The 288,358-nt window shown below is 41.7% G+C and overlaps 3 protein-coding genes and 1 pseudogene across 3 annotated transcripts; all 4 read right to left on the reverse strand.

Moving 5' to 3' along the window:
* Positions 1-18,964: 18,964 nt before the first annotated feature.
* On the reverse strand, positions 18,965-138,794 carry LOC135714948 (uncharacterized). Its single transcript, XM_065238357.1, has 2 exons — positions 137,772-138,794; positions 18,965-19,146 (listed from the first exon to the last, which is right to left on the reverse strand). The coding sequence occupies exon 1, from the start codon at positions 138,509-138,511 to the stop codon at positions 138,143-138,145; it is 369 nt and encodes a 122-aa protein (XP_065094429.1). The 5' UTR covers positions 138,512-138,794; the 3' UTR covers positions 18,965-19,146; positions 137,772-138,142.
* On the reverse strand, positions 23,498-45,610 carry LOC135714963 (uncharacterized; annotated as a pseudogene).
* On the reverse strand, positions 60,448-82,880 carry LOC135714946 (zinc transporter ZIP2-like). The gene is made up of 2 exons (XM_065238354.1): positions 82,343-82,880; positions 60,448-61,042 (listed from the first exon to the last, which is right to left on the reverse strand). The coding sequence occupies exons 1-2, from the start codon at positions 82,750-82,752 to the stop codon at positions 60,505-60,507; spliced, it is 948 nt and encodes a 315-aa protein (XP_065094426.1). The 5' UTR covers positions 82,753-82,880; the 3' UTR covers positions 60,448-60,504.
* LOC135714964 (uncharacterized) lies at positions 87,892-93,180 on the reverse strand. Its single transcript, XM_065238367.1, has one exon. It carries the CDS (start codon positions 93,178-93,180, stop codon positions 87,892-87,894), a length of 5,289 nt encoding a protein of 1,762 aa, XP_065094439.1.
* Positions 138,795-288,358: the final 149,564 nt, after the last annotated feature.

Genomic DNA, 288,358 nt, shown 5'->3' on the forward strand with positions numbered 1-288,358 from the left:
TCCGAAAAACAATTTTTTATAGCAAGTGAGTGGAAGCAAGCCTGCCTATAGTGACATTTATTGATCGGAAAGATATGGTTCCAATCATCCGTTATTCCGGTGTTTTTCATGCTTTTTAAAATAAAATAAATGATTTAAGGATCACATAAATTTGCTATCGAAACATAAGTATGAATTGAATAAGCAAGAGCACGTTCCAATTCTTATTTCCATTTCCTCACTCTGCAGATCACGAATTTGTTATTAGATCGCGAAATAGAGGCACATCGAAAGTACCGTTTTAAGACAGCAATTTTTGAAGATATAGGATATATATGAAACGATGCATTTAGCATCATAAAGAACTGCAGTCTAGAAGTAAATGTACATAAATCTAAGTAAGTGTTGGAGTAAATCGGTAACGCAGTGTGCTGATCACCTCCTTGGAGACCGAACGTCACCCCTAGCAACCTAAGTTTTCTTAAATAAACAACGGTGAAGAACTTTTCATTCCTGTTCAAGACTCCACTCAAGATAGTCGTTAAATAAAATCCATTCTACTTTTAAACTTTGCTGTTCCGGTTCTTTCTAACCATCAAGAGGTTATGGGCCCAGCACGCAAGGATTTGGTCCACGGGATCCCGCAGTTCTCGGGCACCGGTTTCGAAAATTGGCAATTTCGAGTGGAGAAGTATCTGAAGTCCGTGAAGCTGTTGGATATCATCAAGAAGGATCCTCCGATGGAAGCGGCCGAGCTCACGAAGTTCCAGGAAGATGACGGTAAGGCGGCGTTGCTGCTGACGTCATTTGTTCATGACGATTTGCTGCATTTGGTGCGGGACAAGGAGACGTCCAAGGAGATGTGGATGAGCCTTGAATCCGCCTACGCCAAGAAGTCCGTCTCGTCGCAGACATTCGTCAGGAAGCAACTTGCGAAGCTACGAATGATGGAAGGTTCGTCTGTGAAAGATCACCTGAAAACCTTCGAAGAGCTGATCCGACAACTGAAGCTGGCCGGAGCGAAGCTTGAAGAGAACGATATTGTGTCCCAGCTGTTTGCTACCCTTCCCGAGTCGTTCGATCCGTTGGTTACGGCACTGGAAAATCTAGGTGAGGAAAACCTAAAACTGGATGTTGTTCGCGAGCGCCTTCTTGCCGAGGAGCTCAAGAAAACCGACCGGGCAGCGGATTCCTGCCAAGAGAAACCTGCAGCATTCCAAGGATCGAAGCAGAAGCCTGGTAAGTTCACCGGAAAGTGTAACCGTTGCCAGAAGAAGGGGCACAAGGCCAAGGACTGTCGTGTGAAGTTGAAGACAGATGGGCGCGCTGAAGCTAACGCTGCTGCTGGAGGTAAGGCGGTGGCTTTTATGACCGGGAGATGCTCCCAAACAAAGGACGAGGGAGCAGTTTCCTTTAAGCTGGATTCCGGAGCCTCGGACCACCTTGTGAATGTGAAGCACTGTTTCGCCGACCTCACGAAGCTGAAGCACCCTGTCGTCATAAACGTGGCGAAGGATGATCAATCCCTGATTTCCCGGCACAGTGGCACGATCAACGGCGTCAATAAGGAAGGTAACTATATCAGCTTGAAGAACGTCCTCTTCGTACCAGATCTTCGAGTGAACTTGCTATCTGTGAAGAAGATGGCAAAAGCGGATCTTGATGTCACATTCACGAAAAAGGAAGCGATCATGAAGCAAGGTCGTGACCTGATTGCGAGATGTCCCATGCGGGGCGATTTTTACGAGCTCGATCTCCGTGTCGATACGGTGGCGGCCAACATGTGTGGAGCTGTGACTGGTAACCTGTGGCATCGTCGACTGGCTCATTTGGGGAGCAAGAGTTTGCAGACACTCGCGAAGCATGGCATGGTAACAGGTATTCCCGAGAAACCAGATAAATTGGATTTTTGTGATGTTTGTGTTCTCGGAAAGCAGTGCCGAGAACCATTCACGGGTACTAGAGTCCGTGCTACAAGACCTCTAGAACGAGTGCACTCCGATGTGTGCGGTCCAATTACACCAGCGGCTTGGGATGATTCTCGGTACTTCGTCACCTTTATTGATGATTACACGCACTTTGCAGTAGTATATCCCATCAAGAAGAAGTCCGAGGTGTTCCAGAAGTTTCGAGAGTACGAGGCCATGGCGAGTGCCGCTCTGGGACATTCGATTTCGAAGCTGACTGTCGACCAAGGGCGCGAGTATTGCTCCAATGACCAGCGTGATTGGTACGTTTCCAAGGGGATCCAAGTCGAGCCAACCACAGCGTACACACCACAGCAGAATGGAGTGTCCGAACGGTTCAATCGGACAATCGTCGAAAAGGTGCGTGCGATGCTGATTGAAGCCCAAACTCCGAAGAATCTGTGGAATGAAGCGGTTCTAGCGGCGGTATACCTGACAAACAGAAGTCCAACCACCGCGGTATCTGATTGGAAGACTCCTGCGGAAATGTGGACTGGTCACAAGCCGGACGTTAGTAAACTACGTGTGTTCGGCTGTAAAGCATTTGCTTGGGTGTCCACGGCACAGAGGAAGAAACTGGATCCGAAAAGCAAGCCTGCTGTGATGATCGGCTATGCGCCGAACGCCTACCGCCTGTGGAACAAAGAGAAGAAGCAGTTATTCCTAGCCAGAGATGTCAAGTTCGATGAAAACAGTTTTCCGTTTGCCACCCAGATCCGTGACGAAACTCCTTTGGTTGTTGCTCAAGTTGATCAAGATGAGGAAGACGTGCAAACCCCTGAACAGTCCGTTCAACCCGATGAGCCGCTGGTGGCTCAACATGACGACATCCTGACTGATGATGAAGAAGGTGAGGTTGAAGACGACGGTGTTGAAGAAACCGGAGCGCTCCCTTCGCAACTAGACCGTGGTTCAAACCTCGAAATGGAAACCCCGAGGCGCAGCGAACGGGAGCGCAGACTCCCCGGTAAGTTGGAAGAATTTCTGGTTGGAAAAATTTTCACTGCCGCGCAATCCCATTCTGCAGATGTTCCCCATAACGTTTCCGATGTTCTATTTGACGGTTCCGTTGGACGAGATGAGGCCGAGCGTTCGATCTTCGATGTCCCGGAGGCGTACAAGGAGATCGCTGGACGAGCCGACGAATCTCTTTGGCAGCAAGCGGTCCGTGAGGAACTGCAGTCGCTAGCGGACAACCATGCTTGGCGATTGGTGAGATGCCCTGCTGGTGTGGTTCCGCTCAAATCGAAATGGGTCTTCCGAATCAAGCCGGACGAGCATGGCGAACCGATCCGTTACAAGGCGCGCTTGGTGGCGAAGGGATTCCAACAGAAGCCCGGAGTCGACTACAACGAAACATATTCCCCCGTAGCAAAGTTAGCCACGATACGAACCGTTCTTGCTGTAGCAACCCACCGAAGGATGCACGTTCACCAACTCGATGTGAAGACCGCATTCCTCTACGGTAAGCTTGAAGAAGACGTCTACATGGCCATACCCGAAGGAGTTGCAGCACCGCCGAACTTCGTTTGCAAGCTGGATCGATCGCTGTACGGACTCAAGCAAAGCCCCCGCTGTTGGAACAACAAGCTAAACGACCTTCTACTGGATTTCGGCTTTACCGGCTCCCGGCATGATTACTGTCTATATACCAGGATCGACGATCGAGGGGGGGTATACATAATCATCTACGTGGACGATTTGCTCATTGCTGGCGATCGACTGGACCTGGTGAAGGAGATCAAGCGTGCTCTTTCCAAGAAGCTCCAGATGACGGATTGCGGCGTGGTTAATCATTTCCTTGGAATGAAGATCCGATACGACCGCGCCACCGGATGCATGTACCTGGCGCAAGAAGCTGCTGTGGACCGTGTGCTGACGAAGTTCGGCATGCAAGACTGTAACCATGTCAAAACCCCAATGGAGAAAGGCTGTTTCCTGCCACCACAAGCTGCGAATCCTGTGTCGCATCCATACCGTCAATTGCTGGGCAGCCTGATGTATACGATGCTGTGTGTTCGACCGGACATATGCTACGCTGTTGGATACCTAGGGCGCTTCCAAGTTCAACCTGATGAGGCCCACTGGCAAGCCCTGAAGAGAGTGGTCCGTTACGTGAAGGGGACGAAGAACTTGAAGCTCCAGTACAAGCAAAACGACGACGCCGAGGCACTTGTCGGGTACGCAGACGCTGACTGGGCATCGGATGCTGAGGATAGGAAATCCGTTAGTGGCTTCGTCTTTAAGGTCTTTGGGAACACCGTGTCTTGGGCAAGCCGCAAGCAACAAACCGTTGCACTGTCGTCGTGTGAAGCCGAGTATGCAGCTTTAAGTGCCGTGGCCTCCGAAGGGCTGTGGCTGCACGGAATCCTTGAAGACCTGAAGCAAGTTCGACAGGACACGGCATTCAAGGTGTACGAAGACAACCGTGGGTGCATTGCAATGGCCACAAACACCGAAAGCAAGCGTGTCAAGCACATCGATGTAAAGCACCATTTTTTGCGCGACCATGTGGCACAAGGAAGACTTCAAATCGAAGCAATTGATACAGCAAACCAAATAGTGGACACGTTCACCAAGCCCCTGGAACCTGGACGTTTCCGCGAACTGAGGACCCTCCTAGGACTGACCGATTCAGGGGGGGTGTTGGAGTAAATCGGTAACGCAGTGTGCTGATCACCTCCTTGGAGACCGAACGTCACCCCTAGCAACCTAAGTTTTCTTAAATAAACAACGGTGAAAAACTTTTCATTCCTGTTCAAGACTCCACTCAAGCTAGTCGTTAAATAAAATCCATTCTACTTTTAAACTTTGCTGTTCCGGTTCTTTCTAACCATCAAGAGTAAGCCCTGAGTTTATTAATAATCCTTCTCTTCTTTGTAGTCGCTATAAAGAACTGGTGGTCTTTTTATCATGCTCCATTTCTCCCAAGAATAGAATCTTCTGTAACACCTCAAACATAGAAAAATAATCATTACTCTGGGACAACTTTTCTAGATCGCAGTTAAAGAATAAATATCATTTTTATGGCGTGAAGAAAATTTTCCCAGATGGAATGATCACCTGCCAACACTCAAGTATCTGCCACACTGCTGCGGCTGAGACTTGAGTGTTGGGAAAAATGGACTAATGGTGCACAAGACAATGGGACCTGCACTGCTAAGGAACTAGAAGCACTACTACTGCCTAAGTTCTGCAATGGCTACACCGAATCTTTGGAATGTAGAAGGACTCTTATGCGCATACAATTTGGTAAGGTATAGCATGAGCATGAGCATGATTGACCGCCCACGGTTGCTACTCTGTTATTGCCAGACCAGCTGTAGTTACACAGAGAACCAATAGACGATGCTTGGGACTAGCAATCATCCTCATTGTGTAAATACTGGTGATCTTGAATTAGGCAATACCAGCGCCAGCCGCACCTGAACGCAGTTCAAGAAAGGAATGGGTAGGAGTGTGTTGACGTGACACTCGTTTTGATGGAAGCCGAGGAGTCCTCTGCACTTCCACGAGGAATCACAGGGATGTTGGGTAAGAGGGTTGGGTTTGCAGCAGGGATCGTTTTGGTAAACGATAAGCTGAATTGATGTCCTAACAATCATATAACGCGAAGGAGCTTGGGATTGAACCCACGGTCTTCTGCTCAGTAAGCAAAAACGTTTGCCACTAGGCAGACGAGCTCCTTTTTAATCATCGAGTTGCTGTTATTACCATGTAGTCATGTTAAAAAATAAAACGATTGACGAATCTTGAATGTGGATGGGCTTGAGATTAGGCTCATGATGTTCTTCTCAGTAAGCAAAACCGGTTGCTCTAAGGCCACCGAGCCCCTCATATCACATTATAGCGTTACTCAAGTTTTTATAACTATTTAAACCTGGCACCGACGACAACGAAAAGTTTTACAAAATACACGATAAACAAGCGATCTTACCATACATTTTTAATATGACAGGACTTGGGACCGCGTTTTTCTGCTCAGTAAGCAAGCCACTGCAACCGACGATCTTTGAAATCCTAAAACTAAAAGCTACGAAAGAGTACGTAGGCCTTCATTAAGATCCACTTTCACGTGACGTTCAATGTTTCGATTTTCTATTTACGCATGGTTCACGTGACGATTGTTTAAGACCTGGTTAAACAAGCTATTCAAATGAAATTACGTTCTAAAATTTCACTTGGCATGTAATGAACAACAGAAATACGCGATAATTCATATTTTCAGCGGTTGATGGTTAATTTTAAATATACTAACGGTACTGCCTACGACTACGACGGCGATTACGACAGCGACTACGACGGCGCCTACGACAACGACAACGACAACAGCGAATTTGTAACCTACCATTTGTCTAGGATAAACACCTTTTCCCGGCATCTCCACTGGTTCTTCATGTCCGCTATCTGTCACTGTTTGCAAAATATTTAATAGTAATTACCTTAGTTGTAATACTTCCTGTATTGCCATGGTCATCTGGGAGGAGCTTCGCATCTAGTGCTTTCCCCAGGAACTGTTTCCGGCCACCAGCTACCGCCCGTCTAGTCTTGGGCGTATCCAGCGAGACATCCTTCAGCTTACTCACAATCTCCGACACTCAATGCAAATCGCAGGCACACTTACGCTAGTTACAAAAAAAAAAACACACACCCGTGCAAAGAAACGGATCCAATAAACGTCACTCTCGTGAAAACACACCCGTCGTCATCGAACGGTATAAAAAAGGAATCGGTGCAACCGGGTATGCACGAATTTCATCACACCCAACTGCGAAACACGTTCAGAAGCACTTTTGGTTCACTTTCTTTCGAAGACACTTAATTTTTTTTCAAAAACAGTTGCGAGTGAACCAACATCATCACCACGTAAATAAACTAAAATTAAAATTATCACTCGCGATGCCAAAAATTTCTGAACCGGGAGAAAAAATCAAACAACGCATATAGCGTTAAATCTTCTGTTGCTTGCAAACACGAAGAATCATGTTTTCTTTCTCGATTCTAAAACTTCTCGGAAAGCGAGAAAACCACCACTCACACACGTATAGCCGTCCGGAAGGCAGAGTGCCAGCGCTAATCCGGCAAATGCAGCCGAAAACTATGAAAGCGAATGCACGCACAAAACAGAGAACAAACTTAAGACACAACCGTATTCAAAGGCGTTCGAAACTCGACTCTGTTGGCAGGTATTGGTATGTAAACTAGTGATGTTAGTGCGAAAACTCAATGTTCCGCACATTGTTGCATAGCTCTGAGCAATTATTTTTTCATTATGATGATGGAAAGCTGCTGAGATACATATGTCGACTGCGGGGTAATATTCCAATATGTGCGAATATCTACCGTAGGTCCTGGGGAAATAAAGTTAAGCTAGTCGTCCGAGAGAAATTCCCAACACAGCTGTGCTTCGGCATGTACGCTGGTGTACGCGGTGTGTGGATGGATGGAAAAAGATAATTCCTACATCGCTGCATTTACTCAATCGGGAAAGAAATGTATCAAGGGAACAAGAACGTGTGTTTTCTTTGTAAAATGGAGGGCACCAGATGAATTTCTGCCCCAAACGGAAGCAGCCAGAGAAGCAACAACTGAACGAAGAATGAAAGCAGAGCGAGGAAAAGTGCGAAGATCGAAGGACGAAGATCAAAGCGGTAGCAATTTGGATATTCCACAACGAGAGCTATTTAGGTGCTCTATGAAGAAGAACAAGCAAGTGAAAGCCAGGATCAGCAGCGGAGTGTAAAGACGCAACCTACTTAGCAGCAAAGGATCTGTTTAATCAGCAGCAAAGAAATGAAGAGTAAAAAACATAAGATAGAAGAAAGCTGCGGGCGTGGGAGAAAGCAAGCTGGAAGTATTCACCTAGTTTCCCATATATTTTACCATATAAACAAAACAAATATTTCCCTTATCCACATCACAACATCTAGAATCCACAGCCGCCTCCATTTTTTACCTAACCGTTGATTCAAGTAACTATCTCGAAGATGAGTCAGTTTTGCAATTCTGATGCAATTCATGAGTTAAATCTTACTAAAAACTTACCAGTTTTCAACGGCCATACACGGGCGCATTACAAAAAATCAATTATCAAAATTTTAGATACTATCAGCAATGCCACAAATGTCGAATTCCTATTGCCGCATCCAGAATGCCATTCACTCTCGGCATAATCATATTGCATTCTAATTTCCAGCGCTCAGCCTTCCTGGAAATCCATTTCATTTTAATTATTACCGTCGGAGCATTATCAAAAGCCCATCTCCATAATGCAATCCAACCGAAGCACGGACATCCTATTGGTGTTTGTATGCGGAACGCAGCACGATGAACGCCGGGAGCGGCACACACCCTCGAAAAATCCCATTAACATGAATTCAATTTTAATGGAACAATACAGTTTTCAAATACTTAAAACGATAAAACATTTAGCGCAAATCCTCTCGTCCGGGGCTGTAACCACAGAATACCGGCCTCCGCCCCGTCGATTGCTCTTCCTCCGAGCCGCAAATGCATATCGATGCGGAGCTTTGCCGAAATCGCGTTAATAATTTGCCGAACGTGAATTGGGCCCAAATTAAAACCCGGAATAACATGCAATTTGAAATTAACTAAATCGCCATTTCTCCCCACCCGTGGGAGTCGTATATTTGCACTGAGCACATTGAACCCCCCGCATCCCCCCCTGGATGCGCTAATTCTTGCTGTTTCGTAATAGGCAACATCATTAAACCATAAACCGAGCTCCGGTATTTGGTTTGATTATACAAACCCAATGCATCTGCGGTCAATACGCGTGTGTGGGTGTGTGTGTGTGTGTGGGTGTGTGTTTGTGTGTGATAGTGCGGCACACGCACAGATCGGGCGGAGTAATGTTAATTGAAATGTGGGCAGTCACAGTCAACCGCCACACGTTTTGGGTTCGGTCTGCCTTCAGGTCAAACCGCAAAACGGTAGGACACAAATTTGCAAATATTAACCCCTAATGTTTGGGCTTATTTGGAGGCGAGGATGGGCGCCTGTGGGTGTGAGGGTTAATCATGTGTGATTTATGGGCGGATCAGGGCAGTTAGATGACATGGTGGGTCGCTTGATGTGATATTAGATTATGTCTTGCATAGAGAAATTAAAAGTATCATGGGGCTGCTTACATTCCACGTGGACAGCCTTAGAGGGGGAGGGGGTTGGCGGCGGTGAATGTTTCATAATTTTGTTTTTAAGGGGAAGTTCATCGCTCCGAAAAAAATAATTACGTTTTGATTTTTCTAAAAATACTGGAAAAAGATATCAAAAATTTAAAAAAAAAAATACATTTTTCGTATTTTCTAAAGAAAATTCAAGTGAAAAAAAAACATTTATTTAAGTCATCATGGCATAAAGTTGGACTCAAAAAACCACAAAACATCGACTTTTCGGTTTTGCTGAGAGTCCAATTTTTATTTTCATGATGAGATAGAAAAAATATGATTACATGTTATTTTTGTCAAGAGTCTTAGGAAGAAACTGATTTTCTTGGATTTTTGAAAATTCTTCCCAATATTTTTAGAAAAATTAAAACGTGCCAAATCTAAATATTTAATTTCGGGCCGGTAAACTTCCCTTTAATTAGTATGAATCCACGCAGATAAAGGAAATGCATTTCTCAAATCCTACCAACGTGGTTTCTAGACAACTCTTTATTGATGACTGTGCAGATGCAGTGATGAGATAGTCGGTTATAATCATAATACAAGGTATCAACTATCTATATAGTCTCAAAGACCCAACAAGGTGTAGTATTACGTTTACACACACACCTTGTAGCTTCTTTAAGAGCATGTTATAAAGGGTTAACTACCCCATTCCCAACCAATTAAGCACAACCTGCACTTAGTATTTCTTAATGTATCGTAGTTTAGCACCAAACGGAATTGTATTATTACAGGTAGCTTCCAAATTTATTTACCTTTCCATATATACCGTTAGTTCTGATAAGGGGTCGCAAAATATTCGTTTATTGTTGAAAATGCAAAACTGCTTCTGGTGGCTCAACTTGGCCTACGGGTTTTTTTGGGCCTATTAGCCATTGAAACGCAATTGGGATTCTCTTTGGCCTATAGAATGGAAAGAAATGTGAATTCGCGTGCGACTTGAACAACATGTGAAAAGGGTATACAAGCTTTTAGTAAAAAAAAACCTCTCGTCACCCATATGACACAAACGCAAACCATCAAATTTTCACCCTTCCCGATGATGTTGTTGGTTTGCATGGGTGACTCTCGGTGGGCGAGAAAAAGGCCTACAAAGGTTTGTTTACAAAAAGCTTGTACACCCTTTTCACATGTGGCTCTTGATATACACAATTAAAATTTCATAGATTAAAAATAATGATTGTACGTATTATTATTGCGAAAATGCTGCCTGATCGCGGTAAAAAGCGAATCAAACTTTTCGATTTTTGAATCGAAAAATGGACATAGGACCTATTCAACAATTAATTGAGTCTGGATGATTGAGTTCTGGAATTAGTTTTTGGATAGGCCATTGAAACCAAAGCATTGGCGTAGCTTGAAAATTTATCTGGAGGGGGCCGAAGGGGAGCCTGCTGCACTTTTTTTTAATTTTGCAAAACTACGGTTTATTAAGAACTCACTCAAATTGCGTCTAAGGCAACTGATTTTTGGGTACATTTTTTTCGGTTACCAATAATATGACATTGAGGCTTACTATTATTTTAATGGTAAAACAATTAATTTTGATTATATTTATTCCATAACAACAATTGGGAAAGCCTTAAACGCTTACTGATTTTGAACAAGCAATGATCGTTTGTTCATGTTTTTTGTAATAAAATCACAGTCCGGATCTTGTAAGCATTTCAAAGTTAAGATAATGCTCAGGGTTAGGTAGTTTCATGAATTTTGTAAATAATTTTTTGTTTTTTGATTTTGAATATAACATCATCAAATCTTATACATAGGAACCGAAATTAAATTCTAGGAGTTTGAGTTTTATAATTTTATAAACTTCTGGCTGTTTCAAGGTAAAGTGCACACACAATAAATTTAATACATTTAGGACGTAGGAAAAGAGTTTTACCCCCACAGACTCGTTTCGCGTGACCTTTTCTGGTTCAGCCCTTCCTCAGTACATCGAGTTGGGAAAACTTCGGCTACCTGTGCGCTTGTTTGTTCCTCGGGTCATGATCTGCCAAAACTGCAAACAGTTGGGACATACGGCCTCTCACTGTGGCAGTAAGGCACGCTGTTCCAAATGCGGGGAGAAGCACGAGGATGGCGCCTGCACAGTCACGGCACCAAAATGCGTGTACTGCAAAGGATCTCCTCCTCATGGTCTCTCGTCGTGACCGGTGTATAAACAACGCGGGGAAAAACTAGAGCGCTCTCTTAAAGAACGTTCCAGGCGGTCTTTTGCAGAAATGCTTAAGACAGCCAAGCCATCGACCAACGAAACAAATCCCTTCGCTCTTTTGTCAGATGACGAGTCTGGCTCTGACTTGGCTGAGGAGGGAGTTTCTTTCAGTTTTCCGGAAGGTTCTGCCCGGAAACGAAAACGCATCCGTTCGCGGAAAGTTGCAGATCAAGAACCCCAAATCAGCTTGCCCAAATCAAGGAGTGGTGGAAAAAAGGAGACTTCTACTCCTCCTGGATTCCGCAGAACTGATTATACCCAGGATTTTCCACCTCTCCCGGGGACATCCAAAACCCCCGATGCCCCAATTTTCAGAACACAAGCCCCTTCTTCATCTGGGTTGTTCTCATTTGATAACATTGTGGACAGTATCCTCAATTACCTCGATATTTCTGATCCTCTGAAAAGCATTGTTCTGGCAATGCTTCCTACTGTGAAAACCCTCTTGAAGCAGTTGACATTGAAGTGGCCCCTCCTTGCAGCAATCATCTCCTTCGATGGATAATTTTCCAAACGAGGTCGGGGATTTGATCACTGTTCTACAGTGGAATTGTCGAAGTCTTATTCCTAAGATAGAATCGTTTAAGTTTTTGGTTCACAATAATGATTGTGATGCATTTGCTCTGTGTGAAACTTGGCTCTCTTCAGATATCGATCTTCCTTTTCATGATTTTAACATTATTCGACTGGATCGTGAGGATTCGCGTGGAGGAGGAGTACTTTTGGGGATCAAAAAGTGCCATTCCTTCTATAGAGTGAATCTTCCACAATTTCCAGGTATTGAAGTTGTCGCATGTCAGGCTTTTGTTAAAGGCAAGAGCCTTTGTATTGCTTCTGTGTATATTCCTCCCCGAGTTTCGAAACAACTTTCAGATATCTGTTCAGTTCTTCCTACTCCACGGTTGATAATGGGAGATTTTAATTCCCACGGTACAGGCTGGGGGGAACTGTATGATGACAACCGTTCTACTTTGATATATGACCTCTGTGATAACTTCAATATGACAATTCTTAACAATGGAGAAGTAACACGTCTGGCTGGTCCATCCTCGAATGGAAGTAGATTAGACCTCACACTTTGCTCTAATTCATTATCGTTGGATTGCACGTGGAATGTGATCCAGGATCCCCACGGTAGTGATCACTTGCCGATCAAAATTTCGATTGCCAGTGGGTTCAATCCGTCGGAACCCGTTAACGTCGCGTACGACCTCACCCGTAATATCGATTGGACAACGTTCAAGACCGCGATAGATGAAGCCGTGTCGTCGGTAGAAGAGCTTCCACCGTTGGAGGAATATAACTTCCTCTCCAATCTGATCTTGGACAGCGCGCTTCGAGCTCAAACTCGGCCGGTTCCAGGAACGTCTTTTCGTAGGAAACCTCCTACCCCTTGGTGGGACCAGCAATGCACTGAGGTTTATCGTAAAAAGTCCGACGCGTTTAAGCTTTTCCGGAAACGCGGAACACCCGAGTATTTCGAAGCGTACTCGACTCTTGAACACGAACTCAAGAGCCTCATCAAAGCCAAGAAACGCGGATACTGGCGGCAATTCGTGGACGGTTTATCGCGCGAAACGTCGATGAATACGCTTTGGAACACGGCGCGAAGGATGCGTAACCGGTCTTCAAACAACGAGAGCGAGGAGTACTCGGATCGGTGGATTCTCAAGTTCGCGCGAAAAGTATGTCCTGATTCCGTGCCGGCACAGATGATTCCTCGCGAAACGACGAATTCGGTAGACGAGATCAGCCAGCCTTTTTCAATGCTGGAGCTCTCACTCGCGCTCCTTTCGTGTCGCAATTCGGCTCCGGGGGCTGATAGGATCAAGTTCGACTTGTTGAAGAACCTCCCAGACGTCGCTAAGAGGCGCATGTTGAACTTGTTTTGTCAGTTCCTGGAGTTCAATATTGTTCCAGATGATTGGAGGCGAGTGAGAGTTATAGCCATTAAAAAGCCTGGAAAACCCGCGTCAGATCATAACTCGTATCGTCCCATCGCGATGTTATCGTGCATTCGAAAATTGTTGGAGAAAATGATCCTTTTTCGCCTCGACAAATGGGTTGAGACGAACCACCTACTCTCAGATACTCAATTTGGTTTCCGTAGGGGTAAGGGAACGAACGACTGTCTCGCGTTGCTTTCCACAGAAATCCAGTTGGCTTTTGCTAAAAAAGAGCAAATGGCTTCTGTGTTCTTGGATATTAAGGGGGCTTTTGATTCAGTATCCGTTGAAGTCCTTTCAGACAAACTCCACGCTTGTGGCCTTTCCCCATTAATTAATAACTTTTTGTACAATTTGCTGTCAGAGAAACATATGAGCTTTTCTCATGGAAACTCTACAGCTTCTCGATTTAGTTACATGGGTCTCCCCCAGGGCTCATGTTTAAGCCCCCTTTTGTATAATTTCTACGTCAGAGAAATTGACAATTGTCTAAGTGACAACTGCACGTTGAGACAACTTGCAGATGACGGAGTAGTGTCAATGACAGGGCTCAAAGAGGTCGACCTGCAAGGACCCTTACAGGATACCTTAGATAATTTGTCTACTTGGGCTATCGAGCTATGTATCGAATTCTCCTCGGAGAAAACTGAGTTGGTCGTTTTTTCTAGGAAGCATAGCCCAGCACAACCGAAGCTTCAACTTTTGGGTAAGCCGATCACTCAGTCCATGTCTTTCAAATATCTTGGGGTCTGGTTCGATTCCAAATGCACCTGGAGATCCCACATTGAGTATCTGAGACGAAAATGCCAACAAAGGATCAATTTTCTCCGAACAATTACCGGAACGTGGTGGGGAGCTCATCCGCAAGATCTTCTAACGTTGTACCGGACAACGATTTTATCGGTTTTGGAGTACGGTAGTTTTTGCTTCCAGTCGGCGGCTAAAACGCACATCATCAAACTGGAACGTATCCAGTATCGCTGTCTTCGTATCGCGTTAGGATGCATGCACTCGACTCATACGATGAGTCTCGAAGTGTTGGCGGGCATGTTGCCACTATCGGATCGGTTTTCGGAATTGTCCCTCAGGCTCCTCACCCGTTGTGAAGTTATGAACCCACTGGTAATCGAAAACTTTGAGAAGCTTCTTGAGCTAAACCCTCAAACTCGTTTTATGTCATTGTACTACGTGTACATAACTCAGGATGTCAGCCCTTCACAGCATAATCCCCATCGTGTACGCTTCTCCGACTTCGGCAATTCAGTTAGTTTTGATTTATCTATGACGCGGGAGATTCGTGGAATCCCAGAACATCATCGTTCCATGATTGTTCCGTCAATTTACGCTGCAAAGTTTGGCCAAGTTGATTCCGCAAGATCGTTCTTCACAGATGGATCACTAATAGAGTCGTCCGCTGGTTTTGGTATTTTTAACGAATTTCATAGCGCCTCTCGAATGCTTCAAGCTCCTTGTTCCGTATATGTTGCTGAACTGGCGGCAATATATTATACGCTAGAAACGATCGCCTCACTTGCACCAGATCATTATTTTATTTTTACGGATAGTCTCAGTTCTGTCGAGGCTATTCGCTCTATGAGGCCGGTAAAGCACTCCTCGTATTTTCTCATGAAAATACGAGAGCTTTTAAGTGCTTTATCTTTAAGATCTTTTGTCATCACCTTTGCATGGGTCCCATCTCATTGCTCGATTCCGGGCAATGAGATGGCTGACTCACTTGCTAAGGTGGGCGCTATGGAAGGCGATATTTACGATCGACAAATCGCCTACGATGAATTTTTCTTCATTTATCGTCAACAGTCACTCGTCAGCTGGCAGAATAAGTGGAGTGAAGGGAGTTTGGGACGATGGCTATATTCGATCATCCCTAAGGTGTCGAAGAGTCCTTGGTTCAAGGGGTTGGATGTGGGTCGAGACTTCATTCGTCTGATGTCTCGCCTCATGTCCAATCACTATTCGTTAAACGCTCACTTGTTTCGTGTTGGGCTGGGAGACAGCAATCTCTGTGAATGTGGGCAAGGTTACCAAGACGCCGATCACATCCTTTGGTCTTGTGCTGAGCATCGTGGAGTCAGATCTGAGCTGTGCGATTCCCTTCGGGCTCGAGGTAGACAACCTAATGTTCCAGTTCGGGATATTTTGGCTAGACGTGACCTGGAGTTTATGAAACTCATATATGTTTACTTTAAGAATACTAACCTTAGATTGTAAGTTTGATTAACCTTGTGTTTAGTTTGTGTATTGTGCGTGTAGTTTTTTTTTAATGTTTGTTTTCAAGATGAATAGAAATAAGTTCATGTTTTAGGATTAATTAAATATTTGTATAATAAATCATATTTCAAACCTCCTTCTCCCTTTCCCCACCCAAAAAATTGTAAATCTCCACTAACCTCGAGACGACCGCGAGTAATCGGTTCAATTCCTTTAACTCTAGATTTAAGACAATAATCATGTATAATGAAAATGATAACTCGGCTCTGTAAAGTTTATTCGATTGAGCCTGTACAAATAAATTAATATAAAAAAAAAAAAAAAAGGACGTAGGAAAATGTTCAAGATGCACAATTTTTTGACGTAGGACTACGTGGATGATTTCTATATGGGGGTACACTTTGTGAAAACTGAAAATTGAACATGTAACGAAATTATGACAGATTTTGAACGTTAACAACTCAGCTGCTCCTGGACCAATTTCAATAATTTTATCACCAATCGATCAGAAATATTTCTACGCGTCGATAGCAATGCTGTTGATTTTCAACAAGAACTTGTTAAAAAGCGTCGAAATAAATAACAAATCCACTAATTACGTACATGCATATGCTGCAGATGCACAATTCTTAACATTGTTAATGATAAAATAAAATTTGTGATTCCAAACCCATATGTTTTAAAGATTTTGTAGCTTATACAAAAGGATATCTCTGATACAGATTTTAAACATAAATTCTTCAAATACAAATGTTAACCAAAGTCAACGAATTTAGATCAATTATAAGACTAGGATAAAATTACAATATCTTCCCTGGACAGTCATTTCATCAAAATTCTAGCACATTAATATTAAAAACAAGAAGAAATTTTATACTTATAGTATGTTTGACCTTATCAAAAGTTTAAAAAAAACTCCGCAAAATAAATGTGCCTTCTAAAAAAATGTGGACGAAATGTTGTTCTAAATAAATTTAATTGATTTAAAAAAAAAAATCGATATCTTAAGCTAACACAAGTTTTTAATCTCCTGGTCTTCAAAATTCGTAATTCAAGATCTTAGGAAACTTACCTAGATTCTGAGACTCACAGCATTTCTCGAGAGAAAAATTGTTCGAGATAAGAAAGTAAGAAAACAGGAATCAAAAATTCCGAAAAAAAATCTTGACATGTGGCAAAAATTGTGAATAATCAGGTTATAATTTAATTTCATCAGGTTTTTAAGATACCGGATTTTGAATGTCATGATTCTGAATTTAAAGTGAAAAAAAAAAGCTATAAAGCATTTATCCAGAACACTTTTTTTAATTTTAGAACTAACTAACAAAATCAAGATTTAACTTTATTTCTAATCGTTAAGAATGAACTTTAAACTTGCATGATTGTGTTCCTGTTTATAACTAGATAGTAATTTAACTTATTTTTGCAAAATATGGGATGTTTTTAATATTTTAAATTTAGTTAGTTGTGATTAAACCAATGGGTAGGTCACTCCGCACACCAATCTTGGGTCATCTTTTTTGTCAGTGTGCCTCAAGTGTGCCGATTGTGCCGGTCATAGAGCAAGCTGCGATTGTTTGTAAAATACCCATCCCGGCAACCCGGTATGTCTGACACCTTGAATGTTTTGGTTTGAAATTGCAAAGATAAATCGGATTGAGGATGACGCGGGAAGTGTCGGGTGTGCGAAATTTCGATGATTTGTGTTCCATAGGGTAATAAAAGTCCTGTTTTTGGGTGCTTGATAATGCCCTCAAAGGTAGACCAGAAACCTAGCTTTTCGTGATGTGAAAAGCATCGGTCATCAGCGGCCAGAAAGAGTTGGAACCGGTGAGGAGCGTTGTTGGAGACCGGCTATACAGGATGATGAATAGACTTCTTTAGCTTATTTTGAGTGAGTTGCAGCATTATTTGAATTAAGGGTACTAATACTGCCTCTTTCTCTTGAGCCAACTCTAGATCCTACATTTCGTATTTAGATCTATAAGTGAACTGCTGGTCTGAGTTCCTCTGGTATACTCAATTAGAGGATATTCCTGAAAATACAGTCAAACAGCACGTAATGTTGTGAACAACTTCAACGACAGTTGTCCAGCAGTGCTCCCATTTTATTTACAATATTCCAATGCCTACAAGATTGTGCCGAAGGTATATTGAAGGTGTGCCGATGGATGTGCCCAAGCTATGCCGAATCTAATTTCGGCACAATGTTCTGAGTGACTTACCCCTTGGGTTAAACCCATTTGGTATCAATTTATTATTTACGGAATTTTTTAAGTGCTGATCCATGCAAACTATCCTGCAGCTAAATTCTGGGCATACAATTCATCGAAAAGAAAGAAATTTATACATATTAGGTATATGCAGAAATTGAAATTTCTGCCCGGAATTTAGCTGCTGGAGTTTTTTTTTTTTTTTTTAATTCTTTATTTAAGAGATTTTTAGCCTTAGGCTAGTTCATCTCTAAGCTGCTGGAGTGAAAATTTGTTATAATATAGCTAAAACACCAAGGCACGGGTTTTCCCTATAGAGAATGTACAAATATGGCCATAAAATCAAGATTCATCATTCACGATTCCATCTGATTCCATCAGCTGGAAAACTTTTGAATACTTCCTGATCAACCTACAACCTACCAAATATCCAGTGAACTTTACTAATGTCTTAGACTATATGGATATCTTTCGAATATTTCCTGATGAATGTTTGAATGAATGTTTGAAAGACTATCCTGTAACTTATGCAACGTTTCCTGAACATCTACAAAACTTAGGTTTTACAAAATTTCCTCAACTGCTACGAAATTCCCTGAATTTATTCCAAATTTTATATTTTTTTCCATTTCTTTAAATTCAACAAAGATTTCTTGACATCTTTGTGCTTCTGGAAAGACATTAAATTTAGCGTTGTTCATGGAGCTTTTTTGGAGTAAGATCTCTGAAAAACTGCAACGAAGTTCCCTAAACTGAAGCGAAGATCCCTGAAGTTCTTAGAAGTTTATTGAACTATTTCAGCTCCTCAAAATGCTACGAAATTCGAAAATCTTCTACAAAGTTTGCTGTTGAATTTCAACAACTATTCCAAGTCCATGAGGCTAAAAACACTGAAATTATGTAGAGATTCCCGATCAGTAATGAGCTTCCCTAAAATAAAATAATGTTCCTTTATTTTCTACGAAGCTCCTCAAATTTAAATGAATTATCTACTTCAACGAAGTTTTCAGAACTTTTCCAAGTTCCTTTTTTCTACGAATTTTTCTGAAAATCTATGAATTTCCCAAGATTTCTACCAAGTTTACTTAATTTCTACGATCTTCCCTGAACTTTTATTTGAAGTTTTACGAAGTTTCCACAAGATTAAGAAAAAATCTTGGACTCATGGCCAATTTGTAGAGCCTGAAGACGTCTTATTGCCATCGATTTGATATAATATAATTTCTCAAAATTGTTTCTTCTAGTCCAGAACATAACAAAAGTAATCAACATAAAGGGCTTTAAAAAATCTTTGTTGATGGTCCAATTTTAGTAATCACTGTTAAATAGTAGCATTGAACTTAACAAGCTTGACAAAATACCGGTGAGTCAAAAACAAACACCAAAAATTCTGGAGGGGGCCTGGCCCCCCTGGCACCCCCATTAGTTACGCCAATGGCAGCTACATACATTTATTCGCCGACCAGTGCGACTTGAATAGTATGGTGCTAAACCCGAATAAGTGCGCTGTAATTTCATTCAAAAGAAGCCGAGTCCGCATATCTTGTCGACTATTCTTTGTCGGGTGTTCGTATTAGTAGAGAGAGCCTGGTGAAAGATCTTGGGGTTATCTTGGATTCCAAAATGACATTCAGTAGATACGTTTCTTATATAACGGAAAAGGCCTCGAGAAACCTAGGACTGATCTTCCACGTAGCCAAAGATTTCAAAGGCGTGTACTGTTTGAAATCACTATACTGTGCTCTCGTTCGATTGGTACTGAAATCAGTGGTTTGGTATCCTTTCTACCAAAATGGATCCAACCGGATAGAAAGCGTTCAATACAGGTTTCTTCGCTAGGCCCTGCGTCACGTTCCATGGCGCAATCGCTTTGAGCTGCCAACTTATGAAAACCGGTGGTAGCTGATAGGTTTGGACACTCTCAGAAGGAAAACATCCAGCGCTCTCTGTATTTCTGGTGTGCTCTGTGACTGTCGAACTCTTCTTCTTCTTCTTCTTCTTCGCATTTAAAGCTTATTGCATATTGCATATTAGCTTATTGCGTGCTCTCAACTTAGTGTTCTAGATGCACTTCCACAGTTATTAATTGAGAGCTTTCGATGCCTGTACCATTTTTGCATTAGTATAATTGTGTGGCAAGCAAGTCCAATCATACTTCTATGCCCAGGGAAGTCGAGAAATTTTCCAACCCGAAAAATTCCTAGACCGGACCGGGAATCGAACCCAGCCACCTCCAGCATGGTCTTGCTTTGTAGCTGCGCCTTTACCGACTGAGCTAAGGGAGGCCACACTGCGCCTTTACCGACTGAGCTAAGGGAGGTCCAACTCTACTAGCACATTTAACTCTTCAGACAAGAGCGCGTAGTTTGAGAAATAACTCATTAATAAGATTGCCTGTTCGTCGTACCAACTATTATAGTGCAAACTGTGGAATTCATAGCCTTCTGCGAGTTTTTAATACAGTAGCCTGTATTTTTGATAGCAAGTAAAGCCGTAAGATTTGTCAATAGGTAGGGTCCTGGTGTAGGAGCTGGAGTTTGATCAGGAATTATTCAAATCACCTCCAGCTAATCGAAAGTATCAGTAAAGTCTTCAAGATATTGAAGTAATGAAATTGGATTGGTCGTGAAATGCTTTGAAACCGCAAAAAAAAGGGTTATTTACCATATAATTCCACTATAATAAAAAATATCCAAGGGGATTTAAATGGAAGATAACTTTTATTTCTGTTTCCTCTAAATATGTTTTCTAGACTTCAGTTTGAACATTTATTAATCTGAAGACCTATTCTAAGATACGATTACAAATTCGAATGACGACTCTCCCAAAAGTGGCTCGTTGATCCTGAATTACCCAAAAGATAATAATGCAAAACTAGAATTAGACATCTCTACTGACAAATGACTTGCCCTAGAACCATTATTCTAACTGCCGTAAATTTCTTCTAGTCTCCGACAGACAAGAACAGGTTGCAGTTGGTAAACACACGTACGTACACATACACCATACAGTTCTTGTTTATTTACTCTCCAAAGCCAACAAAGGGCATCATGAGGAGATTCATTTTCATTTGTACTAACACTTTCAATAAAAACAATAATTTCAAACACTTGTCGTGAGTGCACAAGCTCGGAACAGCCCAGAGCACGAGAGAAGGAAGCCTCTCCAATGCCTCACCACTTATTTACGAGCATAAGCACATCTAATTTAATATCTATGGTGCCGTGCGATGACAATGTGACGTACATCCATTTATTGAATTGTTTGGAAAACGGGTATTTATGTTTAACCTCGCAATGCTTGATCTAATAATGAATTTGATCTAAACGAAGCTAAACATATGAACCTTGATGTTCAAAACAACATTTGATTTTGTAGCACTTATATGGTGGACGTAATTTTGTATAGAAACAGTATGTCCGAAAATGTATGGCTAGCATCACTTACTTTGCCTATATGCATCTAAATCAAATTTTGTACAAGTGTGAAGTGTAATTGAGGATGTAGATCTTTCAGTTAAATTTGACCATTAGAGTGGCATTTACGTCACTTTGTCCACTCACGGCACTATGTATGCACTTTTGTTTGTTGCAATACTAGTTTCTCGGAATATGCTTCAACATGCAGAAGGACCTGAGCTCAGTGTATTGTTGCACAACTTTTGAATAATGGCGCATGGTCTGTCTTTTTTGTGTTGATGCTGTGGATAGAACTAAAGCATTTTTTGATGCATGGTAAGGTTCATACATTTGGAACCTTCTTACTTGCCATGGCAAATGGATATTAAATGAAGATGCATGGCTAATTCCAGAACTCCTTCACCCCAACAACGGTTGAAAGTGATCGCAAGGATCACCCACAGTTGACATCCTCGTCGTTCCATTATTTTCTCTTTATCGTCCTGATTGCAGCAGAACAAGTTAATTTATTATCTGCCGGTTGTCTGGCATTGAGCACTTACTGCTGGCCAATTGCTGCTGTTATTGACGAAGAATGTGACTAAGGACAGGATGGCGATTGAAGGAGAAAAGTAAAGGAGTTATTTTCAATTAAAAGTTCTTGCCGGCTGCAGAACTAACTACGATGTTGGTGGAGCTATTCAATCATGGTGAGTGGAAAGTTTTTTTTTATATGTTTTCGACTGTCAATCGGAAGAAGTTGTAAAACGCACGGATGCTGGTCTTCAATCACGAGGAATACAATGAAGATTAAGGGGCCCAAGGGTCGGAAGCGTGATGTGAAGCGGGTTCGATTCTCGATAATATTGGAGATCATATGCCATTTTTTTTTTTTGATTCCATCAAATGAATCAAAGATTTAATCTGTTTTGTTCATGTGCTGAAGAGGTGCAGCAGCTGACAGGCCCATCATACGGCCTGGCACTTTGTACCGTATTCATGATAATGTTTGCACAATTAAGCACTGTGAAAACAGATCAATATTCTGAACATTTTCGGAGTGGAAACAAATTATTGATTCAAAAGGGATATGTTTGTAAGAACTTAAACCTATGTTAATCATCGATAGAATTTCCATTTGCCGCCCTTACGGCCACAACACGCTGCCGAAATGCTCGACAGGGTCTGATAATATAGTACGGACCCGGGCGTGGGTCAATGTTTGCCTGAGGATTGCTGTACTGGAGTGGCGTTTGATCCGTCATCATCAACATCAACGTCGTACCGGTTCAGCAAGCATCACCATCAGCAGCAAGTAACCCGGGTTGCCATCGAGAAAGAAACGGTAAGAGTTCTGTAGTTTTAAGCATAACACAAGACATTGAATTATAACTCCATATGAAAAAGCATATGTATTAGGGTGTCCCAAAAATGCACTATGTCTGGAAATCTGAGGGCTCAACCTCCAAATGATAGCTAAGGGTGTTACAAAAAAACTTTTGCATGGTGGCAACTCTGGGAAATGTTGTTTAGAGGTCGCCCCGACGAGATTTTTGAAAAAGTCCATTTTTCATAGCTATTATCCAATAAATATTATTAGTTCTTTAAATTTCAGTGAAATCTCACCCTTTTATATTTTTCGCAGATTCTCAAGGGTCAAAACTATAAGATACAAAATTGCTACGGCATGTTCTGTGTCCAATTTGTTAGTTACAATTTTTCAAATTCTCTAAAATGATGTTTTTTGTTTTACATCACTGCATTCAATTATCAAAAGTGGGTATCAAACATAGCGTTATTATCAATCAAATGCAGCAGAAACCAAAAAAGAAAATCATGTCACCAAAAACCAAGCTCAAGTCGGATCTCAATCACCGGTATTGCGAGGAAGCATTTGCCCAGAAACCGTTTGTCGTCGGAGTTGGACATCATCAGGTACTTTCGATTCAAGCATGAAACCCAACAACTTTCAATCGGACAAAGCATTCAAGTTGTGGCTACCGAAGCTGTGGAAATTTGGAATCAAGCCGGACTTTCCCACCAGCTCAAGCGGAACGTTGTTAGGAGGGTTGCCAAGTTCGTTGTGACATGGCAACGCCAAAATAAGGCCTTCAAGAAGAAAAATCAGAGCTATTGCCAGCTTTGAAGATGTGTAGGATGCGGTTGAGTTACTTCTTCAACATAAGCGTGAACCACATCTATGAAGAGTTACGAAACGATACTGTCCGTGCAGAATTCTGGAGCCAGCAAGTGACAAACAAACTTCCGATTGAGTTTCCGAAAAGCTTCTCAAGCAGTGTACCATTGATATACAAGCAGCTTCGGTGCTTTTTCCGATTGAAAGTTGTTGGGTTTCATGCTTGAATCGAAAGTACCTGATGACGGCCAATTCCGACGGCAAACGGTTTCTGGGCAAATGCTTCCTCGCAATACCGGTGATGAGATCCGACTTGAGCTTGGTTTTTGGTGACATGATTTTCTTCCACCCTTCTTCCCTCTGTGTGCGAGAACCAAATTACAGGTTCAATCCAACCTTTTGAATCCAGTAAATACAAATCAATGATTTGTTCTGATTAAAAGTTTATATTCGCTTGCTTGCTGAGTTTGAAAAAGTACCTTGCATGTTGTTTGAACATAAATAGAAGCACCCTACCACCAAACATGTTCCACACGAAATCGTACTTCACCTACTCTCACACAAAGCTCTCACGATCCTCTCTTATCAGCTAATCTCCTTTCCACGAGTAGATTGTAGGTACGAGTGAACAGCTGATAGGGGCAATAAATTAGTTTTTTTTTCTTTGGTTTGTTTTTTCCGTCGATCTTGTTTTCCGTGCTGAGCACCAATGCTACCGACGTGCCAGGAAGGCAGCTCCCACATCTGGACCCTACCTATCGACCCATCAACTCATGAACCGGGGACCAACGGCTTTACTTCCCATCCGAAGGAAGGCGTGATCAGAGATGTTATGCCTCAGAACATCCCGGCGGCGCTGACTGGGATTGAACCCAGGCCTGCTGGGGTGAGAGGTAATCACGCTTACCACTACACCACCGGCGCCTTTAATATTGCGGACCGTTCCTGATTAGCTATTCAATCCGCAGATCCTTCCCTAGGAAACACTTTGTCGCAATCTTCGTCTGCCTTGTAACGAAGGCAGTCCATCTTGAACTGGTGAGCGATTTGACCAGTGAAGCCTTTCTTGCTGCCTTCAAACGATTTGTGGCACGCAGGGGAAGACCAGCCCTAGCCATGTGCGACAATGCCCTGAACTTTGTTGGAGCCAAGCGTCAGATGGATGAATTACGGCAGTTATTCATGGATCAAGGATTCCACGATTCTGTTGCACGCAGAGCAGTAGAGGAAGGAATAGAGTTTCGATTCATTCCGGCAAGATCTCCCAATTTCGGCGGCTTATGGGAAGCCGCGGTGAAATCGTTCAAAGGGCATTTCAAGCGCACTATCGGCGACAGAGTGCTCCAGCATGACGAAATGTCTACAGTGTTGCCACAAATAGAAGCCATCCTGAATTCTCGACCGCTCACTCCGATCAGTAATGACCCGTCGGATTTCGAAGCGTTAACTCCTGGACACTTTCTCGTCCAGCGACCATTAACAGCGATTGCAGAACCTTTGTTGGAAAATATTCAGCACAATCGGCTGTCTATGTGGCAGCGAGCTCAGGACTATGTTCAGCAAATCTGGAAGAAGTGGTCTGTCCAGTACCTTTCCGATCTCCACAATAGAACAAAATGGACCCGCAAGCACGATAACATTTCCATCGGTATCTTGATTCTGTTGAAAGAGGACAACCTCCCGCCTCTGAAATGGAAGCTAGGACGTGTGGTTGACATCCATGCTGGCTCAGATAGAAACATTCGCGTAGTTACTGTCAAAACGCAAGACGGTCTGTACCGAAGGGCAATTTCCAAAATTTGCATCCTACCGATACGTGACAACTTCGATCTTTCTGCTTCCGAGCAAAATTAAACAGCGCTCTGCTCGTGCTTCAGTGCGACCAGAACTAACCACTGTCAACATAATTTTCCAATTCCGGAAATCCGGAACATCTTGAGGTCTACCAAGTCCAGTCCATCCGTCCGTAATTTGCTGATCCATCATTGGTGATCGGCATCCTGTATCGTTCTGCATGTGTGAAGTTCACGGTGCTGTCCTGTCTGTCATAACGATACGTTCCTGACTTTGTCGCAATTCCTTTCCGTAAAGTAGGATGATGATTTTCAACGACGCGTTGATGGATAAGGGGAATCCATGGTGGTCAACACATCCGTTTTTCCAATCAATTCAACCGTGTGATATGGAATCATCGTTGGTGCTTCGGCGCCCGCGGAGGCCTCCGTTCCAGGCAAGTCGATTTATAGTTGGGTTAAATAGTTGAAAAAGCACCCTCTCATTTTTTAGATAGTTCTTTCCGTCGCCAACCCGTGGACACACCCGTGTCAGACCTCAAGTCAGTCAGTCGAAGAAGAAGATCGAAGTCATTCCGTGCCAAGTTCCGGCAGTAGTTGGGTTGTAGCAGTCGTCCAGCAGTAGTAGCAGTGTAGCAGTATCAAGGAGGAGAAGTTAGTCCACGTCATTGATGTCGTGGAACCGGCAGCAGTATCGAAGAAGACAAGTGTTTAGATTAGATTGAAATCACCGAGATTCCAAGGTGGGCGGTATGTTTGAACATAAATAGAAGCACCCTACCACCAAACATGTTCCACACGAAATCGTACTTCACCTACTCTCACACAAAGCTCTCACGATCCTTTCTTATCAGCTCTCCTTTCCACGAGTAGATTGTAGGTACGAGTGAACAGCTGATAGGGGCAATAAATTAGTTATCCACCAATCGCGCGCGTATACAGATGTTTTTTTTATCATTATTCCTGTGACCTTTTTTTGAAGAAGAATAAATTCCGTTCCCGTTGCAAATAACCGCAATTAGTAATTTCCTACGGTGAAGATTAAAGTGTAAGGTCCGAAATCCGATCAATTTGTGATCCTGTGCGAACACATGTTTTTTGTCATGACCGTTTGACCCGAACTTAATGAGCTAGTCTGGCAAACTAAGAAACGCATTTCCCCAGCACATATCGCTTATGCGGATTTGTTGCTATAAAATTTAGGGTTTTTGGTCGAAGCAGGTCCGAGTTATAATGATAAAAAAAATAATGGACCTGGCGTAGCATTATCCCACAGATTGAGGCGATTTTGAGTTTCGTATCGTTTAGTTCCGTTTGTTCCGTCCACTTTACCAGACTGGGTCGTCCACTTTGCAGTAGGCTGACTGTTACAACTTTTGAGAACTTCATAGCAGTTCCATGAACATCTGATACATTTACATTTGAGAGCTTCAGGGCTCTTCCACGATCATAATAAACTTTAGGGAGCATTCCGTCTCGCACGCTGAGCCGATCAAGTCGCATCGGTCTCGTTGTACGACACTAGTATTTGAGTTTTTGAGTTTTTCCCCACGCGAGGGTTTTTTCTCGCCAAAGTTAGTTGGCATAGTGTTTAAACAACTAGTGCGCGAGTGAGGAAGCCGTTAACCATACGCCGAGCGCTTTGCTTACGGTCCAGCTTTAATCACCATCATCGCATCATCACATCATCCCATTGATAGCAACAACGAAAGCACGTTAAATTGCCTACCGAGGCGACCGAGGCATACCAGCTATCAGGTTATCGACCCAGCAGCCGTTGGGGCAAACAATAACCTCGCACCAGTCATCTGCCGCCTCAGTGTAATAGGTATACCGTGTCGCTTTGTTTTCACCAGTATCGCATCTCCCCGCATGGTCCAGTATTAGATTAGGTTGGGTCATAATTAGGGTGATTCAAAATTTTGTAAATAGTATATATCTATAATTTTTTTTTCTCTTGTTTTTTTTTTCTCGTACTATTTATAAGTAGAGCATAGTTAGGGTGATCCAAAAACATTTTTTTTTGTATATATATATATTTTTTTCTTTTTTGTTTTTTTTTCCTTCTTTCGTATTACTCTTTATTAGAGTAAAACTATATAATTTTTTTGTATTTATTTTTTATTTTTTATTTTATTTTTTCTTTGCATTTTTTTGATACTATTTGAAATTACTGTAATTATTTGTAAAATATTTATTAAAAACACCATTGTGGCGATATTTAACCGCAATGGATGAAAATGATAAAGGCGGGGGATGGTCGCTTTCCATCTCAGACGACGAAACTCTTAATTCCTCACACGAAAGTCTCGAGGAAGTTGTGGAAATGGAAACCCTTGACGTCCCAGTTGACTCGCTCTCCAGCAAAAATACTGGAGCATATCCCAAGAAAAGGTATCCCCCACAACCCTCTCCCCCACCATCACCTCCTCGTCCTGCACCCCCCACACCATTGCCCCCAAAAATCTCTGCGCTCCCCCGCCTAAAGGCTTACCCAGAAGCCTCGAAAGGCCCATGGGTTGTTTTTTTCCGGCCCAAACAAAAACCTTTGAACATTCCGAGGATCTCTAAGGATCTAACAACACATTTTTCGGGCGTTACCGATATTTTCAAGGTAACACCAATAAAACTGCGCGTTACCGTTGATGACCGGAAGCAGGCTAATCAAATTGTTGCGTGCGAGCTTTTTTCATTGGAATACCGAGTCTACATACCCAGTAGTGAGGTAGAAATTGAAGGAGTGGTCACCGAAGCGAGTTTGACTAGCGATGATTTCTTGGGTCCCGATTCCTTCGGAATCTTTAAAAACCGTGCTCTGCCGAAGGTGAAGATATTGGACTGCCTTCAAATGCAGTCAGTATCCGTAGTAGGCTCCAAAAAAACTTATTCCTTGTCAAACTCGTTTCGTGTGACCTTTTCGGGTTCAGCGTTACCTCACTACGTCGCTATTGGCAAGGTTCGGCTGCCTGTACGTCTGTTTGTACCTCGGGTAATGAACTGCTCGAAATGTAAACAACTTGGTCATACATCGGACTACTGCTCGAACAAACCACGCTGCGATCAGTGTGGCGAGCAACATCAAGAGGGCCCTTGCGGTGCTCCTCCAAAATGCGTGTACTGCAAGGAAAGCCTACATACCCTGACTGACTGCCCGAGGTATAAACAGCAGGGAGAAAAACTTAAGCGGTCTCTGCAAGCTCGCTCCAAGAGAACACTAGCAGAACTCTTGAAGAATACCGCTTCATCTTCTCAGACCACACCAAAAAGCAGTAACACGTTCTCCATTTTGCCAGTTGATGAACTAGACTCTGACTCAGAGGTCGGTGAGGGTAGTCCGTTTGTCTTTAAAGGCAATACGAGAAAACGAGCAAAACAACACAACACCGAAAAGCCTCGTAAGGCCACTCGTACGGACCACCCTTCCACCTTGGAAAAATCAAGAGGTAACGGAAATGCACCGAAGCCCATTCCACCGGGTTTTCAACCTTGTAATTATGACAAGAACTTTCCGTCAGGATCATCTAAAACCCCAGATGTCCTAGTTTTTCGGCCAGAAAAGCAGCTGAATAATCAGCAAGAACATGCCCCCATGTTCACGTTTTCTGGTATTGTGGATAGCTTCATCAGTATATTCAATGTCTCTGACTCAACGAGGAGCATTATTAATTTAGTGCTACCAATGGTGAAAACTCTTTTGAAGCAACTAGCTTCTAGGTGGTCCTTCCTTGCATCGATCATATCCTTTGATGGATAATTCTCCGAATGAGGTCGGGGATATGATCTCTGTTCTTCAGTGGAACTGTAGAAGTCTTATGCCAAAACTTGACACATTTAAATTTTTAGTTAACAATTTACTTTCTGATGCATTTGCCCTTTGTGAAACATGGCTCTCTTCAGACAACGATCTTGCTTTCCACGATTTCAACATTATTCGCCTTGATCGGGCAGATTCGTATGGAGGGGTGCTTCTGGGGATTAACAAGCTCCATTCCTTCTACAGAATCGATCTGCCTTCGGTGACAGGCATTGAAGTTGTTGCATGTCAGGTTAATATTCGAGGTAAATGCCTCAGTATTGCCTCAGTATATCTTCCACCGAGAACCGCGATCTCTCGTCAAAGTTTCGCGGATATCTGCACGGCTATGCCGGAGCCACGGTTGATCTTGGGAGATTTTAACTCTCACGGTACAGGCTGGGGGGAACTGTACGACGACAACCGCTCAACCTTGATATACGACATGTGCGACTTCTTCAAAATGACAATTCTAAACACCGGGGACGCAACACGAGTAGCCAAACCTCCAGCAAAAATAAGCAGATTAGACCTCTCACTTTGCTCGAGTTCACTATCGTTGGATTGCTCGTGGAAAGTAATTCAAGATCCCTACGGTAGTGACCATTTGCCAATCAAAATTTCTATTACCAATGGTTCATCTTCTACTCGCTCGGTCGACATCGCGTACGATCTTACGAAAAACATTGACTGGCGAAAATTCGCGACCGCGGTTCTTGATGCCAGTCAATCGGTTGACGTACTTCCTCCGCTGGACGAGTACTCCTTTCTCGCGCGTGTCATCATCGATTCTGCGCTACAAGCACAGACAAAACGAGTTCCGGGTGTTTCCGTCCGCAAGCGACCTCCCACCCCGTGGTGGGATAAGGATTGCACCGACGCGAACAGCGAGAAGTCCGCCGCGTTTAAACGCTTCCGCAAACACGGCAAGGTCGGGGATTTCGAGCGGTACACCGACCTCGAGAAAACTTTTAAGGACTTAATTAAAGCAAAAAAACGCGGTTACTGGCGTCGGTTCGTCGATGGTTTGTCGCGAGACACTTCCATGAGAACACTCTGGAATGTCGGCAGGAGAATGCGAAACGCGTCTACACCGATTAACGAAGACAAGGAGTACTCGGACAGATGGATTTTCAGCTTCACGCGGAAAGTTTGCCCGGATTCGGTGTCGGTTCAAACCAACGTTCGTGATCGTCCGTCGGGTAATAACGAAATAGATTCCCCGTTTTCGATGGTGGAATTCTCACTTGCTCTCCTTTCATGTAACAATTCAGCTCCAGGAATGGATAGAATCAAGTTCAACTTGCTTAAAAATCTCCCAGATGTCGCGAAGAGACGCTTGTTGAACTTATTCAATCAATTTCTGGAGCACAACATTGTTCCGGATGACTGGAGACAAGTAAGAGTTATCGCCATTCGAAAACCCGGTAAACCCGCGTCGGATTATAACTCGTACCGTCCCATCGCGATGCTGTCCTGTATACGGAAATTGTTGGAGAAAATGATTCTTTTTCGTCTAGACAAATGGGTCGAGTCGAATGGTTTACTTTCAGATACGCAATTTGGATTTCGGAGAGGCAAAGGAACGAGCGACTGTCTTGCGTTGCTTTCAACTGAAATTCAACTGGCCTATGCGCAAAAACAGCAAATGGGTTCAGTTTTCTTGGACATTAAGGGGGCTTTTGATTCTGTTTGTATCGATGTCCTTTCGGATAAACTCCACGATAGTGGGCTTTCACCAATTATAAACAACTATTTGAGCAACTTGTTGTCTGAGAAATATATGAGCTTTTCTCATGGAAACTCGACAACTTCACGAATTAGTTACATGGGTCTCCCCCAGGGCTCATGTTTAAGCCCCCTTCTTTATAATTTTTATGTAAAAGACATTGATGGTTGTCTTGATGAAAATTGTTCGCTAAGGCAGCTTGCAGATGACGGGGTTGTGTCCGTTATAGGGCCAAGTGCACCGGACCTGCAAGGACCATTGCAAGATACCTTAGACAATTTGTCTACTTGGGCTATGAAGCTGGGTATCGAATTCTCTCCGGAGAAAACTGAGTTGGTTGTTTTTTCTAGGAAGCATCATCCTGCACAGTTACAGCTTCAACTAAAGGGTAGAACAATCACTCAAAGTATATCTTTCAAGTATTTAGGTGTCTGGTTCGATTCCAAAAGCACGTGGGGAAAACATATTGCGTATGTGAAACAAAAATGCCAACAAAGAATCAATTTTCTTCGTACAATTACTGGAACTTGGTGGGGAGCACACCCGGAAGATCTGATCAGGTTGTACCGAACAACCATCTTGTCGGTCCTAGAGTACGGTAGCTTCTGCTTTCAATCCGCGGCAAAAACACACATCCTGAAGCTACAACGGGTTCAATACCGTTGCCTCCGAATCGCGCTTGGCTGTATGCACTCGACGCATACGATGAGCCTCGAAGTACTCGCGGGTGTTCTCCCACTGACAGATCGTTTCGCGGAACTGTCCTTCCGATTTCTTATCCGTTGTGAAGTAATGAACCCATTGGTAATAGAAAATTTTGAGAAGCTGCTCGACAGAAATCCTCAAACAAGATTCATGAGTCTCTATTACGAGTACATGACGCTGGAGATTGGCCCTTCTTCATTCAATTACTCTCGTGTTTGCCTCCAAGACTTTTATAGTTCCTCTGTAAATTTTGATCTGACCATGTTGCAAGAAATCCGTGGAATACCAGATCACCATCGGTCGATGGTTGTTCCCTTAATTTTTGCAAACAAGTACCACCATGTTAGTAACAATAAGAGTTTTTTCACAGATGGGTCAACTATAAACGCTTCCACTGGATTTGGAGTATTCAACGAATGTCATAGCGCCTCATATCAACTGCAAAAACCCTGTTCCGTATACGTTGCGGAACTAGCAGCCATATTTTACGCAGTAGAGCAAATTGCCTCACTACCATCTGATCACTATTTTATTTTTACTGATAGCCTTAGCTCGTTGGAGGCTATTCGATCAATGAGGCCGATGAAGCACTCCTCGTATTTCCTGACCGAAATCCGAGCTAAATTGAGTACTTTATCTAACTGCTCCTATACTATCACCTTAGTTTGGGTCCCATCTCATTGCTCAATTCCGGGCAATGAGAAAGCGGACTCGCTAGCTAAGGTGGGCGCTATGGAAGGCGATATTTTTGATCGACAAATCGCCTTTGCGGAATTTTTCTCAATTACCCGTCAGCACGTCCTCACCAACTGGCAACAAAAATGGAATGAGAGTGATCTGGGAAGATGGTTACATTCTATTCTCCCACAGGTATCGAACAAGCCATGGTTCAAAGGATTGGACATGAGCCGTGACTTTATACGTGTCATATTAAGGCTCATGTCCAATCACTACTCGTTAGACTCGCATTTCTTCCGAATCGGGCTCGCAGGCAGCAATTTGTGCGCTTGTGGTAGTGGCTATCACGATATCGACCACGTACTTTGGTCATGTACCCTCCATTGTGTTGCTAGATCCGAGTTATCCGCATCCCTCAGGGCCCGAGGAAAACAACCTATGCGGCCCGTTAGAGACATCTTGGCGAGCCGAGATCTCGACTATTGCAATTTAATATATGTGTTTTTAAAACGGATAGATCTGAGGATTTAGTAGTTAGTGTCATCTTGTGTTCCCCCAAGTTGTTAGCTGCCCATCGGTGTACCCCCATGTTTGTCTTTTTCATCAGTTGGTCGCTTAGTTCGAGATCAAGAGCACATTGCTCTCCAAACCTTGTGTTCTCAATCCCTACCCTGCCATCCATTTGTTACAATTTGTTACCCCTAACCTCGAGATAGCCGCGAGTAATCGGCCCCCGCTTTACTAACGTTAGTCTTAAGAAATTTTGTAACCTAAACAATGAATATCGGCTCCGCAAAGCTACGGCAAATGAGCCTGGAAAAATAAACACATTAAAAAAAAAAAAAAAAAAAAAAACTTTAGGGAAGTTTCTATAATTTCAAAACAGTTTGAGAGCTCAATGGTGGTTCTATTTACTTCAGGCAAATTATTTTAACCAATTATGAAGTTTTGAGTGTTTTATAAAAGATCCAAGAACGCCAAACAAGATCCGACTGATCAGAGTAGTTCCAATAATATCAACCCAAGTAACACATTTTCATGCAATTATGTTGAGCAAACTTCTTTACAACCATATTCAGTTATATAAAGGTTATATAAACTGTTATATAACATGTGTGTTGCTTGGGAAGATCGTCTGGAGAGCTTCATGGACGATAACTTACCCTCAATGATAAGTTCCACTAACTTCAGTGAACCGTAGATTTCAGTAAAATGTCTAGAACTTCTGTGTGGATGAGAGACCTTCAGGGAGGTTTGGGAAAATTGCAGGGACTTTACAGAAGATTTTGGGAAATTCTGAGAACTTCAGTACAGTTCCGTGAATAACAGAAAAATTGTGGGAACTTCAGAAATGAAGCTTCAAAGCAGTTGTCTTAGAACTTGTAACGCACGCCCGCTACCTGTGAGATTTTATCCACGGAATGTGCTTCCTGTCTCGAAGAGGACCACTCGTCTAGATTTAGTTTGCCCGGCAAGAAACCCAACCTCAGGGTGGGCAGCATTCATTGACAATCAAAATCAAAATCTTGTCCTAGGAAATTCTTCAATTATGTGAAAACCAAATTAAAATCTGATAATTTTCCATCAAAGATGCATTTGGACGATAGGGTAGGTGAGAATTTGGATGATATATGCAATTTGTTTGCAAATTTCTTCCAAGAAATCTATACTACGTCTTCAGAAGAGGACCGTGACCGTGAATATTTTGAATCTTATCCAGAATTTTCAAGTGACATCAGCGTAAGTCAAATCAAGGTTCATGATATCTTAAAGGGTTTAAACAATTTAGATGCATCTGAAGGTCCTGGCCCTGACGGTGTTCCGCCAGTTTTTATGAAAGCTTTAGCAACTGAACTTACTGCTCCATTATTTTGGATTTTCAATATGTCACTGGAATCCGGAAACTTCCCTAAAATATGGAAAAACTCGTTTTTAGTGCCCATCTTTAAATCGGGCAAAAAATCTGACATACGTAATTATCGTGGTATAGCTATTATCTCTTGCATTCCGAAACTTTTCGAGGCGATTGTAAATGAAAAACTCTTTCTTCAAATTAAAAACAGAATAACTACTATGCAACATGGCTTCTTTAAAGGCCGTTCAACAACTACGAATTTGCTCGAATTAATTAATTATTCGTTGAATGCAATTGATAACGGAAACCATGTAGAAGTGTTGTATACAGATTTCAGCAAAGCGTTTGATTGAATTGACATACCCATGCTTCTTTTTAAACTTCAAAAAATGGGAATTCATTACGCACTCCTCAAGTGGCTTGAATCATATTTAACTGACCGCCATCAAATAGTAAAATACAAAGGAAAGACATCAAATCCCGTTGATGTCACTTCTGGAGTTCCTCAAGGCTCCCATTTAGGACCGCTTTTATTTATTCTCTTCGTCAATGACATATCTTTCATTATTAAGAAATTGAAAGTTTTAATCTATGCTGACGACATTAAACTTTTTTTGGAAATAAAAGATGCCAAAGACATATTCACATTCAAAGAGAAAATACAGATATTCCATACTTGGTGCCAAAAAAGCATGCTACAATTAAATATAAAAAAAATGTAACTCAATTACCATTAGTAGAAAACGAACCCTACCCGATATAACAATCACTTTAGGAAACCATATCGTAGAAAAGTGTGATAGAGTCAGGGATCTAGGTGTTATTTTGGACTCAAAACTTACTTTCACCGATCATTATAACACAATTATTAACAGAGCTAACAACATGCTTGGTTTCATAAAACGTTTCTGCTATAACTTTCACGATCCTTATACGATAAAAACATTGTACATTGCTTATGTAAGATCGATATTAGAATATTGCAGCATAGTTTGGTCACCTTTTTCAATCACACACGAAGAAAGAATAGAGTCCGTTCAAAAGCAGTTTCTATTGTATGCACTCCGCAAGTTAGGTTGGACTGTATTTCCTCTGCCATCTTACACAGCTCGGTGTATGCTCATCAATATCCAAACATTAAAAGAACGTCGTGAATTTGCTATGATTTCTTTCGTAAACGATATCGTATCATATCGCATTGATTCTATAGAACTATTGTCATCCTTAAATTTATATACACCATCTAGGCATTTACGAAATAGAAATATATTTGCTACAAATCGTCATCGTACGAATTATGCCAAATTTGGACCCTTGAACCAAATGATGGATACATATAATAAGCACTGCGATAGCATTGACTTCACAATGACAAAAACCAAATTAAAGCAATATTTTAATTCCTCGCATAACGTCAGCTAGAAGTAATGTTTTAACTTGTTCTCAGGACATAGGGTAAATTATGGCTTCGGCACCCATTGACTGTTTTCGGCAACCGAAATTGAAACGCTTATTTCACTGTATTTTCCCATCAAAACTCTTCGCTGAATGTATTAAGCCGATTCCTTACCTTTTCAGCTTCAATCTGATTACATTTTTACGACTGTGAATTCCTGTTATACCATATTTTTCTTTAAATGAAATATACATACTACAAAATACAGCTGATTTCGAGTTGCCGATAATAGAACAGCTGGTTAACACGCAGTTCAAATGGAAAGGGTGCCGAAGAAAAAGAGACTGCCGACAATAGTCACTCTCACCTGAGAAGTTTGGAGCGTTGTAAAAACATGTTCAACCCGTTTTGATCAATTCTGTCGATTGGAATTGGTAGGACAGCAAGCAGCAGATAAATGTCAACAAACAAACCTGTCATGTATGTGTGTGACGCTGAGAAATCGCTAATAGAAGTTCGGACGCTGCTTAGATTGACGAGAATACGTAAATTCCCCTATTATAAAAAAATATAAACAAAGACAAAATTGTAAACATAGCTCTTAAGACAACAATTGTAAAACGGTCTACACTGATTGACGACAAATAAATAAATAGAATTGAAACATATCGATTTGTGAAGATGCAGACATCATCACAAATCGCCTATAAAAGGTCTTTACAGTTACAAAATAAAAGAGCCTTGTTTCTACCAGACGGGTCTTTTCAATGTGCTCTACGGACACCACATACCGAAAGAACTCCTTCTGTTCTGTAACGTTTTACGTTTTTTGTAAATAGTTTTTCGTTGAAATCTAATTTAATTAACAATAAAATCTTTTTTTTATGTCAAGTTTGCTAAGCAATGAAATATTTCAACCGTGTAGATAAAATCAGACCATTGCTGTGTCGATTTTACAACTTTACCATATTTACTGTGTCTAGGCTACAACTTCGCCATAAAAGCTCAACTTATAGTGAGCTGTATTATATTGTACATTTTTTCTGGAGGCGCAATGAAGTCCGTCGCCATTCGAAAGGTTTGGCGCAACTCTCGAATAAAGAGGGAGTTTTTAAAAGATGACCTATTTGAATAGAAAAAAAGGTCGTAAGGAATTTTCCTGCTCGCAAAATTATTCTGACTCATCCATTTCGCTTTCGAATCGGCTGGATAACAGAAGTGCGCGAATTACTTTACGTTCTCGAGTTATATTAAATCAAATTGATTTTTTGCGATAAGTTTCTCTAAAGGTATTAAATAGTAATGAGTTAGTTTTTATCAACCAGTGGTTTTTGAAACATTTTCTTTATTTTTGTACAGTGGACATAAGTGCGTATTAAGTTCCGCGTAGTCTGTTCAGTGCGTTTATTTATGATATTGTGCAAAAAAGGTAATTTTATAGAACTTTGTTAAAATTTAGAATTGTATAAGTAATGTGAGTTCGCGTTGGATTTCTTGCGCTTTTTTGTACGGGCTGGATATACCTTCCGTTCGGCTATCGTCAACGCCGGATCGGGGGTTCCATCTGTGGCATCGCCATCATCGTTCGTGGGGGGCGGACATTTCCCGTGACTCGTGCGCCCTGCTAAGGCCCGCCTTTTCGAAGGTAGCTAAACGGAGGTGGGTGAAGTTCGCTAATCTTCGAAGCGAAATATCTTCCGACGGTCGCCAATCATCCGTCGACGAGGTCCCTTCCACTACAACCCCGTGGACCATTATTTCCGAGAGCTTGGACCGTGTGAGTGCGTCGCCAAAAGCGTGCCGCGGTCCAGATTCAATCCAACGGGAGAGGGGGTTCATTTCATCACGGGTGGTCATAGCGGAAACAAAGTACGCGAAGCCGTCCGAAGGTAAGTTGGCCTCTTCTCTTTGTGGAGCGAATCTCCCGGGACAGCACGACTTCTCGTCGTAGCTCAGCTCTCGATTGCCAAATCGTAAGTCTTCCGTCCAGCCGCCACTCCCTCCGCAGCTCTAATTTGGCCATACCGCGTACGAGTCACCTTCCGTTGTTGCGCGCCATACTTCAGCACGTGAGCGGCACCATCACGTTTTCTGCCGCCATCGCTACACCACCTGGAAGGTCGTCTATCACCGCAATCATCGAGTGGTCGAGCCCTCATCGGACAGCAGTCAGCGATTCATCGCTTCGTTAAGTAAAACCTGCGCAGGTATGTGAGAGCATGTTTTATTCATGGCCATGATTTGCTCTTTCCCGTAAACCCCTCTCAGAAATCCAATGCGAATGAATGCTAGAATATAGTTTAAAGAAAAAGTTGAAGATTAGTTTTATTTGGTCCATGCGCGCCATTCTTGTATTACTGAAGGACTTGGCATTTCCAGAAAGTTAATAGTTTTTTTCATTGCCGTTAGTAACCAACGGCCGTTCAAGAGGTCCTCTGAGAGAAAAGTCTCATTTGTAGGGCAAAGCTTTAACACGACCAGTGGTCTCTCCTAATCGAGAGTGGCGCATAAGCCACTGAGTTAAACCTCAGCGAAATTTCACGAACGGTTACAGTTCTAATACTCCGGCTCCAGTTGTGCTAAACAGTACTACAAAAACAGTTTAGAATACAGTTTATTGAATGCAACGCTAGAACAGTTTATATGTATAAAAAAGACCGAAATTTAGGTTAGGGCAATCCAGTAGACTGAAATCCCAGGAGGGATTGAGATCCTCACAGATAAAGATAAAGGCCGCTTCAAACGGTCTTAAGCGAAAGTTGGTGCTTACCGTCGTTCTACCGAAACACAACAACCCCACTCACATTTACCATCGCTGGAAGAATTTCCCTTCCAAATTTCCTCTACCGATCCTGACCCGTGAGTGCGGAGCCTGAAAAAATAGAACGACGGCAAATGTGAACAATCTAGACAACCAAAATTAACATTACGGGACTAAAGCTTTAATTTCACGGAACAACATTTATTTCAGTGCCAAATATAACGGAAATCATTCTCTAATTTATTAGTGTTTCTAAACCTAGGTTTATGCATAGCACTTGTTCCTTTCCCATTTGTTGTTTTGCTTGATATCTCTCCCTAATTGTGTGTGCGGTTGCCTAAACTAGTTCTAACGATTGCTAGCCGATCCTGGTCTTGTCTTCGAGCTCATGTATTTGTGTGTGAGGAGATTTGCATGCGTTTGTTTACTCACGGTACCATCGATGTCGTCGCTGCTTTACCAGCGTTGGCAAAGAAGCACCCTATTTAGCATTGGTGGTTTTGCGCTTTGCACACCGGGCTGGTGTGGTGCAGAAATTTCCAATCGACCTTCGAGTTGGTACCATCATTGAACCAATTTCCGCTCATTTAAGCCAATTTTTATGTTTGAAAATTCACCAAAAAAAAAACAATTAAGATGTTTTTAAATGTTTTTAGCATTATTCGTTAATTCAATCCAGATACTATGCGAGAAAAATCAGGAAAACATCTTAATCTATAGATAAAAATAAAAAATATATAAAAATAAAAATACTGTTACCTGTACCAGTTACCGCTCACGGCAGGATTAGGTGTTCCAATTACCGTTCAATTTTTATCCAATTTTCCGCTCAATTTTAATTGATGGTATTTTTATTTCTTTTCTTTCTTTCGATGGAAGAATAGTTAGAGTTTCTGTAACATTTTATTTCATTGCTGTAACATTAATAGTACCAATTTTCATTAAATATACAGTTTAATCCTTTACGTTTGCATTCCTGTCTGAACTTTTGGTCGACGAATTTTGATTTTTCTTTTCTTATTCTCTTTCTCTGCAAGCTTCTCCGCCTTTTTTTATTTCTCGTTCTCTTCGTTTCTGCTGTTTGTCGTGTTCCACCTTTTCCTCCTTCTTAACTTAACTTAACTAACTCTTCCATAAACAAGGCGAATTCTTTGCTAGTGGCAACAGTTGGTGGACGCAATGTTACCCGCTTTCGTTGCACCGATTTAATAGGATTTGGGTGGTTGAAGGATAAATTAAATGCCGCTGTGTTATCCGTATCATTTTCCTTGTCGCTATCACCATGAGGCTCTGACATTTTTAAAAGTCTATCATCATTAGATGGTAACTGACCGAACAACTGTTTCTGCGTTGCGTATTTGTTGGCCATATTAGGATCACAATCTGTGGGATAGAAGAACAATCGTTTATTCAGCTATATAGGGGAAATGACGGCTTCGGCATGACAGACTATTTTCGGCAACACTATGTGCGGTGTATATTGCACCTGACCGGGTTCGTGACAACGAACTTATCGATACCCATTGCCGGTCCGTTTTCACCATAATGGAGAGTGCGACACCAACTGATGAGATAATCGTTCTGGGCGACTTCAATCTACCCGGTGTTTTCTGGAAACCATCTTACAGCGGCTTTCTCTACCCAGACCCTGTACACTCTGTATTTCATACAGGATCAGTTAGCCTTCTCGACTGCTATAGTACAGCAACACTATCTCAAATAAACCACGTAGTCAACGAAAACAACCGTAGCCTGGACCTCTGCTTCGTTAGCGTTCAGGACACCGCTCCTTTCATCTCCACGGCACCTTCTCCACTAGTAAAGCAAGTACATCATCACCCTCCCTTGGTTGTCACTGTTGCTGACAATCACGATCGGGTCTTTGACGACATTTCCACGACTGTGTCATACGATTTCCGGAAAGCCGATCACCGTAGTATCGTCAACGTGCTATCTAGTTTAGATTGGGAGAGCATCCTAGATCCTGATAATGTTGAAACCGCTGCGCAAACATTTTCACATGTCTTGGCTTATGTCATTGACAGGCACGTTCCGAAAAGAGTTCACCGTAAAATTTCTCATCCTCCCTGGCAGACGAGTGAACTGCGTAGGTTGAAGTCGACCAAGAGAGCCGCATTAAGAAAATTCACTAAGTATCGTACGCTTTCGCTGAAACGTCACTACGTTAGGCTCAATTATGAGTTCAAGCGAGTTAGCCGTCGATACTATTTGCGATATCAACGAGGGATTCAGAGGAAACTCAAGTCGCACCCGAAGTCATTCTGGAATTACGTAAATGAGCAGCGCAAGGAATCCGGCCTACCTTCTTCAATGATGTTGAATGGAGCAGTTGCATCCACTTCTCAGCAGATCTGTCGCTTGTTTTCTGAGAAGTTCGCCAGAGTTTTCACGAATGAGAGATTAACTGACGAACACGTTACCCTAGCAGCTAGTAATGTTCCACTGTACGGTCAAACACTGGGTGCGATGGATGTCAACGTCGAGATGATTTCCACTGCCGCATCACAACTCAAGTCGTCCTTCAATCCAGGACCCGATGGCGTTCCATCCGTATTCCTGAAAAAGCATATCGCCAGCTTGCTGATGCCCATGCTTCACCTATTTCGATTGTCCATCTCGAGTGGTACATTTCCATCTTGTTGGAAATTCGCACATATGTTTCCTATCCACAAAAAGGGGAGCAAACGGGATGTGGACAATTATCGTGGAATTACGTCGTTGAGCGCAGTTTCGAAGTTATTCGAGTTAGTCATCATGGAGCCTCTACTCTCTCATTGTAAGCAGTATCTAAGTGGTGATCAACACGGCTTCACTTCCGGTCATTCTACTTCCACAAATCTGCTGTGTTTGACATCGTATCTTACGGAAAGCATGGCAGAGAGGACTCAAACAGACGTCATATACACCGACTTGTCAGCTGCCTTCGATAAGCTAAACCATGCCATCGCGATTGCCAAATTGCATAGACTTGGGGTCAGCGGCAACCTCTTGCGATGGTTTCGTTCATATCTCACTGATCGGCAACTGATGGTTGCCATTGGTGACAACCGGTCCAATATATATCTAGCTACGTCAGGAATACCTCAAGGAAGTCACCTGGGACCTTTGATTTTCTTACTCTACTTCAATGACGTGAACTTGGTCATCGAAGGTCCACGACTATCGTATGCAGACGATCTTAAAATCTACCTACGAATCCACTCGATTGATGACTGTCACTTCCTTCAACGTCAGTTCGAAGCCTTTGCCAGCTGGTGTAATTTGAACCGAATGGTGGTTAACCCCACTAAGTGTTCAGTGATCACTTTTACTCGGAAGAAAGAACCAATCACATTTGAATACAAACTTATCGGCACTGTAATCGACCGTGTGAACCATGTGAAAGATCTGGGTGTTATTCTAGATTCTCAACTTACGTACAAGCAGCACATCTCGTACGTTGTCGATAAGGCGTCTAGGACGTTGGGATTTATCTTCAGGATAGCAAAGAATTTCTCCGATATCTACTGTTTGAAGTCACTGTACTGTTCCTTAGTGCGATCCATTCTGGAATATTGTTCTGTGGTCTGGAGTCCAAACTACAACAATGGTGCTGAGAGAGTTGAGTCCGTTCAACGCCGTTCTCTTCGATTCGCTCTGCGGAAGCTGCCTTGGAGAGACCCATTTCATCTGCCCAGCTATGAAAGTCGTTGCCAGCTGATTGATCTGGACCCTCTCCGAACTAGAAGAGACACTTCTAGGGCCCTGTTCATTGCGGACACTTTACAAGGTAGAACGTTTTGCTGAGATTGCCACTTCAGCGCACAAACTATGGCATGAACGGTGCAATAGGTGGGCTGCAACGAGTGTTCAATCGAGTCTCGGGCATCTTCGATTTCCATATGCTTCGACAGCTGCTACGAAGATACTTCTCATCGTTCTTTTCTGGCACAGTTAACCGTGAATGATTGTGTGTTTTATTTATGTATTTTATTCTTAGTTTTTATTTTTTGATTTGATTTTTACCTATATAAGTTACTTAAATCATCATTGGGGCTTTACACAGCCTGTTGATGCAGACAAATAAATAAGAAACACTATTTTCACTGGATTTTCTTACGAAAACACTTCGCTGAATGCATGCAAACGATTCTTTATGCTTTCAGCTTCAATTTGAGTATATTTTTACCACTGAGAAAAAGCAATCTAGCAAGGTTTTCTTGAAATGCAACACACGCACTACAAATTGTAGCTGATTTCGAGTTGCCGATAATAGAACAGCAGATTTACATGCAGTTCAAATGGAACGGTTGCCGAAGAAAAACTGGTTGCCGACAATACACGCTCTCACTAGAGAAGATTGGAGCTTTGTAAAAGCGTTTCAAAACAGTTTTTGACAATTCTTTCGACTGAAATTGTTAGAGCAGCTGGCAGCAAAAGATTGTAAACAAACCAATACTGCATATGTGTGCGTTCCTTAGATAAAAAGGCTATAGAAAGAAGGTCGCTGCTTAGGTTGCCGAGAATACGTAAATTCCCCTAATTAAAAAAAAGTTTAATCTAAATAACATACCGTCATTAGCATATCCTCGAAAAACACTTTCGTCATCACTTAGTTCAATAGGTTGGGTGCCACTATCGAAAACCTTACTCTTGTGTTGATTTGCTTCTACGGGTTGGACAAGATTCCTATCGCTGTGCTCAAGTGCTTCCAAAGACTGTTTGTCACTGCTAAAGACGCTGCAGCTGGTTTTCAAATTCCTCCAGAAGTAGAACAGGTTAGTATCAGTTATGTTTCCTTGCCATAGGAGCGAATTCTGTTGGATTCGAAATTCGGTAATCTGTTGTACAGTCAGTCTGCTCTCCAGTAGGCTTATTAGTTTTACTTCTGAGGAATCTGGTGGTGTACCAGACGACCCATCAACATTGGCACTTAATGGTAAAGATGAATAATCAACGGCATCGGGACACCACGGATAAATTCCACTCCGCATGAATCCACTTCGAACGACTGATTGTTTATTAGTAAAATTGAGTAAAGCTTGCATCATAAGAGGACATATTTTAGGTTTAGAAATTGGCGACATACCATTCTGCATGCGGAAACTCAGCACTTGTTCATGCCAGTGCTTTTTAAGAGGCCCAAAAAACTGACGTCAAGGGGTTGAGTCAGATGCGTCGAGTTTGGGAAAAGTGCCACTAGGATTATTTGATGGTCGTTACAAAATTCAGCGTTCATCAGAGTAGTGTGGCTTTTATGACCATCTATGAATAAGATGGCCGGAAGTGGTATTTTTTCTTTCTCGAGCCACGGCTGAAAGATGTTGTTAAGATAATTCCACGGTTCGTCAAAGTCTCCAGGATCAATTTTAAAATAAAGCCTGTATGCAGTTTGCAACGAAGCAGTGAAATTGACCGATTTTGTAAATATATAGTTGCCACACGTGTAACAAAACTTTTGAGGATCATTTTTACACTTGAATTCACGTTTTGTCGTATACATCGTTAAGCAATGTTAAAGAAAGAAAGCTGTCAAATTGAGTTGGTTGCGTTAGGTTCTCGCCAAGCGGTCTCACAAACACTAGCGTAAATTATATTGTTGAAAATATCCCATTTAATTTTGCGTGACAGCTGGTAGTGTTAGTGAAATGCACCGTATGCGTACACGTCCGCAGAAAGGCTTACTGGAAGTGGTGCATGAACCTAGGAGCGGGACAACGGCCAATCTTGGAACATTCAATTTCCATGATTTTACAAAAAATTTCATAACTTCGACAATTTCCAACCGATTTCATCCATTAAAGGCTCATTTTCTCCAGTTTTTAATGGACTTTAAGAATAAATTATGGAATGATTTTTTGAATATTTTTATCCCATTAAAAATGTTGGTTAAAACAAGATTTTTATGGAAAATTCGCAGGAAAAATAAAAAAAAATGCTGTAAATTTTTAAATGACTACAAAATTAAATTTTTAATTAAGACATAATATTCTAATGAACGATAGCAAATTTATTTAGCTTCATTTTCATAAAAAAGATTTAAAATTGGTGCACTAGTTCCAAAGATATTGACATTTTAGTAATCGTACTTTTGTCCAAAATTCAAAAAATCAAAAATTTTGTATATCTCAAAAATGGCTCTAATTTTATTTTTTCTGACCACGGCATTGAATCCAGCGTAGGATTTTGCATTAGAAACGTTGGTCAACCATTAAAGTTCACACTTTTTATGTTGTTTTGTAAACTAGTGTAATCATAAAATGCATCTTTTGTCATCCACCCGCTCGCGGTTTTTCCAATCCCCCAATCTGGTGGAGCACTTTTAACAATTTCTCCAGGGAGCCGGCTTTTGTAGGGGAATATCACCAGTGGGGGAGTAGGTGCATAGAGGTAACTCTAAGACTAGAAGGTCCCGAAATAACGTGCTCAACTTTTTGGCTCAGCTCTGGTACTCTCTTCGGTCCCAAGCTTATCGATTCACCCCTCGAAACATATGAAAAACCAATAACCCCTCATTTTATCTGTCAAACTTTCATAGCGAATCAAAACAAACATTGCGTAGTACTAGAATTTCGACTAGAATGGGGTACGTTAATCGTTTGCTTGGGACCAATAGGCTAGTCAAGTAGTGAGCCAATTTAAAATCGTTAGTTTCGTATTGATTGTTGGTAGGTGGCCGTCGACGCTAGCAGTAAACAGTGCGGTGTAACTTTCTTTATCATTGTTGGCGTAGATAGAATGCAGGTGTCTGATGAAGTAATGAAAATTTCCTTATTAGAGAGTTGAATAGATTTTTCTCCTTTAGCTTACTTAAATCTTTGGTTTTAATTAGTTAGGTAGGTTCCGATTCAACACATTGTAGTTTCATTTATATACCTGTGATCTTGACTTTTATACCTAGGGGATGAGTACTTAAGGGGGTTAGATTTTGATAAGTTCTTTAGTGGGAATGACACTGATGAAGACTGCACATTGTAGTCGAAATACGTATCTGTCATGGATACCAAAATTAATTAAGTGGAATTAAATGGAAGATAACCTTTTTTTGCTGTTTTATATTTTAAGGTGTCTGATGTTCTTCGATGCCAAGCATTTCTGATTTCTCACGACTAATTCAAATGCGGTTTCGTCAAGGTTGAAGATCCGGTTGGGGTTGTCCAGTAAATATTCTAATCCCTCCTCTTTCAGATAATCACGCAATTCTTTAAACCACTGACGGATTTGTGGTTCGGCCACGGATGCGAAATTTGTTTATGCCGTTACATGAAGAGCTTGAACCATTTTTTGCCAGGTATTCCTTTCTTGAAAGGGGTATTTTTATTTGTTAATTTCACAAACTGAGCTACACTAAGTTTTAGGTGCTTTTCAGTGATTGGGAAACCAGAGCGTGCGGCATGGGTCATCCAATCCACTATCCGGGTTTCTTCATCCGATGTCATAATGGTTGACGGCCCGGGTTTGTTTGTATTGTAATTTATGTCGTAGTTTATCGCGTAAAGTTCCTGCCGGAACACCGTAGTGAGCAGCAGCTTGCTGTAAGGACATCCCACGTTTTGCTGCGTTTACTGCCATTTCCGTCGCCTTTGCGGAATATCCCTTCTTCTTTGCAGTTGGAGTCATCATAAACAAGACAAAGTGAAAGGATAGCGAGCGTGAATTGGTTCTCAATAAATTTTTAGCGGCCCTGAAAACCGCTCAATACATTTTGACTCAAATATATGTAAAAACCCATTAGTTGTCATGAATCTTTGTATTAATCATAAATAAGACACTCAAATCTACCTACCTGTGTGTTTTAGCCCGAAATATCACATAAACAAAGAACTATTCGCTTAAATTGAAAACATCGACATCTTAGCCAAAACAATAACATCTCGTGACGTTTGACATTTTCGTCGATCAAGAAACTGACCAAAAACTTTTTCTCAGCTATAAGACGTACGTCAGCAAAAGTAATGAAACCAAATGAAAATTTAGGGTTTTTGAAGTTTACGTATGTTTACAAATGTATAAACAGAGTACGATTGATCCGAAAAAATAGCTGTTTTTTGCAAAAGTGAGCGGTATATGGGACATGAGCGGAGACTGGTGCACTGATGGTACTGAAGTAGCGCCGATTGCCGACGAGGGGGTCGTCGTCGATGAATACAGCACGTGGGTTCACGTGGTGGATATTGGCAGATTTGGCAGATTTGGCCAACGCTCTGTCAGAGAACAGGTTCACGGTGTCTCCCTTCCGGATTCTTCCCCAAACCGGGAATCTTGACACTGAAGCGTGGGGTCTAGAAAGTGCAATCAAATCTCATGGGTGCGGTGTGCCGAGAAACGCCATGTATGCGGTACAAACTTCCACACGAAAACCGATCCTGCACAAAAAGCCGTCGAACGGCTTTCTACACACTTTGCACACACAAAAAGTTGACAGCACGTAACTTATGACCTATCGTTTGTACTCTACAGGCACGAAAATCACACCGCGACACTAAGTACACTTAAGTACTAATTACTCGCACTCCCGCCGCTTCTACGGTTCAAGTCAAAGTGGACGAGTGGAAGTTCCAGATACCCTCAGATAGGCGTGATTTTAACGGTCATAGTGGCCGGAAGTACGTCAAAATACCGAAGTAATTCAACGACCTTTCAAACGACAATTCTCATCATATTTCTCTGAAGAACATTCAATGCTACATCTCTTTCCTTGTCATGCAATTTCAGTATACATTCTATCTTGCTCCAATCTATTTTCGGTTACTCTTTTATAAGAGAGAACGGTTCGGATTCGAACCTCGGACTTTAACGACAGATAGCGCATTCGGGTCGCATGAAATGAATTAGCTGAACGTAATTGGGTAGTCATTGATATTTGTATGTTAAGTGTACTACCCATAATCGCATATCAGTCCCATCTTTGCTTGATTTCCTATCCATATGGGACTGATATGCGATTATCGGCAGTGTAGTTCTACATGAGTGGACATTCCTTGGCGGGGAACAAATATACAAATTTAATTGTAAAATCGCAACTTCATGCAGTATGACTAAATAAGTAAATTGTATAAATATGAATTCTGTACAAATAAATAACTAACTAAATAAATGGAAAGCGTACACACTCAACAATAAATTCAAGCAGCAGGTCAGCCTTATGCAACTGCTTTTACCCTGCTCAAGTGTATGTTAGCAAGATTAGTGAATATTAGAAATTTTAAAAGATGTTTCGTAAGCTTCAGGAAAGTTTCGAAAACTTTAGTAAAGAGTCCGGGAGCTTCATAAAAGATCAAAGAATTTCAAAGCTGATCAATTAACTTCAAGAAATAGTTGGGAACTTTTAACAAAAGTATAGAGAACTTTAGGAAAGTTTAGAAAGCCTTGGGGCAATTCCAATTATCTTCAGGAAAGCATTGAAAACGTCAGGGAAAATGTCTAGACTTTCGGGAAAGTTGAAAGACGACTTCCACCTAATTCATGTTGCTCGTGTCGGTGTTCATTCAATCAAAACTCAACCGAATGCGAAGTGGTTGAAAGAGCTCGCACTCTTTAGTGCGAGTTTGTTCCATCAGGTTGAACTCGGTAGAGATGATGACATAAGACTACGTGGGTTTTAGAGAAGAACAAGAATTACCGGATCTACATATCATTGGTATTTTTAATAGTAATTTCACTCTTAAAAATATAGACAGTTTAAAATCAGACCAAATGGGTGTTCATTGAGACAAGCAAGTCGAACAAGGTCGTATTCGTTCGAGGTAGGTTTGAAACTTATTTTTGTCAGAAAAGCACAAGTTCGAGTAAATGCGAGTTGTGTCATTATACAGGCCTATTGTTTACACCACGGCTTGGAATAGGGTTTGAGGAAGGACGAAGCCGTTCTCAATGTTATCGAACTACTGTGATATCTCAAAATCTTCGTCCCCACTCCACAACCATTGGAAATTCATCATTACAGGAGCCCCTACCATTCATTACCTTCTGCAGACATAATGCATTCTCTACAGTCTACACCATTACAGAGAACTTAAAAAACTTAACTCACATTGAAATTCGATCACACGACACTTTCTCAAAAATGATATAAAGATGCAAAACCGTGCAAACCTCGTCGCAAAGCAACCCAAGCTGGTGTCCGGATGGCACGGGAAGGCAGAGGACAAATTCAATAGAATAAATAAAATTTCCATGAAAAAGTTTGACAAATAAAATCAGCAAAATACATATCCCTCTCCTTAAGGGCAAGTGGGTAAGGTGGAGGGCAGAAGACGATAGGTGGTGCGATAGATGAAGGAGCAGGGTGCGGGCAACAATGGTTTCGGAGAAACTTTTTTTCACCCCTCGAGGGAACCGCTCACTCGATTCGTTCGGAAACGAGTTGAAGAAATCCGGGTGCAAACGAGGCAAGACGAGCGAAATGGCACAGAGAAATGTAAATTATTTCCACCAGCTCGCTGCTGTACGATTTCGAAACGGTCGTCGTCGTCGCCGTCGTTGTTCTCACTGATTGCCGCTTCGATGAAATGGCATTCAGTTTGCTCGTGAATTTAACTGAACGAACGATGAAGACGGCGACGGTGACGTGAAAGTGGAAAATGAATATAGTATTTGTCAACGCTAAAAGGTTTGAAGTTATGCTCTGATCATGGAGCGTAATTTCAATAATTGTCGGAAAATTTTGAATCGCAGTAAAAATTCCCCCCCCCCCCCCTTCTGTAAGTAGTGCTCTATTCAAAGTTGGAATTTTCAGTTCGGTAAACTGCTGCTGTGCGAAACTTTGTTATAGCTACAAGCATTTCAAGCGCTGCAAAAGCAAACATCGAGGAAAAAACTGAGCATCGACAAACGCGGAACATGTTCTCCGAAATATTGTGCGAAAAACTCCTACTGCGGAAAGTTTTTCATACAGGGTGAGCAGAAAGTATCCGCCTTCATTGTAATAGTCGTAATTTTATTAACGTTATTACTATTGCATTCAGTTACAATATATTTTGGGAAAAGTGGATGCACTAACGTATTTCGTAAAATTTACAAGGATGTCTCGAAATGTCCAAATTGGGCGATGCACGTTTGTTCCTCTACCGATACAGAATCGCTGGCCGTGGGCAGACTGGTTTTCAAACGATCCAAGTTGTTGGCGACAAATTTTGAAGCCGAAGGGTTCGTATTGGCATTTACAACATCCTAGCGATACACACCGGACGATTTGTTTGGTTATAACGCTCGATTACTGCACAGGGTGGTTGTACACTGAGAAAAAAGATGCGGATAATTGTTCTCCACCCTGTAGTTCCGTGATTACCCTCCGGGCAAATCCACTTGATCTTCGAAATCACTCGGATATAAATAATTCGTTCAGCAATACTTAGGCAATGGGCTCCCGGCACGGCATGCTGCATCGTCTTTCTTTACAGTCGCTGCTGCTCAGTTCTCGAGCAAGTTCTACTGCTGCATTTGAATTTGGCCGGAAGTTTTCCAACTAGCGGCAGTTTTCGCTTCTAGGATAATGAGATGGATGTCGTTTAAGTGAGACAGGGGAGGTCTGATTCGGATTCGGTTTTTGTTTTGGACTGATATTTACAAAAAAATTATACTAAAATAGTGCGGCATCAAGTGTGGGCTCCGTTCTATGTAGGCGGAGTGAAAAAGATGTGCACAGAGTGCACTGTGGAAAAAATATTTTGAAAAATTTCGCACTTAGCTTCGCAGTGGCAAATGTATGCAAGCAAGGTTCATTTCGCACATGGTGGGTTCAAACTCTGACAGGTAAGTGTAGTACCCAACATGGAAAGTGACCTTGCTGAGCGACAAACTGTCAACTCTAAGTTGTTGCAAATGCCGCTGAAAAATATATGCAGCTGTGTTCGATAAAATAGCAGCACATGCCGATTTTCATACAAAATGATCAACTTTAACATGATGTAACTTTGTTAGCTTATGATCAATTGAGCTGAAACATTCGCCAAAGAATTACAAATATGTTCAATTCTACGATTAAAAAATATTAAATTTTTGAAGCACCTGCCGGAAAGTGAGACACCAGGTAAAATTGTTCAAAATAATAGCATTACTAATAATTTTCATTTTAGCTTAATTTTGAGATTTTAAATTTTACATTTCTCAAAATTTTTACAATCCCCATCGAATTAACAAATATACATAATAGTAAAAAAAAAAATAAAATATTTGCAGCACGTACATTTTCAAATAAAAAAAAAACTGTTATTATTTTGAATAGTCTTATCTGGCGGCTTTCTGTTACAGAAAACAGAAAAATACTGCCGAATACCCAACAATATGGGTGTTTTTGGGATCGGGGTGACATGTAGGAACCGTAAATCTATGTCTGACGCCATTTTTAAATTCAACGGCTATACAAAAAGTCGATTTATTGCGATAAAAGTAAGATATTCAACTTTTCCCTAGTGACTATTCATATGGATAGTAATTTCAAAGCCGTACCGCCTGATATCATGCTAACTACGAATATCAGTGTAAGAAGAGAAATTCATTGCTAGACCAATATCTTACGTCAATTGACTTTGTTGACAGCACACAGCACTGCCTACACGTCATTAGCCAAATATTGGGTATGTACGAATCTATGACAAAAGGTCGAAGGAAAAAAGGTCGATGAACAAAAGGTCGAATGATAAAAGGTCGAATGGAAAAAGGGTCGAATGAAAAAATAAAGTCAAAGGGACAAAAGGTCGACTGGACAACAGGTCGAATTTAACTTACAGAGACAAAATGGCTACTAGACAAAAAGTCGAATTGAATTTAGAAAGACAAAAGGTCTAATCCACTAACCTCGAGAAGACCGCGAGTAATCGGTTCAAATCCTTTAATTTTAGATTTAAGACATTGTATGTATAAAGAAAATGATAACTTGGTTCTGTAAAGTTTATTCGATTGAGCCTGTACAAATAAAGTAATCAACAAAGAAAAAAGGTCTAATGGACAAAATGTTGAATTGAACTTAGAGGGACAAAAGGTCGAAGGGACAAAGGCTTGAAATGAACTTAGAGGGACAAAGGAACGAACGGACAATAGGTTGAATTGAACTTAGAGATACAAACGGCCGAATTGACGAATTGAATCTAGAAGGAAAAAAGGTCAACTGAACAAAAGATCGAATTTTACTTAAAGGGACAAAAGAGCGAATGGATAAAAGGTTGAATTGAACTTAGAAGAACAAAGGTCGAAAGGTCAAAGGGTCAAATTGAACTTGAGGGACAAAAGAGCGAATGGATTAAAGGTTGAATTGAACTTAGAGGAACAAATGTCGAATGTACAAAAAGTCAAATGGACAAAATGTCATAGTTAGCTTAGAAAGACAAAAGGTCGACTGGAGAAAAGGTTGAATTTAACTTTTTTTTTATTGATTTATTTGATAAGACTCAAACGAATTAACTTTACAGAGCCGAGGATTCTTGATCACTATATAATACATCTTAAAACTATAGTCAAAAGGTACAACACAATAAACACTTTGTCTTCTGCTATCCAAAAAGCCTCCTTCATCAGAACTGGAGCCGCTTCCAGTGGTTTCATAATATGGCAGTTACGCCAACGAGGGTCAGAGCGCTTCCATTGCAGCAATGGACGCAAAACGTGGTCAGCACTCACACACTCATCACTAAACGGTTGCTTTCTAAAGTCGACGATGCATCGACCGAAAGAACTGCGTATGAAGAACAACGAGGAGGACCACACAATGGTTGCTGCGAGAAAACAGACGATTGCGTGGCACACATCGAGAGTGGCCTGCTTTTGTCGACAGCCGAGTAGACACTGAGGAATTTAACTTAGAAGGACAAAAAGTCAAAGGGACAAATGGTCAAATTGAACTCAGAGGAACAAAAGAACGAATGGACGTAGGGTCGAATTGAATTTAGAGAGACAAAAGGTAGAATGAACGAAAAGTCAAAGTGGACAAAAGTTCAAGAGTTTAAATGAATTTAAAACAATACTCCCAAATTACTGCTCATTTTTTTAAAAGAAGGAATATATTTTACAGAAAGGCTGTTATTTGTCTCTTAAACTGCTATGACATGCACAGTCACTATTTGTTATTTTAATTTCCAAAGAACTGCTCATGATTTATTGATGGAAACATATTTGAGAGTTATCCACTTTGACCTTTTGTCCTTTATAATTTTTGTCATTTTCAACCTTTTGTCCATTGTAAAGTTCAATTTTACCTTTTGTCCATTTCTACCATTTGTCCATTCCGCAGTTTGTCCTTTTGACTTTTTGTCCATTCGACCATTTATCCTTCGTCCTTTTGTCCTACGACCTTATGACCTTCGACATTATGTCCTTTGACCTTCTGTCATACAGCCTGTACCATATGCGTGATAATGTTTGCACCATTGAGCAATGTCAAAATTTAAAAAAATCTAAAAAATTTCGTTTTCGAGATTTTTTTTTATTTATTCAAAGAGCGGATGCTTCTCAGAGTCTTCATCATCGATCGAGTTTCCACTTGCTGCAATTACGGCCTTCACACGCTTCCGGAATGCACTGCAGGTTCTAATAATGTAGTCTGGATCCATTTCTCTCCAGGTACGGGTCAATGTTTGTCTGAGGCTTGCTGTACTCGGGTGGCGTTTAGAACAGGCCTTGGTCTTCATGACGTGCTATATTGAGCAATCCACCGGATTAAGATCGGGGCTGGATGGCGGCCACACATCCTTCGCCCAGAACGGAAAATGTTCCTGCAACCATTTCTGAGTGCGGTTCGAGGTGTGGCATGGAGCCTCATCTTGTTGAAATACAACATTTGGCTTCGGACCGTACTGTTCTTTGATCCACGGAAGAATATACTTACTTAAAATCCCGATGTAGACCTCCGTGTTGACCTTGTCGCCTCAATTTGTTTTGCCATCGGAAGCCACCAATCCAAACACCATAACGCTAGCAGGATGCTTGGTCAGATACACGTTCTTGTGCTCGTTGGCCACGTATTTTACCGGAAGAGAACTAATATACCGGTCGTATTTGGAATTTGATACGGGATCGACGGTAAACATGCTCTCGTCGGTGAACAGGTTTACCGGATTTTTTCGCTTAAGGAAGTTCAAGATTTTCTTGCATCGTTCGACTCGTAGCTCCCGGATGCGGTTTGTAATCATATAAGTTTTTTTTCCGTGTCCTCGACTTCGCTCCGCAATCTAAAGTCACTGATTCCGTGTTCCTTTGCTATTTGCCTTATTGAACGCACTGGATTCACCCGAACCTTCCTTTTGATAGCAGCGATAACCCTCGGAACCCGAGCTGACCTCGGACGACCTGTGGCCACCTTCGCGGATAGTTGTCCATTCTTTTCTCGGTCTAAAACCCTTTTGACGGTCCACCGGGACACTCCCACGGCGATTGAAATGTCTTTAACTGACATTTGCGCGTGAGACAAATCACGAATACGCTGCCACTTCGTCATGGTGCAACTGTCAAACTAAGTAAATCATTTTCTTTTATACACAGCCTACTACGGTATGAGCTATAGGTTATGTGCATGCAAAGAAAATCAAAGCATTGTATGCACAGGTGAAACAGGAGCCTTATTTGTACGATGGTGCAAACATTATCACGCATACGGTATATTAGGCTGAGTCACCGTTATATGGAATAACATAAAATTCACCTCACCAAATGAATTAAATGCTAACAATAACTTGTACCAATGAAAGTCAGATTCCAAAATTAAATAATTTCAGAGTTTCTTATCTTATCGATTTGGTAAGTTAAGATGAATTATTAAAAAAAAAAAACAATTGCTCTGTCTCATATGCAGTGTTGGAGAGAGAGGAGACTTAATACACAACCCCCACCCGCCTTCATCACTCATTTCAATTGAAGTGAGGTTTCAAACTGGAATAACTTCGGAGTTTCTTATCGTATCGATTTGGTATGTTCAGATGAATTATTCAAAAACAATTGTTCAATCTCATAAGCGAATTTAGAGAGGGGGAGGGGGACTTGGTTTACACAGTTTTTGGATCAAAAATTGTTACAGGGTATATATTTAATATCCACTTTTTTTTTTTTAAATTAATTTATTTGATAAGGGTCAACCGAATTAACTTTACAGAGTCGATGATTCTTGTTCACTACACAATACATCTTAAAACTATAGTCAAAAGGTACAACACAATAAACTTTTTAACTTAATATCTTTTTATCAAATGTTAATGAGGTGATATTGTTTGAATTATTAGCAGATGGCAGATTTTAAATTTCAAGATAAAGCTTTAATTTGAAATATTGAACTGCCATTAGGGCCACCCATCCATATCGAAAACACAGACTACGTCAAAACCAAAAACAGAAGAAAAAGAAAATTGTCTCCACGAGTTTCGTCTCAGACACAGGTACAGTCGGATTTCGCTTGTTGGGCTATCTTTAAGGGCTTCCAATAGTTGGGCTGCAGCCCAACTAAATCAAAATCAAACGTTATTTCTGACAGTGCCGATTCCTTTTCGAAATTCCGACCGTCTTTATACGAAAACAACCAGTTGCTTCCTTAATGGTTGTCAACGATGTGGCTGAACGAGGGGTGAAGTTAATTTCTGACATTATCAAGAAATCATCCCGTGGCTCAGTTCAACAGCAATATTTGCTACAGTTGATTGAACAGCAACGAAAAGAGTAGAAATATTATCCTTACAATTCAATGACATTTCTGTGAATACACGGAGGCGAACCAGTGCTATCGAGCTGTTTTGCAGCTCAATATGGAAAAAGACTAGTAGGCAATGAACAAAAAGTTGAGATATCCCATAGTAATTTACATGTAAACTTCAAATGGTTTGTGTGAAGTCTGTTCCTAACCAAATGAGTTATAACTTTTAGAGGCTAACCGATTTGAAACCATTTAAGCACTGCACTATGGGAAGTTCCCATACAAATAGGTGGCCAAAAATATGTCGATCTTTAAAACTGTTTTTTTGTTACCCTTGATGTGTGCGATAGCATTTAATAACTCATAACTCTTCAGTGAAATGGTTAAAATTAGGTTTAGTAGGGTAAAGTACGTCTTCATCAGTATTTATGAAAATATTTTTTTTTTCCTTGGATTTGTTTTCCGTCGATCTTGTTTTCCGTGCTGAGCACCAATGCCACCGACGCCAAGGAGCAGCTCCCACACCTGGACCCAAGGGCGTAGCCAGGTTTCGAGCTAGGGAGGGGCGAAAAAAAAATTACCATGGAAAATTTGGCCACTCGGATCGAGCTTTGTTACAGAGCGAGTTTGTCATGGTAGTCGTAGCAACCGTTTTGTTTGTATCGTTGGTTGCTTTATGTGTTTGGATTCGCTGACCCTTACATAAAAAAAAAACGCTAGAGTACATAATCGACTTATTTGTAATCCATCCGGTGTTTGATGAATGAAAACATAAAATTTTTAATTGGTGCTTTCTCGAGATAGAGCAAGTAAGTGCAGATGCAACCTTTGCTGAAAGTTAGCTCTAGGATTGTACTTTATTCTCTTATGAACAGTTGAGCGAACCAAGGTGGACTTTTTTATTGCGACATGATTTAGTCTTGAAAAATCGTAATTTTTTGGTATTTTTTCATGTGACTATTCAAAAATTTGATCGATTTGTAATGTTGATAACGCCAATGGAAAGCTTAGATTTCAAGCTTTAAAATGGTATGTTTCAATATTTTTACATTACTGTATAGCATATGGGAAACATAAGATGAAAAATACGCTTGATTTCTATGATTTTCCACTTTTTTCAACTTTGGTAGCATGTATCTTCCGTTAGCCACAATATTATGTTGAAATATTTTCAGCTTGTCTTAACTAGAGTATGTACTCTCAATTGGCATATAAATATGTGAAATTAAAAATAGTAAATTTTTATATTAATGGCCACCCTTCTCCCCATAGTGCACTGTGGAGCGAAAAAGTCAAATTTTGCATCAGTCTAGTAGATACCCCAATCAAGAAGAAGGTTTCGTGATCGCCAATATTAACTGAATATTCATATGTAGTTGCTACGCACCCGATGGATGATGGAGCAGTTCCACGAGAGGCTGGTTGGACTTACCGAAGAGCTGATCGGACGAAGACCGGTAGTCATCGGAGGAGACTTCAATGCTTAGGCAGTGGAGTGGGGAAACAGATGTACCAACGCAAGAGGGCACATTCTGCTGGAAGCTCTGGCGAAGCTGGAAATAAGGCTGTTCAATTAAGGAACCACCACACTTTTCGCAGAGATGGCCGGGAATCCATTATCGACATCACTTTATGCGAACTGCAGTCCGTCGCTGGTGGAAAACATGAATTGAAGAGTGTGTGAAGGATATACCCATAGTGATCATCAGTGAAGACAACAAATCAAGAAGACTAGAGACTTTGTCAGAATCCAAGCGACAGATACAATGGCTCTGCGCTTGAGTGAAGATGGAAGCGACGCATAGAAAAATGAGCAAATAGACAAACCCTTCTTCTGAGGATGTTGCCAGTCTTCTTGATTTGTTATCTTCACCATCAGGCAATCCGATACGGCATCGGCCAACGTAATCCTGTGGCAGTACAGAGGACGAGAGCTTGCGACCTGAAGTGGAAGACGAGTTGACAGAATCGTTCGGGAGCCGAGGAAACTGGAGCTAAATAACAGACGGCCTCCAGCTTACTGCTGCAACGAGGCAATTAGCACCCTCCGCGCTAGTTGTCCCAGAGCCAGAAGACGTGTTCAGAGAGCAAGAAGGCAGAGAGGAACGTAGTGGAATGTTCCGAGCACATAAACGAGAGATAAAGCAGAGCAAGTCAAACTGTCAACTGGAGCCGGGTCGAGACGCTGCTGTCAACGACGCACACCGTGTCGTGATGACGAAGATCAGATGTCAAGTCATGCCCGCTGAAATGTGCTTAGAGAACCGTAAAGTCGTCGTAGAAGGACTTTTCTTGAAGCACGATCCAACGACCTGGCCACCTACATCGTACGGAGACGGAGAGGGAGTTAACTACGAAGTCACCAACGAGCAGTGCCTACTGGATACTCTCGGAAAACTCTTGGAGAGGGTCATCCTAAACAGGTTGACGAAATGCACGGAGCGTGAGCAAGGATTGTCGGAGAGGCAGTTCGGATTTCGAAAAGGAAGAGCAAAAGTGGATGCAATTCGGACAGTTGTCGAGAGAGGCCGGCACCGGTGGTGTAGTGGTAAGCGTGACTGTTTTCTCACCCCAATGGGTTCAATCCCAGCCGAGGTCGGTGGGATTTTTCTGAGGCATAAAATTCTCTGGTCACGTCTTCCTTCGGATGGGAAGTAAAGCCGTTGGTCCCGGCCCATGTGTGTTGAATGGGTGCGATATCCTACGCAGGTGTGGAAGCTGCCATCCTGCACATTCGATTGCTGTAAATGGATGGCAATCGATGTCTGTCGGTGATTGGCACTAGATTTGCAGAACAGAGACCGACGTTAAATAAAGGAAAGAAGTTGTCGAGAGAGCCAAGAAGGCGTCGAAACAGAAGTGGAGAGGAGATCGATATTACGCCGTGATAACGATCGACGTCAAGAATGGGTTCAACAGCTCCAGCTGGGAGGCCGAAGCTACTTCCAGAACCTGGTCTACGAGCCCTTTGGTATGGGACAGGGATCGATTACGATCACGGTGGGAATTCCACAAGGCTCCATCCTTGGTCCAACGCTCTGGAATGTGATTTAAAACGGCGGTCTTACGCTGAAGCTACCCAAACGAGTTGAGATCGTTGGCTTTGTGGACGACGTCGTCTTATGGTAACAGGCAAGACGCTGAAATAGATGGAAATGTTGGCGACCGAGGCGGTCGACATGATTGGAAGCCTAATGCATGGAGCGAATCTGCAGATAGCCCACAAAAAACGCGAGGGGGTATTGATCAGTAACTTTAAAGCGCTGTAGCGGTCAGAGATTACCGTTGGGGAGTACGCAATAAACTAGAAGTACGTGTTGAAATGCCTGGGAGTGATGGTCGACGACCTTTGGCTTCAATAGCAACGTAGAATACGCCTACGAGAAGGCAGCGAAGGCCTTCAACAACGTGGTAACCAGAATCATACCGAACATCTCGGGACCAAGCAGTAGGAAGAGACGGCTCCTGGCTAGTGTATTTACGTTGATACTGAGATATGGAGGTTCAGCCTTGGTTGCAGCGCTGAAAACCAATTGGAATTTAAGGAAACCGAACAGTACGTACCGGCTCAACAAACCGTACGCAAACTTTTCGAGACGTTTGGTGTACCCTTTGTTGTAAAAATAATAAAAAATATCAATAATTACATCAATAGTGGATAAATAATGGTTCAACTTGAATTCAAAATCATTTTCACGGTTAACATATTGAAAAAGAAAATTTCCCGTTTTTGTCAGCCTAAAATTCCAGATGGGGCTGACAAAAACAGGAAAGTACTGTATAACTGAGGGAGAGGAAGGGATACGGTAAGCGCACTGCCTATCCTCCAACTATAAGGCTGTTCATAAACTACATAGACAGTTTATGAGGGGGGGGGGGGTTGGGCAATCATCCACGGCCCATACAAATTTAAATTTATTTGTATGGACAATTGTCTATGCAGGGGGAGGGGAGTCAAGAATCCTTAAAAAACTGTCTCCGTAGTTAATGAACAGCCCTTATGCTTATTAAATGGAGCTGTGTTTGTGTTGTAATGTTTGTGCTTTATTGTGAAAAGATATGGGGTTTTTACGCCAGTTAAATAGGCTTTTCCGCATCACATTTATTAGGGCGCCAAAAAGTCAGATTAATAAATAGATAGGGGAAAAGTTGGCTTCGGCAATACCTTTACCTATTATCGTCAGGGGGTAAACAACGTCCTTGAGAGCTCAATTTCGGCGGTGGTATAGTAAGGCCTCTCTCCTCACTAGCCATGCCTATGAGATTTAGAAATTATTTTTGAATAATTCGACAGTAAGCATGCATAAGGGTGTATATGCGATGATCGATTTTCTTCATCGATTTTCTCTTTGCATTGCTACAGCTAAGCGAAAAAAATTTCTAAAATGTGTTCAATGCAGAGTTGTAACAGGTTGTATTGTCTATCAAAGCAATAGAAAACGCACCGAGAAATATTAAATCTAGCGAGTTATTAACAAAAGAGAATATCAACGAAGAGAATCGATCAACGCGTTTACGCCCTTATGTATGCTCACTGTCGAATTTATCTGAACATACCAAATCGATAAGATAATCAACTCCAAAATTATTTCAGTTTGAAATCTGACTTTCATTGCTACACCGGCATTTGATTCGAAACATCGATTTTTGAACAGTTATCCCTTTTTTAGAGCCATTCTAGCACCGTACATCCTTCGAAAAAGTTGTTTGGCACTTCCTTCTAAATATAGTCTAGGGATTATACATAACTTTTATTGGTAATAACACAAATAATCATCATTCACTTCCGGCTATAGTAAAGCCTTACCATTTTTGCATTTGTGTTATTGTGTGGCAAGTACAATCCTACTCTCATACAAGGGAAGTTGCGAAATTAGATCAACCTGAAAAATTCCTAGACCTGACCGGGAATCGAACTCAGCCGCCTCTAGCATGGTCTTACTTTATAGTTGCCCCTTTGCCGACTGAGCTAAGGAAGCTCCCAAATAGTACATCTTGATGCTAAGCATGAGTGCTCAAGGACTCCATTTCCCCCTGATGATACTAGGAAAAGCTACAGCCGAAGCTGGCATTCTCCCTGCTTAATTGTATTGCTCCGAATCTGAATCATAAGTTTTCACAGTGCATTCACATTTCTATCAAGACACTTCATTTGCCAGCGCAAATAAACTTCAAGTGGCAAATGTTTCCATTCCGAACGCCTTTCTCAGACAAAGTATCCACAAAGCAAACGGAGAGTAGCAAGGTCCGAAACTTTGCACAGGACTATCTGCACCCAATTTGTCTCATCCGTTCCGGTCCACTTCCGACGACGACAACGACGACGAAGACGGACGCCAACGTCAGCTAGATAAGCGAGTGAAATTCGATTTCAACAAAACGAAACTCACTTCGCCCCAAACTAAAGCTACTAGACTAGGTACTACTGACTGGCGATGCACTTCTCTCATTAGGCGCTTGTTTTATTAGTTAATTATTCAAAGAGACGGGCTCAGTTCAGACCGCACCGCCACACCGATCCTTCGCGGAATGGAAAACAAGTCCAGCCTCCGATGTTGCCTACTACGTATCAGCTCTTCGTTTGCTACTCTGTCTGGTGAGAGGCTGGTGTGTTGCCGTTCCTGAGTTGTTCGCACGCTTAATTATGGACGGGAAAAGAGCTGCAAATGCTCTTATTTAATTATTTATGTTGATGTTATGAATAGCATTAATTAACTTTTGTGATGGCTGACAGATAAGGGAAAGGAACCATTTCCTTCCGTGTCGGTTTTGGGTGGTTGCCGCCCCATTTGTAGAGGGGAGCAGTACGAAAAAGTTGTTGAGATGATGCCCTAATTATTGAACCTTTTTCAAACAAACTCATATATTTTCTCTTAAAACAATAAACTTCATACGCTAGAATTCATCCTTCCGATATTGCCATGCTCAAGAAAGACATCACAGTAAAGCCACCGATCATCGCCACCAGCTGCCAAATCCCTTCCAGCGCTCCGGACTTCTTTTTGCTCCGTTCCCGCGGTAGCACCTCACTCACTGTCACGTAGAGCAGCGTTCCACCGGCAACTGCTTGCAGCACCGGTATCACCAATTGATTGAAGGTATCGTCCAAGTTTCCCAGTGCCATTCCGATTGCGATGCCACTGACCGAGCCCAGCGAAAAGATTACAATCTGCACCAAGCTGGAACTGCGGCGGCTGCCCTGGTGAGAGCTTACTTCCACTCCCAGACAGAAGGCAACCACAAATTTGTGTGCACTGACGGCACCCAGCAGCAGGAGGACCTTGGCTGAGGAGGTCTGCACGCCAATGGCCAAGCCTTCCAGCAGTGAGTGGACGCAGAGCGCCAGCAGCAGGCTGAACGTACCGGTTCCAGCGTCGGAGTCGCCATCGGCTGGGGGCGGGCAGATTTCTACTTCGCTGTTACTTGTGCTGGTAGAATGGCTGAAAGGGAGAGCGTATAGAAAGAAAAGGGAATAATTAGATAAACGATTGGGGTCTGTTAACGAATTATGTAACGCCAAAAAAGTGCAGTTTTGTACTCCCTCCCTCCCCCATGTAACCAAACGTAACACTTTAACCAATACCCGCCCTCTTCCAGGTGTAACACAATTTTTTCGCAAGCAAGAGAAGGCATAAATGGCATTTGCAATTGCTATCATTTAAAATGGATGGCTTTTATTTAAGATTCAGTTAAAAAGGTGATTATGAGACAACGTAAATATTTACTAACAAGAAATCTGTTTCTGCAACGCTTTTTTCAGATTTCCATTTTGGAATCCTCCAAGAAAACAGTCCAAAGATATCTTTCATTAACCTTGAAACTCTACTCAGAAATGCCTTGAACCTTTTCTAAACAATTTCTTGATTGCTCTGAAGGTCTCCTCAGAATTAGATTCGATCAATTTTTCAAAACTCTCTAAGGATTCCCTTGAAATTGTCTATTCTTAGAATTCCATTCATTTGAAATTCGCAGCAATTCAATGGTCTAGAATTGGTAACGGCGTGAATTCTGTTCCTATATATAATATTATGACTCTATTTAAGATACAGAAACGATTTTGCTTTGCTTTAAGAAGCACAATCGGTGAGTAGATAGAAAGGAGATTAATTATGCTTATTTTGGTTTCCTGTGAAAAGGAGCAGCACGATAGTTACGTGTAAGATCTTGATGCGATAAATGAAAGAAGGTGTGGCTCAGTTAGGCTATTGTAGTATATCCCGTGTCCTTAGTTTAGTGCATGTCGTATTACCACCGACAAACCGACATGACACTTAATTCTGACTTATGCCCGAAAATCGTCAACGGCCGATATAAATGTGCAGTGATCCGAACTGTCAAAACCATACGATTTTTTGATCTAGATAAAAATAATTTCTCCAGAATAGATCTGCCACGAACCAATTCATAACTTTTGCAAGCGGGTTCAAGGCTTAGCTAAATATAACCCGCGAGCACGGAGCCAGATGTCAGTAGTGTGCTTTGGACAGAAATGTTATTGTTTTTGCTATGGTCATTCATGTCGGTTTGTCGGTGGTATTACTCCATCACTATTGAGAAATGATAAAGTATTCGGTTTTGATACAGGTTGCTTTAATTGCTAGGAATTTATCTTATTTATGTAACGTTCCACAGTGGTCCAGAATGCAGATTTAGGTGGAATGATATGTTTTGAGCCTGAAATTGAAACTTTAGACTAGAAGTCTCTTCTACAAAGTTGTTCCTTATAGTTAGGCCCTCATTTTTATGGCAATGAATTCTAGGGTGGTTCCTATTATCATTAAAATAAAAAATCCAACTTTTTTGTTTGAATAAATTAAGGTATACATTCTTCAGCAAAGTTATAGCTGAGCTAATTTAGAGCAACTTTGTTGAAAATAACTTTTTTGTATATCTTAAATTGGCCGATTTAGAACTATTTTCTTAAATTGAGTTAGGGTGACTCTCAAAAAAACAGTTTTTTTGCTCTATTTTTATTATTTCGAATTTCTCAGCAAAGGTGTCTTCAGATAACTTTTAGATCTTTAAAAGGCGCAAATTTTTGCTCCACAATTTTTGCCGATCAAGAGTTATTGACGTTTTTATACTAAAAATATGCAATTTTCAAATGTTAATATCTCTGGTTGGGGCAAACAAAAAAAAGTTTTTTTTTCAGCATTTGAAAGGGCGTATGTTATTCTCAATAATATGAAAAAATTTGAGGTATGTTATTTTTTAAACTCGTATAAAATTAATTTGAATTTATTCATATTTTTTACTATATTTCAGTATATCTTTTTATTAGAAGAGATACAGGCAACAAATCCAGCTATTAAACATTCGTCTTAAAGAGTTTTAAAAGTCTCTAGAAGATGACTGAAGCTAGGTGTCGAATTCTATGTCTGTAAGTAGACTTACTAATGTTAAAATCATATACATCAAACGTTTCATTAAACACACGACAGCACAAAGTCCACGGTTGGAAAAGTAGAAGTTTTGATTCTTACGTAAGACGGGACAGAGTCCATAAAACTATCACATTTTTGGGTTACCATGCCTCTAGCATTACAAAACAAACGACTGACGCGTAGATTTTATTAGCGTTTTACGTAACGTAAGCTATCTTGACATCGTCGTGATTGTGCGCCGCTAAATTTGTCACACGGGCTATCGTTATTCGTTTTTTTCCGTTCGGTATACCTGTAATATTGTACTGGTTGTTAGTGGAAAGTGCAGTTTGTTGCGATAATCGTCTAATTAGAGCATATTTTGTGAAAACAGTGAAAAAGTTATCCAATCAGACATATTCTAGTGTATACTGTCTAGCATTGGGCGATCTTGAGAAGCCAATTCCTCTTTGCGTATTAGAGCATCTCCATCGCTGTTTCTAAATCACTTTTGGAAACTGAGTCAGCATGACTTCCGACTGTGACCAATGCGCTAAACCAGTTAAAGGCGATGAAGAATCCGTCTTCTGCATGGTTTTTTTGCGACAGGATGATTCACCTAAAGTGCGGGTGCACTTTCGAACGCCTTTGGATACGGTTGTGTTTTAAGTTTGTTCTCCGCTTTGTGCGTGCGTTCGCTGTCATAGTTTTCGGCTGCAATTGCCGGATTATCGCTGGCGCTCTGCCTCCCGGACGTTTATACGTGTGTGATTGGTAGTTTTCTCGCTTTCCGGGAAGTTTTAGAATAGAGAAAGAAAACGTGATTCAACATGTTTGCAAGCATCAGAAGAGATGTCGCGATCTGCGTTGTTTGATTTTCTCCCGGACCAGAAATTAGTGGCATCGCGAGTGATAATTTTTAATTTCAGTTTATTTACGCGCTGCAAGGTGCGTGAAAGAGCTCGGCACAATGGGTGTTGATGTTGGCTCGCTTGTAACTTTTTTTGTTGTGTTTTCGAAAGAAATTTGAACGTGTTTCGCAGTTGGGTGTGGTGAAATTCGTGAATTCGCGGTTTATGTTCAGTGAAAATTCCGTGTCACAAAGTTGCTCACCGAGTTTCCTTTTTTTGCCGTTCGACGACGACGGGTTTGCGAGAGAAAAATAAGCATCGGGAATTTGCTCCCGGATATATTGATTTGGTGAGTACGTTCCAGTTGAAGATTGTTCTTATACATATCTCGATTGCATTTCGAGGGGACGTTCAGAGAGCTTTGAGATTTGGGCGTTGTTGCATTTGCGGGCAGATTAGTTGGTCACCGGTAAGGGCCAGTAAGTGCTGCCAGCAGATGAATCAAGAGGTATTCGAAACAAAATTGATAAGAAATGTCCATTCAAATCGATTTAATACAGTTGATCAAATTTCAAAACTATATACGTGCCAGATTTGGAAATAATATTTTTTGAATCTGGAAGTGTGTTTATGATACCATTATCTATTTGATAAAAGTAGAGTGTAAAGTAAAAGTGACCTCGGAGTGGTCGTGAATTACCAGGCATTCTGAAATGGGTCACTGGAGCTGCAATAGAGCTAACACCTTCTAACTCCCGGACTAAACCTGCTTTAATTTAAGAGTAATGAAAAGCAGTTTTCTTCCATAATAACACTGCCGGACAGTCGGACAGTGGGAGTTAGATTGTACACACACACACACACACACACAGCACAAAGTCCACGGTTCGTTGAATCCATAGTTGGTCCGATGGGTACGTTGCCACAGAAGCGTGTAACTACGTAGAACTCTTTGAGGAGCATTGATGTAGATTTGGCTCACAAGAAAGTTGCAATCCACGTCAACGTTAAGCAATCCAAACACGAAGAGTCGCTGAAGTAGTTCCTCCTTGCTGCCAACGTGTCCAGGTCAATCAGCCTGCACCGTTTTTCGTAAGGTGGCAAATTTACCGAATCGTTCCAGGGCAGAACACGTAAAGCGTATCTTACGAAGTTTCGCTGAATGGCTTCGATTCTGTTAGCTTGAATAGCGTAAAAGGGTGCCAACACAACAACAGCATACTCTAGAAGACTGCGGGCGAGAGCGCAGTATAATGATTTCAGCGCGTAGATGTCCTGGAATGCGTTTGTGTTTCGTTTCAAGAAACCTAATGTGGCGAATGCTTTAGCAGTTATCATGGAGATGTGCTAATTGAATCTGACTTTAGAGTCGATGATAACACCCAAATCCTTAACTGAAGAAAAGAAGAGCAAACTACTGAGTCCTATCCTATAGGCATGTCGTAAGGGCTCGCGTGAACGGCTGAAAGATATTGTACAGCATTTTGTGACATTAACCTGCATACCGTTCAATGTACACCAGCGCAAAAGGGAATCAATATCCTTCTGGAGTGCGCAACAGTCAAGTCTTGACTTAATTGTACGAAAGATCTTTAAGTCATCGGCGAACATAAGTTTCGAAGAACATAGTCGACTGCACAGATCGTTCACGAACAGGATGAAAATTAAAGGCCCCAAATGGCTACCTTGGGAAACACTAGAGGGAATCTCGAAACTAGGCGAATTAACACCGTTAATGCTCACATAGGCTGAGCGGTCAGTTAAGTAAGACTGTAGCCACTTCGTGATCCAATTAGGTAATCCCATACACCTCATTTGTCCACTGCAAGCACATGTGGAACCCTATCGAACGCCTTACTGAAGTCCACGTAGAATCGCATCAACTTGTCGTCGTTTTTCAATGGAGTTGATCAGCGAGTTGACAAACACCATTAAGTTGGTTGTTGTAGAGCGTTTCCTCACGAAGCCGTGCTGATGTTCGATAATTATTGGCCTAACCGCTTGATATACGACCTCATATACGATGTTCTCCAGAGCTTTTGGGAGGCAGCTTATAATCGAAATTCCGTGATAATTTTCAACGTTGTGGATGTTTCCAGCTTTGTGCATAGGTGTGATGGACGCAACCTTCCACATTGTGGGTAAAACACCACTAACTAGCGAACGATTGAAGATAATCGACACAGGTGAAGCGAGAGATGCAGAAAATTTCTTAATGAACGATGGCGGCAAACATTCTGGACCAGGGCCTTTAAAAGGATCTACAGATGAAAGAACTTTCATCACCTCTTCAACAGATACATCCAACTGCGGCAAATGCAAGTTGTAATGAGCTATGCTGCTCATCCAGTCACAACGATCATCCGGAGAATGAGCGGGGGGGGGGGGTCGAAAAAACATCCTTGAAGAATTTTGCGAAGAGATCAGAATTCTGCCTAAGTTTCTTCACGTAGGTCCAAAAAGACGATGGATCCCGCTTTGCCTCCGACTCAATGCGCAATACATATTCCTGGAAAACTGTGTTCAACCGGCTGGTGTAGTGCTCCTCCATGTCGTGAAGTAATCGCCTGTTTTCCTCAGTCCATTGTTTGAAAAGACGCTTCCTTGCTTTCCGTAACCTGTTTCGGAGGTTCCTAAGTTCCGTGGTCCACCATGGTTGATTGTAGTGAACACGGAGGCAATGTCGTCGAATAGGAGTACATTCGTGGATGATATCGAAAATGGCACCATAAAACCGGAAAACAGCATCGTCAACGTCACAATCAGTCAAAAGCGTCGGTCAGTCTATCGAGCCTATCCGGGCGTTGATAAGGGGTTCATTGCAGAAGTTGAAATCGTAATAACAGCGGTCCAGCCCAACGTCGTCAGTATTACGAAGGTAGTCAAATTTGATGATAAAAGATTTGTGATGAGCGTCGAGTTTTAAAATTCCACAGGGCGATTCGAAAAGTTCGATTTTGTCAGTATCACTAACGAAAGCCAGGTCAAGTAATCTCTCGTTTACGTTACGTACATCCTGAACCTGCTGTAATCCACATGCAAGGATCGACTGGGTCAAAGCGATTTCTTGTTCAGATGAAGCGTTGGTCGGTTGGTTCTTGAGATTAAAAAAAAAACTACAAATTTATTGACGATCCAAGGACGTCATGGCGATTTCAATAAATTCCGGAAAGTTGCAAGAACTTTACAAAAGTTCCAATTGATTTTAAACTTCCTATGGTCCATATTGACCCGGATTTGTTCCGACGATGTCGGAGGCATTTTCTAACCAAATTATTTGCCCCAAAACTAATCTTTAGGGCTTAAATTTTTCAAATCTAGCCTGAAATCAAGAATTGGCCGGAATGGACCACTCAGAATTGGTGTTTGGAATCGTTCCGATCAAGTTTAGGCCATTTTTTTACGGGTGCGTTTTTCACAATAGGTGTCGTAGAATACATCTGCTTGGCTTTTTAATAGGCTGAATATGTTGTTACTTGCATTCAGAATGTACACCACTGCCCATTTGTACTGGCCAGGGAAACATAGGCTATCCGATGACCACGGTTCCAGAGGCACCGTCAATGTGGCCAATTTATAATTTTCATAGAATCAATTCGTGTGTCACCTAAAAATTTTCAGAATTTCATAAACAATTCATCATGCGTACTGTCTAATTTAACATTGGTCCTGAAACAGGTTCCGGAGACACTGCAGATATGGCCAGTTTATCATTTTTGTAGAACCAAGTCGTGCGGTACCTCAAAATTTGCAGAATTTCATGAAGAATTCATCAGAGGCCATGTCAAGATTTGTGTGGCATCATTGGCCATCCGGTAGTCTCGGGACAGGTTCCGGGAAGGAGGCCAATTTATAATTGTCATAGAATCATAAAGGCTATGTCAACTGTTTAAAGCAACAATGCAAACCTGGTCTTTCCGGTAGCACCGTAAATGAGGACAATTTATCACTCCTACAGAACCAAGCTCTGTGGCTTCAGAATTGCATGAAGAATTCATCAGAGGCCATGCCAACATATCCATTCGGTGGTCTCGGAACAGGTTCCGGTAATCCTGGAATGATGGCCAATTTATAATTTTCATAAGACCATGTCGTGTGACACATAATTTCTTGGAGAATTCATAAGAGGCTATTTTAACATGTCCGGGGCAACATTGGCCACCTGGTAGTTCCACTTCCACTGCACCAATTTATCACTTTCATAGAACGATCCCGTGTGGCACCTCAATATTCGCAGAATTTCATAAAGAATTCATTGGAAGCCGTTTCTACATGTCCGGGAAAACATTGATCATCCAGTGGTCTCGGAAAAGGTTCCGGAAACCCAGGAAAGATGGAAGATTTATAATTTTCATATAGTCAATTCTTGCGACATCCCAAAATTCGTCGAATTTCATGGAGAATTTATCAGAGATTATGTGTACTGTCAAATTCGGAATTGGCCACCAGGTTCCGGAGGCACCGTAGAACCATAGAACCAAAACACCATAGTGCGGTACCTCAATGTTCGCAAAATTTCATGAAGAATTCATCAGAGGCCATGCCAACATGCCCAAGGCAACATTAGTCATCCGGAGGTCTCGAAACAGGTTCCCAGGAGCCCCATATAGGAAGCCAATTTATAATTTTCATAGAACCAATACGTACGACACCTCAACACTCCCAGGATTTCATGAATTATAATCCTCATAGGACAATGTCGTGCGACACTTCATTCGCAGAATTACATGGATAATTCATCAGTGGCTATGTCAAGTGTCTAATGCAACATTTGCGACCTGGTGGTCCCGGAGGCACCATGACTATGGACAATTTATCTCTCTCACAAAACCAAGCTCTGTGGCCTCCAAATTTGCAGCATTTAGTGAAGAATTCATCAGAGGCCATGCCAACATGTCCAAGGCAACATTGGACATCCGGTGACTTTAAAAAAAGGTTCCGGGAATCCTGGAAAGATGGCCGATTTATAACTTTCATAAATCCTTTTCGTGTGACACCTGCGAAGAATTTAATGGAGAATTTATCAGCGACTATGCCAACTTGTCCGAGGAAATATTGGCCACCTGATGATCCTGGAACAGATATCAGAGGCACCATAAGTGTGGTCAATTTATCACTGTCATAGAACGAACCCGTGTGGCACCTCAATATTTGCAAAATTTCATAAATAATTCCTCAGAAGCCCTGTCTACTTGTCCGGGAAACATTGCCCATCCAGTAGATTCGGAGAAGGTTCTGGAAACCCAGGAAAGATGGCCGATTTATTATTTTCATAGAAGCAATTCGAGTGACAAGTAAGCGATAATTTCAAGGCGAATTCATCAGAGACTATGTTTACAGTCCAATTCGAAAGTGGCCACCTGGTTGTCCCAGACCAGGTTCTGGAGGCCACCGTTGATATGGCAAGCTTATCATTTTCATAGAACCAAGTCGTGCAACACCTCAAAGTTCGTAGAATTTCATGGATAATTCATCAGAGGCTATGTCAACTGTCTAAAGCAACATTGGACGTATATGTGGACAATTTACCACTTTCATAGAACGAAGCCTTGTGGAATCTCGAAATTTGCAGAATTTAATGGAGAATTAATCAAAGGCCATGCCAACATGTCCGAGGCAACATTGGACATCCGGTGATTTCAGAAAAGGTTCCGGGAACCCTGGGAAGATGGCCAATTTATAATTTTCATAAAACCTATTCGTGCGACACCTGAAAATTCGAAGAATTTCATGGCGAATTTATCAACGATTATGCCAACTTGTCCGAGGCTAAATTGGCCCCCTGATAATCCCGGAACAGATTCCAGATGCACTATAAATGTGGCCAATTTATCACTTCCATAGAACGAACCCATTTGGCACCGCAATATTTGCAGAATTTCAAAAGAATTCATCAGAAGCCCGGTCTACTTGTCCGGGCAACATTGTCCATCCAGTGGTTTCGGAAAAGGTTCCGGAAACCCAGGAAAGATAGACAATTTATAATTTTCAAAGAACCAATTCGAGCGACACTTCAAAATTCGTAAAATTTCATGGAGAATTCATTAGAGACTATGTTTACTGTCCAATTTGAAAGTGGCCACCTGGTGGTCCCAGACCAGGTTCCGGAGGCCCCGTAGATATGGCAAGTTTATCATTTTCATAGAAACAAGTCGTGCGGTACCTCGAAATTTGCAGAATTTCATGAATTATTCATCAGAGGCCATGAAAGGATTTCCGGGAAACATTGTCCATCCGATGGTCTCGGAACAGGCTTCGGGAACTCTGAAAAAATTACCAATTTATAATTTTCATGGGACACCTCAAAATTCGACGAATTCATCAGAGACTGTCTAAATCAACATTGGTCGTTAATGTGGACAATTTATCACTTTCATGTGGAATCTGAAAATTTTCAGAATTTAAGGAAAAATTCACCAGAAGCCATGCCAACATGGCAACTTTGGCCATCCGGTAGTCTCGGGACAGTTTTCGGGATACCCGAAGAGGAGGCCAATTTATAATTTTCATAGAATCAAGTCGTGCAACGCATCAAAATTCGCATCATTTCATGAAAAATTCAACAGTTGCGAATTATGCATGAAATCTAATACTAAATATTCGAGCGAGTGCAAGATTGGCTCCGACAACACGGACTATGAGCGTGTCATGGGACGCCATGGTCTCGGAGAAATGAGCGAGAACGGTGAGCTGTTTGCAGAATTTTGTGGCAATAACGACATGGTGATCGGGGGCTCGCTTTTCCCCCATCGGCCAGTGCACAAAGTCACGTGGGTTTCCCGTGATGGACATACCGAAAATCAGATCGACCACATCTGCATCAGCCGAAAATGGAGACGGAGCCTTCTTGATGTCCGGAATAAACGCAGCGCCGACATCGCGTCCGACCATCACCTTCTAATCGGCGAGATCCGCCTACGCATGGCGCGGATCCAGCGACGGGAGGAGAGACTCGGGCAGCGGTTCAACACACGCCGACTTGAAGATCCAGTGGTAAAAAGGTCTTTTGTTGAAGAACTTGAGACTCGAGCTGCGGACGTTCCAGAAGGTGGCAGCGTAGAAGAACAATGGACGGTCATCAAGAATGCCTTTATAGAAACAAGCGAGAACAACTTGGGTGAGCTGCGCACCCAGAGGAAAGAGTGGATCACTGATTGAGGAGCGTAGAGAAGCAAAAGCCGCGATAGAGTGGGCGAGAACCAGAGGAACCAAGAACGAAGCCCGTCAACGGTACTCGGCTCTAGAGAAGGAAGTCAAGCGCTCTTGCAGACGGGACAAGCGAGCGTGGGTGAACTCCCTGGTCGACGAAGGGGAGAAAGCCGCAAATACTGGCGATATACGCCTCCTCTACGATATCTCACGACGCCTGAGTGGAGCAAGGATGAACCCGAGGATGCCAGTGAAGGATACGACTGGACAATTGCTGAAACGCTGGTTTGAGCACTTCGAGCTACTTCTTCAAGTTTCGACGGCCAACCAGCCATCAACATCTCGGCATGATCCGCCTAGGGTGCGGCGCATCACTCGCGCCAATTCCGAGGCCCCATCACTGCAGGAGATTGAAGCAGCTATCCAAAGCATGAAATCCAACAAGGCTCCAGGGGTCGATCGCATATCAGCGGAGATGCTCAAAGCTGACCCAATGCTATCCGCACAAATGTTACATCAACTATTCTGTAATATCTGGGACACCCGGCTGACTGGATGCAGGGCAGAAGGGGGATCTGACTGTGTGCGACAATTGGCGAGGCATCATGTTACTGTGTATTGTTCTCAAAGTTCTGTGTAAAGTTATCCTCAATCGGATACAGGAGAAGATCGACGCGACTCTCCGACGGCAGCAACAATCGTCAACCTCATCGTAGCGCAGTATGAGACTCTTACGTGCAGAGTTCTGCATAACTACCCTATCCGGGTAGTCGCTGGTGTGAGACAAGGATGATCACCGCTACTGTTTCTCATCGTAATCGACAAAATCATGGTAGGTGCAATTGACCGTGTACCGAACCGTGGGCTGCTTTGGCAGCCTATCACCATGGAGCATCTCAACGACTTCGATTTGGCTGATAATGTTGCTCTACTAGCACAACGGCGCTCTGATATGCAGAGTAAGCTCAATGACCTAGCCGAACGCTCTTCTGGGGATGGTCTCACGATCAACGTCAACAAGACCAAATCGTTGGATGTCAACACGGGCAACCCTTCCAACTTTACGGTAGCGGTGCAAGCAGTGGAGAAGGTCGAAAGTTTCCAATATCTTGGCAGCCAAATAGCGTCGGACGGTGGGACCAAGAGCGACATAGGTGCACGAATCAAGAAGGCTAGGGCTGCCTTTGCGAGTTTACGAAACGTATGGATATCCAACCAGATAAGTCAACGCACCAAAATCCGAATTTTCAACTCGAACGTGAAATCTGTGTTGTTATACGCCAGCGAGACGTGGTGTGTATCAGCGGAGAGCACTCAAAAGCAGCAGGTCTTCATCAACCGATGCCTGCGATATATAATTCGTGCCTGGTGGCCTCACAACTGGATCTCAAATGCCGAGCTCCATCGTCGATGTCATCAGAAGCCGATAGGTGGAGGTGGGTCGGCCACACACTTAGACGGGGCGGAAATGAAATCTGCAAGCAAGCGCTGGATTGGAATCCGGCAGGACATCGCAGCAGAGGCAGACCCAGGGGCTCATGGCGGCGGAGCCACAATAAGGAAATTAAGCAAGTCGATAGGAATCTGACCTGGGCCCAGGTCAAGGCAAAAGCGAGCAGCTGCCCAGGATGGAAGTTTTTCACGTTGCCCTTTGCACCGCGGGTGGTGCACAGGACCCTTAAGTAAGTAAGTAAGTAGTGCAAGAAGTGCAGCAAACATATTTGCATTGCACATTCCAAAATATTCAGCTTGAATTGCGTTCCTTGAACCAAAGGGTAGTGGGTGAAGTTTGGTGAAATATTGAACTGGATTTTATTTTATTTTGACCTAGGATTGCGTCTTTTGGCATCATATTGAGGGTGTAATTTCAAAAAATCACAATCGACCGCGTTACGAAAAGTGGTCAGGTTTTAACCACTTATAACTCTGTCAATAGCGTATGGATATTAATTCAAAACAAGGCAATCGATTGGAATGTCATCTATGAATCTGCTTAAATGAACACTTTATCAAATTTCAAAAGTTCACTATTGAAAATTGCACGAGTATGCAACTTTTTCTATAATAATGAAAATCATCACCGATTGACTACAAAGAGTGTTTTTCCTAACACAAATTTAAAAATCGAATTCACTCCGATCTCACTGAACGGTGTTTATTCAATCACCGGGTGTGGTGAGCAGTGTTGGGAAAATATCAAAAAATCAAATCTCACCAACGCCCAAGATCACGCTTGATTTTCGTAGACAAAAATTAACTGCGGTTGATTTTGCAAGCTGTGATATCGCAGCTCGGAATATCAAGCTAACAAAACTCACCAACTGCAAATCTCACGAAACTGTGGTGATATTGAGTTTAATGATTTTTGCTTTACACCCGAATGCAACCGAAACTTTCATAACGGTTTGCAGCAGTCCCTTTGCGTCTGCCATCGGTGAAGATAAAAAAGAGATAGCAAACTATGCTTTCTCTTTCTTAAAAAACAATGTACAATGGGATCATTTTTGTGCTGAGTCAACTTTCAGCTTTTTGCACATTGTGAATAGTCTCGCAATATCAAAGGAGCTTGTAAAATCAATATCAAGCATGATATTTTGTTCCAATATCACGCATGATATTGCGAGCGCATGAGAGTGGCAAAATATCAATTGATTTTGCCAACACTGGTGGTAATCATCAGCAGCAGTAGCAGCAGTGCTTTCGGCGCGTGGTGTTGTACATTTTTCTCCAGTACACGACGAAAGGCTGCCCGCAAGCGCGAGCTGCAGCCCACTAAGCGCTCCATTCGCCGATAAAGGAGGAAGAAGTTGCACCGCTACTGATCGGATTTCAGTTGCTTGTCGTGAGCCGCTGTGGGCCATATATGCCAAGTGCGTAACCTTCAGCTCGCCAGCTTCATCTGTGTTGAACACCTTAATTGCTCAGCATTACTCAACCATCCCGACGAATCGGTCCTTTTCAGGAACACCATAAATTTGTTAGAGAGTATTTTCTGGACACTTCTCGCGTTAACTTTCAAATAGACCAATCTGATGATCAAGTCTCTTCATTGACTCTCTCTTTCGTTAATAACTCGGCTCCAAAAACATGTTCACCTGTTATTATCGTCTAATACGCTTAATAATAGTTTCTGTTAATAGACTAGGTAGAAACATATCCCGAAATATGAATGCAGCCAAGTTATCAACGAAAGAGAGAGTCGATGAAGAGAATCGATGGATTTAGGTTGGTCTATTTGAAAAGTGACGTGAGTCTTGTCAAGGTCATCAATCAGATGTTAGTTCCCATAAGTATAAATCTAAAATACCATGCATTTTTAAGGCAACATTAGGGATGCAATTTCAAAAACCAAAGTCGGTCGTGGCATGAAAGTGGTCTGATTTTGATCCAGAGGTGATGGATTTCAATTCTTAGTTATCATTCGATAGGAAATTTTTCTTCAAATCTCGTTAAAATAAACACTTTATCATGTTTCAAAATGTAACTATTGAAAATTTCACGAATGCGCAACTGTTGCTAGATTAATTAAAATTTTCACCGATTGCCTGCGAAATGCGCTTTCCCTAGCACAGATTTCAAAATTAAGTTCTATCCGGTCTCACACACTAGTACACAACGAAAGGCTCCCCAAAAGCAGCTAGCTATCAAGGCTGCCCTCAACCGCTGATCGGATTCAGTTGCTCGTCATGAGCTGCTGTGGGTCATCTACGCCAACCACGTCACCATCGTTCCAAACAACATTCAGCTCGTCAGCCTCATCCGTGTTGAACACCCTAATAGCTCAGCATTACTAAACCATCACGACAAAACGGTTCTTTTCAGGACTACCATAAATTATTGTTGTTTAAGAGTTAATTTACATTGAACTTTCGCTCGCCTTACTGCCAGTCACATCACCCCCAAAGCTCTTGCGTCAAGTATTGAAGTGGTACATGACCATGTCAATTAGCTAGAAACACTACAAATTATGGTGAGGCTTTCTCTAGGATGCTAGAAAAAGCAGAAAATATTAGCAAATAAATTCCTTTAATCAATTTTCGCTTTTTTGTTATCTATAAATAAGACGAAAATTCCGTGCGTTTTGTGCATGAAAATGCATAATTTTGGAATCAGAAAACGAGGCGCTTCCGTGAAAGGGAAAAGAGGTTTCCGTAGCACAGTCGCCGAATATTTATACCGAGCACTGAGCATGCCAAACGGTACCTATCTTTATGCCTTTTGATGAAAAGAGAATTAAGCCAGCAACAAAATTTGCATCAAAAAGCATAAACGTAGGTGCCGTCCGGTAGGCTCAGATTATGTGATTGATGTGTTTTCCCTAATACATATTTCATTTCCGCACCACTATCATCTCCAAGAACATCTAATTTCCACAGCGTTGTTCTAAACTGGTTCCCAAGCTTCCAACCCATAGGTCCTTTTCAGGACCACAAATGACTGATAAAAGAGTTAACTAAAGAGCTCAAGTAAGAGCTTCTATTCAAGGCATATCTTCCAGGACACCGACAGAGCACCTTAAAAACAGAACTCTCAAATTGCTTCCGATTTTCAACCTATCGAACTTTTTTCACTGATATCGAGTTAAGAAGCTGCTATACTTTTGCTGTGACATCAAAAGTACCTTTCGAAATCCTACGTCAAATCTACGGTCATGTATTGGATACAACCTCTTACTTTTTTGTATGCCTTTATTTTCTTGACTCTATTCAATAAGAAAATAAATTTGATTTGTTTCAAGAGAACTAGTGTTTATATTCATTTAGAGCAAAAAAAAAATTCAATAGCAGCGTCTGCAAATGCTGCACAGCCTCCGGTAAATTATTCATGAATTTCTGTAAATTTTGATGCGTAGCATGACTTGATTCTATGAACATTAAAAATTGGATCTCTTTCCGCAGCTCCCGGAACGCGTTACAAGATCACTGGCCAATGACAACGTGAGGGTATTGAATTCAGAGGATTGTCCCAACAAGGCAACAAGTTCCATGATAATTCTGAAGATAATAATGAGCAAGTTTTAACTACACGCAAACCAAAAATTTATTACAATTAATGTTAGTTCCATTTCCTATCATCCTCTGTTCATGAACATCGCAGCGAATGTTAGAAGTTGACCTTACAGGCGATGTAATGGTTTTTTGCCTTTTTTATTTCGTGTTCTGTCTGTGCTTTCATCTACACAAGCAAGCATTTGCCTTGATGTTTATGTATAAGATGGCAGAACGACGCACACACTTGCCTCGAATCTCTCCAGCAAAAAAAGCATACGAAGTCAAGTGTGAGAGGAAATGAGCGCTTCTTGTTTGCTTTTAGGCTATCCATATTCAGAAGCATGGAGAGAGCAGTGGAGAAAGTACAGGTCTGATAATCACAACGTTCGTGGTTCGAGTCCCAGTCAGCAACCTTTTTCCAATTTTTTTTCGACATAATTCATTTCACTCACTAATACACTCCACATTTTTCGGTCTCCAATTCTCTTGCATTGGACAGCAGCTATGTATATTGTATCCTCGGTTCATGCGGTCTCCACTTACATCCTCTGATGATGAATCCCACATAATTGTAAGCGAATCTTACATCCACCGGTTGGGTGTAGAATAGCAAGAAAATCTTAAGAAAAAAACCAAGGAAATTAAATTGTAAGTGCTCAATTCCAAAGCGATTCTGAATTTTTCTGCGTAATTCCGAGAAAAACTCTAATCCTATTTAGCAGCAAATTTCATTTTGATTAAGGTCTTGTAGACCATGATTTTTTCATCCGTTGTGATCGTAACCCCCGCAACAGCCGAAAATCAACGGGAGGTGGTGTCCTCTTGGCTGTCGGTTCTGAATTGAAAGCCAGAGCAATTGAAAATGATCTGTGGAACAGCGTAGAGTAGGTCTGGGCAGCTGTGGACCTAGCGGATCGCACGTTGTTTGTATGTGTGGTCTACATACCTCCAAACCGAGCTCGAGATATAGATTTCATCGACGCCCATTGTCGTTTAATTCAAGCTGTCTTGGAAAGCGCAACTGCTATTGACGAGGTTATTGTCTTGGGAGACTACAATTTACCTGGTATCTCGTGGCAACCATCCCATAGCGGTTTTCTGTATCCGGATCCAGAACGATCAGTGTTCCATTGTGGAGCCACTATGCTTCTTGATAGCTACAGTACGTCTACGTTATCGCAAATCAATCATGTAGTCAACGAGAACAACCGCAGCTTGGACCTCTGTTTCGTCAGTTCTCAGGATGTCGCTCCATTTATCTCCTGTGCACCCGCTCCACTAGTGAAACCAACTCCACATCACCTTCCTTTGATTGTGACTGTGGAGAGCAAGTTACTTCACGATTTCGACGAAACGCCCGTTGTTGTTTCCTACGATTTTCGAAAAGCAGATTACCGCAGCATCTCAGACTTGCTCTCCAGCTTGGACTGGGAAAACATCCTCGATCATCACGATGTTGAGGTAGCCGCAAGAACGTTTTCACACATTTTGGCGTATACTATCGACAGACATGTCCCGAAGATAAGTCACCAGAAAACAGCTCATCATCCATGGCAGACTAAGGAGCTCCGTAGACTGCAATCTACTAAAAGAGCTGCACTACGCAAATACACCAAGTACCGTACGTTCCAATTAAAATGCTATTATGTTCGACTAAACCATCAATTCAAACGGATCAGTCGCCAAAGCTATTCGCGATATCAGCAGGGAATTCAGCGCAGGATGAGATCACATCCGAAATCCTTTTGGAACTATGTAAACGAGCAGCGAAAGGAATCCGGTCTTCCATCGTCCATGGTGTTCAATGGCGAAGTGGGATCCACAAATCAGGAGATTTGCCGACTCTTCTCTCTCAAATTTGCCGATGTTTTCACTGACGAGAGCCTATCTGACGATTATGTTAACCTCGCAGCAAGCAACGTTCCAATGCACGGCGATACATTAAATGGCATCGACATCAACGATATGACTATTTTAAGAGCTTCTTCCAAGCTGAAATCTTCTTGCAACCCTGGACCCGATGGAATCCCGTCCGTTTTTCTCAAGAAGAATATCGATTTTCTATTGACTCCGCTCTGTCACGTCACGTGACACACGTGTTCCAATTATCGCTTCGCTGTGGTATTTTTCCTTCTTGCTGGAAGTTTGCTCACATGTTTCCTGTTCACAAAAAAGGAAACAAACGAGATGTCAACAACTATCGTGGAATTACCTCACTGAGCACCGTATCGAAGCTTTTTGAACTAGTCATAATGGAACCGCTACTTTCTCACTGCAAGCATGTTTTGAGTGATGATCAGCATGGCTTCATGTCAGGTCGTTCCACCACCACCAATCTGCTATGCCTCACATCTTATGTAACTGATAGCATGGTTGACCGAGCTCAAACGGATGTGATTTATACCGATCTGTCAGCAGCGTTCGATAAGCTAAACCATGCTATTGCTATTGCTTAACTAGACAGACTTGGGATCAATGGTAACCTATTACAATGGTTTCGATCGTATGTAACCGGTCGCCCACTGATGGTTGCCATAGGCGATTACCGATCTGATACTTATCCTGCTACATCGGGGATACCCCAGGGTAGCCACCTTGGACCTTTGATCTTCCTGCTCTACTTCAACGATGTGAATTATGTGCTTGACGGACCTCGACTATCGTATGCTGACGATCTAAAAATCTACCTTCGGATTCGTTCCATTGCCGACTGTCACTTTCTTCAACGCCAGCTTCATGCTTTTGCTGACTGGTGCACCTTGAACCGAATGGAAGTTAACCCGGCGAAATGCTCAGTAATCTCCTTTTCTCGGATAAAAGAACCAATCATCTTCAACTACAACCTATTGGGTTCAGCAATTGAACGAGTGAGCCACGTGAAGGATTTGGGAGTCATTTTGGATTCGCAACTCACATATAAGAAGCATATTTCGTATGTCGTTGATAAAGCTTCCAGAACACTAGGCTTTATCTTTAGAATAACCAAAAACTTTACTGATATTTATTGCCTGAAGTCATTGTACTCCTCACTGGTCCGATCAGTCCTTGAATATTGCTCAGCAGTTTGGAATCCAAGCTACAAAAATGGTGTTGAAAGAGTCGAATCAGTCCAGCACCGATTCTTACGCTTCGCCCTTCGGCGATTGCCTTGGAGAGATCCTTTCCGTTTGCCTAGCTATGAAAGCCGATGTCAGCTGATTGGTTTGGAAACTCTTTCGACCCGAAGAGACGCTGCAAGGGCTTTACTTGTTGCCGATACATTGCAAGGGAGAATCGATTGTCCTACTATCCTCGAAAAAATCGATTTGAATGTACGACCACGTGCACTAAGAAACAGTCTTATGCTGAGACTTCCCTTTCGTCGCACGAACTACGGAATGAATGGAGCAATAAACGGACTGCAGCGAGTTTTCAATAGAGTTGCCTCAGTGTTCGATTTTCACGTACCACGTCAGACGCTTCGCCGTAGTTTCACCTCGATATTTTCGGGCACAGGTAACCGTGAATAGCAGTGTAATGTTTAAGTTTTAAGCACAGACAATCATGTTGTTTTTTGTATTACTTAACATCATTGGGGCTTATTGAAGCCTGTTGATGGAATCAATTAAATAAATAAATAAATGAAGAATACCGTTAAACGAGGGGAGATTGGTTTTCGCACTCTTGAACAGATCGGTTTGTTTTACTGCCCGCTAATAGCTGCCTGCTAATAGGTTATGGGCCCAGCTAGTAACCATCGCGACCGATCAACAAGCTGAAAAAAAAAATTAAAGATTCGATGGACCGGTTTGGAATTCCCAAGCTTAATGGAAGAAATTACGGAACCTATAAGAACATGCTCGAATTTCTGCTGATTTGAAACGGCGAGCGCTGTGAAAAATAAAAAGGAAAATGGCGAGATGCAGAAGGAACCGGATGGCTGAACGATGGTGCAATACGAGAAAAAAAAAAGACGAAAGACGAAAAAGAAGGAATGGATGGTTTGTCCTTCAAAAAAAGCTAAGTACAATAGTTTTGTGTTGCGTTAAATGTAGACGGTGGGTTTACTCGGGAATGGGATGCAGATTTTCCGGAAAAGCTGCAGCAATGTGGGTGACGATTCCTTGAATTTGGGTGGGATTTTGCTCTTTTTGCGCTTTTTGAGTGAACTGATATGAGCACACTGATAAAATTTCAAAGATTATTTTTATGTGTCCCACACATGAATTTTTGAAATGTGATCAACGAATTATATCTATTTGTCAGACGCATACTTAATACGTGTACACATAAAAGCCATGTGTAACCAAACATACTATTCTTTTGACTAATAAATTTTATGTGTGCTTCTGGGTGGATTCTGTTTATGTCTGGTCACATAAAAAATCATGTGGAAATTCGTCAATAAAAATGTGTGGAATTGTATTAGTGTAGCATTTTTGTCCGAGTATAGAATGGTAGAAATTGGTGAGACAACAACCAATTGAAGCGTTTGTTGTAATGCCATCTAGTGTCAATAAAAAAAAGTATAGGTGTAATGATAGTACACGACTAGAAAATGGTTCCCAGCGACCAGTTCACTTTTCCTTACTTTTGATAGTTTGTCTCCTTTTCTCCTTCTAATGTTGCCAAAAACAATGAAAATTAATGAAAATTTTGGGCCTACGGGAGAAGAGGTAGTAACATTATTTTCACTCCCGCGAGTTTTCCTCTCAATCAATAGAAGAAAAAAAAAAGATTAAACACAACATATTTCCTTCCTTTTAATTAGCTACGGGTGTGACAACGATGGCGAGTTCACTATGTTATATTTTCATTTTATTTCAGCAACCTTATCTTCCAGCAGATGATCCGGACAGCAATTTCAACATTAATAAAAAACTACATATGCCAGCAACACTGACTGGGTGTATCCTATGGCTTACCTTCCCTACTAACATAATTCCTAAATTCCCGAGACATATATGAGGGGTCGCATCTCTCTTAAGTAAATGTTGGACTAACATACCTTTCCTATCTCTACCAGTTGTAAGGACGTGGCCAGGACAATCCTTAACTGTTGGAGCGGGATATGTCTTTATCTGGGAGATAGTAATTAATTCCTACTTACTATCTGTCCAGTAATAGATATCCGTCTTGCTCTTAATAGTTTTGAATTCGTACCACCTACGATATTGTGCAACTTGTTCGATGCTAATGCTAATGCTAAAGAATACCGTTAAACGAGGGGAAGTTGATCGCTTTTTACAAATAAAACTGAATATTTGTCCAACCAAGTGTTTGACACACAATCGAATACCTTTCAAACATGTACTAGCAAGCTATTCTAATGTATGTTTGGTTTATTTTTTTAAATAAGAATTAGACTTAAACGACAAATTTCCAATCCTGGGGTGAAGGTGATCATGCAGATATTTATGCAATGCACTTTTCAGAAGTTAGCATTTATACTTGATTTGTTTTCACTGAAGAAGAATCTTTGGTTAACATTTAAATATAAGTTGTGGTTTACGATAATAAAAACTACGTATCAAACCAATGTTACTTCTAATAGGATTTTTAGGAACAGTTAAGATATGCAAATGGTATCACTTTCACAAAATTGTAGATGTAGAGTGGGATAATGCATCAAATATACTATTCTAAACTAGTTAATTAAATACAAATTTGCTTACAAAAATAATTGCTGAGAAACAGAAAATGAACGGTAAAGTGTTCAACTTAACCTCAACGATCAATGTTACTCCGTTTTACGGCTCTTTTAAACTTTGATAATACTGGCAGTGTTGGTTGGGAATATCAGAAAAATTCTAGAGAGAACTCCAAGATAATTATGAGCAGAGTTACAAGATATTTATGAGGTGAATTACAACAAGTCAATCGGAAATGAAACTCCCTGCAATCACTAATCGGGATAGGTGTTTCAAACTTTTTAATTTAGAAAAATGCGGATAGTTTTCTGTATCTGAAATTTTACAGAAAATCGACTGGAAAATCGCTGAGTATCAGGGAATTCATTTTGTCTTCATTGAGTTTACTCCTTGATTTTCTTCAGTCTCAATTTATGAATTCCTAATATTAGTTATTTGGCTATTTTGACACCCAATTCTTTTGAACATGATTTTCTTGATTGCATTTCATGGTTCGATGATTGCCTATAACCATAAAAGAAATGATAGCGAAATCATCTTGATATGACAAATTTAAGAAAACAATTCTCCTAGAATATACAGCCTTCATCGCATCGACCATTTTCGCCTGGTTTAAAGTATCTCATGAAACTCTATTGGCTTTATGGTTAACTTCAAAGGGATCTCCATGTTTCCGATCAGATTCTTGATGCCAATTTCATCTCTGATTTCATTTTTCCCGTACGGTAGCCCCCGTCACAATAAACCCATCCATACCTTCTGTTAATCAGCGCCACTGTCTCCCCACTGCAGCAACTAAATCGGCCGCAAACGTCTTCTCCATCACCGCCGCCACCACCGGGCGTACAGAGGTGAACCAGTTCCTCGACGGCATAGATCAGGAAATACCCGGCACAGAACATCACTTCTGCGTACTTGGGCAGCAGCAGCCGCACCTCGGGCAGCATATGAACCAAGGCGGTAGCCAGCAAAACGCCCGCTCCGAAGCACAGCAGAACGGTAATCAGCGTTGGTTTGCTCCGTTGTCTGGTCCAGTAGACGGGAATCAACCCGCACACCAAACTGCCCACTCCGAGAACGAAAATAGCCAACAGTTTGGTTCCGTCATCGTCCGAATCGTTCGCACTCGACCGAAGCACCGCTTCACTACCAGCAGCAGCAGCCATTCTCGCGATCTCAACCACACAGACTGACGTTTGTGTTTTGGATGAAAATCAACTTTTTCCTGTTTTGTGCTTTGTGGCTTCAGCTTTGTCCATATTTTATCACGCGTAATATTTAATCACCAAAAACTGGAAACCAGACTGGGCGTACAGCAACATCCAATCGAGACGTCGTCGGTGTCGATGTGTGGATGACGGGTCGAAAGAGAAGAAGCGATTATTTGTCCATTAGGGTCCGTCTGGGAGAATATTCGTGAACACGCGCGGCTCGCTGATGGTAGCATCCGAGATCGTGTTCCACGTGTTGCGATCGGAGGAAGACATGATCGCTACAATGCCATTTGGATTTCTGTAAGTTGGAGGTGTTTGCTAGTTGGTCCATCATTAACTAGCAGACCTTAAAATCGGACTTCGCTGCTGCACACTGTCTAATGAGAATAGACGTCAACAAGGTAAAGCTGTGTGTTTTATGCCACAGTGTGGTGTTTGAAAACATGGGAAAACCAGAGTTAACAGTCCAGTCCACAATGGGATTGTTGAAATGATGAAAATTGGTCAATTGAGTAATTGATAAAAAACGTTGCAGAAATAGAGTGACAACTGAATTGTGGTGTGTAATGGGAGAGAGAATTGTATTGTGTTTGAATAGATGATCCTAATGTTTTTTTTTAATTCGTCTGTGATGTTACGGTATGGTGCTGGTGATTTCAGCTTTGACCTTTTAAAAGTTGTTGCTGCTCACATGTGGTTGAATAATACGCCTCAAAAATTCTCGATATAAAAATATTCATATACACCTAAACATGGAAGATCATGGATTATCGAAGCGAAGTCAGATAAGATTCTTATTGCGTAATTGAAATACACATGCATCGTGGTGACGCAGGAAATTGGTTTTAAAGCACAACACACAGTGTTGTGATTAAAAAAACAACTGACATCAATGAATCGGTCACATTAATTTCAGGCGGTATCAAGATGTCGTCCAAATGGTACAGAAACCAGTTTTCGATAGTCTCGGCCGTCATCGACCCACTGCAGCAAATATCCTATTCATTTGAATATCACTGCTGCGAGCGAGCCGTTATGCATATATTTGGCATATTTTTTTTTATACAGGGGGAATCTGCTCACAGACACCTGAGAAAGTAACACAGGGTGTGGGGATGGGAGAATTGCACTCCCGACCCACTAAACCCTACATGTGCCCTTGGCCCCTCACCTCCCCCGAACCGCATGAAGGCATTACTTCGTGGGAGAGGCCTGTGCGCTATAGCGCTCCTCTAGCCGTACTCTAACGCTCTAGTCGGGCAGTAGTCAACTGCTGCTCGGCACGCTACACTCGTTGTAGTTCCGAAACTATGTGGGTGACCGTAGTCACCACCGCGCTCCAGTTATCGGTAGTACCACACATCTTAGGGACGATGTAATCCGGACTGGTGTCCGCTCCGCATATCGCTATCATAACGCTCATTACTGGCTCGAAGCGTGGACAGGCGAACATAACGTGCTCCGCCGTCTCTTCGACACCAGCGCACGCGGGGCAGGTGGGAGTACTTGCATGTCCGAACCTATGCAAGTAACTGCTAAAGCAGCCATGGCCTGACAGGAACTATGTCAGGTGGAAGTTTACTTCCCCATGGCGCCTATTGACCCAGCTTGATACGGAAGGTATCAAGCGGTAGGTCCACCTCCCCTTTGTGGAGTTTTCCCACTCCGACTGCCACCCGCGCGCGCGTTGTTGCGCACCCCTCGAACGCTCCTCGTGTCACAGCACTCCACATCCTCCTTGATGATGAGACCGATTGGCATCATGCGGGATTAAGCCCCCACAGCCGTAGACGCTCTCTTGCAGGCGTACTCGACGTGGCAGCCGAAGCTGAGCTTATCATCGAGCATAACCCCCAGGAGCTTCAGAGAGCGCACAGACCTAATTGTGCTCTCGCCAACTGTCAACGTCGCATGCTGCACCGACATGCGATTGTTGACTACGACCACCTCCGTCTTGTGGTGGGCAAGCTCCAGTTTCCTGCATCTCACCCATTCCTCCACAAGCTTAGCGGAGTGAGCCGCTGTCAGCTCTACCTCTTCGAGGGATTCCCCGTAGACTACCAGCGTGACATCGTAGGCAAAACCAACAATTTTCACGCCTACTGGGAATCTTATCCTCAACACTCCATCGTACATGACGTTCCATAACACCGGGCCCAGTATGGAGCTTTGTGGCACTCCTGCGGTGACTCTAACGCATTTTTCGCCATCTTCAGTGTCGTACTTCAACACACGATTCTGGAAGTAGCTTTCCAGAATCTTGTACAGCCCTCCGGGGATTCGGTGTTGGTGTAGCGAGCGGGCTATCGCCTCCCAGCACGCGCTGTTGAACGCGTTATTCACGTCTAGAGTTACCACCGCGCAGTAACGAATACCCCTTCGTTTCCGATGGACCACTTCTGTCGTCTGGATGACTTCCACCGTAGATTTGCCCTTGCGGAACCCGTACTGGCTGCTTGACAGGTCGTCTACACCTTCGGTGTAAGCCTACAGCCTGTTGAGGATGACCCTCTCAAGCAGTTTACCAGTGGTGTCCAGCAAACAGATGGGCCTATATGCTGACGGGTCCCCAGGGGGTTTTCCTGGCTTCGGGAGCAGCACCAGCCTCTGCCGCTTCCACGCATCTGGGTTTGTGCCTACGTCCAGACAGGTCTAAAATACAGACCTGAACATGCCTGGATTTTCTGCAACGGCCGCCCTCAGAGCCACAACCGGGATCCCATCCGGGCCCGTGGCCTTGTCCACCCCCAGCGACAACCAGCGATATATTTGGCATATGAACGTTTAGGATAGGTATGATCAGTGTTGGCTAAAATCAAGATCAGAAAATCAAAATTAGCTATCTGTCAAGATCAATATCACCTAAAATCACAGACACCAAAATCACAAGCCATCATCACCACGAAAATCACACGTGATTTTCGACCAATATCAGCCGTGATTTTCGATTCTCAAAATCAACCACCATCAATATCAACCAAGAGCAAAATCATCGAAAATCATAAGATTAGAAGATATGTTAAATTCTATAGTTTGAGGCATTCCGAAATTCAAGTCTACATTCCGGATGAAACTAAAATGGTGGATTTCAACTCAAGATGGCTTCCACAAATCCAAGATGGCGGACCAAAATCCAGTATGGCGGCCTCTAAACAGCGTATATACATCAAAACCCATGCAATATGGGTTTCTACGGAATGGGCTCGATAAGTGAAAGTGGACAATTGACATCCGCCGCCATTTTGGAATCCTTGTTGTCGTCTTCTCCTACATGTTTCGTTATTTCTGATGGATAGTTGCCTCGGTGTTTGATGGCGGAATGCTGATGCTCAGCAAAAAATAAGGAATATTACATGACATGTAAACCTAAACCATTTAAAATAACATCGTTTTAAACAATGTTTTAATTTAATTTTACATTAAAAATCATGCACATAATAATATCATGATAAAACTCATAAAATTACACGTTTATTCGATTAATTTTCTCTTGCAGTGCACAGTGGTCCAGAATGCAGATTTAGGTGGAATGATATGTTTTGAGCCTGAAATTGAAACTTTAGACTAAAAGTTTCTTCAACAAAGTTGTTCCTTATAGTTAGGCCCTCATTTTTATGACAATGAATTCTAGGGCGGTTCTTATTATCATTAAAATAAAAAATCTAACTTTTTTGTTTGAATAAATTAAGGTATACATTCTTGGACAAAGTTATAGTTGAGCTAATTTTAAGCAACATTGGTATAAACAACTTTTTTGTATCTCTTAAATTGGTCGATTTAGAGCTATTTTCTTGAATTGAGTAAGGGTGGCGCTAAAAAAACAGTTATTTTGATCTAGTTTTCTTATTTCAAATTTCTCAGCAAAGGTGTCTTGGAATGACTTTTAGATCTTTAGAAGGCGCAAATTTTTGTTGCAGAAAGTTTGTCAATAGCTTTCGCCTATCAAGAGTTAATGACGTTTTTGTACTAAAAATATGCTATTTTTAAATGTTAATATCTCTGGTTGGGGCAAACAAAAAAAAAGTTTTTTTACGGCATTTGAAAGGACGTATGTTATTCTCAATGTTCGAGCCGTGGGCTCTGTATTTGCCGGGATTCGGAGGTTTTTCTTCCCGTTCGTACCGCGAACGGCGCACAGAAACCAGAGGAGCACTTTAGCACCCGAAAAGTACTGCTGCTACTCCACCTTCCCAGTAGAAGATGTGAGTTAGCCAGTCAGTCACTTTCCACTAACGTTGGAGTCCGCGATTTTCACGTTAATTACGCACGGACACACGATTGATCAAAACCTGATCACACTGACGCGATAACATCGATTTCGGATCACAAGCAAAATTTCGATTTCCACTTCACTTTCCTTTAATTTATTGCAACCGACGGATGGTTGACGATCGAGGAATAGAAATTAAAGAACACCGACAATAGATGTGGTTGCGCACGCTTGGGGTATCTATTTGCTACTCGTATTGTGTGTACAATTCGGTTCGTTTGGTCAAGTGCAATGATTGACCATTGGAATGAGATCATTCTCTCTCGTGAGAATCGGTGATCATCTTCATTAGACTGGTTCACAATGTTAATTCATGTTTATATAAATTTAGTTGTAGTTTAGTTTAAGATCACTAGTTTTAAGATTTGACTTTAGTTTTAGCCTTAAGATTAGGATTAGGTATATACAATATTTACAAACATAGTTTTTATTATAATCAGTAGGTACTGATCATTCCGGCCACCTTGAAACAATCGCAATGTTTCAACATCCAGAACTCTCTGCTCTCGTCGCTGTGCTCTCCACTCTCTCCGTACGATCGGGCATCTTCGGCAGTACGATCCCGAAATCATGAATGAGCCATTCACCGTTGCGATGGTGATTGACGGACATTGATTCAGGTGTTGGCGAATCGTTGAGGACGACTGAATGGAGGATGGCACGAGGTTTCACGAAGTTGAGATCTGTGAACAACAAAAGACCCGGTAGATCGAACGGTTTGGTTTAAATTAATGGAACGCTAATCACCTGATTGCGCTCGATATGCGCATCGAGCTAGTTTCGGACTGCTCTACCGGTCTTTGTAGTTTCAGGAACTGATGCTACTTCGGCTGGTGGTCTTCCGTGGGGATTGGCAGGATTGCAATCTTCGCAACTGGTCTCACGACGCTGTTGGCATTTGCTGTCTTCATCGTGACGACGCGAACGGTCCCATCTTTGCCAGGGTCTAGCTGGGTGATTCTTCCGAGCGGCCATTGTGCAGGAGGAAGATTCTCATCCTTGATGACCACGATCTGTCCCACCTTGATAGGAACTGGTGCTTTGCAACCCTTTGCTGCTCGAGATTGGAGTTGAGCAAGGTACTCCGGATACCACCGGGCCCAAATGCGCTGGAATAGCTTCTGGGTGATTTGCCAGTGGTCGAGACGGTTGTCTGGCGTGTCGACGTAGCTTGGCTCCGGAACGGATTGTAGGTTCGAGCCAACCAAGAAATGGCCAGGCGTTAGAACTTCGAGGTCAGTAGGATCGCACGGAACTGGGGTCAGTGGTCTTGAATTGAGGCACATTTCAATCTGTGTTAGCAGCGTTGTCATGTCCTCTTGACGGATGCTGATGTGGCCGATTTCACGCAGGAGATGATGTTTGGCCGACTTCACTGCGGCTTCCCACAATCCTCCGAAGTGTGGGGCGCGTGGTGGAATGAACTTCCACTGGATTTGATTTTCGGCACACCAGGTCTGGATTTGAGCTCGGTCAGTTTCACTGGACTTCAACATCTCGTAGATGCGATGGAGTGCGTTAGCTGCTCCCTTGAACGCAGTGCCACTGTCCGAATGGAGTTCTCGAACAAGGCCACGGCGGGCGACGAATCTGCGAAGTGCAGCCAAGAAAGCTGGTGTGGACAAGTCCGTGACCAACTCGATGTGCACTGCCTTCGTTGAAAAGCATACGAAAATGACGATGTACGCTTTGGTTGGGCCACGATTCCTCACCGATGACTTCAGATACACTGGTCCACAGTAATCGACGCCGCTGATTGCGAATGGGCGTGATGGAGTCACACGAGATTTTGGAAGATCTGCTACGCTCTGCTGAATCAGGATTGGCTTGTTCCGGAAGCACTTGACACACTGGTGATACGTGTGCCGGACAAGATTTCTTCCACTGATGATCCAGTATTTTTGGCGCATGGTAGCGAGAATGAGTTGTGGACCGGCGTGCAGAAGAAACTTGTGGTAATAACCTGCTAGCAACTGTGCTAGTGGGTGTCTTGAGGATAGCACCATCGGGTACTTGACGGTATCTGGAACTTCAACGTTTGATAGACGTCCTCCTACACGGATGATTCCGTTGTCGTCGACATGTGGCTTCAACCATTTCAAGGGTGAGGACTTCAAGACGTCGTTACTTGTGGAAGTGGTAAGCTCAGCTAGCTCTTCCGAGTAGAGTTGCGAGTGAGCAAGTCGAATTAGCGTGTGATCGGCGACTACGAGATCAGCTGTCGTGAGAATGATGTTCGATGATTTGGTGGACTTACGTACTGTGGCTTGCAATGCCTTGATATACTTCATGCAGTACGCTACTACACGGCGAAGAGTTGTGTAGTTAGAGAAACGAGCGAATAGCTGATTTGCAAACTGTTCGTCAGGAGCATTGAGCGATATCAAAGTTACCTTCCGAGCTTCTTCGATGACGGTAATGTACTCTTCTTCTGGAACATTCGAGACAGGCCAGTGCGCAGGAAATTCCCGCAACCACTTCGGTCCGTTCCACCATCTGGACTGATTGACTAAGTCTGCGGGCTGCAATCCTCGAGATAGTTCGTCGGCTGGGTTTTCTACTCCTGGGACATGTCTCCAAGCAGCAATTTCAGTGTTGGATTGGATGGTGGAAACACGATTCGCAACGAATGTTTTCCAACGATTCGGCGGTGACTGCAACCATTGAATGACTGTGGTTGAGTCTGTCCAGAAGTAGACATCGGTAGATAACTTGATTGCGTGTTCAACCTTCTGATACAGCTTCGTGGAAAGAACGGCTGCACACAACTCAAGTCTTGCGATAGTGTGTTTCGTGGCAAGGGGTGCCACCTTTGACTTCGATGTCAGCAATTGAACCTTTACTTGGTCGTTGTTCAACGAGCGGATGAAGCAGCATGCTCCGTAGGCAGCGTCAGATGCATCGCAAAAGAAGTGCAACTCAACCTTGGAAACGGAGGCCAAAGATACGAAGCGTGGAATTCTGATGTCAGCCAGGATGGGAAGCGTAGCATGGAATTGCTTCCACTCATCCTGTAGCTTCTGCGGGAGCGGGCGGTCCCATTCGTAGGGTGCGTTGTCTTCGTTCTTTAGTTTCCAAAGTCGCTGCATGAACAATTTGGCAGTGGCTATAGTGGGTCCAACGAGGCCTAACGGATCGAAAATCTTGGCAATGTACGAGATTACCTTTCTTTTCGTAAGAATCGGTGCTGGTAGCGGAAGATCGACGTTGAAACGGAGCATATCCGTCTTCGTATCCCATACAAGGCCAAGCGTGGATACTGACTGGTCATCTTGCAGATCATGGAAAGGTTTGATCGCCAGATCTTCAGGCGGGATGTCAGCCAAAGCTTCAGGAACGTTGGAAGCCCACTTCTTCAGCGGTAGACCAGCCGATGCGAGCATGGCAGATATTTGACGACGTTTTTCTATGGCAGACTCCAAGTTGTCTGCGCCAGTAAGGAGATCATCGACGTAAAAATCTTCGACGACAGCTTCTACTGCTTCCGGGTAAATGTCTCCTTCGTCTTTCGCTAGCTGCTGCAGTGTACGTGTTGCCAAGAACGGGGCGGAGGATGTTCCATACGTAACCGTGAGGAGCTCGTATGTGTTGATTGGATCTGATGGCCTTCGACGAAATAGAATGCGTAGGAAATGTTGGTCAGCAGGATAGTGGAAAATCTGACGGTACATTTTCTCTACGTCAGCCACAATGGCAACAACGTGAAAACGGAAGCGGATGATGATGGTGTCGAGATTCTGCTGCACAACTGGGCCGACGAGGAGTATATCGTTGAGTGACATTCCGGAGGAGGTCTTACAGGAAGCGTCGAACACCACGCGTACCTTTGTGGTGGTGCTGCTCTCCTTGAATACCGGGTGATGCGGCAGATAACAATGTGGAACTTCGTCGTCAACAGAATCGAGTTTGCGCATATGATCGAGGCGGAGGTATTCTTCCACAAAATCGTGGTAGGCTTTCTTCAAGGCAGGATCTCGTTCAAGGCGGCGCTCAAGGCTGTAGAAGCGGCGTGTGGCAATTTCTCGGGACTCTCCGAGTGTGACTTGCGGATCTTCGGACCGAGGAAGGCGTACAACGTACCTTCCATCGTGAGTTCGAGTGGTAGTAGTGGCATAGATCTCTTCGCACAGTTTCTCTTCTGAGGAATGCGTCGGGCCATTATCGACGGCTTCAAGCTCCCAGAAACGTTGAAGCGCTGATTCGAGGGATCGGTCGGTGGTTGATATGTAGCATGCTGGTGGTGCAACAGCGGAATTGGTGGACGTTTTCCCAGAAACTGCCCACCCGAAGTGTGTTTCGACCAGCAATGGTAGACCGTTCCCGAGTGCTGTGCGGTTACCGGTGTGGATTTCGTGGTAGCATTCCCCACCGATGATGATATCGATCATGCCCGGAATATTGAAGTGCGGATCAGCAAGTGGAACGCTTGGTAAGTTCCACGCAGCTGTGTTGATGGCGATAGTTGGAAGATTGGCAGATGGTTTCTTCATTACGAGAAATTCGAGTGTGGAGGAAAAGGTGTTCGTTTTCGATTTGATCGTAGCCGTGATTTGACGTTTGATCTGCTTGACGGATTCTCCTAGTCCTGATACAGCGACGTCTACTGCAGTACGCTGCGTGACAAGAGCGTTTGCCAGCCGCTTGGTGATGAAATTGGACATCGATGCAGAATCTAGGAGCGCTCGTACGGTGAATTCCTTGCCGTGTTGATCGACGACGATTAGAACAACCGTTTCCAGTAGGACCGTGCTGTGGTTCGATTGGATAGCCATGCTAACTTCTGGTGGATGCGCTGATCCAGAGGTCCCCGCGTGCGCTGACGTGGATGGAGCTGGTTGTTGCATAGGAGGATTCGAAGGTACGGCAGGAGTTGTCTTCTTCGGAGCTGCGTCGTGCAGCGAGGTGTGATGTCTGGCTTGGCAGGTTCTGCAACTAAATTTGGATTTGCAGGCCCGCGCTTGATGACCAGAACGAAAGCAGTTCCAACACAAGCTTCGCTGGGTTACCAACTCTCGTCGTTGGGATACGGACAGCTTGTTGAATGTTGAACACTGGTGTAGCAGATGCTGCTCGGAACATGCAGGGCAATGAAGAGTGTTCGACTTGACTTCACTTGTAGCAGCATTGACAACGGACTTGAATGTGGACAATTTCTTCGGGTTTGGACCGGCCACCTTGATGCTAGTCCCTTGAGAGCGATGTTGTAGATCGCTTGATACGGACTTCAGCATTCGAACTTGCTGGATAAGGAATTCAAACAACTCATCGTAGCTTACGTCGTCCTTCTGACGCGTTTCCTGTTCCCAAGAACGTAACGTAGATGCGTCGAGCTTATTGCAGAGGATGAAGGTGAGAGGAGTGTTCCAGTGCTTAACTGGTTCACCGAGCTTTCCTAACGCTTTCACGTGCCGCTGGAATTCGTCGACCAATGTGTTTAGCTCCTGTGCTGATTCACGCTTGATTGGTGGTAGTTCGAACAGTCCTCGAAATAACTCCTTCCTCAGGAACCGCTTGTTGTCGTAGCGCTTCATCAATGCGTCCCACGTAGACGCATAATTGTCCGCCTGAATGTCAACGCTTTCAAACGGCTTCTTTGCTTCTCCCTCCAACGATTGCAGCAGATATTGGAGTTTGTTGACGGTCGGAATGTCCTCGTTGCTGTGGATCATCGACAGAAAGTTGTCCCGGAACGATATCCACCTTGATTCATCCCCGCTGAACTTCGGCAGATCGATCTTCGGCAGCCGATGGTGAAAACTCGATGATGTGTGGTGAGCGAAGGTGTTGATCATCGTCGAATTTAATGGAGGCTGGCCGTTGTCCATCTTGGAGAGTAGAAATCCCTTCAACACGCAGTACCGATTTTCGAATCCGGTGCGTACCTCGATGTGATCCTCGAACTGATCGACGTCTAATTTCTCTATCTCCCCTTGGATCTGTTGAAATTCCTTGTTGACCTTGTCCAAGGTTTCCAACCGAACCGATACTTGGTTGGCGTCCCGCTCATGGTCGTACTCCGCCACGAACTTTTCCACCACATCTCGTATCGCCAACACCCGCTTAAGGATCAGGATGTTTCCTTCCAGCTTCTTTTCCGCCTTGTTTGCCATCTTACTCACCACTCGAATCACGCGCGAGAACGGAAACGACACTTTTATCTCGTAACGATTGCTCCTTCCCGACGCGACGTGCCGTTTCTACACGAACCGAAACGAAAACAGCACAGAATCGAACGAATTTATCCTTCCCGGCGCGATGTACTGTTCAAACGCGATCAATACGACGGAAGTACCACGAAATTCGATCGATATAATCCTTCCCGTCGCGTCGTGATACTTCTACACGAACGCGAACGACCGAAAAGGACACGTGAAATCGATACAATCAATCCTTCCCGTCACGACGTGCCCTTTTTACGATACGCGTGTCCGCTAAAACGCCACAAATATCGCAAAATGTGCCTTGGACGAATTGATCATTCACCGTTTTCTGTTGTTGATTTCCACCACCCAGTACGGTGTACTAATTCCAATGCGCGCCACTGTATGCGCAAGTGCAATTGATAAAACTGGCAATCAATTTGCCAATCAGCCACCAACGATAATCAATTTGCAAAAAAACGTTAATTCTGCCGCCTCTGCCTAGCAAGCCTTATGCGCTTCGATCAATCGGATCGGTCATGCGATGTTGTCATGCAATATTCGATTATGCCGCCATTCCTTGCCTCCTTATATCGGCGCGAAATATTGGCGTTGGCCGTGCGAGAAAAGGCCCAAACTTTCTGCACAAAACACCAATAGTAGAATGAATGGCCTACCTTTGTGTGATCAATGCCTTTTGACCACTTACCGCGATGGCGCTAACTTGCCTACGACGCTGATTCCTGGCTTGGGTATGTCCTCCGATCCGGCTCGAAGGACCAATGTTCGAGCCGTGGGCTCTGTATTTGCCGGGATTCGGAGGTTTTTCTTCCCGTTCGTACCGCGAACGGCGCACAGAAACCAGAGGAGCACTTTAGCACCCGAAAAGTACTGCTGCTACTCCACCTTCCCAGTAGAAGATGTGAGTTAGCCAGTCAGTCACTTTCCACTAACGTTGGAGTCCGCGATTTTCACGTTAATTACGCACGGACACACGATTGATCAAAACCTGATCACACTGACGCGATAACATCGATTTCGGATCACAAGCAAAATTTCGATTTCCACTTCACTTTCCTTTAATTTATTGCAACCGACGGATGGTTGACGATCGAGGAATAGAAATTAAAGAACACCGACAATAGATGTGGTTGCGCACGCTTGGGGTATCTATTTGCTACTCGTATTGTGTGTACAATTCGGTTCGTTTGGTCAAGTGCAATGATTGACCATTGGAATGAGATCATTCTCTCTCGTGAGAATCGGTGATCATCTTCATTAGACTGGTTCACAATGTTAATTCATGTTTATATAAATTTAGTTGTAGTTTAGTTTAAGATCACTAGTTTTAAGATTTGACTTTAGTTTTAGCCTTAAGATTAGGATTAGGTATATACAATATTTACAAACATAGTTTTTATTATAATCAGTAGGTACTGATCACTCAATAATATGAAAAAAATGGAGGTATGTTATTTTTTAAACTCGTATAAAATCAATTTGAAATTATTCATATTTTTAACTAAATTTGGGTATATCTTTTTTATTAGAAGAGATAAAGACAACATATTTCGCTATAAAACATTTGCCTTAAAGATTTTTAAAAGTCTCTAGAAGATGACTTTCATGAGAAATTTCAAATAAAAAAGTTATTGATTAAAGATGGATGTCATAGGACCACTCTAGGGACAAATTTAAATAAAATGTGCTAGTACATTTGTTTCAATATTTGGACATTTAGTGTCTTTGAAGAAGTTTTTGTTCTTAAAAGTCCCCTTCTTTTGGTGTTTGCAAACGTCAGGGTGGTCCTCAAATTAAGGAATTTTTAAAACTAACTTTTTTGTTTTACAAAATAAAAACATGTGTTGTTTGAAAAAGTTGTAGTTAAAATGATTGCAAGCAACTTTGCCGAAGAAAATTTTTTTCTAACTCTTAACGTTCTCATTTTAGAGTAATTTTTAGGAGTTGACTTTGGGATTTCCTGGAAATAATAGTTTTTTAGCACTAACATTTTTATTTAAAATTTCTCATGAAAGTCATCTGCAAGAGACTTTTAAAACTCTTTAAGGCGAATATTTTATAGCAAAATTTGTTGTCTGTATCTCTTCTAATAAAAAAGATATACCCAAATTTATTAAAAAATATGAATAATTTCAAATTGATTTTATACGAGTTTAAAAAATAACATACCTCCAATTTTTTTCATATTATTGAGAATGACATACGTCCTTTCAAATGCCGTAAAAAAACTTTTTTTTTGTTTGCCCCAACCAGAGATATTAACATTTAAAAATTTCATATTAATAGCTCTAAATTGGTCAATTTAAGAGATACAAAAAAGTTGTTTTCAACAAAGTTGCTTGAAATTAGCTCAGCTATAACTTTGTCCAAGAATGTATACCTTAATTTATTCAAACAAAAAAGTTAGATTTTTGATTTTAATGATAATAAGGACCACCCTAGAATTCATTGTCATAAAAATGAGGGTTTAACTATAAGGAATAACTTTGTAGAAGAGACTTTTAGTCTAAAGTTTCAATTTCAGGCTCAAAACATATCATTCCACCTAAATCTGCATTCTGGACCACTGTGTAGTGTAATATCACCACGTGATGTAAGAACTTATCGAAGAACATCGGATTTTCAACGATAAAACCTATAAATTTACATGCTTGTGTAAATTTAAATCAACAAACATTGAGAAAGCTAAGATGGCGGACGGACCGATTATTCGATCAGTTTTTTTTTCCGCTCGGTTTGTTTTGTTTTGTGCGCTCTGTTTTTGGTTATGTGGAACGATTTATCGTGCATATGCGCGTCCACAAATAGAAAATGGATGACAGACAAAATATTGATTAAAGCGGTTTTATACAGAGAGCACTTTTAGTTCGTGCAAAAAATCATAGAGAAATAGAAAGACATTCAAATATGCGCTCGTGGTTCGTGTAGCGGTGGAAGTGTAGGGTATGTACTATGCTGTGAAGGTTGGTTATTCCACGTAGGTGATAATTCCGCGTACTTGGCAATCAGTTCGATTTTATGCAAATTCGTTCAAAAAGCCAAATGCGTGTAATTCTAAATTTCCTGTAGTTTCCAGAGGCGAACCAGCCTTTAGGCTGAAAACCTCTTAAATCAGGCATAACATTTGATAACGGCACAAAAGCATTTGTAAACAAAATTTCTAAGGCCCTTTACACGCGAATCAAAGTACGCCCACGCAAACCAATATCACTTTCGGAAAGGTGATAGTTGCCCCTATCCGATGATGTTGTTGGTTTGCGTGGGCTTACTTTGGTTCACGTGCAAAGGGCCTTAGAAAGTTTTTTTTTTCAAATGCTTTTGTGCCGTTATCAAATGTTATGCCTGAAATAAAGAAAAATAAATAAATAAATAAATGTCCTGTAGAATTAATCATTTTGTCAAGCTTCTGCATCCATGTTCCATCAGATGTCACTTTTGTTGTTTGTGGTGACATCTATCGGAAACTACACACAATATGTTTTCCTATAATTGTTCACAAAGGACACTGCAGTGCAAAACATGTCGGGTACCTCTATACATGCATTTAGATTAATGTTCGAAGTCCCTCCTTTTTTACACATTCTGCACACCAAATAGATCACCCCTCACAGAATTTCCCGCCAATTTTTATGAATGGGGCGGGGCATAAAGTATATTTTGCGCAGAATATATAAAAAAGGAGGGACTTCAAATGTTAAACTAAATGCATATATAGAGGTACCAGACGTGTTTTGTAGAGTCAGGTACTCTATTTTGTAATCTGTGAAAGGGAAATCACAAATCGAGTGTCATAAAAATACATTGAATGTTGAGAGATTGAGGTCGTTGCACTTTCAGGAAAAATATCAACAGTCTTACTCTCATTTTAGTTATGCTGAAATGACGAACTTTTCTTGAAATACCTCGCATCAACTTTTGGAAACTTTGTTTGTCAACTTGAGCGGCCATTTTATTCCACCATCCCTTCATCTCTGCAGAATCCCGAGTCACTTTTCCAGTCTTCTTCAGCTTCCGCTTAACAATTGCCAAATATTTCTCGATTGGGCGAAATTGAGGGCAATTGGGTGAGTTGAGGTATTTTTCGATGAAATCACGGTGCCATGGTTGTCACGGTACCACTGAAGTGTCTCTCGACTGTAGTGGTAGCTAGCCACATCTGACCAAAACTTTACAGGGCCTTTGTGTGCTCTGATGAAAGGTAGAATGCGTTTTTTTAGGCACTCTACCTTGTAGAGCTTCGAGTTCATAGACTCATTTGTAACGAACGAATTTACATTTGTTGGGGACATCTCCCGAGCCGTGGACACATACAACTTTTGCCCGGGAAGCAGCCCAAAGTCCATCTTTACATACGTTTCGTCGTTCATCAGTATGCATCCTGGGTTGCGAGCGCGTGTTTTGGCCATTCAGATCTGTTTCAGTGTCCGGTTTGGCTGCTTGCTGGCACGATAAGAACAAAAGCCTTCGCGTAGATGGATCTACCGGCCGGTGCTTTTGTTGACAATGTCACCATAAGAGAATCTTAGGATTGCTCTAATTGTTCTCAATACCTCCCAGTTGTCGATCGTAAGTTCCACTACGAGGCTTACGGAAATATTTGAGGACACTGTACACGGTAGATTTCAACGATTTCGCAATTTTTGAACCTGACCACGTTGGATTTTGAACGTGGGTGTCTAAAATTAATTTCTTTCTTTCGACTTCCATCAGCCACAACTTTTTAAAATCTTAACGAATCGTAACCAAACTTTTACCACTGAAAGAGGAGAGCTATCCAAGCAATCTGCTGTCAAAATATTCGCCAATCGACCACTACTATCACTGTAAAAAAAAATAAGCAGTGCATCCAGATTTTAAGTGAATCGAGCTTCAATTCCTCGGAACTTCTTTAAATTTTCAGAAACTAATGGATCTGGTCTGAAGTTCGCTGATCGTCCTCTAAATATTCTTAACATCCTGAGATTATTTTCACTGCCTAAAAGTTTCGAAACTTTTGCATTGTTAAGATCTAAAAACTTTACTATTTTTTTCGGAAATACATTGTGTTTCTCAGTACCAGCATTTTCCTTGATCTTTATTGAACTATCATGAAGTTCTCAGATTTCACTGATACTCTCGCAACTTTCCTGAAGTTCATTTGATCTAGTTTCTCTATTTGAAAGACCCAATCGTTTTAGCTTCATTTTTGTAACTAACAAGCAGCTGTGGTGGGGGCACGAAGGGTCCATCCGAAGTTTAAACTTGTTTCAAAAGCATCAATACAAACTTTTCTATTTAGCCGTTTGAGGTTTGCCGTCTTGGGAAAAGTTGTAGAACGTTAAATGTTATTTTATGGTTAGGATCTCGTGATATAAACCCATCTATCATCGAAATATACCACTTCATGGATACGTTTTTACCCTCCTCACGAGACAACCAAGGTCTCCTTAAGCAAAGGTTTAATAGTTTTACCTTAAAGTCCACTAATTTTACTTTGCAAAACATTTGAAATTTAAAATATCCATTGAAATTTCGTTGAGATACGGCAATTTTAAGTGGGGGTCAAATTTTCCCCCCGTAATTTTTTCAATAAAACGTTTTCAAGTTCTTTCAGTCGACCCACGTAGTATCTAAAAAGTTAGTCGAATTCATCGACAAATAAGAAGTAACAGTCTCTAAAAGTGGCCTGGTTAACCTTCATTCTTCTAGTAAATTTCCTTTTTCTCCACGTTTTGAACGGTCCACTGGATTGGGTAAAGAAAATTGCGTGGCCCCCCGTGTAACCGTTGGTTTCATATACCCATTTGCATTGACTTTAACAAGTGAGCTTAGATAATTAAAACATAGATTTGCCACTTTGCGAGTTTCAAAATTGTACGAGTGCTGCTTCCGATCCAAGTTCAAAAACATTTCACAAGGTTCTAGTGAAAAACAGGTATTTCGCTAGCTGTTGTTTTTTGATGAACTATTGAGTGGTATTTTCTTGGGTTCCAGCTCAAGAGACTTGGAGAAATGGATTAACGTCTGCAGTGTCACGAAATTTTCGAAGGAATCAGTTATTTGCAGCGATCACTTCCAGGATGACAACTTGATTAATCCGCTTTGCAAAACTCAGGGGTTAGCGCTAATTGATGTCTATTAATTCTAAATAATATATTATAAGCTTTTCTTATCTGCCGACTGCTACCAACAGCTGTTCCGTCTTAAAATCGGAACGTTGCGGGCCAAATTTCACGTTTAGATGGCATTAGTTCGATAGATGTTAGCTTTCAATTTAGCGAGTCGGATGGAACCAGTGAAGCAGTTGTTGTCCTAGAGCATTTGATGGATGTGGTGGGTGAGGTAGTTATCGACGATTCCTCTGATTCGACTCCACAAATTCATCTAACGACACACAGACTCCGTGAAAATCCCAGCAAAGTTTCCGAGCAAATTTGAATGTTTTGGCTCTCTGTGGACTGGTAGTAAAGCAGATAAAACTGTATGGGAAATCATTTTTATTCAATTGTAGCTTGTTTAACAATAATTTCCGGGAAAAAAAACTGATCGACAAAGGCCCTGATTAATTTATTTAGGTTGTCGTTCACGTTTTTTCACCTGAATATGCACTCAAAGCGAATTATTCCTACACAGAAAAAAATTCTGAATTTTAACTATCGCGCAAAATCTTCCTTCGTTTAATTATGAGCTATACTTGGCCTAAACAGCGAAATCGTTTGCAAGCTTGCATGCAATATTGCTAATTTATGCGATACTGCGCTTAAATTTACACGAAATATCGCGTTAATTTATGCCAAATCTAGCGTTAAATTTATGTGCGCAGAAATTTACATGAATTTTTCGAACGGTGTACTTCCCTCAATTTCTATATGGGAATTTTTATCACTTTCTACCAGCGGAACAGCGCCATCTCTGTGGAAAATGGTCGAACAAAATGATTAATTACAAAGTGAGCCCATCTAAAGCCATCCATGTAAAATTCAAATGACGTTTCATTTTACATGCATGTAAATATCAAGTCGTGTAAATTTAAAACCCAATTTAATTTTTTTTTTTACATGAATATGCATGCTCGTTTTATGTGCATGGAAATGCGTGTAAAATTACAAAAAAATTTTAACTGTGTGATGAATAGTAGCTTGTACCGGAAGCAATTCTCTCATATGCCCTTGTTTGGTGTGAGAAATAATTTTTCAACCGTAGCAGGGGAAGGTTTGAAAATAATCGGTGGAATCAGTGCGCAGGTGTCCAAGGATAGAAGTGCACACTACGAAAAAGTCATGTAAATTTCAGTGCCTTGAGACCGACACATGCAAGCGGCCCTTTTGACATACGAATCAGTTGAAAAGGACGAGAAAATCAATTCAAGCAAATGCACTTTTCATCGAGTTGCATATGTTTCAGTTTCAGGACACTTAATTTTACATGCGATGTTTGTTTGCGGTCCATGATTTACGTCAAAGCTGAATTACGTATTGTGTAAAAATAATAATTTCTAAGTGTGTGGTCCGGGCAAAAAATTAGTGTTTGTGGTGATCGAGAGCGAAAAATCCTTTAGACCGCTTCTTAGACGAACCTGGATGGATGTACTGTGGCCGAGCTGGAGAACATCGTTTAAGGAATGCGTGAGTATGAAGTCTGTTGACTATTCGATTATTGATTCAATACGCCCCAAATATTATTATTATTATTATTTATCTTTATTAGGGAGGCTTTCAGCCTGGGGCTGGTTTGCCTCCAAGAACGCCCCAAATACCCTAATGTACACACTTAAAAATAACTAATTTTACACGAGACGGAATCCATCTTTGACATAAAGGATGAGACGTAAACATGTATGTCATGTAAAGTTAAGTGCTCCGAGACTGAAAAGTTCGATACTCGACAAAAAGTACGTTTGATTGAGCTGAATTTTGCGTCTATTATGACTCAATTTTAGGTCAAAATTGACGCTCGTATATGTCAGTCTCAGAGCATCTAAATTTACATGATTTTTTCTAAGTGTGTAGTCTCTGATAATAATTCTCCCATTCGCGATTTTGATGCCGAGATCGTCATTGAAAGCAAGATGACTCCTATTTTCCATGTCACTTATTCCCCACCCTTTCAGCAGCGTCCAGGTATTAAAGCGGAGCTGAATCGTCTATGCGAAGAGAACATTTTGAAGAGAGTTTCGCACAGTAAGTGGGCCTCTCTTATGGCGGTAAGCTCCTATCGGTATTATCCTCGGATTAAATCCCGATCAAAAATATCCGGCTGCTTTGATGTTGACATCAGCGTTATTCAACACGATGCTATGCAAACACTTCGCAGATCATCCAAACAGGGACGGTATTAAAAGTTAATCCGAGTTGGAGCTTACCGCCATTATTGTTTTTGTGCCTACACGCTAACTTGAAACTACTCATTAATGAGTCAAAAAAGACCCATTTTGAAGAAAAGTGGCTTAACTCATTAATGAGTAAACAATTTTACCCATTAATGAGTATCTGTTACCCATTAATGATTAACAATTACTCATTAATGGGTAACAGATACTCATTAATGGGTAAAAAATTTACTCATTTAATGAGTTAAGCCACTTTTCTTCAAAATGGGTCTTTTTCAACCATTAATGGGTACTTTCAAGTTAGCGTGTAAGGCAAACGGCAAGTTGAGGTTATGTATTGATGGTAAGGTTACAATCAATCCGTTTTTGCGTTCTGTGCATTATCCGTTACCCAGAATAGATGATATATTTGCGCAGTTAGCGAACTGCAAGGTGTTTTGTGCGATCGACCTTCGTGGTGGGTATCAACAACTCAGAGTTTCGGAAAACTCCCCGAACCTTCGGTACCAGTTGCAGAGTCCTAGGAATCGTTGCACATCCTTGCGGCAGTCTGGAGCCGGGAACCGCACGATGAACGCGATTTTCTCTTCATCAACTTGCCAGCCTTTTTCGTTGAGAACGTATCCCAGGTACTTGATCTCCTTTCTGCAGAACTTCGACTTTTCCGCTGAAATCGTCAGGTTGGCCATCCGTAACCTGCGGGCTACTTCTTCGAAAACTTTCAAATGCTCTGAGAACGTGCGAGAGCATATCACTATGTCGTCAAGATAGTGGAACACGAACGGCTCCATGTCCGCAAACAAATGTGTTATGACTCTAGCGAGTGCTTGGCTAGCGGTGCATAGTCCGAACGGAACGACTTTGAACTGGAAGTGTCCCCTGGAAGGTACGGTGAACGCGGTCAGCGGTCTGGATGTTGGATGCAACGGCAGTTGCCAGAACGCGTCCTTCAGGTCAATCGTGGAGATGTATGTGCATCCACCGAGATTTCCGATGATAGCCGATATCTGCGGGATTGGATATCCCTCATTCACCATCACCGAATTCAAGTGTCGCGCATCGAGGCAAATTCGGTACTGTCCTGTCTTTTTCTTTACCGCCACTAGTGGATTGTTCCACGGAGAGAATATAGCTTCTTCGATCACATCCAACGATATCATCCTATCGATTTCTTTGTTCACCTCCTGTAGTACGTACTGCGACATTGGGTAATATCTTTGCTTTTTCGGCGTCGCCTCCCCAATGTCGATCCGGTGCTCGTAGATGCTTGTTCGACCCAATCTTCCATCACCTGCCTTGGGAAAGTGTCCGACTACCTCGTCCAGCTGTTGGCGTTCTTCGTCTGAAAGTTCCTTCATTGGCTCTTCTATTGCACCGCCTTCTTCGTCCTCGTTCGTGGTTGCTCGCATGGAACAGCAGATTGGCTTCACCCCAAACTTATTCCAGAAGTCCATACCTAGGATGATACAGTCCGGGATTGACGGGACCAGCAGAACCGGTAGCGTTTCGTGTCGACTGTTATAGGCTATTGGAAGTCGTACGTAATTGTTGATCTTATGATGCGTTCCATCAGCAGTTCTAATACCCCCATTCACTGCTCTTTTCGGTAAACCAAGCTCTTCTACCACGCTTGTACTCTTACCTCCAATCAAGGATTGGAGGTAAGAGTTTTCGCGCCACTGTCCAACAAAGCGGTAAGCTCCCGACCCAATACGTTGATGATCGCATGCGGTCTGTTGTCTTGTCCGGGATTAATAATGACAGAATTCAGGTGCTGTATGTCTGGAAGTGCTGAGGGTTTTGTTGCTTGAAGCGGAGAATCAGTCCCCTCTACTTTGGATCCGTTCGGCACGTGAAACAGCTACGTAAGGAATATCCTTTTCGACCACAGCGATAACAGAACAATACTGCTTGTGGTTTTGGCCAGTCCATAAAACGATGACCTTCTTCGTCACAGTTCCAACAAGACATGGAACCACGAGCGCTATCAGCTCCCTGCTGTTGTTTCCCGCATTGTGCCATCGATAATTGAACATGATTTGATCTTGAATGCTGCTGCTGTCCTGTTTGCTGCACCACGACTGTTGCATCTGCTGCGGCGGGGACCACGACTGTTGCTCCTGCTGCTGCGCCGGGGACCATGGTTGCTGCTGTTGCCTTGAAGCATAGGGTTGCTGTTGCTGATTCGATGGTGTCTGACGATGAGCTTGGTGCTGCACTGTCTGCTGCCCAAATGGCATGCGAGTTTGGGTTGGTGCGGAGTTCCCTTGGGGTCTGGTATTTTTTCGGTCGAACTGCACCTTCAATGCACTGACTTGCTCCAAAAGCTGATCCAACCTCCATGTCCAGGCTTCCTCATCTTGTTTCTCCGTTGTCACCCGTTCAGTTTCTATCCCCCGCTGCATTGTCGCTGGTACTTCCTGTCCTTCCGTCGATTCCACAGCGTTAATCCTCGGAAATCTTTGTGGCTGAGCGGAGTTGAATGGCTTTGAAGCGGTTGCTGGAGTGGCAAAGTTGGGCTCCAGCAGAGCGTTATGCGGTACTGGGATTCTGCGTTGCCGATTAAACAACATTCTGGTTTCGTCGTAGCTCGTGCATACCTCCACCATGTCTTGCAGATTGGCTGGCCTCGCTGCCGTTACTATCGCCGCATAGTCGGCGTTCATGTTCTTCTTAACGATGAAGAACTTTTCCTCCTCTGACATAGGTGGCGATACGAAGCGAAAGAGAGCAGCAATGTCGCGATAGTATTTGGCGAACGATTCATTCTGCCCTTGGAATCGAAAGCTGGCCTCCAATCGCAGTATTTGAGCGTATCCGCTAGGGAGAAACTCCTTCCTGATTTCCCGCTTGAAAGCTTCCCACGAATATAGTTGGTGCTGGGACATGGCACGTGCATACCAATCGAGGGCATCTTCCTGAAGTAAATGTTTGATCGAGGTAAGTAAAGTCCCATCGGTCATCCCTTCCGATCTCGCGAAAGTCTCCACCCAATCAAGGAAGATGTTCAGTGACGTCGTATCCTTCTCCCCGCGGAACTTGAACGGCCAGTTGTGAACTGCCTTCATCATTCTGCGGTCCTCCGGCATACAGCCAAGCATTGTTGATGATAATGCTTCTATAACTGTTGTTGTTGTTATTGCTGCTGTTGCTGCTGTTGTTGCCGTTACTGTCGTTGTTGCCGATGCTGTCGTTTCCTTGACCATTGTTGTTGTTGTGTGTGGAGAAGGGTCCTTGTGGTAAAGGGGGAAGTCTTGCACTGCCACCTCTTCCTGATATGCTAAAACGTGTTGGTAGCAGATCCTTCAGAAAGGAACCTCTGCCTCTACCGGCTGCAATCGGTGAACTGGTTGTCGGAAGTCCACGATTACTGATGTTGTGTCCCGGTAATGAGTAGGCTCCATCGCCGTTCGCCTCTCCTTCTTCCTCGGCTTGATCCTGCAGTCCTTGTCCGATGGCCATGTCTGCTGTCCTCCTTTCCTCCACTACGTTTCCTCTTTCTTCACGTTCACTTCGATTCATTACATTGGCGCCCAACTGAATAACCCATAAGTACAGCATTACCATTTGTATTTTGCAATTTGGGATAATTAAGCTTTTGATTTAATAAGCTTTTGGTTTGGTTTTGGGATTTTAATAGATTTGCAACATGGAGTTGACGCATTTGAGTCACACTCATGTGGGTTTATTTCAGTATTTGCGATTGCCTTTTGGAGTGGCGAGTGCACCATCTTTTTTTCAGAACATAATTGATCGAATCTAAAGAGATATTGAAGGTTGTGGATGTTATCTAGATGACGTCCTTATTGAAGCCGGTACGTTTGAAAAGTGTGGGGAAATTTTAGATACCGTATTAGGTCGTTTAAATCACTATAATGTGAAGATCAACGCGGATAAGAGTCAGTTTTTCGAAACGTCCATTGATTTTTTAGGCCATACAATTTCCAAAGACAGCTTGAAACCAAGCCAAATCAGAGCAAAGTCGAATTGTCAATTGATAGACTAGAAGACTATCCGGATCTACCGTTGAAAAAGCGCGACGTGGCGGATTTTACTGCTAAACACGAGGTTCTTTCACATGTGTATAAGTTCGTAATGTTAGGGTGGCCCCAGATTGTCCCAGAACAATTTAAATACTATTTCAATCTTCGGCTACAAAATGGTGAGTTGACAACCTGGAAGGAGCGGAATACCTAGCCCTGGTCCTCACAAGTTCCTACTTCACGCCTCCCCGAGTCATATGATAACAAAAGACTACCAGCTAAAACATGGACACAGCTGGGTGGCGTAGCCTGGGCAATGTTGCCAGTCCGGCAATAGCAAAGTGAAGAGGTGCGACGCGAACACTGGTGCGGCAACCATAGTACGGTGGTAGAGAAAATTCTTCACCAAACCCGAGCGTCTTTTCACCATGGAGGTGCGGCTCAAAACGGCGTCTGTTCTCCATGAGCGGCTGATCACCGTCCTAGTGCCAGCGTGGGACTCTAAACAGGGCTGTGCACGATGGTCCCCCGGTGAGACAGGGGGTTGGGGCAGGCCCAAAAAGCCACCCTGGAAAAAAAACCATAAAGTTGCAAATACTAAAGAAAGAAATACGAACAATCGGCACAGACCTACGTGACGAAATAAGGACTACGATTGGAAACTCGGAACATGGAACTGCAAATCGCTCGGCTTCCCGGGTTGCGATAGGTTAATCTATGACGAACTCCAACCACGCAACTTCGAAGTCGTAGCACTGCAGGAACTTTGCTGGACGGGACAAAAGGTATGGAAAAGCGGGCATCGAGCGGCTACTTTCTACCAGAGCTGTGGCACCACCAACGAGCTGGGAACCGGCTTTGTAGTGCTGGGTAAGATGCGCCAACGCGTGATTGTTTGGCAGCCGATCAACACTAGGATGTGCAAGTTGAGGATTAAGGGCCGTTTCTTCAACTACAGCATCATCAACGTGCACTGCCCACACGAAGGGAGACCCGACGACGAGAAAGAAGCGTTCTATGCGCAGCTAGAGCAGGTGTACGACGGCTGTTCGCAAAATCGTCATCGGCGACATGAACGCTCAGGTAGGACGGGAGACAATGTATAGACCGGAAATCGGGCCAAACAGCCTGCATGCCGTTTCGAACGACAACGGCCAACGATGCGTAAACTTTGCAGCCTCTCGAGGAATGGTAGTTCGAAGTACCTTTTTCCCCCGCAAGGATATCCCCAAAGCCACCTGGAGATCACCTGACCAACACACAGAAAACCAAATCGATCACGTTCTAATCGACGGGAAATTCTTCTCCGACATTATCAACGTCCGCACGTACCGCAGTGCGAACATAGATTCGGACCACTACCTAGTTGCAGTATGCATGCGCTCAAAACTCTCGACGGTTCATAACAGACGCGGAAGTCGAACGCCGCGACCTAACATTGAGCAACTACGGGACGCCGGTGTTGCCCAGGACTACGCGCAGCAGCTGGAAGTTGCACTACCTACGGAAGAGCAGCTTGGCGCAGCTTCTCTTGAAGATGGCTGGAGGGAAGTCCGTTCCGCCATAGGTAGTCTGCTGCAGCGGCACTAGGTACTGCAATCCCGGACCGAAGAAATGACTGGTTCGACGGCGAATGCAAACTGTTAGTAGAGGAGAACAATGCAGCACGGACGAGAATGCTGCAAAATCGCACGAGATTGAATGTGGAGCGATACAGACAAGCGCTGAACAGACAAAACTCGGTTTTTCGAAGGAACAAGCGTCAGCAGGAAGACCGAGATCGCGAGGCGATGGAAAATCTGTACCGCTTAAACGACACACGGAAGTTCTACGAGAAGCTTAATAGTACGCGCAAAGGCTACGTGCCGCAAGCCGATATGTGCAAGGACTTGGACGGTAACCTTCTCACGAATGAGTGTGAGGTGATTGGGAGGTGGAAGCAGAACTATGACGAGCACCTCAACGGTGAAGCAGCAGAAAACGAAGGTGGCACGGCAACATACCTTGGAGCACGCGCAGAAGATGACAGGCTACCGGCCCCTGATCTTCAAGAAGTTGAGGAGGAGATCGGTCGGCTGAAGAACAATAAAGGAACTGGTGTAGATCAACTACCAAGTGAGCTATTATAATACGGTGGTGAAGCACTGGCTAGAGCGCTGCACTGGGTAATTGCCAGGATTAGGGAGGAGGAGATATTACCGGAGGAGTGGATGGAAGGTGTCGTATGCCCAATCTATAAAAAGGGCGACAAGTTGGATTGCTGCAACTAACGCGCGATCACACTGCTGAGCACCGCCTACAAGGTACTCTCCCAAATTCTATGCCGCCATTTGCAAGAGAGTTCGTGGGGCAATACCAGGCGGGATTCATGGGTGCCCGCGCTACCACGGACCAAATTTTCGCGATTCGGCAGGTTCTGCAGAAATGCCGCGAATACAACGTGCCCACACATCATTTGTTCATCGATTTCAAATCCACATACGACACAATCGATCGAGGTCAAGGCGACGATGGATCGAGTGATGTGCGTTGTTCGAGTATCGGGGACACTCTCGAGTTCCTTTGAATCTCGAAGGGGGTTACGGCAAGGTGATGGACTTTCGCGTCTGCTATTCAACATCGCGTTAGAAGGTGTGATCAGAAGAGCTGGGATAGACACGAGTGGCACGATCTTCATGAAGTCCATCCAGCTTCTTGGATTCGCCGATGACATTTACATCATGGCACGGAACTTTGAGACAATGGCGGAAACGTACATCAAACTGAAGGCTGAAGCTAGGCGGATTGGACTTGCCATCAACGCATTAAAGACAAAATACATGAAAGGAAGAGGTTCTAGGGAAAACAATGTTAGCCTCCCACCCCGAGTTCAGATTGACGGTGACGAAATCGAGGTGGTCGATGAATTCGTGTATTTGGGCTCACTGGTGACCGCCAAAAGTGATACCAGCAGAGAAATTCAAAGACGCATTATGGCAGGGAATCGTGCTCTTTGGACTCCGGAGGACGCTCCGGTCGAATAAAATTCGCCGCCGCACGAAGTTGACTGTCTACAAGACGCTGATTAGACCAGTGGTGCTCTACGGCCACGAGACCTGGATTATGCTCGTGGAGGACCAACGCGCCCTTGGTGTTTTCGAACGGAAGGTGTTGCGTACCATCTACGGTGGAGTGCAGATGGATGACGGAACGTGGAGGAGGTTGCAAAAATTGGGCGACTACGGTGGGCTGGGCACGTCGTATGAATGCCGCACGATGACCCAGTGGTTCTTGAAAGTGATCCGACAGGAACAAGAAGAAGAGGCGCATTGTTCTACGGTAATCGAGTAATAATACCGAGTAGACTACAGTCAATCGTATTGAAGATGCACACATTTTCATAATGTCCATGAAACATTCGAGGAGTTATCGAATCTTCCCTTAAGTTCCATGGACTTCCATGAAGTTCTCGATGTTTTTTTTGAAGATATTTGAACTTCTGTGAAGCGTTTGAAGTTTTTCTTATATGTCTTTACCTCCCTGAAATTTCTGAAGTTCCCTCAATATATCTAGAATCAGAATGGTACAATTAATATAGATCTAAGATTTTCAGCGAGTTTCTCATATCGATCACCATGTTCCGTTTGACTTCTTTCAGGAGTGTGACTTGTGCACTTGAGACTTGGCCTTTGTGAGATCTCCTTCTGTCTCATTAAAAAAAAAACAAATATATTCACTAAAGTTCTCGAGATTTTCCTGAAGTCCGTATAGTTGTCCTTAAATTAGCGAAAAAAATTCATAACTTTTCCCATATTCTGAATTTTTCTGATAATATCAAAACTGTCCACAAGATTTATGAATTTCCTTAAAGTTCTCTGAACTTTCCTGATTTTTTTTAGAATTTTTATAAGCACCCAAAATTTTACTGAAGTTAATTGAAGCGCAAGTAGTTTGTCCATAATTTTCCTAAAGTTTTTTTTTATATTCACAATCGCTCACAGAACTTTGCCTTAAATTGCCTATTTCACCTGAACTTCTCCAAACATCATTGAAGTTTTCTATTCTTCTCTGAGGTTGCGTAATTATGAATAATTCCCTGACGCCTATGAAGTTTTCGGATCATTCATATAATTCTTGGAATATCTCAGAGAAAGTCTCTGCAAATTTCCTTAATTTAGCGGGATAGCTCTGAAGCTAGCTGACTGTCCTCGATGTTCTCGGGACTTCACTGAATATTAAAAAGTTGCTCTAAGATATCGCTTTTTAAAGTAATGGAATCAACACAGTTCAATTAGCAATGATTAGCAATATTTGTACAACTAGCAATAAGCACATTTCACCACCATGGTGGTGGTTTTCGTCGGCCCGCCGCAGGTTTGACAAATTGATATTGGTCATTTTTTACATAAGTTCATACGCCTTTTTGACGATTTAACCTAGCATTCTCAATTCTGATCAACTTATCTAGTAATCCAACTCATGTTCACTGTAACGTATTCACGTCACTCGACCCTCTTAGGACGGCACAGCGCATACAAAAACAGAGTTTGCAAACAACCTGCTTGTTGATTCATTAAAATCAAACATCTCTCACCGGACACAGAATCGCGTCATGTTTCACTCGTGTAGTGACAAGCCCAAGAGCCTCTTCACCGGGCATGGCTAATCGCAAAAGCCATGCATATATTCACCAAGGGACCCCCCGTATGAGTGGGAGGAGTGTATGTGTGTGTGTGTGTATATATGTGAATTTCATGCATGCGCAGCCAGGCAATTTGAATATTAATTAGCCACTGACAAGCTGCTAATCACCGGCGGTTGCCCACTCGGAGGGAACATTATCAAACATGACAAGTAATTTGTCAATAAGCTCATTACGGCCGTAGCCCGGGATGTGCCACGCGCGCGCATTCTCAATTATGCAGGACGACGCCCGGCCCTGTGCTGCACTGTGAACGCACCCGATGCTGCAACATTTAAATCGCTTTAATCCGAAAAGCGAGCAGAAAGCCTAGCAATCGAATAACTTTGCCCCATGCGGCCTCGGTTTCAGCCGAAAAGTTCATAAAACTGTTATAAATTGTAAAGCATGAATACAAAAGGGCGATTAGAAAAGTTTCCCTGGCCCATATTGGAACAACGACGCCGACAGCTGCCGTTGATTATCTTTCGCTTTTCCAGCGCCAGTCCTACTGAAATAGGGAATGAGCCTCGGATTGGGATGTTTGTGTTGCTGTTTCTGGGAAATCCAAACACTCCGAGGATTATGAAGCCAATTGCCAAAATGACACTATTAAAACCGACCGACTTTTGGCTCCAATAACAATAAACCGTTGAGGTCCTAGGAATGAGCTTAATTTTCGGTTTATTCAGACGTCAGTATGGAAGCAAATCAATAAATCAACGCAAAACTCGATTGCACTTTAAACCAATGGTAAATCTTCCCTGATACTTCCTGAAAGAAGCACATCTTCGCTACATAAATCCTGCAATCCTACATTATTCATGATTTTGAATCACTGAAAGCCAAAAGTGGAATAAAGTGTGCGAAAAAGTCGAGTGTGGCCATAAAATTGAATTACGTTACACCCCGCAAAATCCACCCCAGAAAAACCGGAAAAGACTCGAAAAACTCCGGTGGCTTCAAGACAAAAGCTCAGTCGGTTGGCCATTCGGGTGAAAGCGACTGCTGTTTCTTTTCTGGCGTTTTCTGCCCCGATTCTCGGGTTCATTTCTTATTTCGATGAACCACAATCACGCAAAAAACGTGATTTGACTGGCGAAATAAGAAAGTGCAGCTTTCCGTCCCGTTCGGCGTCCGTCGTTTTGGTCTGATCCCGGAATGTATCCCGTGCCTTTGCTCTGGCCTTAAAAAGGGCTGCAGGACTCTGTTTCGTTGTCGTCGTCCGTGTCGGTTTAGCTTGCTGGTTTTATTTTAATATTGTTCCAGGATTTCACCCCCCCCCCCACAGAACTGATTTGGTTTTGATTTTACAAGTGTAAAGGGATATGCTCCGGCAGAATTCGTTACTGAAGAGTCGACGGTATATTGTTTTGCCTCAGTTGATATATACAATGAGGCGAGAATGTCGAAACAAATGTGCACAATGGAACTTAACGATCTAAGGATTTTTTTTTTGATCATCGAGGAATTGAAGTTAGAATGATCGATTGGTGGTAGGTGTTTTATTTTCAATTGCGGTAGCTTTGCGAAGCCGTATTTAATTATGATGCGTTCATGTATCGCTGGCTCTATGAAGCACTAACACTTAATCAGTTTGGAATTGAGCACTCTATAAACGGATTACTGTGAACAAGGTGAAGAAAGACTGAATTGTTTTGACCGAACGCTCGACTAAGAATGGTTTTACTGTTAATCTTGAAGCTAAAGCTAGTGGACGGGTTAAAAGCACTCGCGGTTTATTCGATAACGAGCTACAATTTACAAGCAGGTTGGGAGGGCATCAAGGAGAAGGCACACGAGGGTTGTGATTGACGAGTTCTGGATCTCTCAGGACAGAATATTGATGGCAAAACTGTAAAGAAACACAAAGAGGCTGAGAGATGAGAGGGCAGACAAATGGGACAGTATTTAATTGTTGTAAGGTAATTTTATCCATAAAAGTCCGTTTGTTGTTTTTAAAAAGGACCATAAAAAGGACCGTTTGTTGTTTTTTTCTTGGAGTCTATCGAAAGGGTTGTTGGAGTTGGAGGGTACGGAGCGAATAGGTTCTAATCGCTGTTGCCTTCTAACGCTCCTTTTATTCTGGCGCTATTCGTTGATATTGCTGTTGTATTTGCTTCAGTGGATGGAGAACTAACACGAAATGCATAAACGTGCTACCAATTGATGTCTGCGGGAAGGTTTAGAGCTGGATTATCTACGCAAGTTTATTCTCTCACGGAAACTCAATGACCCAAAGCTGATAGTAATTTTCCGAACACTGCTATTGGCACTGATTGATGATTCTTTGCTGTTATTTCTCTCGATGGTTCAAACATATTTCAATTTTTTGAACCTGTTTTACCCACCATCTAGAGATCTTAAAAAAATTTCTTTAGCGTAGAAATATAGTGGCCCAAAAAAAGGCCATTTCGGATCCAATAGATTTACATGTTGGTACTGTTGGGATGGCGTGCTTACACCATTGCACAGCGGTTGAATTGTTGCTGGTGATCAATGTTGTAGTCAGCCTAACGGAACGACTGCAGTGGAACGATTTTGGATCGAAGCGAACAAACTGGTGTACTTGGGTATCTCCAGAGACAGCGTGCTCAGTTGACTTTCCTGGCAGCAGCATTATGCAGGTGATCATTGTAGTCAAACTCAGCTGTGTAAGGTTCGAAGGATGTCGTTGCCGTTGGTAATGCTTTCTCATTCCAATGTCCACATCCACTTTCTACTAGACCTGTGCGCCGATCAAAATATTTTCGGCGGCGGCGTGATATGTTATTTTCTGCCGGCGGCGGCGGCGTGGCGGCGTCACGCCGTTTGCTTTCGGTGGCGGCGGCGTGGCGGCGTATGTCGGCGTGAGTTAATTCCAACTGATTTAGAAAAAAAAAAATTACTGTCCAAAACAATCGCACATGGACAAAAAATGCTACCCATATTTGATTTCAGATTACTGAAAATCGCTAAAACGTAAGTCACTCATAGTTTGAGTAAATTTTCCGACACTTTCCCGGGGAAAACTTCTCGAATATGGGAAAAATTAAAAAAAAATTACAGGTTAGAAGTGTACTAGAAGACAGATTAAAACCACAATCAGTTTTCCAAATATTCGAGAAGTTTTCCTCGGAAAAGCGTCGGAAAATTTACTCAATCTATGAGTGACCTACGATTTCGCGAATTTGAGTAACCTGAACTCTCATGCTTCGTTAGTGTGGTGGCCAAAATCAAAAGAGGCTACCGCACAGAGGAAACTAGCAAAACTTCAACGTCTAGCATGCATTGCAATAACGGGTGCGGTGCGTAGCACCCCATCAAAAGCATTAGAACCCTAGCAGCACACTTGTCACTGAGTTGTTGTGGAAACTTGCATGTAGCTTATTTCAGTCACAATCAAGTTGCGGCTACTTTTTATGATGGAAGTGTGTTGCTTGGGAAGCCATCCTCAATCTGCTGCCCTTGCATGAACATGTGCAACTAGAAGTGGAAAGAAGGGCTCAAAAGATCTAAAATAGTAATGCCAGTTGATCTTGTTGGTCATCTAAGCATCTTGCAATACTTCCAAAGAGGACTAGTGATGAGTATGAATGGAGACTTAATGAAACCAGAGGACAACTATGAAATTCCCTTCAACGTATGTGAAACGGCACGTTCGGATTGGGAAACTGGTGGTCCTAACGTTCGTCAAGGCTCAATCATATTTTTCACAGATGGCTCAAAAATTGGAATACGAACAGATGCAGGAATTTTTGGCCCCGGGACAAATATTTCAGTTCGATGGGACATTTGCCAAAGGTGTTTCAAGCGAACAATACTGTGGTATAACATACTGTACGGTAAAAATGGAACTCAAATGCCCTTCTATTAAGTATAAGATAGGGTTGGATAGTATTTAAAAGCAATCTGTTGCATTACGTAACATTTTAATGGACCCTATGAATTCTTTCATGTATTGAGCATTACATGTTTTTAATATGTTAATAGCGGTAAATGATATGCTTGTACTACTCTGATACATATTTGAATGTTCTTCTTTTTCTTCTTCGCATTTCAAGCTTATTACATATCGCATTAGCTTATTGCGTGCTCTCAACTTAGTGTTCTAGATGCACTTCCACAGTTATTAATTGAGAGCTTTCGATGCCTGTACCATTTTTGCATTGGTATAATTGTGTGGCAAGTCCAATCATACTTCTATGCCCAGGGAAGTCGAGACATTTTCCAACCCGAAAAATTCCTAGACCGGCCCGGGAATCGAACCCAGCCACCTCCAGCATGGTCTTGCTTTGTAGCTGCGCCTTTACCGACTGAACTAAGGGAGGCCATATTTGAATGTACACGCATTGTAGCCATACAACTTTTGGTTTATGTATTTGAAGCACAACTTAAACCTGTAAGAGATTAAAAAAAAAGCTCAAATATCAACGTGCTGTTAGTAATATAGAGTGTTGCAGAATGTCTTAGCACGATTTGAAAAAAAAAAAACGATGACGTAGCTTTGTTTACAGCAAATACGATTTTTATTTCGTTTTCATGTTCTCTATAGTATTCTTTTACAGTAAAACGTAGCTGCAGTCCAACAAGTTTGGATACTTTTTCCCAGTTTTTCACAAACTTTGTAACGGAATCCGCTGCCTCTACATGTGTCCGCAAATATGCTTGGGTCAGGACCCAAAAAGTTTCGATTGGCCTGGCCTGTGGACAGTTTGGTGGATTCATCTCCTTGGGTACGAATTGGACTTTGTTGGCTTTATACCAGGCTATCGTGTCCTTGGAGTAATGAACCGATGCCAAATCCGGCCAAAACAGTACTGAGGCGTCGTGTTTGCGGATCATGGGTAACAGACGCTTGTTTGAACACTCACGCACTTAAACATCGGTTGTCATTGTCTCCGTTGTCACCAACGGTTCGGAAAGCATACCACACTCACCAAATAGCGGAAAAAAATCGACTTATCCGCGATGTCAACACTTAGTACTGATCACTAGGAAGAGTTTTGTAATCAAATTTAACGTATGATTCAACGTCCATAATCTCGAACACCGATTTTCCACACAGCAACTGGTCGTATAAACCTTTTTGACGTTTAATAGGCTTTCTCAATCTAGCATACATGGATGAATGAACGGTTTGTTTTCCCACTAATCTGTTTCCCTCTTGCTCGTACTCGTTCGATTTAAATGGTGTAGTAGTGTGCGCAGATTAAACGTCAAAAAGCTCTATAACTTCCGAGCAGGGTGGCCAGACCTACCGATTTATCGGTGGTCCTATCGATTTTCGATATGTCTACCGATTCGCAGACAAAAGGTTAAAAAGCACCGATTTTTCACTTTTCCTACCGAGAATCACAGATTTTTAGTAATGTTGAAAAATATTCATACTGATTTCGACACGTTTAAAGCAGAAGAACTGAAGGACAGTTACCCCCTCCGCTCATAAAGGCCTCACAGATTTTTAGTAATCTTGAAAAATATTCATACTGATTTCGACACGTTTAAAGCAGAAGAACTGAAGGACAGTTACCCCCTCGGCTCATAAAGGTTTCAAGTATCGGGAAAGCCTTCTTCAGACGGCCTACCGATAACTATCGATAATAGTTTTGAGAAGCCACCTTCGCTTTGGCTTCTTCTGCTTCTGAAACGTCTTTAGACCCATTCTTGCCTTGGCCTGCTGGACGTTACTTTTCGAGGATCCCACTTTTCTAGCCACGCACTATGGTCGAAAACGCAAAATTCCACGACAAAAATCGATATCTCGAAAAATATGCACTCTAGGGGTTTGACGTCTTGAGAAGAGTTTATCTACCAGATAAGATCTTTCTTTTGGTGTAGGTGGTGACTAGGGTGGTCCTCTTTTTTCAAAATAAAAAACCATAACTTTTAATTTATATGTTTTAGGAGAATACTTGCTTCCACAAAGTCAAAGATAACTTAATGTTAAGCAACTTTGCCAAAGACATCAAAATTCTATCTCTTCAATACATAATTCTAGGAACGTTTTTCTAAATTCAGATAAGGTGGTTCTGAAAAAAAACAGTTTTTTTGCTCTAACTTTTTTCTTTCTTTTTTATTTTGAGAGCCATCTTTAAAGAACTTCAAGATCATGAGAATACGCATCTTTTGAGAAGAGGTGGGAATTGATAGTTGTCATTTTACGAAAGTTATTCCTGTTTTTGTGTAAAAAAAGCCAATTTTTCCAGAACACTTTCCTCCAAAAGGAGCAAATATGAGCAAAACTTCTACGCATATTCTGGAAGAACGTGGTTCTGCCCACAAAATCTATAGAATATTTTCTGTACCCTTTTGTACCCTTGATGAGAAAAAGATGATTGGAACTAGAGATAACATTGGTTAAAAAAGACCAAAAACACCCCTACAGGGAGATTTAATTTTACATAATTCAATTATAAGGCCAGTAAGCGATTAACTATGGCCCATATTATGCATGCATTTACATGATGATTTTAAATATATAAGTGTTTCAGATTTGTATGTAAATGTGAATGTTTCTTTTTTGTTATCAGTGTACAGCAGTAGTTTTTGTCCACAATTTCTGTTGCAGTGCTTTTATATTTACCTGTTCACTACCTATCTCAATGAGCTTACGCAAACGCAAACGCAAACAAAACATCATAACAAGAGCAAATTTTCATTAGATAAAGATTGTGATAAAGATTTATATTAAGTTCGATAATACTATGAGATTTGTTAAATATATGATTATTATACGTTTTGCTTCATCAAACGTGTATACGACCATTTCATAAGTCATTATGATAGGTTGCACGTTACTTTCATCTAAGCATTACGCTGTATTATAAACTGACATGTTACTTACGTTGAGAGGGTTTCGGTAATTTTTAAGCTATCATGTTGCTTACGTCATGTTCGTTTCGTCGATTCGCTAAACATAAAAAAAATCTAATGTTGCTTACGTCTCAAACCGACAACAGGCAAACTCGCCCTATGTTGCAAAGTAGTATTGTTGTAGGGTTGTGCGGCATAAGTTGATTTTTCAATGTGCAAATTTTAATGTTTATTATCAAAACATCGCTATGAAAATTTAAACCCACATTAATGAACGCTCTAGCTATCCTATCGCATGGAAATCTCGTTTTTGTTTACATTGTTGCTTACGACCCAATGAAAATTTGCTCTTGATAGTTTAATAAATTCAAATATTCGACATTTCGTTTGGATATACAACGTACAGTGTTGTAAATATCAAACGTACAGTTAAATATAAACCAGCAAACACGCTGTAAACGTTCATTGCCTTTTCATGCGAGTGAAAGCTTGCACGATTTTCCGGTTCAGATTTTGGTCAACAGGGTTCCGTTTACCTCCAGATTTTTGCTTGTCCTGGAAAGTTGCTTCATCACCATACTTCCGAATCGCGTTTCGAACGGCTCCGATACTTACACCTTCCAATTTCGCTAATTTACTCAGAGAAATGTTAGAGATTGGGCTGAAAGTCTCCTTAATAATGATATTTAAAAGAAAATGGGTATAGTACACCATTTGTGCACGATCTGTTTGCGCTTTTCCAGAGAAATGCTTCGTATTGTCACGGAAATGTAAAGAACCGCAACTTGCGATATGCGAAACTGTTGGTCGAAATGTAAACAATGATTCAGCGTGATAATCAGCTGTTTAAACGGCATATAAAACAAGCAGGGGTGTTTGAAAGTCGTGCTTAGACATTCTGGGACACCCTATATTCACTTATTCACCTTTATGTAAATCCGACCTGAATGATTCATTATTGTGTGCTCGATCGAGAAAGTGAGAACAAATGTAAAAAAAAACTAAATGACAATCGGTGCACTAAACGCTAATTTCAACGCGTTCAAGATGCATTTTACCTAAAAGGTGCTACGAATTGTTCATCGGCGTGACATAAATGTATTCGGCGGCGTGGAAGATTTTACTTCGGCGGCGCGCCGGCCTAATTTCATCGGCGGCGGCGGCGTATGAAAATCGTCGGCGGCGGCGGCGTGGCGCGGCGGCGCACAGGTCTACTTTCTAGGTCTTTCAAATTAGTTGTGACGACTGTCCCACAGCTAATGGAATTGCAACTGATCACGTTCACTGAATTACAATCTGTTTTATACTTGCAGAATTTTTCGGCAGAGCGTTTCTAATTGCAAGTATATGGCAGCATTCACACCAGACCAAAACGTGCTTCCACACCAGCATTGAGTTGCATTGTTGTGAAAGAACAACTAGCGCTACTTGACTCTTTCGGTGCCGACCTGATGAGGGCGGCCCAGTCATGCTTCCTGTTGTGGGAAGTAGGATTGGGTGCTCGAAAGTAAATGACGAAGAAAACGATTTGGCAAGCGTTTTCATTACCGTTGCATTTCTCCTCCCTTCCTTTGAAGGGAAATAGTGAGCGGTAAACCGAGCATTGAGCTCGCTCCTGTGAGCATGCGCAATGTGTCGTGTGTTCGATTTGCGCAAAATCGGTACGTCCGTGTTTGGAATTTTTCGTTACATGTCTGAATTTTATTTTTTTTAAAGGCAACCCGCAGTATATAAATTAAAGACATAGTCCTACGTCAAAAACTGTCATCACATGAAATGCTTGCTCTGTAGGAGCAAAAAGGCTCGAGCTTGCTAACTTCCCTCGCAAGCATAGTATCGACCTGGGCCTCCTAACAGAGACCCATCTCAAATCCGGTGACAGCTTTTGGTTGCCTGATTACCCACATTATCCGGCTTGATCGTATCGACTCCAGGGGGGTGGTGTTGCCATCATCATCATGAAAGGAATCAAGTTCGGTACTCTGCCCCCTTAGTGTGGAGGTGGAATCCCCAACTAGAAACGTCCGGTTCATCACTGTATACTGCCCTCGTCAGTGTGCTGCCAGTAATGGTTAAGGCATCCAATTTAAAAATGACCTGACCACCATCATAGAGGACATCGACCGGGCACTGGAAGGACTCCACCAGGCTATATCCGTGGCTGACGAAACGTGTGTTCGACAAGTTCCTGTGAGGGGTACGTTTGTTGCCATTGATTCCCACACCCAATTACTGATTCGCTTGAGAAATGTGCGTAGACGCCAGTTTCAGAGGACTGGTGATCTGTTTCGGACGTGTAGTTCAGAATCTGGATGACCGCTCCCGTCCATTCTGGAAGGTAGCCAAGGTGCTGAAAACTCATCCCAAGCCCGTTCCACCTCTCAAAGTCGGAAATGATGACGATCGGCTCATTACCCCACAAGAGAAAGCAAATACGATTGACAATCATATTGCTGCATTGCATTTGCTTGGCTCAACTATCCAAAGTCCGCTCGAAAATTAGGTGACGCAATGCATCCAAAATGTATGTTACTTCCTGTGTCCTTGTGCCATGTCTGCGGAGGATAGAAATACGATAGAACAGATTTGCTCAGCGCTGAAATATTCAAAGAATATGAAGGCCCAAGGTTTTGACTACGAATTTAACCTAATAATGAAAAGGTTTAGCATGAAAGTCAATGCAGTTTTAACTGCCATCTTCAACAGATGCTTGGAGCTGCACTACTTTCCAAGCATCTGGAAGATAGCAAAAATAATACCGATCCGCAAACCCGGTAAAGATCCAGCATTGCCGTCAAGCTACAGACCGATTAGCCTCCTCTAAGCGCTGAGCAAATTGTTTGAGAAACTCATTCTCAATAGATTGCTCAAGTTTGTGGAGGAAAACAATATTCTCCTACCGGAACAGTTTGGGTTCAGGAAGGGGCACTCCACCACTCATCAGCTAGTACGGGTGATGAACAACATCCGAAGTAACAAGGCTGTATCCAAGTCCACAGCCATGGCCTTGCTAGACGTCGGAAAGGCATTTGACAATGTCTGGCATGACTGTCTTATATACAAGTTTTGTAACTTCAATTTACCATTGCATTTGGTCAACTACCTTCAGCAAAGGTCGTTCAAGGTTTCCATCCCGGCAGGCATTCCGCAAGGCAGTTTGTTGGGCCCCTTGCTCTACAGCTTGTATACTTCCGACATTCCTCTCCTCGGAGACGGTTGCGTGTTCTTCCTGTTCGCAGATGATACCGCGATATCAGTCAAGGTCAGAATTCCTCGTGAAATTACAAACAAACTACAACGAAGCCTTGACACCTTTGCTGACTATGCAAAAACTTGGAAAATCAAAATCAATGCCTTCAAAACCCAAACTATCATAATCCTGCACAGGCAATCACCCAAACTGATACCGGCACCTTTTTGCACTGTAGTCATGGACGGCACAAGGGTTGAGTGGTCTGCTGAAGTAACGTACCTTGGTATGGTTTTCGATGGGAAGCTCCGGTTCCGCTCGCACTTAGAAAAGACGTTAGTTAAGTGTTCAAGCTTAGTTAGGTGTTTGTATCCGCTGATTTCTCGCAGATCCCGCCTCTCTAGGGTTAACAAACTGGCCTGGTCTACAATCAAATCATAGCACCTGCATTTTTTTACGCTGCACCGATGTGGGAATCAAGTGCTCAAACTCACAGGAACAAAGTCCAGGTGGCACAAAACAAAGTGCTTAGGATGATCCTCGATCGTCCTTTCGACACTAGAATAAAAAATTTACACGAAAAGGCAGAAATTCCCAAAATAGATTCCAGAATTAAAGAAATGATATCAGAACATGTTTTGATAAGCAATTTGTATATAGTAGATTAGGTTTATATAATAGTTGTAGGTTAGTTGTAGTTGTAAATAATAGTTATAAGTAGTCTCCTTTTTTCCAATTTTAAACAAACCAATCCCACCCAGGTGGCACCAGGTGGCCATACTTTAAAGCAGGCCTGATAGGACTAGGAACTTTAAATAATAATTTAAAATTTCAATTGAACTAAAGTTGAAAATACGCATCTGTGTCACTTGATAATTCATACATGTAAGTCCTACGTCAAAAAATGATGATTGACGACAGCAATGGTCACTTAAAAATATCGTGTAAATTTACGCCAAATAAAGCGTTAATTTTATGTGCGCTTTATCTCGCAGAAATTTACATAAATTTTACAAACGGTGCGAGGGATATAACTTCGCACAAATTTCCGGTCCTGGTTCGATGTCGACTCCTGATAGGTGTGATCGGATTGGGACCGCACACAAGGCGCAGCTACAAAGTAAGACCATGCTGGAGGTGGCTGGGTTCGATTCCCAGTCTGGTCCAGGAATTTTTCGGGTTGGAAAATGTCTCGACTGCCCTGGGCGTAGAAGTATGATTGAACTTGCCACACAATTATACCAATTCAAAAATGGTACAGCACGCAATAAGCTAATATGCGATTTACAATAAGCTTGAAATGCGAGGAAGAAGAAGCTGTATTCGGTCTCTCCTTCACTCATTCACTTTCGAATACAAATAAGAATACAGATGAAAAAAATATTGAATTAATCGTGTTTTAAGGATATGTCTAAAAACAAATTGGAGGAACTTTAATAGAAAAATTCTTAATGAAACATAAAAATATCAGTAGTAAAATTCAAGGGAGTTTTGAACAGAAGTCCAGCAATTTGTTTATGAGACTTTCGATTTCCATGAAAATGCTCAGAAGAATATCAAAGAAATCTGATTCTCATAAAAGTTCCAAAGAATTCCCAACAAATGCTTAGGAGAGTTTCAAAGGCATACCAAAAAGAATTTCGAGTAGAGTTCCAAGAAAATGTTCTGCCAAGTTCAAGGAGAATTCTGTGATAAATGTGTATATGTAATATTAATATTTGTTTGACATGTAATGTGAAAATAACCATTACTCTTCGCAATTTTGAAGAGCAAAACACTATTAAACATCAACTTTGATAGATTAACTATTATGAAAAATGATTAACATTGATGTCATGTTTAGTCTAAAAAACTGTTAACTGGTACAAGCAAATTTCGTGACACAAAACAATGATAATGTTGAATACTTTGTGCTATAAAGAATTCTAAAGTTATATTTTCATATTCTTTTTAATATGCTCGTGTAGAAAAAAAAACCAATATTATTCATAATATACATGTAGAACCATAAAAAAATCAACCTATAATTTAACTGACTATGTTTCGTTGGTTGATTTTCCCCGGATCCCCAATAAAATTTCCGTGCTTTTCCCGGTAATTTTTCAAATTCCCGATTATTTCCCGTTTTCCAGTATTTATCGGTTTGCTGGCCACCTTGAGATCACAGTCTTCACCAACGTAATGGTTCGTGATATAAGAGCTGCGAGAAACGGATTACCAATATATTATTGAGAAATGATTCCTACCCTAGCAACACACTTGTCACTGAATAATTGTGGTTACTTGTGTGCAACCCGTTCCAGTCACAATCAAGTTGCAGCAACTTATTTCGATTGAAGTGTGCTGCTTGGGTAGGTTTCCACCCAATTGGTTACTCCATCTTATCCCAACCCCAAAGTAACGCAATCCTAGACTCTCAACAACATACGTAAAAATGATGGTGCGGTGTTTTTTTTTTATGTGGGCCTGCTTTTTGCAAATTATAGGTATTTGATTTCTTTGATAGCAGTTTTAAATATTATTAAATTTAAAGCTGTACATAAGAAATCATATACATTGGACGCTCTATTTACAAGAAAAAATCGAGTGCATTCTAGGCGATGGGAACAAGAAGCCTTAAAAAATGGTGTTTTATATACCGAGCAACTTCCCGAGGAGCTCTTCATACAGACCGATGCAGATGTTACCAAGTCTATGGCGTCCCTACAGCACCCAAACACACACAGAACCAATAACGGATATGACGAGATGCACGAACGAACAACTGTTTGCATTGGATGGAGCACTTTATCGCTTTTGAAAGATCTGCCATTACTTATATGAGGCTCCCAACGGATAACGACGAAGACGACGGCGACGACGAAGTCAAATGTGAAGAGATTTTCACATTCCATCGACTGGCTGACTCACTGACTAACTTCAGGGGTAGACGTGGGGCAAATTTTATTTACGTGCCGTTTCTATTGTGAATTGGTTTCGTTTATTGTGCTTCGCAGACTTGGCAGTGCCGGTAGGTGCCACCATGTGGAGATTGGAGGTTGGATGAGGCGAATGCAAAAAAAAAAATCGTTGATTGAGCGCGGCAAGGGTTCATAAAAATTTACAGTAAAGGGTGATACGGTCAAAATTTGGTCAATATCAACTTGACGTATTTCTTTCAATTTTGCATTTAAAAAACCTGAACACCCCTCATTTTGAAGGTGTGTGTGTGTAGAATGTTGCTCCTATTTTGATTTTGGAATTCACTCTTCAGTTGTCAAAATGCCGTCCAAGCAAGAAGAGCAGCATATCAAAATTTTGCTCGCGCATCGCGAAAATCCGAGCTACTCGCACGCAAAGTTGGCAAAATCGCTAAAAGTTGCCAAATCAACCGTTACAAATGTAATTAAAGTGTTTGGGGAACGTTTGTCGACAGCCAGGAAGTCTGGATCGGGGGGGGAATCGAAAACCGGAAGCCGCTGAGACGACAAAGAGAGTTGCCAGTAGTTTCAAGCGAAACCCTAACCTCTCTCTCCGAGATGCCGCAAATAAGCTGGGTGTATCGTCTACAACCGTGCATCGAGCCAAAAAACGAGCCGGACTATCGACTTACAAGAAGGTAGTGACTCCAAATCGCAATGATAAACAAAATACGACGGCCAAAGCGCGATCCCGGAGGCTGTACACGACGATGCTGACGAAGTTTGACTGCATGGTTGGACGACGAAACCTACGTCAAAGCCGACTACAAGCAACTTCCGGGACAGGAGTTTTATACGGCAAAAGGAAGGGGAAAGGTAGCAGATGTTTTCAAGCACATGAAACTGTCAAAGTTCGCAAAGAAATATCTGGTTTGGCAAGCCATCTGTACCTGTGGCTTGAAAAGCAGCATTTTCATAGCTTCCGGGACTGTCAACCAAGAAATTTACGTGAAAGAGTGTTTGAATAAACGTCTGCTGCCTTTCCTGAAGAAACACGGTTGTTCCGTACTGTTTTGGCTGGATTTGGCATCTTGCCATTACGGTAAAAAAGGCCATGGAGTGGTACGCCGCCAACAACGTGCAGGTGGTTCCCAAGGACAAGAACCCTCCCAACACGCCAGAGCTCCGCCCAATTGAGAAATACTGGGCTATTGTCAAGCGGAACCTAAAGAAGACCAAAAAAACTGCTAAGGGCGAGCAGCAGTTCAAGGCAAACTGGCTTTCTGCGGCGAAGAAGGTGGACAAGGTGGCTGTACAAAATCTGATGGCAGGGGTCAAGCGTAAGGCCCGGCAATTCGGATTTGGAAAAGCGGAAGCCTAACTGAATATTTTTCCTGAATTTTATACTAATTGAACTTGAAACAGAAATTTAATTTGATTTTTTAAATAAACGATTTCACCGATTTACACGCGTTTTCCCTTGACCAAATTTTGACCGTATCACCCTTTAGCGCGCACCTCTTTCTTTCGCCAACTGGTGGGAGTTTTCGTTTGTGTTTATTGAGGGGGTCACCGTTGAGGATGGTGGTAACTTCTTCAAACTGTGTGCACCATTAAATTTTGCTGTTTACGACACCTTTCAGTCCGGGGGGTATCAAAAGTCAATTTTCACCCTAGGAGGTGTTGGGATGGAGCTTGAAAGGGTCTTTTTTTGGGTGGCACGGAAGGTAAATAGAATTCGGGGAAAAAGGGTTAGGGGAAGGAATTTTGGGCAGGTGCTAAAAGAAAGGTGTACTTTCTATTTTTTTTTTCCTGTAATAAGTATGTGTTGATGTGACAGTTTGGCACCAACTGTTGTCTAAAAAGATGGCATGAATGAAACGTGTGCCATCCGAATCCGATGGGGTAAATTTTTCACAGAGACGTAAATTTTTTGAATCGTTTCAGTCAAACTATTGTCTATTAAAGAATCTTACAAGCAACATTTTTCAATATCTATATTGGGGAAATGCCTCTAATTTTAACCTACCAATCTAAAGATCGATAAATATATCCTGTAGTTCAGTTTTTTAATAGAACAATGCGTCATAGGGAATGACTATTTTTATTTTTTCTACGGTAATACTCTTGGGTAATTTGTCACTTATCAGGGGGTGAGGTTTGAACTTGTGACTTTGGCGTGAGATGTATGGATGTTAACCACTACGCCGTGGCCATCCCTCATATGGATTCATATGAAATTTATAGGTCTGCATCACTTCACCGAAGGACGTTTCGCCGAAGAACATTTCGTCGAAGGACATTTCGGCAAATGGGTTATTTCGCTGAATTTAAATGTTGAATCAATATACTTCTGAAATCAGTACTATTTGAAAGAACTGGTCACGTTGAAAATAAGGAAGCATTCCTATAAATCATAAGTATTTATTATTTAGAAAATAACGAAATCAGCACAACTCGAAATAACAGGTCATGTTTAAAAGAAGGAATCAATCCAATAAATAAATAAAACAACATCTAGAAAATAACGAAATCAGTACATCAGCAGTTCGATGTTCAAAAGAAGGAAGCATTCCAATAAATCCAAAATACCTATTATTTGAAAATTTTTGATATCAGTACAACTTTACAGAACTGCTCATGTTCAAAAGAAAGAACTGCTTGCCAGGTTGATCGTTACTGATTTCAAAATTTACTAAGTTTTGAGAAAAGTTTAAAACCGTAGAAAGTGGCTTGCTCTTCGGTGAAATGACCTCCACTGAAACGTCCTTCGCGAAACGTCTTTCAGCGAAATTTACTGCGACAAAATGTCCCGCTTCCGAAATGTATGTATGGACCCATTATTATGGACCGACACTATAAGGACATTGACCCGTAAAATTATGGAAATTCGCATGGATGCAGAATCTATTTTATAGCATCACCCCTAGTGGTAGGTTCTGGAATGTATTGACAGCAGTTTGATTTCAGCAGTTCTGCATGACTTGATGGAAGACTTTAGTTTACGTTTGAACACATTTAGTTCTCGATTTCAAACCAAAAACAATTTCCCACATTCCGAAGAACACCCAATCCAACTGTGTCGAATTGCTTTCTAACGACTTTTTGATGATCCATCGATCGGAGCCATTCCACCCGAGATGGAGTGAAACATTTTCCCCATTATCGATGCGAAAACTTTCAATGTCACACTGTCCCAAACTGACCACATCCGCAAACTTAGGAATCTGCCACAATCGAAATCCCATCCAGCCGGGCGGCGGTCGGCAGCTTCCCCTTCACCGGCAGACCGCCCGACCATGAGTCGGTCGGACGTGAATGGGAAACTTTCCTTTTGAAAATTATCTGTAAAGAAGATTGTCAAATTTAATATTTATGTTCTTTCCGGAGAAACTCTCTCATCCCAAGCATATCCTTCCGTTCCGAACGGTGGTTCCAGTTCGCTTGCGTTGATGTTCGTCTTCTAGTTCTACATCACTGATTTTCTGCTCTGATCCTTGGAGACCGAACGATATACTTTTGTACCACCCAGCCAACCGTGCTGCTAGAACAGGATTTTCTAGGCAGGATCATCATTTTCGCACGCCCGCCGACATTGTAAAATCACACTGTCGCATAATTCATGCTCCGTTTTCTTACTCACACACACACACAGTCACCCCAACCGAGCACACACTTACTCACCGAGCCGAGGCATAAATCTGAGCTGTGCACTGAAATTTCACATCCTTCTACTTAGTTTGGCAGTTCTAAGATTTCACTTCTCATAATTCGAAACTCCCATCCTCCCGTGGGGACACACTAGCACTAGCCCAACATTTTAGTTCCGGTCTCATGTTTCCTTTGTGTTCGGTGCATAGTTTGGTTTGAGCGAGCGGAAGTGAGGGTTCACTCCAGTGGCACTAGTGCTGGGAGCAAACATTTCCAAATGAGCCCCACTGCGGATTGATGTGAGATGGGCTGTTGGGAAATGTAGGGAAGTGCTTTCTGGTGATAGTGATATCGTGTTTCTCGGCGATGGTTTTGATGAGATGTAGTAAATTCATTGGAAGAGAATGGTGGCTTTGAAGCTATCACTTTGTTGTGTAGTGACTGGCTTTGAACAGTCATGCGATAGTTTCGTGTTCTGTGGCTTATTTTTCGCATACCGATGATTTGCTCCGACTTGTCCCAATAACAAAACCAGTTTGTCGCTGTTTGAAGGACCATCAAACATCGGAGGAGTGAACTTATAAGCAGAGACACTTAATGCGAAATCCACGGGGTATAGTAGGATCTCTTTCGAGCAATAAAGATCATATTAGTAATTTGTGGAATGTTGAATCTATGTGATATCACTGTAAACACATTCTTGTCCATGACGTCATGTTCACTGAACGAAAAAGTAGTGTAAATTTCTGTTCAATATGATGCACATAAATGGAGTGTCACATATCATATAAGTTTACATTATAAATCATGTAAAGTTCTGAGACATTTCATGTAATGTAGCAAATATTGTATACAAAGGCTCATCTTTGTAAACAACATTGTTTAAAAGTTGCTCATTTGCGTGAAATGAAATACAAGTTTACGTGAATGAACGTTAACATCACAATTAAAATTCAGAATTTTTATCTATGTTTATATACATTGAACAATACATTAAACGAAATGTACTCGATGATCGTTGACTTGGTTTGAGTCCAGGATTGCTATAAAAAAATGTGTTTCGGAATTATAAAATCATTATATGTTGTAACAAGTAACATGTAAGATACAAGCATAAGTTGTAAGGTATGTGTTTGACACATAACACCTGTCAATATTGCTTTCAGAGCGTCACAATCTGCTATTTTACGATTCGTGAACGCTCACGAGTCGTAAAATGGCTGATTGTGCCGCTCTGAAAGCAATATTGGCAGGTGTTATGTGTCAAACACATACTTTACAACCTCTTCTTGTTGACATTTGTCACATTTGTCCACGGTCCATACCTAGGGGTGTTTGAGGTGACTGTCAAATACGAACAATTGTCGCCTACCTCGCATAACTGGTTCCAAACGACAACAAAGCCCTAAACAACGATGGTTTGTTGATGTTTGGAACTAAATTCACATGTGGAAAATCAAGGAGCGTAAACATGTGAGGCCCAGTATATTTGTCGTCTCTTTCGTTCGCTGGCTGATTAAATGGATGACGGAGTTTGATGACACTCCGTCAACCGTTTAAACAGTGGGAGAACGAAAGAGGTGACAAATTCACTGAGCCTTACATTTTTACATCTCAGTAAGCCAATTTGTCAAACTCTTATAGTTTCTACGCAAACATATAATGAAACACTCTAAAATTGCTTGGATTTCAGCTTGGAAAACAGTTAGCCATCTGCTTATAGGAACCGATATTTCTATCCCTGGGCCAGTTACTCCTGCTCCCACTTGATTGTTCAATCTTGACGTTACCAGCATACCTTCCAGTGGTATGAAACAGAGTCGATGTTATAATAAGAGTCCCGCCAAGAGAAAATGTTGCGAGCAAGCAGCACTGTTAGTGATTTATTGTTCGTCAGAGTAAACGGCAACCAGATTTTTTGCGTTAACATCGGATGACTTTCATTTAGAAGTGAAAATTTTCATGTCGATAACGGAGCTTCTGGGAGACAAAAACAATTATAGAAGCTGAAAAAGGTTCAAACAAGTGCTTGGTATAACTTATAAATACCACAATGTACTAAATAAAGCGAAATGTTTTTCATCTAAAATTACTAACATATAGTCAGTAATTAATGCTACAAGTATTGCACTGGCTGTGGGAACAATGATGTTTATTTACTTTGCTTGTTTGGTTCCCCGCTTGACAGTTCGATTGGTACTTCTGGCTTCACTCTTGGCGGGACTCTTATTATAACATCGGCTCTGGTATGGAACAGGTCAAAATTTGCTCAAATCTGCCAATAAATTTGGTTGTTTTGCATTTGCTCAAAGCAAAATAGTGAACTTTTCGGCAACATTAACGCCAAAGAACTCACCAACACACTTTTTGTTACAAGCCTCATGCATGTGATTTGGTGTACAGCACACTTTTTCCGATATTATGATCACCTTATAGAAAAGGCGATGACAGTTGAATATCGGGAATTGCAATTCAAATTCTTTTTAAAAATATTGCCGTGACGGTTTTGCGCTTGGCGTGTTCAGTGTAGGTGATGGCAACACGGATCATATTTTCTAGGAACACCTTCAGCACACCTTGGGTTTCCTCGATCAGACCGGATATACGCTTGACACCACCACGTCGAGCCAGACGACGGATGGCAGGCTTGGTAATACCCTGAATGTTATCACGCAGAACCTTCCGATTACGCTTGGCGCCTGCTTTTCCAAGACCTTTGCCTCCCTTGCCACGACCAGTCATCGATGCTTGATGTTTGTCGTTGAACGGGACAATCGAAACTATTTATAGAAACTATATATATATATATATAGACAACCAGCTCTGCCGGTACCATATATTCTCGCTTCCCATTGGCTATAGATAACCATGGTGATGCAGCTTTGTCGATATTGGGAAATTCTACGTGATAACATCCAGGGCCTACCATCCGTCATCTGGCTCGACGTGTTGGTGTCAAGCGTATCTCTGGTCTGATCTAAGAGGAAACCCGAGGTGTGCTGAAGGTGTTTATAGAAATTATGATCCGTGATGCCGTCACCTATACTGAACACGCCAAGCGCAAAACCGTCACGGCCATGGATGTCATCTACGCTCTGAAGCGACAGGGACGCAAACTGTACGGTTTCGGAGGTTAAAACTTATCACCGACGTAAAAAAACGACTCTTTTCAGGATGGTGGCCCTGAAAAGGGCCGTTTTTTTACGTTGGTGATAAGTTTTAACCTCATTTCATAAAAGAGTTAGAATATAATTTATAAAGAGTATCTCCTGCTTCCAAGTTTGGTTACAAGATTACAACTCTGGAGAGCAGCGGCGCCGATGGTGTAGTGGTAAGCGTAATTACCTCTCACCCAGGTAAGCGTAATTACCTGGGTTCAATCCCAGTCGGCGCCGCCGGGATGTTCTGAGGCATAACATCTCTGATCACGCCTTCCTTCGCGTTGGTCCCCGGTTCCTGAGTTGATGGGTCGATAGGTAGCCCTAGTAGCACGCTTGTCATATATCGGTTTTAGCAACTTCTTTACGACTAATTTCAGTCATAAACAAGTTGCTGCAACTTTTACTAACGGAAGTGTTCTACTCGGGAGGGTTCAGTAAGGAAAACAAATCCAAGGAAAAAACGGAGAGCATTTTGTGCGGTCGTTGGGAGCGTGTGGTTCTGAATTGGCAGCAAAATGTTCCGCAATTGCATCCTCCCTATTCATACACGCCCGAAGATCGGAGGCAAATGTCACTTCCACTTGTTTCATCTAGGAACCATTCTCTGATGACTGTGTTGGGGAAGCAGCATATGCATGTACGTAATTGATGAATTTGTTAGTTATTTCGAAACTTTTGGACAATGCTTGAAACTTACCACTTTTCAATAGTTTCAATTTAAATCAACAGTCAAAAGCATTGTTATCGATGCGTAGAAATGTTTCTGATCGACCGGTGATAAATTTGTTGAAATTGTTCAAGGGGCAGCTAAGTTATTCACGTTCAAAATCTTTCATAATTTGATTTTTCGGTTTTCATAAAGTGTACCCCCATCTTCCCGAAAGGCGTAGTCCTACGTCAAAATGATCAGGAAAATAAGAATAATAAAAAAAATAGAAGAACGCTGAACAATGCGTGTCGATTTATGGTTGACATGGCTGGTTATCAACAATGCAATGATCAATCGTTAGGATTCATCTGCCATTCAAAAGGTATGGTTATCTAGTTTCATTTAGAACAGGTAGAAACCCGATTGGACTGATTGGTTGGCCATCCGGAATGGCAAAAAAAAACCCGGAGAATTCCCGAACAAAATGCGTGTCCATTCATGTTGACAGAACTTGATCCCGATCATTTAATTGCCAAATTTTAATATTTTTTTTTTATTATTATAGTCACTTTAACACTCTTGGGTCATTCGTGACTTGTCCGGGGGTGAGATTTGAACTCGTGACTTTGGCGTGAGAGGTATGGATGCTAACCACTACGCCGGGGTCACCCCCTAAATTTTAATATTGAGCCACTATTTGAAAAGCATGATTATCTACTTTTGAACGAAACAGTCAGGTATCTTATTGGACCTGTGATTGGCCAGTCGGGACGGGAAAACTCGAGAGAGGTGGTTCTACGGAGATTCGGATTTACCGGGAAAATGGTCAATTCCTGAAAGTAGACTTAGAGATTCGCGATTGTGACGTAGGACTACGTCTGTGATTTTTCCATGGGGGTAAACTTTGTGAACACACGAAAATGGATCGTGTAACGAAATTATGAAAGAATTTTGAACGCATATTTCTCCAAAGCATTAATGTGAAATATGTCATGCAATATGCCATTCGACGGGGGCTGCATTCAGGAATTTTATGGCATATAGTACAAATAATGAAAATAGTTAAACAGTTAAGAAATTTAACTAAAATTGGTAGCATCCAAATTTCCCATGCATATGCTTAGACCACAAGGTGTGTTTCCTAACACAACCATCACATAGTTGGTCCGAAACGAAACAAGGCGAAGCCGAATTTCTATTGGAACTTCGAACGTATTCATATCGATCGCGCAACAAACGACGGACAGGTTTCCTGCAAGCAGCTTGCTACCAAGGCGCCTGCAAGAGCGCTCTAGCCAGAGAAGTAGTGATGAAGCCACACCGCTACTGTTCGGGTACAGTTGCTCATCGTGAGAAACACCACTGTGGGCCATCTTCAGCAAGCGCGTCATCGTCATGCCGAAGAACGAAGCAAGCCGAAGCCGACATAAAAGTCGATCTGCCTGATTGAATTTATAGAGATGTAGGATGATCGCGCACAATAGTGAACCATTATAAGAATCCTCCGAAAAGTCCGGTGGGAAGTGCCGTCCACCCACCGCAATTTCTCTGCTGTTTTCTAGACAATTGGGTTGATGTAGGTGACAAGTTTATGGTTGACCCAATCACATACAAAAAAATCAGCTCAGTTGGATGAAGGACAGTCGCGAAATTGTGTTTGGTAGAAGGTACAACCCACCACGCTATTCGGGGATTCCTGTAATTGTACAGTGTTTTGGATTCTTGAATTCTGCTAGTGTAATAGAATGTTTTGTTGATTGTTCATTAACTCTTGATTGCTTTTAATACTTATGAATATGCTTTTCCACATTTATATCGCTGTGAAGCAACTGTAAACTCTAGAGGGAATTTATATCTGTAACTGAAACCAGTTCGATTTTGTTTGCCAACCTGGTTAAAATGTCATATTCAATTATCTTAAAGATAAATCATCCAGCTCAAACCTTTGTAGGGGTAAGAGGTGGGACCATCATCATCATCATCTAATTCAGTTGTATGTCAAAATATGAGCTCCTACACTGGAAAGTAGACCTAGAGATCCATGATTTTCCTCTAAATGTCATACAATCATAATCATAGAGGAAATATGCTATCACCATATCGATTATGCTCCCGGTTGGCCAGAAAACGTTCCTCTGGATATCCGGGATTACCGGGAAAATGGTCAATTCCTGAAAGTATACCTAGAGATCCACGATTCTTTTCTAATGTGGTTCATCGGATGAGGAAGACAAAAACAGCAACGGTATAATAGCGTCGTGGAACGTAAGAGGATGTTGTAGAGTAGACAAAAGGAACATGATTGAAAAGATTTTACTGGAACAGAACGTACATATTGGCCTCCTACAAGAGGCAAATACAGAGTGTACTTCAATTGTTACGGAAAATTTTAGGTGGCATGTAATGAAAGCAACGGAGAATAAGCAGAGAGGATTGGCAGTTCTTATAGGAAAGTCAGCTGAGATAGTAATTGGTAGCATCGAAAGGATAAGCAACAACGTATTGAAATTGAAAATTTCTGTAGGAGTCGGAACCGCTCGTAGACAATGTACCATTTTTAATGTGCATGCTCTTAATAAGGGTTTACCAAAATTCTTAACTGAATTGGGCGGCGCCCTGTTGAAATGTGTATATCTGAATGAGGTTCTTGTCTGCGGAGATTTCAATTCTCAGTTAGGTTTAGCCGATGTGGGCGCGGATGAGAAGCACTTAATTGGAAAATTTGTGGGTCATGAAAAATCAAACGAAAATGGAATTCAACATAAATGTTTCATGCGTACGCACAAGTTGGCTGCAAGAAATACCATGGCTCATCCATGATTACTTCAAACATGGATTTGCAATGGAAAATCATCGCAAATTGATCACGTTCTGAATACTACCTCCTCCAAGATTTTCGTAAAGAAATTGAGAGGACATTTAGTACAGGAATTTCAGAGCGATCACAAATTGATAACTTTTGAAATTCAAAATAGAGGAAACCCTGTATCAAAAGCTAACAAAGTGTTTACGAAACAAAAATAGGACTCTACGAATACTCTAGGCGTTTGCGACGTAATACTACTGCAAGATGATTATCTGAGGAAAAAATACCAAGAGCAACTGACCAAGGTGTCTATAAACGCTGAAAACCCGTTACTTATCAATTCACACCCTGTCAAAAATTCCAAACCCTCCGAAGCGAAGGCGAGCGATGGCCAAATTGAAAAAGATTATCTTTTGGAAAAAGAGACAACAGCACAACTACAGAAGTATTTATGATGAAAAAGAGCGTAAGGAGGAATTTGAATTTTTTTAAAACTTGAAGCAGTATAAGCCAGGAGAGAGAATTAGAAGAACTTTCAAATATGTTAAAAAAAATTCAGATGAAAGAGGCCACAACTGAGGAGATCCGACATCTCTTTTCAGCATTTCTTGGAATCACCATCGATCAACCTACTTCCCGATTTGATTGGAAATCCAAATCACGAAATAGTCACGGAGGATCCCCCGGATACGTCTTGTATAGATACAATCATCAAAGGCTGTAAGAATGGAAAAGCAGCTGGTGCGGACGGCTACAAAGCGAACTACTGAAGTATGCAGACGAAGGTACCTTAGAAGAATTTAGGAACCTTTTGAAAAGAGTGTGGGTAGAAAAAAGCATCCCAGACAGTTGGAGACGTGCTACAGTGATCATAGCAAAAAGGCGAAGCAAGCGAAAGATTTTCGAAAGATCGTATTGGCTAGCGTATGGTACGCAATTTATGCGAGTTGGATTTTAGGGGCCCTGATACAAAACACATCACCTATAGGATCACACCAAGCAGGTTTTCTTAACGAGCGATCAACAATGGATCATATATTTACAGCTCGGCGTATTCTAGAGGAAAAGTGGAATGCAGGTGATGACCTGATAGTGATGGCTTTGGATATTGAGAAGGCTTTCGATAACATAAGTCTTTCTGCTCTGCCTAACGTATTGCTGACAAAAGGTGCCTCCGAAGGAATTGCAAACAGAGTGATTAATTGCATCAATGCAGAGGAGCAACAGGTGCTGTGGAATGGGCATAAAACTGCACCTCAAATGAGGTCTAGAGGAGTGAAACAGGATGAATTGGACGGAAGGTTAAAACTAAATCAGACGGACAGGTTAATGTTCCCTGTATATATATGCGGACGATATTTTAATTATCGTTAGCTCATCAGAGGAGTTAGAGAAATTGTTGCCAGTGCTAGAATACTATCTTGGCGAGGTAAACCTTAGGATTGATGAAACTAAATGTCAAGTCATGGTAAGCACGCCTACTGGAAAAGCACCAAAGGAGCTAAAAATTGGAGATCGCATTTTAAAAACAACATCATGCATACATTATTTGGGAGTTCCAATCACTTCTTCTTCTTCGCATTTCAAGCTTATTGCATATCGCAAATTAGCTTTTTGGGTGCTCTCAGCTTAGTGTTCTAGATGCACTTCCATAGTTATTAATTGTGGGCTTTAGATGCCTGTACTATTTTTGCATTGGTATAATTGTGTGGCAAGTCCAATCATACTTCTATGCCCAGGGAAGTCGAGAAATTTACCAACCCGAAAAATTCCTAGACTGGACCGGGAATCGAACCCAGCCATCTCCAGCATGGTCCTGCTTTGTAGCTGCGCCTTTTCCAACTGAGCTAAGATTGGCGCAAGTTCCAATCACAGAACGCTTAAATAGAAAGCTGACGACAAGAAAACGATCTAGAGACGCTATTGTTGTCTGGAAAGTTATCTTAGACTTTCTTAAGGAAAGAAAGCCATCAGAGAAGTTGGGTTCATTACTATATGAAACTGTAATAGCTCCGACGATGGTGTATGGCTCGCAAGCCACGGTTCTTACGAAGCGGTCTAGGAAATCTTTAAGAAGGTACCAAAAGCAAATCTACGGTCAAATTAAATCACTTTGTCAGATGGAGGATAACTGGTCTTCAAAAGATGGTCCCAGATCGATAACAAAGTGGATCCGGATTATTCAGTTAAGATATTGGGGACATTTGCTCAAGCTGGCTGCAGAGTATAGATTACCACACAAAAAGAGGGGTAGACCTGCTTTTACTTGGTGGGATACGATTGCTCGGAATATGTGGAGATTTGAGAAACATACCAGTTGAGGAATGGTACGAATTGGTAGACGACAAAGAAAAACTGGCTACGAAACTCAAAGAAATATACAATTTGCCCAAATCTGAAACAGATGACGAATGAGGATACTCTCTATCTAACCACCAGCATATAAAACTCAACAGCATATTCACTGTCTTTCGGAGAGTGCATCGCTAAGATTTTGGATCACAGCTCTTTCTGCATGACGGGTTTGACATTTTTGCTCCACAGTGTTGATGATGATGATGATGGTCCCAAGTCTTACCCCTACAAAGGTTTGAGCTGGACGATTTATCTTTAAGATAATTAAATATGACATTTTAACCAGGTTGGCAAACAAAATCGAACTGGTTTCAGTTACAGATATAAATTCCCTCTAGAATTTACAGTTGCTTCACAGCAATATACATAAATGTGAAAAAGCTTAGGCGTCCACCTCTTAGTTCGCCTTTTTGTCCACCTAGAATATTCATAAGTATTACAAGCAATCAAGAGTTAATGAACAATCAACAAAGCATCCTATACACTAGCAACCCCGCAATGATGCTATTATAATTTTCAGCAATGTCAGGAATGCTCACGAGCCCCCGACATTCAGCCAGAAAACTTACTACTAACTCAAGGTATCTTCCAAATAAGCTTCAGAATTGCATTTTTTTTTATCAAATGTTAAATTCAGTCCTCTATATCTGTAATACGCGCGCGAGGCTCAACCTTTGTAGACTACTTTTTCAATTAATCTACTATTAAATCAAATATTTAAAATCCATCATCACCCTCATGGTGAACAGAAATAGTTTTTGCAGTGCTACAATAATTATTGAAAAAGTCGTCATGACAGCTATCCATATAAAATAATCCGTTAGAGATAACTTCGTCAAGATACATAATTTGTCAATTCATAAAAAAAAAATCACTGGATAACTGTTCAAAAGACAGTTTCAACGTGTGAAATGCAGTGTCTTTTAAATACTGTAAGTGTTGCTGAACGTTTTATATGTCGAGGCATCGAATTGAGAGCATTTATTCCTTTATAATATAATGAATTTTGTGAAGCACAAGTCAAGAAATGTGGTGTTCTTATTTCAACCGCGTTTCTAGTATGATATCTATGAAAGTCACTTCCTCTTTCAATTCGATCACACAAATATCGAGGCAGCAAACCATTAATTACTTTAAAAATGAACACCATAGTCAAATATACAATTCTTTGCTTCACCGACAACCATTGTAAGGCGTCTAGCATCAACAATGAGGAAGTGAATCGATTACATATCAAAATCAAACGCATTATTTTATACTGCAAGCGCTGAAATCTCGATATTTGTGTTGCATTGGCCAGAAATAAAATGTAAGGGCAAAAGTCTAGATGAGGAGAGATGATTGATTTGTATAGCTGTATTTTACTAGCAATAGTTAAATCGTTTTTCAGTCGACATAGAATTCCATACTTCTTGGCAATTTTCTTGATGACATTGTCAATGTGAGAGTTGAACTTAAGTGTGCCAAGAAATTTAATCTCCCGAACGCGATCAAAAGTCTCATCATCAATTACAACAGAGACGTTCCCATTCACTCGATTCCGCGAAATTACAATAAATTTAGTTTTACTTGTATTCAATTTCAACTGCTTGTATTTCAACCATCTACTTAGATAAAGCAAATCTTCATTCAAGTGTAAACGGCATCATTTAAATCCTTAGCTGCAATGAATAACACAGTAAGGTTTTTGATCTAATTTCCGTCCTACTAATTTCCGTCCCCGCTTAACCTCTCATTTTTGAACGGGTTTTAAAAGAAAAATTGAATATTTCTGTCAAAGATGACTTCTAAATTTATTCACCTTTCCATACGTGCCATTGGATTTGCTAAAGAGTCATAAATTGTTAAGATATTGTTTAAAATCTAATACTGCTTCTTGATTCTAAATTCGTCCTACGAGTTTCAATTCCTCCTAACGCATTGAAACGCCATTAGATTTTCTTCGTCCTACGGATAAACGTAGAAAAGGGGGATTCGCTAGGAGCGCTTCTTTTGTTTTGAGGACAATGAGCGTAAATATTCATACTATGCACTCTAATAGGATTTATGTTTTAGCTAATGAACTAACGCATCGGAACAAACCTAAAGCGTGTCCACGATGAAATTGCCACACACAAAATTGATTCGCAAAATTCGAGTTTTCATCCGATTGCCATCAAATTTTCAGGGATTGAGAAATAACTATTAAACTTCATTTTACCATTTTACTCGTATTTTATTTACAGTCCATACGCAAATGCCCAAACCTTGGCCTTAACCCCGGCCATAAGATTCTGCACAACCTGTGAATCAACCGTTTTTTGCATGTAAACCCATACTTTCTTCAGTTCCTCGACTGTCTTCACTACCTTAGATCGTTTAAGAAGGTGCTGCTTCATAATCGCCCAGTACTTCTCGATGGGGCGGAGCTCCGGAGTGTTGGGAGGGTTGAACATTTTCGGCACGAAATTGACCTAATTGTCCGCATACCACTTCAGCACGTCCTTGGAGTAGTGGCATGAGGCCAAATCCGGCCAGAAGATTGTTGGGACGTTGTGGGCCTTCAGGAGAGGAAGCAGCCGCTTCTGGAGGCACTCTTTTATGTACACCTGTCCGTTCATCGTGTCCTGGGTCACGAAAGGTGCACTCCGCTTCCCGCACGTGCAGATGGCTTTCCAAACCAGGAATTTCTTCGCAAATTTGGACATCTTCTGAGTGCGGACATGCTCCGGAACGCTGAACTTATCCTTGGCCGTGAAAAACAGGTTGCCGGGGATCTGTTTGAAGTCGGCCTTCACATATGTTTCGTCGTCCATGATGCAGCATTCAACTTTCGTCAGCATGTTGAGGTACAACTTCCTGGCACGGGTTTTGGCGGACTTGTTCTGCTTCTCGTCGCGATTAGGGGCCTTTTGTACCTTGAACGTTCGAAGCCCAGCCTTAGTTTTGGCCTTCTGGACAAAACTTCGGCTTAGGTGCAGTTTCTTAGCCACATCCCTAACGGAGGCGTTCGGATTTCGGTTGAAGGCCCCAACTACGCGGTTGTGATTTTTGGTGTTGTACGGAATACTTTTTCCTTCACTTCTGGGCTTCCGATCGGTGGTCAACCGTTCCTCGAACCGCTTAATCACTCGCGACACCGTGGAATTCGCGATTCCCAACGTTTTAGCGATGGAACGATGCGAGAGATCCTTGTTCTCGTGATGAATGCGCAAGATTTTATCACGCACGAGCTGTTCTTTCGACTCCATTTCCGCGAGTTTTGATCACAGGAGACAGGATGTAAATAATGCACTATGAACTACATCCACCCAAATTTTCATTGAATTCCACCCAACGGTTAAAAAGTTAGAGCAATTTCATAGTGTGGCAATTTCATCGTGGACACCCTTTATTATTGATTTGGGCACGGTGAAATCATTGATATTATTGATCTTTTCTGAACGATAGAACGGTAATGGGTGATTACGACGAAGTAGTGCTCTACCCTATCATCTGCAAAAAGATTCATGTCGCAAAATCGTAAGACACGTCGCAAATCATTAATATACATAATAAATAACAGGGGCCCTAATACACTTCCCTGGGGCAATCCAAGAATATTTCCCACGGGACTGGAAACAGAATCATTAAAACAGTCCGTTGAGTTCTGTCAAACAAATAGCTTTCAAACTACTTACATGCAGTACTCGTAATTCCAAAGCGCTTGATTGATCTTATCAATAAGGGCCTAGAAACTGTTTCAAAAGCGCGTTTAAGATCCAGAAAAACAGCAACAATCGTATCTTTACACTCCAAGTTATTTTTCCACTTCGCTAATACCAAATTCAACGCGGTTTCACAAGAATGACCTTCCCGATATCCCGATTGTTCTGGTATCAACAAACTATTACTATTTAAATACTCCAACAGCTGGCCTTTAACCAGAGTTAATGTACACGTGCATCCATCTCGCGTGATAGAGACACGCTTTCTATAAGATCGTAGGTGCCTGGTACATTTCTAGACGTATTATTTCGCGTTTCTTTTTTGTTCCTACGTGCCTCATTCGTGTCACATGTGCTGTGTCTCATGAGCTAAGCTCGGCGAGCTCCAGGGAGATCGGCAGCGTACCTATGTCCTGCGTGCATGCTAAAAGTAGCTGGTTGGTGCTAAAGAAAACAACAGAGAACTGTTGATCGAGCAGTCCTGCACTGAAAAAAGTTTTCACTTAGTTTCTATTAGGAACGCACATAGTATTTGTCCAAAAACAAAAACAATGATTTTTACCTGAATATCACATAGCATTAGAAATTCTATATGAGAAATCACAAAGATTTCATTGGACACATAACGTTTATGTGATTTAGTGGTGCAATTTCCAATTATGGGATCACATGAAAGTTATGTGAAATTCACATGGATATTTTCCACTGGTTATGTGATTTATTTTATGAGTGTGTCACATTCTCGTGTTGCTGGTGCAACTGATTGATTTCAATCAGTTGGTATTCAGTTTTTGAGGGTTGAGAGATTGTGGTTTTATAGAAGTATTTCAAGCGGAAGATGAGTTAAACGATTACGAACCAATTACCGGCGGGGTTATTTGTTACCGATCCATGCGCATGGAATTTTCATGGTTCAAAATATTGATTTAGCTCCACCAAGTTCAAACGATTTGAGTGTTCACTCGGATGTCGACAAAAGCAGGCCACTCTCGATGTGTGCTACGCGATCGTCTGTTTTCTCGGCAGCAACCATTGTGTGGTCCTCCTCATTGTTCTTCATCAGCAGTTCTTTCGGTCGATGCGTCGTCGACTTTGGAAAGCAACCGTTTCGTGATAAGTGTGTGAGTGCTGACCACGTTTTGCGTCCATTGCTGCAATGGACGCGCTCTGACCCTCGTTGGCGTACAACAATTTGCCATACAATGAAACTACTGGAAGCGGCTCCAGTTCTGATGGAGGAGGCTTTTTGGATAGCGGAAGATAAAGTGTTATTGTGTTGTACCTTTTGACTATAGCTTTAAGATGTATTGTATAGTGACCATGAATCCTCGGCTCTGTTAAGTTAATTCGGTTGAGCCTTATCAAATAAATTACTATACAAAAAAAAAAGCTCAAACGATTTCAAATCAGCTCTTGATCATTCTCACAAAATTTGTTCTCATTAGGATGCGAACTCATACTGCACTTGGCCCTTCGAAGTTTATGTGGGAATTGAAAAATTGAACGTTAGGATAATTAGTTAATAATTGATTAGGAAGAAGATGTTCTTCTGACATGGTTCATTTACTACTCAGCAGACAACATTGGAATAATAGGACAAAAAATCGAGGCTATTATGTCATAAGGGCAAGATGCAGTGTTGCCCTGAAAACAGCCGATTAATCCTACCAGCAAGTTATCAACTTGGAAATTAATTAATAACAAATTTTCTTGACATTCAATTAAAAAGTGGTTATGAACAAAGTTGTAGCTGGGAAATTTTCACGTAAGAGGGGGGGGGGGGGGGCTAGAACGATGAGGACAAAAAATACACTTTTCTTATAGTAATTCCCATATAAACTTCAAAGAGCCAGTGCAGAATCAGTTCGCCACCAAATTAGCTCAAATTTTGGGATATTGATCAGCCTGATTTGGATCCGATTGATCTTGGTGGATCAAATTGATAGGTATTTTGCAGCTGGCAGAGATCCAATCACTTAACGGTCAGTATCTGAATCCAAAATGTTTATTTAGTAGGCTCAATATCCTTGAAGCTCTGCAGAGCCGAAGGACTAAACAAATATTACAATGGAGATCTAAATCGATTTCCTATATTTTTTTGTGCTTGCAACGCATCGAATCTCGACAGATCCGCAAACCCTTTCTGCCGAGGATGCTGATATTCGTTTTTGCATGCTTTATCGGCCTTTTGAGGGCACGTCCATTATCAGCACTTCTTCATGCAGCACCTCTACCACTTCCTCGGTTGATTTGCTGGTGCTGTCTGACAATGCACCTACAGCCACTACACCAGGGTACGAACTGCTATCCGAGTTGCAAGGAAATTTGTAGTTCTTCGAGAAAGTTCGTGGTACTTCAGGGAACTTTTTTAAAGTTCAGGAAACTTTCTTGAAGTGCAGCTTTTTCTTTAAAGCTCAGCTAACTTTGTGAACTTCGTAGAGTTTCATTGAACTGCTTCGGTAACTCTTCTTCTTCGTACCTGAAAAAGTTATAAGACAACGACACTTCATACACCTCGCAGCTCGTAATTGACAGTATGGGCTGAATGAGGCTATTCATCAGTGTTGGAAAAGTTCGCGATATTTCACGAAGTTCACCAAGGGAAAAGTTCGCGAGTCATAGTGAGTTTTTGGGAACTTTTCCATCACTGCTATTCATACTATCGCTAATGTGATTAGTTACACTTATGCTTCGTTTGACTCTAATGTTCCGTTAACTGTTTTCACTAGAACACTGTCCTGATTTTGAATGTTTCTTTGGTATTATTATTATATTTTGTTTTATGCATTAAGACCAACATATGTCAGATGAATCATGAGCTAAATTTAGTGAAATTATTTGAAGTTCTGAGATCATGGAAAAGTTCAGAAAACTTCGTAGAAGTGGGAACTTTATATAAGTTTAGGTATCTTCGTAGAAGTTTATTGGGACCTTTTTATAACTTCAGAGCTTTGATGAAACCTCATGGACTTGACATAGTTCAGAGAATTCCGCACAAATTCAGGAAATTTCGTGCGTCGAACTTTGCGGAAAATCAACGAGAAACGTAGACGGGAAGCAAGCTTTGATGAAGTTTTGTGGACTGCGTAATAATTTGAGGAACTGCGTATAACTTCATTGAAGTACAGGGCATTTTGAAAAAAGTTCAGGGAATTTCGTAACGATAGAAAACTTCAGGGATCTTCGTTTCAGTTTAGGTAACTACATAGCAGTTTGTCAGAGATCTTAAAAATTTCAATGAAGTTCCTTAAGATGAAGATTTTGGACCATCGTTTAATTTCAAGGTACTTTGAAATTTGAGTAAATTTTCTAAAACTTAAGGAAATTTTGTAGATGTTCAGGAAACGTTGCATAAGTAACAGGAGATTCTTTCAGATATGCTCCCTAGAAAACCAGGAAGTTTTAAAAGATCAGCATTTGTTGATGTTCTTCTGATCTGAATTAGCGAGTTGCTGAAAAAAGGATGACTTAAGAATGTGCATAAGTTTTTTAATATCATAATTTTTCAAATGGATAGATCAACTTTCAACACGGTATTTTCCAAATTTAAACCACACACTCTGGCAACATGATTTGATTGGTTGATCTGTTGCAGGTTGTAGCAATGGCTGTACCACTTTCTGGTTTGTTGTAGCGAGATGGTGGCGCTTGGTGGTCACTTTGTGGAATTGGTGCCGATACTCAGGCGCTTCCTTCTGACACTGTTGGTATACAAAGGCAAGGTCGCCCATTATCTAACCGAAAAGGTTATTTCTTCTTAGCTATTACGCAGAGCAATGGTCAGCAGAAGCCACCTAGATCGTACCGTGCAAACCAGAAAGCGATTTGAAGGAACGGAACAGAAGGTCGGTAGACTTGGTGATATTAATAATTGGAATGGTAAATATATCACTGCACTGGTCTACACGCTCATCTGAGTTAAAGCCAACGATGCCCGCTCATGTCATTATTTTGCTGCAGCTATTTCTAGATAAACATTTCAATAGGTCCTATTGGCATTGAACGATTCTCTTCATCGACTTTCTCTTCCATTAATAACTCAACTTCAAAAGCATTCCCTGCTGTGTTTAACGTTCTAAGCACAAGGTATGAACTGCTGCTATCAAACTGTGTGGCAAAATGAGCACCAAATGCATTTGTGTAGGCGTGGTTATCAAAAGAGAAAGTGGATGAACAGAATCGATCAAAGCAGATAGGATCATTTGAAATGTTCATCGAGATTTAGCATAGATCACGCCATCACCCAGTGTGTCACCACTTCTGTTATAGAATTTATCTGAATGCTCGATCACATGAGGCACATTAAAAAAATCTGAACATTTTTAAAGTAATGGTAACAAAGTACAAGTGAAAGCGTATTGGTAATACGCCAAGAAAAAAATGTTCTGCAAAATTTTTTTCCACCCATTGAATTATCATAACATTGCTGCATTCGTAGCATTCCGATATAATCTATTCAAAATACGTAACATCCCATCTAACAATGTATACCAGTTGTGTTACCGATGAATGGTTAAATTACGTTGAAAATGTGTGAACGTCTTGCAACGGTCAAATCCCCGTACTAAACAATACCGATACACTTTTTGTAGAATTTTTGTCCATTCTATATTTAGAAAATAACGTGTCAAAAGATGTTAGTCATGCAAGTGCAGTTAAGTGTTGAACCGGAAAAAGAAACAAAGAATATTCTAATTGACCGGCAAATTAATGGCTTTTGCTATTAGAGGATTTCAAGAATTTAAACACTGCAAATAAATGCTACCTTTCCTCTAAAATAGGAATGGTTTGTGCAAACGCAAATGAAATGTCGATCAAAGCAACCATGTTTCAACAGCCTGTATTTTGCTTACCTACACATTCCAGAGCTTCGAGCTCTGCAGTTCTAGCATTAATCGTAGCACATGAGATTAGCGCGAGCCTCGCGCACGCCAGGATTTTTGGGTGTCGCATTTGTATCTCGCTCGTATCTGATTCTCGCGTGTCTCTTTCTCGCTCGTCACACGTTGTTTTCGTTGCGACGGGAGACGGTTTGTTGAGAGTCTCGGCAGCACCTTTTTGCACACACGAGGAAAATGTAACTCTGCCTTTAACAATAAGTTCAGCCATGATTTTGTGCTCTATTCTACGCGCTTGAAACACCAGTGTTGCCTGCTGGACAGTTGATTGAGCATAATCATGGGGCGGTAGTTGCTTGGATCATTAATAGCTTTTGATGCTTACATTCTATGGAAAAGTGGTCTTACACAGAGGTGTGATGAGAGAGTTTGCTTCAGGCTCATATTTTCCCTCCCGCGGGGTTTCCCTTCCATCAATAAAAAATATAAAACACATCACAATTCCTTCCTATTAAACAGCTACGGATGTGACAACGATGATGAGTTCACCATGTTATATTTTCATTTTATTCCAGCAGACGCTCTGGACAGCAATTTCAACATTTATAAAAAATAAACAAAATCTACATTTTCCAGCAACTGGGTTGTATCCTATGGCTTACCATCCCTACTAACATAATTCCTAAGTCCCTGAAAAATTTATGAGGGGTCGTAGAGTTCTCTGCATCTCTCTTAAGTAAATGCTGGACTAACATACCTTTCCTATCCCTACCAGTTGTAAGGACATGGCCAGGACAATCCTTAACGGTTGGAGTGGGATATGTCTTTATCTGGGAGATAGTAATTATTTCCTACTTACTATCTGTCCAGTAATAGATATCCGTCTTGCTCTTAATAGTTTCGAATTTGTACCATCTACGATATTGTGCAACTTGTTCGATGCTAATGCTAATGCTAATGCGAGTTTGTCAGTTGGCACAAATTTATATTTTGGTGAAAGGTTTTGCCAAAATAATGGAATTGCTTCCGATCATTACTCTGCGTCTTGCACTGAGCTGAAACGTATCACAATCATAAACAATCATATCAAATAACTGGCACTAAATTCGTGGAACTGGAAACAATATATTTCAATCAAGTCTCGACGGCTGCATGTCACCATTGAAACGGCACATACTTACATAAGCATATTGACTGATATAAAATCGATAAACTGTTTCCAACCGTCAAGCTACACGGTCGATAAGATCGACTGAACATTGAGTTGAATTGTTTTACTCAAAATCGCCAACGTTGGTCACTCCTAGATTGATAAAAGAGTCCTAATTTTTCCTGAAAAATCTGCTCGAATATGTGAAAAATCGACAAAAATTTAGTCATTCTAGGAGTATACTAATAGTCTGAGTGGAACCTCTCTCGATTTCCCTCATGTTCGAAAAAAGATTCCTAGAAATTTTACTCAGTCTTAGTGTAACCTACGTTTTTTTTTTTTTTAATTTCAGTTGGTTTAATCGGCCGTGTAGCCGTACTTTCCCGTCGCACGCCTACCAACTTCCATAATTAGCAAACTCAAAATATATGAAACATCCAAAGTTCAAAGCACACAGTACCCAGAGCACCGAACATTACTGTTTTCGAAAACTTCATTTCGCTAGGAAACTTTCACCCGAAACTAATTTGCACAATTTGCACCCATCATTCAGCATCCACCCGGTAGGTCTGCAGCTATCCAGCGATGTTTTCCGCGAGTGTGTGACTGTGTCAGTGCTGGGATCGGTGCCGGGTGGAGGAAATTCAAAGCACACCTATGTAGTGGCTCAGTGCTGATCAAATATTTACGATGCACTCGATGGTAGCTCAGCGAGCTGGTCTATAATCTAGCTGGGTCATAATTGTTTGCCCTATTCAATTCCGCGACCAGTTCTACTCCAACGACAAGCTAAAACTGAACAGCGCTATCGGTGTTTGGTGCGTTTGATACAATTTGTTGCACTTAGCAGGGCTTAATACTTACATACTCCATGGGACCTGTTGAGGTTTGTTTCGTTTAAGTGAGAATTTCTGTTGCATTTTAATTTTGAGGTTAAGTCAAGTTCCGTGTTTCTCAATGTGTCGGTAGTGCCCCTCTAGTCATGAGACAACATATCTATACAAATAAAATAAAAACTTAATGTTCTTTTTGGCAAGTTAAATTGATAATTTTTAGAATATTACAGTTAAATTATCTGATTTAATAAATTGTTAAGCTTATATGTACTCGATTTACTTACTCAGCTTTTTTCATTTCAGGCATTAAAAATAGGTTAATTTTTACAACAGTTTTCTTTCAATCCATAATTATAACCTTAATTGACTTCCTCATTAGGGTGGGTCAAGTTTTTGTGGTGAATCACTACCCCATGTTTCCACTTCCCGTCCGATGTGTATTGAGATTCCCAACAACGGTGTTCAATTTCAACGAATTTGGTTATGATCTGGATTTGAGGGAGAATTTTAATTTTTTTAAGAGACGAACATTCCTTGCTTCTAGTAAATTAAATATATTAGCTGGTGATTCATTTTTGTGAACCCGTGCTGAATTCGGTATTATTGAAGGGGAAAAATAACTTGGAGTGTAAAGATACAATCGTTGTTTTTTTTTTTATCTAAAACGCGCTTTTGAAACAATTTCTAGACCCTTATTGTTACGATCAATCAAGCGCTTTGGACTTACAAGAATTGCACATAAATGTTTTGAAAGCTATTTGTGTGACAGAACTTAAAGGACTGTTTTTGATGATTCTATTTCCAGTCCGTGATGAATAACTTTGCAGTGCCCCAGGGAAGTGTATTAGGGCCCCTGTTATTTAGTATGTATATTAATGATTTGCGACTTGTTTTACGTCTCTGTTGTACCCTTGTCGAACCCTCTAGCGGTTTACGTGTCTACTATCAGAACACCAGGGGGCTCATTACTAAATTGGACGATGTTTATCTGGCTGCGCTTGACGGGGAATATGACGTTTATGTATTCACGGAAACTTGGCTCGATGGGAGGACCAATTCAGTGCAACTGTTTGGTGACTCTTTTACTGTCTACAGATTAGACCGTAATTCATCCAACGGCATTCGTACTCGCTGTGGTGGTGTGCTCATCGCTGTTTCCAACGAATTCGCCTCCTGCGTAATCTCCAACGAACTATTTACTACAATTGAAGCGGTTTGGGTTAAGGTCAGCCTCACTTCGCGGGACATCCTCATTGGAGCGGTGTATATTCCCCCTGAACGTCGACATGACTGCACCACAATGCAGCTTCATCTGGATGCTACAGAATTTGCATCGTCCATGGCTGATATAACGGATGTGCTTCTTCTGCTTGGTGATTTTAATCAGCCTGGGCTTAGCTGGTCACCCTCAGGCCAGGGTTATGCGTTTCCAGATCCGATTGCATCTTCAACTACTCCTGCCAGCCGCTTGCTTGTTGACGGCACGGCTTTTCATGGACTGAGCCAGATAAACCTTGTTCCCAATTTCCAGTCTCGTTTTCTTGACTTGGTTTTGTTAGCGAAAGTGCACTTCTCGACTGTGTCGTCGTTGAACCGCCTGATGTCATCGTTCCTCTTGACAATTTCCACCCTGCTTTGGATATATCTATCGCGAACGGATCTCAAATTCGTTTTGATGAAACCATGACTGCCACTCGGCTCAATTTCCGGAAGACCGATTTCCGTTTGCTGAGGCGTTCCTTGTCCCGGATCAACTGGAACGTGTTGAATGACCTTGATATCGATACATCAGCCGCTCGCTATAATAGCCTTTTGCGCGACTGTGTTTGTGCTTCAGTACCGAAGTGCCAACCTCCAAGAGAACCGCCTTGGTCTAACGCTACTCTCCGCAACCTGAAACGAGTGCGATCTAGAGCTCTCCGTGCTCTCACTCATCGACGATGTACCCTTACCAAGCGAATTTTTTCAATTGCCAGCAATGATTATCGCCACTACAACAAGCTTCTTTACAAGAGGTATGTAATTCGTACTCAACATAATCTGCAATGCCACCCCAAGGGATTCTGGTCGTTTGTGAATACTAAGAGGAAGGAAACTGGACTGCCGTCAAAAATGTTTCTCGGCAATGACGTAGTATTGACAACTGAGTACAAATGCAGCCTATTTGCTAGGCACTTCTTAAGCGTCTTCTCGAATGACTCCCCATCGCAAGCAGAAATTGAGCGAGCCGTCCGTGATGTGCCAACCGACGTCGTAAACCTGGATGTTTTTGCCGTAGATGTACAAATGGTTCTCTCTGTGATGAGTAAAACCAAATCATCATTTTCACCAGATACGAGTGTTATTCCATCTGCAGTCCTAAAAAAATGCTCCGATATCTTAGCTGCTCCGTTGTCCTTGCTCTTCAACCTGTCACTTCGTCAACAGAAATTTCCCGCACTATGGAAACGGTCTACTATGTTCCCTGTTTTCAAGAAAGGAGACAAACGCAATGTGGAAAACTACCGTGGGATTACCTCGCTTGGGGTTGAATCTAAGGTGTTTGAGTCGCTGATAAATGAGAGATTGTTTGCTTCCTGCAAGCATTACATAAGTACATGTCAACAAGGTTTCTTTCCTGGCCGCTCCGTGGAAACTAATCTCGTCAGCTTTACGTCGTTCTGTATGGAAAATGTATGCAAGAAACTTCAAGTGGATGCCATCTACACTGATCTTAAAGCTGCGTTTGATAGAGTTGTGCACGACGTTCTGCTATCAAAGCTTGAAAAAAATGGATGTTCTGTTCCCTTCTGCAGCTGGCTTAGATCGTACCTCGTGCAACGTGAAGTTACTGTATGCATTGGAAACTACTCATCGTACTGTTTCTCGAACAGATCAGGAGTTCCACAGGGTAGCACTTTGGGACCAATGCTCTTCTCTTTATTTGTGAACGATGTAACGTTTATTCTACTACGTGGAGGTAAATTGTTTTTTGCCGATGACTTGAAGATTTATCTAGTCGTTCGAGGCTATGCCGACTGTTTAGAACTACAAAACCTTCTTGAAATCTTTAATGATTGATGTGAACGTAATTTTATGGTCCTGTGCGTCTCAAAGTGCTGCGTAATAAGTTTCCGTCGAACTAGGACTGCCATTTTGTTTGATTATAACGTTGCTGGAACTGCAGTTCAACGTGTCGATCACGTTAAAGACCTCGGTGTCATATTGGTTGAAAAGCTCACATACACTCGCCACTTCTCAACCACGATCGACAAAGCTAATCGACCGCTTGGATTCATGTTCAAGATATCTAAGGAATGTCGTGATCCTCTGTGTTTTAAAGCCCTTAACTGTTCATTGGTACGCTCACTACTGGAATTCGCGTGTGTTGTCTGGAATCCCTACCAAGCTGTATGGAGTGGACGATTCGAAGCTGTTCAACGCAAATTCGTCAGATACGCACTGCGCTATCTTCCATGGAGTGACCCGCTGAATTTACCACCGTATGCTGACCGCTGTCGTTTACTGGGTTTGGATACTCTTGCTAAGCGACGAAACATATCGCAGGTCGTCTTCGTTGCTAAAGTTTTACTCGCAGAATATGATGTTCCTGACTGGCCAAAATTAATCTGTATCCTCCTGCCCGAACACTCCGTCCGAGAACCTTGCTACATGAAGTAGTTCATGCAACCAACTATGCTGCAAACAGTTCCTTTGTCGCCATGATTCATCAATTCAACGAAGCCGCTGACCTATTTGACTTTGACATCAATGCCTCGATGTTTCGTCATCGTTTGCTGTTGGCCTATTTTAATTTTTAATGAGTGACTACATTTAGATTTAAGTGTTTCATTGAGACTATCAAGTCAGATGGACTTTAATAATAATAAATAAATAAGAACCATGGATCGCGTTCAGGAGATTAAATATCTTGGCTTGATTATTGATGACAACCTTAAGTTCATCGCTCACATTGAAAATGTCATCAATGTCGATTGAAAAACGATTTAACTATTTCCAGTAAAATACAGCTATACAAAACAATCATAGCTCCTCATCTAGACTTTTGCCCTTCCATTTTATTTCTGGCCAATGAAGCACAAATATCGACATTTCAGCGCTTGCAGAGTAAAATAATGCGTTTGATTTTGAGATGTAATAGATTCACTTCCTCAACATTGATGCTAGCCGCCTTACAATGGTTGTTGAAAAGAATTGTAAATTTGACTATGGTGTTCATTTTTAAAGTAGTTAACGGTTTGCTGCCTTGATATTTGTGTGATCAAATTGAAAGGGGAAGTGATTTTCATAGATACATTACTTGAAACGCGGATGAAATAAGAACACCACATTTCTTGACTTGTGCTTCACAAAATTCATTACATTTTAAAGGAATAAATGTTTTCAATTCGACGCCCAGACACATTAAACGTGCAACTACATTTACAGAATTTAAGAGACATTGTCATTTGGCACCAATGCTACTGACGCTAGCATGGCAGCTACCACACCTGGACCCTACCTATCGACCCAAACACTCATGAACCGGGGACCAACGGGTTTACTTCCCTTCCGAAGGAAGGGTGATCAGAGATTTTATGCCTCAGAACATCCCGGCGGCGCCAACTGGGATTGAACCCAGGCCTACGGGAGTGAGAGATAATCACGCTTACTAATACACCACCGGCGCCACTAGGCTCCGCCTTAAAGATGTCTTAGTCATTTGATTTTCCAGTTATGATTTTATAAAAGAAATGTGGAAAATAAACACTGATCGAAATCGATCATACAGACGCAAAAAATATTTATTTACGTTCAAAACAGAAGTACCCATGCTTGATCCGGGATCGAAAAATTAGTTGGTGTTCATTGTTTGATGTGATGTCTGGAGCTCGGTGGCCTAGTGGCTTCCTTTTCTGCTTACTGAGCAGAAAATCGTGGAATCTTTTTCTGGCCCTTTCACATGACTGAAATGAGTGTGTCACATCACGCTTTTAGATGTCACATCGCATTCCAAAGTGAACCCAGTACATATATCCCCTTCCCACTAACAAAAACTTCCTGCACGGGAAAAAAATCCGTTCCGAAATTCGTCAACCTCCAGTCACGATTTTCGGAACAAGTAAATTTTTCGTTTACGAAAGTACACCATGAATAAGAATCATGAAATCGTGAACATTGTTCCACAAAATAAACGTAACGCCTGCAAAGGCAGCAAAAGTCATAGAATCGTGAACTCTGTTCGGAAAATCATGATCTAGTTCTTCTCGAAAACGGGAACATGGTTCATGGACTGTAAAATGTCAACTTCATTATAATTGCCAATATTTCAAATGGACTGAGCAAGTGGAATGAAAACAACGGAAGCCTTGATGCAGGTTTTACCCGCATCCCAAACTGGCAGCAGGTATCTGTCCAGCAGATGGAATGAACACACTTTCAGTTGAGTTTTCAGCTCAACAAATCATCGGAGCGGCGGAAGAAAGAACACCTGATGCGCTCGGGGATTATTTTTCTTCGAGGACGGGCAGTATGATGACATGTACCAGCCACTGACATTGTGCCGGACCACCATTCTGATGATACGGCTCAGCTCACTAACTAATAATCGAGACACTATTCTCGACGGATCCAAGCACCCTATAAGGATAAAATGAACAACAGCTGCAGCATTGCATGTCATCCAAGTTCACGATTTCAGGAACGAAAATCACACTTATGGGTTCATGGATCACTAAATCATGATTTTATTTTGTGTTTTCTGTAGCGTTATGAAATCGATGGTCTCGCTGAACAGGCGTGACCTAAGTTCATGAATTCAAACGAACTAGCAGTTCATGCTTTCGTGATTTGTTGTTCACGAATACCGGAACGGTTTTTTTTGCGTTTGCAGAGGAATCTAAAGACCTGAGTATTGCGGACTCACTCAAGGTGCTTGTCACTTGGGAGCCAGTGTGAACTGTCAAGCGGGAGCCAAACATTCAGAAACAGCAAATGCAGTTACTGTTCTTATTTACCGTCAAGCATTGTAATATCATAAAAATGATCTATACTTCTTCATAACACATTCTTAATTTTAAGCTCAAAGATAAAAACCAACAGGCTCAGTGATGAAAGTATAAAAACCAGCATAATTTTTATGAGGCAGCTGAGTTTTCAATTACAGTAAAACAATCCTTTGCGTAACATGTACCGTTCCGATTCAAATTTCGGACGATTCAAATTTCGGACACTTTCATTTTTAATTAAATATTACATCCAGTTAGAAACAAAGTAATAATGTTAGATGATCGTGGAGGGCACTAGTCAAAAAAATTTAAAATTTACAAGACATGTGGATCATATTCGACCGAGATAATCAACTTTTAAAAGTGTCCGAAATTCGAGTTTAAGTGTCCGAAATTTGAATCGGCACGGTATGTAAACAAACTTTGATAGAGTCATGGGGGCTCGAGCACTCCTGACTCAGAGCTTTTGGCGGGAATCAACTGAGAAAGAGCAAACCAGTTTTAAACTTGAGAAAATTTTCAAGCAGTTTTCCATTTGCTTGCAAAATAAAATTGGTCGACTCCGCAGTACCCAGCTAAAGCCAATGTGTCGAACTAAACATTCTTACCTCGACGTTAGCGGTAAGGACCACATAAATGAACGAACCTTCGAAATATGTGCATTAGAACGATTAGCTCCTTCCAAGTCCAATTAATTTGGATCTATGTCTTAGTTGCCTGGTTCTTGTCAATCACGGAGCTGCAGTTACAAAATTAACGGTCATTACCCAAGTAACAATTTTGGTTTTATGAGGGTTCTGTAGACCATGATTTAGACTTGTAGTATGCTTTAAAATTTCTATAAAACTTGCAATGTTACTTGGGTAGAGCTTAAGTTTAAGATCATTGTCGAAAAACTTAAATTGTGACCGTCACGGAAAGGTGTTAGGTTTTGTACGCTTATTTTTGACGTAGGACTACGTCTTTAATTTCCATACTGGGGATCACATTAAAAAATCATAATTCAGACATGTAACGAAAAAGCCCAAACACGGATGCAACGATAGAGCGCAAATCGGACATCTGACACATTGTGCATAATCACATGCAGCGTTGCCTGGAATACTGATGGCCTTTAATAATTAACTAAAATAAAAATAAAAATAATTAACATGCAAACATGTTGTAACAATTCCATGTACGATGTTGTAATAATTTCTAACGTTGATGGCCTTTAATAATTATTAAAGGCCATCAACGTTCGAAATTATTACAACATCGTACATGGAATTGTTACAACATGTTTGCATGTTAATGGGTTGCAGAATCATGAAAATGGAGCCATTTTCTAAAAATTATACGCTGAAAAAAATCTTCAGACTTTGAAAAATAGTGGGCCTGAATGTTTTTTTAATTAGAATTTTTATTTATTTTCTATATTTTTAAAAAAATCAAAATTTCAATATGGAGGAATTTTAATAATTTTTCAATTTAGAGAAATCTAAAACTGTTCCGGATTGAAAACAATAAATTCTGCCTTGGAAAATTAGCAAGGCTTTTGAATCCAGACAACCACCAGCACTTTGAAGTATGTTTGTGAGATTTTCGAGGATAATTCATAAGGAAAATTTGAAAGGCATCGGAAATTTCTTGGCATTTTTTTTTTAAGTACCTGTGAATATTGAATAACAGCAGTCTGAATTTCTTTTGAATTCTGAATTGTCCTAGAATTTCATATTTTTAGCTTATTGTTGAAAATAGTATACAGTGAAGTGTGAGGCAAATTTTTTGCGAAACCAAAGGAGAATTTCAAGTTAATTCTGAGTAGAGTTCCATCCATCCTTGTAAGTTTCGTGGTCATGCGGTGTCACCCGTCCTTCAGGCGTATTGTAAGTGCCACAAAGTGAAGGTTCTATTCCCGCTTCAGCCAGTGGAACTTTTCGCAACCTGAAAATTTCCCTACTGGTCTACTGGGTGTGGTGTGTGGTCAGTTTTCTAGTGTAAAGTTTTCAGTCTGTGCAATCTCTGGTTGAAGACAGTGTCAGTTGTCTTTTAAAAACTCTGGTGACAATCGCATAGAGATTTTGTGAAGAATGGAAATAGAATTCGGAGGAGAAATCAAAGAAATTTCTTATGATGAAACTTGAGGAGTATTCTGATACGAATTGTAAGAATAATTTCAATGGAATTCTGTTCAATGTTTCTATACAGATTCCTTTTTTATTAAATTTTAAGAATTTCGGAATTATGCAAAAACATCTGGCAATTTCTGGGGCACTTTCAATGCCATTTTGGCAAAGTATTTGAGTACTCAGCAAATACTGAAAAGGATTTCATAAACAATTTTGACCTTACCTACAAAGCAGCTCAAAGGGAATTATCGGATGAGCCTGAAAATAGTGTAACGGTCATTCTGAAGAATGTGCCAAGAAAATTATTAAGAATATTCTAATGGAATTTCATAGAGAAAGATGAAAACAAAATTATGCCAACTCTTGGAAATTATTGCTAGTTTGAGGGAGTTGGGGAATCGGAGAGTGATTTAAACGATAACAAGAGAACTCTTAAATTGTTACTGAAAATTTTTGGAAATTATCAAGATTATTTTAGGGGAATCCAGAAAAGAAGTATGACGGAATTCTAGGATGATTCAAATAGAACTCTGAAAAAAGGACGAAGATATCCTGCAAAGAGTTCCATGTAAATTCAGACTAACAAAAAGTTTCATGATCTGGGACCCAGGAAATATACAAATTTCGCTTTCAGACTTTCATTTTAGTTATGGGTCATTCCGCGCCAAGTGGTCACAAAAAATTACAAAAGTGAAATTGACCTCTACCAATTTGGACCAAATTTGGAGGGAATGTTCATTTAAGTACGAGTTCTAAAATTCCAAAGTTGTATGCTGATCGTAGCACCCCCCGACCAAGGGGCACATTTTTCATTTTTCATTATTTTTTAGAAACCACTACTTTCTTTTGTTCATTACTCCGGAACAAACAAAGCTACAAATTGCATTAGGTATTGTTTTAATAATGAAATTAGACAATAAATCTAAATCTGTAACTTTTGTTTCTGTACAGTGTTGCCAAATATTTTTTTTTATTTTTGTTGTCGTTTAATTTTCATTTTAAGGACACCATCGTGTTCTTCATTCTTTTTTACATAAGAAGCACTCAACGACAAAAAGTAATTTGCGTAGTTCCTGAGATATTGCATTTTGAATGATCGAAAGTCATAAATTATGGGGGTTTTTTTTTTAACGTTTCCTCGTAATAAGATTCATTCTCATGACTTACTTTGTTAAATAATACTTGATGGAAACAAAATAGGCATGATAAAACCAATAATAGTTTTTATGTAGTGTTGACAAATTTAAATATTATTTAGTGGCTGAAAACTTTACACTGATAATAATCTAAACGAATTGCATTATAAATTAAGACATTCCAATACATACAATATTGTATCAAACAATGATCGATTTGTTTCTTATATTTTATTATAACAATGTAAAACATGAATTACAATTTACTTATTTTTCTTATCAAGGCTAGCACTTCGTGATGATTTCTTCCCATTATTATTCGAATCCACTTGCTTTGCACGTTTCGGTAACACAACTCTAAAAGCTGAACCAGTTGTGGCACCAGAAACAGTTTTCATAATAATGGTATCAATACCAGAAGGAGCTGCTGTATGTATTGAACGAATACCGGGAATAGATGCAGCTGATGCAAAACGGTGGAACAAAGTAGTGCCACTCAGTGGGCACCCCAAATTTGCTTTCGTGGAAAACCAGGGTACCGCACAATCGGAGAAGTACGAGATTTTGGACAACTGTGATACCTAGGATTTGAGATACTCTATGAAACGGCGCTGGAAAGCATGACATGTTGTTGTGCTGTGCTCTAGAGTATCGGACATTATGACGCAGTTCAATGGTACAATTTTATTCTGGTGTACAGCAGATTCAATGGGTTGCAGCACTGTCGTTGCATTGTCGCATACAGGTCTCCATATTTTGATTAGCATGGCCATCACAAATACTTTTCAGTTCCGTAACACCAGAACGAAGCTTGTAATTGTGTTCCACTGTTCGGGACCTAACACCACTGCGACCAGTAATTTGATCTATTGTAGTATTTCCCGTGTCCTTAGTTTAGTGCATGTCGCATTACTCCATCACTATTGAGAAATGATGAAGTATTCGATTTTTTTACAGTTGTCATTCTTGCATTTATCTCAAGGATCCGACTCTAATTGAAAGGTCCGGCTATTTATACCCTTCGGAGTATTGAAACACCCTCCAAAGGCGCGCCCCTTTTTCAGTCAAAATTGGATTTCTTAGCAACAAAATTAAGGAATGACACCGATAATGACCATGCATCAGAACTCTAGTCTTAACCACTTCAAACTAGGGAACAACGAATAGAAGATTAGGAATCACATAGATGAAGACAACTAACTCATTTTTTTTTCTTGTTTCAAGATCATCCTCGGTAGACAAAGCCGAGTCTTGTCACTATCAACAAGGCATAAAAAGTAACAAGGACTAAGATGTGTTCCTTGGATTACTGAAAAATCCTGTTTCCCTAGTTTGAAGTAGTCAGGACTAGGAATCGGTGGTAGATCTTACATCCCTTAACGTACCACGAAAAGGTGATCTACCCACTTTACGGGGGGTAATTGTGTTTCTTTTGTGTTTTAGGGTGTCGGAAGGTGTTTATGGGTGTTTCTGCATGTATTTAGACTTAGCTGTCAAAACGTTTATTGAAAATTAATGCTTACTGGCTAGCATTACATCCACTTTTGTTTATAATCAGATTTTTTTTTTGCTCTCCAAAAATTTACCAATTTAATCATGCACAGTGAAAGCACGGGATTTCAGAAATAATGCACCTATCTAAAAGAATGTGAGTTCCACTTCGATCTCAAAAAGTACTCCCTCAGCCGTCGCATTCTTATGTCATGATGCTTGACATCCTGAATCAAACCAGTAAAGTCCTCTCGAATCCATCCTAACCGAATTCCAGTCGAAATCAAGCCCAGATAACCAAACCGAGCACGCCCCTTTCTAAACATTATGTGGATCTAAATTTCGCAAAAAAAAAAACGAGCCTATTTGTAAGCGGCAGTTAGTAGGATGGATCTCTCTGATTTGGTATTGTGTATATGAAATCCACGACGAAAGGCCATCAAACACATTAGAAAGAAATATCTGTCTTCCGCTATCGATCAATAATTGATATGATAATTAGTATCCGCTACATTCATATACAGTTACAGATATTCTAGCTTGTTAGAAGTTGAAATTGTCTGTTTTTTCAATGTTGAGCTTGATGTTGAATCTTCTTTCCTAATTGCGGGGGTGAGGGCTACTTCGGTCCTCCGGTGATCCCCTAGAGGTCCCTCCTTCAGAAAAAAAAAAAATAAAAAAAAAAAACAAAAAAGGGCATCAAATGAATGGCAGTGCTGCAAGAAAAAATTGAAAAATTGGTTCTCATTTGTTTGAGTGTGTCGAAGAGTGTCGAAGAGTGTTTTTAATGTGTTTAACACAAGGTGGCAAAGTGGCTTACCCCTTGAATACAACACACCATTTTTCACTCGGTATCTGCAAACTTTTAATTAACTAGACAGATTCGCTCGAGATGCTTAAAACATAGACGCCTAATATATAAAAACAAAAATAAAAAATGTCATATATTAATAAATAGTTATTTTGGCGCTCTTGTACCAAAAAATATAGATTTAGGTCCGTTGTGCACTTACCTTCTGAAAACTTTTTAAATAATAGGTTTGGATATTAATTCAATTGCTTTACAAAACAGTCTATCTTATGTAAAAATTCTGTGGGACACCATGGTGTAATCAAACCAAATATTTAGATGCATCAACTTTAAAAAATCACGTTTAAAGTTTTTAGTCGCTAAATAATATTTTAATTTAGCAACACTGTTCTTGGTAATGCAATCATTTTTTTTTTCTTTAAATATTATTTCACACAATAAGTCATGAGAATGAATCCACTTATGAAGAGGAAATGGAAAAAAAATTAAAAAAAAGTTTTACCTTCATAATTTATGACTTTCATTCATTCAAAATGCAATATCTAAAAAACTACGCAAATTACTTTTTGTCGTTAAGTTTTTCTTAAGTAAAAAAGGATGAAGAACACGATGGTGTCCTTAAAATGAAAATTAATCGAAACGTATTATGAGAAAACTGCATTTAAAGTTTTCAAACAAATTTTTTGGCAACACTGTACAGAAACAAAAGTAACAGATTTAGATTTCTTGTCTAATTTTCTTATTAAAACAATACCTAAAGCAATTCGTAGCTTTATTTGTTCCGGAGATATGAACAAAAGAAGGTAGTGCTTTCCAAAGAATCACGAAAAATGGAAAATGCGCCCCTTGACCGTGGGGTGCTCCGATTAGCATAAAACTTTGGATTTTTAAAATTTGAACTTAAATGAACATTCCCTACGAATTTGGTCCAAATCGGAAGAGGTCAATTTCATGTGCTGTGTACACTTGGCGCGGAATGACCCTTATATAATTAAATTATTCGTAATGGTAATGCAAACAGTTGAGTTACCTGTAGTTTAGGTAAACTATGTGTGAATACCACGATGCTAGGCTTTGATTTCCACTTCAGCCTGGTGAATTTTACTTTAAAATAAAATTGCCTACTGCCTGCTATGATTTAAAGAATAACATTGTAAGTCTGATCAAGCTCAGGGTAATATACGAATTATTTAGAACTATTAAAATCATTAAGACATATGATGGTACTGCATCAAAAAGTAAGGACTACATCGACTATTAGTTTAAAAAATCCATCCCATCCCAAAAGAAACAGTTTAAAAAGCAATTCTAAAAATATTTTTCCTACGATTTAACTCAATTAAAACTTTTTGGGCACACTGTGTCAATACTTTTCTTAAATTTTGGACGATTTAAGCAGCTAACAATCTATTTGTTTTATATAATTTGTACTTTTTTTTATTGGTACTTTGAATAAATTCCAGATGATCATACAGACCGGAGATTAGCACATAACTTTGATTTTTATAGCATTATGTTAAAAGCAGGATTTTTTGGATCCTTCCAGATTTTTCCAGATTTTATATTTTAACTGGTCCAGATTTTTATGAAAATGACCTGGCAACGCTGCTCACATGAGCGAGCTCAATGCTCGGTTGATCGCTCGCTCTCCATTTCACCAATGAAAGGAAGGGAGTAGAAAGACAGCGATAATAAAAACGCTTGCCAAATCGTTTTCTTCGCCATTTGCTTGCAAGCAACGGACGATTAATCGTCGGACACGACGTATGAGTGGAACCAATGAGCTGGATTACCGAGGTGAAGCAATCGGTTAAGTTGTGTGAGTAAAACCCTTGTACGATACAAGCAATTAGTGACGTCACTACTTGCGTTTACGTTGATTTTTTGGTTTACTAATGCAACAATATTTCACGATCTGCTTGACCTCTCCCTGTGCCACTGTTACCGCGAGGCAATTAATTTAAAACCAAAACCATAAGATAACCACATAGTTGCATCCCGTTTTGCATAGCCCTAGCTGACGTTGATACCAAGGCCAAGAATATGAAATGAAAAGTAGGGCAAAAGGAGCGAGAGCTCGTTTTACATAATCTAACTGCAGTATTTACTTAGGAACGTTTCTGCGTTCAAGTAGGATAAACACGCCCACGCATGGCATGCTTGCGCATCTAGGTTACGTTTAGCTTTCCCTCTCTGTTTATCCTTAACGAAGGATATAATTATAATGTTTAAACGTTACAAATGTCTCATTCTTATTTGTAGAGCCATATCAGATCTGAGTTACAAAAAGAAATAAACTTACAAGATAACCCGAGAAATCCCAGATCTGAGAGGGCATAGTATATAAGATCCAAATAACACAAATTTACCCTTTCAAGGGCGATCGAAATCCTAGCTAATAGAATAGGCAAAATTAGGTCAAAAGTCCGGTATTGAAAGGGATATGTAAAACCCTGGACGAACCAAGTAAAAGTTTTACATAATTATAAGTTGCTAATGCAACACGTAGCTGTAAGATCACTTTGTACAATTTTGTTGAATAAAATTAAGTTTCATAGGTTACTCCAGATTCTTCTCTTTTTTGAATCCGAAAGAACTTTCGGCCTAGAAGTGAAAACTTCTCTCCTTAACCGGGGAAAAAAGTAGCTCCTAGAATCGAGAAACAGTGTCTGACCTGAAAGCGAAAGACTCTCCCTAACCGGAGAAGAAAGTAGCTAAAGGCGGCGACATTTCATGGTGGCTCCAGAGAGGAATCTTGGAGGACGTTTTCCGACGTTTTGAGCCCGCGAACTTCCAGTCAGTCGAAATCTGACTGCAAAGAACCGCAAAGTTGGCGGTTTAAGTGGGCCGTTGAGCCAAAGTGTCAATCTGACAAAGTGTGGCGTTAAGCCAAATAGCAGTCAGTCGAAATCTGACTGCAAAGGACCGCAAAGTTGGCGGTTTAAGTGGGCCGTTGAGCCAAAGTGTCAATCTGACAAAGTGTGGCGTTAAGCCAAATAGCAGTCAGTCGAAATCTGACTGCAAAGAACCGCAAAGTTGGCGGTTTAAGTGGGCCGTTGAGCCAAAGTGTCAATCTGACAAAGTGTGGCGTTAAGCCAAATAGCAGTCAGTCGAAATCTGACTGCAAAGAACCGCAAAGTTGGTGGTTTAAGTGGGCCGTTGAGCCAAAGTGTCAATCTGACAAAGTGTGGCGTTAAGCCAAATAGCAGTCAGTCGAAATCTGACTGCAAAGAACCGCAAAGTTGGCGGTTTAAGTGGGCCGTTGAGCCAAAGTGTCAATCTGACAAAGTGTGGCGTTAAGCCAAATAGCAGTCAGTCGAAATCTGACTGCAAAGAACCGCAAAGTTGGCGGTTTAAGTGGGCCGTTGAGCCAAAGTGTCAATCTGACAAAGTGTGGCGTTAAGCCAAATAGCAGTCAGTCGAAATCTGACTGCAAAGAACCGCAAAGTTGGTGGTTTAAGTGGGCCGTTGAGCCAAAGTGTCAATCTGACAAAGTGTGGCGTTAAGCCAAATAGCAGTCAGTCGAAATCTGACTGCAAAGAACCGCAAAGTTGGCGGTTTAAGTGGGCCGTTGAGCCAAAGTGTCAATCTGACAAAGTGTGGCGTTAAGCCAAATAGCAGTCAGTCGAAATCTGACTGTAAAAGAACCGCAAGTTGGCAGTTCCAGTGGGCCTTTGTGCCAAATAGTGTGGCGTTAAGCCAAATAGCAGTCAGTCGAAATCTGACTGTAAAGAACCGCAAGTTGGCAGTTCCAGTGGGCCTTTGTGCCAAATAGTGTGGCGTTAAGCCAAATAGCAGTCAGTCGAAATCTGACTGTAAAGAACCGCAAGTTGGCAGTTCCAGTGGGCCTTTGTGCCAAATAGTGTGGCGTTAAGCCAAATAGCAGTCAGTCGAAATCTGACTGCAAAGAACCGCAAAGTTGGCGTTTTAAGTGGGCCGTTGAGCCAAAGTGCAAATCTGACAAAGGTCAGATAGTGCGAACATTTGGGCTCGTCAAAGCCAAGTAGGCTTATAGCCAAGTGATCTGAAAAGTTTCAGAAAATCCGGACATCGGTGGAAGTGGACATGAACGATTTGCAAAAAGAAATTGATGAATTGGTCGAGTATTTCAACGAAATCGACATTCAGGTTGCAAAATTAAAAAAAGTAAAGAAATATAAAAAGTGGCTAAATGAACCCTTTCCAAAGGGAGTGTATTGTGTAAGCAAGGCGTTTCCAGTGACCTTGTGGCGCGGTACCGATAAAGAAAAAGTGTTCCGGCAACATATTAGCAAATTCACTTTACACCACGCCACAAAGAAGTAGCTCAAGCCAGAGTAATAAAACGCCGCACTTTCCCACGGCTGAAGGCCAGAAGCAGACCACAAGCAACAAGGCTACAAGTTCATCAAATCCGGACTCCCACGGCTGAAGGCCGAAAATATCACAAAAGCTATAGGCCAACCGAAATCCTAGAAGGACGTCCAGTGGCAAGGAGCAGACCAATGGCGAGCTGTTAGGCCATTAATATCAACAAAGTTCAAATTAAAGTGTGAGTAAAATCAGAGTTGACGCTATTATATTATCAGGTAGAAATTTATAAATTAAAAAAAAAAAAAACAAGATGAGTGAAAAATTTGTTGTTAATAAAAACGGACACTGTCGTCTTTGTTTTGAGAAAGACGACAGTGATAACATGGTGGCCTGCGACGATTGCGATCGCTGGTTCCACCTGACCTGTGTAGGATTAGATCACATACCGAAGAAAAAAGAGCCTTGGACATGTACAAAATGTACTAAGATTAGAGTCCATTTGGCTACACAGGAAGAGCAAATACAAACTCTTCAAAACAGGAAAGAATACAAGACTAATGCAGATAGCCAAGTAGAAGCTTTCGAAGCGATCATTAAAAAAATTAATGGTATCAATGCTAGCGGACAAAACACAACGGAAAAATATATTTTAAGACAGTCATTACTGGAGTTGCCATATTTTGATGGAAACTTCAAAGCTTGGCCAAGATTTAAAAAAACATACCTCGAAACCACACAGCGGGGAAATTTTTCGGACCTTGAAAATTTACACCGTATACAGAAAAGTCTAAAAGGAGATGCATTGCGCGCGGTTAGCGCACTTCTTCTCGACTCCGATAATGTGGATTTGATAATACGAAAATTAGAGGACCAATTTGGAAGTGTAGAATTGGTTTATTCTGGATTATTGCAAGAGGTTCTTGCAACTAGAAATCCTCGTTTTGAAACCCCAAAAACAATGGTGGATTTCATCTCTGCAATTGGGAATTTGGTAATTAATATGACGTGTCTTGATCATAAGGAATATCTAAATGATCAAAGATTAATTAGAGATCTGGCGGGAAAATTACCCAATGGGCTGCATCAACAATGGTTGATGCATGTAAATGAAAATAAGACATTGTCAACTATATTAAATCCATTTATCGCTCCAACGCTAAGTGATTTCTATGAATGGTTAAAGCCCCAAGAAAAACTGGCTACAATGTTGATAGCTGATAAGGGGATTAAAAATGAAAAGTTTTCCAGATTGGAAAGACCCGATAGAGTGAACTACCACAGTACAGGGTATCCTAAGTGCCTTAAGTGTGGACAAAATCACCGATTAACAGGATGCAATGAATTTAGAGGATTGTCTTCCGAAGAAAGAAGACAGTTTATAATGAAGAAGAAACTTTGTTTTTCATGTTGCAATCCAAATCATCTATTAAAGGATTGTAGAGTAGCACGACCATGCAATATTGACGGATGTACCAGTAAACATAATCGATTGCTACATCCAAGAACTGATAAAAAAGAAAAATTAAGGAAAAGTTCTGAAACCACTATTGCGTCCAACAAAGTAAACTGTCACGTACAAAAACACAACATGGTGTATTATCAAATTTTGCCTGTTACTTTGAACAACGGAAAAGACAGTTTAAAAACTCACGTATTTTTTGATTCAGGTTCATCGGTAAGCTTAATTCATAATAGCGTAGTTGAACGATTGAATATTTCAGGATTTAATAAGCCTATGACTATAGCTTGGACAAACGGAGAGGTCCAAGAAGAAACTAAGAGTATGACCGTTCAAGTCCATATCAAAGGTGAAAACGAGAAATCGTTTTTGCTTAAGGATTTACGTACAATTAATGAACTGGCTTTACCCATGCAATCTATTGATTCAAAACAAATACAAGAACAGTTCCCATATCTAAAGGGAATAGAACTGCAATCTTACGATAAGGCAGTCCCAACGATATTATTAGGATTACCACATGCATATCTCTTTAAGGGTATTGAAGAAAGATCGCGTGGATTTTCTGAACCTATTGCCAAGAAAACAAAGTTGGGATGGGTTATATTCGGTACCAGCCGAAATAACACCGAAAACAAAAATCATGTGTTTGTAATGAATGAGGTGAATGAAGAAGAAAAAACAATGAAGGAGATAATGGCAGATTACTTCTCTACAGAAGCCTTTGGCGTAAAGGTACCTCAGAGCGAATTAATATCAAAATTAGACGAACGCGCTCTAAAAATTATGCAAGAAACATGGAAACCAACTGATAAGGGTTACGAAATCGGCCTCTTGTGGAAAAATGATAAGGTCGAATTTCCAAATAGTTTTTCAACGGCTCTGAATCGCTTTCTGTTATTAGAAAAGAAATTAGAGAAGGATTCTTCTTTAAAAGAATGGTATAGTACACAAATTGATGAGTATGTAAGGAAAGGATATCTTAAAAAGTTAAGTCCTGATGAGTATATGATTGATACTGCGAGAACCTTTTACATACCTCATTTTATAACTATCAACCAAAGTAAACAACCGCCTAAACCAAGAATGGTATTTGATGCGGCAACTAAGATTGATGGAGTTTCTTTAAATTCACAATTATTAGCAGGACCTGACATGACAGAGTCAGCTCTTGATATAAAGATGAGATTTAGAGAAGGTCCAATAGCAATAACCGGGGATATTCAGGAGGCCTTCCATCAGGTGAAAATCAGAAAAGAAGATCGAGAATCACAAAGAATGGTATCTCGAAAGCAACCTAATACAAGATTGGACATCTATGAAATGCAAGTAATGACCTTTGGAGCTACTTGCTCACCAGCTTGTATGCAATTTGTCAAGAATGAAAATGCTAAACAATTCATAAATGAAAGACCTAAAGCAGTTGAGGCTATAATTAAAAATCACTATGTAGATGATTATTTAGACAGCTTCAACGAAGTAAAAGAAGCTGTAAAAACTGTATCAGACATCATTCAGATACATGATAAAGCTAACTTCCGAATAAGGAATTTTATATCAAATTCGAAGTCCTGCTTGAAGCAATTACCAAATGATAGAATCTCTCCAATAAAGGAAGTGAAACTGGATGATAACGAAAATGTATATGAAAAGGTCCTGGGTATGTATTGGGACACGCAAAACGATAAACTTACATTTAAAATCAACATTCCCAATTTAGTAATGTTGGAACCGACAAAAAGACAAGTGTTGTCTTTTATTATGAGTGTGTATGATCCTCTTGGGTTAATCGCACATATAACAATCGAATCTAAAATAATAATGCAAGATTTATGGCGACGTGGTATAGACTGGGATGATAAAATTCCCGATGACATAAATAAGACTTGGCAAACCTGGATTAATAGATTGTCTTCCCTATCTAAGATAAAAATCCCAAGATGTTACTCTTATTTTAAAGGCGTGATACGTCGAGAACTTCATGTTTTTTGCGACGCCTCACTGAACGCTTTCGCTACTGTTATATATATGAGAACAGTAAGCAAAGACGGCATTGATGTAACGATTGTTGCTGCCAAATCAAAGGTTGCTCCCACGAAAATAATGTCAATACCTCGTTTAGAACTACAAGCTGCTGTATTAGGGACAAGATTATCTAATACAGTACAGAGAGCATTAAGACTACAAATAGACCAGGTTATATACTGGTCCGATTCAAAAACAGTCATAAGTTGGATCAAATCTGAATTTAGAAAGTTCAAACAATTCGTTCAATACCGTGTTAGTGAAATCCTCGAAAGCACCGTTGAATCACAATGGAAATATATTAGTTCAGCAGCAAACCCGGCTGATGAAGGAACTAAAGTAAGGCAATCGAAATCGTCTTGGATTGAAGGACCCGCGTTTTTGAAGCTGGACGAGAAACATTGGCCATCCGTGAATGGGGACAATCATAGTTCAGACTTAAGTCATGAAGAATTACGTCCCGTACATTCAATAAAGAGCATAAGCAAACCAAATTTAGATTGGCTGAACGTTAAATGGTGTTCGGATTGGGACCGTTTAAAGAGGTCTGTATGCATTACAATAAAATATATAGAGTGGCTTAGGTCTAAAACAAACAAAGAATTGAGATTCGATAAGACCATCAGTGCTGTTGATATGGAAAGGGCAGAAAATTTGCTGATTCTGAAAACTCAATGGGATGCATTTCCAGATGAGTTAACGGAACTCAATGTTAAACAGACGGTTGACAAATCTAGCAAAATACGAACGCTAACACCATTCCTAGATCAAAATGGTACAATAAAATCAGAAACACGATATAAGGATGCAGAGTGCGTTCCTTATGCGGCTCGATATCCTTACATACTTCCAGCAAAGCATCATGTAGTTGATTTAATATTGAAAAATCAACATGAACAGTTTAAACATAAAAAAATGAAGGCTACGATAGCAGCAGTACAACAAAAATATCATGTTATCCAAATAGATGCTGGAATGAAGAGGACAATAAAAAAATGTCAACATTGTAAAAATGAAAATGCGAAGATAAATACCCCTAAAATGGCACCTCTACCTGAGTGTCGATTGCAACCGTTCGTGAAACCATTCACCCATACCGGAGTAGATTACTTTGGGCCGTACAATGTGTCCATCGGACGAAGAACAGAAAAACGATGGGGAGCATTGTTTACATGTATGACAACAAGGGCAGTATATCTTGAAATAGCCCATGATCTGTCTGCAGATGCATTTTTATTATGCTTGAACTCAGTGCAGAACAGACGAGGCAGAATAAAATTCCTTTATAGCGACAACGGTACTAATTTTGTAGGAGCTGACAATGAACTAAAAAAGATTCAGCACAGACTTGCGTCAAGAGGAATTGAATGGCATTTCAACCCTCCATCATCTCCACACTTTGGTGGAGCATGGGAAAGGTTGGTTCAAGAAGTTAAAAGTCTTTTACCAAATCAAACTATGCCAGAACACACATTCCGTGCGTTATTAACAGAAATCGAAAATATAATAAATAGTAGACCTTTGACGAAAATATCTTTAGATGCCACGGATGACGAACCACTCACTCCAAACCACTTCCTAATTGGTTGTGCCGGCGGTGCCGAACCATCATTGAATGATGTGTCGAAGGCAGAGGCCACTAGACAACAATGGAAGAAAGTGCAGTCTATGGCTAAAACTTACTGGGATAGGTGGTTACACGAATACCTTCCTTCATTAGCCAAAAGATCAAAATGGTCGGAAGCTGTGAAAAATGTAGAGGAAGGAGACATCGTTATGATTGCTGAAGATGATCAAAAGGCAAAGTGGAAAAAGGGAGTTGTTTTGAAAACACATGTAGGCAAGGATGGTCAGGTAAGATCGGCTGTTGTGAAAACAGCCTCTGGAGAATACACTCGACCAGTAGTCAAATTGGCTATTATGGATGTTGAGCCGCCAGGCGAAGCTTCTTCAAATGAAGACAATAAAAAAGAACAAGTAGCATCAAAACGGGTGTTGAAACACCAAGATGTTGAAACTATCATTAAAAAAGATTGCTTTGTGGGAATGATACACAAAGTAAATGACGAAACACTCGCGGAATAACGATCATATATAAGTAAACCTAGAAGGATTTACGGGCTCCGGAATGTTACCGCGAGGCAATTAATTTAAAACCAAAACCATAAGATAACCACATAGTTGCATCCCGTTTTGCATAGCCCTAGCTGACGTTGATACCAAGGCCAAGAATATGAAATGAAAAGTAGGGCAAAAGGAGCGAGAGCTCGTTTTACATAATCTAACTGCAGTATTTACTTAGGAACGTTTCTGCGTTCAAGTAGGATAAACACGCCCACGCATGGCATGCTTGCGCATCTAGGTTACGTTTAGCTTTCCCTCTCTGTTTATCCTTAACGAAGGATATAATTATAATGTTTAAACGTTACAAATGTCTCATTCTTATTTGTAGAGCCATATCAGATCTGAGTTACAAAAAGAAATAAACTTACAAGATAACCCGAGAAATCCCAGATCTGAGAGGGCATAGTATATAAGATCCAAATAACACAAATTTACCCTTTCAAGGGCGATCGAAATCCTAGCTAATAGAATAGGCAAAATTAGGTCAAAAGTCCGGTATTGAAAGGGATATGTAAAACCCTGGACGAACCAAGTAAAAGTTTTACATAATTATAAGTTGCTAATGCAACACGTAGCTGTAAGATCACTTTGTACAATTTTGTTGAATAAAATTAAGTTTCATAGGTTACTCCAGATTCTTCTCTTTTTTGAATCCGAAAGAACTTTCGGCCTAGAAGTGAAAACTTCTCTCCTTAACCGGGGAAAAAAGTAGCTCCTAGAATCGAGAAACAGTGTCTGACCTGAAAGCGAAAGACTCTCCCTAACCGGAGAAGAAAGTAGCTAAAGGCGGCGACAGCCACATTGGAGTGGAACAGCACGCATCGCACCCTCGATCGCATCAATACGAAGACGACGATGAAAGCACCCAAATCAACCGGAGAAAAGGATTCTTGCAATAGGCAGCATGACTAGGCCGCCATTATCCGGTCGGCATCGACTTGCAATGGTGTGGCCACCATTTGAAAAACAACCGGCCCTTCTCAGGGCCACCAATTCAAAAATGGAAATAATTAAGAACTAAATGTAAAACATATTTCTGGATCAACAATAGAAAAGGGCCCATCTGCATTTGTAAACAAACCGTTCCAAAGCGCATTCCTCACGAATCGAAGGCTGCCCACACCATCATCGTGTAGGTGGAAGTTTCCTCTATCCGATGATGGTGTTGGTTTGCGTGGGTGGCCTTTGCTTTGTGAGTAAATGGCTTTGGAACGGTTTGTTTACAAATGCAGATGGGCCCTTTTCTATTGTTGATCCAGATTTGTTCCGTCCACTAGCGGTCTTACGTCAAGCTGCCGTTCGTGCCCCTTGGCACAGACCCTTCTACTTTTTATCGTTTGTAGATGAAATTGAACCCAAATACACCAATCGATATTAAATAAATAACTCTACGAATCTGTTGAAATAAATTTATATTTTTTTGTGATACTTGGCAAATTTTGGATTGTTAAGCTATTTCGCATTGTTCCTATGCCTAGCCATAATACATTTTATCATGGCTTTTTTAACGATCTAAAGTCATTTTGGCATTTGTATAGTCATCGCTTTTCAGGCCATTTTGGTTTGACTTTAATGTTGATCCAAGTGGGTCACAATTACCGAATGTTCGCGATCCACTGCATTAATGAGCGTACAATGCAACTGTCGAAGTCGACGATATTTTTTATGCAGTCGATAATTTCTCCCATCCATTCTGCGGTACGACAGATGTAAATAATCCTTATTAAAATCTACTCAAGTAGCAAAATCACGCACACCGGGCTAGTCCCAGCTGCCGTCTGGCTGGGCGGATCCTAAGCACAGATGTTCAAGATATGCAAATTCCAATGATAATCCTCATCCCAATATTGTTTTCTGTAGGGCGTTTGGGAGCGTACACGTGTACTGTGCACACAACTCATATGAGTGCGTGTGTGGGAAAGCTCCATCTTATCAACTGTTTTTGTCCTGGTCGTAATCGTCTTCGTCGAAAGGCACAGGCGACATTGATTTATCTTCGATACGTGACACCAAATCAAAATGCGAGATGTGAGAAGATCGCTGTATCTACTTTTAATACGGTCCATATCAAGTGGGTCACACGCTCAGGGAGGCAGATATGAAAACGGAGTATTACTTTATTCAAATCTGTTATAACAGATGGTTCAGTAGGGACGTTGAATTTAAGAGACATTTTAAAATGGATCAAGAGTAAGGTGCCACAAATCTTAAAGTTAGAGATTGTGAGCAAGATAGATGGATAGATTCTGTATTGTCGGATGAATTTTATGAAGTTTAAAGGGCGGTCGCATAGCAGAAAGCAATTTCATCACATGATCCGCAGCCATTCGAAGTAGTTTGTGGCTGTTCTGCACAAACTTTTCCCGTTCAGTGAAATAACTCGGAATGCCACTGTCGGTGCAACATGCACACAAAACGTGAGTAGCACTGGGTTCAATAACAGCGTCTCACGTTGAGACCGACGACGTCGCGTTGCTCAGCTGCAGTATGCTTGTAGTGCTACCGAGAAAACTCTTTGAGGGACAATGAAGTTTTAGCAGTCCCTTCGCACATAACCATCACACTCGGCGCCGTAACACTCTTTATAGAACCGCAACTTGTCCAAGCAATTACGCTTCCCAATAATGCAAATGAGCCAACCAGCTACAAAAGATGCAATTAAAAGTGCTGCATTTGCAGGGAAAATTACTTTCCCTTCCTACCGCTGCACCGCGGTTTGTCGCTCCGTGGGATGCCAAGGGGTTCGGGCTTCAATCCCGTCCCGTCACAGTTAGTCAACGACCGAGGGCTGGCGAGGCGAGGATTGGCGGTACCGTACATACAAGATGTAATTAAACACTCATTCTGCGTTTTTGGTGCGATGGAAAGACGACGAGGAAGGATTCTGCGGTGGAAAATGGGTTGTACGTGTTTGAGCGAGGTGCTTGGAAACTTTTGTCTGAGCTTTGAAATTGCGACAAGTCGGTGCAACCCCATTCCTTGTCCTCGTATCGTGGGTATTCCATTTACTGATGCACACACACACACACACACACACACATATATTTGAGCACGAACAGTGGAAACACATTTCCCGCTCAATTGTTTGCATTTTAACCAGTTTTCTTCTCAAGTCACTGGCTCAGATGGGAGTGTCAAAAACGACGGTTAAGACGGTTTTGTAAACTTGAATCATTTTAAATATCTTTTGGAGTGAATACTGCACGTCTGTTCACCATGAAGGTGTTGCTCAATAGTAACGTAGGCCAGGGAGAGGGGACTAACGGGTTAAAGTATAAACAACTGTCATGTCACATTTGAGGCCCAAACACGATTGGCTGATGTGATTTGTAGCCGGCGCCGGTGGTGTAGTGGTAAGCGTGACTGCTTTCTCACCACAATGGGTCTGGGGTCAATCCCAGCCGAGGTCGGCGGGATTTTTCTGAGGCATAAAAATCTCCGGTCACGTCTTCCTTCGGAAGGGAAGTAAAGCCGTTGGTCCCGGCCCATGTGTGGTTTCAATGGGTGCGATATCCTACGCAGGTGTGGAAGCTGCCTTCCTGCACATTCGATTGCCGTCAATGGATGGCAATCGATGTCCGTCGGTGATTGGCACTAGATTGCGGAACAGAGGCCGACGTTAAATAAAGGAAAAGAAGAAGAAGAAGAAGATGTGATTTGTGACTAACTGCTGACTGATGATCGTCGATCTCTAACAAAAATCTCGACCCGGTGAACGAAGATGAATTGGAGCATTTTGAACGTCTGTCGGTTACAGTACTGCAAAACCTCAAAAAACCAGGGTTAAATCGGTCTCTTTAAAAGGTTTTATATAATAAAATTGTATATCTTATTAAAATATTATTCTAAATCTGTGTGTGTCACACGGCGTAATTTGGTGTAAAAATGAAATTGTCTCCTGCTGCAGGTTACTCGGGGGTGGTTCCTTAAGTGGCCAATGTGGTCAATGATCCATTCAAAGTATATAAAAAGTCTTTTGATGAAAACCCGTGAAGAAAGAGCTGCCATACAGCATGTTTTGGTGAAAAAATGCAATTGTCCCCTGCTACAGGCTTCCGTGGGGCCTCTCGGTGGTTCAGTGAGCGGGAAATGTGATCAATGATCCAATTAAAGTTTATAGAAAGCGTACTAATGTCAAACCATGAGGAAAGAGCTATCGTATGCCACATTATGGCGTAAACATGCAATTGTCCCCTACTGCAGGTTTCCCGGAGGGAATTCCGGTGGTTCCTAGGTGGCCAATGTAATTAATGATCCAATTCAAACTTTATAGAAAGCCTACTGATGCAAAACCACGAAGAAAGAGCTGTTGTACGGCATGTTTTGGTGAAATAATGAAATTTTTCCCCATTACAGGTTTCCCCGGGGGCACTCCGGTGGCTCTAGAAGTGGCCAACGTGGTCAAGATCCATTCAAGTCTATAGAAAGTCTATTGGTAAAAAAGAAGAAAGAGGTGTCACATGGCATGTTTTGAGTGAATGTAAGAACTGACCGCATTTAGAACCCTCACTCAGGACCGATTCCAGGAAAATGGCCATATCTCGGTTGATTCTAAAACGATTTTAGCTCTTGGTGCGTCATTTGCTTTGGAAATGGTTCTTTTTTCGGCTTTTGAACAAAAAAAACAGATATTTAACGGACACCCTGTAAAAAAATCATCACAAATTTAGCAATTCAGACATGTCCTCCGAAAACTCAGAATATCTCCGGTATCCGGTAATCATGGTCACTTTATGTGAAATGGAGACGGGACGCAATTGATCCTCTGCTGATTTCTCAAAAACAGGAAAGAGTATTTTTAAGGAAATGTTCCATAATCTTTTGTCGAGATGAATGGTAATCTTACAGTGACATTTCCATCAGTTTGAATAACAAATAAATTTTTGGAAATGGTTTTTATCTATTCACTACCTTACATTTTTGTTTAAAACACAGGATTATGTTTAATAACTTTTAATGTGTTGGATCAAAACGTATCGAATTTTTACAGTATTCGCTTTGAATAGGTAGAATCAAACGTAATCATTGGATTTGTGCTGTTCAGCCTTTTTTTGAAGTTGAAAACTCAGACTGAAAAGACTTGATCCCCAAATTTGTATGAAAATGTGAACACTCAATTTGGTAAGGCTTGATCGCCAAAAGTTAGGGCACACTTGATACCGGGATAGGTGTGAAAATGATTCGAAATGCATAGCATCATCGTGAAACTTTTCAGGTTCTAACAGAACAATGTGCAACCAAGTGGTACTCGATTATGACGGCTGGGTTTGGTTAAAATGAAAATGAAAACAGTGATAAAATTATTACTCTTATATGTACATTTACAAAAAAGGGAATATGGGGAAAAATGTTCATTTTATCAGGTTCGTAGAGTTATTTACCATAGATTGGTGTATTTGGATTTTTATATCATCTATAAATGTCAAAGTTATAAGCGTTCAAAACCTAACACCTTTTCGTTACGATCGCAATTTTTAATTTTTAATTTACCCCCTGTACCTTATCTTATAACGTAGTCTACCTCTAAAACTTGCCATGGAAACAGATTGCCTTTAGTTATTTAAAAATTGGTTTAATATTCATAATAAAATCTTGACTATCTAAAATATTGGACAAACATAAATTAAAAAGAAGAAAGGTAAAAGTTGAGTGGTACATATGCAACTTAAACCAGTAGTACAGTTTATTTAGGGTAAAACGAAAAACAGGATTTTTGTTACTTCGTGTGTGATGTTGACAATTACAAAGATGAAAAGAAATATTTTAATAATGTCTACATGAAACTAAGCGCGAAATTTTATAAAATTGAATTAATTTCGCACGCTGGTATTAGTAAAGCATTTCCCTTCAGGATTTATTTTAATGGCTCCATTTTTCATAAACAAAGCCAAACTAATTCCAGTCCAATTTTTTTTTTAAACTGTACAAACATTGATTTTCAAAAGAGTAACAATTACCAAAGGTATTTAAGAAAATCTTTAACTTTTTCGGGTATTAACTTTTTGTGATGAACAAGGTGTTGATAAATCTTATTGACATGGATTGAGGATTAGACACTCAGGGGTGGTAGCAATTACTGCTGTTAAATTAGTGATTTTAGTGGCCATATTGATGACATAAGTGACCAAATACTAACTTATAGTTGTAAAAATAGTGACGAAAAAAGTTACCTAAAAGTAAATTTTAATGAAAACTCTTAGGAACTTCTGAGGAGCACAACTCCTGTGAGCTTCAGAGGAAAATTCCAAAGGCATTCTGAGCATAATTTCATAAAGTCTGTGGGAGAAAACGAATCCGGAGCATAAGTCCTTGGATTTTTTTTTAATTACTAAAATGAGGATTACAATTAAATCTGAGAATAACATCCTGGGCTTCTGCAAAGGAATTCGGAAAATGAATTCAGGAGAGTTTACCAAACAAATTATTAGAAGATATCTTAGGAATTTGTGAGAAGAAATGCCAATGAATTCTTAGGAGGCTTTCAATGTGAGTAGAATTCCAAGGGAAGGAGTGTGATTGAAAAGGAAATCTGAAATGAATTCAATGAATATTCGGAGAATCTTTCGAAAGGGTTTCTTATTGTGGAGAATTTCAAGGTAATTCCAAGGAAAACTAAACAAAAAATTGAATTCGGAGGATAGCTTTAACAAAATTTTGAGGAATATTTTAATGGAGACCTTCGTTGAATATAGAATGGACTATTCTGAGGTTTTCAGAACTACTTGAAAGTTCACAAATTTGACCTCAAGTCAATGAAACTGGCTTGAAGTTCTTTTGTAGTTTGAGAAACTACCCTGAACTTTTTAGGACTTCCTAAAGTTTCCTAATTTTTTCAATGATCATGGATCTCCTCTAAAGGTTTAACAATTCGCTGAAGTTCTCTAAACTTATTTAAAATTTATTTGACTTCTCTAATGTTAATGGAACTACTCTCTGTCTTTTTCTGAAATTCTCAAAACTCTAAAGTTTTTGCAGTTCTCATGAAGCTTGTTGTACTGCGCTGAATTTTATTGAACCGTCCAAAAAATGTTAAGGCTTCAGTGAACTTCTGAACTTATGCGAAGACATCAGTTAACTTTTTAACGTCTCCGAAATTTTCGGAAACTAATGGAACTGACCTCTCCCTGAAATTCCTCCAATTTTCGGAGCTTACTAAACTTCTTTCAAATGCTCCCGCATTTTGCTAATTTTCATAAAAATTCCTGAAGTTCGCGGAACCCCCCTAAAGCTCCATAAATTTCTATGAAGTTCTCGAAACGTTTCTGAAGACCACTGTCCTTCTGTGATGGTTGCGAAGTTTTTCTAAATTTCTTGAACTTTTGTGCTTCTGCAACTTGCATGGAATTCGAATGATATAATTAATATAGTTCTATGATTTTCACTGAAGTTCTCAATATTTTTCTGAATTTCATGAAATTTCAATTAAATTATAGACACTAAATTAAAACTTCTTCAACAGTCTAGACTTACCTGGTGTAATGAAAACTGCCTAAACAATTACTGAATTTCTTTAACCCTTCATTACTCGCGCCAATTTTTGTAACACGAGTACTCGCGCGTTGTGCTTTGTACAATATTGCCATTTTGCAGCCGATTGATATGAAACCAACGGGTATTCCTTAAAAAAAAACTTGTTTTTAACTAAAAAAGCTAAACTTTTATCACAGGTAACCCCCAAAAAATGCGGATAAAAGAGAAAATGTGACTGGAAACCTCGTGCTACGTGGGATTTGACTTAATTGGTTACAACATAGAAAATCTCGAGATCCTGACCAGATAGAAAGTTACTGTCTTCGGCAAAATTGTTCAGAAGGACAAGGCCTTTTTGTTGATGGAGTAGTTCAGAAAAGTCTCACTACGTGGTGCTAGTAAAACCGTGCACTTTCCACATATACAATAGCTCGAGATCGTGAGCAGATGGAAAGTTACTGTTTTCGGAAACTGGTTCAGGGGGTCAAGTATTTTTCGCTAGTGGACAGTAGTTCAGAATTCAGGAAAAGTTTTTCAGGAAGTCAAGATCTTTTCGTTGATGGAGTAGTTCAGAATTTTCTCACTACTCGGTGCTAGTATACACATGCAATTTTCGCATGCACAATAGCTCGAGATCCTGAGCAGATAGAAAGTTACTGTTTTCGGCAAACTTGTTCAGGGGGTCAAGACTTTTTGGCTGGTGGACAGCAGCCCAGAACTTTCTCAACACAAGGCGCTAGTAAACGTGTACAATTCTCGTGTATGCTAAGCTCGAGATTCTAAACAGGTAGAAAATAACTATCTTCGAAAAAGTTGTTCATGAGGTCAATGCTTATTGATTGGTTCACAATAGTTCAGAATTTTTCACACTACGTGGCATTAGTATACACGTGAAATTCTCGCTTGTAAAATTTCTCGTGATTCTGATGAGATAGATTTCGCTAGTGGACAGAAGTTCAAAATTTTCTCACTACGTAGCTCTAGAATAAACGTTAACTTCTCGCATGTGGCTTGTTTCGAGATTCTGACCAGATTGAAAGTTACTGTCTTCGACAAAGTTGTTCAGGAGATCAAAGCCTTTTTGGCTGGTAAACTGTAGTTGAGAATTTTCTCACCACAGTAGTTCAGTATTTTCTCTTCGCCCCCTAAACATCGCAAAAAGTCTTGGCCCCCTAAAGATCTTTACCGAAGGCAGAAACTGATCAAGATCTCGAACTATTGAATATACGAGAAAGGCACGTTTATACTAGCACCGCATAGTGAGAAAATTCCGAACTATTGTAACCCAATAAAAAGATCTTGTTTTCCTGAAAAACTTTGCCGCATACATTTACTTTCTTTCTGGAGATATTTTATATGAAAGAGGTTCACATGTATTGTAGCGCCGCAAAGTGAGAAAACTCTGAACTACTGTCCACCTGCGAAAAAGCCTTGACCTCCTGAACAACTATGCCGAAGATTATACCTTTCTATCTGGAAGGGAACTCGAGATATTTTATATGTGAATTTCACGTGTATACTACCGCTACGTAGTGAGAAAATTCTGAACTACTGTCCGCCAGCAACAAGGCTATGATCTTCTGAACAACTTTGTCGGAAACAGTAACTTTCTATCTGGTCAGGATCTCGATATATTCCATGCTGTAATCAATTAAGTCAAATCCCACGTAGTATGCTCACAGTTTACGCGGTTTCCATTTACATTTTCCCTATTATCCGCATATTTTAGGTGTTTACTGTAATCAAAGTTTAAATTGTTTAGATCAAAACAATTTTTTTGAGGAATACTCGTTGGTTTCAGATCGATTGGTAACTCAGCAACAAAATGGCAATGGAAAACTCATGTGTGTTGTACAAAGTACAACAGCGCGAGTGACGGAGGGTTAAAGTTCTCTAGGCTGCCCTGAATTTATCAGTATTTTTAAAGAACCCGCTTACCTGAAGTTCTTTAAATTTTGATTAATGTTCCGGCAAATTTTCTGATTTATTTTCATAATTCCCTGACGTTTCTGACGTTTTTGGATCAATCATAGCATTGAAATATCCTCCAACTCCACGGAACTCCTTGTAAGTCGCTGCAAATTTGCTTAATTTAATGGGATTATTCTGAAGTTATCTGATCGTCCTCGAAGTACTCGGAACTACGCTGAATATCATGACACTATCTAAAAATATCTTAATTTGTTAGAAGTTCTCTGGAATTTCTTGAAGATATCGTTGCTTGCTAAAAGTTTTCGCATTTTTTTTTAATTAATGGAACTATGGAGATGTTCTCTTTTCAACTTAGCTAAATTTTCGCTTTTTTAAGTTACCTGAAATCTCTATAATATAACACCTTTAAAATACTCTCACGTTTTCTGGATGTTCATATAATTTTTATCACTTTCCAGAAATTCTCTCGGAGCTGTGCAGAAGTTTCCGGAAATTCTCTTTGATTCTCTGATCTGTCTTGCTGTTCTCGATGTTTAAAGCTCTCAATTTTATGGAAGATCTCGGTTCTGCTCGAAACTAAATTGAATTCCCGTGAGGCACCTTTGAATTTCCCAGAAACTCTCTGGACTTCTGTGAAGTTCCTGAAATATTTTTGAAGTTTTCATAAATTCTCTGAAGGTCTCTGTACTTCCTTTAATTCGCGGAACATCTTAAGGGCTCTCGATGTTTTTTTGCAGCACGTCATGGAACTATCCTGAATATTTCTAAATTTACGATTATAGATCTTTAAATTGCCCCAAAAGTCTGGATTAAAGTTACAGGAACTGCTCTCAAGAGCTGAAATTCCCCAAAGATCTCTAGATCTAGGTTTTCTGAGGTGCTTAAAACTTCTTAAAAATTTGCACAATACCCCTCAAGTTTTCTATATTTCTCAAGTTCGCTTGACACCTGTGCAGGAACTTCACAAAATTTCCTGAAAATTATCGGATGCTATATGAACCACTTTGAGGTTCGTAAAGCTTCCGGTAAGTTTCCCATATTTTCAGTGTGTTAAATTATCTTATGTTCCCGCAGTTTGTTTATGGAGCTACACCGAAATTCTTAGCATTTCCTTTCATTCCTCATAACTTCTCCAAAGTTCCTATAATTGGGTTCTTTAAGGGTATTGAGGTAAGTGCATATTCGTAATCTGCATTAAAAATGGAACCCAAACCCAAAATTTCATCAATTTTTGTGCACGGGAACTATTTTAAATCAGTACGATTACATTTGCAAAATTCACTTTATTAGCGCCCCTCGGTGTCACGTTGTATGGGAGCGAACTGTCAGTTTGTCAGTGTAGTGTCAAATATTGAAGTTATTATTTTGCTTTAAATCTTGATTTAAAAATCGAGATGAAAGTGTGTGGGTTCGAAATAAATATCGCTGTGCTCAGAAAACGAAGCTCTTTCAGATGATATATAAAAACAGATATATTTTTCAAAATTAAAGAACCTAATTGTTGTGAAGTTTATGGGACTGCAATGAAGATCTCTAATCTTTCAGGAAGCCTTTCCTCCGGTCGATGTGGTTGTTTTTGTCGTCGTCTTCGTATTGATGCGATGCGTGCTGTTCCACTCGGACGTCGTGTCCGACGCTTATCCGTCCGTTGCTCAAAAGCAAATGACGAAGAAATTTGTTTTTTTTTTACATTAAATTTATGTTTATTCAGTTGTTTTGTTTTACCAAAGTTTTACAATGTAAGTGATCAAAATTTGTTATTCATTCCTTACTAAAATTACTAAAATCCATCGGCTATTTTTTGCTATTGGTATTTATTATTTTACAGTGTGAACATTTGTTCTATTTTAAATTTTAAATTTTAAATTTTAAATTTTAAATTTTAAATTTTAAATTTTAAATTTTAAATTTTAAATTTTAAATTTTAAATTTTAAATTTTAAATTTTAAATTTTAAATTTTAAATTTTAAATTTTAAATTTTAAATTTTAAATTTTAAATTTTAAATTTTAAATTTTAAATTTTAAATTTTAAATTTTAAATTTTTAATTTCCTATCTAACTACATTAAATCCTAACTAAACCAACTATTTACAAAATTATGGGTAAAGATTTCTAATTTTTTCGTACTCTGAGTTTAGAGTCCTAGTTTGCTGCCTGCTGGCGAGCGCAGTCATTCTCTGGTCGATTTGATCGAGATTTGCCATCCGATGAACGTCGGCTATCCGTGTGCGCGGAGGCAGATTCAGAATCATCTTCAGGAGCTTGTTCTGCAGGACTTGGAGCTTCTTCCGATGTGTTTTAGCAAAACCCTTCCATACCGGAGACCCATACTCCAGAATAGGCGCAAGAATCTGCCTGTAGACAGCCAGCTTGTTGACGGTGGATGCTTTCGAGCGACGGTTGATGATCGGATACAGACGTTTCTGCATCATGGTGCCTTTTTGGACTCCGTCTTCCACGAGCGACCGGAAGAGCGTACCTCGGGTGACCACTCAGTTTCAGCGTTCAGAACCTTTATCTTTAATGACGGTTTGAGCCGGTCGGTGTTGCTATGCGGAACAACAATGGTTTGTGTTTTGGCCGCGTTCACTTCCAGTCGGTGACATATATGGTGTAGGCATCCAATCCGTTTTGGAGCTTCGATACGAAAGTGCGCATTACTCGGCCCTTGTAGCTGATTGCCGAATCGTCAGCAAACAGCGACAGTGTTCCACCTTGCGGCAGTGTCGGTATGTCCAATGTGTACAGATTGTACAATATGGGTCCCAGGATGCTTCCTTGAGGGACACCAGCGGGTACATCATACGGTTCCGAGAGAGCACTGCCTACGCATACTTGTGACGTCCTGCCGTCGAGGTAGTCTGAGATGATCATCACCAGGTAGCTGGCGAAACGAAATTGCAGAAGCTTGTGCACCAAGCCATCGTGCCACACGTTATCGAATGCCTTTTCGATGTCCAGTATCGCCATGGCCGTTGTCTTCAAGACCGACTTCGCCTGATTGATGAGGTTTGAGACCCGCTTGAGTTGGTCCACCGTCGAGTGACCTCGTCGGAATCCAAATTGCTCGTCCAGTAGGATGTCGTTCGCCTCGGTGTGCTCGAGGAGTCTGGCGTAAATGAGTTTTTCGAACAACTTGCTAAGCGAGGAAAGCAAACTGATCGGACGATAGCTTGACGGGTTGGTAGGATCCTTTCCCGGCTTCGGTATCGGTACCACCTTGGACCGTTTCCAGGTAGCTGAGAAGTGTCCAAGCTCCAGACAGCGATTGAAGACGTTCACCAGAAGAGTATGCGCTTTCGGTCCTAAATTCTTCAGGACAATGTTGAAGAGTCCGTCGAAACCCGGTGCCTTCATGTTCTTCGTCGACTTGATGGTGTTCACCAGCTCATCAAGTGTGATTTTTCGGTCCGCTGGAAGCTTGCTAGGCTCAGTAGGTAGCTGGTAGACGCTCTCAAGCACCGGACCCTCCATCGGGGTGACAATATCTCGACCCAGATTATGCGAAGCCATAAAATGCTGAGAAATGGAGTTCACCTTTTCGACGGCTGTTATGTGAACCTCATTATCAACTCTAAGAGGCAGCATGGGCTTTGGTTTGTTTTTAAGCACTTTTGTTAAACGCCAGAAGGGCCTAGAGTAATTTGGTAAACTACTAAGGTCTTTTTCAAACTGCCTGTTCCAAAGTTTTTCCACCCTAATGGCAATAATTTTGTTTAATTTGTTATATAAAACTTTCCTATTAATGTTTTGCGTTCTTTGGAACTGCCTCCTAACACAATTCCTAAGAGATATTATACGCTTGGTCTCATCATCAAGGTTGGTAAACTTACATGTCACCGGGGTTGTCGGGATGAACCGTTGTTCCGCTTCCCCTATGTCATCGGAGAGCGCTTGCAGCACGCCGTCGATTTCTTCCGTCGTCGTTAACGCAGGATTTTCGACCACTCGATCTTCCATAAACCGCTGGAGTTGAGGCCAGTTCGCTCGATGATAGTTTTGCCTACGATGCTGCTAACGTTGGTTGATGGTTTGATTCATCTCGAAAACCACCGGTAGGTGGTCGGATGACAGAGCGGTAATGGCACGGGGCTCAGAGCAACCATCCGCCATGTTGGTGAGAACGATGTCGAGGGTGGATCCGACACCGGCTGGTGAGTAGAAGGTAGGCGAGTCCGGATGGAGGACCACGTAGTGTCCCGCCTGCAGTTTCGTGGCCAGCACTGCTCCGTTCTTGTTACTTCTTGCATTGCCCCACAGCGAGTGGCGTGCGTTGAGATCACCGGCGAGAATAAACTTACCCTTCCGACGAGTCAACTTCTGGATGTCATTCTTGAGACGATCGATTGTTCCATCCGACTCCTTACATTGGGCAGGACAGTAGATGGCAATGAGTGTGATGAAACCATCTGGCGATGCCAGCTCGACTCCAATGGCTTCCACGAACGATAGACGAAAGTCAGGCAGCATCCTGTACTCCAGTCCTCTCCTGATGGCAATGGCAACGCCACTACCCCTCTGTGCTCGAACTCGGTCCAGTCTAGCAATTGTGTGATTTGGAAGGCTAAAGTTGACCTCCGGCTTGAGATACGTCTCGGTTAGAAACGCGACATTGATGTTATGTTGGCGCAGGAAATCTACGATTTCCGGCTGTTTTCTCGCCACTGAATGGGCGTTCCAATTAACAGCGCTGATAGTGAACGTGAAAGTTCGTCATGAAGTGCATCATTTGCACCATCATTTTTTGCATTTCACTGACAAGCGTTGTCAGATGACTGATTACCTGCGTCAGACCATCAGTTGGAGGGTATGGTACAGCACTATGCTGGGTTCCCCAGAATCCTGGAGGAGTGCTGATTGGTTCGGCTTGCGTCGAATTCATATAATGCCTTCTGGGCAGCGGAAGGGGAGGATGCTTTGGAAAATCATTTTCCAGATCGATTCCGGGTAGTTGCTTCTTTTTCTGCTGTCTCGGCTGGCTTGCTTTCTTCCGCAGTGCGATGAATTCAGCCCGCTTGGGACACGATCGACTAGTCGATGTGTGGGCATTCCCGCAGTTGACACAGGTTGGCTGCTTGTCCTTCATGTCCACGATGCATTGGGCAGTGACATGTTGTTGGCCGCATTTGGAGCAACGCGACTTCATATGACAGTTGCGCGCGCCATGTCCGAAATTCAAGCAGCTGATACACTGCGTCACTTCACGGTGGACCGGCTTGTACCACTCCCACTCGACGACGACACTGAGCAGCGTTCGGATGCTTTGAAGCTGCCTCATGTTTGTGGATCCACCAACCAAATGCACCAGGTACAGCTGGTCGCGATACTTGATCGCCTCGTTGCACAGTGGTTGAAAAGTCCATTTTGACGCTCTTAATTAATAGCACCATGGAGAGCGGATTTAGAGTAAGGACGTCTTCAACAAAGTTGATGAGTATGACATGCTTCATATTTTGAAGGCATGGGTTTTGTGATTAATCCCCCTAAAAGTGAAATGAAAAATTTATTTTTTCACAATGTCGAGATAAATGGTTGACGTTTTCAGCAAAGTTGTAGCAAAAATGATTACAAACAACTTTGCTGAAAACATAAAAGTCCTAAATTTCACTCAAATCGAGATAGAGAGCGTTGTTTGAGGACGGACCCCCAAAAACACGTTTTTCATCAAAACACATATTTTCTTTAATTTTAGGTCCTCATTATGTTCAACAAAGTTGATTGGTATACTAAAATACACATCGTTCTAGAACATACTATACCTGCATATTTTAATAGGATGAGTTATTGATAAATTTTCTTCTATTTTCCTCATATTTTGGACTTGCGTATCTTTCTTAGGTGCAAAAATGTGCAGATGAAATAGAATGCATCTAAAACTACATTAAAAGAGCTTTCAAATGGTGGTTAATTTGTCCGTCCACGACCGTCTGCTGGAGAGTTATGATCAAAACAAACACCCGTAGATAGGCTTTATAGAAGTCATGTCAACAACAAGGGGATAGTGTGTTTTATACCGCGTAATAAATTCGTTTCCATAGTAACCGACTCAATAAACAAATTTCCTGCTTCTCAGAGCTTATCAAATTCAAGAACGGCACATTTTCTTTCCAAAAATTGCCCAGAAGGCAAAACTGAAGCATCCAGAATGAAAATTCAGCTAAACTTGTGAGTCGATAACTGTTTTTCCATAGTGCTCATCACTGTTTTTCATCAAGCGTGAAGCAATTCTAGATAAACATTTCAAAAGCTCTTATCTGCATTGATCGATTCTCTTCATCGACTTTCTCTTCCGTTATTAACTCAGCTTCAAAACCTTTCGCTATTGTATTTCACGTGTTGGATGCTAGATAAGAATCTCCTTTATTAAACTATGTTGAATAATTAGTGCGAAATCTGTTTGCATAGCAGTGGTTATCAAAAGAGAAAGTCGATGAAGAGAATCGATCAAAGCAGATAGGACCATTTGAAATGTTTATCGAGAATTGTGAAAGTATATGAAAGCATGTAAGATAGAAGAACTGCGGAAGCCAAGTGAAGGAGAGAGAGACTAATTCTGTCAAAGAAACCGGACAGCAGAGGAAGCTACGAGATCAGGGCTTTGAAGTAAAATGACATTATCTGGAAGGGCTTAACTTCTTTTAAATTTTTCAATTCATCGTTAGATCACAACAAGTGCCAATGATCTTTTTTTTCTTGATTCAATTTAAGTTGAAATTGATAAGCGTGATCTCCTATCACTCTGGTCAAAAACGAGTGGAGGCCGATCATCAAAATTCAACTGCGTTTATAAGAAGGTACTCCAGTGTTATGCCATAAATGTGAATATTATGCCGAATGTGGCTGCACATGTCGGAAAACCCGTGAAAACGATGTGCGACTTTTTTTGAAAAGCTCTGGACCAAACATGCTCTTGCATGGTTGTCAAGTGTCACGCCGAATATTTCAGTAAGCCGTTTACGCTTCCTGAAAACGTTTCAAACTTGCTTCCGTCTACTTCTGAAAATGCAAAAAGTGTGGCAGAACGGAAGGTTGTTCCTTTCGAAGAATGTTGTGAAACAACGTAGAGGAAGAAAACTGCAGAGGATCGGAATAGCTACCATCTTAATGAGCTAGCATTTGCGACACAAATGAAGATGAGAGAATCAGGTGAGAAAGAGGTGACGGATATCCTGAAAACCGTTTCTCACGCAAGTCCTGCAGATGAAAATAAGTTGGTTCATTCTTTGAAGAAGTCCTTGAGCAACCCTATACCCGAATACACAGATCTACAAGCTTTGGCTTTGGTAATCAATTATTATTATTATTTAGCTTTATTAAGGAGGCTTTCAGCCTTGGGCTGGTTCGCCTCCAATTTGTTAATCAACACCAACCTATCGAACCTGGTATTACTTGCCAGCTAGTATTCATAAAATATTGATACATGGATCAGCCGTGATTGAACATTTCCTTGTTCTAATCGGTCAGCTTTCTGAGGAAGCACAGGAGGAAAGGAACAAGGATTGGAAGAGGTAAATGTATTTAACCAAAATAACAACGAATAAATTAATAAAACTTTTATTTAATTTAAGAGTTCAATACCCGCAAGCAATCAAGATCGCTTACAAATCGTGATCTATTGAGCTGGATCCTAGTATTATCAGATCCATTGATAACTAGCATTCGTGGATGGCCTAAAAAGCACGAGAAGCCATTGTCGAGCGATGCTAAACAGCTGCTAGCAGAAGAAGCTGAAGGAAACGATAATGATTATATTAATGGTTATGATTATGATAATAATGATGATAATTGAATACAATACAAAATATTGACAACAAAAATGCAAAACCAATAGAACAAAAAGAATTTAATCAAGAAAAATATGTGGATATATTGAAGTTGATTATCTTTTTTATACTGGTTATACCATAAAACAGAGTAAAGATATAGATACTTGTTTTGATCACAACTCCCCAGCAGACGGTCGTGGACGGACAAATTTACCACCATTTGAAAGCTCTTTTAATGTAGTTTTAGATGCATTTGATTTCATCTGCACCTTCCTGCACCTAAGAAAGAAACGCAAGTCCAAAATATGAGGAAAATAGAAGAAAATTTATCAATAACTCATCCTATTAAAATGATGCAGGTATAGTATGTTCTAGAACGATGTGTATTTTAGTATACCAATCAACTTTGTTGAACATAATGAGAACCTAAAATTAAAGAAAATATGTGTTTTGATGAAAAACGTGTTTTTGGGGGTCCGTCCTCAAACAACGCTCTCTATCTCGATTTGAGTGAAATTTAGGACTTTTATGTTTTCAGCAAAGTTGTTTGTAATCATTTTTGCTACAACTTTGCTGAAAACGTCAACCATTTATCTCGACATTGTGAAAAAATAAATTTTTCATTTCACTTTTAGGGGGATTAATCACAAAACCCATGCCTTCAAAATATGAAGCATGTCATACTCATCAACTTTGTTGAAGACGTCATTACTCTAAATCCGCTCTCCATGGTGCTATTAATTAAGAGCGTCAAAATGGACTTTTCAACCACTGTGCGTTGTGGCGTTTGATCACGAAAACCTTCACGTTGTGCGTTTCAGCTCTTTTTCCACAACCGAAAAAAATGACGTAAAATGACCTTGAAGGGCTTCGTCGACTGCACGTCGTGGGTGAAATATTCCACCTTCCAGAGTTGCAGTGTCTCCGCCACGGATTTATAATGTTCCGCCGAGGGGACGGTGATTTTCACGCCATCAGCGCAGAGACGGAATTCGGCCCGTAGCCCTTTACAGACTAGCACATTCAGATTGTCAAGTAGCTCGCGTGGCTGTCCCTTGACATAGAAAGGAGGCAACTTCTCCTTTTTCTCAACGCTTTCACGCCTTTCGCCATCATCCTCCTGGAGCAGCGAGAACTGGTTGAGGGCTAGCACCCGCTTCGTATGTCTGGCATCGACATTGTTATCCGCCGCTTCTGGCTACCGCTTGGGCACGGTTTACCCATGCTTGGGTTGAACGAAAAAACTTTCGAAAACACGGGAGAAAAGAATACTTGCGTTCGACCACACTGAGTGCTGATCGTAGTGTGTTGTTGAATGACGAAGAAAATGATATGGCTAGCGCTGCTTTTCTCCTCCCTTCCTTTCATTGGTGAAATTGTGAGCGGTTAACCGAGCATTGAGCTCGCTCATGTGAGAAAGGGGAAAGTGTCGTGTGTTCGATTTGCACTCTATTGTTACGTCCGTGTTTGGGATTTTTCGTTACATGTGTGAATTTTTATTTTTTTTTAATGTGACCCCCAGTAGAGAAATTAAAGACGTAGCCCTCAGTCCGCATCGTGCTCTCTTGCCGTGCGGATCTATTTGCTTTTTGCTTAAGGAAGTGTTACTACTACCTAAAGCTACAACAAATTTAAACAGCACTTTTCAGTGCTCAACCTGTAAAAATTGTCTACCTTGTTCAACTCCTCTTATTCCTCTTCGATCCTTGTTTGGACCCTACCCGAGGTAATCCTTCTTGGATATCGATTTGGAAAATTCCTCTTCGATCCTTCAGATTCTTATAGTAATCTGCTAGGAAGTCGATTTCGATAAAAAATTTACTGCCGCCATGGCGCCTAAACGCAAAAGAAAGGGGCAAACTCTTGACCCCCCTTCTGAAGAAATTAATTTGAGTAATCAATTTGATTTGCTCACGGATGATGAGATTGATCCATCATCCAAGAAAAATTCTAGTAAACTTTCCCGGCTTAATGCCAAGAAGGAAAAGATTCCCCCTATTGTGCTAACCTCTACCGATTTCCATGCTCTTCGCATGGAACTTCTGAATTTCGTGAAAGTTAAGTTTTCACTACAAATTGGACGTCGGGGTGAATGCCGTGTATTGGCTGAAACCTTGGACGGATTTAAATGTCTTCTCAAGTATCTTACTGAGAAGAAGCACAAATTTTTTACTTACGACACCAAAACTGAACGTGTGTTCAAGGTTGTCATGAAAGGACTGCCCAGTGGTGAATCCCTGGATCAGATCAAAGATGAACTGGCAAAATTACTTGGAGTTGTGCCACTCCAAGTAATCAAAATGAAAATGAAATCCCGTCCTGGCGATTCGCGCAACGGGATTTCTAATGATTTTTATTTAGTTCACTTCAAGTCTAGTGAACTAAACAACCTTAAGGCCTTAGAAAAAGCTAGCCTTATGCTCCATGTCCGAGTGAAGTGGGAACACTTCAGGAAGACTGGAGGAAATTTCCAAAACCTCACTCAGTGCCGTAAGTGCCAGGGATGGGGTCACGGAACTAAAAATTGCTACATGCCAGCTAAATGCATGAATTGTGGTGATTCCTCTCAAGCAAAGGACGACTGTCCTGTGAAGGAAGATCCTAAGAAATTTAAATGTTCATATTGTGGTGAAAACCACAAATCCAATTTTTGGGAATGTAAGACTCGCAAAGCGATCCTACAATCTCGTTCTAACCGACAGGTAGGAAACGCTCCACGTTTCCGACCAGGTACAAATTCCTCTGCTGTTAACAACGGTCAGCGAGGAACAAATTCTACATTCGTACCCGTAGGTACAAATATCACCTCTGCTTCAAATGTTTCATCTGTACCTACTCCCCTCGCTGCTAACAATGTTCAGCGAGTTAATGGAGCTACCTATGCTGCTATTGCAGCGGGTAGAAATCAAAATACTAACCAACGTTCTAACGGAAATTTTGACAATTTTGACTTAGGAAGCATTACTGCTCCTAAAATGGAATTTTTACAGAATTCATTAATTGACATGATTTCTAATATGCTTAAATCTAACTCCATGTTTGATGCTATTCAAACTGGAGTAAAATTTGCTAAAAATATTGTCATGACCAGGCATGGAAAATCATTTACATTCATTTCATGCATTCATTTACATTCCTTTGCCCCTAACTATTTTCATCAACAGAATTCCGCAAAATGATGTATGGAGCTTTTGTAAATTTTGTTATTAGCTACAACGTTTGCTAGAAACTCAAATCTGTATCTCTTATGCATCACGAATTAGAGCGGGCAGAACTCGTTACTGTTTTTCAGTGAATGTAAAATACATTCACTCAAAAACAGTAGTGGATTCTGTTTGCTCTGGTTCGTCATGCATAAGAGATACGGATTTGAGTTTTTAAACAAAATTTGTAGCTAATAACAAAACCTACAAAAGTTACAAACACTATTTTGCGGAATTCTGTTGATGAAAAAAGTTAGGGGCAAAAGAATGTAAATGAATGTATGAAATGAATGTAAATGATTTTCCATGCCTGGTCATGACTTTAAAATTCAGTAATGGATTTTAAAGCATTAAACATTTTAAATTGGAATGCTCGATCTCTTTAAGATAATGAAGACGAGCTATTTAATTTTTTGAGAGTTCATAACGTGCATATTGCCGTTATAACTGAAACGTTCCTTAAACCTGACCATAAGGTTAAGAAGGACGCAAATTACTTGATTTATAGAAATGATCGTCTTGATGGACCCTGTGGTGGCGTTGCCATCATTATTCATAGACGAATCAAGCATAAAATTCTTTCTTCATTTGAAACCAAAGTTTTTGAAACTTTGGGAGTTTCTGTTGAAACAAAATTTGGACAACTTACGTTTATAGCTGCCTATTTGCCATTCCAATGCGTAGGCCAGCAAAAGAATTTTCTCAAGGGTGACCTCCAGAAACTTACCCGTCATAGGTCTAAATTCTTCATTACTGGTGATTTTAATGCAAAACACCGCTCATGGAATAATGCTCAAAGCAATTCCAATGGTAATATTCTGTTTGATGATTGTTCTGCAGGTTATTACATTATTCAATATCCAAACAGCCCAACATGCTTTTCTTCTGCAAGAAATCCCTCAACTATTGATTTGGTCTTAACTGATTCATGTAATCTTTGTAGCCAATTGGTTACCCATGCTGACTTCGGTTCTGATCACCTTCCAGTAACTTTTGAAATATCCCAAGAAATAATTTCTAATCCCAACAGCTTTACTTTCAATTACCATAGGGCTGATTGGGAGCAATATCGAACATTTATGGAATATAACTTCGATCCAAACATTCCTTTGCAAACCAAAGATGAAATTAATTATGCTCTTGAATCTCTGACTACTTCTATAGTTGAAGCAATAGCTGCCTCAGTACCGAAATGCGAGGTTAAATTCGATTCAATTATAATAGACGACGATCTTCAGCCCTTGATCCGTCCTAAAAATTTTCGTAGGAGACAATTTCAAAGAACACGCGCCATGAAAGTTATCTGGCGGGATTTGCAAAAACAAATTAAAACGCGATTCTCTGCCCTGAGGAACAAAACTTTTGAAAATAATGTTTCTAAATTAGACCCGAGTTCCAAACCCTTTTGGAAACTCACAACAATTTTGAAAAAACCTCAAAAGCCAATTCCAACGCTTAAAGAAGGTGGTAAAATTTTGATCACAAATTTGGAAAAAGCTCAGAAACTTGCTAAGCAATTCGAGAGTTCCCATAATTTCAGTTTGGGTCTTACTAGTTCTATTGAGAATCAGGTTGCCCGGGATTTTCGGAATATTTTCTCTCGGGAAAATATTTTTGATGATTCCTGGGGGACTGATTTGGACGAAGTAAGGTCTATAACTAAAAAATTTCAAAATATGAAAGCTCCAGGTGATGATGGAATTTTCTATATCCTCATCAAAAAACTCCCAGAGAGTACCTTGTCTTTCCTGGTAAAATTATTTAACAGATGTTTCCATTTGGCATACTTTCCTGATAAATGGAAAAATGCAAAAGTTGTTCCAATTTTGAAGCCGGATAAAAATCCAGCTGAAGCTTCTAGCTACCGTCCAATAAGTTTACTTTCTTCAATAAGTAAACTTTTTGAAAAGATAATTTTAAATAGAATGATGCTTCACATCAAAACGAATTAAATTTTTGCAGATGAGCAGTTTGGATTTCGCCATATGCATTCAACTACTCATCAACTCTTGAGAGTTACCAATTTAATTCGTTCAAACAAATCTGAAGGCCACTCAACTGGAGTTGCTCTTCTAGACATAGAAAAAGCATTCGACAGTGTTTGGCATGAATTTTTGATTGCTAAATTGAAAAAGTTTAATTTTCCACTTTATATTATGAAATTAGTTCAAAATTATTTAACTGACAGAACTCTGCAGGTAAATTATCAAAATTCCAAATCTAATCGACTACCTGTTAGAGCAGGAGTTCCTCAGGGTAGCATTCTTGGGCCTATATTGTATAACATTTTCACTTCGGACCTCCCTGATTTGCCTCAGGGTTGCCACAAATCTTTGTTCGCTGATGACACAGGCATTTCCGCTAAAGGAAGAAGTCTTCGTGTTATTTGCAGCAGACTTCAGAAAAGTTTAGATATTTTCTCTTCTTATTTACAAAAATGGAAGATTTCTCCCAACGCTTCCAAAACTCAACTTATAATATTTCCACATAAGCCCAGGGCTTCCTTTTTGAAACCTAGTAGTAGTCACATAGTCACTATGAACGGAGTTCCAATTTCCTGGTCAAACCAAGTGAAATATCTTGGATTAATACTTGACCATAAATTAACTTTTAAAGATCACATTGAGGGCATTCAAGCCAAATGTAACAAATATATAAAATGTTTGTATCCTCTTATAAACAGGAAATCCAAACTTTGCCTGACGAATAAACTTCTAATATTTAAACAAGTTTTTAGACTGGCCATGCTTTACGCTGTGCCAATATGGTCTAGTTGTTGCACTACCAGGAAAAAAGCACTTCAAAGGATTCAGAACAAAATTCTGAAGATGATTTTGAAGTTGCCTCCCTGGTACAGTACTACCGAAGTACATAGAATTTGGAATGTTGAGACTTTAGCACAAATGTCCAACAAAATAATTAATAATTTCCGGCAAAAATCGTTACAATCCTCAATTGCAACGATTAATTCCCATTATAGTTAGATAAGATTTAGTTTTAGTTATTTAGTTTTAAGCTATCAATTGTTATACTGACATGCAGATTTAAAAAACCTGTTTAAAATACTGAATTGCCAAGACAGGAACAATGTAAAAACACTTAGATATATATCATAACAATTAAGGCTGGTAAGTTACTGTAGTAACTGGAGCACCTAGGTTAAAAATGAAATGTAATTTATTTTGAATTTGGAACAAATAGAGTTAAAAAAAAAGACGTAGCCCTACGCCAAAAACGGTGAGAAATCTTGTCAGAGGCAGGGCATAGAAAGTATTTTTTGAGCAATATATGTAAAAAAAAGAAGGGACTTCAAGACAAATTTTGAAAAATTGAGCCGAATTCAACTCAATTTTGAGTCGATCTCACCGTCCGTGTACAGCGGAGATTGCGAGTTCTGTTAGGAACATAGGATTAATTTTCTTGGGCCTCAAGGGTATTCAAAAGGTTCTCTTGGCGGCGTCATTATCTGCACATTGCCAAACTGCGTGATCGATGCCAGGTTTATTCTATAAAGATGTACATCTAGCGAATATATAGTGCTACAACAACGATGTTGTGTATTGAACAATCATGCCATTTTGTTGTAATAAACATTGCAAGTTTGTAGCTTAAATTTATTCGTTACAAACTTCATCAATAAATTTCCGCACTAAATAAAATATTCATAACAAAAATCCCCGTCCATAAGAGCCATCATTGAGTGATGTGTTTTCAAAAAAAAAAAAAGTTCGCTTGCCAACTCTCGGCGTGACCTCAACCCCGAAGCGTGTATAATTTCCCACAAAGGAGCTATTTTTTAATGTCATTACATAAATCAGGCTCTGATTTATTAAATCCGTTTCATGAAAAATAGATGAACACATTAAGCGTTATCAATTACACCACACTTGCTATCTCTCTTCCTCCCTTCATCTGTTCGGTATGTTCTCATTCCAGCTGCTTTTTTCTTCCACCTCAATCATTTCCTGCCCTTCCCCCAACCCCCTCCCCTACCAGAGGTCAGAAGAACCGAAAATTATTCCCCAACAACGTACAAAATGAGGGTCGAGCTACATGAATTTACGACCACCGTCTCCCTCCGTCTCCTACCCCCGTGTTGTATGCATCCCACCACCCAGTTTACCCCAAGATCCAAACGGAAAAAAAAAAACTTTACAACAAAAGTTCTCTCTCAGGAGAACATATATTTCAACTTGCCTCAATTGCAAAGGAAAACATTAGTCACCAACGATGAAATAGTGCAGATAATTTTCGGGTGCAAATGTAATTTGCATTTGTCCTCATCCTGCCCAGAGCGGTCGGTTCCATTCCTAACAAAACCGAGAGCGTACCGCATAAGAGTGCTTTCGTCTTTTGCGTTGGCAGCGGCCGGGAGTGCTCCGTAGCAAATGCGAGTTGAAGTTTTGCAAAATTTGAGAATCATTCGGCTCTTGCCAGAACCGCTTACACTATTCCCTGGTTCATTTGTCCCACTTTCCCATACAAACAGAAGTAGGTACAACAGTAATCCAATTTATTCCCAACCGGAGTTCTTATGCTTAGAACAAGCAAAACAAAGCATTTCCACAGGGTCATTATTCAGCAGTACTGACACGTCCGGAATGACGCAAACATCCAACCCCCTTCAATTGCTAAATAGGAGGCAGGACCTGCAGACCGCACTCTGTTGATTTTGTACTTGCTGACGGTGTGACCCGGGAATGTACTACACACAAACCACAACCACTCTTCTACAACAACAACAACAATAAAAGCCGAGCTCTGAAAAACCACCTGGGAAATACAAATAAATAATTAAAATGCATTTAAATCATTTGTTTAACATGAATGAATAAACACGACACTGGCACTGCAGTCCACTGGAACGGGTGAATGTTTTTTCACACATTCCTGACAGGTCCAAAGTTGTAGGTACTACATGCACTACACATGTCTTATGGAACAATGTTCCTTATTCTCTTTCGATTCAGTAACTACGTTAAACTTTCGCTAAGCATGTTGCGTGCTTCATCGTGGCTAAAATGAAGGACGGTAATGGATTAGTGAGGGACGATACAAATATTGAAATCGAATACAATGCCAATTTCAATTTCCGAAAGGCTAATTCCCAGCTTCCAACCTAGTCTTCAATGGAGTCACCGAAAAGTGTTCCACTTGCTCAATACCTGTCATGGTCAACTAATTGCTAATACACCATCACATTCGAAGATGATATTTGTGACTCGATGATGCTAGAATGACAGTGCTGAGCATATGAAAACCACAACCACTTCATAAGAGTACGTTGAACAATGTGCTTGCAGCGTAATTGTAATGATCCTAATGAATTGTGCACGGTCAATGAGAGTAACTCAGTAACTGAGTCGCATTCTTGTTAGATACAAGAAGAGGTTAAAAGGCAATTGTTTGACATAAAAAACCGGTCAAATTCGCTTTCAGATAGTCGCAACCAGCGATTTTAAGACTCGCGAGCGCTCACTCTGAGTGAACGCTCACTTATCATAAAATCGCTAATTGTGCCACTCTGAAAGCGAAATTGAAAGGTTTCATGTGTCAAACACATACTTTGCAACCTCTTCTTTAACTTACAAGTACAAAATGTCATAAAGATTTTATATTCCCGAAAAGCATTTTTTTATAGCAAGTGAGTAGAAGCAACCCTGCTTATAGGAAAACGTACGAACATTTATTTTCAAATCTTACGTAATAAGTAAATGGCCATTCCGTATCGAGCGCTGAGTCAGTTAACAGCGTCCTGGTCTCTTCATACGATACTCGTTTTTTTAACCGCCTTTCCATCGCTCTCGTTGTTAAAAAACTACAAGGAACAGCCCTAAGGGGTTGTACGCAATGGTGACGTAGGACTACGTGGTCTTATATAATAAATCTTATTTGTTAGCTGCAGCAGGAACTTCGGTTTTGTGTAGGATTAGGAATTTGAGCGGGGTTCTCTCTGTTTATACTCTTTAGTATGACGCGCTTGGCATAAATGGCCCACAGCGACTCACGAAAAGCTACTGATTCCGATCAATAGCGGTGCGGTTTCTTCCTGCTTTTATGGATGCTCATTTGGGCTGCATCTGGCTGCTTGCGGGAAGCCTTTCGTTGTGTACTGGAGAATACCACCACTCACCACTCCGTGTTAGGGAAATCGCTTTTCGCAGGCAATCGATGATAATATTAATTATCATAGCAACAGCAACATTCATGCAATTTTCAATAGTGACATTCTGAAAAATGATATATTATTAAATTCAGATGCGTACAAATATTTCTGATCGATTTGTGAAAAAATTACTGAAATTGGTCCAGGGGCAGCTGAGTTATTAACGTTCAAAATCTTTCATAATTTTGTTACATGTTCCACATTCGGTTTTCACAAAGTGTACCCCCATATAGAAATCAGAGACGTAGTCCTACGTCCAAAAAGTGTTCAGGTGAATGGCACACGGTTTTCGGAAGCAGCTATCGTAAGCTGAGTAATCACCATCATCATCGCACCATCTCCGTCAATAGCAGCAATAGTAGCAGCAGCAAACGGAATACCTAGCTGCACCGGCTGATAGGTTGTTTACACAACCAGCATAAGTATAGTACAATACATTTTGCAAGTCCATTGCCTCTCTATTGTAGTTTTGTTTTGTCTCGTGGCGCGTGGCTCTGTCTCTAACCCCTGGTAAGGGAGTATGGTTCATAGTGAGACAACTTGTTGCAACTAGATATAAGTTTTTTTTTCGATTTTTTTTCTCCTTAATTTGCTTGTACACCGTGCAAAAAAATTAATTAATAGCTATTAAAATTAATCAATTGGAGAAGGTTTTTATTTTTTCCTTCTTAAGCGGTTGCGCACCACTTTTGCGCAACACTTAGGGCATCTTCCGATGCCAACGTTGCGCGAACCAGGTATTACCAACCACTTTCGAAAGGACCATGCGTTGTCTTTTTTCGGCCTAAAAATAAACCCTTGAAAACTTTCGACATTTCGAGAGACTTGCTGCGTAAGTATCCGGAAATCTTGGTACATAAGGAGAGATTCAACAAACTGCGTGTAGAAGCACCGAATTATGATGTAGCATAAAATGCTGATCACGAGTAGTTTAGTATTGAGTACAACATCTACATCCCTTCTCGAGATGTGGAGATAGAAGGCGTGGTCTCCGAAATGAGTCTGTCTGTCGAGGACTTGAAACGTGCCTCGGGTTGTTTTAAAAACAGAAAAGTCACAAGCGAGCTTGTAAAGATACTGGATGTTAGGAAACTGCATTCAGTATCTTTACAAGACGGCAAGAAAGTTTATCAGCATTCAGACTCGTTTCCGATGACTTTCTCTCGTTCAGTTCTCCCAAACTTTGTCAAATTTGATGGTGCTTTTTCCCCGGTGCGGTTGTTTGTACAGACGGTTTATAATTGTACCAACTGCACTCGGCCAGCCATTGCGGCAACAAAACTCGTTGTGGCAAATGTGGTGAAAACCACAAAGAGGATTCTTGCCAAAAAGAATCAGTAAAATGTGCGTACTGTGGCGATAATCCTCACCCCTTGCAGAAGTGCCCGATGTACAAGCAGCACTCCGATAAAGTGCAGTGTTCAATCTCAGGACGCTCCAAGTAGACATATGCTCAAACGGTGAAGGCTGCATCAGCCATCCAAGACGCAAACCAAATTTCGATGTTGTCAGCTGAAGAATCGGACTCTGACTCATCCGATGAAGGTGATTCTACGGTGTTCCACGCACCTTCAAAAATGGACGGATCCACAAAAAGAAAATGCCCCTCCCCGAAAGTGCGCCGTAAGAATACTAAAGTCACCTCCAGAAGATTGGCAAATTCCCAGGGTAATGGGGATGAAAAAACGAAACAGAAGGCTCCTGTTGAACCAATACCTGGATGCAGCAGGAATTTTCCACCATGGCCCAAAAGATAAGAAAAATATAAAGCTGCTCCTCAAACTTCTCAAAAGAAATCCAAGTCCGATCGAGGTTTGCTAGCTTTTTTGGACATTGTGGAATTCATATTAAATATGTTCAACATACAAGACCCTCTTAGAAGCTTATTTTCTGCCTTGCTTCCAACATTAGAATCATATCTTAAGCAATTGACTGTTTCATGGCCCTTCCTTGCATCAATCATATCTTTCGATGGATAATTCGTCGAACGAGGTTGAAGATATGATCACTGTGTTACAGTGGAACTACCGTAGTCTAGTGCCTAAACTAGACTCGTTCAAATTTTTACTCCACAATGCTGATTGTGAAATATTTGCTCTCTGTGAAACATGGCTTTCTTCCGATAAAGAACTCTCGATAAACATTTCAAATGGTCCTATCTGCTTTGATCGATTCTCTTCATCGACTTTCTCTTTCGTTAATAACTCAGCTGCAAAACCTTTCCCTGTTGTATTTGACGTTTTGGACGCTAGATAAGAACCTCCTTTATCAAACTATGTGGTAGAATTAGCGCGAAATCTGTTTGCATAGCAGTAGTTATGAAAAGAGAAAGTCGATGAAGAGAATCGATCAAAGCAGATAGGACCATTTGAAATGTTCATCGAGAACTCAACTTTCACGATTTTAACATTACACGCCTGGATAGAGACGATTCTTAAGGAGACTTTTAGGGATCAAAAAGTCCTCCCCTTTCTACAAAATTTCCCTTCCTGCTCTATCAGGCATTGAAATCGTCGCTTGCCAAATAAATGTGAAGAATAAAAATCTTTGCAAAGCTTCAGTATATGTTCCACCAAGAACCTCCATTAGCCGTAGTCAACTCTTGACTCTAGTTACGATTCTTCCTTCCCCAGTATTAATTTTGGGTGACATGAACTCCCATGGTACTGGGTGTGGCGATTTATATGATGACAATGCGACGATTTCAACTTGACTATTTTAAACACTGGTCAAGCGACACGTATAGCAAAACCTCCGGCTCGAAAAAGCCGACTCGACCTATCTTTGCGTTCAAGATCGCTGTCATTGGATTGTCTGCGGAAGGCTATCAATGATCTCCATGGTAGTGATCATTTGCCAATCATCATTTCAATTAAGTGTGCCCCTCACTCTGCAGAACCATCTCGAGTTCCATTTGATCTAACAAGGAACATAGATTGCCATAAATATGCAACGGCGGTGACAATCGGTGCTGAATCAATAGATACTGTCGGGGACCGTCCCGACCGTTTGATGGTGACTTCTACTTGCCCAGCGAACGTATCCCTTCCTTCCTTCCTCGTAGAATCTGTATCCTTTCCTCAACCGAATCCTTCTGTCATCCACAGACCTTCCTTCACCGCATACAGAACACTACACCCTTTTCACAAAATACCGTTTATTTTACAAAAGCATAACATTGATTTTATTTACAACAACACTACATTTATTCTTACTAAAAACTAAACAATAATTTCGTACGGGGTTCGTCCCCGGTCGACTAAAGGGTGATACGGTCAAAATTTGGTCAATATCAACTTGACGTATTTCTTTTAATTTTGCATTTAAAAAACCTGAACACCCGTCATTTTGAAGGTGTGTGTGTGTAGAATGTTGCTCCTATTTTGATTTTGGAATTCACTCTTCAGTTGTCAAAATGCCGTCCAAGCAAGAAGAGCAGCGTATCAAAATTTTGCTCGCGCATCGCGAAAATCCGAGCTACTCGCACGCAAAGTTGGCAAAATCGCTAAAAGTTGCCAAATCAACCGTTACAAATGTAATTAAAGTGTTTGGGGAACGTTTGTCGACAGCCAGGAAGTCTGGATCGGGGGGAAATCGAAAACCGGAAGCCGCTGAGACGACAAAGAGAGTTGCCGGTAGTTTCAAGCGAAACCCTAACCTCTCTCTCCGAGATGCCGCAAATAAGCTGGGTGTATCGTCTACAACCGTGCATCGAGCCAAAAAACGAGCCGGACTATCGACTTACAAGAAGGTAGTGACTCCAAATCGCGATGATAAACAAAATACGACGGCCAAAGCGCGATCCCGGAGGCTGTACACGACGATGCTGACGAAGTTTGACTGCGTGGTAATGGACGACGAAACCTACGTCAAAGCCGACTACAAGCAGCTTCCGGGACAGGAGTTTTATACGGCAAAAGGAAGGGGAAAGGTAGCAGATGTTTTCAAGCACATGAAACTGTCAAAGTTCGCAAAGAAATATCTGGTTTGGCAAGTCATCTGTACCTGTGGCTTGAAAAGCAGCATTTTCATAGCTTCCGGGACTGTCAGCCAAGAAATTTACGTGAAAGAGTGTTTGAATAAACGTCTGCTGCCTTTCCTGAAGAAACACGGTTGTTCCGTACTGTTTTGGCCGGATTTGGCATCTTGCCATTACGGTAAAAAGGCCATGGAGTGGTACGCCGCCAACAACGTGCAGGTGGTTCCCAAGGACAAGAACCCTCCCAACACGCCAGAGCTCCACCCAATTGAGAAATACTGGGCTATTGTCAAGCGGAACCTAAAGAAGACCAAAAAAACTGCTAAGGGCGAGCAGCAGTTCAAGGCAAACTGGCTTTCTGCGGCGAAGAAGGTGGACAAGGTGGCTGTACAAAATCTGATGGCAGGGGTCAAGCGTAAGGCCCGGCAATTCGGATTTGGAAAAGCGGAAGCCTAACTGAATATTTTTCCTGAATTTTATACTAATTGAACTTGAAAAAGAAATTTAATTTGATTTTTTAAATAAATGATTTCACCGATTTACACGCGTTTTCCCTTGACCAAATTTTGACCGTATCACCCTTTACTCGCGACTACTACATTTCTATCTCCTAATCCTACTTCCAACATTCTTCGACGAGAAACTCTCTCCTTCTCCGTGCAGCTCGTGCTTAGTAGTGAGTGACCGCGGCGAATCGGTTCACTACCACTAGCCAACACACTCAACCGATTGGTAGCACCGTGGAGTACCTAAATCTCAGTCAGTGAGTTTTCAATTGGCTGCATCCGCTAGAATAACAGTTGCTCGCAAACATTCTCACCCACCCTGAAGCTACCGGGGAAACTTCTGAAAATAAAAAAAAGAAAAGAACTCCTCTCGACGCACTGGACCACCGACTCAATTTTGATCTGAGGATTGGTTTTGATCTGGTGACGGTAGTAAACACAATTTTGCTACCGGACGTTTCATCGAACCGGTTGATGTCCATACTGTAACGACGCGAGTGACTCCATCGTCGCCTGGGTGAAGTTCTTGTATACGGCCCATCTTCCATTGTGTGGGTGGTTGATTTGTGTCGACAATAACAACAAGTCTGCCGATTTGCATTTCTACTGCTGGCTGCCAATGTTTTGATCGTGATTGAAGCTGTGTTAAATATTCGCGACGCCAACGTATCCAGAAATCTTGGAGCTGCCGCTGGACCAATTGCCATCGAGTGAGGCGATTCATTTGGACATCACGTAAATCTGGATCTGGCATGGTAGGCAGTGAACCTCCAGTCAAGAAGTGTGCTAATGTTAGCGCTTCTAATTCTAGAGGATCATCCGATAATAATGTCAATGGTCTCGAATTCATACATCCCTCCACCTGTGCTAAGAGAGTGACGAAATCTTCTTGCGACACTGGATTGCCACCGAGAACTCGCAGAAGGTGGTACGTCGCAGAACGTTCCACTGCCTCCCATAATCCTCAGCATCGTAAATAGCTCTTGGATCTGATTTCTTGCTCCTACAAAATTGGTCCCGTTGTCCGAGTAGACATCTGTCCATCGTCCTCGGCGGGCAAAGAATCTCCGCAACGCCTGTAGAAACCGTTCCGTCGACAAATCTGACACGAGCTCCATATGAACCGCTTTTGTTGCCATGCACACGAAGATCGAAACGTAGGCCTTGGTTAGTTGTCGTCCACGACCTGCTCGGATGTATACTGATCCGAAGAAATCGACTCCAGTCTTGGAAAACGGTCTCGAAACCGTAACTCTAGCAGCCGGTAGCTCACCCATTTGTTGCTGCATGATCGACGGTCTCGCTCGAAAACAACGCTGGCACTGACGAACAACCTTTCGCGCAAGATTTCTACCACCTAGTGGCCAATATCGTTGCCGAACCGTACCCAAAAGTAGTTGGGGCCCAGCGTGCAGATGTTTGTGATGATAGAAGCGTAAAACGAATTCCGTGAATGAATGTCGAGCTGGTAAAACCATCGGGTGTTTCGTTTGTTGTGATTCCTCGGAGTGCGCTAGTCTCCCACCAACTCGCAGGATACCGTTTTCATCGATTCGAGGGTTAAACCATCGCAAGGGAGAATTTCGACGAACGGGAGAGCCTGATGATAGATGCTTGATCTCCTCCGAAAATGATTCCGCTTGCACCTTCCGGATGATCGCACATTCGGCTAGGTTCAGCTCGCTAGCGGATAGAAAACCTGTCCGTCTTTGTTCTTCTGGACATCGTAAGTTGTCCATGAAACGTAGCCAGTAAGCTGTTGTGCGAATTAGCCTAGTAAACGATGAGAACTTCACTAAGTAATCCGAAACGAATTCTCTTTCCATCGACGAAGCGCAAACCACCACATTGCGTCGTCGTTCTAACTCTTCTTCTGGTGGGTTTCCAGCTCCTTTCGGCCATTCTTTGGGAGGGTCCTTTAACCAGGTGGGCTCATGCCACCATAAGTCGTTCTCGAGAATATCTTTCGGAGCGATTCCGCGTGAAATTAGGTCAGCGGGATTGGTGCTTCCCGAAACATGTCTCCAATTGTTTCCCTCTGTCAGCGCTTGAATTTTGGCGACCCTGTTCGCCACGAAAGTGGTCCACGTTCCTGGAGAAGAACGAATCCAGTGGAGAACACAGGTTGAGTCCGACCAGAAGTAAACGCTGCCGTCTGCCTTCAGAGATTCCGCTACCTTTTCCCAAAGCTGAGCCGCTAGAAGTGCACCACATAGCTCCAACCGTGGTAGTGATTGCACCTTGAGAGGTGTTACCTTTGATTTCGAGGTCAAAAGGTGCACCGAAACCGAACCATCTTGTCGTTTACTCCGAACGTAGATTGTCGCACCGTAAGTGAGAATTGATGCATCTGAGACACCGTTGTATGCGAAGCATGTTCAGTGCAGGAATTTGCTTGTGAAATGCTCGCCATTCCTCACCCACCGTTCCAGGTAGTGGGTCGTCCCATTGCAGACATTGCCTGTGTTCGCCCTTCAAACACCAGAGCCTTTGCATGAATATTTTCGCTGCTGTGTCGCACCGAGCAGTCCCAGTGGATCAAACAATCTCGCAATGAAGCAGAGCACTTTTCGCTTCGTTAAGATCTGGTCATCCGTTAGTGGGGGTATCGTGAACGAGAACTTGAAACAGTCCACGTTGGGAAGCCAGGTCAAACACAATGTTTTCACCTCTGCATCCTGGTCCCAGTCGATCCCATTAGAATCCGGTAGCACCAAATTCTCCTTCGGAATGTCTTCAAGAACAGTGGGACAGTTGGAGGCCCATTTTCGCAGCTTGAATCCTCCACTGTTCATCATTGCGTCGATTTGTCGTCTCGATTCGACCGCAGATTTGACGTCGTCCGCTCCAGAAATAACGACGTCCATATACACGTCCTCCTCTACTGCTGGTGCAGCCAAGGGAAACTGCTCTCGTTCGTCACTTGCCAGCTGCTTCAACGTACGAGTCGCCAGATACGGTGCTAATTTGTTGCCATATGTCACCGTCAGCAATTCATACGCTACAACGCTTCCATCGGTTCCCAACCAAAGAACGCATTGAAGAGGAGTGTCGATCAAGTTCGTCCAAATCTGTCGAAACATCTTCTCAACGTCGGCTACAACCATCACCTGACGTGTACGACTGCGGAGAACAATTGACCGTAAGTCCTGTTGTACCACAGGTCCAGCATAGAGGGCATCGTTTAGCGTAATCCCAGAAGACACGAAGCATCGAAGACCACCCTTACCTTGGTCGTAGTGCTTGACTCCTTGATTACAGGATGATGTGGCAGGAAACATCGTTTGACGGTCCCCTTCTCATTATCGTCCACTCTTCTCATGTGACCGAGCTCGAAATATTCGGTCATGAAGTTGAAATATTGCTTCTGAAGGTCTGCATTCTTTTCCAGTCGCCGTTCCACAGCTCGAAGATGTCGTAGCGCGATGTCTCTCGATTCGCCTAGTTCCGCCAAAACATTGTCGTTCTTAGGGAGAGTAACGCTGTATCGGCCATCCGAATTCCGTTCGACTGTGCGCTCGAATTGCTCTTCGCAGCGCGTCTCGTCCGGAGATAACTTGCTGACGGCTCCCACTTCCTCGCAGGACCAAAACCGTGCCATTAGCTCGTCCAGATTGCTCGATACCGACATGTTGCATGAATATCTCGCACCATGATTTGATGTAGCGACCTCGCCTGTCGCTATCCATCCGAAAACTGATTCGGTGAGTACTGGCAGACCGATTCCCAGTGGAACCTCCCTTCCGGATGGGAAGAAGCTTAAGAAAGCTTGGATGCCCATGACCAAGTCGACCACGTCTCTAAGAAAGTATGCTGAAGCAACGTAAATTTCCGTTTTGTCGTGGGTTGTTGGAACCTCCATCATGATTTCTACGATGTCTCTTTTAATAAATTCTGTAATCCGAAAAATTTAAACTTTTTCATTTACTATAATGGCAGCTCTTGGAGATAGCTGCCCTTCATCATAAATGAACTTACATGAATTTGTATGAATTCCTAGAATCCTACTTTTACTTGCCCATGGCTCCTGGATTAGCGCTACATCCAGTTTGCATTCTGTGAATCGTTTGTAAAGTACAGCGGTTGCTCCCTTTGCATGGTGCAGATTCACTTGAATACATTTTATTTGCTTACTTTTAATTTTGTTGATTGGATTTGCCGCTCTTATTGGGTTGAATTTCCTCCCCAACATTGGTTCTGCGGTTAATGATAGGTGGATTTATATTCGCCTGGAGATTTACTTCTCTGTATCCTAGCGCTGATCCTGTATTTGTCACTTGATCATCGTCTGTGCTCTCGTTGACTGTATTTGTAGTATGACCAGAATATAGTTTTTCTGCCATATCCTTGACACCACTGGATCCTAGGATTTCATCTGAATGATCTACGACCATTCTGATATCACCAGTTTCCTCGTGGGTCTTATCGGAGTCATGGTCACTGCTGTGTTCTGGTCTCCCACGATCATTTGATTTATTCTTTTGCAATCTTTGATAGAGTTCTTAGAAACTCCATCCACAGTGAAGATTAATTCAACGTGTTGTTGGTTTATAATGTTTCGCTGGAGTATTCTCCATGCATCCACTAAAGGGATTAATAGTACTAGTAATTCTGAAATAAAGCCGAATAATGCTTATGATTACTTAGATTATACAAGTTCACTAATGCGAAAAGGGCAAAAAGTGTCCATTATAATGCTGATATGAGGCTAATATAAAAACCGTATATAAACCTTAAATTCCAAAAAAGGCACTTATCGAGCTATTCATGGGCTTGGTGGTTACTTGGGTAATTATATATTCCATTGAAAACCTTCTTAGCGAGTGGACAACGAGATCTACAATATTTTCGTAGTGTCCTCAATCTCAACTACTCTACATATCGCAGATGTGCGTTTCCTCAAGCCAAATTTTTATCAAACCATTCCAGAAACAGTCACTTCCACCTTTTATGCATGCAAAAGCGAATTGTCCTCTCAATACGGAGCTTAATTTCCGTATCCTTACATTTATAACACCGCCATCTTCATGCATGCATCCCTCAACTCATAAACATCCAATTATGATCCACTCTACCCGGTAACAATCCAACAAATCGTTTTTAATAATTGAAACCGTTCGTCTTCACACCCGTCAGCGATGGCTGCCGTAGCTAGATGTGCACAGTTAAATCCTATTTGTATGCGCCCATATTTCTCCTCTTCGAAGACCGAGACTCGAATGGGATCCCGAGATGATTCAGCTGCAGCTGCCGTGAAAAGGAATGCAATTACACGGTTATGCCCCTCACTTCCGTCTCATTCTCGTTTGCCAGGTTCCGTTCCGGGCTCTCAAGCTCAAGCTCTTGAGAGGTGAGAATTTCAAGCGCAGCGTCATCTCCTGGATCTGTGTACTGTACATACATAGGCTATTCGCCGGAACAACAGGTACCTATCTACTAACACTACTACTACTACTGCCAGAACATCAAACCCGGGCCGGGAAAGCCTCGCGCGGATAAAAGATGCATGCAAAATTGTGAATGAGTTTTCAACGCCAAGATGATTTCTGCATAAGCAAGCTCAGCACCTCTCGGCTGCCGACTGTAGTGTGAGCAAAATAGATCGCTGCAAATCCGACCATCCGTATCATTAAATTATGCAAATGAGTCGCATTAATTTCGCTTCGTCTTCAAACTAATTTGTGGTAGTGCACTATCCTTTCACATCATCAGGATTGTGTGTACAGGGAGATGTGTGCCGCAGTACCAACAGCATGCGCGCTAATCTACGGAGCCATTAATTCAGAATGAGTGTTTTTCTAATGAATCGTTAATAATTTACCCATGGCAAGAGCGTCCTGGCTCGGCAAAGTGCAATAGCAATAGTAGCAGTCGGTTGATTGCGAGATTAGATCAGGCAAATGTGGCGAACGATGCGGCGCATTCAATGATTCAAACTGTCAGATGGTTTTCTCTTTTCAAACCCCCACAGAATTCCCCGATCCCCTATTAATCAATTCTCAGGAATCAATTCCATTCCATCGGTTTGAACTTCAACTCGAAAAACTTTCATCTCGGGCAGAATGCGCTGGTCGAAAAAGCTTTTGGGAGAGAACATTGACAGACTCGAAACTTTCTGCCCGATGGACTGGTGCTGGTTGGGGCTAATCTGGGAGAGATCGGAAAGTTGTTGTGTGGTAACCGGATGGAAAATACATTTGCATAATAAATCAATTTAAAGTTAATGTCTATCGCAAATAGATGTGCTGAAATTGAGATTGTGGAAATTCATACCCCAATGCGGGGGAGCACTTGCGGGTACTACAGCAGAGGGACGAAACCGTTCCAACTGAACTGGCGTTTGAGAAATGGCTAGGAGGTTGTCTCTTGTGTCTATCCAACTTTGTCAATTAGTCAAAGTACGCCACTTTCAGTGAGGGGCGGAAAATTGAAATTGCTGAAACAGTATATTCAGGGATGCCAAATTTGAAGACAGTTCTTCATTTTGAGGACATTTGAAATTCCGAGAAGACTTTTAATTTTCCGTAGGCATCTCATGTTTTTTGAAGGCTTTTGAAGAAATTTGCAAATTTAAGGAGGGCAGTTCCACGCCAAATGAAGCTTCGGAAGAACTCCGATTTGCATAAAACTTTGCTTAATTGAGATGGGAGTGACATGTTGACAAATGGACAACATCGACATGAATCCGATCGACTTCAGTTTTGACCAATCTGGGTGGATTCTACCCAAATTTGGATAATTCTGAAATATCGTGTGGATTTGAACAAACCGAGGCTAGCAAAAAAAACAGGGCAAAACCTTTCATGCATGCCTGCATGTAGTGGTAGGAGCTGTCACTTAGAGCTGCAAACAACAAAAAGTGCACTGAGAATTACATTTAATTTTTTTGTTATAATAAATGCACCTCAAGTGATCTGCCCCTGAGTACCTGCAGTTTTCAGAAATTTCGCATACAACTGAGTAGAAGTGACTATATGTATGTGTTATTCTCAGTGGCTGTGCACACAGATTTGAGCTCCGCAGAAGGTTCTCGAGCAACATGTAAAAAAGGCATACAAAAGCCAAACGTAAACAATGCATTTAAATGTCGAAACTTACAGAAACTTACTATAGCATCTGATAGAGCAAACTTTCTCTCAGATGCTGGTGTCGGTTTGCCAGAATGAGTCTATAATAACGAGAAATCGATCTCACCATCCCTCTCCAAAGAAGGAGTTTGGTAACGAGAGATGATAAAACCAATTTGTACCTTCCTAAAGTTGTCCTAGATCGCTTTCTACTCTCTATATGCAATTTTCACACTGCCGTACTCTAACGGAACTATCAATTTTATACCTTCATCTCCTCATTTATCGTATAAAAATTACCACTTTAGTCTTTTATTTGAAATTAGCATCTTCAACTATGAGAATTCGATGAGAATATAAACAGCTGTAACTTTTTGACCACGGTAAAAAATGACTTGAAATTTTCAGAGAAGATTCTTAGACGATTTGTTTTAGTAAGACCAAAAGCTGTCTTTAAACTTTGTACAGTTGCGAAAAAGCCCACCCTCAGAATTCATTGAGGTTCTTTTCGAAATTTTTAGAACTCTGGGAGCTCTTTTGAAATTCTTCTCAGAAATCCTCTGGAATTATTTTTAGAACTCTTCTTGACCTTTACTCAGAACACTATGCAACTGAAATTCCTTCAGAGTTTCAGAAGAATTTCCTCAAAAAAATTATTCCCGGCTAGAGCTAGAAATTATCGGTACTCCCTTGAAAATTTTCTAAAAATCCCTTTGGAATTTCACTCAAAATTTAATTTTCTCTGTATTCTTTTCGGAATCTTCTTGGAACTATCTGCAGGATTCACTAGAAATTATACGCTGAATTTTCTTGGAAAACTCTCCAGAAATCCTTTGGAACTTTCCTCAGGTTTCAGTATCCTAAGAGCTCTTTTGAAATTCTTCTCAGAAGTTCACTGGAATTATATTTAGAAATCTTCATGATTTTTTCTCAGAGCACATTGGAACTGAATGAGCTAAAAATTATCCTCGGAATTTGCTTGAAATTTTGCTTAAAATCCCTTTGAAATTTCCCTAAAAATTTGATTTTCTCGGTATTCTTTTCGAAATAATCTTGGAACTATCTGCAAGATGCACTAAAAACTATCCACATAATTTTCTTTGAAATCTCCCCAGAATTATTTTGGAACTGTCATAAGAATTCAATATCCTTGAGGTTCTTCTCGGAATATTTTAGAACTTTTTTTTTTCAGAACACCTTGGAACTGAAATTCTCCTAATACCCCGTTCACTTTACAGCCTATATCACGTAATATAGGCTGTTTTGCAATGAGCACTCATACATAGAATTTCCAGTGAAAACTAGATGTATGAGTGCTCATTGCAAGACAGCATATATCACGTGTTATACGCTGTAATGTGAACGGCGAATGAAGTTTCAGAAGAATTTCCTCCGTATTCTCCAGAAATTCTTCCCAAAACGCGCTTGAAATTATCCTCGGAACTCCCTTGAATTTTTTCTCAACATCCCTTTGGAATTTCATTCAAAATTTGATTCTCTCAGTATTCTTATCTTGGAAATATCTGCAGGATTGCAGGATGGAATCATCCCCAGAAATATTTTCATTTAGAACTGTCGTCAGAATTCAATACCCTTGTTTAAGTTGTCTGTCCATTCACCAAAACGTTGTAGTTTTTCTACCAGAAATGTTCATTGCTCATCCATTAACCAGAACTGTGCAATTTTTACATCAAGAATTTTTAATTCAGCTTTCCTCCCATGCAGTAGATTGTTGCAAATCTAACACCAGAAATTTTCAACACAAACTTGCCCCCATAAAATTTGACACCAGAAAATTACAATTGATCAGAAGGATGCAAATTTTTCACCGTTAATACAAATACAAATACAAATACAAATTGCTTCTCCAATCTTCTGATTGGTGCAAATTTCCTTTTTCCATTTCCCACCAGACTTTTTCAATATAGCTTGCTTCTCCTATCATTAGAATGTTGCAGGTTTTCCACCAAATAAAGCTTGTCCCTATTTTCAGACTTTTCATCATAAATTATCAGTAAAACAGCTTCCCTCCAATCATCAGAATGGTGCAAATTTCACACCAGAAATTATCATTAAAGTTTGTTTCTCTATTCAGCAGAAGGATGCATATTTAAGGACAACAGTTTTTCAAAAAGCTTGGCCATCCGTTGACCACAACGGTGCAGATTTTCCACCAGAAATTTTCAATATAGCTTAATTTTAAACAAAGCTTGTGCCTTCATTTATCAGACCAGTGCAAGTTTCCACCAGAAATATTCCGTTCATTTCATTTATCAGAGCAATCCAAATTTTGCACTAAAATTTTTCAATAAAGCATGCTCCTCCAGTCACCAGAACGGTGCACCAAAAATTGTCAAGGCCATGCATTATCCGTCAAAAACCCGAAAACGTATGCATTGTGCGTCGGCCTTCAGTGAAGTTTGTTTCGCCATGCACCTTTGTGGTACAATTTTTAAGCTTTGTCTCGTCATGTACCAGAATGGTGCAAATTTTCCACCATAAGTTTTCAATGAAGCTTGCATAACGATGCAAATTATGCACCAGAAAAATAAATAAACTTTGCACCACAGTGTTGCGAACTTTCCACCAGAAATTTTCAGTAAAATGTGCTCCTCCTAATTTTTAGCGTGATTCAATTTTTACACCAGAGTTATTCATTTTGATTAGTCCCTGCATGCCCCACCTCGATAAAAAGCTTTTTCTTCGATTTACCACCAAGAAGGTGAATTTTTTCAACCTTAAATTTACCCTCTTTTTTTTAACCCTCCATGAACCACCCTGAAAAAAAAAATTACACCAGAATTTTTTTGTACTGGGTGCAATTTTTTGACCTAAATATTTAATTGAAGTTTGTCATTTCATGCACCTTTTGGTGCAATTTTCAGGCACCATCTCAAAGGAATTGACGCAATAAAAGTATTTCATTGGCCTTATTTTATGAAATGAAGTTATTTTACCTTATCAAGAAATCAAGTTTTTTTATATTATAATTTTGTAAATATGAAAATAAAAATCTTATTTATAAAAGGAGGGGCAATTGCCCCACCTTGCCCCACCCTGTACACGCCAGTGCTGAACTTTTGGAAAAATGTAAATGATCATAACACACAATTATGTAAAGTTTCATGCAAATCGGAGGTCGAATCAAAATTGTAGTGATTTTGTCATATTTGGCCTGGAACTGGTCAGTAGATTTTGGCTTCATATTTTAGCACCTTCTACAAATGTTTTATTATGAACAAGGGCCAATTTGCAGAACAATGCAATTTTTGTTTTCGATTGCCACTAATTAAATTATAAAGTATACCTGAAACAAATAAAATCATACAATTTACATGGAATAATAAAGAATGTGATCATTCCACATTAAAATATTTATGGAATTACACAAATTACTGTTTAAATTATTTTAAAATAACCAATTTTTTTTTCAAGTAAAAGGAATTACTTAAATTACCCATAATTATTTCTTATTACATTGAAATTACTGAGAAATTCAATGTTCCCTAATTATTTTAATAATTTGTGTTAATTTTTAAATACCGATCACCTTACAAGCTTGGAAGAAATCCCTCGAGTTTCAGCTACGTGTATTCACATAAACCTCGCGTAACATTTTAAAAGTGTTTATCCTCTTTGCTCCATTCTCTTCATCGACTTTCTGTTTGGTTTACCACGGCAACATACACGAATTTCTCGCAAAGCTCGCAGCACAGTTCGACAGAAGATGATGTTAGCTTGCGCCTGAAACAACACACTGAATGGGAAATTCATTTGCAGTCGAGCTATTCGCGAAAGAGAAAATCGATGAAGAGATTCGATCATAATATTTTTACATGTGAAATTGCGAAGTGTAACACGAAAAAGCACACTACAGGAAATCACCTTAAATGATCATGTTTCATGGGAAAAATTCTTAAAGTCTGCAATTTGAAATGGTCCTATCTGATTTGATCGATTCTCTTCATCGCCTCTCTCTTTTCATAACCACTGCTATGCGAACAGATTTCGCGCTAATTCTACCACATAGTTTGATAAAGGAGGTTCTTATCTAGCGTCCAAAACGTCAAATACAACAGGGAAAGGTTTTGCAGCTGAGTTATTGACGAAAGCGAAAGTCGATGAAGAGAATCGATCAATGCAGATAGAAATATCAAGTCATTGCTAATTGTTTTAAATCTCAGACCTCAACAATGTCCAGTGCCCTAGAGTTTCGAAAATTTATTTAAGTTCAGTATCTTCAAAATTATAAAAATGCATGAACCCAAAAATGATAAAAAAAGTCTTAGACATTTGATTTATTTTTAATTATCAATTAAAACGTTCATATTTTTATCCATATTTGAGATGTTCTTTTAAGGTGGAAAATGATTTTAGTAAAAACTCCAGAGTCACAGAATTTTAATTGGAAATTCTAGTAAGCTTTACCCTGGAACCTATTCACAGAATTCCAATGGGATGTGTTCAAAAATTTTATTAAAATCATCTAAGAAACACATCTTGGGACTCCAATTCTCTATGGTACTTACCACACCAATTAAGCTAAGACGTTGTTGTCCTCTGCTGTCCGAAAAAGTCGTCTCCACTCTACTCGATCCATGGCCACACGTCACCAGCTTCGTAGTCTGCGAAGGGTCTGCAGGTCGCCGTCAAAATACTCAGTCGATCCACCTTGTCGCTGTGTGCATCTTCTTTTTGTTCCTGTTGAGTTGCTGCGGCCTTCTTACGACGTGCCCAGCCCATTGTAGTCGCCCAATTTTCGCAATGTTGACGATGGATGGTTCTCCCAGCAGCTGGTGCAATTCGTGGTTCATTCTTCCACGTTCCGTCATCCATCTGCACTCCATCGTAGATGGTACGCAAGATTGGTCCTCCACGAGCATAGTCCAGGTCTCGTGGCCATAGACGACCACCGATCTAATCAGCGTCTTGTAGATAGTCAACTTCGTGCAGCGGCCAATTTGATTCAACCGGAGCGTCCTCCGGAGTCCAAAGTAGGCACAATTTCCTGCCATAATGCATCTTTGAATATCTCTGATGGCATCATTTTCGGTGGTCACCAGTGAGCTCAAATACACGAACTCATCGACCACCTCGATTTCGTCACCGTCAATCTGAACTTAGGGTGGAAGACTGACATTGTCTTCCCTAGAACCTCTTCGACTCGTCTTGGATGCATTGATGGCAAGTCCAATCCGCCTAGCTTCAGCCTTCAGTCTGATGTACGTTTCCGCCATCGTCTCAAAGTTCCGTACCATGATGTCGATGTCATCGACGAAGCCAAGAAGCTGGATGGACTTCCTGAAGATCGTGCTGTCTATCCCTGCTTTTCTGATCACACCTTCTAACGCGATGTTGAATAGCAGACACGAAAGTCCATCACCTTGCTGTAACCCCCTTCGAGATTCAAGAGAGTCGAGAGTGTCCCCGATACTCAAACAACGCACATAACTCGATCCATCGTTGCCTTAACCAATCGCGTCAGTTTATCTGGAAATCCGTACTCGTGCATAATTTCCCATAGCTGATCTCGATCGATTGTGTCGTATGCGGATTTGAAATCGATGAACAAATGATGCGTGGGCACGTTGTATTCGCGGCATTTCTGCAGAACCTGCCGAATCGCGAAAATTTGGTCCGTGGTAGCGGTGGAACCCATGAATCCCGCCTGGTTTTGCCCCACGAACTCTCTTGCAAATGGTGACAGGCGTCGGTAAAGAATTTGGGAGAATACTTTGTAAGCTGCGCTCAGCAGTCTGATCGCGCGGTAGTTGCACCAATCACGCCTTGACGCATCTTACCCAGTACTACAATGCGCGTTCCCAGCTCGTTGGTGGTGCCACAGGTCTGGTTGAAAGTAGCCGCTCGATTCCCACTTTTCACAGCTTTTGTCCCGTCCAGTAAAGTTCTTGCAGTGCTACGACTTCGAAGTTGCGATTAACCTATGGCAGCCCAGAAATTCGAGGATTTGTAGTTCCATGTTCCAGGTTTCCAATCGTAGTCCTTATTTCGTCGCGTAGGTCTGTGCCGAGTATTCCGATCCGTATTTCTTTCATGGGTATTTGCAACTTTACATTTTTTCCCGGGCTGCTTGTTGAGCCGGTGGACCATTGTGCACAGCTCTGTTTAGAGTCCCACGCTATCACTAGGATGGTTATCAGCCGATCCTAACATGAAGATCAGACGCCGTTTTGAGCCGTACCTCCATGGTGAATAGACGCTCGGGTTTGGTGAAGCATTTCCTCTATCACCGTACTATGGTTACCGCGCCAGTGTTCAGTTCATGCCGCATCTCTTCACTTTGCTAGGACTGGCAACAATGCCCAGACTACGCCACCCAGCTTTGTCCATGTTTCAGCTGGTAGTCTTTTGTTATCATATGACTCGGGGAGGCGTGAGGTAGGAACTTGTGAGGACCAGAGCTAGGTATTTCGCTCCTTTCAGGTTGTCAACTCACTATTTTGGAGCCCACAGATTTTGCATAGTAGTATTCACATAAATTTCTTCAAAATACTTTAGAAATGATGTACAGAAAACTCTTGAAATTTCATCTGCAATTCACATCGCATTTCTAATAAATCTAGTAGAATTACCTTAAATTATTTTTGATATCAGCTCAGGAATTCCTCAAAATATGCGTTCTAATTAACATGGATTTACCCGCTTAGTTTGGGATACTCCATGGAATTCCTTCTAAGAATTGCCGTGGAAATCTCATCAGAATTAATTTGGAATACACCTTAAATTTTAGTTGGATTTATCTTCTAAACTTACATCGAATTCGCCTCCTTCGTCTTCGATTACAAGCTTCAAGGTACCGTTATTCAGCGCGTGGACCATTTGAAGGACCTTGGTGTTGTTCGAATACTCAACTAACGTTCAGGTATCATATTTCTTACGTCGTTGAGAAGACCAACAAACATTAATCAGACAAAAATGTGCTTCTTCAGATAAAGAATTGCTTATTCAGCTCAAATTGCTTGTTGGGAGGCTTCCAGGACTTAAGCATTCATTTTCCGTGTCGCCAAGGATTTTACCAGTGTGTACTGTTTAACGTCATTATACTGCTCTTTGGTCCGTTCAACGCTCGAATACAGTTCTGCTGTTTGGCATCCGCACTATCAGATTTGTTCGGAGAGGATTGAATCTGTTCAACGCCACTTCATTCATTTTGCTCTCCGTCAGCTTCCTAGGAGAGATCCGTTCCGGTTACCGATTTACAGAACTCGATGTCAGTTAATTCATTTGGAAACTCTTCAGTCACACCGGATCACCGCTAGGGCTATGGTTGGAGAGCGGACATGTTGCAGGGAAGAATTGACTGCCCTGCTATTCTTGAGTCGGTTGACTTGAACGTTCGACCCAGGGCACTGCGAAACAATGCGATGCTGAGGCTACCTTTCCGACGAACAAATTACGGACAACATAGTGTTTTGATCGGTGTACAATGAGTGTTTTCGATTTCTACCTATTGCAAATGATCCGCCGAAAATTTTCCGCATTTGTCTTTAGTTTAGAGTCTAAGGGATGGGCAGTCCACTCCGGAGCTGTTCCAAAGAATCGATTCTTTAATGGGAGCTGAAGACCTGCAGTTCTATTTAAAAAAAAACCACAGCTCACCAGCTCCCACTGTAACTATTATTTTACATAGAAAAAAAAAACAAAAGTTTAAATGACCTGCTCTCTTCTCTGTTATAAACACATAAACAACTGTAAATGGGATGCGAAACTACTTTTCTCACTTCAGTTGTATCAACAATCAAAACGAAACTATCGATTTTAAATTGGTGCACCACTTGAATAGCCTATTGGGGCCAAGCAATTAGATTAACTTACCCCATTCTAGTCGAAATTCTAGTACTACACAATGTTTGGTTTGATTTGCCATGAAAGTTTGACAGATAAAATGAGGGGTTCGTGGATTTTCCTATGTTTCGAGGGGTGCATCGATTAGCTTGGACCGCTCTAGCTTACAATTAAATAAAAAAAAAACGGAGACAGTCGTGGTTTGACAACAAGCGGATGAAAAAGATCCGATGTGAGCTCAATGAACCATCAGCTCCCTCAACTCGGTTCATGAGTTGATGAGTCGATAGGTAAGGTCCAGGTATGGGAGCTGCCTCCCTGGCGTCGATAGCTTTGGTGCTCAGCACGGAAAACAAGATCGACGGAAAATCGAGGAAAGAAAAAATGATGATAAAAGACCCGACGTTCAGCTCCAGATGGAAAAAGATCTGCGGAGTCGACGGAGCTGAATGGATCATCAGCTCCCTCAGCTCCGATTCAACAAAGAGCTGTCAAAAAGACCCGCTGTAAGCTAAAGGGTTCCAAAGAGAGTGCTATGCGTTCCTCTCTCTCTCGTTTCTTGCTATGCTCATTCGCTAAATTTGGCCGTACAAAACGATATTGAAAAGTCCATCAAATCGATTGTCGATAATGTGAAACAAATTGTTCAATACTTCAATGCATTGGCAAAGTTCACTGATATGTTGATAACACTTAACAAACCACCCCTTAAACAAAAACAAGATGTTCCAACTCGGTGGAATTCAACGGTGCATGTCAACCGGATTTTACTTAACAAAGAACCGGTTGTGTCGACTTTGGCTCTGCTTGGTTCAAAACTGTCTCTGGAAAACTCGGACTGGGAGATGATTCAACATACAGGGTGGCCAGCAAACCGGGAAAACCGGGAATATCGGGAAATATCCGGGAATTTGAAAAGTATCCGGGAAAACCGGGAAAAACCGGGAATTCGACGAGAGAACGGGAAAAATAAATGAATCATACCATAAGAACAAATTTTTACACCAGAATTTCAGAGTTAACCATTAAAACAGAGTGATCCTTTACCAAATGAATGCCTTAAAGGGTGTCCACGATGAAATTGCCACACACAAAATTGATTCGCAAAATTCGAGTTTTCATCCGATTGCCATCAAATTTTCAGGGATTGAGAAATAACTATTAAACTTCATTTTACCATTTTACTCGTATTTTATTTACAGTCCATACGCAAATGCCCGCACCTTGGCCTTAACCCCGGCCATAAGATTCTGCACAACCTGTGAATCAACCGTTTTTTGCATGTAAACCCATACTTTCTTCAGTTCCTCGACTGTCTTCACTACCTTAGGTCGTTTAAGAAGGTGCTGCTTCATAATCGCCCAGTACTTCTCGATGGGGCGGAGCTCCGGAGTGTTGGGAGGGTTGAACATTTTCGGCACGAAATTGACCTTATTGTCCGCATACCACTTCAGCACGTCCTTGGAGTAGTGGCATGAGGCCAAATCCGGCCAGAAGATTGTTGGGACGTTGTGGGCCTTCAGGAGAGGAAGCAGCCGCTTCTGGAGGCATTCTTTTATGTACACCTGTCCGTTCATCGTGTCCTGGGTCACGAAAGGTGCACTCCGTTTCCCGCACGTGCAGATGGCTTGCCAAACCAGGAATTTCTTCGCAAATTTGGACATCTTCTGAGTGCGGACATGCTCCGGAACGCTGAACTTATCCTTGGCCGTGAAAAACAGGTTGCCGGGGATCTGTTTGAAGTCGGCCTTCACATATGTTTCGTCGTCCATGATGCAGCATTCAACTTTCGTCAGCATGTTGAGGTACAACTTCCTGGCCCGGGTTTTGGCGGACTTGTTCTGCTTCTCGTCGCGATTAGGGGCCTTTTGTACCTTGAACGTTCGAAGCCCAGCCTTAGTTTTGGCCTTCTGGACAAAACTTCGGCTTAGGTGCAGCTTCTTAGCCACATCCCTAACGGAGGCGTTCGAATTTCGGTTGAAGGCCCCAACTACGCGGTTGTGATTTTTGGTGTTGTACGGAATACTTTTTCCTTCACTTCTGGGCTTCCGATCGGTGGTCAACCGTTCCTCGAATCGCTTAATCACTCGCGACACCGTGGAATTCGCGATTCCCAACGTTTTAGCGATGGAACGATGCGAGAGATCCTTGTTCTCGTGATGAATGCGCAAGATTTTATCACGCACGAGCTGTTCTTTCGACTCCGTTTCCGCGAGTTTTGATCACAGGACTTTAAAACTTGCAGGATGTAAATAATGCACTATGAACTAAATCCACCCAAATTTTCATTAAATTCTACCCAACGGTTAAAAAGTTAGAGCAATTTCATAGTGTGGCAATTTCATCGTAGACACCCTTTACTCTATTTGCTGCATAATTTTGTTCAGTTTCCCGTCTTATTGTTTTTAGAATTTAATCACTCAGCAATATTGCAAATTGATTTTTGTCGTTTCAATTTCAGATGTAAAGTCCATGGTCCTTAAAAGAAAATATTGAAGATGCTGAACTTTGGAAACAAATATTTGTAAATAACCTTAACTGAATTATTCTATTCCGGGGTTTTAATTTTTCGTTGTTAAAAAAAAATTCTCATGATATGAATTCCAGAATCAACTTGTAATTATCATGGAATTCTTCTGAAATTAACCAGAAAACACTCCGCGTAATAATTACCGTTAAATTTTTTTTTAATAAACCCCTTGGAGTATTTTAAAGATTTTCTTCCTAATTATCAGCAATTTTTTTTGCAATCAATTTTGTTGGAGTTCTGTGATGAGTTTTTTGCACAAGGCTTGAAATTATTGTCAGAACACTCTTAGAACTCTGTTTCTTGTTGAATTCTGATCATAATTCTCTTGGAATTCTTCTTAAAATTTATTTGTCATTTTCCTCACGATCCCATTACAAATTCCCTCAGAATCACGTAGGAAGTTTTCTTAAAGTTTTATTTTCCACAGCTCTTTTTGAAATCTTCTAAAATTACACAACAATTTAATTTAGAACTTGCATTTTTCTTCACAGAAATCCCTCCAAATTCATCTAACCATTTCTAAGGACTTTGTTGAAATGATTTCGGAGCTCTTCAAAGCAACTCGTATGTGTTCCCGATCAAGATAGCTCAAAGATTTAGTCTCCTTACACAATGTATCAATTAATTTTACAAATAAAGAATTCAATTTTCTCTTATCCAGTGTGATAATAGATAATGTTGCACTTGATTCACCAGATAATGACAAAGCAAAACCATAATTCTCGCGTAACCTTTCAAATAAACCAATCTACATTGATCGATTCTCTTCATCGACTTTCTTTTTTGTTAATAACTCGGCTCCACTAACATGGTCAGCTGTTCTTATTGTCCAATACGCTTAGTAATACTTTCTTTAAACAGACTATATAGAAAAACTAGCACGCAATATGAATGCAGCAAAGTTATTAACGAAAGAGAGAGTCGAGGAAGAGCATCGATCAATGTAGATTGGTCTATTTGAAAAGTGACGCGAGATTTGACATTTGTATCGTCTGACAATTCTACTGACATTTTTATCCTACATATTTTTCTCGTTCACTCATACTCTCACGCTGAAACAAGGGACCGCCCGTTGACTGCAATAACCGCAACAGACTTCATGTCAGAATAATTTTGGAATTCTGCTCTGAACTTCTCCTTCAAAAACTGTGTGATTATTCATTACTCATTCTATCTACCTTACTGTTGTTATAAAAAATATAAATACAAGAGAAACTACATAAGAACTTAATAAACCAACCTAAAAGTATAAATTTGTATAATTCCCAATTTAAAAAAAGTATTTGAAATTAATAGTGAAATCAATCTGAGCTGATGAGCTGTTCTAAAGAATCGGTTCTTTTTGGTTAGCTGAGCAGCTCCGATCCGCTGTGCAAAGTGAGCTGAATTGTACATCTCTAGTTCAGACGATAGATCATTATGTAAATGTATTGGTGTTTGATTATTTGTTTTTGTTCATTTTACTAAAATCGACTGTTCCTTAAGTAACTTACTTTAAACAAAATAAGGATGTATGTTTTCGGTTGGTGTTCTGTATTAATAAATAATAAATAATAATCAAGCTGTTTCTGACAGCACTCACCACCAGAAGTTGAGCAGCCTTGAATCGTATGGGCTGTTGGAAAATCGACTTGAGAATGTTTGGTGAAATTCAATTTTAATTAATATCAATAATGGTACAATTTGTCCGCTATATTATTTCTACATAATGTCACTTTTACTAAAATGAAAAAAATGTAGACATTTTCTCACCGCTGGAAGTTTTGCGAGAAATCGACCCGGGGCGAAATCTGTCGGATTTGATGGTGGAAACTATTACTCAACTGCTAGCCAATATTCTTTGGCATTCATAAATGTTTCTCCTCTTCCCTCGTAGAACCATTCTTCGATAGCCCGTTGAATTTCTCATCCGAATTCATTTGGAATGCTCATACAATGCCCTTGGGATTATTCTCACATTTGCTAAGTAATTATGCTCTGGGAAAAAGTTACACATTGTGCAAAAATCCATTTTTGTACTGATTCTTAATGTATTGGCTTTAAATAAAATATGAACGTTCCTTAAATGACACCCTGCCCAGGATTTCTCCAATTTGATCATTTAGGCTACTTGGCACCGGTTCGATTTCTCTGCTTGTGCTTCATTCGAAAAATATAAACGATTTAAATCTTCTCTCCTATACCTTACAGTGCGTTTTTTTTTTAATATGAATCATCCATCCTTTTTTAAAGATGGTCGGTTTTAGAGACCTATCAAGGGTAACATTCTCACTGTATCCCTCTTTGTGGCTTTTTGAGTAGGAGTAACGCCATAAATTTAAATAATATGTATAGCAAAACATCCGAAATTGAACGACTATCCCTCATCTTTGAGGTAGTGATTTCATGAAGTAATAAAATCGTACTTTTTCAGATGTCCTGCGGCTGTTTCCCAAACCATGCGTCACAATTGAGTTATCTGTGAATCCAAACCTAACGATCCACTTATCTTGACATCATGTCCAATTCTTTAACACAGGTAGGCATTTATAGAATGTTCACTTCCACTGATACAACATTTCGGTTCCTCTGCTTTTTCTAACGTTGCAGCTCATTTTTCAAATTCCAAGAACTCCCAGTCCCGACTCCTGCCGTTGCTGTTCCACGGCTGGGCTGTTAATCATATCCCATTTGGAGCCTATATACCAACGCTCATAACACGAGACAACACCCGTGTCTGCCATCATTATGTGGAGCACTTAGAGCCAAAAGCCGACAGCCTGCTTCCCCTTACTCTCATCCGGTTGCGGAAGGTGCTCCACCGGAAGGTATAAAAATAGCAGTTCATAAAAATAATAAATTACACTTGTTCTGCAAACAATTATCTACAATCTTGTTCCGGCTGCTTGTTTTCCCCTCGGTAAATACTCCGACTTACACACCGAAAGCAGTAGGCGGTGGTACTTGGATGTTTATATGTACACACAGGTAGCTTCTATCTTTCTCTTTCGGTGGTAATCCGCGGGTTTCCAAGTTCAAGAAGCGAACCAGGAAAAGCAACTGGAAACAGAAAAAAAATACAACAGTTGTACACATTTCTCGCCAAAGCAAAAAGCTGTGAAGTGTGCGAGACGCAATTCAATCTGCTCAAGTGTTGAGCTCCGTTTGATGGCGTGCAACCATGGGATGCTTTGGTCGTGAGAATTAATCCCTTTATGAAGTGAGTGGCTGGAAATGGCTCGTCCGAAATGCGTTGAGCCACACCATAAATCCTGGTTCCGAGTAGAGTCGTATGCATTGGATGGTATGGTACGGATTAAAGGACTTTTTATCATCTTCCTAATTATGTAGGCAAGATGCCGTACCGGAAAATCATGGGTGGAGCATATTGTTACAATCGGTATCATCCTGGAGCAGGTCGATGAATTGCAAGAGTCCATTTGTTTTGTTTTCATTTTGGGAACAATTTCCCGAGAAATTTTAGATTCCCGGAATTCCCATTTTTTTATATGTTCAAACCTTACTTTCGACTTGACTTTCGGAAGCTGAACAGAATGATTTTTTTTCACTGACTAGAAAAATTCCCGTCAGAATTTCCTTAAAGTTAACTTCAGAATTTTCTTGAATTCTTGTCAGAATTATCTAGGAATGATCTTTAGCATTTCCTCGAAGTTGGAAATCACTCCAGGTTTCAAATAATATTGTACTTAAGTTACCTTGGAATTTACACTACTATTTCATGGAACTGTTCTTCAGAATTCTGTCGACATTTTTCTTTAAGTACCCTCGAGAGAATCTCTTGAAATTTCCTTAGAATTATCTTCGGAATTCTTTTGAAACGCTCCTTAAAAATCTTTTTGAACTTTTCTCCGAATCTTCTTGGAACGGTACTCACAATTCTCACGAAATATTTTCGAAATTCCCTTTTGATTACATTACTATTCGCTTTGGATTTCGTTCCGAAATTCATTGTAAACCGCTCAAAATTTTAAAGAAGTCACTTGGGAGTTCCTGTGGAGCTTTCTTCAAACTTGCTAGAAATTTAACAATGATTTTGTTGGGCCTTAGTCAGAATTAGATTCCCTAGGAATATTGTTCACCGTATGCCGGTTCGTCTATGGAAAATAATGATAATGTATCAAAAAGGACCCTCCTGAGGCTGAGTAAAACCAAACTAACAATTGTTGCAATGTAAACGCTTTACTTATCTCAATTATACCATATGAGGAAACGTTTACTCATCTTCTATACAAGCAAATCTGGCGAACTTAGTCAGATACTGACGGCTGTTGGGACGGTTGGGCACAAGCTATTATTGCATATTCATTTACGCTTTTATGCAGCTGCTATCGTGCTGTTTAGTTGTGTGTGAACTTGAAAGGCGCTTATTCAAGCTTTTCCCGGTTATTCAATAACACTTCACAGCTATCTCTTGAACCTGGGTTAATTTTTTTTTTTAATGGAGGTTGTATGTATTAAAGTTTATTTTGCTGCGTATCAATTAATTGAACGCAATTCAACGCAACAAAACATATCATGGTAAGGCTGACAACGTTGCAGATGTTCGGTACGCAGCAAACTTAAGCGATATGACAGCCATATCCATCCCCTGGAACGAACGGAGGGTGTACAACTGTCATCTTTCGGTTCGGTTTATATATTGAGCATGAGCATGAGCATGATTGACCGCCCACGGTTGCTACTCTGTTATTGCCCGATCAGCTGTAATTACACAGAGAACCAATAGACGATGCTTGGGACTAGCAATCATCCTCAATGTGTAAAAACTGGTGATCTCAAATTAGGCAATACCAGCGCCAGCCGCGCCTGAACGCAGGTCAAGAAAGGAATGGGTAGGAATGTGTTGACGTGACACTCGCTTTGATGGAAGCCGAGAAATCCTCTGCACTTCCACGAGGAGTCACTGGGATGTTGGGTAAGAGGGTAGGGTTTGCAGCAAGGTTCGTTTTGGTAAACAATAAGTTGATGTTTAAACGATAGGGAGGGGTTACTGTATAAATAAATAAAATGGAATGATCTCAGCCAAATAACCAAGTGGAGCTGCACCAAAAGCAACCGGTCAAATTCATATTATATTATAATAAAATAAAAAGTAAATAACAATGATAAGCTATTTGCTACACCTTCTGGTCCTTCAGGATCTACAGGACAACTTTTTCTAGAAATGAAAATTATAGTTATATAATGATAGTTATATAGTGATATAATGAGATTTTAAAAATGTGAAATAAAACTAATTTACTAGTCATGCAATATATAAAATAATGTTAAATAAACAAGTATTACAAAATACAAATAAGCTCGATTTCAGTTAACCTCAATACATTCAACTGATTTCAACTTCTGATATTTTATTGGAATTGAAACAAACACCCTATTATGCACCATGGAATTTTTTAACGCAATATGGAATGCTTTTTTTTAAATATTGGTAAACTTTCATAATGCATCAATAGTCAGAAAAATCGAGGTTATTTGGACAGTTAACAGTTTTTATGCAATTGTAATCATGCATTCCAATGTTTTTTGTATCTTCCTGAACGAAGGCTGAAAATAGTGAATTATTATAATATTAATCTAAAAATGTCGAAGAGCTGAAAATAAACTTAAAGATTGAAATCAATGCGTCCAGCCTAAACGGAGGGCTCGCGAACACAATAAGCTTCCTCATCACTCATATTCAGAATTTGATTAAATAAGTATTTACAAATATACGAATAAATATATCAATAAGTTATGTAACTTTCTATCCTGGAAAGGAAAAATTAAATGATTAATTTCACTGTCATATAAACGTTAAACATACATTAGAGAAAATCAAATGATGTTACGTTGGTTCTTCCAGTTGTGTTTTGACCCTGTTATAAATATTTATCAATGAATATTTAATAATAATATAATAGGACCTAGGATGTATTCAAACTCACACTATATCAAGATGGAAATAAAATCATAGTGAATTATTCGTATACACCTAACCGTAAAAAGCCGAGGAACATGCATCATGCGACCGTGGTCATGACTCTGACAAATGAAACGATGAACGATGAACATACATAAATCTCGAATACTCCCCAGAAGGGACGCATCCACTCCCGCAAACAATGCATCCCATCGTCAATCTGGCGCAACCAGCATCCCGCCCACGCATGCCAACACCACCATCAGATAGGAGAAATTTTCCCCTACCTGATGGCGGCGCCACAGCGCGCGGGCGAGCCACCAACCACACCAAACCGACAACCAAACGCACTGCCCACAAAAGCAGACACGTCCCCTCGAAAATGCAATCGAGAAATGTCCTTTCGGTTCGGTTTAAATATATATTCTGAACAAAGTATGAACGCGTTCAAGCACATCACTGGTGATACCATAATTAAGTTTGGCACAAGGTTTCCCTCATATAGTGCTCCCTGAAATTTATTCAAATATGCCTTAGATTTTACTGGAATTCTCCTCTTAATCTCATCAAAACTACCTTTAGTTCTAACAACTCTCTTGAAACATAAAGGGCGATCACGCAATTATTGCAACACTGACAACTGGCTCAACCAAACTTTGCATGTTTCTCTTTGAAGTGTATTGTTTACATCCTGTAAATTGCGTTATAGACTTCTCTGACGCTTGTGAAATGCACAAGTATCAGTGCAGAAACCTGGATAAATTATAAGTATTAGTGCAAGAAAACCTTTGAATTTACCCAAAGTTCCGCACCAACACCCGCGCAACTCACAAACGTCAGAGAAGTCTATAGTCTGTTTCGATACGGCAACGATGAAAGTGAGTTAAGTGAAGACGCGTGAACAAATTTTGTACACTCACATGGAAAATCCGGAGCTGTCCCATCATGCTTTAGGAAAAATATTCCATATTAATAATTCAACCGTATCAAGAGTTATAAGCAGGTTCAAGGACCGGTTGATATTGGATCACTAGCACGGAGCAGGAAGGAAACCGGGAGCAGCATGTAGGATGACGGAGGGAAAGTGAAGGGTAATTTCACCCGAAATCCCACCATTTCAACACGTGATGTTGCCAAAAAGGTGGGTGTTTCACAAAGGTACGTGCATATCGTCAAGGCAAGAGTTGTATTACATGCATTCAAGGTTCAAAACTTCCCAAACCACGATGAACGCCAGCAAACTATTGCCAAAAACCACGCAAGAAAACCGGAAATGTTGACCAGATACAGTTGCTGTGTGATTGATGATGAAACATGCGTCAAAGCTGATTTCCAACAAATACCAGGACAGCTGTTTACACCTAAAAATATAAGTTCCTCCAAGTTTAACTCCATATAGCTCGGCATCAGTAGGCTGTGGAAATTTTACGTCTTGGAAAGAGTTGTTTATTTTGTCAAGGCAAACGACTTTGCCGAAGACATCAAGTCTCCAAATCGTCAGATAAAGAAGTTAGATTGTGGCGCCATCTTTGCGGAAGAGTTTTGAACTATTTGTTTATGTCAATGGTTCTTATTATGATGAGAAACTTTGCCGAAGACACCAAGTGACGGAAATTCTTCGTTTCGGAGTTTTTAATTTTGCTCTGCTAGATTGCATTTCTGGCCCAGCGTGCATTGTTGAGGCGTTCGGTGCATTTTTTCCCCAAGAACATGAATCCACAGAACTGTCCAGAACTACGCCCAATCGAAACCTATTGGACCATGATGAAGCGGGAACTCAGAAAGACCAATAAGAAAGTAAAGGATACAAATGACATGCGGAGGAAATGGATAAACAATGAGAAAAGGGTACCGGATACGACTGTATAAGCTCTTATGGATGGCGTGAAGCAAAAGTGTCGGGAATTTTACCAATGGTCAACAGCTCCCAAAAGTTGTTCGATTTTATGTATACTTAGCTAAATATATGTATTGAACCACCCTAAATTTGGTATTTATCTGATAAATACGTGAAATTTGAGTGCAAATTGAATGTGTTGCAATAATTTCATGTTCGCCCTTTAATTATCCCTTAATTTAATGCATATGGTATTGGCTCATTCCCATATAACGTAAATAATCCAAAACGATGATGAAAATAAAATATACAACGAGGAAACATAGTCATCGCTGTCAGAGGTGGTACGATAATAGGTAAAGCGTGTAAACCATTGCCTATTTTGTGGTGGAGGAAGTTTCCTCTAGCAACTTACGATGTTTGTATCCAGCATGGAATGGCTGTTCATTTCTATTCAATATGGAAATATAATCAATCGAATTATAAACCTTATTTATGGAATTGGGAAGTTATCATAATCTTAAATTGTTGTCGTCTGAGCGCTGTATGTTTTGCAGTCAATTTTCAAACAAAAATGATCCTTTGTTTGACTGACAGTCATATGGATGCTCATCAGCTGATGTCGAATTTAACCATAAGGTGTGAGTGAGGGTGTGAAGTGATTGAGAGCACGAAAAGGCAGTGAGTCTATCATTGTTAAGAGGTGTGGTTCATGCAGTCTATTCGTCGCCTGGTTGTCAAGTGCTAACGTGGACCTCGTGGTGTGGAATCGTGAGCACCAGATTAGCCACACGGGACCTTGCCATTGAAATCCGTTCGACGCTATCCGGCCATCGCCATCCGGCAGCTACCATTCGGCTGTTGCATTCCCCCGTCGTGACTGCCAAAGTTGCCTAGCACACCAGACCAGATCGGTTCGTCCAATAATTTAAATCTAGGTAAATTTTTAGTGCAGAACTCCTACATCCGAAACCTTTCCCAACACTGAAAAATACAACCCTGAGATCCGGGAACAAAAGAGGCCTTTGGTGCCCACCCCAGCAGCTCCCGGGATTAGGCAGTTTTGAGTTTCAGAACATTTTTAAATAATAGATGACGAGCTTTTGAAAAAGGCCTATCTTTTTCTTTAAACCCGTTATTTGAAGTTCACTATTTTATGACTGGAGTAGCTACCTTCGACTTATTTTTATATTGAAATTAGTACATGTTTGTGCAAATTATTACATCCCGGTGGAAAAACAAAAACGCCTTGATGACAAATTTCATAAATTCATCACTAAATACAAAAAAATGTGGCATGAAGCTAATCGCATGAAAGTGCGATTTGAGTAATATGCTAGCTCAATTAACTGATCAACGCGGAATGATGTCAGCAGAAGAGGCTTTAGTGTTCTCATCGAAACTGGATTGAGTGGATTTCAGTATGAAGTAATACATAAGGAATCACCATCAAGCTTTCTGCCTTACGACGTAATCGGGGCAGTGAAAAGAAATGTGCCTCTCCTAGTGAATTCATCGAAGAAACTGCATCGAAAATAAACATGTCTAGATTGCTGTAAGCAATGGGAAAAAAATCATGATATATGTTGAGTGGTATCATAAACCAATATTATTTTTGTAAATGCATACTGCACAACATACTGAAACAGTTCAAAAAGTTCACATGCTATAGATTCTATGGGAAATCATCTTTACTTTTCGAATTTATGGGTCTCAGTTTTCCCCTCGTTGTCTCAAGGAGGTAAAACATTATGTTTTTAAACTTTCGGTACCTAAGCTATTCAGTCTAAAAATTAGATATTGCTCCCATTTGATCACTTCTGAACCGATTTTGATTAAAAAGTTTTCAATCGATAGGGAATTGATTTCTGATTTATATTTTTCATTGTTATGGGTGTTTTATATAGAAAATATTTAAAAATGTCTTGCAGTAAACGTACAATATGTTAAACATGTTTAATTCTCAGCCATTACAAAATTAGAAACTTGAAACAATTCCTGATCGATTGAAAGCTTTTTCATCCAAATCGGTCTAGAACTGATGAAATGGGAGTAAATTTTTATGGAGTTTTTTAGGACCATGGTGATTAGTACACACTTAGAAAGATTCATTTAAATTTAGGTGCTCTGAGAATGGCATATACGAGCGTCAATTTTGACATATAGTTGAGTCATAACAGACAATCAAACGTACTTTTCGTCGAGCAAAGAATTTTTCATTCTCAAAGCACTTAATATTACATGACATGTTTGTTTACGTCTCATCTTTTATGTCAAAGATGGATTCCGTCACGTGTAAAATTTGTTATTTTTAAGTGTGTATATCAAACATAAACAGTTATTTTGTTCAATGAGTTGCATTAATTTTGTAGCTAAGTAGAATTAGTAAGAGTTGTTTGGTGGATTCTTGTTAATAAAGCGTTTTTTATGAACGATAGCTTTTTGGATTTGCTAAAGGTAATTTTGATGGAATTAATTTTATTTCAATTAACAACAATGGTAATTTTATATTGTGTAACATAGAGTTATTATCCTTACACCATCATTATCATCTTCACACACACAGACTAAAAAAATCTTGAACTTTTTGATTAGGGATTGTTCACAAACTACGTTGAAATTTGTTAAAGATGCAATACATTTTTACCCTTTCTGGATAATCATCAAAACAAATCTTTAAACAAATGAAGGACCATATACACTGCAACGTCCCTCATTCTACATTCATCACGTGGTATATGGACAGCCAATAACGATACAAAAAACCTGTCTTAATCCGTATTATTTTTAAATGCGTTCTGCCTGTTAATACTCAATACTTGAGTGAAACACATCATAAATGGTTAGTATGAGTTTTAATGGAACAAATCTGAATATTATTTTTTAGTTTTTAGTTATGTTTGCGATGTGTTGTATAATAAATTTAGCATCATAAAAACAGAAATAAATAATAAATTGATATAGCTCAACAAATAATCAATCAATGGATTCATTGGTATCAGAAAAGCAAAAAACCACACTTTAGAAGGATTAAAGGGAGAACACGAAATTATTGCGACACATTCAACAAGGCATAACTTTTTTACCATTGGGTAAAAATCAACCAAATTTTGCACACTTTCTCATTGATGTGTATTGTGTACATGCTGTCAAACTCGAAGTCGTGTTTTTCGATTCACCGAAAATGGAGGTGAACCAACGCGAGTTGAGAGAACAAATTCTTTCCAAACACCTGGAATTTCCTGAACTGTCGCACCGGCAGTTGGGAAAAATGTTGAACATTCACCATTCAACCGTCTCCAGACTGTTGAAGCGGTTCCAGGAGCGGTTGACGTTGGACCACGGCAAAGGAGCTGGAAGAAAACCGGGACCGGAGAACAAAAAGACGGAGGGAAAGGTGAAGCGGATGATTAAAGCAAATCCCAACGTCTCAAGCCGTGATTTGGCTAAAAAGATCGGCATGTCGCAGAGCTACGTCCAGAATGCAAAGAAGAGAGCTGGACTACATACATACAAGGTACAGAACTTCCCAAACCGCGATGAGCGGCAACAACTGACGGCTAAAACTCGGGCACGGAAGCTCTACGAGAAGATGCTGACAAAATATGGCTGCTGTGTGATGGACGACGAAACGTATATAAAAGCCGATTTTAAGCAAATTCCGGGGTTGGAGTTTTTCACCGGCAAGAGCAAGTTCGATGTGGACGACAAATTTAAGAAGAAGAAAATGTCGAAGTTCGCCTCCAAATATCTCATTTGGCAGGCCATCTGCTCTTGCGTACTGAGGAGTGAGCCTTTCGTGACAAAGGGCACAGTAAATGGCGAGATCTACAAATCTGAGTGCCTCGAGAAGCGCCTTTTGCCGTTCTTGCAGCAGCACGACGAAGCTCCGCTATTTTGGCCAGATTTGGCATCATGCCACTATTCTAAAAGTGTCCTGGAGTGGTATGAGGCCAATTCTGTCCATTTTGTTCCAAAGGACATGAATCCGCCAAACTGTCCGGAGCTGCGCCCGGTGGAGCAGTACTGGGCAATAATGAAGCGGGAACTTCGGAAGAGCAAGAAGACAGTCAAAGACGAGAAGGGCATGTTAAGAAAATGGAAAAAAAACTGAGAAACTGGTACCGGATGACACTGTAAAGACTTTGATGGAGGGCATCAAACGAAAATGCGTTCAATTTTACACTCAAGGCTCCATCGATTAACTTTTCTTTTGATTTGTGAAGTAAATATATGTATAAAACTACCCTAAAATTTTGGTTTGATTCTAAACGTTATAATAAAATTGGCATGACATTTTCGGTGTCGCAATAATTTCGTGTTCGCCCTTTAGTTCACATTTTTTATTACTTTCGACGTTAAAAATGGAATCGGCATTCCAAAATTGACTAAATTTGAGATTTTCAGGCAGATTCTGTAACATTTTAGGTTTTGTCTGACTTTTGTATGGAGGCCCGCCACTGTGCGTCGGTAGCATCAGTACTGAAAACAAGATCAACGGAAATCAAATCAAAGAAATCAACACTAGATCCATTGAATAAATATCAATAAATAAATAAATACAACAGATGTGACATCTACCTTGCCATCAGCATACTGGAACATGTATTGCCCAGGGTCATGCAGCAATGCATGTGCAGCATTTATTCTTCAAACATGAACTTTATGAAAATCTCGTCAGCAATCCAGTTAGCTGCTTCCATTTGAACGGCATCCACATCCAGTGATTTCACGATATGAGCAATTTCGTCCATGATGGGTTCTGCACTTCAATTAGCTGAAGCTAAACTGGACGGTATTCATTATATCACACCATTTTGCTTCCAACGACAACGGCAAAAGCAAGCTGTTATCGAATATACAGACTAACGCGTAATTCACACAGAATGGAAAAACTGCTGCTGTCCGTCTTCGAACGTCAACAGCTTTAAGGGAGCTGATCCTTAAAAAAAAACAATGTTGCATGTCATTTTGCAGATCGTACAGTTGATACAATGTAACAATCGACTTGGCTAACTTACCAATATTCAGAAACATGCATCTCCTTCAGTAGCTATTTATGTACGCATCGCATCACATCGCACTGTCATCATCAATTTCAGTCAGAATCGCTCACAAGCTCTGTTCATTCAAACTGGTGCATTTATTGGAGTGGAAATTTTCCCACTACAGCTTTCCATTTTTTTTCCCCTAAGAAAGAATCTCAAGCTAAGAGACAATCTCCTGAAGCGTACAAACGAACGTATGTTTCTCTGTTCCCCCCCGCAAGTTTTACTCACATCAATTGCTGTAAACAAAACCTCATCCGTCTTGCGGTGGAATGCTTGCAGCCGTATCTGTCCGGACAAGCAAACCAGACGACAATCGGTCGAAATAGTTCCCACTAAGCTTCCTCCGGGGCCAATCCATCCCAATCCTGTTCTGGTCCTGTTCGGTCGGTGGTCGGTGCTGCATCATCAACAGCTCTCAGTGTGATACCTACTCTTGCCCTGATTCTCTGTCTGTTTCAGAGAAAAATTGTATCGGTGTGGAATAAAGAAACGGGACAAAATAAGTATAACATAAATCCCACAAACCCGACAAAGGACACCGAGAGGGAGCTCGAATAAATGGGAACAAATAAAAATCTTTTATAAACTGGTCACATTCTTTCCTATCCAACCTGCACTGCAGCTATGGACCGACAGGTCACCGGGAATGATGGAATCCTGGTGAGTCCCATCAATTCTCGTTCTTCTTTTTTTCTCCTGAAAAAAAAACTTCCAGTGTTTGGTGTTGAAACCAACAACACAAGGCCCTAGAAGGGTGTTGGTTGCAACATAATAAAATTCATTTTGCTCCTTCCGCTCGAACTCCTAACCTCATTCACATCTGTTTTTGTATGCCCCGAAGAATGTCACCCAAAGCAAGGTTCGGAAGAAGAAGAAGAATGTCAATTCTCCGGGAAACTAGTCATTCACTCACTCACTACGCTTTCAAAGTTTGAAATGAGTTTTCTTCGACTGTGCTCGTTGCCCCTTCGGAGCTGGCGTCTCGTTCACAAGATGGGGAAGAAAATTAGTCTTTGGAAAATGACTAAATAAATACAGTAGCAGATGGAAAAGCTTTCAAGATTTCACACCTTTTAGTTAATTTTGAAAACTATTAGAAGGATCTTGGTCGTCCTCCGGGAGGTTCGTTGAAAGGCAAAGTATCTTCTATGCCGAATCGAAACACTAGGTCTCCTCCTAATGGTGATGAGAAGGAAAATTACGGTCAGATAAATAGTTTTCCGTCCCGGACGTGCCTCGTTGGATGCAAGAAGGAACAGAGAAGCGTTCTGAAAGGGAATCAATTTCAAGATGTCTATCTACCGATGGAGGGGAGATTGTAGAACGGCAGTTCCGAGACGTAGGCACGCACGTTCGCACTAAATCGTGTGATGTTGCATCCTTCTCGGTTTATGGTTTTAGCCTAGTGTGAAGATTATCGCCTTGGTTGAGACTTCCAACCAAGATGGTAAAGTCTATCAAATGGATTTGGCAAATCTGTTCCGATGAGCGAGCTTATTTCAACACTTTCGACGTGATTTGGGCTTCCGAAAAGGTGATAGAGCAGAAAGTTGTTCGGCGGAATTCTGTCATTTCCATTTCGATCCTGAAACCCTGATTTATTTAATTTGTTTTTCTTCATCAGACTTAACGTGTCTAAATGAAGCCTGATGGGGAAAAGCCTAGAAAAGGCGTAAAAACCCCATATCTTTTCGAAATACATGAATCACAATAATTTAATACCACCCCTTTGGTGAACTTTTTGATATTGTGTTGTACATGTTGTTTTTTACTGTGTAATGTTTTTCAATTTTCTTCTTGTGAAGTATGTTGTTTGAATGTATTAATTTGTTATTCTACCTACTTAACCTAACTTAACCTAACGTGCCAGATCCCTAACGATCTGTTGATCGGATCGCCTACATCAATCTCTGAACCTTGCGATGGAGTCAGCTCTCCGTAACTCCAGTGTCTGAAGACCAGCCAGGCGGTGGACCTCAGAATTTCTAGTCCGCAGGGGACTGTTAAAGATCATCCTCAGGATCTTGTTTTGGATCCTTTGGAGTTTAAGGTGATGGCATTTGGCGCAACTCTCCCAGATTGGCATCCCGTATTCTATTACGGGAAGGATGATTTGTTTGTAGACAGCAAGCTTATCTTTCAGGGACAGGGTAGACTTCCTGTTCATGAGTGGATACAACGATCTTATCAAGATGTTGCACTTGGTTTTGGTTTTGTCAACGTGCTCGCTGAAAAGAAGCTTGCTGTTTAGTGTTAGCCCGAGGTACACGACCTCTTTGGACCATTCCACCACTGAGCCGTTTAAGCAGATCTTATTATTTTCAGACGGAAAAAGTCCGGGAGATTTTGAGTGTGGAAAGATTCTGGGTCTTTGCCGCGTTGATACGGATCTTCCAGTTGTTGAAATATTCAGACAGGACGTCCAGGCCTCTCTGAAGTTTGGCAGTCAGAGCTCCGATGACCCTACCCTTGTAAACGATGGATGTGTCATCTGCGAACAGAGACAACGATCCACCATCAGGGAGAGCCATATAGGGCATATCGGAGGTGAACAGGTTGAATAGAATGGGGCCAAAGATGCTTCCTTGTGGAACCCAGGCCCCGATGTTGAAAGCATCCGATGTGATGCCATTCAGAGAGACTCAGAACGTCCTGTCCGATAGGTAGTTGTTCATTATCTTCACTAGGAAGATTGGAAGACCGTACTGCTGCAATTTGAACACCAGGCCATCATACCAGACATTGTCAAACGCTTTTTCAACGTCCAACAACGCCATGGCAGATGTTTTCGAAACAGACTTGTTCCGTCTGAGAATGTTTGTCACTCTAGTCAGCTGGTGGACGGTCGAATGACCTTTCTGAAAATTAAACTGTTCCTCGAGTAAGATGTTGTTTTGTTCGGCAGATGTCAGGAGCCGGTGATACAGTGCTCTTTCGAACAGTTTTGATAACCCTGAGAGAAGGCTGATTGGTCGATAACTTGAAGGAGAGGACGGAACCTTCCCAGGTTTCCGGATGGGTATGACTTTAGCTGACTTCCAACACGAGGGGAAGTAGTCAAGTCTGAGGCACTGATTAAAATCAGTGCCAGATGGTTGTTGAATCTGGAACTCAAGTGTTTGAGTTCCAGATTCAGGATGTTGTCGAAACCTGGGGCCTTCATGTTTTTAGATGATTTGATAAAGGCCAACAGTTCGTCAGCCGTAATCTCAGATTCCTCTGGAAAAATGTTAGGAATCTGATGAAGATTGGTTGCATTTTCAGCAACCTCAGATTCATGAGGGCTGACGATGTTTTGTCCGAGATTATGGGAGCTGACGAAGTGTTGACCTATCGTGGCAGCCTTCTCTTCAGGAGTTATCAGATGATCCACTGGGTCACCGGGACGATCCAGTGGGGTCAGTGGTGAAATGGGTCTTGGCTTATTTTTAAGGAGTTTCGTTAGTTTCCAGAAGGGCTTTGCACAACCTGGGAGAGAGCGGATCTTGTTAGCAAAATCCTGATTTCTAAGGTCCACCATCCTTACTTGAATGGTTTTTGTAAGACGATTGCAATGGGTCTTCAAGACACGTAAACCAGAACGCTGGTATTGCCTTCGGATGGAGTTACGGAGTCTGATGAGATCTTTGGTAATTCTATCAAGGTTCAGAGTATTGCTCACCTGTCTGGATACTGGCACGTGTTGTTCCCTGCCCCGAGATATCGCCTCCTCGATGGAACGCAGACACCGGTCAATGTCTTCGGGCGTCTCCGGAAGGACATCGTAGTAGACAGTGGAGTCGACACAGTGTTGGAACTGCTCCCAGCTGACACGATGGTAGTTGCGTCGGGAAGCTTGGATTCGGTTGACGGATGAGCCTACTTCGGCCTCCACCGGATAGTGGTCCGAACTCAGCTCCTGATGGGTCACAGGTAGCAAAATATTGTCTCCCATGTTGCTGATGAAGATGTCTATCGTGGAGTGAACGCCAGACCGGCTCAACCGGGTGGGACAGTCCAGTGCTTATATGGCGTAGCGAGCCTCTTGCAGGTCGTCGTTCAGGATGGTGCCGTTTTGGTTGCGTCGACTGTTGCCCCAAGCCTGGTGTTTGGCGTTCAGGTCGCCAGCGATGATGTATTTTTCGCGCCGTCGAGTTAGTTTGATGATGTCCCTCCGCAGGTCTGCTGCCGACCCGTCCCTGATGGTGACTTGCTTGGGGCAGTAGGTCGCAATGATGGTGATAGAGCCGACAGGAGTGGAGACTTCTACCCCTAGTAGTAAAATTTACGTTTATTTTCTGAGTTTTTATGTTTCAACATTTGATTTAACATTTTATTTGGTTAGCCTTTGGCTCTTCATCTTTGTTCTAGTTAATTGTTTATTCTAATGTGATGATTGCGTTTAGCGCTAATTTACAGGATACCCTTTGTGGGATTGTTTTCGTTTGAATTTAAAAATTTGATAACCTACCTACTTGAGCACCTAACTACTTAAACTAGGCTGCCAAATTACGAATGATCTGGTGGTTTTATCGCAGACAGGCGACTCTGAACCTTTCCAGCGTGGAAGTCTTTCGCTCCTTGAGTGTTTGAAGACCGGCCAGGTGGTGAATCTCAGAATTACGAGTTCGCGGTGGACTGTTAAGGATCATTCTGAGGATCTTTTTTTGGATCCTCTGAAGCTTTAAGTGGTGGCACTTAGCACAACTCTCCCAGATTGGCATACCATACTCAATTGCCGGCAGAATGATTTGTTTGTGGACAGCAAGCTTGTTTTTGAGGGACAGGGTGGACTTCCTGTTTATCAGAGGGTAGAGCGACCTGATCAAGATGTTACACTTGGTGGATGTCTTGTCCACATGGGATCGGAATAGCTATTTGTTATCGAGGGTGAGACCAAGGTAGACTACTTCACTCGACCATTCAATTGGAGTGCTATCAAGATGGATCTTGACGTTAGCAGGTGGAACAAGCCGAGGTGAATACGAATGTGGAAACAGAATGGTTTGTGTTTTAGCTGCATTGATACAAATCTTCCAGCTCTTAAAATAGTCGGACAAAACATCCAGGCCTGATTGAAGTTTACTCGCCAGAGCACGGATCATTCGACCCTTATAGATGATGGAGGTGTCATCTGCGAACATAGACAGGATACCACCACCCAGCAGGGGAGGAACGTCTGACGTGAAAATGTTGAATAGGATAGGCCCAAGCAGGCTGCCTTGAGGGACCCCTGCATCAACGTTGAACGTATCAGAGGGGACATTGTTCAAGTAGACCTGGAATGATCTGCCCGACAAGTAGTTTTTGATGATCTTCACGAGGTAGATCGGAAAGTTGTATCGATGCAGCTTGTACACTAGACCATCATGCCAGACATTGTCGAACGCCTTCTCGACATCCAACAATGCCATGGCAGATGTATTGGAAACGGACTTGTTCCGCCTGATGATGTTAGTAACCCGTGCGAGTTGGTGGATGGTAGAGTGGCCTTTCCTAAACCCGAATTGCTCTTTGAGAAAGATGTTATTATCATTTGAAAACACCAGCAGACGGCTGAGTGTCAATTTTTCGAATAGCTTCGAGATGGAGGACAAGAGGCTGATGGGGCGATAGCTTTTGGCACTGGTAGGATCTTTGCCAGGCTTGTGTATTGGAATCACTTTGGCTAACTTCCAGCATGCGGGGAAGTAGCCAAGCTCCAAACATTTGTTGAAGATAACGGTAAGATGGTTGAAGAAGTCAATACTCAAGTTTTTCAACTCGAGGTTGACTACACCATCCATACCCGCAGCCTTCATGTTTTTAGTACATCTAATAGCTGCTATCACCTCATCAACCGATATTCTACTATGATCATGCACTACTACGGGGGTGTCAGCGACTCTAGTCATTGCCTCCAGTACGGCAGGCCCATGGGGGCTCAACATGGTTTGACCAAGATTATGTGAAATCACAAAATGTTTACCAAGAGCATTGGCCTTTTCAACTGGGGTTATCAGTAGGGATGGGTCTAAGTGGCCAACAGAGGAAAGTGGAGGGATCCGTTTCGACTTATGTTTCAAAATTTTGGTCATCTTCCAAAATGGTTTTGCACAATCTGGGAGAGAGCGTATCTTTTTGGTAAAATCGTTATTTCTGAGTTCCACCATCCTGGCCTGGATAATTTTGGTTAGCCTATTGTCTTCAAGTGGGGCAGCCCAGAACGCTGGAACTGCCTACGGATGCTGTTACGGAGCCTGATAAGATCTTAGGTTGGGCTGTCAAGGTTCGGAGTATGATTCACCTGTCTGGATGCTGGTACGTGCTGCTCCCTGGCACGGGATATCGCCTCTTCGATGGCTTGCAGACACTGATCGACTTCTTCGTACGACTCCGGTAGGACGTCGTAATCGATTGCTGTGTCCACACAGCGCTGATACTGCTGCCAGTTGACACGATGGTAACTTCGCCGGGAAACTTGAAACCTATTGGCCGAGGAACCTACTTCGGCCACCACCGGATAGTGGTCCGAGCTCAGTTCCTGATAGGCGATAGGTTGGGAGATGTTATCGCCAATGTTGCTGCTGACGATGTCCATGGTGGCATGAGCTCCGGATCGACTCAACCGGGTGGGAGTGTCCGGACTCAGAATGTTGTAGTGAGCTTGCTGCAGATCGTTGTATAATATTGTGCCGTTCTGATTTCGCCGACTATTGCCCCAGGCTTGATGCTTGGCGTTCAGGTCACCAGCGATGACGAAATTTTGCCGCCGTCGTGTTAGCTTGATGATGTCTCTTCGGAGGTCTGCGGCCGAGCCGTCCCTAATGTTGGTTTGCTTGGGGCAGTAGACTGCGATGATGGTGATTGGACCAAGCGATGTGCTCACCTCGATTCCGATGGCTTCGATAATTTTCAGCTGGAAGCTTGGTAGTAGCCGGCAGCTGATGTTCCGCCATTTGATTTGGAAAAAGGAGTCTACTTATAACTACTATTTACAACTACAACTAACCTACAACTACTATATACACCTAACCTACTATATACAAATTGCTTATCAAAGCATGTTCTGATAAATTACATTTTTGTGCAAATTTAGTCTTAATTTCGTTAATTTTGGAATCTATTTTGGCAATGCCTGCCTCTTCATGTAAATTTGTTATTCTAGTGTCGAAAGGGCGATCAAGAACCATCCTCAGCACTCTATTCTGAGCGACCTGAATTTTGTTCCTGTGAGTCTGTGCACATGATTCCCACACCGGAGCTGCGTAGAGGATCGCAGGTGCTATGATTTGTTTGTAGACGGCCAGTTTGTTCACCCTTGAGAGGCGGAATCTGCGGCAAATCAGCGGATACAGACACATAACCAAGGCAGAACACTTGACTACTGTTTTCTCTACATGCGACCGGAAGAGGAGCTTTTCATCGAACAACATCCCGAGATAGGTAACTTCGGAAGACCACTCAACCCTTGTGCCATCCATGATTACAGTACAAGATGGAGCCGGTTTCAGTTTCGGCGATTGCCGATGGAGGAACATGATCGCTTGTGTTTTGGAAGGATTGATTTTGATTTTCCACGTGGTTGCATAATCAGCAAAGGCGTTAAGGCATCGTTGAAGTTTGTTAGTTATTTCGCGAGGCATCCTTCCTTTGACGGCTATTGCGGTATCATCTGCGAACAGGAAGAACACGCAACCGTCACCGAGGGGAGGAATGTCGGAAGTATAAATGCTGTTAAGCAAGGGGCCCAGCAAACTGCCTTGCGGGACTCCTGCTGGGATGGAAAACGTGTCTGAAAGACAACCATTCAACGATACCTTAAACGACCTTTGCTGGAGGTAGTTACGGGTGATTTTAACCAGATGTAATGGGAAGTTGAAGTTACAAAGCTTGGACACAAGTCCGTCATGCCAAACATTGTCAAACGCCTTTTCAACATCTAACAAGGCCATGGCTGTGGACTTGGATACAGCTTTGTTACTTCGGATGTTATTGATCACCCGTACTAGCTGGTAATTGGTGGAGTGCCCCTTTCTGAATCCAAACTGTTCCGGATGGAGAATGTTATTTTCTTCGACAAACTTGAGCAAACGATTGAGAATGAGTTTCTCGAACAATTTGCTCAGCGCTGAAAGGAGGTTGATTGGTCTGTAGCTTGAAGACAATGTTGGCTTTGCGGATTGGTATGTTTTTAGCTACTTTCCAGATGCTTGGAAAGTAGTGCAGTTCCAAGCATCTGTTGAAGATAGCGGTTAGAAGAGACTCACTTTCATGCTGAGTCTCTTCAAGATCAAGTTGAATATACCGTCAACCCGAGAGCCTTCATGTTCTTGGTGTATTTCAGCGCTGAGCCAAGCTGTTGTACTGTAATCATATCCGCCGGAGGCACGACACAAGAGGAGACATCTAGGTTTTGAACGCATTGCGCAACCTGATCATCGAGCGGACTATGGATAGTCGAGCCAAGCAAATGCGATGAAGCGACATGCTTGCCGATCGCATTTGCTTTCTCTTGTGGGTTATTAAAAGCCCATCGTCATCATTTTCGACTCTGAGAGGTGGAATGGGTTTGGGATGAGTTTTCAGGACCTTGGCTACCTTCCAGAATGGTCTGGAGCAGTCGTCCAGATTCTGGACAACACGCCCGAAACTTTCATTTCGGAGTGAGTCCATTCTGGAAGCAATCTGCCTGCTCAGATCGGCCATTTCATGTTTTTTCGCCCAGATCTCCAGTCCTCTGAAACTGGCGTCTACGAACATTTCTCAACCGAATCAGTAATTGGGTGTGGGAATCAATAGCAACAAACTTACCCCTCACAGGAACTTGTCGAACACACGCCTCGTCAGCCACGGATATGGCCCGTTGGAGTCCTTGCAACGCCCGGTCGATATCATCTACGGTGTCGAGCAGTGGATTTTCTTCGATGTTGCTGTCCACCATTCGTCCATACTGCACCCAGTTGACATGGTGGTAGTCTTTACGCAGGCAGCTTCTAGCAGGAACTACATTGACACCGACTTCAGTCATCACCGGTTGGTGGTTGGAGCTGAGATCGTTGTATGCCTCCGGCTTGGATAGTCCGATGTTTGTCAGGAAAAAGTCCAGGGTGGAGGGATTTCCCGCCGGACAGATGAAAGTTGGTTCGTCCGGAAATTGCACAGTGTACAGTCCATGTTGTGCGTGGTCGAACAATAGACATCCGTTCCGGTTCCTCTGGTAGTTCCGCCAAGCTTCATGGCGGGCGTTCAGGTCAGGTCGTTCTTGAATTGGATGCCTAGGCCGTTGCTTGTGGTACACTGGCGTGGGCAGTAAACAGCGATAAACCGGACGTTTCCAGTTGGTGATTCCACCTCCACACTAACGGCCTCGATGATAGAAATGCGGATGTGGGGTAGACTGCAGAACTTGATTCCCTTTCTGACGATGACCGCTACACCACCCGAGCAAAGTAAAATATCAAATTGATAACAAGTTCTATTATCCGGTTATCACTTTTTGATAAGTGAATATGTTATCATTATGGTTGAATTAACAGCCAACATAACAAAAATTGCTCGTTGGATATCACAAAAATAACTAATTTTGTTATCATTGATAATATCTTGATAACAAATTCTGTAAGCCATACAAATTAGGTAGTGATGAAAAACGTCGCTAGAACTATTCCACAGCCGCAGTCAGTTTATGAGCAACAAGAGGGACGCACATTTTTGCCTGTGGACTTGGAGACATACTTCAAGTCCCCGCGTACATCGTACGGGCTAGGCAAAAATGTGCGTCTATCTTGTAAACTGTCGCTTTAATGGCCCTTCGCTCATTTTCAACTTCTATTCAATTTTCATACTGCCGTACTCTAACGGAACTATCCACCTACCCTCTTCTAAAGATCATTCTCTAGCTAATAAATCATCACACTAAAGCTTCATGTTAGCATTTCCAACCAACTCATACAAATTTATTCCATAAATTTCAAATCATGTTATCATTTTGATATCAAAGTGTCGATATCAAAGTAGAGAGCAGTAGAGGTTTCTATTTACTTCGGGCACTTTCTTCACAGATCACTCAATCTTCAGTTTAGTTCAGTTCATTTATTAAATTTTACTTCGTTTCACTTCATTCACTTTATTTGCAGTTCAATTCATTTTACTTTTAGGTTAAACTAAGATAATCTACTTTTATTTTTGCTTAATTTTACTTAATTTCAATAATTTCACAAACTATGGACTTGGTTCACTTTGGTTCTTCACAATCGGTTTCGTCCTCGTTATCGTAGTCGAGAAAAAGAGAGTTTTTCCCATGCGGGATGGTCCTTTTATACAACGGGGCTATTCATCGGCGGCGGAAAAAGGAAGTAAACAAACGACAACACTATGCTGCATGAGTTACTCTGCTCCGTTGGGACGACAGCGGGGATGACATCTTGTTGGGACGACAACTCGTAGAAAATCAACAATCGTCTATTGAAGAAACGACTTCTTGGCCATTTTATTCAACTGCATGCTTAATAGTACTTGTACTATTTTTAATAACAACTTCTGTTCAGGCTTTGTTCACACAAATCTGGAGAATTTATTCAACCACAACATCGAAATATTTGGTGTTGAATAAGGTATGTCGAGAAGCTTTTATAAGACTTATATTGAGTTGTAACAGAGTTTATACGATAAAATTAATGATTATTCAGCGTTTATTAGACATCACTGCTTCTCCTTAAAAACAGTGATGCTCTGTATACGCTTGATTCTCATGTGAAGTAACGTTTAATTTGACATTATTATACATTTATAAAACGATTATTCAACTGTGGGAAAATTAACCTGAAATTAAGATGAACGGGGACAGGGAAGGGGGGGTGTGGTGTGTTTTTCTTAAGTGTATTGTATTTCATTATTTCTGACGTGGCTCGCATCACCCATATATTAGAAAATTTATTAAATACTTATACATGTCGTTGTATGGTATGGGATTCGAATCATGTACCTTCCGATCACCAGCCGCTTGCCTTGTGATCTGAGCTATCCTAGAATTCATCATATGGGCAACTCAATAATCTATAAAAGCTTGCATGAAAGTAAATACCTATCAGCACTCCCGATCGCAACTCTAGCTCCTTGAAGGCCCTGTGGGAATGATTAATTCATTCATCGTTGTTTTGAATGAGAACAATGTTGCCTCTTCACATCTCCAAGTCGAAAGAAAGGATGCTCAGTTATATTTTAAACTAGATCAATGCATTCATTATCGTGAGTCATGTGATCGATGATTACTATTTAGATTAATTATTGTAAAAAAAAAAGGTTTGAGCTTGGGATTGAACTCATGACCTTCTAATTGGAAAGCGGAAACGGTAACCAATACTCTACTGATTTCGCCTTGTTGTAAGACTGAATCAGTGTTGTCGAATAATGAATCTAATACGTCGTTTATAAAGCATTTACAAATCATGTGATTACAACATGGACGCATAGTGGTATAAGAGCTATTATGCTGACTTTATTCACCTTTATTCAACAATATTGTAAAGTAATGCAATGCAATCTTATAAAGGAGCTGGAGAACATTTATTAGACGTCTAATAAAGCATGTAATTAAATCAATTGAAAACAGTCGAATTAAAGTGTCAATGTATGTACAAATTACACTTATTCAGTTTGTTATTAGATCGAACTTCTGGCGTTGAATTGGGAAGACATTTCTACTAATCCTTCTCTCTCTCATTATACAGGTATTCCACTAAGACGCCCACATTCATCAGGAGACATTTAACACTTTTACAGCTTTTAATAAGTAAATTAATCAGATCAGAGCAAACAGTGGAATAGATGTGCATCTATCGATCTCAATGAGCTTTTTCAGCACATAATTCGACAACTCTTTTTATTCAGCATTGTACACTGTTATACAACATTTATTCAATATATATGCTTATTTGTGACTTTGAATTGTTTGTTGGGTGGTATAAGAGCTATTTTGCTGAGTGTATTCACCTTTATACAGCAATATTGTAAAGCAATGCAATGAAATCTAATAATGGAGCTAGAAAACATTTATTAGACGTCTAATAAAGCATATTATTAAATCAATTGAAAACAGTCGAATTAAAGTCTCAATGTATGTGCAAATTACACTTATTCAGTTTGTTATTAGATCAGGCTTCTGGTTCTGAATAAGGAAGACAGTCAACGGTTATAAAGCTTTTAATAAGGAAATTAATCATATCAGAGCAAACGGCGGAATAAAGACGCATCTATCGATCTCAATGACCTTTTTTCAGCACATAAATCAACATCCTGTTTTATTCAGCATTGTACACTGTTATACAACATTTATTCAATGTGTATGCTTATTTGTGACTTTGAATTGTTTGTTGGGCAGCGCTAGTATATTCGTACGCGAACACAAAGCCTTACGCTTATAACTGAAATATGATAGGGATTAAAAGTACTATTTTATTATTGTTGCGAATAATATTTAAAGTTTTGAACTAACCTTGCATCGTTAATAAATGTATAGTGAATTTTTCATGATAACAACTGATAACAAAATTGATCAAGGCTGATAACTAAATAAGTTATGCGATAACAACTGAAAACAAAATGATATCTGGGATAACAAGACTTGTTATCTAGATGATATCGGGTTGTTATTCTACTTTGCTCGGGCACCCCCCCTGGAGTTGGTGCGATCAAGCCGGATAATGTTGTGGTCAGGCAACCAGAAGCTGTCACCGAACTTTAGGTGGGTTTCGTTTAGAAGACCCACGTCGATGCTATGCTTGCGGAGGAAGTCGGCTAGCTCAATCTGTTTAGCTCTTACAGAGCAAGCGTTCCAGGTTAGCGGTTTAGACACCATATTGGATGATGAACTTACCGAGCACTTGGATCTGTTCTGGCTTATTGCGGCACTTACGAAGAGCACCGGTCATGTTGATGAAGATCTCTATCAATTCATCCGCTGTGAACAGATCGGGATTGTTTGTTTGAGCTGTTGGTTGCCTCCAGAATCCAGGGGAGGATGGAGAGCTTTGTCCAGCAGATGATCCAGACGTTTCTTGAGAGGGCGCGGATCGCACCCTGGGATTCGCTTGTCCATGAAGAGGCGGAAAGTTCTCCGTCCTGAAAGCCGGGGCCTTATCCTTCCTTCGTGCTGGTTGATTGTTGGTGGACGCTTGATTTTGGATGCGCTTTAAATCCTCGCGTTTAGGGCACTGCTTGTTGGATCCTTGGCGAGTACTACCACAGTTGGCGCATTTGGACGCCACAGCTTCATCCGCAGCACATTCGGAGGTGGCATGGTATTGAGCGCAATTTTCGCAGCGTGGCTTAATGTTGCAGTTGCGGGTACCGTGTCCGAAGTTCAGACACCGCTGGCACTGAGTCACATCGCGATGGCCACCACGGTATGGCTCCCAACGAACGATGATGGAATTGATGGACCGGATGGCTTTCAGCGCGTTGAGCGTCACCGTTCCCTTCAGGAAGTGTACCAGGAAAAGGCTATCCAGATACGCCTTCACATTTTCGTCTCTTCTTGTCATTCGATACACGGCACTTGGGGCCAGCTTGTATCGGTCCCTGATTTCATGTTCGATAAACTTCGGGTCGAAATTTGGTAGGCCCCTGATAACGACCTTGAACGGTTTTTCACCGGGGATGTAGTGGGTGAAGAATTCCACCTTGGAAGTCCTCAGGTGGGCGATGACCAAGTCATACTCCGCTTTGGTACGGAGCACCACCTTGGTGCCGACTCTGCCCAATTTGAATTCGGCTTTGACGCCCAGCGACGCTAGATCCACGATGAGCTCGTTGAGATGGGCATTTTTCACTACCAGCGGAGGTAGCTTCACTCTTGCCGCGCTCATGTCGGCAGCATTTTCTTTATCGGCAGCGTCATCGAAATCTCCGTTCGTCGCAGAGGCGTCGTCTTGACCAATCGTGCCATCAGACTGGCCTCGATTCTTCTTCCTCTTCTTGCTGCGTTTTTCCAACACAGCTGGCTGGATATTCCCATCCATGGGGAGAACAGCAAACCTGTTCGAGGTAGGCACACCGGAGCTTCCTTCACCGGGGTTCTGGACCTTCGCCGGGCTTCGCGACCGATGCTTCCCCATTACGGGGCACACACACACGCACGACAAACCGCGAAAGAGAGAGCGCGATCACTATCGCCACAAACTTTTCAAACAACTCGAGAGAGCGAGCTAACACCGAACTGAACTGCTTGACGATCAATGACGATGATGAGCAGAGGCACTTGACTTACTTGACTTAAAATGATCTTTATTTCTTGTGTTTGTGTGGTTTACATTGATGAATTTTTCAAGTGACACAGATGCGTCTTTTCAACTTTAGTTCATTTGAGATTTTAATTATTATTTACAGTTACTAGTCCTATCAGGCCTATTTTAAAGTATGACCACCTTGGTGGGAATGGTTTGCTTTGAATTGGAAAAAAGGAGACTACTTATAACTTCTATTTACAACTACAACTAACCTACAACTACTATATACACCTAACCTACTATATACAAATTGCTTATCAAAGCATGTTCTGATAAATTACATTTTTCTGCAAATTTAGTCTTAATTTCGTTAATTCTTGAATCTATTTTGGCAATTCCTGCCTCTTCGTGTAAATTTGTTATTCTAGTGTCGAAAGGACGATCAAGAACCATCCTCAGCACTCTATTCTGTGCGACCTGAATTTTGTTCCTGTGAGTCTGTGCACATGATTCCCACACCGGAGCTGCGTAGAGGAGCGCAGGTGCTATGATTTGTTTGTAGACGGCCAGTTTGTTCACCCTTGAGAGGCGAGATCTGCGGCAAATCAGCGGATACAGACACCTAACCAAGGCAGAACACTTGATTACGGTTTTCTCCACATGCGAACGGAAGAGGAGCTTTTCATCGAACAACATCCCGAGATAGGTTACTTCAGCGGACCACTCAACCCTTGTGCCATCCATGATTACAGTACAAGAAGGAGCCGGTTTTAGTTTGGGCGATTGCCGATGGAGGAACATGATCGCTTGTGTTTTGGAGGCATTGATTTTGATTTTCCACGTGGTGGCATAATCAGCAAAGGCGTTAAGGCATCGTTGAAGTTTGTTCGTTATTTCGCGAGGCATCCTTCCTTTGACGGCTATTGCGGTATCATCTGCGAACAGGAAAAACACGCAACCGTCTCCAAGGGGAGGAATGTCGGAAGTGTAAATGCTGTAAAGCAAGGGGCCCAGCAGACTGCCTTGCGGGACTCCTGCTGGGATGGAAAACGTGTCGGAAAGACAACCATTCAACGATACCTTAAACGACCTTTGCTGGAGGTAGTTACGGGTGATTTTAATAAGATGTAAAGGAAAGTTGAAGTTACAAAGCTTGTACACAAGTCCATCATGCCAAACATTGTCAAACGCCTTTTCAACGTCTAACAAGGCCATGGCTGTGGACTTGGATACAGCTTTGTTACTTCGGATGTTATTCATCACCCGTACTAGCTGGTGATTGGTGGAGTGCCCCTTTCTGAACCCAAACTGTTCCGGAAGGAGAATGTTATTTTCCTCGACAAACTTGAGCAAACGATTGAGAATGAGTTTTTCGAACAATTTGCTCAGCGCTGAAAGGAGGCTGATTGGTCTGTAGCTTGAAGACAATGTTGGATCCTTACCGGGTTTGCGGATTGGTATGATTTTTGCTACTTTCCAGATGCTTGGAAAGTAGTGCAGTTCCAAACATCACTTTCATGCTGAGTCCCTTCAAGATCAAGTTGAATATACCGTCAAACCCGGGAGCCTTCATGTTCTTGGTGCATTTCAGCGCTGAGCAAATCTGTTGTACTGTAATCATATCCGCCGGAGGCACGACACAAGGGGAGGTATCTAGGTTTTGAACGCATTGCGCAACCTGATCATCGAGCGGACTTTGGATAGTCGAGCCAAGCAAATGCGATGAAGCGACATGCTTGCCGATCGCATTTGCTTTCTCTTGTGGGGTGATTAAAAGCCCATCGTCATCATTATCGACTCTGAGAGGTGGAATGGGTTTGGGATGAGTTTTCAGGACCTTGGCTACCTTCCAGAATGGTCTGGAGCGGTCATCCAGATTCTGGACAACACGCCCGAAACTTTCATTTCGGAGTGAGTCCATTCTGGAAGCAATCTGCCTATTCAGATCGGCCATTTCACGTTTTTTACCCAGGTCTCCAGTCCTCTGAAACTGGCGTCTACGAACATTTCTCAACCGAATCAGTAATTGGGTGAGGGAATCAATAGCAACAAACTTACCCCTCACAGGAACTTGTCGAACGTATGCCTCGTCAGCCATGGATATGGCCTGTTGGAGCCCTTCCAACGTCCGGTCGATGTCATCTACGGTGTTGAGCAGTGGATTTTCATCGATGTTGCTGTCCACCATTCGTCCGTACTGCACCCAGTTGACATGGTGGTAGTCTTTACGCAGGCAGCTTCTAGCAGGAACCACGTTGACACCGACTTCAGTCACCACCGGTTGGTGGTCGGAGCTGAGATCGTTGTGCGCCTCCGGCTTGGATAGTCCGATGTTTGACAGGAAAAAGTCCAGCGTGGAGGGATTTCCCGCCGGAGAGATGAAAGTTGGTTCGTCCGGAAATTGCACAGTGTACAATCCATGTTGTGCGTGGTCGAACAATAGACATCCGTTCTGGTTCCTCTGGTAGTTCCGCCAAGCTTCATGGCGGGCGTTCAGGTCGCCCCCAACGATGAATCGGGAGCTAGTACGGGTGATGGTGGTCAGGTCCTTCTTGAATTGGATTCCTAATCCGTTGCTTGCGGTACACTGGCGTGGGCAGTAAACAGCGATGAACCGTTGGTGATTCCACCTCCACACTAATGGCTTCGATGATAGAAGTGCGGATGTGGGGCAGAGTGCAAAACTTGATTCCCTTTCTGACGATGACCGCTACACCACCCCCCCTGGAGCTGGTGCGATCAAGCCGGATAATGTTGTGGTCAGGCAACCAGAAGCTGTCACCGGACTTTAGGTGGGTCTCAGTTAGAAGAACCACGTCGATGCTATGCTTGCGGAGGAAGTCGGCAAGCTCAATATGTTTTGCTCTTACAGAGCAAGCGTTCCAGGTAGCGATGGTTAGCGGTTTAGACACCATACTGGATGATGAACTTACCGAGCACTTGGATCTGTTCGGGCTTATTGCGGCACTTACGTAGAGCACCGGTCATGTTGACGAAAATTTCCATCAGTTCATCCGCTGAAAACAGATCGGGGTTGTTGTTTTGCGCTGGTGGTTGTCTCCAGAATCCAGGGGGGGATGGAGAGCTTTGGCCAGCAGAATCACCAGAAGTTGCTTGAACGGAATGCACCCGCGAATTCGCTTGCCTTTGCTGAGGAGCACGAAGAGGCGGGAAATCCTCCGTCCGAAATGCCGGGACTTTGTCCTTCTTGCGTCCTGGTTGGCTGTTAGCTGCCGCCTGTTTTCGGATCCGTTTGAAGTCCTCGCGTTTGGAGCACTGTCTGTCGGAACCTTGGTGAGCACCACCACAGTTGGCGCATTTTAACACCACAGCTCCATCCGCAGGGCAGTCGGAAGTGGCGTGGTCTTGAGCGCAATTGCCGCAGCGTGGCTTAATGTTGCAGTTGCGGGTGCCGTGTCCAAAGTTCAGACACCGTTGGCACTGAGTCACATCGCGATGGCCGCCACGGTATGGCTCCCAGCGGACGATGATGCAATTGATGGAGCGGATGGCTTTCAGCGCGTTGAGTGTCACCGTTCCCTTCTGGAAGTGTACCAGGAAAAGGCTATCCGGATACGCCTTCACATTCTCGTCTCTTCTTGTCATCCGATAGACGGCACTTGGGGCCAGCTTGTACCGGTCCCTGATTTCAGCTTCGATAAACTTCGGGTCGAAGTTTGGTAGGCCCCTGATGACGACCTTGAATGGTTTCTCACCGGGAATGTCGTGGGTGAAGAATTCCACCTTGGAAGTCCTCAGGTGGGCGACGACCAAGTCATACTCCGCTTTGGTACGGAGCACCACCTTGGTGCCGACTCTGCCCAACTTGTATTCGGCTTTAACGCCCAGCGTCGCTAGATCCGCGATGAGCTCATTAAGATGAGCATTTTTCACTACCAACGGAGGTAGCTTCACTTTTGCCGCACTCGGGCCGGCAGAATTTTCGTTGTCGATGACGTCGCCGAAATCACCGATGTCGCTGGCGTTCGTTGCTGTGACGTCATCACGTCCACTCGCACCATCGGACTGGCCTTGGTTTTTCTTCCTCTTCTTGGATCGCTTCACCGTGGCGGTGGTGGTATTTCCAACATCGGTGGGAAGAGTAGCGTACCTATTTGAAATAGGTACACTCGTGCTACACTCACCACTGTTCTTCTCCGCTTTCTCACGGAGCCTGCTCCGGGAGCGCTGTCTTCCCATCACACGATGCGACCGACACTACTGACGACGCGAATAAACGTTTGGAATAAGCTATCGAACAACTCGACAGAGCGAGCAATACCGGACTGAACTGCTTGACGAACAAGCAGAGAATGATCCTGTGTCCTCGTTGAGCAGAGGCAGGAGAGCAGCGTTGATTTATATCTTTTCAGGTTATAGCAGAACGATGTGCAACCAAGTGGTATTCGTTTATGATGACTGGGTTTGGGGAAAAAAGGCCTATTTCATGAAAACAGTGATAAAATTATCATTTGTACATTTTCAAAAGTTTAATTACAGAAAATTGAAAAAATATTTATTTCAGAAGGTTTGTAATGTAATATCCTATCGATTGGCGTATTTGGATTTTAATTTCATCTATAAATGAAAAAGTTACAAGCGTTGAAAACCTAACACTCCTTCACCACACATATTTTTTGATTTGCACCCCAGTATAGTCGACAAAGACGTAGTTCTACCAACAATCAATACGAAACTAACGATTTTAAATTGGCTCACTACTTGACTAGCCTATTGGCCCCAAGCAAACGATTAACGTATCCCATTCTAGTCGATATTCTAGTACTACGCAACGTTTATTTTGATTCGCCATGAAAGTTTGACAGATAAAATGAGGGGTTATTGGTTTTTCCTTTGTTTCGAGGGGTGAATCAATTAGCTTGGGACCGAAGAGAGTACTAGAGCTGAGTCAAAAAGCTGAGTTCGTTATTTCGGGACCTTCTAGTCTTAGAGTTACCCCTATGGTTCTACGTCAAAAATATTTTAAGCCCTTAAAATGTACAAAAAAAACCCCCGATAAAACTTTTTCAAATTAGCCTCGAATGAAAAAGGCAGCTAAGGCCTCCTTTGGTTGGTGTTTCATCGATACTGATTTTTCTACAATAACGTTATTCTACTAGAGAGAGAGAGACACCGTGAGCTTGTGTGGACCTTGACAAATTGCACGTGGCTTCGAGGCTTTCCATCTTTTTCTTTTTTCCGTAAAGTTCCTATTTATATCAATGAACAACCAAACACCATTCCACGCACGACGAACAGGCGTAGAAAAAAAGCATGGGGATGGGATTTACAACTTGTTTATGATATTTTCATTTTTCTTCCATGCGGGCGGAAAACAAATACACGCGCTTTAGATCAGTCACGGATCGTGGCCATTCGATTCCAGGGCCAGAGCATCGTGTTGAGAGTAAAAATGTGACGCGTAAAGAGCATGTCGAATGATTGATGAGCCCAATGAGCCCTCGCCTTGGAGTGGAGCTTCCCTGGAAATTTACACTCTTAAAAAAAAATCCTCATCTGAAATCGATCACACAGTGAAATGTCAATGACAACGCCTTAAATTACCGGAAAGCTCGCTGTGAAGGCTTAAGCACCTAATTTGCAAATTTTTGAGATGTTTCTACCCACCGTGCGCTATTATCCACCGGATGTCAGACTGCGATGAAAGCGGTGTAGTCCCTTCGGTAGATGCAAATTAGGATACCAGTTGGTAAGATTTATGACGGGGCTTTGGCCGTCGTCGTCGGAGCTGCTGTTTCCTGTTTCTGAGCCTATTACAATATTGCGGGGGTGAAATTCGAGCGCGTCGGGAAGCATCCTGTGGCTCCAGATGTTACGTGCCGATCGGTTCTTTCAGCTTACGCTTGAGCTATGTTTTGGGGGTGTGGAAAAAAGTACACCGCGTATTTTGAAATGTTTCATACGATGCAAATTCAACCGATCTCATTTGAATATTTGTTTTAAAAAATATCCAGGGCTTAAAACGATGAAGCAAATTAGATTTGATTCCCCTTAGGAAGCTCAGATCCATCATTTACGGATCCCAGGCCTAATCTACTGACAGGTGAAAAATGCTGATGATGGACGTTGTCTTCAGATCTGCACATTTGGTAGAACATCGGGACCATCTTCCTCTAGTGTTATGTATCTCATTTCATGCATGACCTGAAGTGTCACTCGTGTCTCTCCAGAGTCATTTGGGTTTGCTGCTTTTCCGTTCAATGTGACAGCACGGAATAAATGAGAGTCTGTAGCCTGTCCCGCATGTACACATATGGATAAGATGAATGTTCACAGATTATTCCCCACCATATCACATTGTCATTCGGTTTGATTTTGGATGTGGCTTCCATCTTTTTTTCCGGTGTATGAGCAAGATTAGAAAAATTCGAATCCATGACACAATGCATTGACATTTGACACACCAACCCGTCCGGCTTCGGAGGTCGCCGAACATCGTTTCTGCTAGCGGATTTGCGTGTACATGCCATGTTGCTACTATGCCACGCTGTTATGTCAATTTGAATCAACATTCCAGGGGTGGTGGAAAATTCTGTCGAAATCTGCAAGTCTCACTGGAATTTCTTGATGGAAATATGAAGATTGGAATGCACGTCGGATACAGGCAAAATAGATCACAACGAACCTGTCGTGCTTCGTTGACGATGTTCAAAGAGTCAACTGTCACTGAGGATGTCTTGCTACCAGCATCATTCCCCGCTTCCAACAACTTCTAGAGAGCGTGCAAATAACCGATTAAAGTACATCATTTTCGGCATATCATCCTCGCCACTCACGTTGATCGGCAGCACTCACCAGAATTGAATTATTCTCGTGCGTACTAATAAATTGATTATTTCAATATTTGCCAACGTGATCTGCACACATATGTGGGAATTCGGCATTCTGCGGATGTGCGTCGAGGACGAACCTCCTGTACCTGTAGCTGCCAGACACCTAGCTATATGCGGTGAATATGCAGTTACGTACCTACACCGTACATGTTCCTGCATAAGCGTGGAACAAAAACGAAAATAAAAAATGCTACATGCTTCCCGTCGTAGACACAGTGCAAGGTGATGAACGACGAACTGAAAAAGAGGGCATTGCGTGGAAACGTGGAAAGTTGTGAAAAACTCACCGCCGCGTGAAAAGCCTTCCCGACCGTAAAGTCAAGCACGCTTGAATGGATTATTCAGACAACAGTAGTTGGGGTAGTTGTTGTCGCAGCTGGGCGCGGATGTAGAACAATCGGAAGGATGCGTTGTCTTTTTTGGAGGCCAAGATGCGCAAGTTCATGCCGATGGCATTGGTGGAGGATGGGAATGGGAATTGTTCTTCTCTAGTTCAGTAGGTACGAAGTGAGGCTTGAGTGCGAGAGGATGGCTCAGTGGAGGTTAGCTGCTAGCCACCGGATAACGGAGGACCAACAGATGGCTGGCGAATTTGGAACAACACGGAAGCTGTCTGTGGATGTTTCGAGACATATCAGTGGGCTTCTTCACAGTGTCATAGCAAAACACGTGATTTCTGTCTTCTTTGCTTTAATCAAATTGTGTAGTACGATATTTCATGTAAAATCTTCGGTAAGTGGTAGGGTAGAGAACTACTTCGGCCTAATCGCCCATTTTGGGCCTATCGAACAGAAAACATCAGATAAATCCATGATTTCGGCGTTAACAAGTCAATTATGCGTTTGGCACGACACTTTACTTCGAAAGCTACCGAACGAAGGTAATACGAACGCGTGATACACCCATTATTCTCAAAATCAAAAGAAGCGCTCCGACAGAATCAATTTTCATTTTCATCCGATAAGCCGAAGTGAGTTATTTTATTTTTTGTCCAACGTTACGGTCCGTTTGGGACCTCCTTCACGGACTCATCTCCAGGGACTCAATAATTAAATTACGAATAATTACGGACAGAAACGTTGGACTAAAATAAAATAGCAGTATTTTGATTTTGTCGAGACTGAAAACCCATTCACAACACACATCAATTCTCAACAGAACCATACCCAACATATGAAGAATTAAAAACACATATTTTTTAATTTAAATTGCTACCGCTCCTGGTAGACAAATTCATGAAAAAAAAATATGTTATATTTGAAATGGCTGGTTCATTTGATAAACATATCCAGGGAAAAAAAAATAATCAAAATCATAAAATTTTAAGTCGCTAGCACCCTTGACAAACATGTCAAATCTGATCTGACAACACTGTTAGTAATGTTTACCGCCGTGTTTTTTTCTCGCTTATTATCGTCGCATTTTATGTTGTTGTAACGGTCATAAAATATACCTTCGTTGTCCGCTCGTTAGTTTTTGTGCTACTGCTTTCGGTTTTAGTGAATTTCACTAGGTGTGTTGTGTTTTCGTGGTATAGTGAATGTGAAACATTTTTGCTTTGTTTACGTACATATTCCAAAGCACACCCCACGCGATTTTTTTTTCCGAAGCTCCATCTACCAGCAAAATTGTGAAACTTTCGAGCTTTTCCTGTGCTTGTGTTATTTTTGCAGTGCCGTCTTGTTCCTGCAAAATGAGTGTAATTTGCCATGCTTGCGCCAATGACATCCATGAAAAAACCATTGCCTGTCGTTGGTTCTGTAATGCGGTATTTCACCCAAAATGCTGTCACTTGCCAAGTGACATGTTGGATGAAGTTGACCGGAACAGGCAATTATTCTGGATGTGTAAATTTTGTGCGAGCATAATGTCAGACATTCGGCATAGTAGGAATATAAAGGCTGCATATGATGCTGGTCTGGAGAAACAGCTGAGTACTCATACGGAGTTGCTGGGGAAATTAAAACAAGAGATTCTGGAGGACTTGAAAATTGAAATTCGGTCCAATTTCACGAAGCTGACCAATACTGCTTCCATCACTCCAGTTTCCTCCAGACGGTCTGGTTTTATGTCAAGAACCATAGGAAGCCGGCGGTTATTTCCAAGAAAGGACAATAATGTACCAAACCTAATGCATGCTACTGGTAAATCTGTATCTCCAAGCCTAGGCCACTTCACTGTGCCTGCCCCGGTGGAAAAGTTTTGGATTTACCTATCTCGGATTTCTCGTGATGTGACTCCTGAGCAAATTGGTGAGCTGGCCAAAAATCGTTTGTCAACCGACGATGTTGAAGTTATCCGACTGGTTTCAAAGAGCAAAGACGTCAGCACCATGTCTTTCATTTCTTTCAAAGTCGGTGTCTCAGCAGATTTGACGTCGAAAGCTCTTTCGTCCTCTACATGGCCCAAAGGAATGCTATTTCGTAAATTCGTGGACAACCACAGAGTCGAAAATTTTTGGAAGCCTCAAGGATTGTTACAAATAAACATACCGCAAACAACTCCAAAGTCCGCCAATTCCAGTCATCAATCATCTATGACGGAGTGATATTGCCGGGTCAGGAACTTGAACCTCAACACCACATTTTTATCAACCGATTACCGGGACGCTCACTTGCCACTAGCATTTTGGAAGCCCCTGATCCCCTCATCACAGTCGAGCCTCTCCTGCCATCGACCTGCAGTCGTCCCGATCCTGTGTTTGAGTCCGGAAACGGGGTCTTCCAAAATCCAACCGCAGGCAAGTATGATCGCTTTATGAATAATTCCGTCCCTGAAACGATTATCACTTCTAGTCGAACTTCAACAATGAACTCCTTCGTGATTGACCTATGTTGGACACCGGGACGCACGCCTGCCATATGTGTTATGGAAGCCCCTAATTCATCCATCACAGTCGAGTCATTCCTGCCAGCGACCTCCAGCCGTCCCTGTCCTGTGTTTGGATTTGATGAAGGGGTCTTCCAAAACCCTATCTCAGGCAAGTACGACATTATTTCGAACAATCCACTTCCTGAAATGTATTATGCCTACAGCCGATCATTTCCGATAAAAGCACAACCTGCTTTATTCAACTCGACACTCGGACGCACACTTGCAACTAGCCTTGTGGAAGCCCCTGATCCTATCATCGCAGTCGAGCCTATGCTGCCAGCGTTCAACAGTCGTCCCAGCCCTGCGTTTGAGTTAGGAGAGGGAGTCTTCCAAACTCCAACTGTAGGCAAGTATAATCAGCAAGCAACAACTGCTCTGTCTGAAAAATTCTTGGTTTCCAGAGTGCCATTGTATATGTCTGCTCCTCGACAATTGTGGTCTGAAGATAACATTAAGCCCCACAATACCAGAAGCCGAGACGCTCCACAGAAAATTCACCGGAAGAAGCATTCAGATCCTCTGATCTAGTCCTGCCTAAGATTGACGACTTACACCATTATGATGAATCAACTTCTGTTTGTTTACTGGGACGCACTTCCGTTGGCATCATGGAAGCCCCCGAGCCCCCCACCACAGTCGAGCCATTCCCGCCAGCGACCTGCAGCCGTCCTGGCCCTGTGTGTGGGCCTGGTGAAGGGGTCTTCCAACCACTCGTTTACGGCAAGTATGAACTCGTCCATGTGAATTCAACTGTTGATCCGCCACTTCGTTTCAGTTCATCTTCGCTTATGGCCACCACTTGGAGCCTTTCTACGTCAGGTGATCTTTCGCTGCCTGATAGTTCACCGTTCTCTCGTGCGGATACTGGACAAGTTATCATTGACACGGCTCGCACCGAACCCTCTAGCGGTTTACGTGTCTACTATCAGAACACCAGGGGGCTCATGACTAAATTGGACGATGTGTATCTGGCTGCGCTTGACGGGGAATATGACGTTTATGTATTCACGGAAACTTGGCTCGATGGGAGGATCAATTCAGTGCAACTGTTTGGTGACTCTTTGACTGTCTACAGATTAGACCGTAATTCATCCAACAGCATTCGTACTCGCGGTGGTGGTGTGCTCATCGCTGTTTCCAACGAATTCGCCTCCTGCGTAATCTCCAACGAACTATTTACTACAATTGAAGCGGTTTGGGTTAAGGTCAACCTCACTTCGCGGGACATCCTCATTGGAGCGGTGTATATTCCCCCTGAACGTCGACATGACTGCACCACAATGCAGCTTCATCTGGATGCTACAGAATTTGCATCGTCCATGGCTGATATAACGGATGTGCTTCTTCTGCTTGGTGATTTTAATCAGCCTGGGCTTAGCTGGTCACCCTCAGGCCAGGGTTATGCGTTTCCAGATCCGATTGCATCTTCAACTACTCCTGCCAGCCGCTTGCTTGTTGACGGCACGGCTTTTCATGGACTGAGCCAGATAAACCTTGTTCCCAATTTCCAGTCTCGTTTTCTTGACTTGGTTTTTGTTAGCGAAAGTGCACTTCTGGACTGTGTAGTCGTTGAACCGCCTGATGTCATTGTTCCTCTTGACAATTTCCACCCTGCTTTGGATATATCTATCGCGAACGGATCTCAAATTCGTTTTGATGAAACCATGACTGCCACTCGGCTCAATTTCCGGAAGACCGATTTCCGTTTGCTGAGGCGTTCCTTGTCCCGGATCAACTGGAACGTGTTGAATGACCTTGCTATCGATACATCAGCCGCTCGCTATAATAGCCTTTTGCGCGACTGTGTTTGTGCTTCAGTACCGAAGTGCCAACCTCCAAGAAAACCGCCTTGGTCTAACGCTACTCTCCGCAACCTGAAACGAGTGCGATCTAGAGCTCTCCGTGCTCTCACTCATCGACGATGTACCCTTACCAAGCGAATTTTTTCAATTGCCAGCAATGATTATCGCCACTACAACAAGCTTCTTTACAAGAGGTATGTAATTCGTACTCAACATAATCTGCAATGCCAACCCAAGGAATTCTGGTCGTTTGTGAATACTAAGAGGAAGGAAACTGGACTGCCGTCAAAAATGTTTCTCGGCAATGACGTAGTATTGACAACTGAGGACAAATGCAGCCTATTTGCTAGGCACTTCTTAAGCGTCTTCTCGAATGACTCCCCATCGCAAGCAGAAATTGAGCGAGCCGTCCGTGATGTGCCAACCGACGTCGTAAACATGGATGTTTTTGCCGTAGATGTACAAATGGTTCTTTCTGTGATGAGTAAAACCAAATCATCATTTTCACCAGGTCCCAGTGTTATTCCATCTGCAGTCCTAAAAAAATGCTTCGATATCTTAGCTGCTCCGTTGTCCTTGCTCTTCAACCTGTCACTTCGTCAACAGAAATTTCCCGCACTATGGAAACGGTCTACTATGTTCCCTGTTTTCAAGAAAGGAGACAAACGCAATGTGGAAAACTACCGTGGGATTACCTCGCTTGGGGTTGAATCTAAGGTGTTTGAGTCGCTGATAAATGAGAGATTGTTTGCTTCCTGCAAGCATTACATAAGTACATGTCAACATGGTTTCTTTCCTGGCCGCTCCGTGGAAACTAATCTCGTCAGCTTTACGTCGTTCTGTATGGAAAATGTATGCAAGAAACTTCAAGTGGATGCCATCTACACTGATCTTAAAGCTGCGTTTGATAGAGTTGTGCACGACGTTCTGCTAGCAAAGCTTGAAAAAATTGGATGTTCTGTTTCCTTCTGCAGCTGGCTTAGATCGTACCTCGTGCAACGTGAAGTTACTGTATGCATTGGAAACTACTCATCGTACTGTTTCTCGAACAGATCAGGAGTTCCACAGGGTAGCACTTTGGGACCACTCCTCTTCTCTTTATTTGTGAACGATGTAACGTTTATTCTACTACGTGGAGGTAAATTGTTTTTTGCCGATGACTTGAAGATTTATCTAGTCGTTCGAGGCTATGCCGACTGTTTAGAACTACAAAACCTTCTTGAAATCTTTAATGATTGGTGTGAACGTAATTTTATGGTCCTGTGCGTCTCAAAGTGCTGCGTAATAAGTTTCCGTCGAACTAGGACTGCCATTTTGTTTGATTATAACGTTGCTGGAACTGCAGTTCAACGTGTCGATCACGTTAAAGACCTCGGTGTCATGTTGGATGAAAAGCTCACATACACTCGCCACTTCTCAACCACGATCGACAAAGCTAATCGACAGCTTGGATTCATGTTCAAGATATCTAAGGAATTTCGTGATCCTCTGTGTTTTAAAGCCCTTAACTGTTCATTGGTACGCTCACTACTGGAATTCGCGTGTGTTGTCTGGAATCCCTACCAAGCTGTATGGAGTGGACGATTCGAAGCTGTTCAACGCAAATTCGTCAGATACGCACTGCGCTATCTTCCATGGAGTGACGCGCTGAATTTACCACCGTATGCTGACCGCTGTCGTTTACTGGGTTTGGATACTCTTGCTAAGCGACGAAACATATCGCAGGTCGTCTTCGTTGCTAAAGTTTTACTCGCAGAATATGATGTTCCTGAGTTACTGGCCAAAATTAATCTGTATGCTCCTGCCCGAACACTCCGTCCGAGAACCTTGCTACATGAAGTAGTACATGCAACCAACTATGCTGCAAACAGTTCCTTTGTCGCCATGATTCATCAATTCAACGAAGCCTCTGACCTATTTGACTTTGACATCAATGCCTCGATGTTTCGTCATCGTTTGCTGTTGGCCAATTTTTAATTTTTAATGAGTGACTACATTTAGATTTAAGTGTTTCATTGAGACTATCAAGTCAGATGGACTATAATAATAATAATAATAATAAATAAATAAATAAAAATCGTACTCTAATGGACTAACAACTGACCCTTTTCAGACCTTTCTCTAGGTACTTTATTATCACACTAAAGTTTCATGTTAGATTGCATTTCCACCCAACTCTGAAAATCGTAAACTTCACGTATAAAGTAACAAAAAAACACATTTAGCACGGGGAGAAATACAAAAAAAAGTTAAATAGTACCACTGTGCTGTAAAAAGTTCATCCGGTTGAGGTTAACCTCTAACGGTGTAAATCCTTATTGGTGGACAAAAGTTGCCACTACTTAGTGGCGTAAGATACAAATTTTGAGACGATGATGCTTTCGAAATTCCTTCACGGTGAGGTAAGGGAGAGAAGTTTCGGAAGGTCGGAAAGTACTGAATCACTTGAGAATATTTCAGAATCACTTCGAAAAGTACTGAATCGCGTCAATACCCTCAGGAATCACTACGCAATGTATTGAATCACTTAAGAGAATAATTTAAGCACTTCGGAAAGTAGTTAATTACTTCAGAAAAGTTCAAAATCACTTCAGGAAGTACTGGATCACTTCAGAAAACTTTTTGCTCACTTTGGAAAGTGCTGAATCACTTCATAAATGTTTTTCAATCACTTCGGAAAATACTGAATCACTTCGGAATGTATTGTATCACTTTAGAAATTACGGAGTCATTTCTGAAAAAAATAATCGATTCAGAACACTTTAGAATCACTTCGGAAAGTATCGAATAACTTCAGAAAAGATAGGAAACACTTAAAAAAAAATCGAAATCACTTTGGAAAGTACTGAATCATTGCGGAAAGTTCACTTTGGAAAAATAAATATTTTAGGAATGCACTGAATCACTTCAGAAATTTTCGGAATCCCTTTGGAAAAGTTCATGATCAGTTCGGAAAATTCTGAATCATTTCAGAAAGTACTGAAACACTTAAAAAATTTGGTATCACTTCAAAAGGTACTAAATCACTTCAGAAAAGTTTAGAATCACTTTCGAAAGTACTGAATCACTTTGGAAAGAGAACTAAATCACTGTAGGAAAGTTTGAAATCACTTCAGAAAGTAATGAATCACTTCAGAAAAGCTCGGAATCTCTTCGGATAATATTGAACCACTTTAGAAAATTTCGGATGCACATTGGAAAGTACTGAATCATCCCAGAAAGTTTGTAATCATTTCCGCAAGGACGGAATCACTTAGAAAATAATTGAATCAGTTAGGAATGCACTGAATCACTTCATAAATGTTCGCAATCACTTCGGAAGTACTGAATCGTTTCAGAAAGTTCAAAATCACTTCGGAAAGTACTGAATCGCTTCAGAAAAAAAAAATCATAATCACTCCAGCAAGCACTAAATCATTTCATAAATGTTTGGAATAACTTCGAAGAGATTGTTTGTAATCACTTCCAAAAGTACTGAATCACTGCGGATAGGACTAAATCACTTTTTGAAAAGTTTGAAATTACTTCTGAAAGTACTGAATCACTTCAGACAAGCTCGGAAATTCTTCCGATAATATTGAATGACTTAGGAAAGTTTCTGAATCTCTTTGGAAAATAATTAATCTTTCCAGAAGGTTTGTAATTGCTTCCATAAAAACTGAATAATTTCGGAATGGACTGAATCACTTCGCAAAACTTCGGAAAGTACTGTATCAATCCTTCAAAGTTTGCAATCACTTCCTCAAGAACTGAATCATTTTGTAATAACTGAATCACTTCATAAAAGATTGAAATTCCTTCAGAAAATATTGAATCACTTCTGAAAAATTTGAATCACTTAATTTCAAAAAAGTTCGAAATCTCTTCTGATTCTTATCACTAAGTCATATTAGTACTCAATTGTGACACATCGATAAAGCTCTCGATCTCTGCAAATTTTTTTTCAAAAATATTAGGAACTTTGATATAAGAATGACCTGGATGGTCCCATAGCCATCTGAATTTATTTTTACGTCACGACCTAAAACTTTTTTTCATATCACAGTTCCAAGTGTTTTAAAATCTAGGATCAGCTGCACAGATCGACCAATGTTCGGGCAGGCCTAGGCTCACCTGAATCTGTAGCTTCCGTGCGTAGCGGAAACTGTGTTGCGAACACCAAAAAACAGGCTTGTTCCAAGGGAAGAACGTGATCCAGGAATCTTCGAGGCACGGGTGATATGTCACACTACTGGCACGTATTCATTGCATGCAATTCACCTTCCACTAAAAATTCACTTTATTTAAATGAACTGTTGCACACTGGCTACATGCAATCTTATTTATTTCCATGTAAGTCTATCCTCGTCGGTGGCTGACGATACAACTAACGAGTGAATCCAAACTATATCGGGCGATGCCCAGCATCCGATCAACCGATCTACCGAGAGCGCGAGAGAATGAGAATAATCTCCACACGTTATCGGTATCGGTCACCTATTCTATAGAACAGAAAACATCGAACTGCAACATCGCCGCCACCTTTGAAATCTATGAATTTCAAAATCAATACAAAGTTCAACTTAACAATAGAAAACAATTCAATCAATTTCACTTATTTCTAGATTCGGCAGCAAAGCTGTTGTTGATCCACTTCTAGCTGTTTACTTGGCTACTGTTTGGCTGCTCGTGATCGTCTTCGTTATGTAGTTCGTGATCGTCTGTTGGTTGGTGTTGTAGGTCTGTTGTGTTTGTTGATATTGTTGGCTCCAATGAGTTTGTTGTTTCCGCTGAGTCCGTTTGCAAAAGGCAGATCTTCGTTATTGGCCGTTTGAAGATGCCCTTGGACGTCCGCAAAGTGACCACACGCACGAGATTGTCCTTCCCAGGATGCACAGCTTCAATGCGGGCGAGAGGCCAGCGAACAGGATGCTGAAACTCATCGACAAGCACCACTAGCCTACCTGGTTGGATTTCGGTGTTGGGGTGGCATATCCGCGTGTCCTTCTGGAGCTCTTGCAGGTACTCAGTTCTCCAGTAATGCCAGAACCGCTGAGAAAGTTGTTGCAGTTTCTGGTAGTGGTTGAGACGAGAGAGATGAACGTTAGCAACGTTGGGACTTGGCACTGCATGCATCGTCGAACCGATCATGAAGTGTGCCGGAGTGAGCACAGCAAAATCATCTGGGTCCTCAGTCATCGGAACGAGCGGTCGGGAGTTCATTGCGGCTTCTATTTCAGCAAGGACGGTTGACAGGTCTTCGTAGGAAAGTCTGGAGCAGCCCAGTTGTCGATGAAGGTGCTTCTTTGCTACCTTGACGGCGGCCTCCCAGAGCCCACCAAAATGAGGCGCTTTCGGTGGTGTCAAGTGCCAGACAATCGTTTCTTCGGCGCAGAATGTAGCGATTTTCTCGGTCTCGGTTTCGTTGGACAACATCTTGAACAATTGATGCAGCTCGTTCTTGGCTCCGATGAAATTCTTCCCGTTATCGGAATGCAGATGACTGGGACGTCCCCGACGAGCGACGAAGCGTCTAAGCGCAGTGATGAAAACCGGCGTAGAGAGGTCGCTCACCAGCTCCAGGTGGACCGCTTTGGTCACGAAGCACACGAACAGACAGATGTAGGCCTTCGTAGGTGTTGCACGTTTGTGGATTGCCTTCAGGTAGACTGGTCCAGCATAGTCAACTCCTGTGATGTCAAATGGTCTGCTGACAGTGATTCGCTGGGCTGGCAGCTGCCCTATTTGCTGGCATGCCGGAACGGGATTGGCTCGGGCGCATTGGAAACAGTTTCGGATGATGTTTCGCACCAGTCGTCGTCCATTAATTGGCCAGTATTCCTCACGCATGACCGACAGCGTCAAGTGGCCGCCACCGGAATGAGTTTGTAGTGGATGGATTTGGCTATTAGCTTAGCAAGAGGATGGAAACTGGGAAGCAGGGCTGGGTGCTTGGATAGGTATGGCTGTTCTGATAGTTTTAACCGCCCCCCCCACTCTGAGAACCCCCAATGTGTCAATGAATGGACTCAAAAGCCTAATGAAGGAGTGTTTGTCCAAATGTCGTCCTTGCTTGAGGTCTCGCAGCTCGTTTTGGAAACAATCGGCTTGGGCCAAATGAACTAGCAAAGTTCTAGATTGGGATAGCTGCTTGACTGATAGCGACTGGAGTTTAACAGGATCTGTGGAGACCGGTTGAGTTCTAGCGTTGGTGCGTAGATTGTGGACGAAATTTTGGCAGTGAGCAACGATCCGAGTTAGTCGAGAAAAAGAGGAGTACCGTAAGAAAAGTGGATTGTACCTCGGCGTAGCTCTTGTAATGGCGATCACTACACCCTTGCGCTCATCTTCTGCTTCGGAAACTTCGACGTGACTCGGAATCGGCCATTCTAGTTTCGGACGTTGCAACCAGTCCGGACCATGCTTCCATAATTTGTTCTTCACGAATTCGCCTACATCCATTCCTCTGGATACGAGGTCGGCTGGATTCTCGTATCCTGATACGTGATTCCAGCTGGATCCATGCGTTAGGGTTTGCACTTCTGACACCCGATTAGCGACAAATGTTTTCCACGAACTTGGAGGGGAGTTCAGCCACTGAAGTGTCACCGTAGAATCGGACCAAAAGAAGGATGCATCGATGTCCATCTGCAGGGCTTCTACGATTCGGGTATGGAGTTGCGATGCGATGACTGCAGCACATAACTCGAGCCTAGGAATAGATAGCCTCTTCAAGGGAGCAACACGAGATTTTGCGGCCAGAAGCTGGATTCGTACGTTGCCTTCGGTATCCATACTGCGGGCATAGATGCATGCTCCATAAGCAGCTTCGGAAGCGTCTGCAAACGAATGTAGCTGGACGGTGGAGTTTGGTAGAAATGCGTATCTGTCGACACGGAAATTGGACAAGTTGGGCAGCTGCTGGTACAAATCTTGCCGTTTTTGCTTGATTGAATCAGGAACCTCTTCATCCCAGGAACACGATGCCAACCATAGCTCTTGAATCAACATTTTTCCCTCGACGACAATAGGTGCAATCAATCCTAGTGGATCGAAAAGCTGGGAAATTCCGGACAGAATCGAACGTTTTGTTGCCACCTGGATGTCTTGATGAACTCGGAAATCAAACCGAAACTGGTCTGATTCAGGCTCCCACATGATTCCGAGTGTCTTCACTGTTTCACCTGGGTCAAACCTGAGGGTTGACTGAGTCCCTATCTGGTCGGCTGGTAGTCCTTGGAGAACCTCGAGTTTGTTCGATGTCCATTTCCGTAATGGAAATCCTCCTTTGCCTAGCATCTCTGTGAGCTCTTCGCGCAATTGTATTGCTTCAGCAACGGAATTAGCACCACCTATGAAGTCATCCACGTAAAAGGATTTTTTTACTACTGGGGCGGCTAATGGGTACGAGTGCCCTTCGTCATCGGCGATCTGCTGCAGGGTTCGGGTGGCCAGGAATGACGATGGACCTAACCCATATGTGACGGTGAGCAGTTCATAGGATTGCAGAGGGTCAGTGGGACTGAAACGGTACTTAATTTTCTGCAGTGGAGTATCCTTCGAGTGTAACAGTACCTGTCGATACATCTTTTCCACGTCTGCTGACATGGCGACTTCAAACTTGCGATTCCGTACTACTAAGTCCAGTAGCTCGTCCTGTACCGTTGGTCCTACGCAGAGTGCCTCGTTGAGAGAAAAACCAGATGATGTTTTGTTGGAGCCGTCAAAGACTACTCTGGTTTTGGTGGTAGTGCTGGACTCCTTTATAACCGGATGGTGAGGTAGGTAGCATTCCGTCGTACCAGCACCAGCATCATCAGAAACCGGTCTCATGTGGCCTAATGATAAGTACTCCGCCATGAATTTGTCGTAGTCGTCCTTCTCCCATCGTCGTTTCGGCAAACGGTTGATCTGTAGAGCTCTTCGCACGCCTTCTCTTCTACAGACAGGGCAGATCGAGTTTCAAGTTCTTCTATTTTCCAAAATCGCTCCATGCATTGCTCTAGCGAGGATAGGGAAGAAGTAACGGTTTGGCAACACACGGAGTTCTGGGTAGATGGGATAAGAATGCGTACCACCGGCAACGATCCATCCAAACACGCTGTCAACTAGTTCTGGGAGGCCTTCAGCAAGCTTAATTCGAGCTGCTGTTGGGAAACAGCCGAAGAAATGCTGGGTTCCGATCACTAGATCAATCTTGCTGGGTTTGTTGAAGCTAGGATCTGCAAGAAATATGTCATTAGGTATTTTCCAGTCGTCTACTGGAGTGTCTTCGGCAGGAAGGTTCGATATCATTCGCTTGAGGACTAGGAAAGTCACATCCTCAGAATAATTTTCCATGCGGGAGAAGATTTTGGTAGTAACTGACTCAGTTGCGTGATCTGGTTTCTCGCCGATTCCATGGACGAGCACGTTCACCTTTTCACGCTTTAATCGCAACAGCTGGGCAAGCCGGTCCGACATCAGGTTAGGCTGAGATGCACTATCAAGCAGTGCCCTGACGAAATGTTCTTTTCCGTAAACATCGATGATACGCAGCACAACTGTCAGCATGAAAATGGTTGGCTGAGGATTCCAGAGAATGCTGCTGCACTGCATAACAGTAGGCTCAACCGGAACTGACACCATCTGCATCGAAATTTTGGATTGAGCATGGGATGTTGAGGCTTCTGGCTGTTGGGGTGACCTCGAACTGGAACGAGAGGCTGCTTGGGACCCCTCACAGAAGCCTTTGCTGTAGCTTGGAAGTTGACCCGGTTGAAGAAGTGTATGGTGCCTTTTGTTACACACTCGACACGTAAAATTGGAGGGGCAATCACGCGCAAAGTGATCCTGGCGGAAGCAATTCAGGCATAATCGCTTGGAGTTTACGGTACGAAGGCGTTCAGCAAGAGACATTTTTTCAAATTTCTGGCACTTCACCAATGGATGATGCTGATCGCAAGCATGGCATTTAGGAGCGGAACTTTCTGTGGTAGAATACGAAGACATCTTAATGGGCATGGGCTTCCGTTGGTAGTTCCCGTTGAAACAAGTTGGAGGAGTCGGGTGACCAGAGTGGTTGACGGAAACGGACTCCAGTACCCGAATGCGTTTCTCCAAAAATTCCACTAGGCACGAATAGGACTGATTCTTCACCATTTCTGCATGGTCCTCCCACGCCCGAATCGTATCGTCGTGAAGCCGCATGCACAGTAGATGCTCCAGTAGAGTGCTCCAGGTTTGGATTGGTTCACCTATTTGCTGCAAGATCTTGATGTGCCTTTGGAATTCGTCCACCGTCGAGTGATGTGTTGCGGCAGTTTCCTTCTTCATTCGTGGAATGTCCAATAGGTCCTGCAGGTGTCGCTTTTTGAGCAAGTACTCATTCGAATAGCGGTTGATCAGCGTCTGCCACGCCAACTGATAATTGGCAGCACTGATGGCGATCGTCTCGATGATCTGAGCAGCCTCTCCCTTGACTGCTGCACGGAGGTAATGGAACTTTTGGATCGCCGGTAGGTCCTGGTTGTCATGAATCAAAGCCAGGAATGTGTCGTGGAATGTCAGCCACTGCTTATAATCACCGTTGAATTCTGGGATAGAGATAGTCGGCAACTTCAAACCAGCCAAGGTGGACACATTGCGAGAAGGGGGTTCTACAGGGATATTGGCTTGCGAAATGAGTGGGGGCGGTAACTTAGATTGAAGGTTTGCTTTTATTTTAAACAGCCTTGGCTCAAAGGATGCACGGTATTGGAGATTTAAAGCTTTACCTTCATTAGTTTTCTCCAGATCCTCCAAAGCTGTCTGCACGTCATCAAGAGCATTCCACAGGTAGTCGAGGTTATCCAGTCGAAGCGGTACCTTGAGCCCATCCCGTTCGGCGTTGAAGTTCTCGACAAATAGCTCAGCACGGCCTAACGACGCAATCAGTGTGGTCCTTCGCGTCACTAGCTGCCTATCAATATAAAGACCAGGTAGCCCCGGACGAAAGAAAATAAAATGCTTGGAAGGCTACTAACCTTGTCCAAGGCTTTTAAAGGCCTTGTATATTAATTAAATCTGGAACGCAGGAACAATGGCTGTCTTGCACGGCACACGGGATAGCCGTCTCGTTGACTCACAGGAATTCGCTCGGTTGGGGAACAGGAGATCGTGTGATTGGTCCACGAACTGAATCGACAAATGAGATGGTGTCGTTTTTGACGCACGACCGATCGACGTAGGCTGCCTTCGACAGCTTGGGTAGCAGTAAATCTGCGCTTCACTCGATGGACAGGAACACGGCCGTCAACGTGGGCGATACACGACCGTCGATGGGAATCACTCAAGATGATTTCCGATTGGTGGCTTGATGGTGGTCACTTGCTGGCAACGTTTTGCCAAATCGCAGCTCGACAGGTATGAGCAAAAGATCACCGATGATCGATACTAGTAGCATGCAAAAACGGAGAAAAACGATCTAAAGGCACCCGTGGACAAATGTGCACGATTTGGACAGGTACTTTACCTGATAGTTGATTCAAATTGCCTTGAATCAATCAAGAAATCAGCTCCGTTCTCCAAAGTTGTGGGATGGCGTCGTATGCATACAATAGCACAATGGGATCCTTTCTTTGGCCGTCGCTCAATAGATGGATCAATGGCGTCAGCGTCCAACTGGGATGGCGTCGAACAATAGGGATTTGATTCAGTGGGTACGCTTAGAAGATGGCGAAAGCGGCGAAGCCCACGATCCTGGTCACGGCACCAGAAATATGTTCGAGCAGGCCTAGGCTCACCTGAATCTGTAGCTTCCGTGCGTAGCGGAAACTGTGTTGCGATCACCAAAAAACAGGCTTGTTCCAAGGGAAGAACGTGATCCAGGAATCTTCGAGGCACGGGTGATATGTCACACTACTGGCACGTATTCATTGCATGCAATTCACCTTCCACTAAAAATTCACTTTATTTAAATGAACTGTTGCACACTGGCTACATGCAATCTTATTTATTTCCATGTAAGTCTATCCTCGTCGGTGGCTGACGATACAACTAACGAGTGAATCCAAACTATATCGGGCGATGCCCAGCATCCGATCAACCGATCTACCGAGAGCGCGAGAGAATGAGAATAATCTCCACACGTTATCGGTATCGGTCACCTATTCTATAGAACAGAAAACATCGAACTGCAACAACCGATTTACGGTCCTCATTTTTCATTTGTTTGAATGCTGTTTCGTAAAATCGTTTAAAATAAACACAGTTTAAACAATAGAAAATGTGTATGGAATGAATGGAGAAAAAGGTTACCTTCACTTTGTCGTACCTGGTTGTAGGGCCTCACCCACCACCGACGCTTTTGCGTGGATATATTTTTTTTGCAGATCCCGCAGTTCTTTTACGACCTGCACGATTTTAATGATATAAAATTAACGAGAGAAATTAGTTTTTAATTTTGCACCACTGACAGCAAAACGAAAACAGCACCTGGTTTGTTTACCTACAGAAAGCCTTCACGGCGAATGAGAACGACTCAAATTTGAGTTTTGTTCACTCATAATCGCCAAAAGTGCAGGAACTCAGCGATGAGTAAATTTGCCTCATGCCAATGTCATGAGTTCTTGGGAACGTCTAAAACAAGGACCTGATATAAACGTAACATCAATTGTAACAGCACATACATCTTTAGTTGTTATTTATTTTTTCAAAAATTTGCGTAGCTACGATAGCGTTATTGACACGCACGCATGGTCGAGGAGTTTGGCATTCCACTTTTGCTAAAATTGAGTAAAGTTGGGTTCACGAGGTTTCCTAGATAAAACGTTCTTATACGAGAGCCACATGGGATGTGCCATTTTGCATGAATCTACATATATTTATCGTTGCAGTTCTTTTATGCTGCCGATTAATTTATGCTATCTTAACAATTGTCCTAATTTATAACTACTCAAGATATCACAAATCCAAATCCATCATGCTGAATGAATTGAACAGCAACCTAGAAACCAAATTGGTAATGATGTGTAAATCGAATTGTTAGTTTTTTTGAATTTAAGTATCATCATATCCATAATTTTCCCCTTAGTTAGCCTGGTACATGCGACTTAAGAAGGGCAACCGAGTGCTTCGGAGCGGGCTAGGGCAGTAAGGGCTTCATACTGTGGAAGTTTTGATTTGGTAACTTACTGCTAGTTTTGGGAACTTTATTTTACGCGAGGTTTTGCTCACGAATATTTAGAAAAATTTCTAGAAATTTTTCAAGGTGTATCTTGAAATTTTTTGAAAGTTTTGTATGATATAAGATACATAAGATAAAGAAAATTATGGTGCATGGAAAAAGTTGACGGGACTTTTGGAAATTAATCATAATTTGAAGAAGTAAGGCAAAAGGGACTTTGTCAATGTTCAAGGAACATTAGAGAAATTTTCCGCCCCTCGGGATTTTTTTGTGTGGCACTTTCGTTACCTGTGGAGTACGGTGCAGCTGTGTAAATGATAAAGTGCAAATATTTTGAAATGTACCATATATAATGAATACTTGATCAATTTTTAGAAGGTCACTGTTGAAAATGGCACGAATATGCAACTGTTGCTATAATAACGTTTGCATTTAAAAAAATGGACAAAAATTGCCGATTTTTCATGGGTTTACCTTCACCCGCACTGACGAAACTACCCATGCAGCATCAATCATAGTAACCCATGAGTCAGCAGACAAAATTTGACAGCTCTATCAGCCGAACTCTGACCGTGATGGCAAAAACGCGTTCAAAGAACGGCACCCCGCCGCGTCGAAAACTGACATCGTGCGGCACTTTGTGGACGCCGGATACGCCCGTTCCGGCATGTACATCATCTTGGCACTATTAGACAACAATCAGAGCATCGAAAAAAAGCCCGGTTCCGGACGGCCGACGACCCTGAGCGACAAGAAGCTCCAAAGGATGTTGAAGATGAAGACCGAGGGAAAAGTGGCTACATCGCTGCGTGCGCTTGGTCGGGAGGTCGGTGCAACCGGCCAAACAGTGAAAAAGTACCTGGCAAACATGAACATACATGTCAGCAAGTGGAAGTCACGTCCACTGGTTGCGGAGCTGCAGGCAATGACGCAGTGGCAGCGGCTGAATAAGATCCCGAGCAAAGTCCAGCATCAAAATGACAGCAAATTGAAATCAAGTTTTGATATCAACATCAAACTGAAATCCTAATTTGATTTCAGTTTATGCAATTGACAAAGTTTGTTTTCATTTTGCTGTACATTTGCTCTTCAAAAATATGTTGTTGCGGGTTTGTTTTCATTGCCTTAGCATAACATCAAATTGAATACTTGTTTTGTTATCAACAGGAAAAATTTATATCAAATTGAGTTTTCAGTTTGCTCTCACTGACAGCAGAAATAGTTTTCAATGCGATGTCACAGGAAGATTTTTTTTGCTCTCAATTTTGATATTTTGACCGTTAAAACGACCAAAACGTCAGCAACCTGAGCAATGATTATCAGAGAAATCACAACATCAAATTTAGATTTCAATTTGATCTCAGACTTTGCTCGGGATGGTCAACTCGTTTTTCCCGGCGAATCGCGACGTGGCGGTGGTGATGGACGACGAGACCTATCTCACCCTGGATGGCAACGACTGGCAGGGCACTTCGTATTTCACTTCCCCCACGAAGGAAGTGAGCTCCGAGGTGAAGTTCATTTCACACACCAAGTTCCCCAAGAAGGTGCTGCTGTGGCTGACAATCAGCGAGAAGGGGACGTCAAAGCCACTCTTCTTTCGCTCCGGACGGGCCGTGAATGGAAAATTTTTAGGTACGAAATGCCTGCCGGAAGTTGCTTCGTTCATCAAGAAATACCATAAGGGCAAAGACGCGGTATTCTGGCCGGATCTGGCGTCGGCCCACTACACGAAGCTATCGTTGGAGGAGATGGAGCGACTGAATATCGATGGTACCCAAGTTGACGAACCCGCCCAACGTCCGCCATCCGAAAAAAAAGTCAATTTTTTTTAATGCAAACGTTCAACACCGATTGACTGCGAAAAGCGCTTTCCCTAACACAGATTTAAAAATCGAATTCACTCTGGTCTCACCGAGCGGTGTTTATTCAATCACCGCGTTTGGTGTGGGGGTTTCAGAACCACCATAAATTTGTTAAATAGAATTCTCGCGTCACTTTTCAAATACACCAATCTAGATTTATCGATTCTCTTCATCGACTCTCTCTTTCGTTGATTGCATTCATATTTCGGGCTATTTTTTCTACATAGTCTAGTGAAATAAACTATTATTATGCGTATTAGATGATAACAACAGCTGAACATGTTTTTGGTGCCGAGTAATTAACGAAAGAGAGAGTCGATGAAGAGAATCGGTCAATGTAGATTGGTCTATTTGACAGGTAACGCGAGAATTTTCTGGACACTTCTTGCGTTACCTTTCAAAACGACCGATCTTCATTGATCGATTCTCTTCATCGACTCTCTCTTTCGTTAATAACTCGGCTCCAAAAACATGTTCAGCTGTTATTATCGTTTAAAAAGCTTAATAATAGTTTCGTTAAAAAGACTATGTAGAATTAGCCCGAAATATGAATGCATTCAACGAAAGAGAGAGTCGATGAAGATAATCGATCAATGTAGATTGGTCAATTTGAAAAGTGACGCGAGGCTTTTCAATCGGATGTCAGTGCCTATAAGTATTAATCTAACATACCATGTATTTTTAATGCAACATTGGGGGTACAATTTCAAACACCATAGTCGGTCGCGGCATGAAAGTGGTCTGATTTTAATCCAAAGATGATGGATTTTAATTCTTAATACGCCAATCGATAGGAATTTTTTCTACGAATCTGTTAAAATTAAGACAATTTTCAAAAAGTCACGATTGAAAATTGCACGAATATGCAACTGTTGCTTTGATAAAAATATGTGATGCAATAAAATTCTTCTCGAATTTTCTTAATAAGAGGGATTCAACATTTGCATCAAAAAGCAAAAAAATGGGTACTGTCCGGTATGTTCAGATTTTGTGATTGATGTGTTTCCCTAACACAGATTTAATTTCAGAATACCATTTCCTGTGTGCATTCCACAGCATTGTTTTAAACTGGATTCCAAGCTTTCAACCCATTGGTCCCTTTCAGGACCACAAATGACTGATAAAAGAGTCATCCATGTGTAAGTCTCGTCATCCATGATGATACAATGAGGCTTCCAGTTTCCGGATCCGTGACATTCTCACCTTATTTTGCCGTTCAGCACGAGTTTGAGCCTTCTACACTTTGTACGTATGTAGTTCTTCCCGGTCCTTGGCTCTTTGAACGAAAGACTTGGACAGATTCAACTTTTTGGCCACATCCCTGACCGAAGCATTGGGATTCCGCTTAAACGCTTTCACGACACGCTTGTGATTCTGATCACTTATAGAACATCCATTCTGACCGCATCTCTCCTTCCGTTCGATGTCCAGAGTTTCGTAGTAACGTTTAATCACACGACTCACCGTTGACTGAACGATTCCGAGTTGTTTTCCGATGTCCCGATGAGAGAGTTGAGGATTTTCCAGGTTCTTGCGCAAAATCAATTCGTGGCGTTGCATTCCGGCTGACGCCATTTTTCCAACTTTCGAAAAACTGACAGCGGTAAAAAATACAGTGTAAACAATACACTCTAGACTACTTCCACCCAAATTTTCAATAGAAAATACCCAATGGGTAATTTTCTACAGCTTTTTTTTCCGTGATGCAATTTGATATGGGACACCCTTTATTAAAGAAAAAACAATATATACAGTATTAAAACTTTCATATATTGTAGTACAGTATCCCCTGCTAATCCGGGTCCCGTTAATCCGACTTCACGGTTTCTTTTGGATATTGATTTACATTGTTAGATTGGTAACATTGAATTGTATGGATTTGATAGTGGGATTATCGGATCAACTCCTCTAATCCGGCCACCAGTTTTTTTCTTATTCTAAATTCTAAACCATGATCATCAGCAAGAAAATCTTCATAATTAATAATTGGAAACGATTTATTAATGGAGGAGAGGGTCGATAAGGATTGGTTGGGGTGAGTGGGGCCTTTTGGGGTGACAATCTAGAACTATGAACATTTTCGGAGAACTCGTACGCAAACTAATTTCACGGATTAAGTGGTTTGTATCTGATCGATAGTGTTTTAATGCGTCAATGCTTTCGCGCGTCATGTGTAGTTCGGTTTTTGCAATTAGATGCGTATGTTGAGTTTGAAATTTTGGAAAGGGTCTGTATGTGATCTATTTGTTAAGTCGGTCGTTGATTGTGGTAATGTAAGGGGTACGGTAGCAACCGTTTTTGCTTATTGAGCAGAAGATCATGGGTTAAAACGCAAGCCTCGTTACATTACGAATTTGATCTATCCTAGGCCTCTATTGTAGAAAATTGTTAATAATAGAACTTGGCGGAAAGGTTTCGGAAAAACAACCCAGACAACCAGAATGCACGTATATTCAAAGTTGTTTACGTGATATACAAAAATAAATACAAACAAACTATTCGTATAGAATGCAAATAAATGGCTTATACGTACAAAAGTGGAGGCCATATACAGGCATATTTTAATTTAATTTTACACGAGTTGATTTAAGGGGAGGTTTACTTGGATTTGGCTGAAAAACAGTTGAACTTTGGAATTTTTTTTCAGGAGAATGAAAAGACATACGAACTTCCGGTTTCGATAATTATATTTGTCCACTATTCCTGAATACTTGGAAATTTTTTGAAGGTAAAAAAACAAAATGGCGGCTCAAAATGGCGGCTCGCGTGGAGGAGTGTCAGTCAGGTTTTGCTGCAGAACTTCGAGTGCACACCCTCTGGTGGTGAACTGAAATGAAAATTTTTTATTGTGGTTAAAGTTGATAATATTCCCTATGGCTTATACCTAACTAGAACCGAAATCCGACAAAAATTGACCAAATTATGGACATTTGAAAATTTAGTGCTTTTTTTACCCCTTTTTTTCTCACTTTGACCTTGCTTAAAAAATAGTAACTAACAATTTTTTTTTTCATTTTAGATATAAGCCATACAAAAAAATAGTATCCTTCAAAGCGCAATTTTCTGATTGTAATTCGGATCATTTGTTCAAGCCCTATGCTCTCAGTTGTTATAAAAAATATGGTTTCGAGAAAAACGCGTTTAAAGTTTTTGTAGTGTCCCTCAGCGCGCATGACAAAGGTTCACTCAAAGCGCCATAACTCGCTAAATATGTTTCGGATCGTAAAATCCTTTTGGCCACATATTCTACACACTTGTAGCTTTCATTTTATGCAAATTATTTTTTTGAAAAAATCAAAGTAAACCTCCCCTTAACATCATATACGATTTAATCTGTAATAACAAATTCATTTTGAAAAGTCTTCCGATGTAATCCATTTTAATTTGTGATACAGTACGACGGAAAAATAATTCATCGTATATAAGTCGAAAATTTGCATTCTATACGATTTAACTTCAACATAATGCGAGGTATGCCATTCTTATATGTGATTTTGACTTAAACTGTAGCAATTTACGATACTGTCTGTGTTCGCCGCAACAGCCCCTTGTACCGGTTACCAGTAATGGTAGCTAACACGCCACATCACACCAAACGGTTGATACGGGAAGTACAAGCCGTCAAATGCGATGAGATGAGGATTATAGAGAGAGGGATAATGAATATCAATGATATGCGATACGAGATTAAGGAGAACATAAACAAAACTGATTGGATAAATAATGATAGTGTCGTTGAAAAACTTCGGACATATATCGTTAAATAATTAGAATATATGAGGTAAATTATTTATAAAATACTTAACTGTTATATAACTTAACGCAGACATTAAATAACAGGCTCGATATTACAATTAAAAGTACTCTGTTGTGACTAGTTAAAAAACCATAAACGGAGACTGAATTGTAAGTAGAAAGCCTGCAATTTATTAGAAAATCTAGTCTAAAATAAAAAAAATTTCTAGCTTTAAGCTGATACACACAAATTGCTGAGTGGTTTATTGCTGGAAGAGCTCCGAGAATTCAACCGTAGTAACATGGATTTCCCGTCGAATGTTCGGCAAATACGGTTGCGAACGAGTGTTATTGAGAAGGTAAATGCCAACCTCCAGACCAAAGAAGACGATCAGGTGTCGAATCAGTCATAGCGTCGATTGTGGACAACGGTGGAGGTGAGGATCGCGAATGTGGTGGATGCGAGCGGTCAAATGACGCTGAGCGGTTTATGGTTCAGTTCCAGAACTGTAACAGGTGGTAACAGCGACGACTGCCAGTCACCACCAGCAGCTTTTGTTGAAGTAGATCGTATGCAGCCTGTACTCTAGGGCAGCCGAAAAACTTGTGTTGAATTGTTTCAACCATCACATTACAAAAAGTACATTGTTCTCCATCCGTTCGCCTCATTATATTCATCAGCCGCCGATGCGAGATTTTTTGGTTAACCCAAAAGTACAACACACTGCGCTGCAAAGGTAATAAATCACGCACGGCTATATTCTTCCAGTTGATTGTAGGGTTTGTTGTTTCCACTTTTGGTCTGCCTGTACGATCTATGAAGAATCGATGGATGAGATCGGCGGAAGGGTGTTGTTGGATTTGGAAGGGGAAATTTTGGACAATATTAAGGATTAGCTTTAAGCATGGAAGGTCTGAAATGGAATTTGCTTGGGGAGGATTTATCTGGGTTAGGTAGGAGCTATAGTAAGGAAGGGATTCGATCTCGTGTAAGTGGCGGTTTATTAACAGCGCCTTACACTTCATCGCTGGTAGATGCAGATTAAGCCCGCCGTTTACTCTACTGCGTGCTAGTTGCTGCATCGGAATGGTTGCACATGCTCCACCGAAAACGTAATTCCGCATTGTGGCTGTCAGTTTTGCTACGTGGACTGCTTTTGGGTGAAGATTTGCAGCTATATACCATATTTTTAATGATAAGAAGGTGTTGAGCAGCGTTACCTTTTGATGCAAAGCCAAGCTGCGCAGTGAGTTTAGCCACACTTGTCGGGCAAAGTTAGTCACGAGCTTGTCCCAGTTTAGTGTGACCATCAATCGCACCGAGTTGGCGAAGATCACTCCAAGAATTTTGATGGTATTTTCTGTTCGAAGCCACGGTACCGTCAAAGGGCTGTTAATGGGGCCAACGTCGATTGCCGTTGTTTTATCTTCATTCAACCGTGCTCCTGCTACTTGCTCAAATCGCCTGAACAAATCTTTCATCGCGTCGAGTTTGCCGACGCTGGTGACGATGGCACTGATATCATCTGCGTAAGCGACGATTAGATCTGCTCCACACACTTGTTCTAACTGTCGTAAAAGTGAGTGCAGATAGAGAACAAAAAGATGCATTGAGAGAGGGTCTCCTTGGCGAACCGAACGTTGGATCGAAAATGGTGCAGAGAGGTGCCCATTGATAAGCAGACGAGATGAAGAAGCTGCTGCTATACCGGAAAGTAAGTCAACAAGTGTCGTGTTGAAACCCAACGCTTGCATCGTATTGAACAAAAACCTCTGGTCCACACGATCAAATGCATGGTCCAGATCGAATGAAATCAGTTTGCCCTTCTGTTTGTTCGTTTTCAGCTGTGCTATTCTACCTTTCACTGCTAGCGTAGCCTGGAAGATATTTCTTCCAGTGTTAGAACATTTTTGCGAACCAGACAACACACCATGGGCTCGGAGAGAAAAGTTTATAGTCCACATTGACTAGACTTATTGGTCTATATGAACGTGCGTTTTCCGGGGGAGAGGTAGCTCATCGATTCTTCCGGTTCGCCTCCTAGCATCGTGCTATGAGGTACCAGGCGATAACCAGGGTAGTTGATCGATAGCTCGATGACGTCATTTCGTTGGCGTCTGCAATGGGAAATTCTCATAGCAGGCGTTGACGATGGGACGTTGTCGAGTTGTTGAATAGCAACTATCGTGGTAACTCACCGATTACCTGTCGATCTGCCAAATTTGGAAAGACGTCTGCATTGAATTGTCTCATATAATAATATTCCGCCCACTATATCACAAGAAATTGCGAGTAGCTGAGTGGAATGGAGATAAATTAAGCATTGGGTACAGGACCAAGTCTCCCCTGGGTGGTGCCAAAAGATGAGCGCAATAGAATCATCAAGTTGCCATAAGGCACGGATTGAGACTATTGCATGGCTGGGTAGTAAAAGTCTTCCATTCGTTAGTCATTACAGGTGAATTAGAACAGGTTTAGGTTTAGGGTGGGCGTTAGCCAGATTTGGATTTTTCAGATGTAATCCTGGATAGGACCCTGTCATTGAACGTCGCGTGAAAGTGGAACTTAATGAAGGCCTAAATACTTTTTCGTAGTTTTTAGTTTTCGGATTTGAAAGATCGTCGGTTACAGTGGCCTGCTTAGTGAGCGGAAAAACGCGGTCCCAGGTCCTTACATATCAAAGAGATTTATGGTATATTATTGTGTATCGTGTATTTTGCGAAACTCGTTGTTGTCGTTGGTTCCGGGTTTGAATGGATACAAAAATTTGAGCAACGGTATTATGTGATATGAGGGGCTCGGTGGCCTTAGAGCAACCGTTTTTGCTTACTGAGCAGAACATCATGAGTCTAATCTCAGGCCCATCCACATTCAAGATTCGTCAATCGTGTTATTTGTTAAAATGACTACTTGATAATAACAGCAACTCGGTGATTTAAAAGGTGCTCGTCTGCCTAGTGGCAAACGTTTTTGCTTACTGAGCAGAAGACCGTGGGTTTAGTCCCAAGCTCCTTCGCGTTATATGATCGTTAGGACATCAATTCAGCTTATCGTTTACCAAAACGAACCTGCTGCAAACCCAACCCTCTTATCCAACATCCCAGTGATTCCTCGTGGAAGTGCAGAGGTGTTCTCGGCTTCCATCAAAGCGAGTGTCATGTCAACACAATCCTTCCCATTCCTTTCTTGACCTGTGTTCGGGCGCGGCCGGCGCTGGTATTGCCTAATTTAAGATCACCAGTTTTTACACATTGAGGATGATTGCTAGTCCCAAGCATCTTCTATTGGTTCTCTGTGTAATTACAGCTGATCTGGCAGTAACAGAGTAGCAACCGTGGGCGGTCAATCAAGCTCAAGCTCAAGCTATATGAACGTGCGTTTTCCCCAGTACCGCGTTTCTTCACCAAAACAATCACCCCATCGATGAACTGAGTTGGGAAGTTTGACCTGATTGCATAATTCATTATCAAGTTTAGTTCACGGTGAATCACATTCAAAGTTCGAATATAGAATTCTTTCGGCAAGCCATCGGGACCCGGTGACTTTTTCGATGCACATGTTCGGATGGCGGAAAGAATTTCGCTCATGCATGCTGTGTTTACATCATCCTGCTCAGGGATGACACGCTCACAACGAAAGGGACCGTCTTCTGCTTCTTCGTCCACATGACCTCGTGCGTATAGTTCGGTGAAGAATTGAACCATATGATCCTGTATTGCAGCAAAATCACCGATGATCTCATCCCTCTCGTTTCGCAGTTGCTCGATGGTGGTTCTGCAGCGCCTTCGTTCCCCCAGCTGGTAGGTCGACAAAGGCTCACCAGCAACGTGGGTTTCGTTGATTCGCACGAACATCTCGGAAAAGCGTCGTTGATGTGAGAGCATTTCGGCTTTTGTCCGATTGATGGTGGTGAGCATGGCACGGTTGTGTTGGTAGCCGTCGTACGCTTGCCGTAGTAGCTCGTAGAGGCGTTGCTGTTCCCGATTGAAATCGTCGAAAGCGATTTTAGATTTCCAACGGAAGAAGGATTGTATTTTGGGCTTTGCGCACGACAACCACCATTCCATCCATGATGGATAATTTCGGCGTTGACGAGTCCAATATTGCCACCGTATTTGGAACTCGTCGATATTTTCTGTGGTCAGGAGGTGGGGACGGAGGGACCAGAAACCACGACCATGTGCTCTCTCGGGAAGAGGAAGGCAGATTCTCACGGTGACGGCTTTGTGATCCGAGAAACAGCACACATGGACAGCTGTTGATCTCAGCTGTTCTCGGAGACCGGCGCTTACATAGAGCCGATCGAGCCTGGACGAGGAGTTGTGCGTGATGTAGGTGTATTCTGTTTCGCGTGGCCGAAGCTGTTGCCACACGTCGTATAGATGAAGCTGCTGAACGGTGGCTTGTAGAGCAGGGCTCGAATTGTACCCCGTCGCATCACATTGTCGAATCACACAATTGAAGTCACCACAGAAGACAATGTGGTCGGTGCGATGACGAAGGTAGTATGCGATGGTGTTATTGAAAAACCGTTCTCGTTCGGCGCGATAGACGGATCCTGACGGTGCATACACATTGCACAGCGTAATATTGTGTACACGCAGTGCGAGTTATCTCCCGTCCAAACTCTTCTCTACGTGGGAAAATTTGATGTGCTGTTTAAGCGCAATTGCCGTTCCTCTCCTTGCATGGTCGACGTTGCAGACAACGTTGTAGCCGGGCAAGGTAAGCTGTTCGTTTTCCACCTCCTGTAGGAACACGACATCGAGCTCGATAGTGCGAAGGGCGTTTAGCTTGATTTGGTTGGTGATTGTGTTGATGTTGATGGTTCTGATATTGCAGCTGACGTACTCCATCATTGTTGCAGTTCAGCGGTAATTTGGACGTGTTCGTGTTCGGTGGTGGTGGTGGTGGTGGTGGTGTCTTCTCCGGAGTGTCGCATTTTCTTGCCTGGTGGTTGTCTACGCGAACGTCGGCTGCTGTTCGAGGCTTGTGAAGCTTGTGAGCTGTCCATTTCGTTGCCATCAGTCTTGCGATGGGATAGGACAGTGCCGATCGGGATAGAATCCGGCGAGAGTTGGATGACAGCTTGCATTGTGGAGGGTTTTGTTGTAGCAGGTGCAGCGGGAGGCGGCATCGTGGTTTTCGGTTGTGTTGTTGCAGCTCGTGTCTCGCTTGCTCCAAGGAGATTTGGGGCCAGTCCCGAAGTACCTGGTTGTCTGGTCACAAACGAACTGTGTGCTGTATTCAAACCCGATGATGTTTTTCGTGGATCTACCCGAGATTTGTTTGACGGAGTTTTTTATTTTTTTTTTCCTTTGGTTTTGTTTTTTCCGTCGATCTTGTTTTCCGTGCTGAGCACCAATGCTACCGACGTGCCAGGAAGGCAGCTCCCACACCTGGACCCTACCTATCGACCCATCAACTCATGAACCGGGGACCAACGGCTTTACTTCCCATCCGAAGGAAGGCGTGATCAGAGATGTTATGCCTCAGAACATCCCGGCGGCTCCGACTGGTATTGAACCCAGGCCTGCTGGGGTGAGAGGTAATCACGCTTACCACTACACCACCGGCGCCGTTATTTGACGGAGTTTTGATTGGTGCGGGATTGTTTGCTTTCCGTTTCGTAACATTCGCGTACGATTGATCTGCTGCAAGCTTCTGCACCAGCAGTTTTTTGTTTTGTACACATGGGATGCCAATGTGTGCAAATTCATGGCAGTGTAAACAGGTTTGCCGCTGCCCCTTGTAAGCCACCACAGTTTCCTCGCCTTGAATCGTAAAGAGATAAGGAATGTTCTTCGTTACCACTACACGCGCGACACGAACACCGGTTTTAACACCGCCGAAGTCATTGTAACGGTTATCCCATAGTAAGTCACGAACGTAGATGACATCACCGTATTCGGCGAGGAAAACTGCGATTTCTTCGTTGGAGACGCTTTCGGGTAGCTCAAAAAACTTCACCTCCACCGCTCCATCCTCCATCGTAATTGGTAGTTTGTAGGACTTTCCGTCAAACACGAACTCTTGCTTACCATCGTGTTGCTCCACGATCTTCTCGGCAAGTTCGAGGTTGTTAATCTTCACGAAGGTACATCCAAGCCGCCTACTTGGCTGGAGTTGAAGCACATTTTCGCGCGCTAGACCAAGTTCTTTCGCGACGAACTTGTGGATCTCGTCATGGGAAAGATGCTTCGGAAACTGCGAATAGTCGACGCGAAACGTATTTTTGCGGCGCGGCATCGCGAGATGTGACGTCGCGGCAGAGGCGAACGCGATTCTTGGTACGACGGTGGAAAATAACCGACAAAAACGTACAAAATAGTCTGTGAACGACTTCCAAAATCTGCTCGTCCGAAAACATCGACTGATCGGCTTGGAAGTTGAGCGCAAACTACTACAATCGAAGCATCGTAAAGAGCCAACCACAACCCACAAGCCACGCAACAGCCGAAGTTTTCAAGTACAGGCAGCAAATTCTGTCCGGTGTGCAAGGTTGACGGTCATCAGATTGGAAATTGTGCAGCTTTCAAAAGAATCGATTTGGACGGTCGTTGGAAGTCATTGTTATACGACTTCTGGTTGTCTGGGAATACATATGTTTAGACAAATGTGACGTACATTTGATCCGGTTCGGAGGAGATTGTTAACTGCTTACAGGGATGTCGGTCGTAGTTTGTTGTGATGTAAGGGACATGGTGGTCTTAGAGCGACCGTTTTTGCTTGCTGAACAGAAGATCGTGAGTTAGAACCCAAGCCCCTTTACAATACCTAGTTGATAGGGTCGCGTCATTTTCATACCAGGTTTTAATTCACCCTTCCCACTAGCAAAAGCGTCCTACCCATGACAGCCGAGCAGATGTAGAGATATACTCGGTCTCTTTCCCTACCCGATGACCGTAAGGATGAGGCCGGCGCCGTTATTGATCTAAAAACTAAGCATTCACCGGATTTTATACACTGAGAATGGATTGCTACTCCCAAGCCCCATTCATATGGTTCTTTGTGCAAATCTGGTCAATCACGGAGTAGCAACTACTGAAATGTATTGTCGTGAATGCTCATACTCATGCTCATTGAGAAGTATGCGGTTGAAAACTGTCCCCATTTTACATGCCTCATTGTCGATTTCGTAATGTGACCCCCAGTATAGTAAAAAAAATGTTGTCTTACGTCAATTTTATTGTTCCATTACCAGGAGCCATCAGATTGGGAAGCTCTGGACAAAATTTACTAGAGTGAGTGTACCAAATCCCATAATACGTAATATGTCGTCATATTAAATACATTATGTCATTATGAGTTTTCTTCTACAACAGATTTTGTGGCGAATTTCTTCTGAGAATTATTTCAGACCGACCAAAATGAGTAAATAATTACCTTGAAGCACTAACATAACGCAAACTATAAACCCAATGCCCGCAGCCATCAGCACGCCACGAGTAACACCCGCGTGCTACACGGCGCTATCGTCACATTTATTGGAATCAATATTCCTTAGATGGGATCGGTGTTCAGCGAATAAAGGCTCACCACCGCGTCACTGCCTCACGCAAACATATGTCTATGATTGTGGACAAATGTTAGCTTTGCTTGGTAAATTGTGTTTGCTCAAGCCACCGACGCTATTTAATGTTGCGTGAAATTGAACGAAGTGTAAGGCGTTCTCCTCCTATTGCTTGCTATTAAATTGAAGGTGACTAGAAATCACAACACCCAGCTGGATAACGGCCATTGCGTTGAATGGTGTTTCCAGGGAATTGCCAACATGCTTCTTGAAACGCAGCTGTATCAGATAGCATAAGCTTAATCGGAATGCTATTCCAATCCTATTGCCATATCCGATGACAATCGTATAAGTAGCTACCATGCCGGAAATTTTCGGTGAATGACACTCGTTGATAGGATCATTCCATCTACCGGGGCTAACTGGAATGAATTTTTCATATACTTCCACAGGCAGCGCAGCGGACCTGGAACAGACTGTGAAAGTTCCTGCAACAGATGGTGGCAGCCAAAGCAAAGTGTTCCGTTCAAGCAGCAGAAAATATGGCCACCGATTTGTCTCCGACAGGCTTCAACTTCGTGTCGCACATGTGTTTCACCCCTTTGCTCGGTCGGTTGGTCCATGCTGCGGACCATGACAGATAATACACTTTTTGACCTTTCAGTGTTTCTCAGTGACTGTTTTCCACCCGGTATGTGGCAAATCCTACTTCAAGAGACATGTGACAGCTGTTATGAAGTGTTGGCAATATATTTTATTCGCAATTTTAAGTAGCTTCAAAAATCTCCCTCGGACGTGAAACGTGATTTCTGTGTGGAGTGGCAGAAGTGATCAACTAAGGATAGCGAGTGAGGTACGTACGGTCACTCTGTGAAAGGCATTACCCGTAAAAAAAAGAACGGTACAGGTACAATGAAATGTATTGTAACCATACAATAGAATTTATTGTACTTAAAATAAATTGTATTGTCAACAACGATAAAATAACCATAGAATTTAAAGTTTTAACAATAGAATATATGGTAAATGTGGAAATCTACAATAGAACAAGGGGGTTGTTATGTATCTTAACCGTACAGAAAATCACTTTTTCCCGAATAAACTTGAGTCATTTACCATTAACTTTATTGTTTTTCTACTGTTGAAAATTCATGCTCTATGGAACGTATTGTAGATCGATTGTAATAACAATATTTTAAATTTACTTATATGATATACATACAATAGGATCGAATGTTGGCAATAGATTTTGTTGTGATTTTATATTATTTTATGGTAATTGTATGGTTATTTTTTTCCGGGTACATTTACCGGCGGAAGCAATCATACATAACCATTATTTTTACATTTCTTCAATCAAAGAAAAGTTCATCCCATATCATGTCAAACCGTCATCACAGCGTGTTCCACTGCAAACTCGTACTCGGCAGCAAAATTAGCACAATTTTCCACACTTAAGCCTTCAGCAAATTTTGCTTTCCCCGTATACATCACCCATCCATCAGTTGGTTCCTTTTGGAAGAATTCAGAAACGCTTCCTTCCGCCACTGACTGTTCAAAGCCTATTCCCGTTCGGTTCTTCCGAGGGTAAACAAGACGAAATTCAATTTTCCTCACTTTCCCACCCGCCAGCACTGCCATTTCGCCTCAAACAGAGCCTTTAGCCTGGGAAAAAAAAATGAGTGATGATGACGATGATGATCGTCATCATGATGGTATAAAGAAGGCATCGCAAGGAGCCCATCAGCGGAAATGAGAAAAACTGGCGCCAGTCGAAAACGAAACATTTTCGGTTCCGCTTCCTCCCCCCCCCCCCCTTTTTGGGGTCCGTAATGTTCCACACTACTGGAGGGTGGAGGGTGAGTTTATTGCGCTTGTCTTGGGTGAACATTTGCTGCGGCGAATGAAGAATCGAATCCGAACCGAACATGGACCAACCATTTACTGATTTGGGAGGGGAAGGGAAGAGTAACGATTCTTGTGCACGTGAGACGGAACTTGAGCTCGGTTGGTGAAAAGAAAGCAATCTGTCTGAAACATTTGCTCATTAAAAATTTTCCCTGTTTGTGGTAAAATGGAATGGAGTTCTGTCGTCGCACAAAAGTCCTTCTTGCAAGGCGGGAGATTTTCTTCTGTGTCAATGTGTGTGTGTGTTTGAGGGTGGTTATGTTGGGTGTTTGTTTACTGATTCAACATCACCACAAAGAAGGAGCAATATGAAGCAGCTGATTAAGGTTAGGGGCGGAGGGGAGGAAGGGAGCGGTCGGTCTGGTCTGGTCTTTGGCACTGTTGGATAATGACGCTGAAGGATTGTTAGCGTCTTTTAAATTTGCCGGTAAACGGGAAGCCGGTTTCGGGAAAATGAGTTTAATGAGATCGGTTTGGTTGGTTGGATGATGGGAAGAGGAGGAATAGCCGACTTCCGTTTGACTTTATTTATAATTGCTTAAAAGCGAGTTACGGTGCAATCTAACTGGGATTTCTTTCAAAAGTTTAAGAGAAACTAACGGTTTTGGAATTTTTAAATTTATTTATTAAATCATCTCGTTGGCTACTGCTTTCCATACCTCAGTGATACATAATTTTGTTTTTTTTTTCTCTATAATTTTGCTTCGTTTCGTTTGGCTCTGTCTCACGATATCGATAACCAAACTTTGCATTTTCATCACCGCCGCTTGCTTTCGCTCATTTTCAGAAATTGATAGATATTGTGCTTTGTAGACTCTGAATTAATACTCTTTACAACTCTTTCGTATTCCCGCAGCCTTTACAAATGGTGCTTTCTATTTACAAATATTACTTCTTTGTCTCGTCTGAGAGGGATTATTTTAGTTAGCTAATTGAACAAGCGGGCGCACTCAACTTCAGTTCCCTTCTGCGGCCAATACCAGCAGCTGGCTGGTTGATACAAGTTGATGCGAAGGATTGAGTTGCGAAATTATAATCTCTGGATAGCAGGAAGATAATGGTTTCAAATTTTAGAGCAGTTCCACGACGACGGACGAATCGGTTTTCTTTTTCCCTCTCCGAATTCCCTGAAACTGTGTTGGGAAAATATAATAAAAAAAATCAAATCTCACCAAGATCACGCTTGGTTTTCGTAGACAAAAATCAACAAGCAATCAACTGCGGTTGATTTTGCAAGCTGTGATATCGCAGCTCGGAATATCAAGCTAACAAAACTCACCAACTACAAATCTCACCAAACTGTGGTGAGATTGAGTTTAATGATTTTTGCTTTACATCCGAACGTGACCCGAAACGATCGTCACTTCTGGCAGCAGTAGCTTCGTGTCTGCTATCGGTGAAGGGTAAAGAGAAATAGCAAGAAAACGATGTGCAACGAAGTCATTTTTGATTTGTAAGCTTGTACAATCAAAATCAAACATGATATTTTGCAGAGGTTCGACAAATTTAAAGGAATGATATTTTGTTCCAATATCACGTTTGATATTGCAAGCGTATGTGAGCGCATGAGTGCCAAAAAAAAATTTGTTTGATGATTTTGCCAACACTGGCTAGAATGTTGCATCAACTATTCGTCAATATCTGGGACACCGCGACTTTTCCGACCGACTGGATGCAGGGCGTCTTGCTAAAAGTCCCCAAGAAGGGGGATCCAACTGTATGCGACAACTGGCAAAGCATCATGTTACTGTGTATTGTTCTCAAAGTTCTGTGTAAAGTTATCCTCAATCAGATACAGGAGAAGATCGACGCGACTTTCCGACGACAGCAGGCAGGATTCCGTGCTGAAAGATCCTGTGTGGACCATATTGTCACGCTCTGCATCATCTTGGAGCAGGTCATTGAGTTCCAAGAGACCCTGTACTTGGTATTCATTGACTACGAAGAAGCTTTCGACCGACTAAACCACGAAAACTTGTGGGGCACTCTGAGACGCAAGGGAGTCCCTGATAAGATCGTCAACCTCATCGAAGCGCAGTACGAGGCTTTCTCATGCAGAGTGTTGCACAACGGAGCTTAGTCTGACCCGATTCGATTTATTATTACCGCTACTGTTTCTCATCGTAATCGACGAAATCATGGTTGGAGCCGTTGACCGTGTACCGAACCGTGGGTTGCTGTGGCAGCCTATTACCATGGAGCATCTCAACGACTTCGATTTGGCTGATGATGTTGCGTTATTAGCACAACGGCGCTCTGACATGCAGAGTAAGCTCGACGACCTTGTGGAACGCTCCTCTGAAGCAGGTCTAACCATCAACGTCAACAAGACCAAATCGTTGGATGTCAACACGAAAAACCGTTACAATTTCACGGTAGCTGGGCAGGCAGTGGAGGAAATCGAAAGCTTCCAATATCTTGGCAGCCAGATAGCGTCGGATGGCGGCACCAAGAGCTACATAGGTGCATGGATTAAGAAAGCGAGGGCTGCTTTTGCCAGTTTGGGAAATGTATGGAGAGCGAATCAGATCAGTCGACGCACCAAAATCCAAATTTTTAACTCGAACGTGAAGTCTGTGCTGTTATACGCCAATGAAACATGGTGTGTATCAGCGGAAAACACACAGAGAAGTTGCAGGTGTTTATCAACCGACGCCTGCGGTACATAATTCGTGCCTGGTGGCCCCACAATTGGATCTCAAATTCCGAGCTTCCTTGTTTGTGCCATCAGAAGCCGATAGAGACAGAAATTCGTGAACGGAAGTGCAGGTGGGTCGGCCACACACTACGACGGAGCGGAAACGAAATCTGCAAGCTAGCACTGGACTGGAATCCAGAAGGACATCGCAGCAGAGGCAGACCCAGAGGCTTGTGGCGGCGGAGCCTAAACAGTGAAATTAAGAACGTTGACCGAAATTTGACTTGGGCACAGGTCAAGGCCAAAGTTAGTAATCGACCAGGATGGAAATCTTTCACAAAAGCCCTTTGCACCCCTGGAGGTGCTCAGGATCGTTAAGTAAGTAAGTGGCTAGAGGTTATGAGAGTTTTTACCAAAATTATGTCATTTTGACTCTGGTCTAATTTAAAAAAAATGCTCATTCGATTTTTTTCAATAAATCATGTAATGGTTCATGAAATCTAAATGACGTATGAGACAAAGTTGTAAGAAACTGGTTTGCCTCTCCAAGGAAAAGACACGCTTGATAAAAAAATTGGTCAAAAAATTTCAATAACAATAAAAGAACATTTTTCAGACTTTTAATTCTATCTTTATTTGAAAGCTTTTCCAAAATGCTAGCTTTTCTGAAATGAACACATTGGAATCTTCAAAATTTACCAACATTGCAGAACATCAACTATCGAAACAAAATTTGAACCTTTTTTCACGCAATATCTGATTTGCCTCTCACTCCGAAGGGCCTGCGTTAAATCCCAGTCGGCACCGTCAGGATTTTCTGTGGTATAAAATCTTTCGTCCCGCCTTCCTTCTGAAGAGAAGTAAGTTCCATTCAATTCAGGAAAATTGCAGGAGTTTTACAGAAGTTGCCAATACTTCATTTGAATTTATTGTTATATTTAGGGGCGTTACGTGAGCTTTAAGGCAGTTCTAAGAACTTCAATGCAATACCATGAGTATTACAAAAATTGCGGTTACTTCAGCGAAGCTCTTAGAGCTTCAAGGAAATTACAAAACTTAAAGGTATTTCCATAAAATTCAGCAAACTATTGAGAACCTCCAAGATGTTCCAAAATTTTAAGATAGGGGAAATGACTCTTATGTTGGCCTATGGATCTAAAATTGGACCCATCGCTAAAAATCTGCTATTTATCAGTTTTATCTAGATGAACGCGTCATTGGGAGAGTACTAATGGATAGTTTTGGTCGCTATAGAAAATTTAGTCCATTGCTTAATTTCGTATGGTTCCAAATATCATCAGGGAAGTTTGGAGAACATTAGAAATTTGGAAACATTACATAAACTTAGAGAACTTCGGATGTTTAGAGATCTTTAAGGTAGTTTTATCAGTTTCAGGACAATTCAAGGAAGGTCATCAGAAGAAATACCTTTAGCAATGTTTCAAGAACCTCGGCGATGTTCCAAGAACTTCAGGGTGGTCTCCATTTTTTATGATTTTTATAGAAGTCCCGATGAAATAAAGGAAATACGGAGGGTTTCGGGGAAGTTACATGAACGGACGGGTTAATAAGGAGAGTTCCAAGAATTTATTTAAAATTTTGGGAACTTTCGAGAAGCTTTGAGCACTTCTAGGCCGTTCCATCAGATTCAAAAAAATTGCAAGCATTTTAAAGAAATTATAAGAACTTCAGGAAAATCCAGAGAATTTCATGGAAGTTAAAAAAAAATTCAAAGAAGTTTAGATAACTTGAGAAAAATTGTGGAACAAAGTCCAGAAATCTCCAAAGAATTTGGCAGAATGAAAATTATGAGAGTTTTATGTTAGTTCCATTAACCACAGAAAACATTGCGAGAAGCTTCAAGAAGTTTAGAGAATTTCAAGGATATTCCAAGATCGTCCAGAACTACGGAAAAGCTTTAACATCTATTATGTTAGGTTACGATAGCTTCACGACAGCTCCATAGATTTTACGCACATTTCGGGAAGTTTAGTGAACATCAAAAGATTCTGGGCAGTTAAATTGAATTAATGAAAATTGCAGGAGTTTTACAGTATAATACTACTGTATAAGCCCCGGAATCGCTGAGTTCCTGAAGGGAACCCCCTAAGCCCCAAGCTGCTGGTCTTGACCAACGACAGCATCCAGGGTTTTTTTTTCCTTTGGTTTGTTTTCGATCTTGTTTTCCGTGCTGAGCACCAATGCTACCGACGCCAGGAAGGCATCTCCCACACCTGGACCCTACCTATCGACCCATCAACTCATGAACCGGGGACCAACGGCTTTACTTCCCTTCCGAAGGCATCCAGGGTTGGTCCTCAAGACCTTTGTAGGTTCCGGGTCTCAGGGCGTATAGGCGTGGGAGACTTTTCGGACACGGGAGAACCTAACCAACACTATGGAAATGGTTAAATACCTGTTTATTAGATTTGACGCATTGCGGGCGGTGGGCGGCGATGGCGATACTTCGGAGGTGGCGCTGGTCCAGAGGATGCCGGTACAGTTTGGGCGGTTGGCGCCGATGGCAACGGTGCAGGTGAGACTTTGGAGGACGCCGTCCCTGCTGGTAGTGGCTTCGAAAGTGGAGATGAACGTGATGGCGGCCACTACATGGGCCGAGCCAATGGCCACGACCAGCGCAATCTCTTGATGCCGGCGAAGCTAGTAGGACTTCGCGGGGTAGTCGGTGGCGCAGTGACCAGTGGTATTTCTCGTCCGTAGCTCGGTAGCAACCCACACAAAGGCGGTGGCTCCGATCAAGGCGTGCTATTGTGGTGGGTGGCCGGTGGGGACGCCACTGGACAGGGCTTGGCACTAGTAATAGCCAACACAATGACGGCGGCGATGGAGGCTGACGTGTACGCGGATGACTGGTCACCTGGGGGCCAGAAGCGGGCCGGATCCACGGTAGCGTAGGTGCTCGTTAGCGTGACCGACGCGATAGATGTTGCTTGGCGGAGCAGGCACGGAAGGTCATCCAACACGGCTTTTTCCAAGACCGTTCGCGGTAAGGCGAGCCCACGACATCGAGGTGGGCAGAAACTGGTCACTTAGACTCTTCGTCCGTAAACTCCATGAACAAAGTTCACTCCGTGATCTCCTTTCTGTAGCTCGATCCCGACTGCCTTCGCACCGTTGTCGTTCTCTGCTCCCGATCATGTGCTCACTGGCTCTCCCCTGAGAGAGTTTCCACCCCAACTTCATTGAGGTTCAGTGGATTCCATCCACCCACCATTAGCACTCACTGATCAGCTGTTGGGTCACTCTTCTGATCTCAGCCACCCGCGCATTCAAACTTGCCGTTACAAATCGGAATAAATCAATTAATCATTTTGTCAAGCTTCTGCATTCATGTTCCATCAGATGTCACAGCTGTTGTTTTCGGTGACATCTATCGGAAACTAGACACAATCTGTTTTCCTATAATTGTTCACAGAGGACACTGCAGTGCAAAACATGTCTGGTACCTTTATATATGCATTTAGATTATTATTCGAAGTCCCTCCTTTTTTTACACATTCTGCACACAAGATAGCTCACCCCTCACAGAATTTCCCGCCGATTTTTATGTATGGGGCGGGGCATAAATTATGTTTTGTGCAGAATATGCAAAAAAGGAGGGATTTCAAATATTAAAGTAAATGCATATATAGAGGTACCAGACATGTTTTGTAGTGACAGATGTAATCTGTGAAAGGGAAATCACAAATCGAGTATCAACAAAATACATGGCATGTTGAGAGATTGAGGTCGTGAGAGCAAATTCTCTCTCTCAAATTTGAATTTGTTGGCTCTCTGAGAACTGGTAGTAAAGCAGGTAAAACTGTATAGGGAACAATCATCTTTATTTAATTGTAGCTTGTTTAGCAATAATTTCCGGGAAATAACTAAACGACAAAGTCCCTGATTAATTTCTTTAGGTTGTCGTTCACTTTTTTTCACCTGAATATGCACCGAAAGCGAATAATTCTCACTTCTCTCAATTTCTATATGGGGATTTTTATCA

Source organism: Ochlerotatus camptorhynchus, unplaced genomic scaffold (genome assembly GCF_037179485.1).
Source record: "Ochlerotatus camptorhynchus isolate MF236.1 unplaced genomic scaffold, CSIRO-AGI_Acam_v1.1 ptg000767l, whole genome shotgun sequence".
Classification (NCBI taxonomy): Eukaryota; Metazoa; Arthropoda; class Insecta; order Diptera; family Culicidae; genus Ochlerotatus; species Ochlerotatus camptorhynchus.

What these genes read in the sequence shown, in the direction of transcription:
- LOC135714946 (XM_065238354.1), bottom strand. Translation starts at nt 82,752, where the DNA reads ATGGCTGCTGCTGCTGGTAGTGAAGCGGTGCTTCGGTCGAGTGCGAAC. An exon ending in GTGGCGCTGATTAACAGAAG is followed by an intron (nt 61,043 to 82,342) that starts GTATGGATGGGT and finishes TCTCCCTTTCAG; the next exon opens with CCATTCTACCAGCACAAGTA.
- LOC135714964 (XM_065238367.1), bottom strand. Translation starts at nt 93,180, where the DNA reads ATGGCAAACAAGGCGGAAAAGAAGCTGGAAGGAAACATCCTGATCCTT.
- LOC135714948 (XM_065238357.1), bottom strand. Translation starts at nt 138,511, where the DNA reads ATGCTGACGAAAGTTGAATGCTGCATCATGGACGACGAAACATATGTG.